Source organism: Haemaphysalis longicornis, unplaced genomic scaffold, assembly GCF_048455015.1.
Source record: "Haemaphysalis longicornis isolate Haplotype H1 unplaced genomic scaffold, Haemaphysalis longicornis Haplotype H1 scaffold_7, whole genome shotgun sequence".
In the NCBI taxonomy this organism is placed as follows: domain Eukaryota; kingdom Metazoa; phylum Arthropoda; class Arachnida; order Ixodida; family Ixodidae; genus Haemaphysalis; species Haemaphysalis longicornis.
In genome coordinates this window covers 165,881,944-166,170,301 of record NW_027526422.1, presented here as the reverse complement: position 1 = coordinate 166,170,301, position 288,358 = coordinate 165,881,944, and the positions used below count along the sequence as shown (strand labels likewise).

The 288,358-nt window shown below is 47.0% G+C and overlaps 5 protein-coding genes across 6 annotated transcripts; 1 reads left to right on the top strand and 4 right to left on the bottom strand.

Moving 5' to 3' along the window:
* Positions 1-52,430: 52,430 nt before the first annotated feature.
* LOC144147191 (rifampicin phosphotransferase-like) lies at positions 52,431-166,738 on the bottom strand. Its single transcript, XM_077679263.1, has 40 exons — positions 166,230-166,738; positions 128,870-129,051; positions 124,159-124,478; positions 121,466-121,513; positions 119,170-119,280; positions 118,677-118,792; positions 117,639-117,691; positions 117,055-117,107; positions 115,375-115,490; positions 113,449-113,617; positions 110,688-110,770; positions 108,819-108,934; positions 106,870-106,973; positions 106,410-106,445; positions 106,206-106,333; positions 105,595-105,665; positions 103,006-103,070; positions 100,398-100,545; positions 99,449-99,569; positions 98,676-98,773; positions 97,259-97,330; positions 94,954-95,060; positions 94,285-94,357; positions 92,821-92,916; positions 90,452-90,613; positions 89,641-89,775; positions 86,919-87,003; positions 83,338-83,426; positions 79,655-79,717; positions 77,065-77,151; positions 76,202-76,261; positions 72,528-72,622; positions 71,232-71,295; positions 68,752-68,915; positions 66,556-66,634; positions 63,064-63,115; positions 59,277-59,353; positions 57,152-57,254; positions 56,338-56,412; positions 52,431-52,624 (listed from the first exon to the last, which is right to left on the bottom strand). The coding sequence occupies exons 1-40, from the start codon at positions 166,345-166,347 to the stop codon at positions 52,566-52,568; spliced, it is 4,053 nt and encodes a 1,350-aa protein (XP_077535389.1). The 5' UTR covers positions 166,348-166,738; the 3' UTR covers positions 52,431-52,565.
* Positions 166,739-194,189: 27,451 nt separating this feature from the next.
* LOC144145447 (uncharacterized) lies at positions 194,190-201,708 on the bottom strand. The gene is made up of 3 exons (XM_077677071.1): positions 201,666-201,708; positions 197,262-197,658; positions 194,190-194,283 (listed from the first exon to the last, which is right to left on the bottom strand). Exons 1-2 carry the CDS (start codon positions 201,675-201,677, stop codon positions 197,296-197,298), a joined length of 375 nt encoding a protein of 124 aa, XP_077533197.1. The 5' UTR covers positions 201,678-201,708; the 3' UTR covers positions 194,190-194,283; positions 197,262-197,295.
* LOC144145446 (uncharacterized) lies at positions 199,514-207,649 on the top strand. 2 transcript variants are annotated; one of them, XM_077677069.1, is made up of 2 exons: positions 199,514-199,606; positions 207,271-207,649. In XM_077677069.1, exons 1-2 carry the CDS (start codon positions 199,544-199,546, stop codon positions 207,622-207,624), a joined length of 417 nt encoding a protein of 138 aa, XP_077533195.1. In that variant the 5' UTR covers positions 199,514-199,543; the 3' UTR covers positions 207,625-207,649. The 2 variants fall into 2 exon arrangements, with proteins under 2 accessions (XP_077533195.1, XP_077533196.1); XM_077677070.1 differs by lacking the exon at positions 199,514-199,606 and adding an exon at positions 205,144-205,232.
* Positions 207,650-216,747: 9,098 nt separating this feature from the next.
* On the bottom strand, positions 216,748-231,512 carry LOC144145444 (uncharacterized). Its single transcript, XM_077677068.1, has 3 exons — positions 231,130-231,512; positions 225,683-225,903; positions 216,748-217,019 (listed from the first exon to the last, which is right to left on the bottom strand). The coding sequence occupies exons 1-3, from the start codon at positions 231,463-231,465 to the stop codon at positions 216,854-216,856; spliced, it is 723 nt and encodes a 240-aa protein (XP_077533194.1). The 5' UTR covers positions 231,466-231,512; the 3' UTR covers positions 216,748-216,853.
* Positions 231,513-245,074: 13,562 nt separating this feature from the next.
* On the bottom strand, positions 245,075-286,974 carry LOC144147190 (monocarboxylate transporter 9-like). The gene is made up of 4 exons (XM_077679262.1): positions 286,315-286,974; positions 267,861-268,004; positions 262,626-263,513; positions 245,075-245,350 (listed from the first exon to the last, which is right to left on the bottom strand). Exons 1-4 carry the CDS (start codon positions 286,538-286,540, stop codon positions 245,190-245,192), a joined length of 1,419 nt encoding a protein of 472 aa, XP_077535388.1. The 5' UTR covers positions 286,541-286,974; the 3' UTR covers positions 245,075-245,189.
* Positions 286,975-288,358: the final 1,384 nt, after the last annotated feature.

Sequence of the window (288,358 nt, the reverse complement as noted above, 5' to 3'; positions counted from 1 at the left end):
TCAAACCAAACCAAAGTAATTAGAGATGAAAAAGAACAACAAAAAAGACGCTACGCTGCTACCACGGTCAAGCTCCATTATTTGAGCTTATGACTAAAATGTTCCGATATAACCGGCTACACCCAAAGCAATTGCACCAGCAGTGGTTGCGGTCACGGAAAGATCGCAAAGCGTCTTCTCGTATTTACACAGGTTTCTCGGGCACCAGATCGCACCTGCGCAGTACTGCTTGGCCAGCCACCGAATCTACCCGGTGTGAAGAAGTGATCGTCAACGAATTTTTCGCAACGCCCTTCTTCGCCCCGTGTTGCCCCTTCGAGCCTGGCTCGACTGCCAACGAGTGCCTTAAAAGCAGTCATCGGAAGGCAGCCAGCTTCATTGCAGCAGTAGTGGCGGTCACAGAAAGATCGCTAAGCGTCTTCTTGTATTTACACAGGTTTCTTGGGCACCAGATCGCACCTGCGCAGTACTGCTGGGCCAGCCGCCGAATCTACCTGGTGTGAAGAAGTGATCGCCAACGAATTCTTCGCAACGCCCTTGTTCGCCCCGTGTTGCCCCTTCGAGCCTGGCTCGACTGCCTACGAGTGCCTTAAAAGGCGTCATCGGAAAGCAGCCAGCTTCATTGCAGCAGTGGTTGCGGTCACAGAAAGATCGCTATGCGTCTTCTTGTATTTACACAGGTTGCTCGGGCACCAGATCGCACCGCGCAGTACTGCTGGGCCAGCCGCCGAATCTACCCGGAGTGAAGAAGTGATCGTCAACGAATTTTTCGCAACGCCCTTCTTCGCCCCGTGTTGCCCCTTCGAGCCTGTCTCGACTGCCCACGATTGCCTTAAAAAGCGTCATTGGAAGGCATCCAGCTTCATTGCAGCAGTGGTTGCGGTCACAGAAAGATCGCTAAGCGTCTTGTATTTAGACAGGTTTCTCAGGCACCAGATCACACCTGCGCAGTACTGCTGGGCCAGCCGCCGAATCTACCCTGGGTGAAGAAGTGATCTTCAACGAATTCTTCGCAACGCCCTTCTTCGCCCCGTGTTGCCCCTTCGAGCCTGTCTCGACTGCCCACGATTGCCTTAAAAAGCGTCATCGGAAAGCAGCCAGCTTCATTGCAGCAGTGGTTGCGGTCACAGAAAGATCGCTATGCGTCTTCTTGTATTTACACAGGTTGCTCGGGCACCAGATCGAACCGCGCAGTACTGCTGGGCCAGCCGCCGAATCTACCCGGAGTGAAGAAGTGATCGTCAACGAATTTTTCGCAACGCCCTTCTTCGCCCCGTGTTGCCCCTTCGAGCCTGTCTCGACTGCCCACGATTGCCTTAAAAAGCGTCATCGGAAGGCAGCCAGCTTCATTGCAGCAGTGGTTGCGGTCACAGAAAGATCGCTAAGCGTCTTGTATTTAGACAGGTTTCTCAGGCACCAGATCGCACCTGCGCAGTACTGCTGGGCCAGCCGCCGAATCTACCCGGGGTGAAGAAGTGATCTTCAACGAATTCTTCGCAACGCCCTTCTTCGCCCCGTGTTGCCCCTTCGAGCCTGTCTCGACTGCCCACGATTGCCTTAAAAAGCGTCATGGGAAGGCAGCCAGCTTCATTGCAGCAGTGGTTGCGGTCACAGAAAGATCGCTAAGCGTCTTGTATTTAGACAGGTTTCTCAGGCACCAGATCACACCTGCGCAGTACTGCTGGGCCAGCCGCCGAATCTACCCTGGGTGAAGAAGTGATCTTCAACGAATTCTTCGCAACGCCCTTCTTCGCCCCGTGTTGCCCCTTCGAGCCTGTCTCGACTGCCCACGATTGCCTTAAAAAGCGTCATCGGAAGGCAGCCAGCTTCATTGCAGCAGTAGTGGCGGTCACAGAAAGATCGCTAAGCGTCTTCTTGTATTTACACAGGTTTCTTGGGCACCAGATCGCACCTGCGCAGTACTGCTGGGCCAGCCGCCGAATCTACCTGGTGTGAAGAAGTGATCGTCAACGAATTCTTCGCAACGCCCTTGTTCGCCCCGTGTTGCCCCTTCGAGCCTGGCTCGACTGCCTACGAGTGCCTTAAAAGGCGTCATCGGAAAGCAGCCAGCTTCATTGCAGCAGTGGTTGCGGTCACAGAAAGATCGATATGCGTCTTCTTGTATTTACACAGGTTGCTCGGGCACCAGATCGCACCGCGCAGTACTGCTGGGCCAGCCGCCGAATCTACCCGGAGTGAAGAAGTGATCGTCAACGAATTTTTCGCAACGCCCTTCTTCGCCCCGTGTTGCCCCTTCGAGCCTGTCTCGACTGCCCACGATTGCCTTAAAAAGCGTCATTGGAAGGCAGCCAGCTTCATTGCAGCAGTGGTTGCGGTCACAGAAAGATCGCTAAGCGTCTTGTATTTAGACAGGTTTCTCAGGCACCAGATCGCACCGCGCAGTACTGCTGGGCCAGCCGCCGAATCTACCCGGAGTGAAGAAGTGATCGTCAACGAATTCTTCGCAACGCCCTTCTTCGCCCCGTGTTGCCCCTTCGAGCCTGTCTCGACTGCCCACGATTGCCTTAAAAAGCGTCATCGGAAGGCAGCCAGCTTCATTGCAGCAGTAGTGGCGGTCACAGAAAGATCGCTAAGCGTCTTCTTGTATTTACACAGGTTTCTTGGGCACCAGATCGCACCTGCGCAGTACTGCTGGGCCAGCCGCCGAATCTACCCGGGGTGAAGAAGTGATCTTCAACGAATTCTTCGCAACGCCCTTGTTCGCCCCGTGTTGCCCCTTCGAGCCTGGCTCGACTGCCTACGAGTGCCTTAAAAGGCGTCATCGGAAAGCAGCCAGCTTCATTGCAGCAGTGGTTGCGGTCACAGAAAGATCGCTATGCGTCTTCTTGTATTTACACAGGTTGCTCGGGCACCAGATCGCACCGCGCAGTACTGCTGGGCCAGCCGCCGAATCTACCCGGAGTGAAGAAGTGATCGTCAACGAATTTTTCGCAACGCCCTTCTTCGCCCCGTGTTGCCCCTTCGAGCCTGTCTCGACTGCCCACGATTGCCTTAAAAAGCGTCATCGGAAGGCAGCCAGCTTCATTGCAGCATTGGTTGCGGTCACAGAAAGATCGCTAAGCGTCTTGTATTTAGACAGGTTTCTCAGGCACCAGATCACACCTGCGCAGTACTGCTGGGCCAGCCGCCGAATCTACCCTGGGTGAAGAAGTGATCTTCAACGAATTCTTCGCAACGCCCTTCTTCGCCCCGTGTTGCCCCTTCGAGCCTGTCTCGACTGCCCACGATTGCCTTAAAAAGCGTCATCGGAAGGCAGCCAGCTTCATTGCAGCAGTAGTGGCGGTCACAGAAAGATCGCTAAGCGTCTTCTTGTATTTACACAGGTTTCTTGGGCACCAGATCGCACCTGCGCAGTACTGCTGGGCCAGCCGCCGAATCTACCTGGTGTGAAGAAGTGATCGTAAACGAATTCTTCGCAACGCCCTTGTACGCCCCGTGTTGCCCCTTCGAGCCCGGCTCGACTGCCTACGAGTGCCTTAAAAGGCGTCATCGGAAAGCAGCCAGCTTCATTGCAGCAGTGGTTGCGGTCACAGAAAGATCGCTATGCGTCTTCTTGTATTTACACAGGTTGCTCGGGCACCAGATCGCACCGCGCAGTACTGCTGGGCCAGCCGCCGAATCTACCCGGAGTGAAGAAGTGATCGTCAATGAATTTTTCGCAACGCCCTTCTTCGCCCCGTGTTGCCCCTTCGAGCCTGGCTCGACTGCCTACGAGTGCCTTAAAAGCAGTCATCGGAAGGCAGCCAGCTTCATTGCAGCAGTAGTGGCGGTCACAGAAAGATCGCTAAGCGTCTTCTTGTATTTACACAGGTTGCTCGGGCACCAGATCGCACCTGCGCAGTACTGCTGGGCCAGCCGCCGAATCTACCTGGTGTGAAGAAGTGATCGTCAACGAATTTTTCGCAACGCCCTTCTTCGCCCCGTGTTGCCCCTTCGAGCCTGTCTCGACTGCCCACGATTGCCTTAAAAGGCGTCATCGGAAAGCAGCCAGCTTCATTGCAGCAGTGGTTGCGGTCACAGAAAGATCGCTATGCGTCTTCTTGTATTTACACAGGTTGCTCGGGCACCAGATCGCACCGCGCAGTACTGCTGGGCCAGCCGCCGAATCTACCTGGAGTGAAGAAGTGATCGTCAACGAATTTTTCGCAACGCCCTTCTTCGCCCCGTGTTGCCCCTTCGAGCCTGGCTCGACTGCCAACGAGTGCCTTAAAAGCAGTCATCGGAAGGCAGCCAGCTTCATTGCAGCAGTGGTTGCGGTCACAGAAAGATCACTATGCGTCTTCTTGTATTTACACAGGTTTCTTGGGCACCAGATCGCACCTGCGCAGTACTGCTGGGCCAGCCGCCGAATCTACCCGGGGTGAAGAAGTGATCTTCAACGAATTTTTCGCAACGCCCTTCCTCGCCCCGTGTTGCCCCTTCGAGCCTGTCTCGACTGCCCACGATTGCCTTAAAAGGCGTCATCGGAAGGCAGCCAGCTTCATTGCAGCAGTGGTTGCGGTCACAGAAAGATCGCTAAGCGTCTTCTTGTATTTACACAGGTTTCTTGGGCACCAGATCGCACCTGCGCAGTACTGCTGGGCCAGCCGCCGAATCTACCCGGGGTGAAGAAGTGATCTTCAACGAATTTTTCGCAACGCCCTTCTTCGCCCCGTGTTGCCCCTTCGAGCCTGTCTCGACTGCCCACGATTGCTTTAAAAGGCGTCATCGGAAAGCAGCCCGCTTCATTGCAGCAGTGGTTGCGGTCACAGAAAGATCGCTATGCGTCTTCTTGTATTTACACAGGTTGCTCGGGCACCAGATCGCACCGCGCAGTACTGCTGGGCCAGCCGCCGAATCTACCCGGAGTGAAGAAGTGATCGTCAACGAATTTTTCGAAACGCCCTTCTTCGCCCCGTGTTGCCCCTTCGAGCCTGGCTCGACTGCCAACGAGTGCCTTAAAAGCAGTCATCGGAAGGCAGCCAGCTTCATTGCAGCAGTAGTGGCGGTCACAGAAAGATCGCTAAGCGTCTTCTTGTATTTACACAGGTTTCTTGGGCACCAGATCGCACCTGCGCAGTAGTGCTGGGCCAGCCGCCGAATCTACCTGGGGTGAAGAAGTGATCGTCAACGAATTCTTCGCAACGCCCTTGTTCGCCCCGTGTTGCCCCTTCGAGCCTGGCTCGACTGCCTACGAGTGCCTTAAAAGGCGTCATCGGAAAGCAGCCAGCTTCATTGCAGCAGTGGTTGCGGTCACAGAAAGATCGCTATGCGTCTTCTTGTATTTACACAGGTTGCTCGGGCACCAGATCGCACCGCGCAGTACTGCTGGGCCAGCCGCCGAATCTACCCGGAGTGAAGAAGTGATCGTCAACGAATTTTTCGCAACGCCCTTCTTCGCCCCGTGTTGCCCCTTCGAGCCTGTCTCGACTGCCCACGATTGCCTTAAAAAGCGTCATCGGAAGGCAGCCAGCTTCATTGCAGCAGTGGTTGCGGTCACAGAAAGATCGCTAAGCGTCTTGTATTTAGACAGGTTTCTCAGGCACCAGATCACACCTGCGCAGTATTGCTGGGCCAGCCGCCGAATCTACCCTGGGTGAAGAAGTGATCTTCAACGAATTCTTCGCAACGCCCTTCTTCGCCCCGTGTTGCCCCTTCGAGCCTGTCTCGACTGCCCACGATTGCCTTAAAAAGCGTCATCGGAAGGCAGCCAGCTTCATTGCAGCAGTAGTGGCGGTCACAGAAAGATCGCTAAGCGTCTTCTTGTATTTACACAGGTTTCTTGGGCACCAGATCGCACCTGCGCAGTACTGCTGGGCCAGCCGCCGAATCTACCTGGTGTGAAGAAGTGATCATCAACGAATTCTTCGCAACGCCCTTGTTCGCCCCGTGTTGCCCCTTCGAGCCTGGCTCGACTGCCTACGAGTGCCTTAAAAGGCGTCATCGGAAAGCAGCCAGCTTCATTGCAGCAGTGGTTGCGGTCACAGAAAGATCGCTATGCGTCTTCTTGTATTTACACAGGTTGCTCGGGCACCAGATCGCACCGCGCAGTACTGCTGGGCCAGCCGCCGAATCTACCCGGAGTGAAGAAGTGATCGTCAACGAATTTTTCGCAACGCCCTTCTTCGCCCCGTGTTGCCCCTTCGAGCCTGTCTCGACTGCCCACGATTGCCTTAAAAAGCGTCATCGGAAGGCAGCCAGCTTCATTGCAGCAGTGGTTGCGGTCACAGAAAGATCGCTAAGCGTCTTGTATTTAGACAGGTTTCTCAGGCACCAGATCACACCTGCGCAGTACTGCTGGGCCAGCCGCCGAATCTACCCTGGGTGAAGAAGTGATCTTCAACGAATTCTTCGCAACGCCCTTCTTCGCCCCGTGTTGCCCCTTCGAGCCTGTCTCGACTGCCCACGATTGCCTTAAAAAGCGTCATCGGAAGGCAGCCAGCTTCATTGCAGCAGTGGTTGCGGTCACAAAAAGATCGCTAAGCGGCTTGTATTTAGACAGGTTTCTCTGGCACCAGATCGCACCTGCGCAGTACTGCTGGGCCAGCCGCCGAATCTACCCGGGGTGAAGAAGTGATCTTCAACGAATTCTTCGCAACGCCCTTGTTCGCCCCGTGTTGCCCCTTCGAGCCTGGCTCGACTGCCTACGAGTGCCTTAAAAGCAGTCATCGGAAGGCAGGCAGCTTCATTGCAGCAGTAGTGGCGGTCACAGAAAGATCGCTAAGCGTCTTCTTGTATTTACACAGGTTGCTCGGGCACCAGATCGCACCTGCGCAGTACTGCTGGGCCAGCCGCCGAATCTACCTGGTGTGAAGAAGTGATCGTCAACGAATTTTTCGCAACGCCCTTCTTTGCCCCGTGTTGCCCCTTCGAGCCTGTCTCGACTGCCCACGATTGCCTTAAAAGGCGTCATCGGAAAGCAGCCAGCTTCATTGCAGCAGTGGTTGCGGTCACAGAAAGATCGCTAAGCGTCTTGTATTTAGACAGGTTTCTCAGGCACCAGATCGCACCTGCGCAGTACTGCTGGGCCAGCCGCCGAATCTACCCGGGGTGAAGAAGTGATCTTCAACGAATTCTTCGCAACGCCCTTCTTCGCCCCGTGTTGCCCCTTCGAGCCTGTCTCGACTGCCCACGATTGCCTTAAAAAGCGTCATCGGAAGGCAGCCAGCTTCATTGCAGCAGTAGTGGCGGTCACAGAAAGATCGCTAAGCGTCTTCTTGTATTTACACAGGTTTCTTGGGCACCAGATCGCACCTGCGCAGTACTGCTGGGCCAGCCGCCGAATCTACCTGGTGTGAAGAAGTGATCGTAAACGAATTCTTCGCAACGCCCTTGTTCGCCCCGTGTTGCCCCTTCGAGCCTGGCTCGACTGCCTACGAGTGCCTTAAAAGGCGTCATCGGAAAGCAGCCAGCTTCATTGCAGCAGTGGTTGCGGTCACAGAAAGATCGCTATGCGTCTTCTTGTATTTACACAGGTTGCTCGGGCACCAGATCGCACCGCGCAGTACTGCTGGGCCAGCCGCCGAATCTACCCGGAGTGAAGAAGTGATCGTCAATGAATTTTTCGCAACGCCCTTCTTCGCCCCGTGTTGCCCCTTCGAGCCTGTCTCGACTGCCCACGATTGCCTTAAAAAGCGTCATCGGAAGGCAGCCAGCTTCATTGCAGCAGTGGTTGCGGTCACAGAAAGATCGCTAAGCGTCTTGTATTTAGACAGGTTTCTCAGGCACCAGATCACAACTGCGCAGTACTGCTGGGCCAGCCGCCGAATCTACCCTGGGTGAAGAAGTGATCTTCAACGAATTCTTCGCAACGCCCTTCTTCGCCCCGTGTTGCCCCTTCGAGCCTGTCTCGACTGCCCACGATTGCCTTAAAAAGCGTCATCGGAAGGCAGCCAGCTTCATTGCAGCAGTGGTTGCGGTCACAGAAAGATCGCTAAGCGTCTTGTATTTAGACAGGTTTCTCTGGCACCAGATCGCACCTGCGCAGTACTGCTGGGCCAGCCGCCGAATCTACCCGGGGTGAAGAAGTGATGTTCAACGAATTCTTCGCAACGCCCTTGTTCGCCCCGTGTTGCCCCTTCGAGCCTGGCTCGACTGCCTACGAGTGCCTTAAAAGCAGTCATCGGAAGGCAGCCAGCTTCATTGCAGCAGTAGTGGCGGTCACAGAAAGATCGCTAAGCGTCTTCTTGTATTTACACAGGTTGCTCGTTCACCAGATCGCACCTGCGCAGTACTGCTGGGCCAGCCGCCGAATCTACCTGGTGTGAAGAAGTGATCGTCAACGAATTTTTCGCAACGCCCTTCTTCGCCCCGTGTTGCCCCTTCGAGGCTGTCTCGACTGCCCACGATTGCCTTAAAAGGCGTCATCGGAAAGCAGCCAGCTTCATTGCAGCAGTGGTTGCGGTCACAGAAAGATCGCTATGCGTCTTATTGTATTTACACAGGTTGCTCGGGCACCAGATCGCACCGCGCAGTACTGCTGGGCCAGCCGCCGAATCTACCTGGAGTGAAGAAGTGATCGTCAACGAATTTTTCGCAACGCCCTTCTTTGCCCCGTGTTGCCCCTTCGAGCCTGGCTCGACTGCCAACGAGTGCCTTAAAAGCAGTCATCGGAAGGCAGCCAGCTTCATTGCAGCAGTGGTTGCGGTCACAGAAAGATCGCTCTGCGTCTTCTTGTATTTACACAGGTTTCTTGGGCACCAGATCGCACCTGCGCAGTACTGCTGGGCCAGCCGCCGAATCTCCCCGGGGTGAAGAAGTGATCTTCAACGAATTTTTCGCAACGCCCTTCTTCGCCCCGTGTTGCCCCTTCGAGCCTGTCTCGACTGCCCACGATTGCCTTAAAAGGCGTCATCGGAAGGCAGCCAGCTTCATTGCAGCAGTGGTTGCGGTCACAGAAAGATCGCTAAGCGTCTTCTTGTATTTACACAGGTTTCTTGGGCACCAGATCGCACCTGCGCAGTACTGCTGGGCCAGCCGCCGAATCTACCCGGGGTGAAGAAGTGATCTTCAACGAATTTTTCGCAACGCCCTTCTTCGCCCCGTGTTGCCCCTTCGAGCCTGTCTCGACTGCCCACGATTGCTTTAAAAGGCGTCATCGGAAAGCAGCCAGCTTCATTGCAGCAGTGGTTGCGGTCACAGAAAGATCGCTATGCGTCTTCTTGTATTTACACAGGTTGCTCGGGCACCAGATCGCACCGCGCAGTACTGCTGGGCCAGCCGCCGAATCTACCCGGAGTGAAGAAGTGATCGTCAACGAATTTTTCGAAACGCCCTTCTTCGCCCCGTGTTGCCCCTTCGAGCCTGGCTCGACTGCCAACGAGTGCCTTAAAAGCAGTCATCGGAAGGCAGCCAGCTTCATTGCAGCAGTAGTGGCGGTCACAGAAAGATCGCTAAGCGTCTTCTTGTATTTACACAGGTTTCTTGGGCACCAGATCGCACCTGCGCAGTACTCCTGGGCCAGCCGCCGAATCTACCTGGGGTGAAGAAGTGATCGTCAACGAATTCTTCGCAACGCCCTTGTTCGCCCCGTGTTGCCCCTTCGAGCCTGGCTCGACTGCCTACGAGTGCCTTAAAAGGCGTCATCGGAAAGCAGCCAGCTTCATTGCAGCAGTGGTTGCGGTCACAGAAAGATCGCTATGCGTCTTCTTGTATTTACACAGGTTGCTCGGGCACCAGATCGCACCGCGCAGTACTGCTGGGCCAGCCGCCGAATCTACCCGGAGTGAAGAAGTGATCGTCAACGAATTTTTCGCAACGCCCTTCTTCGCCCCGTGTTGCCCCTTCGAGCCTGTCTCGACTGCCCACGATTGCCTTAAAAAGCGTCATCGGAAGGCAGCCAGCTTCATTGCAGCAGTGGTTGCGGTCACAGAAAGATCGCTAAGCGTCTTGTATTTAGACAGGTTTCTCAGGCACCAGATCACACCTGCGCAGTACTGCTGGGCCAGCCGCCGAATCTACCCTGGGTGAAGAAGTGATCTTCAACGAATTCTTCGCAACGCCCTTCTTCGCCCCGTGTTGCCCCTTCGAGCCTGTCTCGACTGCCCACGATTGCCTTAAAAAGCGTCATCGGAAGGCAGCCAGCTTCATTGCAGCAGTAGTGGCGGTCACAGAAAGATCGCTAAGCGTCTTCTTGTATTTACACAGGTTTCTTGGGCACCAGATCGCACCTGCGCAGTACTGCTGGGCCAGCCGCCGAATCTACCTGGTGTGAAGAAGTGATCGTCAACGAATTCTTCGCAACGCCCTTGTTCGCCCCGTTTTGCCCCTTCGAGCCTGGCTCGACTGCCTACGAGTGCCTTAAAAGGCGTCATCGGAAAGCAGCCAGCTTCATTGCAGCAGTGGTTGCGGTCACAGAAAGATCGCTATGCGTCTTCTTGTATTTACACAGGTTGCTCGGGCACCAGATCGCACCGCGCAGTACTGCTGGGCCAGCCGCCGAATCTACCCGGAATGAAGAAGTGATCGTCAACGAATTTTTCGCAACGCCCTTCTTCGCCCCGTGTTGCCCCTTCGAGCCTGTCTCGACTGCCCACGATTGCCTTAAAAAGCGTCATCGGAAGGCAGCCAGCTTCATTGCAGCAGTGGTTGCGGTCACAGAAAGATCGCTAAGCGTCTTGTATTTAGACAGGTTTCTCAGGCACCAGATCACACCTGCGCAGTACTGCTGGGCCAGCCGCCGAATCTACCCTGGGTGAAGAAGTGATCTTCAACGAATTCTTCGCAACGCCCTTCTTCGCCCCGTGTTGCCCCTTCGAGCCTGTCTCGACTGCCCACGATTGCCTTAAAAAGCGTCATCGGAAGGCAGCCAGTTTCATTGCAGCAGTGGTTGCGGTCACAAAAAGATCGCTAAGCGTCTTGTATTTAGACAGGTTTCTCTGGCACCAGATCGCACCTGCGCAGTACTGCTGGGCCAGCCGCCGAATCTACCCGGGGTGAAGAAGTGATCTTCAACGAATTCTTCGCAACGCCCTTGTTCGCCCCGTGTTGCCCCTTCGAGCCTGGCTCGACTGCCTACGAGTGCCTTAAAAGCAGTCATCGGAAGGCAGGCAGCTTCATTGCAGCAGTAGTGGCGGTCACAGAAAGATCGCTAAGCGTCTTCTTGTATTTACACAGGTTGCTCGGGCACCAGATCGCACCGCGCAGTACTGCTGGGCCAGCCGCCGAATCTACCTGGAGTGAAGAAGTGATCTTCAACGAATTTTTCGCAACGCCCTTCTTCGCCCCGTGTTGCCCCTTCGAGCCTGTCTCGACTGCCCACGATTGCCTTAAAAGGCGTCATCGGAAGGCAGCCAGCTTCATTGCAGCAGTAGTGGCGGTCACAGAAAGATCGCTAAGCGTCTTCTTGTATTTACACAGGTTTCTTGGGCACCAGATCGCACCTGCGCAGTACTGCTGGGCCAGCCGCCGAATCTACCCGGGGTGAAGAAGTGATCTTCAACGAATTTTTCGCAACGCCCTTCTTCGCCCCGTGTTGCCCCTTCGAGCCTGTCTCGACTGCCCACGATTGCCTTAAAAAGCGTCATCGGAAGGCAGCCAGCTTCATTGCAGCAGTGGTTGCGGTCACAGAAAGATCGCTAAGCGTCTTGTATTTAGACAGGTTTCTCAGGCACCAGATCACACCTGCGCAGTACTGCTGGGCCAGCCGCCGAATCTACCCTGGGTGAAGAAGTGATCTTCAACGAATTCTTCGCAACGCCCTTCTTCGCCCCGTGTTGCCCCTTCGAGCCTGTCTCGACTGCCCACGATTGCCTTAAAAAGCGTCATCGGAAGGCAGCCAGCTTCATTGCAGCAGTAGTGGCGGTCACAGAAAGATCGATAAGCGTCTTCTTGTATTTACACAGGTTGCTCGGGCACCAGATCGCACCGCGCAGTACTGCTGGGCCAGCCGCCGAATCTACCTGGAGTGAAGAAGTGATCGTCAACGAATTTTTCGCAACGCCCTTCTCCGCCCCGTGTTGCCCCTTCGAGCCTGGCTCGACTGCCAACGAGTGCCTTAAAAGCAGTCATCGGAAGGCAGCCAGCTTCATTGCAGCAGTGGTTGCGGTCACAGAAAGATCGCTATGCGTCTTCTTGTATTTACACAGGTTTCTTGGGCACCAGATCGCACCTGCGCAGTACTGCTGGGCCAGCCGCCGAATCTACCCGGGGTGAAGAAGTGATCTTCAACGAATTTTTCGCAACGCCCTTCTTCGCCCCGTGTTGCCCCTTCGAGCCTGTCTCGACTGCCCACGATTGCCTTAAAAGGCGTCATCGGAAAGCAGCCAGCTTCATTGCAGCAGTGGTTGCGGTCACAGAAAGATCGCTATGCGTCTTCTTGTATTTACACAGGTTGCTCGGGCACCAGATCGCACCGCGCAGTACTGCTGGGCCAGCCGCCGAATCTACCCGGAGTGAAGAAGTGATCGTCAACGAATTTTTCGCAACGCCCTTCTTCGCCCCGTGTTGCCCCTTCGAGCCTGGCTCGACTGCCAACGAGTGCCTTAAAAGCAGTCATCGGAAGGCAGCCAGCTTCATTGCAGCAGTAGTGGCGGTCACAGAAAGATCGCTAAGCGTCTTCTTGTATTTACACAGGTTTCTTGGGCACCAGATCGCACCTGCGCAGTACTGCTGGGCCAGCCGCCGAATCTACCTGGTGTGAAGAAGTGATCGTCAACGAATTCTTCGCAACGCCCTTGTTCGCCCCGTGTTGCCCCTTCGAGCCTGGCTCGACTGCCTACGAGTGCCTTAAAAGGCGTCATCGGAAAGCAGCCAGCTTCATTGCAGCAGTGGTTGCGGTCACAGAAAGATCGCTATGCGTCTTCTTGTATTTACACAGGTTGCTCGGGCACCAGATCGCACCGCGCAGTACTGCTGGGCCAGCCGCCGAATCTACCCGGAGTGAAGAAGTGATCGTCAACGAATTTTTCGCAACGCCCTTCTTCGCCCCGTGTTGCCCCTTCGAGCCTGTCTCGACTGCCCACGATTGCCTTAAAAAGCGTCATCGGAAGGCAGCCAGCTTCATTGCAGCAGTGGTTGCGGTCACAGAAAGATCGCTAAGCGTCTTGTATTTAGACAGGTTTCTCAGGCACCAGATCACACCTGCGCAGTACTGCTGGGCCAGCCGCCGAATCTACCCGGGGTGAAGAAGTGATCTTCAACGAATTCTTCGCAACGCCCTTCTTCGCCCCGTGTTGCCCCTTCGAGCCTGTCTCGACTGCCCACGATTGCCTTAAAAAGCGTCATCGGAAGGCAGCCAGCTTCATTGCAGCAGTGGTTGCGGTCACAGAAAGATCGCTAAGCGTCTTGTATTTAGACAGGTTTCTCTGGCACCAGATCGCACCTGCGCAGTACTGCTGGGCCAGCCGCCGAATCTACCCGGGGTGAAGAAGTGATCTTCAACGAATTCTTCGCAACACCCTTCTTCGCCCCGTGTTGCCCCTTCGAGCCTGTCTCGATTGCCCACGATTGCCTTAAAAAGCGTCATCGGAAGGCAGCCAGCTTCATTGCAGCAGTGGTTGCGGTCACAGAAAGATCGCTAAGCGTCTTGTATTTAGACAGGTTTCTCTGGCACCAGATCGCACCTGCGCAGTACTGCTGGGCCAGCCGCCGAATCTACCCGTGTGAAGAAGTGATCGTCAACGAATTCTTCGCAACGCCCTTCTTCGCCCCGTGTTGCCCCTTCGAGCCTGTCTCGACTGCCCACGATTGCCTTAAAAAGCGTCATCGGAAGGCAGCCAGCTCCATTGCAGCAGTGGTTGCGGTCACAGAAAGATCGCTAAGCGTCTTGTATTTAGACAGGTTTCTCAGGCACCAGATCACACCTGCGCAGTACTGCTGGGCCAGCCGCCGAATCTACCCGTGTGAAGAAGTGATCGTCAACGAATTCTTCGCAACGCCCTTCTTCGCCCCGTGTTGCCCCTTCGAGCCTGTCTCGACTGCCCACGATTGCCTTAAAAACCGTCATCGGAAGGCAGCCAGCTTCATTGCAGCAGTGGTTGCGGTCACAGAAAGATCGCTAAGCTTCTTGTATTTAGACAGGTTTCTCAGGCACCTGATCACACCTGCGCAGTACTGCTGGGCCAGCCGCCGAATCTGCCCGTGGTTAGAAGTGATCGTCAACGAATTCTTCGCAACGCCCTTCTTCGCCCCGTGTTGCCCCTTCGAGCCTGTCTCGACTGCCCACGATTGCCTTAAAAAGCGTCATCGGAAGGCAGCCAGCTTCATTGCAGCAGTGGTTGCGGTCACAGAAAGATCGCTAAGCGTCTTGTATTTAGACAGGTTTCTCAGGCACCAGATCACACCTGCGCAGTACTGCTGGGCCAGCCGCCGAATCTACCCGTGTGAAGAAGTGATCGTCAACGAATTCTTCGCAACGCCCTTCGCCCCGTGTTGCCCCTTCGAGCCTGTCTCGACTGCCCACGATTGCCTTAAAACCGTCATCGGAAGGCAGCCAGCTTCATTGCAGCAGTGGTTGCGGTCACAGAAAGATCGCTAAGCGTCTTGTATTTAGACAGGTTTCTCTGGCACCAGATCGCACCTGCGCAGTACTGCTGGGCCAGCCGCCGAATCTACCCTGGGTGAAGAAGTGATCTTCAACGAATTTTTCGCAACGCCCTTCTTCGCCCCGTGTTGCCCCTTCGAGCCTGTCTCGACTGCCCACGATTGCCTTAAAAAGCGTCATCGGAAGGCAGCCACCGTCATTGCAGCAGTGGTTGCGGTCACAGAAAGATCGCTAAGCGTCTTGTATTTAGACAGGTTTCTCAGGCACCAGATCCCACCTGCGCAGTACTGCTGGGCCAGCCGCCGAATCTACCCTGGGTGAAGAAGTGATCGTCAACGAATTCTTCGCAACGCCCTTCTTCGCCCCGTGTTGCCCCTTCGAGCCTGTCTCGACTGCCCACGAGTGCCTTAAAAAGCGTCATCGAAAGGCAGCCAGCTTCATTGCAGCAGTGGTTGCGGTCACAGAAAGATCGCTAAGCGTCTTGTATTTAGACAGGTTTCTCTGGCACCAGATCGCACCTGCGCAGTACTGCTGGGCCAGCCGCCGAATCTACCCGGGGTGAAGAAGTGATCTTCAACGAATTCTTCGCAACGCCCTTCTTCACCCCGTGTTGCCCCTTCGAGCCTGGCTCTACTGCCCACGAGTGCCTTAAAAGGCGTCATCGGAAGACAGCCAGCTTCATTGCAGCAGTGGTTGCGGTCACAGAAAGATCGCTAAGCGTCTTCTCGTATTTACACAGGTTTCTCGGGCACCAGATCGCACCTGCGCAGCACGGCTGGGCCAGCCGCCGAATCTACCCGTGTGAAGAAGTGATCGTCAACAAATTCTTCGCAACGCCCTTCTTCGCCCCGTGTTGCCCCTTCGAGCCTGGCTCGACTGCCCACGAGTGCCTTAAAAGGCATCATTGGAAGACAGCCAGCTTCATTGCAGCAGTGGTTGCGGTCACAGAAAGATCGCTAAGCGTCTTCTCGTATTTACACAGGTTTCTCGGGCACCTGATCGCACCTGGGCAGTACGGCTGGGCCAGCCGCCGAATCTACCCGTGTGAAGAAGTGATCGTCAACGAATTCTTCGCAACGCCCTTCTTCGCCCCGTGTTGCCCCTTCGAGCCTGGCTCGACTGCCCACGAGTGCCTTAATAGGCGTCATCGGAAGGCAGCCAGCTTCATTGCACCAGTGGTTGCGGTCACAGAAAGATAGCTAAGCGTCTTGTATTTAGACCGGTTTCTCGGGCACCAGATCGCACCTGCGCAGTACTGCTGGGCCAGCTGCCGAATCTACCCGGGGTGAAGAAGTGATCTTCAACGAATTCTTCGCAACGCCCTTCTTCACCCCGTGTTGCGCCTTCGAGCCTGGCTCTACTGCCCACGAGTGCCTTAAAAGGCGTCATTGGAAGACAGCCAGCTTCATTGCAGCAGTGGTTGCGGTCACAGAAAGATCGCTAAGCGTCTTCTCGTATTTACACAGGTTTCTCGGGCACCAGATCGCACCTGCGCAGTACTGCTGGGCCAGCCGCCGAATCTACCCGTGTGATGAAGTGATCGTCAACGAATTCTTCGCAACGCCCTTCTTCGCCCCGTGTTGCCCCTTCGAGCCTGGCTCGACTGCCCACGAGTGCCTTAAAAGGCGTCATTGGAAGACAGCCAGCTTCATTGCAGCAGTGGTTGCGGTCACAGAAAGATCGCTAAGCGTCTTCTCGTATTTACACAGGTTTCTCGGGCACCAGATCGCACCTGCGCAGTACGGCTGGGCCAGCCGCCGAATCTACCCGTGTGAAGAAGTGGTCGTCAACAAATTCTTCGCAACGCCCTTCTTCGCCCCGTGTTGCCCCTTCGAGCCTGGCTCGACTGCCCACGAGTGCCTTAAAAGGCGTCATCGAAAGGCAGCCAGCTTCATTGCAGCAGTGGTTGCAGTCACAGAAAGATGGCTAAGCGTCTTCTCGTACTTACACAGGTTTCTCGGGCACCTGATCGCTCCTGCGCAGTACTGCTGGGCCAGCCGCCGAATCTACCCGGTGTGAAGAAGTGATCGTCAACGAATTCTTCGCAACGCCCTTCTTCGCCCCGTGTTGCCCCTTCGAGCCTGGCTCGACTCCCACGAGTGCCTTAAAAGGCGTCATCGGAAGGCAGCCAGGTTCTTTGCAGAAGTGGTTGCGGTCACAGAAAGATCGCTAAGCGTCTTTTTGTATTTACACAGGTTTCTCGGGCACCAGATCGCACCTGCGCAGTACTGCTGGGCCAGCCGCCGAATCTACCCGTTGTGAAGAAGTCATCGTTAACGAATTCTTCGCAACGGCCTTCATCGCCCCGTGTTGCCCCTTCGAGCCAGGCTCGACTGCCCACGAGTGCCCTAAAAGGCGTCATGGGAAGGCAGCCAGCTTCAATGCGGCAGTGGTTGCAGTCACAGAAAGATCGCTAAGCGTTTTCTTGTACTTACACAGGTTTCTCGGGCACTAGATCGCACCTGCGCAGTACTGCTGGGCCAGCCGCCGAATCTACCGGGGGTGAAGAAGTGATTGTTAACGAATTCTTCGCAACGCCCTTCTTCGCCCCGTGTTGCCCCTTCGAGCCTGGCTCGACTGCCCACGAGTGCCTTAAAAGGCGTCGCTAAGCGTCTTCTCGTATATACACAGGTTTCTCGGGCACCAGATCGCACCTGCGCAGTACTGCTGGGCCAGCCGCCGAATCTACCCGGTGTGAAGAAGTCATCGTCAACGAATTCTTCGCAATGCCCTTCTTCGCCCCGTGTTGCGCCTTCGAGCCTGGGTCGACTGCCCACGAGTGCCTTAAAAGGCATCATCGGAAGGCAGCCAGCTTCATTGCAGCAGTGATTGCGGTCACAGAAAGATCGCTAAGCGTCTTCTTGTATTTACACAGGTTTCTCGGGCACCAGATCGCAACTGCGCAGTACTGCTGGGCCAGCCGCCGTATCTACCCGGAGTGAAGAAGTGATCGTCAACGGATTCTTCGCAACGCCCTTTTTCGCCCCGTGTTGCCCCCTCGAGCCTGCCTCGACTGCCCACGAGTGCCTTAAAAGGCGTCATCGGAAGGCAGCCAGCTTCATTGCAGCAGTGGTTGCGCTCACAGAAAGATCGCTAAGCGTCTCCTCGTATTTACACAGGTTTCTCGGGCACCAGATCGCACCAGCGCAGTACTGCTGGGCCAGCCGCCGAATCTACCCAGGGTGAAGAAGTGATCGTCAACGAATTCTTCGCAACGCCCTTCTTCGCCCCGTGTTGCCCCTTCGAGCCTGGCTCGACTGCCCACGAGTGCCTTAAAAGGCGTCATCGGAAAGCAGCCAGCTTCATTGCAGCAGTGGTTGCGGTCACAGAAAGGTCGCTAAGCGTGTTCTCGTATTTACACAGGTTTCTCGGGCACCAGATCGCGCCTGCGTAGTACTGCTGGGCCAGCCGCCGAATCTACCCGGTGTGAAGAAGTGATCGTCAACGAATTCTTCACAACGCCCTCCTTCGCCCCGTGTTGCCCTTTCGAGCCTGGCTCGACTGCCCACGAGTGCCTTTAAAGGCGTCATCGGAAGGCAGCCAGCTTCATTGCAACAGTGGTTGCGGTCACAGAAAGATCGCTTAGCGTCTTCTCGTATTTACACAGGTTTCTCGGCACCAGATCGCACCTGCGTAGTACGGCTGGGCCAGCCGCCGAATCTACCCGGTATGAAGAAGTGATCGTCAACGAATTCTTCGCACCGCCCTTCTTCGCCCCGTGTTGCCCCTTCGAGCCTGGCTCGACTGCCCACGAGTGCCTTTAAAGGCGTCATCAGAAGGCAGCCAGCTTCATTGCAGCAGTGGTTGCGGTCACAGAAAGATCGCTAAGCGTCTTCTCGTATTTACACAGGTTTCTCGGGCACCAGATCGCACCTGCGTAGTACGGCTGGGCCAGCCGCCGAATCTACCCGGTATGAAGAAGTGATCGTCAACGAATTCTTCGCAACGCCCTTCTTCGCCCCGTGTTGCCCCTTCGAGCCTGGCTCGACTGCCCACGAGTGCCTTAAAAGGCGTCATCGGAAGGCAGCCAGCTTCATTGCAGCAGTGGTTGCGGTCACAGAACGATCGCTAAGCGTCTTCTCGTATTTACACAGGTTTCTCGGGCACCAGATCGCACTTGCGTAGTACTGCTGGGCCAGCCGCCGAATCTACCTGGAGTGAAGAAGTGACCGTCAACGAATTCTTCGCAACGCCCTTGTTCGCCCCGTGTTGCCCCTTCGAGCCTGGCTCGACTGCCTACGAGTGCCTTAAAAGGCGTCATCGGAAAGCAGCCAGCTTCATTGCAGCAGTGGTTGCGGTCACAGAAAGATCGCTAAGCGTCTTCTTGTATTTACACAGGCTGCTCGGGCACCAGATCGCACCGCGCAGTACTGCTGGGCCAGCCGCCGAATCTACCCGGAGTGAAGAAGTGATTGTCAACGAATTCTTCGCAACGCCCTTCTTCGCCCCGTGTTGCCCCTTCGAGCCTGTCTCGACTGCCCACGAGTGCCTTAAAAGGCGTCATCGGAAAGCAGACAGCTTCATTGCAGCAGTGGTTGCGGTCACAGAAAGATAGCTAAGCGTCTTGTATTTAGACAGGTTTCTCGGGCACCAGATTGCACCTGCGCAGTACTGCTGGGCCAGCCGCCGAATTTACCCGGAGTGAAGAAGTGACCGTCAACGAATTCTTCGCAACGCCCTTCTTCGCCCCGTGTTGCCCCTTCGAGCCTGTCTCGACTGCCCACGAGTGCCTTAAAAAGCTTAATCGGAAGGCAGCCAGCTTCATTGCAGCAGTGGTTGCGGTCACAGAAAGATAGCTAAGCGTCTTGTATTTAGACAGGTTTCTCGGGCACCAGATCGCACCTGCGCAGTACTGCTGGGCCAGCTGCCGAATCTACCCGGTGTGAAGAAGTGATCTTAAACGAATTCTTCGCAACGCCCTTCTTCACCCCGTGTTGCCCCTTCGAGCCTGGCTCTACTGCCCACGAGTGCCTTAAAAGGCATCATTGAAAGACAGCCCGCTTCATTACAGCAGTGGTTACGGTCACAGAAAGATCGCTAAGCGTCTTCTCGTATTTACACAGGTTTCTCGGGCACCAGATCGCACCTGCGCAGTACGGCTGGGCCAGCCGCCGAATCTACCCGTGTAAAGAAGTGATCGTCAACAAATTCTTCGCAACGCCCTTCTTCGCCCCATGTTTCCCCTTCGAGCCTGGCTCGACTGCCCACGAGTGCCTTAAAAGGCGTCATCGGAAGGCAGCCAGCTTCATTGCAGAAGTGGTTGCGGTCACAGAAAGATCGCTAAGCGTCTTCTTGTATTTACACAGGTTTCTCGGGCACCAGATTGCACCTGTGCTGTACTGCTGGGCCAGCCGCCGAATCTACCCGGTGTGAAGAAGTCATCGTTAACGAATTCTTCGCAACGCCCTTCTTCGCCCCGTGTTGCCCCTTCGAGCCTGGCTCGACTGCCCACGAGTGCCTTAAAAGGCGTCGCTAAGCGTCTTCTCGTATATACACAGGTTTCTCGGGCACCAGATCGCACCTGCGCAGTACTGCTGGGCCAGCCGCCGAATCTACCCGGTGTGAAGAAGTCATCGTCAACGAATTCTTCGCAACGCCCTTCTTCGCCCCGTGTTCCGCCTTCGAGCCTGGGTCGACTGCCCACGAGTGCCTTAAAAGGCATCATCGGAAGGCAGCCAGCTTCATTGCAGCAGTGATTGCGGTCACAGAAAGATCGCTAAGCGTCTTCTTGTATTTACACAGGTTTCTCGGGCACCAGATCGCACCTGCGCAGTACTGCTGGGCCAGCCGCCGTATCTACCCGGAGTGAAAAAGTGATCGTCAACGGATTCTTCGCAACGCCCTTTTTCGCCCCGTGTTGCCCCCTCGAGCCTGCCTCGACTGCCCACGAGTGCCTTAAAAGGCGTCATCGGAAGGCAGCCAGCTTCTTTGCAGAAGTGGTTGCGGTCACAGAAAGATCGCTAAGCGTCTTCTTGTATTTACACAGGTTTCTCGGGCACCAGATCGCACCTGCGCAGTACTGCTGGGCCAGCCGCCGAATCTACCCGTTGTGAAGAAGTCATCGTTAACGAATTCTTCGCAACGGCCTTCATCGCCCCGTGTTGCCCCTTCGAGCCAGGCTCGACTGCCCACGAGTGCCCTAAAAGGCGTCATGGGAAGGCAGCCAGCTTCAATGCGGCAGTGGTTGCGGTCACAGAAAAATCGCTAAGCGTCTTCTTGTACTTACACAGGTTTCTCGGGCACTAGATCGCACCTGCGCAGTACTGCTGGGCCAGCCGCCGAATCTACCGGGGGTGAAGAAGTGATCGTTAACGAATTCTTCGCAACGCCCTTCTTCGCCCCGTGTTGCCCCTTCGAGCCTGGCTCGACTGCCCACGAGTGCCTTAAAAGGCGTCGCTAAGCGTCTTCTCGTATATACACAGGTTTCTCGGGCACCAGATCGCACCTGCGCAGTACTGCTGGGCCAGCCGCCGAATCTACCCGGTGTGAAGAAGTCATCGTCATCGAATTCTTCGCAACGCCCTTCTTCGCCCCGTGTTGCGCCTTCGAGCCTGGGTCGACTGCCCACGAGTGCCTTAAAAGGCATCATCGGAAGGCAGCCAGCTTCATTGCAGCAGTGATTGCGGTCACAGAAAGATCGCTAAGCGTCTTCTTGTATTTACACAGGTTTCTCGAGCACCAGATCGCACCTGCGCAGTACTGCTGGGCCAGCCGCCGTATCTACCCGGAGTGAAGAAGTGATCGTCAACGGATTCTTCGCAACGCCCTTTTTCGCCCCGTGTTGCCCCCTCGAGCCTGCCTCGACTGCCCACGAGTGCCTTAAAAGGCGTCATCGGAAGGCAGCCAGCTTCATTGCAGCAGTGGTTGCGCTCACAGAAAGATCGCTAAGCGTCTCCTCGTATTTACACAGGTTTCTCGGGCACCAGATTGCACCTGCGCAGTACTGCTGGGCCAGCCGCCGAATCTACCCGGGGTGAAGAAGTGATCGTCAACGAATTCTTCGCAACGCCCTTCTTCGCCCCGTGTTGCCCCTTCGAGCCTGGCTCGACTGCCCACGAGTGCCTTAAAAGGCGTCGCTAAGCGTCTTCTCGTATATACACAGGTTTCTCGGGCACCAGATCGCACCTGCGCAGTACTGCTGGGCCAGCCGCCGAATCTACCCGGAGTGAAGAAGTCATCGTCAACGAATTCTTCGCAACGCCCTTCTTCGCCCCGTGTTGCGCCTTCGAGCCTGGGTCGACTGCCCACGAGTGCCTTAAAAGGCATCATCGGAAGGCAGCCAGCTTCATTGCAGCAGTGATTGCGGTCACAGAAAGATCGCTAAGCGTCTCCTCGTATTTACACAGGTTTCTCGGGCACCAGATCGCACCTGCGCAGTACTGCTGGGCCAGCCGCCGAATCTACCCGGAGTGAAGAAGTGATCGTCAACGAATTCTTCGCAACGCCCTTCTTCGCCCCGTGTTGCCCCTTCGAGCCTGGCTCGACTGCCCACGAGTGCCTTAAAAGGCGTCATCGGAAAGCAGCCAGCTTCATTGCAGCAGTGGTTGCGGTCACAGAAAGGTCGCTAAGCGTGTTCTCGTATTTACACAGGTTTCTCGGGCACCAGATCGCGCCTGCGTAGTACTGCTGGGCCAGCCGCCGAATCTACCCGGTGTGAAGAAGTGATCGTCAACGAATTCTTCGCAACGCCCTCCTTCGCCCCGTGTTGCCCTTTCGAGCCTGGCTCGACTGCCCACGAGTGCCTTTAAAGGCGTCATCGGAAGGCAACCAGCTTCATTGCAACAGTGGTTGCGGTCACAGAAAGATCGCTAAGCGTCTCCTCGTATTTACACAGGTTTCTCGGGCACTAGATCGCACCTGCGCAGTACTGCTGGGCCAGCCGCCGAATCTACCGGGGGTGAAGAAGTGATCGTTAACGAATTCTTCGCAAAGCCCTTCTTCGCCCCGTGTTGCCCCTTCGAGCCTGGCTCGACTGCCCACGAGTGCCTTAAAAGGCGTCGCTAAGCGTATTCTCGTATATACACAGGTTTCTCGGGCACCAGATCGCACCTGCGCAGTACTGCTGGGCCAGCCGCCGAATCTTACCGGTGTGAAGAAGTCATCGTCAACGAATTCTTCGCAACGCCCTTCTTCGCCCCGTGTTGCGCCTTCGAGCCTGGGTCGACTGCCCACGATTGCCTTAAAAGGCATCATCGGAAGGCAGCCAGCTTCATTGCAGCAGTGATTGCGGTCACAGAAAGATCGCTAAGCGACTTCTTGTATTTACACAGGTTTCTCGGGCACCAGATCGCACCTGCGCAGTACTGCTGGGCCAGCCGCCGTATCTACCCGGAGTGAAGAAGTGATCGTCAATGGATTCTTCGCAACGCCCTTTTTCGCCCCGTGTTGCCCCCTCGAGCCTGCCTCGACTGCCCACGAGTGCCTTAAAAGGCGTCATCGGAAGGCAGCCAGCTTCATTGCAGCAGTGGTTGCGCTCACAGAAAGATCGCTAAGCGTCTCCTCGTATTTACACAGGTTTCTCGGGCACCAGATCGCACCTGCGCAGTACTGCTGGGCCAGCCGCCGAATCTACCCGGGGTGAAGAAGTGATCGTCAACGAATTCTTCGCAACGCCCTTCTTCGCCCCGTGTTGCCCCTTCGAGCCTGGCTCGACTGCCCACGAGTGCCTTAAAAGGCGTCATCGGAAAGCAGCCAGCTTCATTGCAGCAGTGGTTGCGGTCACAGAAAGATCGCTAAGCGTGTTCTCGTATTTACACAGGTTTCTCGGGCACCAGATCGCGCCTGCGTAGTACTGCTGGGCCAGCCGCCGAATCTACCCGGTGTGAAGAAGTGATCGTCAACGAATTCTTCGCAACGCCCTCCTTCGCCCCGTGTTGCCCTTTCGAGCCTGGCTCGACTGCCCACGAGTGCCTTTAAAGGCGTCATCGGAAGGCAGCCAGCTTCATTGCAACAGTGGTTGCGGTCACAGAAAGATCGCTAAGCGTCTTCTCGTATTTACACAGGTTTCTCGGCACCAGATCGCACCTGCGTAGTACGGCTGGGCCAGCCGCCGAATCTACCCAGTATGAAGAAGTGATCGTCAACGAATTCTTCGCACCGCCCTTCTTCGCCCCGTGTTGCCCCTTCGAGCCTGGCTCGACTGCCCACGAGTGCCTTTAAAGGCGTCATCGGAAGGCAGCCAGCTTCATTGCAACAGTGGTTGCGGTCACAGAAAGATCGCTAAGCATCTTCTCGTATTTACACAGGTTTCTCGGGCACCAGATCGCACCTGCGTAGTACGGCTGGGCCAGCCGCCGAATCTACCCGGTATGAAGAAGTGATCGTCAACGAATTCTTCGCAACGCCCTTCTTCGCCCCGTGTTGCCCCTTCGAGCCTGGCTCGACTGCCCACGAGTGCCTTAAAAGGCGTCATCGGAAGGCAGCCAGCTTCATTGCAGCAGTGGTTGCGGTCACAGAACGATCGCTAAGCGTCTTCTCGTATTTACACAGGTTTCTCGGGCACCAGATAACACTTGCGTAGTACTGCTGGGCCAGCCGCCGAATCTACCTGGAGTGAAGAAGTGACCGTCAACGAATTCTTCGCAACGCCCTTGTTCGCCCCGTGTTGCCCCTTCGAGCCTGGCTCGACTGCCTACGAGTGCCTTAAAAGGCGTCATCGGAAAGCAGCCAGCTTCATTGCAGCAGTGGTTGCGGTCACAGAAAGATCGCTAAGCGTCTTCTTGTATTTACACAGGCTGCTCGGGCACCAGATCGCACCGCGCAGTACTGCTGGGCCAGCCGCCGAATCTACCCGGAGTGAAGAAGTGATTGTCAACGAATTCTTCGCAACGCCCTTCTTCGCCCCGTGTTGCCCCTTCGAGCCTGTCTCGACTGCCCACGAGTGCCTTAAAAGGCGTCATCGGAAAGCAGCCAGCTTCATTGCAGCAGTGGTTGCGGTCACAGAAAGATAGCTAAGCGTCTTGTATTTAGACAGGTTTCTCGGGCACCAGATCGCACCTGCGCAGTACTGCTGGGCCAGCCGCCGAATCTACCCGGGGTGAAGAAGTGATCGTCAACGAATTCTTCGCAACGCCCTTCTTCGCCCCGTGTTGCCCCTTCGAGCCTGGCTCGACTGCCCACGAGTGCCTTAAAAGGCGTCATCGGAAAGCAGCCAGCTTCATTGCAGCAGTGGTTGCGGTCACAGAAAGATCGCTAAGCGTGTTCTCGTATTTACACAGGTTTCTCGGGCACCAGATCGCGCCTGCGTAGTACTGCTGGGCCAGCCGCCGAATCTACCCGGTGTGAAGAAGTGATCGTCAACGAATTCTTCGCAACGCCCTCCTTCGCCCCGTGTTGCCCTTTCGAGCCTGGCTCGACTGCCCACGAGTGCCTTTAAAGGCGTCATCGGAAGGCAGCCAGCTTCATTGCAACAGTGGTTGCGGTCACAGAAAGATCGCTAAGCGTCTTCTCGTATTTACACAGGTTTCTCGGCACCAGATCGCACCTGCGTAGTACGGCTGGGCCAGCCGCCGAATCTACCCGGTATGAAGAAGTGATCGTCAACGAATTCTTCGCACCGCCCTTCTTCGCCCCGTGTTGCCCCTTCGAGCCTGGCTCGACTGCCCACGAGTGCCTTTAAAGGCGTCATCGGAAGGCAGCCAGCTTCATTGCAGCAGTGGTGGCGGTCACAGAAAGATCGCTAAGCGTCTTCTCGTATTTACACAGGTTTCTCGGGCACCAGATCACACCTGCGTAGTACGGCTGGGCCAGCCGCCGAATCTACCCGGTATGAAGAAGTGATCGTCAACGAATTCTTCGCAACGCCCTTCTTCGCCCCGTGTTGCCCCTTCGAGCCTGGCTCGACTGCCCACGAGTGCCTTAAAAGGCGTCATCGGAAGGCAGCCAGCTTCATTGCAGCAGTGGTTGCGGTCACAGAACGATCGCTAAGCGTCTTCTCGTATTTACACAGGTTTCTCGGGCACCAGATCGCACTTGCGTAGTACTGCTGGGCCAGCCGCCGAATCTACCTGGAGTGAAGAAGTGACCGTCAACGCATTCTTCGCAACGCCCTTGTTCGCCCCGTGTTGCCCCTTCGAGCCTGGCTCGACTGCCTACGAGTGCCTTAAAAGGCGTCATCGGAAAGCAGCCAGCTTCATTGCAGCAGTGGTTGCGGTCACAGAAAGATCGCTAAGCGTCTTCTTGTATTTACACAGGCTGCTCGGGCACCAGATCGCACCGCGCAGTACTGCTGGGCCAGCCGCCGAATCTACCCGGAGTGAAGAAGTGATTGTCAACGAATTCTTCGCAACGCCCTTCTTCGCCCCGTGTTGCCCCTTCGAGCCTGTCTCGACTGCCCACGAGTGCCTTAAAACGCGTCATCGGAAAGCAGCCAGCTTCATTGCAGCAGTGGTTGCGGTCACAGAAAGATAGCTAAGCGTCTTGTATTTAGACAGGTTTCTCGGGCACCAGATCGCACCTGCGCAGTACTGCTGGGCCAGCCGCCGAATCTACCCGGGGTGAAGAAGTGATCGTCAACGAATTCTTCGCAACGCCCTTCTTCGCCCCGTGTTGCCCCTTCGAGCCTGGCTCGACTGCCCACGAGTGCCTTAAAAGGCGTCATCGGAAGGCAGCCAGCTTCATTGCAGCAGTGGTTGCGGTCACAGAAAGATCGCTAAGCGTGTTCTCGTATTTACACAGGTTTCTCGGGCACCAGATCGCGCCTGCGTAGTACTGCTGGGCCAGCCGCCGAATCTACCCGGTGTGAAGAAGTGATCGTCAACGAATTCTTCGCAACGCCCTCCTTCGCCCCGTGTTGCCCTTTCGAGCCTGGCTCGACTGCCCACGAGTGCCTTTAAAGGCGTCATCGGAAGGCAGCCAGCTTCATTGCAACAGTGGTTGCGGTCACAGAAAGATCGCTAAGCGTCTTCTCGTATTTACACAGGTTTCTCGGCACCAGATCGCACCTGCGTAGTACGGCTGGGCCAGCCGCCGAATCTACCCGGTATGAAGAAGTGATCGTCAACGAATTCTTCGCACCGCCCTTCTTCGCCCCGTGTTGCCCCTTCGAGCCTGGCTCGACTGCCCACGAGTGCCTTTAAAGGCGTCATCGGAAGGCAGCCAGCTTCATTGCAGCAGTGGTTGCGGTCACAGAAAGATCGCTAAGCGTCTTCTCGTATTTACACAGGTTTCTCGGGCACCAGATCGCACCTGCGTAGTACGGCTGGGCCAGCCGCCGAATCTACCCGGTATGAAGAAGTGATCGTCAACGAATTCTTCGCAACGCCCTTGTTCGCCCCGTGTTGCCCCTTCGAGCCTGGCTCGACTGCCTACGAGTGCCTTAAAAGGCGTCATCGGAAAGCAGCCAGCTTCATTGCAGCAGTGGTTGCGGTCACAGAAAGATCGCTAAGCGTCTTCTTGTATTTACACAGGCTGCTCGGGCACCAGATCGCACCGCGCAGTACTGCTGGGCCAGCCGCCGTATCTACCCGGAGTGAAGAAGTGATCGTCAACGGATTCTTCGCAACGCCCTTCTTCGCCCCGTGTTGCCCCTTCGAGCCTGTCTCGACTGCCCACGAGTGCCTTAAAAGGCGTCATCGGAAAGCAGCCAGCTTCATTGCAGCAGTGGTTGCGGTCACAGAAAGATAGCTAAGCGTCTTGTATTTAGACAGGTTTCTCGGGCACCAGATCGCACCTGCGCAGTACTGCTGGACCAGCCGCCGAATCTACCCGGAGTGAAGAAGTGATCGTCAACGAATTCTTCGCAACGCCCTTCTTCGCCCCGTGTTGCCCCTTCGAGCCTGTCTCGACTGCCCACGAGTGCCTTAAAAAGCGTCATCGGAAGGCAGCCAGCTTCATTGCAGCAGTGGTTGCGGTCACAGAAAGATCGCTAAGCGTCTTGTATTTAGACAGGTTACTCGGGCACGAGATCGCACCTGCGCAGTACTGCTGGGCCAGCCGCCGAATCTACCCGGGGTGAAGAAGTGATGTTCAACGAATTCTTCGCAACGCCCTTCTTCGCCCCGTGTTGCCCCTTCGAGCCTGTCTCGACTGCCCACGAGTGCCTTAAAAAGCTTAATCGGAAGGCAGCCAGCTTCATTGCAGCAGTGGTTGCGGTCACAGAAAGATAGCTAAGCGTCTTGTATTTAGACAGGTTTCTCGGGCACCAGATCGCACCTGCGCAGTACTGCTGGGCCAGCTGCCGAATCTACCCGGGGTGAAGAAGTGATCTTCAACGAATTCTTCGCAACGCCCTTCTTCACCCCGTGTTGCCCCTTCGAGCCTGGCTCTACTGCCCACGAGTGCCTTAAAAGGCGTCATTGAAAGACAGCCCGCTTCATTACAGCAGTGGTTACGGTCGCAGAAAGATCGCTAAGCGTCTTCTCGTATTTACACAGGTTTCTCGGGCACCAGATCGCACCTGCGCAGTACGGCTGGGCCAGCCGCCGAATCTACCCGTGTAAAGAAGTGATCGTCAACAAATTCTTCGCAACGCCCTTCTTCGCCCCATGTTTCCCCTTCGAGCCTGGCTCGACTGCCCACGAGTGCCTTAAAAGGCGTCATCGGAAGGCAGCCAGCTTCATTGCAGAAGTGGTTGCGGTCACAGAAAGATCGCTAAGCGTCTTCTTGTATTTACACAGGTTTCTCGGGCACCAGATTGCACCTGCGCTGTACTGCTGGGCCAGCCGCCGAATCTACCCGGAGTGAAGAAGTCATCGTTAACGAATTCTTCGCAACGCCCTTCTTCGCCCCGTGTTGCCCCTTCGAGCCTGGCTCGACTGCCCACGAGTGCCTTAAAAGGCGTCGCTAAGCGTCTTCTCGTATATACACAGGTTTCTCGGGCACCAGATCGCACCTGCGCAGTACTGCTGGGCCAGCCGCCGAATCTACCCGGTGTGAAGAAGTCATCGTCAACGAATTCTTCGCAACGCCCTTCTTCGCCCCGTGTTGCGCCTTCGAGCCTGGGTCGACTGCCCACGAGTGCCTTAAAAGGCATCATCGGAAGGCAGGAAGCTTCATTGCAGCAGTGATTGCGGTCACAGAAAGACCGCTAAGCGTCTTCTTGTATTTACACAGGTTTCTCGGGCACCACATCGCACCTGCGCAGTACTGCTGGGCCAGCCGCCGTATCTACCCGGAGTGAAGAAGTGATCGTCAACGGATTCTTCGCAACGCCCTTTTTCGCCCCGTGTTGCCCCCTCGAGCCTGCCTCGACTGCCCACGAGTGCCTTAAAAGGCGTCATCGGAAGGCAGCCAGCTTCTTTGCAGAAGTGGTTGCGGTCACAGAAAGATCGCTAAGCGTCTTCTTGTATTTACACAGGTTTCTCGGGCACCAGATCGCACCTGCGCAGTACTGCTGGGCCAGCCGCCGAATCTACCCGTTGTGAAGAAGTCATCGTTAACGAATTCTTCGCAACGGCCTTCATCGCCCCGTGTTGCCCCTTCGAGCCAGGCTCGACTGCCCACGAGTGCCCTAAAAGGCGTCATGGGAAGGCAGCCAGCTTCAATGCGGCAGTGGTTGCGGTCACAGAAAGATCGCTAAGCGTCTTCTTGTACTTACACAGGTTTCTCGGGCACTAGATCGCACCTGCGCAGTACTGCTGGGCCAGCCGCCGAATCTACCGGGGGTGAAGAAGTGATCGTTAACGAATTCTTCGCAACGCCCTTCTTCGCCCCGTGTTGCCCCTTCGAGCCTGGCTCGACTGCCCACGAGTGCCTTAAAAGGCGTCGCTAAGCGTCTTCTCGTATATACACAGGTTTCTCGGGCACCAGATCGCACCTGCGCAGTACTGCTGGGCCAGCCGCCGAATCTACCCGGTGTGAAGAAGTCATCGTCAACGAATTCTTCGCAACGCCCTTCTTCGCCCCGTGTTGCGCCTTCGAGCCTGGGTCGACTGCCCACGAGTGCCTTAAAAGGCATCATCGGAAGGCAGCCAGCTTCATTGCAGCAGTGATTGCGGTCACAGAAAGATCGCTAAGCGTCTTCTTGTATTTACACAGGTTTCTCGGGCACCAGATCGCACCTGCGCAGTACTGCTGGGCCAGCCGCCGTATCTACCCGGAGTGAAGAAGTGATCGTCAACGGATTCTTCGCAACGCCCTTTTTCGCCCCGTGTTGCCCCCTCGAGCCTGCCTCGACTGCCCACGAGTGCCTTAAAAGGCGTCATCGGAAGGCAGCCAGCTTCATTGCAGCAGTGGTTGCGCTCACAGAAAGATCGCTAAGCGTCTCCTCGTATTTACACAGGTTTCTCGGGCACCAGATTGCACCTGCGCAGTACTGCTGGGCCAGCCGCCGAATCTACCCGGGGTGAAGAAGTGATCGTCAACGAATTCTTCGCAACGCCCTTCTTCGCCCCGTGTTGCCCCTTCGAGCCTGGCTCGACTGCCCACGAGTGCCTTAAAAGGCGTCATCGGAAAGCAGCCAGCTTCATTGCAGCAGTGGTTGCGGTCACAGAAAGGTCGCTAAGCGTGTTCTCGTATTTACACAGGTTTCTCGGGCACCAGATCGCGCCTGCGTAGTACTGCTGGGCCAGCCGCCGAATCTACCCGGTGTGAAGAAGTGATCGTCAACGAATTCTTCGCAACGCCCTCCTTCGCCCCGTGTTGCCCTTTCGAGCCTGGCTCGACTGCCCACGAGTGCCTTAAAAGGCATCATCGGAAGGCAGCCAGCTTCATTGCAGCAGTGATTGCGGTCACAGAAAGATCGCTAAGCGTCTTCTTGTATTTACACAGGTTTCTCGGGCACCAGATCGCACCTGCGCAGTACTGCTGGGCCAGCCGCCGTATCTACCCGGAGTGAACAAGTGATCGTCAACGGATTCTTCGCAACGCCCTTTTTCGCCCCGTGTTGCCCCCTCGAGCCTGCCTCGACTGCCCACGAGTGCCTTAAAAGGCGTCATCGGAAGGCAGCCAGCTTCATTGCAGCAGTGGTTGCGCTCACAGAAAGATCGCTAAGCGTCTCCTCGTATTTACACAGGTTTCTCGGGCAAAAGATTGCACCTGCGCAGTACTGCTGGGCCAGCCGCCGAATCTACCCGGGGTGAAGAAGTGATCGTCAACGAATTCTTCGCAACGCCCTTCTTCGCCCCGTGTTGCCCCTTCGAGCCTGGCTCGACTGCCCACGAGTGCCTTAAAAGGCGTCATCGGAAAGCAGCCAGCTTCATTGCAGCAGTGGTTGCGGTCACAGAAAGGTCGCTAAGCGTGTTCTCGTATTTACACAGGTTTCTCGGGCACCAGATCGCGCCTGCGTAGTACTGCTGGGCCAGCCGCCGAATCTACCCGGTGTGAAGAAGTGATCGTCAACGAATTCTTCGCAACGCCCTCCTTCGCCCCGTGTTGCCCTTTCGAGCCTGGCTCGACTGCCCACGAGTGCCTTTAAAGGCGTCATCGGAAGGCAGCCAGCTTCATTGCAACAGTGGTTGCGGTCACAGAAAGATCGCTAAGCGTCTTCTCGTATTTACACAGGTTTCTCGGCACCAGATCGCACCTGCGTAGTACGGCTGGGCCAGCCGCCGAATCTACCCGGAATGAAGAAGTGATCGTCAACGAATTCTTCGCACCGCCCTTCTTCGCCCCGTGTTGCCCCTTCGAGCCTGGCTCGACTGCCCACGAGTGCCTTTAAAGGCGTCATCGGAAGGCAGCCAGCTTCATTGCAGCAGTGGTTGCGGTCACAGAAAGATCGCTAAGCGTCTTCTCGTATTTACACAGGTTTCTCGGGCACCAGATCGCACCTGCGTAGTACGGCTGGGCCAGCCGCCGAATCTACCCGGTATGAAGAAGTGATCGTCAACGAATTCTTCGCAACGCCCTTCTTCGCCCCGTGTTGCCCCTTCGAGCATGGCTCGACTGCCCACGAGTGCCTTAAAAGGCGTCATCGGAAGGCAGCCAGCTTCATTGCAGCAGTGGTTGCGGTCACAGAACGATCGCTACGCGTCTTCTCGTATTTACACAGGTTTCTCGGGCACCAGATCGCACTTGCGTAGTACTGCTGGGCCAGCCGCCGAATCTACCTGGAGTGAAGAAGTGACCGTCAACGAATTCTTCGCAACGCCCTTGTTCGCCCCGTGTTGCCCCTTCGAGCCTGGCTCGACTGCCTACGAGTGCCTTAAAAGGCGTCATCGGAAAGCAGCCAGCTTCATTGCAGCAGTGGTTGCGGTCACAGAAAGATCGCTAAGCGTCATCTTGTATTTACACAGGCTGCTCGGGCACCAGATCGCACCGCGCAGTACTGCTGGGCCAGCCGCCGAATCTACCCGGGGTGAAGAAGTGATTGTCAACGAATTCTTCGCAACGCCCTTCTTTGCCCCGTGTTGCCCCTTCGAACCAGTCTCGACTGCCCACGAGTGCCTTAAAAGGCGTCATCGGAAAGCAGCCAGCTTCATTGCAGCAGTGGTTGCGGTCACAGAAAGATAGCTAAGCGTCTTGTATTTAGACAGGTTTCTCGGGCACCAGATCGCACCTGCGCAGTACTGCTGGGCCAGCCGCCGAATCTACCCGGAGTGAAGAAGTGATCGTCAACGAATTCTTCGCAACGCCCTTCTTCGCCCCGTGTTGCCCCTTCGAGCCTGTCTCGACTGCCCACGAGTGCCTTAAAAAGCGTCATCGGAAGGCAGCCAGCTTCATTGCAGCAGTGGTTGCGGTCACAGAAAGATCGCTAAGCGTCTTGTATTTAAACAGGTTACTCGGGCACGAGATCGCACCTGCGCAGTACTGCTGGGCCAGCCGCCGAATCTACCCGGGGTGAAGAAGTGATGTTCAACGAATTCTTCGCAACGCCCTTCTTCGCCCCGTGTTGCCCCTTCGAGCCTGTCTCGACTGCCCACGAGTGCCTTAAAAGGCGTCATTGAAAGACAGCCCGCTTCATTACAGCAGTGGTTACGGTCACAGAAAGATCGCTAAGCGTCTTCTCGTATTTACACAGGTTTCTCGGGCACCAGATCGCACCTGCGCATACGGCTGGGCCTGCCGCCGAATCTACCCGTGTAAAGAAGTGATCGTCAACAAATTCTTCGCAACGCCCTTCTTCGCCCCATGTTTCCCCTTCGAGCCTGGCTCGACTGCCCACGAGTGCCTTAAAAGGCGTCATCGGAAGGCAGCCAGCTTCATTGCAGAAGTGGTTGCGGTCACAGAAAGATCGCTAAGCGTCTTCTTGTATTTACACAGGTTTCTCGGGCACCAGATTGCACCTGCGCTGTACTGCTGGGCCAGCCGCCGAATCTACCCGGAGTGAAGAAGTCATCGTTAACGAATTCTTCGCAACGGCCTTCATCGCCCCGTGTTGCCCCTTCGAGCCAGGCTCGACTGCCCACGAGTGCCTTAAAAGGCGTCATGGGAAGGCAGCCAGCTTCAATGCGGCAGTGGTTGCGGTCACAGAAAGATCGCTAAGCGTCTTCTTGTACTTACACAGGTTTCTAGGGAACTAGATCGCACCTGTGCAGTACTGCTGGGCCAGCCGCCGAATCTACCCGGTGTGAAGAAGTGATCGTCAACGAATTCTTCGCAACGCCCTTCTTCGCCCCGTGTTGCCCCTTCGAGCCTGGCTCGACTCCCACGAGTGCCTTAAAAGGCGTCGCTAAGCGTCTTCTCGTATATACACAGGTTTCTCGGGCACCAGATCGCACCTGCGCAGTACTGCTGGGCCAGCCGCCGAATCTACCCGGGGTGAAGAAGTGATCGTCAACGAATTCTTCGCAACGCCCTTCTTCGCCCCGTGTTGCCCCTTCGAGCCTGGCTCGACTCCCACGAGTGCCTTAAAAGGCGTCGCTAAGCGTCTTCTTGTACTTACACAGGTTTCTAGGGCACTAGATCGCACCTGCGCAGTACTGCTGGGCCAGCCGCCGAATCTACCCGGTGTGAAGAAGTGATCGTCAACGAATTCTTCGCAACGCCCTTCTTCGCCCCATGTTTCCCCTTCGAGCCTGGCTCGACTCCCCACGAGTGCCTTAAAAGGCGTCGCTAAGCGTCTTCTCGTATATACACAGGTTTCTCGGGCCCCAGATCGCACCTGCGCAGTACTGCTGGGCCAGCCGCCGAATCTACCCGGTGTGAAGAAGTGATCGTCAACGAATTCTTCGCAACGCCCTTCTTCGCCCCGTGTTGCGCCTTCGAGCCTGGGTCGACTGCCCACGAGTGCCTTAAAAGGCATCATCGGAAGGCAGCCAGCTTCATTGCAGCAGTGATTACGGTCACAGAAAGATCGCTAAGCGTCTTCTTGTATTTACACAGGTTTCTCGGGCACCAGATCGCACCTGCGCAGTACTGCTGGGCCAGCCGCTGTATCTACCCGGAGTGAAGAAGTGATCGTCAACGGATTCTTCGCAACGCCCTTTTTCGCCCCGTGTTGCCCCCTCGAGCCTGCCTCGACTGCCCACGAGTGCCTTAAAAGGCGTCATCGGAAGGCAGCCAGCTTTATTGCAGCCGTGGTTGCGCTCACAGAAAGATCGCTAAGCGTCTCCTCGTATTTACACAGGTTTCTCGGGCACCAGATCGCACCTGCGCAGTACTGCTATGCCAGCCGCCGAATCTACCCGGGGTGAAGAAGTGATCGTCAACGAATTCTTCGCAACGCCCTTCTTCGCCCCATGTTTCCCCTTCGAGCCTGGCTCGACTCCCCACGAGTGCCTTAAAAGGCGTCGCTAAGCGTCTTCTCGTATATACACAGGTTTCTCGGGCCCCAGATCGCACCTGCGCAGTACTGCTGGGCCAGCCGCCGAATCTACCCGGTGTGAAGAAGTCATCGTCAACGAATTCTTCGCAACGCCCTTCTTCGCCCCGTGTTGCCCCTTCGAGCCTGGCTCGACTGCCCACGAGTGCCTTAAAAGGCGTCATCGGAAAGCAGCCAGCTTCATTGCAGCAGTGGTTGCGGTCACAGAAAGATAGCTAAGCGTCCTGTATTTAGACAGGTTTCTCGGGCACCAGATCGCACCTGCGCAGTACTGCTGGGCCAGCCGCCGAATCTACCCGGTGTGAAGAAGTGATCGTCAACGAATTCTTCGCAACGCCCTTCTTCGCCCCGTGTTGCCCCTTCGAGCCTGGCTCGACTCCCACGAGTGCCTTAAAAGGCGTCGCTAAGCGTCTTCTTGTACTTACACAGGTTTCTAGGGCACTAGATCGCACCTGCGCAGTACTGCTGGGCCAGCCGCCGAATCTACCCGGTGTGAAGAAGTGATCGTCAACGAATTCTTCGCAACGCCCTTCTTCGCCCCGTGTTGCCCCTTCGAGCCAGGCTCGACTGCCCACGAGTGCCTTAAAAGGCGTCGCTAAGCGTCTTCTCGTATACACACAGGTTTCTCGGGCACCAGATCGCACCTGCGCAGTACTGCTGGGCCAGCCGCCGAATCTACCCGGAGTGAAGAAGTCATCGTTAACGAATTCTTCGCAACGGCCTTCATCGCCCCGTGTTGCCCCTTCGAGCCAGGCTCGACTGCCCACGAGTGCCTTAAAAGGCGTCATGGGAAGGCAGCCAGCTTCAATGCGGCAGTGGTTGCGGTCACAGAAAGATCGCTAAGCGTCTTCTTGTACTTACACAGGTTTCTAGGGCACTAGATCGCACCTGCGCAGTACTGCTGGGCCAGCCGCCGAATCTACCCGGTGTGAAGAAGTGATCGTCAACGAATTCTTCGCAACGCCCTTCTTCGCCCCGTATTGCCCCTTCGAGCCTGGCTCGACTCCCACGAGTGCCTTAAAAGGCGTCGCTAAGCGTCTTCTCGTATATACACAGGTTTCTCGGGCACCAGATCGCACCTGCGCAGTACTGCTGGGCCAGCCGCCGAATCTACCCGGGGTGAAGAAGTCATCGTTAACGAATTCTTCGCAACGGCCTTCATCGCCCCGTGTTGCCCCTTCGAGCCAGGCTCGACTGCCCACGAGTGCCTTAAAAGGCGTCATGGGAAGGCAGCCAGCTTCAATGCGGCAGTGGTTGCGGTCACAGAAAGATCGCTAAGCGTCTTCTTGTACTTACACAGGTTTCTCGGGCACTAGATCGCACCTGCGCAGTACTGCTGGGCCAGCCGCCGAATCTACCCGGTGTGAAGAAGTGATCGTCAACGAATTCTTCGCAACGGCCTTCATCGCCCCGTGTTTCCCCTTCGAGCCAGGCTCGACTGCCCACGAGTGCCTTAAAAGGCGTCATGGGAAGGCAGCCAGCTTCATTGCAGAAGTGGTTGCGGTCACAGAAAGATCGCTAAGCGTCTTCTTGTATTTACACAGGTTTCTCGGGCACCAGATCGCACCTGCGCAGTACTGCTGGGCCAACCGCCGAATCTACCCGGAGTGAAGAAGTCATCGTTAACGAATTCTTCGCAACGGCCTTCATCGCCCCGTGTTGCCCCTTCGAGCCAGGCTCGACTGCCCACGAGTGCCTTAAAAGGCGTCATGGGAAGGCAGCCAGCTTCAATGCGGCAGTGGTTGCGGTCACAGAAAGATCGCTAAGCGTCTTCTTGTACTTACACAGGTTTCTCGGGCACTAGATCGCACCTGCGCAGTACTGCTGGGCCAGCCGCCGAATCTACCGGGGGTGAAGAAGTGATCGTTAACGAATTCTTCGCAACGCCCTTCTTCGCCCCGTGTTGCCCCTTTCCGCCTGGCTCGACTGCCCACGAGTGCCTTAAAAGGCGTCGCTAAGCGTCTTCTTGTATATACACAGGTTTCTCGGGCACCAGATCGCTCCTGCGCAGTACTGCTGGGCCAGCCGCCGAATCTACCCGATGTGAAGAAGTGATCGTCAACGAATTCTTCGCAACGCCCTTCTTCGCCCCGTGTTGCCCCTTCGAGCCTGGCTCGACTCCCACGAGTGCCTTAAAAGGCGTCATCGGAAAGCAGCCAGCTTCATTGCAGCAGTGGTTGCGGTCACAGAAAGATAGCTAAGCGTCTTGTATTTAGACAGGTTTCTCGGGCACCAGATCGCACCTGCGCAGTACTGCTGGGCCAGCCGCCGAATCTACCCGGAGTGAAGAAGTGATCGTCAACGAATTCTTCGCAACGCCCTTCTTCGCCCCGTGTTGCCCCTTCGAGCCTGTCTCGACTGCCCACGAGTGCCTTAAAAAGCGTCATCGGAAGGCAGCCAGCTTCATTGCAGCAGTGGTTGCGGTCACAGAAAGATCGCTAAGCGTCTTGTATTTAAACAGGTTACTCGGGCACGAGATCGCACCTGCGCAGTACTGCTGGGCCAGCCGCCGAATCTACCCGGGGTGAAGAAGTGATGTTCAACGAATTCTTCGCAACGCCCTTCTTCGCCCCGTGTTGCCCCTTCGAGCCTGTCTCGACTGCCCACGAGTGCCTTAAAAGGCGTCATTGAAAGACAGCCCGCTTCATTACAGCAGTGGTTACGGTCACAGAAAGATCGCTAAGCGTCTTCTCGTATTTACACAGGTTTCTCGGGCACCAGATCGCACCTGCGCATACGGCTGGGCCTGCCGCCGAATCTACCCGTGTAAAGAAGTGATCGTCAACAAATTCTTCGCAACGCCCTTCTTCGCCCCATGTTTCCCCTTCGAGCCTGGCTCGACTGCCCACGAGTGCCTTAAAAGGCGTCATCGGAAGGCAGCCAGCTTCATTGCAGAAGTGGTTGCGGTCACAGAAAGATCGCTAAGCGTCTTCTTGTATTTACACAGGTTTCTCGGGCACCAGATTGCACCTGCGCTGTACTGCTGGGCCAGCCGCCGAATCTACCCGGAGTGAAGAAGTCATCGTTAACGAATTCTTCGCAACGGCCTTCATCGCCCCGTGTTGCCCCTTCGAGCCAGGCTCGACTGCCCACGAGTGCCTTAAAAGGCGTCATGGGAAGGCAGCCAGCTTCAATGCGGCAGTGGTTGCGGTCACAGAAAGATCGCTAAGCGTCTTCTTGTACTTACACAGGTTTCTAGGGCACTAGATCGCACCTGTGCAGTACTGCTGGGCCAGCCGCCGAATCTACCCGGTGTGAAGAAGTGATCGTCAACGAATTCTTCGCAACGCCCTTCTTCGCCCCGTGTTGCCCCTTCGAGCCTGGCTCGACTCCCACGAGTGCCTTAAAAGGCGTCGCTAAGCGTCTTCTCGTATATACACAGGTTTCTCGGGCACCAGATCGCACCTGCGCAGTACTGCTGGGCCAGCCGCCGAATCTACCCGGGGTGAAGAAGTGATCGTCAACGAATTCTTCGCAACGCCCTTCTTCGCCCCGTGTTGCCCCTTCGAGCCTGGCTCGACTCCCACGAGTGCCTTAAAAGGCGTCGCTAAGCGTCTTCTTGTACTTACACAGGTTTCTAGGGCACTAGATCGCACCTGCGCAGTACTGCTGGGCCAGCCGCCGAATCTACCCGGTGTGAAGAAGTGATCGTCAACGAATTCTTCGCAACGCCCTTCTTCGCCCCGTGTTGCCCCTTCGAGCCAGGCTCGACTGCCCACGAGTGCCTTAAAAGGCATCGCTAAGCGTCTTCTCGTATACACACAGGTTTCTCGGACACCAGATCGCACCTGCGCAGTACTGCTGGGCCAGCCGCCGAATCTACCCGGTGTGAAGAAGTCATCGTTAACGAATTCTTCGCAACGGCCTTCATCGCCCCGTGTTGCCCCTTTGAGCCAGGCTCGACTGCCCACGAGTGCCTTAAAAGGCGTCATGGGAAGGCAGCCAGCTTCAATGCGGCAGTGGTTGCGGTCACAGAAAGATCGCTAAGCGTCTTCTTGTACTTACACAGGTTTCTAGGGCACTAGATCGCACCTGCGCAGTACTGCTGGGCCAGCCGCCGAATCTACCCGGTGTGAAGAAGTGATCGTCAACGAATTCTTCGCAACGCCCTTCTTCGCCCCATGTTTCCCCTTCGAGCCTGGCTCGACTCCCCACGAGTGCCTTAAAAGGCGTCGCTAAGCGTCTTCTCGTATATACACAGGTTTCTCGGGCCCCAGATCGCACCTGCGCAGTACTGCTGGGCCAGCCGCCGAATCTACCCGGTGTGAAGAAGTGATCGTCAACGAATTCTTCGCAACGCCCTTCTTCGCCCCGTGTTGCGCCTTCGAGCCTGGGTCGACTGCCCACGAGTGCCTTAAAAGGCATCATCGGAAGGCAGCCAGCTTCATTGCAGCAGTGATTACGGTCACAGAAAGATCGCTAAGCGTCTTCTTGTATTTACACAGGTTTCTCGGGCACCAGATCGCACCTGCGCAGTACTGCTGGGCCAGCCGCTGTATCTACCCGGAGTGAAGAAGTGATCGTCAACGGATTCTTCGCAACGCCCTTTTTCGCCCCGTGTTGCCCCCTCGAGCCTGCCTCGACTGCCCACGAGTGCCTTAAAAGGCGTCATCGGAAGGCAGCCAGCTTTATTGCAGCCGTGGTTGCGCTCACAGAAAGATCGCTAAGCGTCTCCTCGTATTTACACAGGTTTCTCGGGCACCAGATCGCACCTGCGCAGTACTGCTATGCCAGCCGCCGAATCTACCCGGGGTGAAGAAGTGATCGTCAACGAATTCTTCGCAACGCCCTTCTTCGCCCCATGTTTCCCCTTCGAGCCTGGCTCGACTCCCCACGAGTGCCTTAAAAGGCGTCGCTAAGCGTCTTCTCGTATATACACAGGTTTCTCGGGCCCCAGATCGCACCTGCGCAGTACTGCTGGGCCAGCCGCCGAATCTACCCGGTGTGAAGAAGTCATCGTCAACGAATTCTTCGCAACGCCCTTCTTCGCCCCGTGTTGCCCCTTCGAGCCTGGCTCGACTGCCCACGAGTGCCTTAAAAGGCGTCATCGGAAAGCAGCCAGCTTCATTGCAGCAGTGGTTGCGGTCACAGAAAGATAGCTAAGCGTCTTGTATTTAGACAGGTTTCTCGGGCACCAGATCGCACCTGCGCAGTACTGCTGGGCCAGCCGCCGAATCTACCCGGTGTGAAGAAGTGATCGTCAACGAATTCTTCGCAACGCCCTTCTTCGCCCCGTGTTGCCCCTTCGAGCCTGGCTCGACTCCCACGAGTGCCTTAAAAGGCGTCGCTAAGCGTCTTCTTGTACTTACACAGGTTTCTAGGGCACTAGATCGCACCTGCGCAGTACTGCTGGGCCAGCCGCCGAATCTACCCGGTGTGAAGAAGTGATCGTCAACGAATTCTTCGCAACGCCCTTCTTCGCCCCGTGTTGCCCCTTCGAGCCAGGCTCGACTGCCCACGAGTGCCTTAAAAGGCGTCGCTAAGCGTCTTCTCGTATACACACAGGTTTCTCGGGCACCAGATCGCACCTGCGCAGTACTGCTGGGCCAGCCGCCGAATCTACCCGGAGTGAAGAAGTCATCGTTAACGAATTCTTCGCAACGGCCTTCATCGCCCCGTGTTGCCCCTTCGAGCCAGGCTCGACTGCCCACGAGTGCCTTAAAAGGCGTCATGGGAAGGCAGCCAGCTTCAATGCGGCAGTGGTTGCGGTCACAGAAAGATCGCTAAGCGTCTTCTTGTACTTACACAGGTTTCTAGGGCACTAGATCGCACCTGCGCAGTACTGCTGGGCCAGCCGCCGAATCTACCCGGTGTGAAGAAGTGATCGTCAACGAATTCTTCGCAACGCCCTTCTTCGCCCCGTATTGCCCCTTCGAGCCTGGCTCGACTCCCACGAGTGCCTTAAAAGGCGTCGCTAAGCGTCTTCTCGTATATACACAGGTTTCTCGGGCACCAGATCGCACCTGCGCAGTACTGCTGGGCCAGCCGCCGAATCTACCCGGGGTGAAGAAGTCATCGTTAACGAATTCTTCGCAACGGCCTTCATCGCCCCGTGTTGCCCCTTCGAGCCAGGCTCGACTGCCCACGAGTGCCTTAAAAGGCGTCATGGGAAGGCAGCCAGCTTCAATGCGGCAGTGGTTGCGGTCACAGAAAGATCGCTAAGCGTCTTCTTGTACTTACACAGGTTTCTCGGGCACTAGATCGCACCTGCGCAGTACTGCTGGGCCAGCCGCCGAATCTACCGGGGGTGAAGAAGTGATCGTTAACGAATTCTTCGCAACGCCCTTCTTCGCCCCGTGTTGCCCCTTTCCGCCTGGCTCGACTGCCCACGAGTGCCTTAAAAGGCGTCGCTAAGCGTCTTCTTGTATATACACAGGTTTCTCGGGCACCAGATCGCTCCTGCGCAGTACTGCTGGGCCAGCCGCCGAATCTACCCGATGTGAAGAAGTGATCGTCAACGAATTCTTCGCAACGCCCTTCTTCGCCCCGTGTTGCCCCTTCGAGCCTGGCTCGACTCCCACGAGTGCCTTAAAAGGCGTCATCGGAAGGCAGCCAGCTTCATTGCAGCAGTGGTTGCGGTCACAGAAAGATCGCTAAGCGTCTTCTCGTATTTACACAGGTTTCTCGGGCACCAGATCGCACCTGCGCAGTACTGCTGGGCCAGACGCCGAATCTACTCGGTATGAAGAAGCGATCGTCAACGAATTCTTCGCAACGCCCTTCTTCGCCCCATGTTTCCCCTTCGAGCCTGGCTCGACTGCCCACGAGTGCCTTAAAAGGCGACGCTAAGCGTCTTCTAGCATATACACAGGTTTCTAGGGCACTAGATCGCACCTGCGCAGTACTGCTGGGCCAGCCGCCGAATCTACCCGGTGTGAAGAAGTCATCGTCAACGAATTCTTCGCAACGCCCTTCTTCGCCCCGTGTTGCGCCTTCGAGCCTGGCTCGACTGCCCACGAGTGCCTTAAAAGGCGTCATTGGAAGGCAGCCAGCTTCATTGCAGCAGTGATTGCGGTCCCAGAAAGATCGCTAAGCGTCTTCTTGTATTTACACAGGTTTCTCGGTCACCAGATCGCACCTGCGCAGTACTGCTGGGCCAGCCGCCGTATCTACCCGGAGTGAAGAAGTGATCGTCAACGGATTCTTCGCAACGCCCTTTTTCGCCCCGTGTTGCCCCCTCGAGCCTGCCTCGACTGCCCACGAGTGCCTTAAAAGGCGTCATCGGAAGGCAGCCAGCTTCATTGCAGCAGTGGTTGCGCTCACAGAAAGATCGCTAAGCGTCTTCTCGTATTTACACAGGTTTCTCGGGCACCAGATCGCACCTGCGCAGTACTGCTGGGCCAGCCGCCGAATCTACCCGGGGTGAAGAAGTGATCGTCAAAGAATTCTTCGCAACGCCCTTCTTCGCCCCGTGTTGCCCCTTCGAGCCTGGCTCGACTGCCCACGAGTGCCTTAAAAGGCGTCATCGGAAAGCAGCCAGCTTCATTGCAGCAGTGGTTGCGGTCACAGAAAGGTCGCTAAGCGTGTTCTTGTATTTACACAGGTTTCTCGGGCACCAGATCGCACCTGCGCAGTACTGCTGGGCCAGCCGCCGAATCTACCCGGTGTGAAGAAGTGATCGTCAACGAATTCTTCGCAACGCCCTTCTTCGCCCCGTGTTGCCCCTTCGAGCCTGGCTCGACTCCCACGAGTGCCTTAAAAGGCGTCATCGGAAGGCAGCCAGCTTCATTGCAGCAGTGGTTGCGGTCACAGAAAGATCGCTAAGCGTCTTCTCGTATTTACACAGGTTTCTCGGGCACCAGATCGCACCTGCGCAGTACTGCTGGGCCAGACGCCGAATCTACTCGGTATGAAGAAGCGATCGTCAACGAATTCTTCGCAACGCCCTTCTTCGCCCCATGTTTCCCCTTCGAGCCTGGCTCGACTGCCCACGAGTGCCTTAAAAGGCGTCGCTAAGCGTCTTCTAGCATATACACAGGTTTCTCGGGCACCAGATCGCACCTGCGCAGTACTGCTGGGCCAGCCGCCGAATCTACCCGGTGTGAAGAAGTCATCGTCAACGAATTCTTCGCAACGCCCTTCTTCGCCCCGTGTTGCGCCTTCGAGCCTGGCTCGACTGCCCACGAGTGCCTTAAAAGGCGTCATTGGAAGGCAGCCAACTTCATTGCAGCAGTGATTGCGGTCCCAGAAAGATCGCTAAGCGTCTTCTTGTATTTACACAGGTTTCTCGGTCACCAGATCGCACCTGCGCAGTACTGCTGGGCCAGCCGCCGTATCTACCCGGAGTGAAGAAGTGATCGTCAACGGATTCTTCGCAACGCCCTTTTTCGCCCCGTGTTGCCCCCTCGAGCCTGCCTCGACTGCCCACGAGTGCCTTAAAAGGCGTCATCGGAAGGCAGCCAGCTTCATTGCAGCAGTGGTTGCGCTCACAGAAAGATCGCTAAGCGTCTTCTCGTATTTACACAGGTTTCTCGGGCACCAGATCGCACCTGCGCAGTACTGCTGGGCCAGCCGCCGAATCTACCCGGGGTGAAGAAGTGATCGTCAAAGAATTCTTCGCAACGCCCTTCTTCGCCCCGTGTTGCCCCTTCGAGCCTGGCTCGACTGCCCACGAGTGCCTTAAAAGGCGTCATCGGAAAGCAGCCAGCTTCATTGCAGCAGTGGTTGCGGTCACAGAAAGGTCGCTAAGCGTGTTCTTGTATTTACACAGGTTTCTCGGGCACCAGATCGCACCTGCGCAGTACTGCTGGGCCAGCCGCCGTATCTACCCGGAGTGAAGAAGTGATCGTCAACGGATTCTTCGCAACGCCCTTTTTCGCCCCGTGTTGCCCCCTCGAGCCTGCCTCGACTGCCCACGAGTGCCTTAAAAGGCGTCATCGGAAGGCAGCCAGCTTCATTGCAGCAGTGGTTGCGCTCACAGAAAGATCGCTAAGCGTCTCGTATTTACACAGGTTTCTCGGGCACCAGATCGCACCTGCGCAGTACTGCTGGGCCAGCCGCCGAATCTACCCGGGGTGAAGAAGTGATCGTCAAAGAATTCTTCGCAACGCCCTTCTTCGCCCCGTGTTGCCCCTTCGAGCCTGGCTCGACTGCCCACGAGTGCCTTAAAAGGCGTCATCGGAAAGCAGCCAGCTTCATTGCAGCAGTGGTTGCGGTCACAGAAAGGTCGCTAAGCGTGTTCTTGTATTTACACAGGTTTCTCGGGCACCAGATCGCACCTGCGCAGTACTGCTGGGCCAGCCGCCGTATCTACCCGGAGTGAAGAAGTGATCGTCAACGGATTCTTCGCAACGCCCTTTTTCGCCCCGTGTTGCCCCCTCGAGCCTGCCTCGACTGCCCACGAGTGCCTTAAAAGGCGTCATCGGAAGGCAGCCAGCTTCATTGCAGCAGTGGTTGCGCTCACAGAAAGATCGCTAAGCGTCTCGTATTTACACAGGTTTCTCGGGCACCAGATCGCACCTGCGCAGTACTGCTGGGCCAGCCGCCGAATCTACCCGGGGTGAAGAAGTGATCGTCAACGAATTCTTCGCAACGCCCTTCTTCGCCCCGTGTTGCCCCTTCGAGCCTGGCTCGACTGCCCACGAGTGCCTTAAAAGGCGTCATCGGAAAGCAGCCAGCTTCATTGCAGCAGTGGTTGCGGTCACAGAAAGGTCGCTAAGCGTGTTCTTGTATTTACACAGGTTTCTCGGGCACCAGATCGCACCTGCGCAGTACTGCTGGGCCAGCCGCCGAATCTACCCGGTGTGAAGAAGTGATCGTCAACGAATTCTTCGCAACGCCCTTCTTCGCCCCGTGTTGCCCCTTCGAGCCTGGCTCGACTCCCACGAGTGCCTTAAAAGGCGTCATCGGAAGGCAGCCAGCTTCATTGCAGCAGTGGTTGCGGTCACAGAAAGATCGCTAAGCGTCTTCTCGTATTTACACAGGTTTCTCGGGCACCAGATCGCACCTGCGCAGTACTGCTGGGCCAGACGCCGAATCTACTCGGTATGAAGAAGCGATCGTCAACGAATTCTTCGCAACGCCCTTCTTCGCCCCATGTTTCCCCTTCGAGCCTGGCTCGACTGCCCACGAGTGCCTTAAAAGGCGTCGCTAAGCGTCTTCTAGCATATACACAGGTTTCTCGGGCACCAGATCGCACCTGCGCAGTACTGCTGGGCCAGCCGCCGAATCTACCTGGTGTGAAGAAGTCATCGTCAACGAATTCTTCGCAACGCCCTTCTTCGCCCCGTGTTGCGCCTTCGAGCCTGGCTCGACTGCCCACGAGTGCCATAAAAGGCGTCATTGGAAGGCAGCCAGCTTCATTGCAGCAGTGATTGCGGTCCCAGAAAGATCGCTAAGCGTCTTCTTGTATTTACACAGGTTTCTCGGTCACCAGATCGCACCTGCGCAGTACTGCTGGGCCAGCCGCCGTATCTACCCGGAGTGAAGAAGTGATCGTCAACGGATTCTTCGCAACGCCCTTTTTCGCCCCGTGTTGCCCCCTCGAGCCTGCCTCGACTGCCCACGAGTGCCTTAAAAGGCGTCATCGGAAGGCAGCCAGCTTCATTGCAGCAGTGGTTGCGCTCACAGAAAGATCGCTAAGCGTCTTCTCGTATTTACACAGGTTTCTCGGGCACCAGATCGCACCTGCGCAGTACTGCTGGGCCAGCCGCCGAATCTACCCGGGGTGAAGAAGTGATCGTCAAAGAATTCTTCGCAACGCCCTTCTTCGCCCCGTGTTGCCCCTTCGAGCCTGGCTCGACTGCCCACGAGTGCCTTAAAAGGCGTCATCGGAAAGCAGCCAGCTTCATTGCAGCAGTGGTTGCGGTCACAGAAAGGTCGCTAAGCGTGTTCTTGTATTTACACAGGTTTCTCGGGCACCAGATCGCACCTGCGCAGTACTGCTGGGCCAGCCGCCGTATCTACCCGGAGTGAAGAAGTGATCGTCAACGGATTCTTCGCAACGCCCTTTTTCGCCCCGTGTTGCCCCCTCGAGCCTGCCTCGACTGCCCACGAGTGCCTTAAAAGGCGTCATCGGAAGGCAGCCAGCTTCATTGCAGCAGTGGTTGCGCTCACAGAAAGATCGCTAAGCGTCTCGTATTTACACAGGTTTCTCGGGCACCAGATCGCACCTGCGCAGTACTGCTGGGCCAGCCGCTGAATCTACCCGGGGTGAAGAAGTGATCGTCAACGAATTCTTCGCAACGCCCTAATTCGCCCCGTGTTGCCCCTTCGAGCCTGGCTCGACTGCCCACGAGTGCCTTAAAAGGCGTCATCGGAAAGCAGCCAGCTTCATTGCAGCAGTGGTTGCGGTCACAGAAAGGTCGCTAAGCGTGTTCTCGTATTTACACAGGTTTCTCGGGCACCAGATCGCACTTGCGTAGTACTGCTGGGCCAGCCGCCGAATCTACCTGGAGTGAAGAAGTGACCGTCCACGAATTCTTCGCAACGCCCTTCTTCGCCCCGTGTTGCCCCTTCGAGCCTGGCTCGACTGTCCACGAGTGCCTTAAAAGGCGTCATCGGAAGGCAGCCAGCTTCATTGCAGCAGTGGTTGCGGTCACAGAAAGATCGCTAAGCGTCTTCTCGTATTTACACAGGTTTCTCGGGCACCAGATCGCACCTGCGCAGTACTGCTGGGCCAGCCGCCGAATCTACCCGGAGTGAAGAAGTCATCGTCAACGAATTCTTCGCAACGCCCTTCTTCGCCCCGTGTTGCCCCTTCGAGCCTGGCTCGACTGCCCACGAGTGCCTTAAAAGGCGTCATCGGAAAGCAGCCAGCTTCATTGCAGCAGTGGTTGCGGTCACAGAACGATCGCTAAGCGTCTTCTCGTATTTACACAGGTTTCTCGGGCACCAGATCGCACTTGCGTAGTACTGCTGGGCCAGCCGCCGAATCTACCTGGAGTGAAGAAGTGACCGTCAACGAATTCTTCGCAACGCCCTCCTTCGCCCCGTGTTGCCCTTTCGAGCCTGGCTCGACTGCCCACGAGTGCCTTAAAAGGCGTCATCGGAAGGCAGCCAGCTTCGTTGCAGCACTGGTTGCGGTCACAGAAAGGTCGCTAAGCGTGTTCTCGTATTTACACAGGTTTCTCGGGCACCAGATCGCGCCTGCGTAGTACTGCTGGGCCAGCCGCCGAATCTACCCGGTGTGAAGAAGTGATCGTCAACGAATTCTTCGCAACGCCCTCCTTCGTCCCGTGTTGCCCTTTCGAGCCTGGCTCGACTGCCCACGAGTGCCTTAAAAGGCGTCATCGGAAGGCAGCCAGCTTCATTGCAGCAGTGGTTGCGGTCACAGAACGATCGCTAAGCGTCTTCTCGTATTTACACAGGTTTCTCGGGCACCAGATCGCACTTGCGTAGTACTGCTGGGCCAGCCGCCGAATCTACCTGGAGTGAAGAAGTGACCGTCAACGAATTCTTCGCAACGCCCTTCTTCGCCCCGTGTTGCCCCTTCGAGCCTGGCTCGACTGTCCACGAGTGCCTTAAAAGGCGTCATCGGAAGGCAGCCAGCTTCATTGCAGCAGTGGTTGCGGTCAAAGAACGATCGCTAAGCGTCTTCTCGTATTTACACAGGTTTCTCGGGCACCAGATCGCACTTGCGTAGTACTGCTGGGCCAGCCGCCGAATCTACCTGGAGTGAAGAAGTGACCGTCAACGAATTCTTCGCAACGCCCTTCTTCACCCCGTGTTGCCCCTTCGAGCCTGGCTCGACTGCCCACGAGTGCCTTAAAAGGCGTCATCGGAAGGCAGCCAGCTTCGTTGCAGCACTGGTTGCGGTAACAGAAAGATCGCTAAGCGTCTTCTTGTATTTACACAGGTTTCTCGGGCACCAGATCGCACTTGCGCAGTACTGCTGGGCCAGCCGCCGAATCTACCCGGTATGAAGAAGTGATCGTCAACGAATTCTTCGCAACGCCCTTCTTCGCCCCATGTTTCCCCTTCGAGCCTGGCTCGACTGCCCACGAGTGCCAAAAGGCACTAATGTATCAGTTTTGTAAAAGGCACTTTGTATCAGTTTTTTCTCGGGTCTTAAAGAGGCCGAACCTGTACCGCAACCACTCTTGCTGCCGTGCTCTTGAGATTTGTTGTGCTCTGCCGAAGCGTTCCCGCGCTAGTTGCAAAACTAGTCTAAAGCGTCGAAGTTAAACTTCTCGATGCTGGTGTGGACCCCAGGGCCTCCAACACTAAAATCTCTGAAATGAAGGATTGCATGGGCCTTCTTAATGATTTGGTCGATGGCGTACGCACTAAGGAAGTGAAGCTGCTTGAATCCAATAAGGCCCAGAAACTTGAAAACGCCGCCTTGAAAACCAGGGTGTCTGCTCTTGAGAGGTATTCAAGGATCAATAATGTCGAAGTGAAAGGGGTACCTGTCACTCAAGGGGAAGATTGCGTCGCGATCATTTCCTCGATCGGAGAACAAGCGAAATGTCCTGTCTCGGCTTCCGACCTAGAAATTGTGCACAGGGTACCAACCAAGTCTGGTCAGCAGAACATAATTGCACGCTTCTACTCTCGTGCGCACAAAAATGACTTTGTGAAGAAGGCGCGGAAGGCTCGGCTGAACACTGACAGCTTGGGTTATTCGGGTGAAGATAAGCAACCCGTTTTTGTGAACGAGCACCTTACCCAGGAGACTAAACGGCCTTTCGAGCAAGCCCTGAAACTGAAAAAAGAAAAAGGGTGGCTGTTCCATTGGACAGAAAACTGCCAAATCAAAGCCCGCCAAACTGAAGACCGTCGATCCTTCCGTATCTCCTGTGAATCCGACCTGGCTATCTTCTCTTGAATCTTGCACTTGTGCTGATTGAGTGCCCTCGCCTTCATGGCCAACTACTTCAGCCCTTCTGAACTTGTACATCGCCTATCTGCTGCTTCTACTTCCATAATTCACCCGAACACGCGTAGTTTAGGAAGATACTTTGATGAAATAACATGTCTGTTATCAACGATTCGTCACCGTTTTTCTATTATCTGCTTGAGTGAAACGTGGTTGACTCCGAGTGATGGAAATCTATTCGCGTTTGAAGGGTACACCTCTGAGTACTGTCATCATGAACATAGTGGCCATAGTGGGGCAGCAATTTGCATCGCATCTTGATTATCTTATTGCCGTTGCTCTGACTTGTCACTGGACTTACATAAGTGCGAATCTGTTTGGATTGAATTTCCAGATGAATTGCTTCTGAAAGATACTAAGCAATTAGTTATCGGTTACATTTATCGTTCGCCCTCATCATGTCTTACTGATTTCTGTACAGCGTTAAATAGTGTCCTGCACCCCTTATCATCAGAAAAGAAAAACGTCGTTATAATGGGTGACATAAACGTCAACCTACTTCACTCTACAACTCCTTCATACGTCGAATACAGTAACGTTCTAAACGGATACGGTTTCGAATGCCTTATTACACTTCCAACTCGATGTTCTATCACTGGACCTAGCACGTTGATAGACCACGCCTTATCTAACCTTGTTCCTGTACCCTCTTCAGGAGTGATTGAGGTTGAAATAACAGACCATTACCTCATTTTTGTTCAAATAAACATGTCCTCTAGGAACGACGGTATCGTGTTCAGTAAGCAGAGTCTAAACACGCCCTTATTTCTTGAAGAAATCGGAAAAACTGACCGGCCAGCATTTCTGCTCCGGGACGACGCGGAAAAAGCATTCGAGCTATTCGTCTCTACGCTGTCTAATGATCATCAAATATCATGTACCAGTGTCAAGTGCAAAAAAAGATTTGCGGCTCCACATAGCCCATGGTTAACAGGTAGTCTCTTGAAATGTCTTACAAAGAAAGACAATCTTTACAAGAAAACTAAACAACAACCATTTAACTCGCGTCTGCTAGCTCGCTACAAAACGTACTCTTAAGTATTGTGCAAGCTGCTCAAAGACGCTAGAAAAATTTACTATGAGAGCGAAATCACCAGTGTGGGGAATGACGTGCGAAAACAATAAAAAGTTTAAACCTGCTTCCTAAATAAAACATCTGTGAATCCTTCCGTAACAAAAATAAATTCAGACAACAGTACATTTGACAACCCATCTGACACATCGCAAACGCTTTTCTAGATTCTTTCACACCCAACCGGCCAGTTCCGCCTGAATCGCTCAACACGAATTTTCCACGTTTGCCTCACAGTTTTTTTCTTTTACCCACTTCGCCTGAAGAAGTGTATAGGGTTATCCACAATTTGAACGACACGGGTCCGGGATTAGACAACTTTAGGCCTTCATATATCAAGTTGATTGCGCATCTCGTCTCTGGAGCATTCGCCCACATTGTAAATCTTATCTTTAAGACTGGTGTATTCCCATCTGTTTTGAAAAACGCCACGGTAACACCAGTGTTTAAGAAAGGGGACAGACTTCACAGATCAAACTACCGCCCCATAGCAGTATTATCTTTCTTTAGCAAAATTATTGAAAAGCTACTGTTCTGAGTCTCACAAGTTATATATCAAAATTTAGCATACCATCGGCTAATCAATTCGGGTTCAGGGCTGGGTATTCCACTGAACTTCCTTTAATATTTGTAACTGATAAATTTAAAGAAGCCATTGATGCGGGATATCTGGTTGGTGCGGTGTTTATTGACCTGTCTAAAGCTTTCGACTCTCTGAACCAGACCATATTGTTTAAAAAACTAAATGCAATTGGAAAAACCGGCCCTGCTTTAACCCTAATAAAAAGTTACCTAATTGATAGGAAACAAACCGTATGCATCTCTGGTACTTACTCCGAATTCAAATAACAAATATAGGCGTACGACAGAGAGCTCTTCTTGGTCCTCTTTTATTTTTAATCTTTATCAATGATCTCCCGGAAGGCCTTAAATTTTCAACTGATGTACTTTATGCTGACGTTACCACTATCTTTACAACTGATATGAATTTATAATCCCTTATTGTGAAGCTTAATGCTGTTAGTAATAATTTAGCTGCATGGTGTGGGGAAAACATGTTAAATATTAACTCGTCCAAATCTCGATTTATTATTTTTAATTCTCAACACAAAATAATCCAGAAAAACTCTTCCATCTGCATAAATGGTACTGAATTTCTTTGCTCGGACTACGTCACTCTTTTAGGTGTTGAGCTTGATAAACATCTCAAATTTCAAAAACACCTCTTTGTTAACTAAAAAGGTAGCATATGGAATACGAATACTAATTAAGGGTCGTCCTTATTTTGGGTTGAAGACTCTAACTTCATTGTACTATGTCTCCATTCATATTCACATTAATTATTACATATCACCTTGGGGCCATACATACCCGACGCACCTGTCCCCCTTGCAACATATCCAGAATCAAGCCATACGGATTATTACTCATAGTCATTTCCGTTGCAGTTCTTTACCGCTGCTTCGTGCACATAGCATTTTATCGGTTTCTAATTTGGTTAGGTATTCTCTTTGCATCATAGTATTTAAACTCTTCAGCGGTAGGCTTCCTATAGAAATTATCACTGCTAACCAGCTTCCACTTCAGAGCTGCACTGGTTTTGCCCGTCATAACAATGTTTTACTTCCTAAAGCTCAAACTAATTATCGTAAACAAGCTGTTCATTTTTGTGCTGCCTACGAATGGAACCGTTTGCCTCACTTGACAGAAAGTTCTTCAAATATTTTTTCTTTAAAAAATAGCTTATCTGCTCATCTTCAGTCAATTTGAGTTCATTTTGTTTGCGTTTATCACATGTTTTGTTTGCTTTTTTACTTTGATTGTGCAATCTTAGTTTTGTAATATCTGTTTTGTCGGTATCAACATAGTACTGTAACCACTGTTCGTTAAAACTTTTACTTGTTGATGCTTGTTTTTATAGGAGGTCCCCCTGCAGTCTTTGACTTCGGGACCCCCTCCTGTATATACCCATTGTATGTTGTTTCTTTGTGTTAAATAAACCACCATAGAATTAAGTACTTGTACTTTTTACGATCATCCTTCTTCCTACTTAATGCATAAACGACTTCTGCGATGTTTCTCTTGTTTTTTTTTGAGACATCACCAGTATATTTGATACTGCAGCGTTTAAGAGACGGAAAGACGCCCTGCAGAGCGCTAAGAGTTGTCGTCGGTTGCCTTTCTGTTGTGCCTGCCTGGTACGCCGACGCTGTTACTGCGGCAGCCGCGTACGGGAAAGCAATTACATGGTACATGGCTTTTGCACGGAACAAACTGGTGGTGCCGTTTCACACATACGCAAATCATGGGCACCCTCCTGACTTGTCGTGAGTTTTAGGACAAAGGTTTTTCAGTGTATTCTTGGCCGAAAAGATATCAACATTAAATTTATTTGAAATCTTCTCATTGCGATGGGAAATGGCATCAAGGTACGGAATGACTGCCAGACTCTTACGCTTTCCTTCTGTTTTTCTATGGGGTGTTTTCTATGCTCCAAGGTTTTTAGAACGTTTTGTGAGGCGGAAACAAAGGCGCCATTGAGAAAACCTGCATTTCGGAGACGTTAAACCTGACGCTCAACGTTGAAAGCCATCTTGTGCTCACAGCAGTTGGATATTGCAGGAAGAAGAAATTCACAGCAATTCTCGACTAACACTCGTAGAATGACCCAAAGAAAAACTGAGCAAGGTTTCCTTTGACCTGGCAACAAACTCCAAGCACACGTCCTTGTCCTTGAAAAGGACCAACCCAAAATTTGCTCCTCGTCTTGTCCCCAGAGCTGTAATGATTCTGAATAAACTGGCCAAAGTGTACGCTATATGTGGAAACTGCTCCACACACGGTATCACTGTAAAACTGTGCTGCCGAGCGCAAGAACCTCCATTCCTCCATGACGCAATGCCACCCATGATTGCAAACACTATGACCATTGTGCAGTTGGCGGTTTAGTAAGAAACTTTCTGCTCTATCTTTATTTTTTAAAAACGAGCTGCAGCGCTACCCCTGTACGGGTTTCTGTATTTAGTGCCACATGCAGTTCTCTTGGAGAGTTCCTTCGTTAAACATTCTGAGCTAAAAATGTCTTTCTGAACTTTCTTCAAAAAGAAAATGCTTTCTAGCTGATATCGCGTAGAAATGCACTTAAAAATAGTAAGTATAGGTTCTGCAGCAACCAATCTAAAAAGACGGCAGCATTTCTGCGGTTTCAAACATCACACAGAGCAGTTTTACATCCACTGTGCCTTTGTCAGGTTTTAAGCTCTTGTCCGGCCATATAACACCAGCGTTTTTGCCTAGCAGTTTGTCCCCACTTCACTCTACACATCGCATTGTTTGTTGCAAAAAGCACGAGGAATGTTTTTGCAGAAAACCTTGCCAATTTGGGTGATATTTAGTTAGTAAACAATTTCAAAACCGCTTGAACATGGTAAAAACAGTGTTCATGTTTTATTATACAGTCATATTTTGCATTTTGCAACATAAAAACCGAGCAGCCAGAACCCGGGCAACTTCTAGCCCCAAAGGTCATGTTGGCACCTAGCAGAATAGTTCTTCAACTTGACTCGATCACTTCAAGAGTCCCTCTTGATCCGTCAAGCCGAACCATGGATCCTGGGTCAAAGACATATTAATCGGTGTTTGAGGAAATTTTGTATGCACAATTTTATTACATCAATGTATTTTTGTGAATTCTTAGAGAAGGTCAATCTACACTGCAAACTGTTTGTTGGCGTTATATGACATGGGGTTTAGCTTTTGGGTGAGTGAAAGTATGTGCATGTTGTTGCTATAAAGTGTACGGCACACTACTTCATATAAAACTCATGTAATGTGGCATGTGTTCTTCTGGGGGTATGTTAATAATTAATCACATTTTCACAATAGATGACAGAGCAGGCAGAATTGTTTAAAATGTGATTCTTTATGTTTTCTGATTTACTACCTTTTAGTCACGTGTGATATCCCCTTATAGGAAGAAGTTTTATGAAACTTATGTTAAGCTGACCGAGGTGGATATGCCGTAACCATGAGCTTAGCTACAGGCCTCGAGGAATTTGTCGCACCTCAAACTCACCCCAGAGGAGTCTCGTGCCGGGCAAGACATACAAGCCAGCACTTATCAACGCGTCTACTTCACCACTCGTATTTCAAACAATACATTACAGAACACTGATTTGGTGACTGTGCCAACATATTTTCCACTGTATAGGAATGTGACGCCATTCATATTTTCTTTTCTCCGACACATGTTACCCCATTACGAGCCTGTGCTGCTCACTTCTAGCCTGGATGTCCACCACATGGTAATAAACTCCATCCACTGTGCAACTAAGTACATAGGAGACCTGGGCTAAAAGCATCGCTCTCATAAAAGTTATCCAACCAAAATAACTTTATCTTGTGTCTCTCTGTACATATTCGAAAAGGAAAGCATGATAAAGGAATATAGGCAGCAAGGTGACTATCATTAACATGACATGCACTAATGCATGTTGATTGTGGATCCTGCTGGGCCCCAAAATATTTTTGCAACTGATATGGTTATCTGCCGTTATAATGTGCTAGAAGATAGACCTGTCATCTGGACACTGTAGGGGTAACAGTCTATTGTGCAATGAAGATGTCTGATGAGGAACCCCTGCGGTGAGCAGCAGGCCTGCTGGCACTTGCTCACAGTTGGTTTTATAGCCTCCGTTTGTTACGATTTATCTTGATTTACTGCCATAAATATTCCTATTTCTCAACTTTATGGCATCACACTTAAAAAACGTTAAGAAACTCGAGGGTTTAAAACATAATAGAGGGTGCTGGCAGCAGCAGATGTTTACCGGTTCGTCCTGTTGCAGCCAGCATCCTGTGCAGTTATTTTAATGGCAAAGGATCTCGTGCTTTTCATTGGTTTTATTCCTGGAAGACACTCCTCTAAAATCTTGTACACTTTTCAGCTATGGCCTTGGCAGTTCTGCTTCGTGTCCCTTGAATCCAAGCGGTCTTTTGTGGCAAATTAATAAAAGATCACGTAAATGTTATAGAACATGCTGGAAAGTGGACCCTGCTCCGTCCCTTGAATTTCTAAATGCCTGGCACATCATATCATGCGGGCCACCAGTTCGCTGACGACCATATGCCATACGTTTTTTTTACTAATTCGCGACCATTCGGCTGACACCACTTAGTAGAGAGACAAAACTGTACACTGTGACTGTGCAGCATGATTCATTTTACACACAAAAAAAACATTAATTACTGACAAGCAGCCAGAAGCACTGACCAGAATTTTTCGTCACAGCCACAGAGCATGATTACCCAACTCAATGACAGTCACTTCGCATTCTGCAGCGTACTAACACGGAATGAACCAAAATGATTCCTTAGAAAATACCTGTTCCAAGGTATTCCAAGAACTTGTTTCTGAAAAAGTTCCACTTGGATTGTTTTCTAGCACACACATTGGCAATACTATCAAAATGACCTTGCCATTAATGTGATGAGATAGGACACTATATTCACACCATCAGCTCAGATATCTTTTTTTTAAATTTTTGAGTGCAAATGTTTTTCCCCAGTCTTACATGATATTAGAGTATCACTTTATTGAAGGAAATAGCACTTGCATTTAGAGTAAACAATGATATTTTAGCTTCGATATACGCACTGAAGTGCTAATTGAAGGACTCATAGTAGCGCTGAAACTTTGTTCTTAGAAATAGTGGGCATTTTTCACAAAACGTTTGATTTATTAGTTTAAAAACAACTTACAGCTTCAAAGAAATTGATTCGGTTTTATCAGAAAGTTTTGTGTTAACTTCATTTAAAACATTCTTCTGAGAAAAGTCAATTTCTTCGATTCATTTAGTCCATAAATATATAGTCCATACACCGTACGAAACGTTATTTGCAGTACTGGTTGGCACCACACCTGACCAAGAAGCATTCAGGCCTACCTGGACGCACCAATTGCACTCTTCTTCGCTTGAAATGAGTACTAACAAGAAAATTGAAATTATGATGCTTTGCCACAAAGCCACAAAAAAAATTACGCCCACCTCCCCTCGCGGGAACCCGGGTGTGATGCGACGCTGAGGGGGGTTCAAGCGCAACGGAGAGCAACCGTCGACCGAAAGGCCGCCGGAGAGCGGCACACCGGTTATATGCGCAGCGCGCCCGAAGGAGAGGAGACCGCGGAGAGAGAGAGTACTGCACATGCGCAGCGCCGCGCGCAGCGCCGCCCACCAGCGGAGTGAGAGCGCGCTGGGCCCAGATGTTGAGAGCGAGTGTTCGCTCTTACCTGGGCACGCGCCGGCGCCAGTGCATCTGCCGCGGCTATTACGCAACACAATCCAACACAATCCACTTTAATCCAATCCAAATCCAATTCAATCTATTTCAAGCCAAGCCAAGGCAAGCAAAGCCAAGCCAATCCAATCCAATCCAATTCAATGCCCCTCGCGAGAGAGTGTTCGCTATCGCAGAGGAGAGGGGGTGAGCACAGGAGAAATCAGACGCCGACGACGACGACGGACGCACGCAGGAAGGACAGGGCCGCCGACAAGAGATGCTCTCAGCGTCGCATCTAAAAGTCCCCATCTCACCAAGAGCGGTTCGACAAATCAGCAACACTTCTTGTAGTGCTATAGGACCCGTGTAGTTGATGCTCTCTGAAGCTTCAACTTCCCAATAGAACAATGCCAATCAATTTCAAAGCAATCAATCAGCCCTACGATCTTTAACTACTACAGGCCTCAAGGAATAAGGCTTCATGATGCCTACAAAATGCCACCTAAGAGATTTGCAAGTTGTATCCACAAACTGTGAATCCGCACGCTGATGTATTTAAATTTGTTCTGCAGCCAAGCCAGTACAGTACACTTGTTTAAAGTGGTTTCCTCGCAATCATAGTGTTTGGTAAGCATTTGGTAAGCATTTGGTAAGAAATAAGGTTGTAAGCAATTTGATATATACCACGTGATGTATGATGCAAAGTGAGCAATGCATGAAAATAGTGCTGGTCCTTATCCTTCTCAAAATATTTTTTGAAGGGCTGTACCCACCACACATCAAAAAGCTACAAAACCGGCTTTAAATAAAATCAGTACTGAACAGAAATGACCGCAATACGCTGCGTCGATTTACCAGTATAAGATATACATATCAATGTTGCCCAAAACATTGTGTTGGTAGATGGAGCGTCAGTTCCCAACGGTATGTCTTCCTGCCCCACAGAAATCCCTGGCTAAAGGCCAGCTTTCACCATCGCAGGAAAAGGGAGAAGGGTTAAACAGACAAAAGGAATGGTTTACACATTCTCTTCTCAATAAACCCACCTGACTGAATGGTTGATGTTGCGCCGGAGGCACCGACAACACATGGGATGCCATACTCGCGAGCCACAACTGCACCTGCAATGACAAGTTGCAATTCGCTGTCATCAAAGTCTAGGCACAGACATTACTGAAGCACTTCATGTGCATTAAAAATGAGTGAAGCATCACTGTAGTGAATGAATCATGTTGTCTTGTATTCACTGTACCGACACTTCGATTTAAAATAAAAAACAGGAATGTGTATACCCTTCACAATGCCTCAAGCACTACGTTACATAAACTTTACTTCTTGCCTATATGCATAGCCCTGTTCTGTAAAAAGTCTGTGAATTTATGTGTGTATAACAGCTATTTTTGTCACATGCGAAGGCTGATGTCACCAGCATTCCCGTACCCGCTAAAATGAGCCAAGGTGTTTGCTCTACTAGCTGGGTAACACATGCTTTGTGCGCAATAGTTTAGACAGATAAAAATGACAACAGCCATTGTTTCCTGAACATCAAAACGCAACCTACCACCCACTGTAGAAAAGCTTCACTTTAAGTGAAATAAAGCACAGCTGCTGCTCTGGAGAAGAGCCAATTATACTGGAACATCTGCTTTTCCGTTGCATCATTATGTTTCGTATTGAGCGAGAAACTCGCTCTATCAACTATGCTTTTGATATAATGCTGCTTTTGACCTGTAATTTTTTACTTTGTACATTCTGTTTGGCTCCCTCTATCCATGTTACTGCCACGTGCAACAAACATACATCCATTCAAGTGCCAAGATTGCACCTTGCTAGGATGCACACTTTTCTGCAATTCCTCACCGTGTGATATGAGTCCCCCCAGCTCTGTGACCACACCCGACAGGAGGGGAAAGAAAGGGCTCCAGGCAATGTCTGTGCAGTAGGCCACCAGCACGTCACCTTTCTGCACGTAGGATCAGAGGTTAATCGACCAGATTTAGGGGAAATCCCTAAGGTGGAGTACGTTTCTGTAAAGGAAAGTTTGACATCCACTTAAATGCAGCCATACGGCTACAAAGGAAAGCTCTACAGCTTTCTCTGAAACTTCACAGTTGAAGAAAAATTTGTCCTGGTTCTTTGTAGCCATATTGCTGCATTTAGGTGGATGTCGAACTTTCTTTTACAGGATCAGAGGGAACACTGGCTGCTAATGTGCATCGAGAAAATTACACAAACGATAATAGTAATGAATTTGGATCAGCACTTGTTGAAAACCTATTCATTACAAGATAAATGTAAAGGGAAAATACAGATGAGCCAGCCAGTGCACCATCCTAGGTAAGATAGAGCAAAGAAGCGCTGGCAAATCAGCCATTAAATCTTCGCATATTGAGATGGTACTGCGCCGGTGAGGCTCTAAACGAGCGCCTTGTGATGGCTCTCTGCAGCATATGACGTCGTATGATGTCACTCCTGCTCCACGTACACTTCGGCAGCTCAAGGGCATTGCAACACAATGAACGAAATTGCGAAACATTTTGTACTAGAGTTCCCACTCTGGAAACAACATTCACCTAGCACACCAAATATAATGCTGTTTTCATGCACTCTGTAATGCAAGCACAGGGTAATCAGAATCATTACCGAGTCCTCTGAATCTTGTGAGATTACATAGCTTCAACAAACACAAAATGTGAGAAGTTATTGCAGCAATGGTACGACACAATGTGACGATGGAAAGGTGATAATAAATAAATGAAATAACTCTGAGATGTCGCACACTGAGCATTAGACACAGTTGAGGGAGAGACACAGTGAGAGTGGGTGACATTGGCAGAAAGAATGGAGAGGACACGTGAAACAACAAACAGCCTGTGCCACCGAATGTTAAGCTGCTGTCTCAAAGAGATAGTGGCTGACACACACGCGATGGCAGAATGAATTGGCGTCACACTCACGGAAGAAGCACCACATGGTTCTAAGGGGCAACCCTGTACTCCCTTGTGGTAGCATGATGGGGAGAAATCTGATACGGCTTCACCGGCGAATGTGCCTGCTCTACAATCGCCACAGAACACTTTACAAAGACATCGATGGGCCTTGATACATGAGGTACACACATCAACCCTACGAGCGCCAAGCAATGAATGTATTAACTATGTGTAGAGACACGTCACTCCCTGCCTGACCTTGTTATGCCAACTAAGAAAAAAATGCATTGTGAAGACTCAGGGGTCCCATTTGCTAGTAATAAAAACAGCAAGAACACAATCACCAAGAAGTGAATAGGAGCCCTGAAAATTATTCTGGTGACAAAATGCTAGCCAATACGATGCGATGAAGCATAAGTGCTATTGTAAACCAAATCGATCATGTGGAACCAAATTAAGAAACAATGTGTACAGCAGAAGAAACTGGACAAACTTCAGCCGCATTTCCTGAAACGTTTTATAACCTGCTTTATTTTTCTAATATTTTTCAACCCAAAAAAGGTACGATATATTGAAAAACTTTCAAGTTTTGTGACGGACGAGCTCAGCTGTTATGCAAAAGGAAAAATACTGAAAACTAAGTTCTCATTGGGCTAACTGCACTTTAGCAATAAATGGACCTGACCACACAAAACGTGAGGCATCACTGCTGTTGCACACTCACTTTTTTTGGTGGTAGCTCTGGTCGGCATCTACCACTTGCACAAACTATTCCTTGTGATGCCATAGTGCCTTGCCCTAAAGTGGCTGGTTAGATGCGACAGCTTCACCTGATTTCCTTTGTACGTAGCTTAGTTCCACTTCGGTTGCATAACTATTGGCTGGTCAAAACCTGGTTTTGGTCAATGGAGAATTTTGAATGAATGAAAATTGTAATTTACCTTTGCGGCCTCTTAAATGTTACGCATAGCCAATTGTCCTTAGCTTTTTTGTAATTGTTCTTCATCTTTGAGGCCCCTTTGATGTTACACATAGTCAAGTGTCCTTAGCTTTACCTTTATCTCTGTTGCTTCTTCAATAGTGCGGATCACTCGAGCTGGGCCCTCGGCGATTCCACCACTCACAGGTGTGCCTGCAGAAAAGAATCAATCTGGAACATGGCATGCTACATAACATCCTGTGATCCTGTGGTTGTCACAGTAGTGTCATGCTGGTGGGCCGTTGTGGCAACAATCAGAAGTTATATTCGGGGATGAAAAAAGAGAAAAAACTAATCAATGTCTTGGCCCTGAAGTACAATACCACCGCTGTATTCCATGCCCTAAATTACGATTTTTAAATTGACTGAGGTAAATTGTTATATTCACTATTAGTTTGAGTGCTGTGACACTGGCAACAAGAAATCAAAGTTACATTTTATCTTATTTTCTTCCCAAAGCAAAGTTCAACAAGCTTTGATAAATGTGGAACTAATTTAGTATTTTTGATGCTTTACTGAAATGAAAGTTCTAATTTGTGATTCAAAAGTAAACATTCAACATGCAAATGGCAAGGGTAACTCTGAAACTGTTGGTTGACTCAATTGGGTTAAATAAGAAGGGTGCCATTTGAATGCTCATCAGATTTATATATGTAATCGAAAGCTCGGCTTATAAAAAATGTGAGCCCCTAACTTGTGTATATGGTGCTTTTGCTCTAGAACCAGACCAACTGTGTGTAAGGAGACCATAACAGCCCGTTAAAACTGGTATTAGAAATTTCTTGCTGCACCTTGCTTGGTTTTAAAGCTTCGATGTGCTTCTGACTATTTACTGAATGAATCCTTTTATAAAGCAGTCACTAAGTTGAGAAAACGAAAATGCCAATTTTTTTAGGGCACTAAGCTACCTGCAGATTAAGTACATTCAGTATTAGGAGTACAGTTAAAGGTCATTATCACTAACACTGATATAGCGAATTATCAGCTACAGCAAAATAAATACGATCTTAGGTTGGTCAGGCTTTATTTCAAGGGCACCTATTCTTTCATAACAAAACTAAAACCGTGAGCCGCGCGCGATATCGAATATAACAAAGAAATATTTGACCAGGAGGCAGAGAAGCTACTTGGAAAAACCCTCTGGCCTCCAAAACTGCAGAAGTGTAAAGGCCCTTTTGTTTGTGGCCACTGAAAAACTTCATCCTGCACAGTTCTCTGAATATCCACCAGATGAAGATCACACCCTTCAACAAATAAATTAAGATGGAGGCCTGCTTTGTCAAGTGAACCTTGTTTTGTTATAATTTCACGTACTCATGTTCTGGCTCATTCAGCTTGAAATGAAACAAGGAGAAAGGTAAGGGTAACCTTGTTTATAGTGGGCTGGAAGACTAAAAAATGCATTTTTGTATCAAGTATTTTTGCACGAGCGAAATAGTCCATTTTTACAGCCGAGTGTACCTCTACTGTTATAACAAATATCGGACATAACCATTTAATTTTCTGTCGCAATACTACTTCGTTGTAACGAGCTTCGACTGTATAGGTATGTCAAGACCATACATATACAGGGTGTCCCAGCTATCATGCACCAAGTTTTAAAAAAAGAGTAATGGCGTAACTCGAAGAAAACCTATTGGATAATGTTTGCAGTACTGTGAAGAAGCGGTGACTAATTTTTTCGTTAATGAGACTTAACTAATTATTTCTAATTAATTATCTAACTCGATAATTACTGTCCTAATCACGAAAGTGTCAATGAGGCACTTGTAGGTACCCACGAGGGGCATCTAACTGCGGTATTTTCAGCGACGAACTAATTGCGTACTCATTTATTCTGACTGATAAAGAAAACCCGCGAAATATGAAAAATACCACGTAACGGCGCATCCGCGCGCATTGTAAAGCAGCGTCCCCAAATAAGCTGATTGAAAGCAACTGCTTCCGGTGTTACCCACCCGAAGAGACAGCGCATCACCTTGATAAGGCGCGTGTGCAGATAAGGCACAAACTCGGTGGCGATTTCTTCTTTCTTTCTTTTGTTTATTTCATTCTGGCTAACTCAGAGGCAGCCTGTTTGAGGGCGTTGCTTTACGATGCGCGCAGACGCGCTGTCACGTGGTATTTTTCATATTTCGCGGGTTTTCTTTATCAGTCAGAATAAATGTGTACGTAATTAGATCGTCGCTGAAAATACCGCAGTTAGATGCCCCTCGTGGGTACCTACAAGTGCCTCATTGACACTTTCGTGATTAGGACAGTAATTATCGAGTTAGATAATTAATTAGAAATAATTAGTTAAGTCTCATTAACGAAAAAATTAGTCACCGCTTCTTCACAGTACTGCAAACATTATCCAATAGGTTTTCTTCGAGTTACGCCATTACTCTTTTTTTAAAACTTGGTGCATGATAGCTGGGACACCCTGTATATACAGCACCCAAAGGGAAAAATTAAACAAAGATCCATTGGTGTATTCTTAGAACTGCATTAGCATTGAAATAATTTGCCTGGCATACTTGACAATTGGCTCATTGCCCACGCTTTGGTCTCACATTAAGCGGAAAACACCACTTTTAAAAGTGACCACTTCTCCAGTAACTGATTTGGCTGCTGCTATTTGTGCATCTACAACTGCGCTAAGGCAGCAGTGCATTTTTCGCCACTACCTGCTTATCACAGTCGAGCTTCCACGTTTTGATTTGCTTCTACTTCAACCGTCGGTCTTGTATGGCATTGCAATAGCAAAACTATTTTACCTACGTTCAGTTTTCGAAAATCTGAGAACCCATAGCTTGACTGCCCGCCCTCTCCTGGATAAACACCTACCCACACCCACTCATTGGGACTGGTGAATGACAAGGGGCTTCACTGGAACACGCCTCACGGCTACTCTCTTTACAATGGTTACTCTTGAACTGGCCAATGACCACAGCTATTAGAGTACGGTGGGGTAAGGGTGACCAAAGCTACTGTGCAGGAAAGTTTCCAGACTTTTTACAGTGCTGCTATAATTGGTGTTGTTACTGGTATTAGTGGGCAGCTGTTAGTATCAAGAAGTTGCAAAAGCAACACCATGCATGTAACAAAGCTCACAATTGTGCACAAAAGGATGTAGCTGTAATATCACTACATCATCACATTGTAACTGCATCACTATCAGCGTCATTACGTTAAGTCATGGTTTCATCACAAGTGTAACGATGCAGCGTTGCAAAGTAATTGGAAGATCAGCACAGTTGCACCATATTTTCCAGTCGTCTGCAAATTATATGGATATCATAGAAGAAGAAACACTGCAGCATATTAAATGGGAGGTAATGCCCTACAAAATAGTAAGTTCGCCCAATATTCTTTATGCAGTTGTATCGAAACATATTTACATAAGGTTGCAAACACGGCTTCAATTTTGAATTCCGCCGAAACAAGTAGCGGTGTGTGGATTGCTTACGACTCGCTATGAGCATGCTGGTAACAACTGGTATATTTCTTTCAAACTGCCTTACTGCTGTAAGCCACACGGCATATGACATGAGACAAAACAAATTTATTATGTTTTAAAATATAAAACAGTTAGGATGTCACGAACCAGTGAAAAAAACTAAGTGCAGCTTTTACTTTGAGGATGAGCTACCATAGCTGTTGTGAGTTGGTTGTTAATGCATTCATGGCCACTAGTTTTAAAAAGAATTTGTTGGTCATTTTGTTGAGATTCTAAAAAGGTTCTAAAACAACTTTCCTCAATTTTTCTCGCCCCTACTCCACCTCGGAAAAGCAAATCAATAAAATACGTGAGCTGGGCATAAATGGCTTTGGCTGTTACAGTTGTTCTTATAAGAAACGCTATGAAAAAGTCTACCCACCTTTGACCACTGAGCTGGAACCAAGCTTGCTCTTGACCTCAATTTCGGCAACCTGGGTGGCAAGGGCAGAGCATTACCCCTTACCACATAGTGTATCATATATAATACACATTAAACTTTTCTTCGCAAAGCGCGAGTGAAAAAAACATTCTACCATGTTTTCCTTCAATTTATATCCTGTCTGGGAACCACAACTGCAGTGGCTCCCTCCACAACCTTCCGAAGTTAGTTTGAACCCCATTTGTATTACACAACACGTGGACGCCGCATCGCTTTCTCAATGCTCCGAACTGGCAGGTAAATGCAATTTTTTTGTACTTTTGAAATGCAGTATTGTTTCAAAAAAATTTGTTCGTATTGTGTTCGTAGCACTTGCTCCTGTCTCAGTTTTGTAGCGCAGTGGGAAGAGCGCCACATACCTCCCGTTGTGGCCCAGAGAGTCGTGGGATCAGAACTGGGCGCCGCTATTTCTTTTTTTACAGTGTAGAGGTGAGGTGCGGACAACGGACGGACGCCGGACATAGCCCCGAGCAAGAGATTCTTTGCATCTAAACTATTAGCATGCCAATGGCCCCTTGCCTTCCTCTTGTGAGAATTTAGGCACCCAATACCTTTGCAATGAGCTGCGATGAATACGTTTATACCCGTATCACATTTGATACACTATGCAGTTGGGGTATGCAGTTAGTTGCCCCAACTTGAAAACCCGACGGCTATGTTGCAAAGAAAAAATGAAAATGGTATTACAAGAGTACTAAAAGATTCAAACAGGTGACTCCTCCAGCATCGTGGCAGAATGCTGAAGCGGCGATGTCATCCCAGAAACGTGACATCATCATGTTTCTGTGGCGTCATCATTATTATCGTCATCATCAAGCAGTGTCATCATCATCACCCTGAAAAGGCTTTAGTGATAAAGTTTTAGGAAAGCTGCAGCACTTTGGGGCAATAAATGTTCTTTCACCAACTTTCTATTCGCTTTTTAAACCAGCTTCCTTTTTCTTTTCATTTCCTACATTGTTCTTTACGTCCAAACAAATTACACGTAACTGCACGACGTATCATATGTGATACGCGAAGAAAAAGCTGCAATAAATCTACACCGCGCGTTCTTTTTAAAATAGGCTTATTTTGGTTGTTTGTGTTACAAATAAAGGCTATTCATTTTTTTTCATGCGAGAACATAAATTCATACAGCAAGGGGTTAAAAGAACAGTGCTAGCAATAGCAAAAAATTGTAGAACCTAACATGATAGCATACAACTTTTATACATGACACTTAATGTTCCATACCCAATTCTGGCACTATGTAGCTAAATATTTTAAGATGTTTAGCATATTTCGCATCACTGTTATATGCACAGGTTAAAATGTTCGCCAGTTCAAGACAGCTACTATAATTGGTGAATACTTCGGTTACCACGGTGCTTTTACTTTACCATAAGGCAGAGGAATAAGTAGATTGAATGTAATTGACATCTGATTGGTGTTATTTGGCCAGGTAAAGGTTTAATTACAAGGCAAAGGTTGTTTATATATCTTGGGAAGAGCAGAGCGGCTTCTTGTGCTGTGAGGAAGCAAAGCATAAGAGGCGTGTGTTGATTATGGAACACTAATGCCATCTAAGTAGCTACCGCTGCCCCTTGGTACAGAAGACATTGATTCATTGCAGTATGAATAGTTATTCAGTGCTGTCATCAATGAAACAATTATGCATATAATAAATTTAAAACGGCATGCTGCTGTCTTGTTACACTGCTTCAGTAGAAGCGACGCCTGGTTTGGCTCCCAGTGCACACATACTTGGAATTTTTATTTTTGCCAGACGGGATAATTTTGCCCAGGCCCACTGAATGATGAAACTTTAAGCGAAACCTCGCTGAGCTGCTCTCGTGATTAAACGACAGAACGGTTGTTTTTCGCTGCTTGGTCAAACTAGTCAGCACTAAAAAGGAGGCCAGCATGAGGTTCTACAATCAGTGCTTCCGAAAAAGATCATCTCATTGCCTTGGCCCACTCTTTTACAATTTTTTACAGTGAAAATATTGCAGCTATATACATGCTTTTACAGCATCTTTTGTATGCTCTGCCAGTAAGTGAGGAACCCTCACTAATTTAAAGGCAAACATAAGTGATGCTTTATGCACACTGAAATCTAAAGACGTGATGTTTTCACAGGTCCAACAATCCTTAGATTTTATTTTTAGCTATTCATTTGCTTTGACAATCTTTTATATTTTGTAGCGTAAACATATATTTAACTAAGCTGATTAACTAACGCTGAGGTTCAAATATTAAAGCCACATAACCACAGGAAGCGCATTTGGGTGCGACTCAAGTGCAACAACCTGTTGGCGACTTTCCCTTTCCAAAGACTTCTTTTGAGTTATGAGCACACAAATACATGGATAATTCCTAGAAATGGTAGTGTTGAGGTTGAACATCGAAGGAGAGATGTAAGCTTAGGAAAATTGGGTCGCTAGTTTATTCATTTGGTAATGTGTGTTTCAACTTTACTGTCTACCCAACATTCCTCTGAGATGAAATGCACTCTGCAAAAGTTGGTTCCTGTGGCTACTTGTCAAATGCAGGCAAACATCGAAAATGCCCGTGTATTAGGAGTTTGGCGCATATTGTCCTGGGCTTTGGTCACTCCAATAGTCGAAGATCACTAAAACATGCATGCAAATGACCGTTAGATGTGAGAACTGCAGTCACGACAACGATGACGATAAAAGAGCGCTACCTGAGATGCATTGTCAACCCTACATAGCATCAGAGTGGTTTGGTCTTGCAGCTTGAGTGCTTCTCGGTCAAGACAATTCTTCACCACTACTTCTGTTCTTAGCAAAGCCTCAGTAAAGCTTATGGTCACCCCAAAGGTGCATTTGCTGTTCGCATCAATGTAAAGTATCTGAGGTGGTCAGAATTAATCCAGAGCCTACTACAACCTGATTCATAGCCCAGGTATAACTTCGCCGTGTTACATGGCGTAATCTCTCTCTCTCTATGAAAGTTGATTCCAGTTTGCCGTGATGGCACAAAACAAGGAATTCAGTTTCTTAACTCAGAGCCTTATTTTACTGCCTTATGTGTGATAGGTTTGAACAGCTCTATAAAGATGTCGCACCTTATGATATGTAGTGCCGTTCATCATACCAGTCCAGTTATTTTCTTTACCAATATTAGTTTTGAAATACTGCAGGAGTGGCAGATTTGTAGCAGTTAAGTAAATAAAACTGAATGCCTCAAATTTGCTGCTCGTAGTAGTAAAACATGAAGGAGCGTTAAAGCGAATTTTCAACTGGTAACGTTCAGGTACTTTCCCTTGATCACCCAATAAAGACAATCGTAAATCATCTGGCACTGAAACCTATTCAGCTGTTCTGATGACTTCTGAAAATATCTGGTGACTCCTGTGAACATTAATTTTAAAATACAATACCAGACACGATGTGACCATAACTAAGCAGCAATAGAAGATACCCTTACCACGGTAGGAATTCCTTTGACAAGCTCAGGAAAGACCCTCTTCCTGAGCACTGGGTGCAACCTCTGCCGTCGAAGTGCTCTGTGAACAACAGGAGTAAAATTAACAGTTTAAGATCGTTATGTTAATTTAGCTTGCTTTGTGGCCTCATCATTGTGTGATTTTGGCCTAACGAAAAAAGTTAAAAAACACCTTGGGTGATTAATTTAGGTTTGTATGTTTGCATAGTATTTCTTGAAGTTTTAGTGTTATTTCAGGTAAATAAAGCAATAGATAAATCAATCAACTGATTCCAGGCACTCAGTCAAACAATTTCAATCAACGAGTCCTATGAATTCAATAAACTTCAGGGGATGCACTCTTCACAACTTGCTCGTGTGACCATCTGGTAATTTTTGCTCACTACGCCACTTGTGGTGTAGTTGCAGTAACCAAATAACTCACGTGCAAGACCAATAGTTTCAGGTTTCAGTTGTTTTTTTTTAAGCATTTGGTGCATATAACGAGATTTGTTTTCTGTTTGAGTGTGTGAATGTCCAGACTTTACTGAGAATGCATTTATAAATTTTTGAGTGCCTATTGTGCACTAATGGTAAGGCCGAGGATTTTACTTTGCCAATAAAATTACACAAATCGTATCCAATTCTATATTAGCAAAACATGTGAGAGAAATTAAGCTCATGGGCATTTAAAGCCATGGTGCTGTTCCTATCAAATAACCAAGGCAACAGATAACAAGATTATGGCACCTAATGTTGTAGCACTTATATGTTAGCTTTAATAAATTTATAGTTTATATTCGTTGAGAAAATCAGTCTACAACAGTGAAAAACACCTAATGGGAACAAATGGTTAGTCTTGAGGAGTAGCCAGTTACTAGTATGGCATTATCGGTAATTAGTTACTTTTTTCAGCAACTTGTAATGGTAACTAGTTACTTTTTGGCTAGGGAAACTTGTAACTGTAACACTGTTACCTTTTTAGACCGTAACTATAAAAGGAAATAATTTCTTATAGGTTTCTGAGTTTATTTGTTTTATCATAGGTTTCAATATTTCAATGTTTCATGGGTTTCAATGTTTTATCAATATATAGATTGTTTGTTTTATCAAAACTTTTCCAACATCAACACTCGTTAAATGTCGGCGTATACGTTGCAATTTTCATTTTTTTACTTTTTTCTTTTCTTTACCATCTTTACCTTTCGCCTTTCCACAACATCGCTGTCCTCGAAGTTAAGAATAGCAGGTCGCTAAAAGGATTCTCTTCTTTGAAGAAGGCTCAGGTTGGTGTTGCGGTGATTTCTTAGAACTTTTCGGTCTTCTTGAGTCGAGCGAATACAACAAAAATACAATCACACTGAAAGGCGGGCTAGTTGGTGACAATGCATAGCTGTAACTTGAGCGCACAAAAAAACGAGGACTGAATGAAAACACGAAGACCAGCCAGACACGAATACTGGCAGGTAAACCTCCACAGAGAAGAAAGCTGGCCTATCTTTGTATACAAAGGCCACTGCAGAAAGGTGCAGCGGGAAAAAAGGCACCCGTAATGATACCACGGACGCATCAACAAAAAAGTTGATTAAACAAAAAGAGCGCTCCTCAAATATTGTTTGTGTTGGGTTCGAGTGTTCCAATTTTGGGTTCCCTTCGTCCACGACTTTTACTCATAACTTGCCCATGACTGCAAGTGTTTGTCTAAGTGTGGCTCTGTCCCACTTATGGTGAAAACTGTAGTATATTGCATGCACTGCAGCCCTTCAACATAGACACATACATGTCAGTTAAAATTGATACTGTGAACTCCGGCAAAAGGTTAACTGAATTATCCATATTTATACCCCTCCGAAGCGTGAATTCTGGCAGAAAAATGTGGCGGCATGATGACGGTGAAATTTGATTCTATTGAATCATAAAGCATTTGGTGTGTAACTGAACCAGAGGTTATTCTTGATTTCCCAGATAGTAAAGCTGAAGCTATTTACCGACATGTAGTGCAGCGGTATTATTTATTTCAGATAATGCTAAAAAACTTTCAAATGAAACAAATATTATATCAAAAGTGCCACATGATATTTGTAACATCTAAGATGTTATTTTGTTTCATTCACGTCTTTAAGTGTGGGAGCGCCGGCTTGGGCATTCTACGTTGTTCCCTCACATGCGCAGACATTGAACACAGAAGCCAGTTCTCACTTGGCAACTAGTCTCGGTGAGCGTGTCCTGATCAGCAGGTCGATTTCTGGCAGGGTGAGAAAGAAGAGCAGCTCTGGCTCGGGTAGGCGTCCCTCCCGCTGCATCTGGTCGGCTAGCAGCCAGCAGGCTGAACGAATTGCATCCACGGCCTTCACTACCAGGTTCTGCACAATGTTAGGCACGCAATATTACCCATCATAATCCTTACTCCTCTTGTCACCAGGCAGAATTAGTTTTGTTTTACCACTTCTCGCTTAGCTAAGGTCCAATGTTTAGGTCAGGCCTACAGTCACGAGTGGAAGTAAGTGCAGTTGAACGACAAGTCTAGCAACTAGTTTTACGTAGGTGAAATCTAGGTGAAATCACAAACAAGTGTGCAGTAATGAAAATTTCACAAAGAAGCCACATACAGAATGCTTGCATGAAACTGATATGGGAGAGCAAGGTGGGAAAAAACTCAGAAAGACAGCTGAGCTTACATTGAACAACAAAAGCCACTTGTAACTGTAAACCCTAAAAAGTTCTGCAAGAAATACGCTATGAAATACGAGCGTCCAAATCAATGTCACTAAATAACTTCCACACAATACGAGCTCATGCTAATTTAGCGGCACATTGCGTGAAGTCGATGCATAAATACATCCAGATATCTCGAATACGCAGTCTACTTCACATCCTAAATAGCTGCTGTAGCAGCTGATGCTGAAATAACACGGGCGTGTATTCATTCAAAACTAGGGAGGCTTGGGCTCAAGGTTACCATAATAGGGCATTTTGAACTGGAGAGGTACAAGGGACAAGTCGTCACTTGAGCGGTTGCCATGCCAACAAAGTGCACCATTATTATTGGTCTGCACATTCCACAGTGCTTCCCAAGTGCCACTGCAGGAATCCCCACAGAAAGAACCAGTAAGTTCAGTCAGGTGGGTTACATAAGACGTTGGTTAGACAGGCTCATCCAGTCTGGTCCACGAAACACGTGGGACGTTTGCAAGCTCTTGTCATAAAAAAGCTGATTCCGAAGCTCGTTGTGATTGTCTGGTATACTGAGTACATGCCGAGATTCAAGGCACGAACACGGCTTCAGAGTAACTAGTATCCTGAAATCTCTGCTTGCACCAAACAAAGGGAGCAGAAAAAACAAGAAGCTCTTATGATAAAGTTAAATTTTGACCATGGCATTAAGTCAAATATCACTTGCCGTGCCTGTACATTTTCAAGAACCTGCCTTAGAATATGCCAACATAAATGAAGCCCCCACCAACAACACCTAATAGACAAAATTGAACGAATTCAGAAATTAGCTGCACGGTTCATCTACTGTAATTATTCGCGGCATTCAAACGTCACCAACCTAATTAATAGAGCAAATCTTCAGCCACTTTACAAACGAAGAATAATTTCAAGGTTAAAGTTCCTGTACTTACTCTATCACGGTCATTTTAAGATATTGCGCGCTCTGTATCTACAGGACCCATTTAAACACTCACTCAGGACAAACCATAACAAGGTCATTCTTCAGCCTGCTAGTCGTGTCAATACAAATAAGTATTCTTTATTCCCAATGGCCATTTGTAATTGGAATAAGTTGCCGGTCAATGCTGTGAATTGTTCTACGCTGGAATCTTTTCTCAACTGTCTAGAACAGATTGATTTTTTCTGAAAATGTATGCATGGGAATCACGAAGTATCCTATGCGTATCAATACTTTTTTCCTTTTCTTTTAGTGGAGCGTTATTGTGTTTCATGTTACCTGTGTATCCACTCCTGCAAGGGCCCGGTTATGGCCTGCAGTATGTACAAATAAATAAATAAATAAACAAAGAACAAATACATTGCGTCTGCCTTCACAAGCAATTCCTTGGAAACTAAATGCATGCTTTTACAAGGAATTCATTTGGGTTTTGTATGCAAACAGTGCCATAGGTTAAAGCAATGCGAGAGCTGTCCCTTCCAGTAAATGTTCTTTCATATTTTTTGGAAAAGAAACAGTTCATTCTATTCGATGCATGGTGCCTGATTGTACCTAAATAAAACATAATATTCGCATGTGATGATTTGCTAATGTCTCATTTCACCAAAACATTTAAATTATTTCAGTTTATGCTACTGTAACCCTTACAAGCTAAAAAAATGCACAAAGAGGATGGCAAGATAAACTAAAGCACAAGTGTCAAACATATTTATGCATTTTTTAAGATACCAAGTCCTTTTCTGTGTGCATTTGCCGCCGCTATTGTTATTTTAGTTATCTTTGTGCTGGAATTCTTGAGCCTTGTAGTCATGAGGAACCTTCAATAAAAAAGCCCCGTGTGTTATTCTGGTTCTACTAGGTTAGAACTCGTGAACTAAATTTGGGGCCACTAAAGCAGGTTGATTCTTTTCTCCGTTTGGTAACAATGCAGTACTTGAAGCTTATTTATACCACTAACAAGGTAGCGTTTCCCTACACTTAGAATTCAAAGACTGAAATAAGTTACTTTTGTAAGTTCCCGTAGAGCAACACCTCGTCGACACCGCTTGAGAAGCCAGGCCAGCAGTTTTCTGAAAGTACAAATTACACCCATTTTGATTTATATGAAATGCATAATACCTATACAATATTCCACACATGGCACAAAAAAGTTGCAGTAGTTGTTACCCATCAGCTAGCAAGAGCTGCTGGAAGGTTTTTCAAAGGAGTTGGTAACAAAATTTCTTACAGCCATGATAAATAATTGATCCTGTAGATGGAATTAGCATACTAGCTAGACATTCTTACTAGCTTGCACTGAACTAAGCGTGATTGGTTTTAATAACTATATAGTGAAATGTCATGTGTTGCTTGCAACAAGAATAAAAATATTGTTACCGCCTGAGAGTGCAGCTATCTTGCTATTTAGGCGAGTGATGACAAGGCAGGAAAGCTGCTTGCTCATGCATAATCCTATGCCATTCAATTTCTCTAGGAGAATGTAAACACATACTATGCACCGCAAAATTCACACCCACTTTGTGCAGGTTGGTCAAATAAAGCATCATCTGCTGCTGGACAAGCATATTAAACTCCTATTTTTCAACAAAGTTGTATGTAGTCTTTATGGAGATCAATCAGTATTAACAGAGCACACTTAACACACCTTAAAGTGTATTTGCTGATAGTTGGTGAATGATTTCCCTTCTATCTCTCTACTTGGGCGCACTGCAAAAGGTATGCTTATTACAAGTACATAACAGCACTCCATGATCTGCTCAGGGCAACAGATACCTCTCCTAGTCTCGGTTTGAGTCTGCTGCAATTGTTTATTAGAATTACCATTGGATATTTGTATCATAGCAACAAACTGTGAAACTCATACAAACTGACAGCTGAAATACCTGCTACTGCCACCTATGCCCTCTCAGCTTTTCGAAAGGTCTCTCTGCATGCCCCTGCTTTACCCAGGAGCATGCAGTTTTTGGGTTGTAATTCTGACAAACCCCATAAAATGTTTTACAGACAATACAAATTGATGTGCTTCATTTTTGTGAATGCTGTTCAATGAGTCACCTCATTTTTTTCCCATTAGGAATTAGGTGTTCATAAATCTGGGACTAATGGCTTTAATTTTACTGGATTCTAGTGCAACCACCCTCTGTACACATTGAACATGAAGCAAGGGACAACCTTCAATGCTGATTGTAGAATAAAGAACAATGCACTACTATGAAATATGGGAATAAATTATGAAGATACTTCTGTCCCGAATTTCTCGACATGAGCTATTCATGCTTGTCGCATTAAAGGCCTCAGGTACCTGTTAAAAGAGTTGAATTTGATTTCGAGGCCATCAATGGCTTCCTCAACAGAGAGCAGCTTCTTGTTGTGTGTGTCAACAATGCCTGCCATGGCCTGCGCACAGAGAAAAACATGAGCAATATGCATTGGCAACAAAAGTCTTGAAAGTCAAATGCATTTTCTGAGAGCCTTTTTTCAGAAAATGCAATGTGTTTCGAATAGCCCTTTGTAAGCATAGGGCTTTCACTCTGGTTAAAAAAGAGCACAGGCTGTCGTCTGGAATGCGCAAGCACACAGTAATCATTGTGTGACATACTACTTACTGTTGCACGGAGACATGCCTGAAATACTCGCAAGGAGAAAAAGTTTGTTGGAGCTGCTTGGACAGAAACCTTTATGAGTGCACTAAACATCTGAAATGTAAATTTCATGCCGGTGGTTTGCAATTTTTGAAGTCTGTTACTAATTGCGTCTGCCCAGTCTTGTCACTGGAATTTGCAAAGATACTGAAAACAGAATGTATTTTTCCTATACGCCTCGAGCGTTGCCTGTAGGGGCGCCACTGAAATCCCCCTAGCGGCCCGTTTCGAAAGCAGTCACGGGAGTTGCCGGCCCGCTCACCACTGTCGCCGTTGCTTTTGAGGCACGTTCGGGACTGATATTTTCCGTTTGTATGCGTTGGAAATACGTATTTATGTAGAGCAGTCACTCCGTTGGCAAATGTGGTGTATTTAAGAGAGTGTAAATGCTTCTGACGCGATCTTACTGTGGTACATTCGGTCCGCATAAGCGCCACGTGTGTGTCAAAAGCCGGCGTCACGAAACCGAGATATATGCAAGGAGCTGATTGTAATTCCACTGCCCAGAAATTTACTAACAGTACCTCGGTAAGCAGTGTTCGTTTATATGCTCTATGGCTACACACTGCGATGTAAAACAGGTTTCATGCACTTTCATAATCTAGCGGAGCACTCTACCTGACAGACCGCCAGTTACGCTTCATATTTCGGATATTGATCACTACCCTGAACAAGCCAATGCGCCATAAATATCACGGACATTCTACGCAATAATTATAATGGATAATGCAAAATAACATGAGAGAGTCAGCACAGAGCATTTACGACTGGGTCGTCTTGTCGCGAGGTGAGCTTCCCCAAACAGTCATCGGTTACATATATACTCCGCTTATACCCGCGGCCGGCACTAAACGCTTCTTCGAAACATCATCATATGACACAGGGAGCCTGCTGAATTTAGCACAGAAGTGAAATCAGAAGGGCTTATCAGATACCACACTCTTCCAACGATACCTTGTATCGCTTATGAACTTCTTTACTGTATACTTCAAGAAATGTGTCCGCAGAGTGATCAGCTGTTCATTAAAGTCTAAAAACAAAATAAAGGTAAACGCGCAGCTTGTGTGTGATTTACTAAAACGGCCTTTCCTTGATTTCGCTCCGCATTTGTACAGAACGATATCTAAGCGCTCCCTCCTGCTCCTCCCTGTATTGGAAAATATCAGTGCATTTCGCATCTAACTGGTCTAGTGAGTTCAACCTTTCGTAAGGTAAGACGAACGTAGAATTTCTGAAGATGTACTGCGTTTCTTCATTCCCGCACGAGCTATATTACATTCCTTCCGGACTTGGCAGACCATTTATTTTTTCGTGGTTTCATTAACTCTCCTTGGTCCTTGCTATCAGGCGGGAGCGGGTACATATTTAACGAACCACAAACTTGGAATATAGTTACATGGTCGCGTGGCCTCTATACCCTTAATAGGCACAAGTTATTGTCAGGTATTAAGTAATCCCCTCCACGAAGGATATTTTGTACGGCGTATACATTGAAAACAAGGTTGAATTCGATGTTCGCGCTGCAAAACCAAACCAACCTCTCACTGTGCCAATATCAGGTCTAACCGAGACGTCAATAGATTTCAGTTGCACCTGAGATATTCGGAGGTGGCAGTGGTGATATTCCACTGTCGTTGCCGACGCCCGTAAGAGCGGCAAACAAGCGCGCAGTACCGCGTCCCCGGTTAGCTCTTATTGACGTTCGAGCACTCGAACAACTCTAATCAGGACGCAGCTGTTTTTTAAAGTGCCCTAAACGTACTGTATACACAGACATAACCATAACGAAATGTTTAGGGCGCGGAAAGGCAAAAGAAGCGAAATAGAACCAAAACACTGTATGAGCTGCTATCAGCTGGGCAGAGGACATCCCGTAAGCGCCGCGGAGCAGCGGTAAAAAAGGGGGGTGGTTAGAGTATCAGAAAATCCAGGAAAGAAGATTCCAAAGAGAGAGGGATATGACACTGGAAGAAACAAAACCAGCCAGAAATGACAACAATGAAAGGGATAAACTGTACACCGTAGTTAATTAAAAGCAGATGGCATAGCTGGTTCGTTTGAAATTTAAACACTATTTTCAACGAGAGAGGTTTTGGCATCACTTTCTTTAGGGTGTTTTTTTTTTTGCCAAACTCCGGTCACAAGTTCCAATGACAACCGCATGATAGGAGAAAATGGTCTAAATCTCGGCCTAACAAATGTAAACCAGCCCAACACACTTTTTAACGCTGGGCAACGTTGAGGACCCTGGTAGAATGTAAAGTTACTAATGGTGGCTTTCTTAATAGTGCATGTGCTCTAAGTTTCAACACTAAATTTTCAGCTCTCCCGGCAATGTGTCCACGTATTCCCGCCAAAGGAAGTGGCAACTCTCGTTTAAGCAAGCTTGCTGGCCGAAAGTGATGTATCAGCATGAATACTTGCTTACGTTGGGTGCAAATCAAATACCCTAAATCTATCTTTATAAATTATGTTTCTTTCCATCTCCTTTTTATAGTATTGCTGATTTCTAATACATTTGGTTTCAGGGATGCATACGACTGTGCAGAAAAATTCGTGGCTTTGGCTGTTGAAAGTGAAAATTTCAAGCATAGTGAAAGCAAAAATTATATTGTATCTTCAATGGTAATATTACCCATCAGAATTCAAACTTTTATGGGGATCAATACGCTGATACTGCCTTCATAATAAATATTAAAATTTCGCTGATTTAATGCCGTAGCAGGGCTTCTCCCCATACAGCCACATCGAAAATAATGCAACGGGAAAGGGCTGCCGTGATGTATGCACTGGCTTTTCAATATGATATTCTGATAAGCTATGCTGAACAGCGCTCGTGAATGAGGCATAATTGTTTTGAGTTCATTGCTTGCGAATTAATGTATAATAAGCATCTACTTTAAGTAATTGACTATCTCTATACTTTTTGCCTATCAAAATAATACAACAATTATTCTAATCATCTACTGATTATTTAATAACACGGGTGACCCATATTTAGGTTCGGTGTACGCGTTGCGAATTCAGTAATTTGTTTTTTTGTTTTCAAGAAATTTCGTTTCGGATGACATGGTCTCTATAGCTATATAAAAATTTTGTGCAAATTTTTGGGGTGATGTAGAATTTAGTTCACTCGTACATAAAACCTATGGACGGCAGAAATCAACCAACACTGTTACTAGAAAATGAAGGTGCAATATAGCATACACCTAGTTTCTATGCAACTGTGCTAACAAACAAGAGCATGAGAGCAACATTACAACAATACACATATAGTAAACTAAATTGCTGCAAACTAGCAAACCAGTTTTACTATACGCTAGGGCTTACATACCTGAAGGTTTTTGACAAGGGGCTTTGGATCCATGGCCCATGTCTTGGAGTATACGTCGAACTATAAAGTGGGCAGAAATCAATGTAACTGATGTGGCTGCTTCACTCTAAAGTGTACATCGCAATACAAAGCTAACAATACAAAGAAGTGATACGTCATGAGTGATGATGCCACCGGCCTTGACATAGGATTGTAAATTCACCGAGATGCGAGAACATTCAAGTCTTCTCACATTTTTAGTTTTTCTTCAGCAATTTTACCTTTGAATACATGTCCTGGCTTCCTCAGTTTACTTAAAAGCATCTCATTTGTATGCAAAGCAGCCATGGGGTCGACTGAAGTTCCCATTAGTTTTGAGTTCGTCATTTTCGTTGACGTTCAGCTTCGCGTGCCTTCGTTGTATCAGTAGCTTCTTGACGTAATTTGAATGAGTGAAGGACATAAGGCGCGTTCGTAGAACACGCTCCTGTCTCGGTTTGTAGCACAGTGGGAAGAGCGCCACGTACCTTCTGTTGCGGCCAGAGAGTCATGAGATCGAAACCGAGCGCCGCCTAACTGTCTTTTTATAGCGGACTGCGCTGTCGTCAGCCCAAGCACTGAAGGGGCTGAAGAGACGCGCATGTGGAGTAGAGTGCGGACGGCGGACAACGACAACGAGGGAGGGAGGGACACAGCCCCGAGCATGAGATGATTCGTATCTAAATTACAAAACAATACTTCAATTTTTGAGTACTCGAGATACACTGACTGGAGCTGTATTCAGCTGTGCTTCCCTAAACAAAATGTGTTCAGCTGTGAGAGTGCTTAGCGGTTGAAACCTTCTAGTGGCATAACGCATTAAAACTTATTAGCCATGTGCCCACCTCATTAATGCAGCGGTGACCGTGTCGCTTGAGGAAGTCCTTGAACGCCTCTGCCGTATTGCTTTCCTGGAGCCAGTTCAGTGCTGCCTGGAGATGAAAGGAGGTGCAAAAGAGTTACACACCACAGGAGATGCAGCACAGGAGAGTGTCTTGGTAAAGAAAACTAACACCTGCAAAGAATCCTAAAACTACTTATCATACTCTGCCTTTCGCCTTGTAAGTTTCATGTCTACCAAAAAAATGCATGCTTTGAGAATGCACATGTTACCACGGTAGAATCTGAATCGACAGTTTAAGCCGTAAGCTGGTTTTATCCCAAAATATAACACTGCAACAAGCAGTACACATGCTTGTATATTTGGCAGTGAAACACTCCAATATACTTCATCAAGGACAACTGCTCACTGCTGAGTACTGTAATTGCCATTGTAACTGCTGCCTTGCATCCTTGAGTGGCTTTGAGTTTTATCGCAAATGTTCACACAAAGCAAGGTCACCTTATTCCGCCTGCTTGTCACTTGGGCATCTCATGCTTTATCAATGGGTGCACTAAAGCGCTAAGTTGGACGAGTTGGTTACTAAGGAATTCTTCGTACTAGCGAGCATTAGGACAGGGACCTAGCTAAAGAGAAGACGAACAACACGCTAGAACTTCAACTCAATTTATGCCACATAAACAGGAAAAACACAAATAAGTACATGATATTTAAAGGAGTTATCATAAAAAGGCAGTGACAAGACACTATCGCTCGTATCAGAGGCCACATTACAACGCCTGTACTAACTACCTATTTTACTAACTGTACTAATGGTACTAATAACACCATCCCTTAAACCCTCACACATTCAAAAAATGAAAAACCTAAACCATTCCGTTGTAACTCTCCCAACAGCTTTTACACAAGAACTCAGCTAGATTGTGCGGTGCTTAGCCTGTGATTGCCCAAAGTAACAACGACAAAATGCCAATGAAAAGTTGCCACAGTCACTTTGAAAACAAAACGCACCAGTTACAAAAGATCGGATTGTTTGTTTGTGTGTTGAAATCGACTTGAATAATTTTTTTTCTCTTGCACTTTCCAATCAAGACTTAAAACTGCAATCACATTCGGCTGCTTTGTTAATATCTGGCCACTGTAATTCACATATGGTGGCCTTAGAAAAACACGTTTAGAGAAGGAACCTACCAATTCATTTACGCACAGCAGGGCATGAGTCAAGAGATGTCACACATTGTGTCCAATAGTTCCTCTGACTATGTGAATTATGACATAAAAAAGGCTGTCATGGTTTGTTAGAAATGCTGTAAGCGATACCGGCTAGCAACAATACAGAAACGTCTCATCAAATTTCTCGTCTAGGACATCTATCTACGAAAGAAAATTTTCAGCCGAGAAAACTTCTAGTGGCCTTTTGAGTATGTTTCATGCGAATGTTTTGTAATTAACTTAGTACAGGGGTTCAGGTGCTGCTTCGCTGCTGATATCCCCGCTTTCTCTCATTTACTACTTACGTCACTGTGGCGTGTGTCTTGAAACATTCTAATCAGACTGATTTTTGTGCTTTTCTGGAGAAGTCAGTTCTTCCAAGTGGCCATGAATGAACATCTGAATGATCCTCTGAAGTGGCCATGAATGAGCCTTACCGGCTTCGTGAACTCGGTGTCTGTCTCGCGAGCTGTCGTGTGCTCCCCCCTTTAGGCGTGTATGCACGTGAAGTGTTTTCTTGGTATTTATTTTGCGAGCGCCACGCGCAATCCTCGACAACGCTGGGCAGTCCTCATAAAACGCGTGCTCACACGCACGGTAAAAGGAGGGAGTTAAACGCGGGGTTTTTTCATGAAGCCGTACACCACACACATTACTGCCGGTAACAACGACTCTGTTGTTAAAACACAGTTTTTCACGTGGCGACAGTCTTAGCCAGCACAGTACCTTTCGTTTTAGAAACCTACACTGAATACGTCATTGCTGACGTCTTGACCATCTAATGCAGCAAGAAATTTGAAATGTTCTCTTAGATTGTTTTTTTTCTCATGCATAACATTGTTCGATGTGGGATAGGCACAGAGGGTAGTAGGAAACACCAAATTGTATTATTAAAACAAAGAAAGGAGTTTATCATGGCCACTTTTAGATTTGTCTGTCAGCAAAAGAGGGTGAAGCAGCACAGTGGTTTAATGGCAAAACGAGTAAAATTATGACCGATAGGCTGCAATAATATAATACGATGCACAATACATAATGGCATAAGCATTGGTGCAAGCAAACACACACTAGCCAGCGATAACATAATTTTAATGGGAATCACTTATTAGCTCACATAAAATCTTCATGCAAAAATTACACAGTATGCCCTGAATACATGTTCTTCCATACTGTCTCAAAGTTTATTTTCCACCCGCCGTAATTGCACCTCTCTGATATGTTTTCCAGAACACGAAAATATTTCTATAGCTTACCCTGAAACACATTACATGAAGAATTGTAAGGATAGATGGCTAACTCAGTGTTAGAGCCTGTTCGGGCAGAATACATGAAATACAAACTAAAACTGCACCGCGTTATGCAGAACTGCTGACAAACCTTACCACTGTGTCCATGCTCTTGAACTTCTCACTCTCAGGGTCCTTTGTTATCTCCACCGCCATTTTCTAGAAGTTAAGGGAAAAGCAAGCCGAAACAAAACATTATATATTGCAATAAAAAAATCAACCTTTGACATTTTCCTCCAAAGTGTTAGCTAGAAAAAGACCTAATAATGTTTTGTGGACTTATGAACTATGCCTGTAAACCGATGGTTTCTAATAATAGTAGCTGCACACAAAAAGCACTAAATTTAGCTCTCTCTAAATAAGAGCAATGATTGATCATTAAACAGGCAATGAAGTGAGATCTTTAAACAGACAATTAACTAGAGTTGAAAATCGTATTTATCTTACAATAAAACAGATTAGCAGCTTCAAAGAAAAAAGTGTTCTGAAGAATGTTTTTTTACATCACTCTTCTCGCCAAATTGCTAATGCCCGCCAAGACTACACATAAGTCTACAAAGGTAAATTTAGTGGTTACCTATTATGTTTAAGATTTTATTATGTTTATTATGCTCACAAAGAAACGATAATGCAATAACACATAATACATCAATAAAAACCGAAATTTTAAGGCTGAACTAGCATAAAAACACAATTCAAACCAGTTTGACATAATCATGGTAATTGCTGTTTTCGCTTGTGCTTCCCTACAGAGGAAAGCTGAGGATCTAGACCCCTGCTAACTTATTGAAACACTTGTTAAACTTCGAAGTTTACCCACAAATAAAAATCAGACTTCACTTTCTCAGCCCTTTCAAGCGCTTTTGGAACACGTTTTTAACACAGCAAACGAAATAGAGCGGTGGATAAGGTATGTGGTCAGCCCCTAAGGCAACGTCAACTCTTTTTCTTACAGTAGGAAGTTAGGTTGAGTATTATTTCACTGAAGGATTGTGGCCCTTCTCTTTTGAATGCCACCATCATTTTGTTTGTTTCCAAGTCCTCACCATGTTTCTGTGTTATGGAGCATAAACTCCTGTTATTGGGTAGCTTTAATATTCACTTTTAGTCAGTGGAAGCAACGTTCGCATCTCTGACATCAACATCATCTTTCTTTATTTAACACTGCTTTTTCAATGCTTATGTGCTGCGATATTCTTCGATTATCTTTTATGCTGTATGTGAAAGTGCTTGTCACTAGACAGAGGCACAGCTTGTCGAAATGTGCATGTATTCTTCATAAGTGTGATGATCATTTGGAGATTGACATTGTGTTTCAGGGCATGTATCTAGTAAAACTTATGAATAATTTCAGCAAAAACGTTGTGGTTGTTTAGAAAACTCGGCATTACTTACTAAATGCCTGGAGGCCATAATTACTTCTAACAGGTTGGTTTCCTTTGTTTTACCTTGAAAATTATGTGTTCTTGGTGGTTGATGATGCCTATAAAATGCTCATACACGATATGTAATCTGATTAGGGGTGTACATTGTTTGCTTTATTTTCATGTTCTATGCATACACAGAAACATTCCTGTGAAGCCTCCGGCTTAACCTTCAGCAGAGCATTACCATCACAAGCCACTAGACACTACAGCAAGCTTTGGCAAGCATGGGCAGAGAGGACCAGGCTTTCAGCTTCAGGAAAATCGAAATGTGCACATGTTTGTGACACTTTACTGCCAATGCCTACAGAAGACATTAAGAGGCAATACAATCCCCTGGACTCACAAGCAAAACCTTTTTGCAGCCACATATCGAACTAATACAGTCGACATCCAATAAATGGGACATCAATTAATCTGACCGGCTCTGCAATTTGGACTGCTTTACTGTACCGCCGACGGCCTCATATCTGCTATTCAAACTGCCCCACAGCACCGCCAATGGCACCATAAAGGTACTTTATAACGACTATTATTTCAGACAGCTACCAGCTCTACATTCCTTAATCCGTACCTATTCTTCAGTGTCGCGTATGCCGAATCGGCCTCCATTACGTTTTCTGCCACCTCAACCATACGAGGCTTGGACTCAGGAAAAAACAGTCACTAATTGGTGATCCACGAGGCCTGGTTTTGTGAGGCCTCAGAGATGTATAACTGCAAACGCTGACGTTGGAAGCACGGCTTCAAATCCGAGGTCGTATACAAACATCACGACCATGACTTCCTGTTCCGGCATTCCCCAGCATGGGCCGCTGACGCACTATCGCCATTCTGTTCTTTGCCTTCTTGCATTCTTTACATTGTCCTGCTCCTGTGTGTTTGTTCAGTTCTGCATGCTAGGTAGCGGCCTCCGGTCTCCAAGAAGTCTGCATCAAATGGCGCTAACAGTGCCTTTACCTTCCATGCTGAAGACCATGCTAATGAAACACAGCAAATACGAACTGCTGACAATGACGAAGAAGGCGGCTATCATTCAACAAGTGCTGAGTGGCCATTCCTAGGCCGAACGAATTCAAATGCGAACATCATTAATTACCTGCGAGGCTGTGGTGTGCCGATCCCAGAAACAGTCACGTTTGAAGACTTGGCAGACTAAGACAGTGCGGTGTCGTGTGCCAAATTGGACGACGAGGACATAATTGAGCAGGTCTTCCAATCACTAAACAGCGACCCTGACTCGGATCACGATGCCCTGTGTGCTCCTGAGCCGTCAAATGCGGACCTAACACGAGCTTCGCCGTTCTTACACCAGCGCACACCTATCACGCCTTTGTGGCGGAGATCCAGGCGGAAGTGGTAGCATGTACGTCAGCAGAAGCGCATGCACAAACGCATAAGCAACTTTGTTCAACCCCGGGGGCCCTAAGGTGTAAATAAAGTGATGTTTCTCGTGCATCCGTTTTTGTCGGGCATTTGATACTTCAGACTTATTTAACTTCCTCGCGACATCCGAATTATCGGTCGTTGACTATATTTCAATTCCCACTATAATGACACTTGGTTCAGCTGCTCCGCCAGTGAACTCTTCTTCCAAATGCAGCAGATGCCACCGCCCTACTGCTAACAGTTTCAAGGGTCACTCCCAAACGAATCCATTTTAGTCACTCAAATCTTTAAACTGGAACCTGTTTGCTGACATATACACGAACAGATCGTCAGAGTGCTAGGTCAGTTTTGCATTATCAATGGCTCGAGATCAAAGAAAAGAGCATACAAATATGTGCTCCTTTGAATTAGTGCCTCTTTCTCATCACATTTACAAAATTCCTGGGGGATTTCATCACTTTAACTGTGCTGTGTGGTCACACGTTCCTCTTCGTCATCAGGGCAAAGTGCTTAGGAACCTTTTTAAAAAGCTACAAAAAGTGTTGGTAAATGGGAATCATCATCATCATCACCACCAGCCTATCCACACTCACTGCAGGGCAAAGAACTCTCCCATTATTCTCCAATTATCCCGGTCCTGCGCTAACTGTGACCAATTTATCGCCGCAAACTTCTTAATCTCATCTGCCCATCTAATTTTCTGCCGCCAGCTGACACACCTGCCTTCTATGGGGATCCACTGTGTTGCCCTTAAGGAGCATTGGTTATCTTCCATTCGCATTACATGCCCTGCCCACGTCCATTTCTTCTTCTTAATTTTCAATAATATGTCCTTGCAAAGTAAAACAATCTAGGACTCTCTCGCAGAATACACATCAAGCACAGTAGAATACCAGGTTTGACATTCCTACTCTCATTATGGCGGGCCAAATCTACCCAATACAATAGTACATACTTGTAGCTTACCTGTAAGGCACTGGGAACCTCAGCACTCCATACATCCCCCGATGAAGCCATAAGGGAGGCAAAGTCGGACACTACCGCATCAGACCACTCTGAAAATGTGCCAGGAGATTAAAGAATTGTAGTATATTCGCAAATATATTAGTCTTACTGGTTGCAAAGTAATTAGTAAGACACAACAATGTAATGAACGATGCGTGAGGCCTGCTGAATTGGGTATTTTGTAATATACTATGCAAGCACCGGCAAGCAATAAAAGCACATTTTTGAGGTGCACCAGCCTTACTACGTCTTTAGTCATGGGGGTGATTTGGTGTCAAAGCACCCGCCAAAATTTATGCATGCAGAAAAATTATACAATTGTCTGGGCAGCCGGCGCTATCTCTGTTATGTTTTGTTTACTTTCGTGGCAGCGTATAACACCCCAGAAAATATATTTGTAGCTACGCCCCTGCGTCTTACTCATCCGATGAAACAAGGTGTATAAAACCTGCTGAGCTAAAACAGTCAAATGTAGTCCTTCCCATTCGTTGATGGATTTTTTGAATCACACAAGGAAACAGACAGAGTTAATTGTATATGCGTGTTAGCGCCACGTTTAGACACTACATCGATGCTGCCACCGTTCAGATTTCAGAAAGTTTATTTCCACAAAAGATATTTCTGCCGATTTATTGAGGAATTCATCATGCTTATGCCACTATATAAAGCCCCGGTTTTCATATGAGCTAGACAACATCAACTCTACAAAAATTGGTTGTGTCCTTTTTTAAGACGTTGTTGTATTTCTCAGTTAAATTTAATAAACTTCACAGCACTGCTCAGTTGTTTGTTCCAATTCGAAATATGACTTACTTTTGTGGTAGGTCAACTGGATGCCAAAATGGTTTACTTTTATATTGTTTGCCAAATACACAGACAAAACTTGTACTCAGAAAATTATAATTAGTATAAGGGTAGCCATTACATTGTCTAAAAAATCCATTCTTGCAACAGATTTGAAATCCGTCCATTACTGCTGCCCTTACAGCCAATTTAAGTGCATTGTCCTAAACATAGCAATTGAGCAATGAAAATAAAAAGAGAATAAATAATTTACTAGAGTAAAACAAAAAATCTGCTTGCAAGGTTGCAATGCAACCTCTGATTGACATTCTTTTAAACATGAATTGCAACTCTAGATGTCTCTTGTCTCAAGATAATCTCAAGGAAAATATGCAACGTGGGCAGAAGTGCTCTTTTGAGAAAAAGAGAAAAGCAAGTCTACGAATGTAGGTGAAAAAGGTCATTCAGAGGACTTTCCAGTGAAAAAGCTTGGTACAAAGAGTCTGAAACATTCTGGAAGTGTTTTTTAGAGCATTGAGATTACAAATATAGTACATAAGTGATCTTTTGTTATATTTTCGGTTTTTAAGACCAGTGTCCCTGATGTTATCACATTTTAGGAGTGCAAGTGGTGCTGACATTTCCAAAAAATGAGAACCTGTGCCAGCCACAAGTCGCGAAGGCAGACCCCAATGCTAATTCTATCCAACTTCTCTCTGCATGATTGGGAAAAACAATGTATTTGCGCTATTACAAATTGTGCTAGGGCTCAATGTGTGCAAGAATGCGATATCGCAGGGCCCCTTTCTTTGGTTGCTGCAAAAGGGTGTTGTCATATTTAACCTTGGCGCTTGCCGCACATTCACCTACTATACAAAAATGATGGTCAATTTCAAACAAGGTGCATGGCTAGAAACATTTCTTTCCTTCTAGTAGAATTGTTATTGGCTGTAGGAGACTGGTAGTAGCTGAAATATTTGCATCGTAGTAGGCTAAAAGTGTGAAGCATACTAATATTGTGATTTTTCCTCACAAAAACAGCATCAGGCGGCCCAGGTGTAGTATCCGGCAATTATGCAACACTGACGGCTTGTCCTCAAGATTTATTTCAGTATCATTGTACTGACTGTTTTCGGTATCCGGCCATTGTTGAGAAAGCTGTTTTAATGCTTGTCATTGGCATTTGTAATTTTGTACTGATCAACACAAGTGGCAATAGTAAATGACTGTTGTTGGCATTCGGATATTTTAAGGACACTGTTTTATAGGTTGTAATTGTCATTTGTATGTTTGTGCTTATCATCAAAAGCAGCCATAGCTGTATTTGATGACTACAGTAAATACTGAGAAAGCTGTTTTGAAGCTTGTCATTACATCTGTATCTTTCAGCTGATAAAAAACTTTATGTAAGATTTGGCTTTGTCACTGTAACTTTGTGTTTCCAAATGTCTAATTATTTGTGCATCAATGCTGGATGCGTATAACCATAAAAAGTTTGGGGCCTTAATGAGCTTAAGAGTTCCCACTGACCTCTGGCACAGTGCTGATCTATATGGGTTATCCATATGTTCATAAAAACTGAAATGTGGCATTGGCACCATCTGGCATCATGCGCCCACGTATGAAATAGCACTGTCTGGTCTTTCAGAAGTAGTATTATCAGATGCTAGGGAGGCTAAACTAGACAGAAGTAGTATTATCAGATGCTAGGGAGGCTAAACTGGACAGGTACAATACCGGTCTACCCCACACCTCACCAAATGATACGAAGTAGACCGGTATTTACAAGTGGCCGGTCACAGAAGGCACGGTATAGGAGAGCGCTGCCCAAGCAAGGGACCGAACTACACACCTGTCTACGTCAGCGTCCTCGTCATCTTCCCTCCTTTATAACGATCCCGACTCACCGCTTATCTCATGTACCCTATACAGCGAGTATATGAAATGGCTCATAACAATATTAGGAATGATTTTTGGGGACTTGAACAGCCCTCCCTCCTAGGAACAGGGCCTGGCCATCCTAGTGACGTGCAGTAATCAGCTGAAACCCAATCAATGGGAGAGACCTTTATCGTGCAATGGACCCTGAAGACGATGAGCAGGGGGAGGTTTAAAGCATTTATATAGTATTAAACATCCCTTCACAATCCGCACAAATTGCTTTGAGTGCACCTGTAATTTTCGTGCCGTGTGAAGCTAAATATGGTTTCAATAAAATTCCCATTGAATCAAAAAATGGAGTCGCAGGATGATTTATGCGTGTTTGTTGCACGATCTGAATATGTAGTACTAAGTAAAAACAAGTGCTAACCAATTAAATTTGCAAGCACCGAATTCCTAAATGTGTGTTGTGAAAGTATTTCTGCCTCTGTTATTGTACGTGAGCATTTTTGGGGTTCGTGGGCATCATTATTTTTTACTGCCATATGAAGTAGCAAGCCAAGCTTACAGCCAGGCTGACCTCTAAGTGTCATCAAAGCTTCCTCTCTCCCTCTCTGTATCGAATTACTGTGAGGTAGACCTGTGAAGCGGAAGTGAAGACTAGTCCCCCGAAAAAAGATGAATTATCTGCAAAAGTCCTCGTTCACGTTGTAACAATTGTAATCATTATTTCTACTACTAGTGTGAACATGCTAGAGCGTCACAAAAGCTGGAGGAAAAACTACTTCAGGCTGGGTATCACCAAAAGAAAACAACGCAGAGCCACCAAAAATAATGTTTGGTGTAGACAAGATGGAATATTGAGATATAAACCCTACCTCCACGTTGCTTTGCGATAAGAGTAAATGCCAGGCTGTTGGCCATGATACCAAGCATGTTGGCTGCCCCATGGACACGCACTGTCTGTTGGTATAAAAAAAGAAGCAAAAAGTCCAACATCATTTTTTAGCCATTCGCTCAGGTGTATCACATAAATCGAAAGAAGTAGTAAAACATTGCTCCCGCACGAAAACAATCTGGGCCAAGGTGGATCATGCAGCTGACCAAATGCAACTTGCAATGGGCCTTTGTTTTTCACCAGTGGTCTGTGCATGCGCGAGCAGCCCGTCTGCCATTCATTCAGGTCACCCCGGCCAGAATCAACACAAGGCAGACCCCTACCCTGGTGCTTGAAGAGGAGCTACTACTTTCTAGCACTGCACCATTTTCTACATAGCCACTTTTTCGACAGTTCGCTGTGAGTTCGTAGGTACACAGACATAAAAATAAGCTTGAAAAAGCTAGGGGAAATGCTTTTACAGGATAGAAAGGCCTCCCACACAGCCAGCACATGGTTACCAGAGTGGAGTCACAAAGCAGCAAAAAAGGAAAGAAAACAGCCCTTCCCCCAATGCAGATTAGTGTGACTCAGTGATTTGCACCTGCTTCCATGGCATATTTTATGTGAAAGGAACGAGTGAGAGGCAGAGAGTGGGGATGGTGCGATAAGAAGGGTTCATATGCAAGTTGTTTACAGCCAGACCTTTGCTGCCCTGACTACTTAGTTCGCCACAGCAGCCGCTACGAGGACTAGTACTGAAAAAAGGTTCATATACATGACTCTTGGGGAAGGTTTGTAATGCTCCTATAAAGCTGGTGACGTCTGTTGTTGTACTGGCGAGGAAAGTAGCAAACTGAATGTCACACGTGCGCAGGCATCACACATACACAGTCAACCTCTCTGCCCCCCTGCCTCTTTGCAGCCACGGCCGTAATGGCCTTCGGGGAACACGGTTCTCGTCCATGCCACCTAGCGATGATGACTACTCGTCATTGTTCATTAGTGGTCTTCATCCGTACCTGCAACACCATAACGCACCTCGTTGTTGCAGTGTGAGAACAAGCATACACCTACTTGCCCAACGATGAGTTTTAATGAAGGAGCAATGATGCTCGTGGCTCTAAGGATGCTGCCCCTTAGCTGAGCACGCAAAAATATTCTACCACGGCATGTTTACTTTATCCTTATATGACCACTGCATAATAGGAGAAGAGTTTAACTTGGGGAAGGCAGTAGACCAGCATTTTACCCCGCCAATGCCCTATCCGCCAATCAAATTTGCAGCGCTTGGCTTAATGGGCACAAGGTGTAAATTTGCACACAAAACGGTTAGCACCAGCATGGGTGTAGTTTTCAATGCCGATCATTGAGTCTCCGTGTAATCGGCAGGTAAAACATTTGTTGTCTAGGGTGTCTCTATGTAACAATAGATCGGTAAAATTGTATTTAGCTAGGGCCTGAGTTAATCGATCGCTAAAGCAACAATGTTCTCACATACTCCTTGTAAATACCCTAATGTACATTATTCATCAATACAGTTTTTTTCGCCATCATTTCCAGCCATCGTTTTCTGGTCTTCTCATCCTGCATATTCACCACCGCTGAGTACCAACAGCAAATGGCTCCTTCACCTTCAAAACGAACTGCCAACCGCAAACTACATCGCTGCACTTTCTTATTTCAAATGAAAAATTCCTGTATCATACAGGTGTGCTCTCAGGCTCATTGTAGAGGAGGACCATGCTCACCTTTGAATTTGTATGCAACACTATTATCTACAATGAATTTTTCCCAACTTTCCCTGCTGAGTTTGAATTCCGACCACCTACAAATATTTAATCTATGCAAAAATCTATAAGCAGGTCTTTATTGTTTCCCTTCATCAGAATAACAGCCAGAGACAATACACATACATTGAACCCAGCCATATAATTCTCCACAATATTTTCTACAAGAAATTGTCTCTACCACATTACAAATACACACACAAGAGAAATCGACTAATGTTCAGGGGTGTGCTCGGCACTGTAGCGTTCCAGCAAGCGCTAGACAAATTGACGCGCTCCACAAATAGGTTAATTACGAATGCAACTCGATGCGTGCACCAAGTGCACATGCAAAACATGCAACTATTTCCAGTTATTGTGTAGTCTTTAAGATATTCCACTGAACAGGTTCAATTCTCACAAACCGCAGCCGTTTTACGAATAGCAGAAAAATACAATGACATTTTACATTCTGACGCATATTAAACATATGATTTTGGCATAAATTATTTTACTGCCTGCCAGTGCAGTGGGTATCATTGTCTAGGAGAGCAGCTTCGATGTATAAAATAAACTATTTGAATCCAGAACACAAGTCAAGAATTTGCTCATGATTGCTGTCATCATCAAGCAAAGCAAGCTTACTAGGACTACATTTTTTATAGCTGTGTAAACAAATTCTCGTAATTTTTAGTTGTGATTTAGGCCTCTATGGTTTAACAAATGGCCCGGGAAGTCTCCAGCTTGCCATCTACCACCATTCGCAGTAGTGTCTATAAGTCATTGCAAATCTAGCTGGCATCATGCCAATGCCATAATGATAGCTGATGCGGCTGCAGAGCCAAGGACATCTAGTTTCTACAGGTCCATAATGACGCTGATGAAGTAAACAAAAACACGGGTGCTGTTTTGACTATAAAACTAAGTGTTACAAAGGAAGATCAACAATCTCACCCTTCCGTATGTAATGACAGACTTGCCAATCTCTTCGAAGATCTTGCGTGAGTCGTCACCTTTCTCAACAGGAAGCCGGCAGTCATAGTACATCCGGTAGCCTTCGCTCACCACTTTCTCACTGTTCCACAAATCCTAGTGTAGCCGAAAATAGTAAGAATGCAGCTGGACATGACATCATGGCACTACGTTGAATTCAATTACCCATTGCCGGGCAATGTTTTAATATTAAGCATTAAGGTCCCAAAGTGTGGTGTGCATAATTATGCTACACGTGAATTTTAAAGCAGAAAGGCAAAATAGCATATAAAATTAGAATTCAATAAAACTGCACATTAAAATAAACTTACAGTTGGTTACACAATTAACAACATTGAATTGTCAGAATCATATATTGAAAGCCGAAATTTGGGAACGTCACCTACCATACAATATGGATAGCTTCTGCATTAAAAGATCAACTCTGGCTTTCTGGAATGTTGTGCCTATCGTAAGAGCAAAATGAAGTCCGGGAATATTTCTGAGTGTGTCAGTTTTAATCGCAACATAGTTGCACTTCCAAGAGCTCTGACAAATCGGATGCACAGAAACCAAACCCAGCCTTGCTTAGGCTGTGTCACATCCGGGTTGTCGGCTTTCAGCCATCGGTGATCGCTCAAAATGAACCCTTGCAAAAGGCATGAACTATGCAAAACTAAAATTTCACCACTGATGACATTGTATTAAGATTTCCACCCCTGGTCACATTGCAAGAAGTGCATACCTGTTTGAGATGATGCCTGTTATATGCCAATAAAGTGCTCATACTTACTGAGATCATCTTCCGGGGATCGAAGAAACTGGGGGCGGTATACCGCAGCTGCGCCCGCTCATGCATTTGTCGTTCAACATCCTTGTCCTGCATGCATCCACCTCTCATGGCAAAGGCTAGCCCCTTCCTCAGAGTACCTTCACCGCTCATGTTGAAAAGGTCCTGCACCCAGTGTAACAGCCAATTATTGCATGACCAGTGGCGACAATGGCCTGTGCAATCAAAAACCTGCAGTGCTGACACAGATCAATGGCTATGATGAAATGCGAATTACAAGGGGCACTTTGAAAATTTTGAATACTTCGCTAAACATAGCTATAGGGTGATAAAGTTCAGAGAATGACATCTTTTTAGAGCCAAACATCCCTTGATTAATACATTTTTTATCTCACCTCACATACATTGAACTGGGTCACACATATTGTAATTTTCAATGCAGCCAATTTTTTGTATTTCAAGCAGTTAAATTTCAGTTATTATTACAAAGAAAAAAATTGTGTGTCCTATGTTTATAGGAATTGCCTGTCGCTAAATTCAAAAACTTGCTCAACAAAGCCTAGTCTCATGAGTTCTGCACTCTCTAACCACCAAGATTGGAGGTCACGTGTGCTTACTACCCCATGTAGCATACTGCATACAGTTGAAAGTCCACATTTGCGCTTACAGTCCAGTAGCTGTCACAAGCACGCCTGCCTTCATATCTGGTTGATTTTCTCTTCCTAACCGGTTACAGGTGCAGTACACTTGGGGACAAAAAGCGGGTGTTCATATGAATTTGTTGCATGCAGTTTGTGCCCTTCACCAAGTGGAAGTACCAAAATACGAGTATAGACTACTCCGCGAAAAACAAGACAACGGGTTTTTACTACAGATGAGGAATCTGTGAATCAGAAACAAGCCGGGCTGAGTACAGTATGTGCTGTAAACATTTCGCTTTGAATAAGTACCAAGTGCCTTTCCGTAAGCAGCGATATGTTTGGTAATGAATGAAAAGAAATTCTTCTTTACAATATTGTCAGCATGCATTTGTTCAGGTAGGCTCATTAGTCTGCTTCGTCCTTGCAAGCTTGATGTATTTGCCTTTTTAGTTATGCTACAAGCTGATTTTGCATTAAGGGTTATTTGTTCTAGGACTTCTTCACTGCCAATAGTGTACATTATGAAGAGCGATAATGCACACTAGCGATACATAGCATGCATCATGGCTAGCGACAATGCACAGTGCCTTAGCAAAAATCACTTATACCGGGAAACGAAACTAATTTCAGCTTGGGAGCAAGGGCAAGTCCTGCAGCGAATGTGTATGCACGGCCAACTTTTCCGCATTGTTGCCATAGAACACCATAAAGTTTTACTTGCCGACTCTCGTGAAGATATACCTAAAAGTGATTTTAAGATACTTGTCGATTCAAGAAACTAATGCTTGTGCACCCCCTCTGGTAACACCTTAAGCATTGTGCGTTATAACACCAGCTTCGGTAGCAATGTTAAATGGTCCAAATGTAATGAGCACTGGCCCACTTTTGCTTTAACAGCTCGTTAACTTACAGCATTTATTAGTATACACCATGTTTAGTTTAATTTTTCGCATTCTCTGCAAACGCACAAAAGAAATACTGTTGGAGCATTTCTCTGGGCAAGAGCAAACCCTACATTTATAGCTTTAAAATATAATTGAAAGTGCCAAAGAATGTTTACTTCCGTACCAAATTTAACCCATGCCACAAGCTAGTGTATTCAGTCATTCAACATAAAATGTTTGGCTATATGGGTCATCTCAATAGATTTCACTTCTGCTTTGATGACGATCAGAAAACAAGAACGTCATCCAAAATAGGCTGACATTTTTAATATTCTGCAAGATATAAATAAAAGATACAGAAATTAACTAAAGTAAAATTATGCTAGTAGTTCGTGCTATGCTGCCGTGCTTCACAATGCTCCAATGCTTTAAGGGTAAGCTTTCCCATGCTGGCACTGAGACTGCAGAGAAAATATTATAATTGTGACATAAGGAGATTCTACAATGCTAGTATTTAAAATAAAACCACATCTTTTTAGCAATAATTTATAATGTCTTTCATAGCAGAGTACATCTATGACTTGACATGGACAGTCAGTGGCTAAGGTGCTGTGCACCCGAGGACACTGCTGCCAGTTTTGTTCCCTGCTGCAGTGGTGGCCATTTTCCCGATGGCAGTAAAAGCGGAAAACGTCAATGCATAAGGATTTGGGAGTATGTGAAAGATCTTCAGGGGATCCAAGGTAATCTGAAGCCCCCGACTTCATCGTGCCTCATTGCTCAGGTATGACTTTTTATATTTTAGAATGCATTCATTAACATACAAGATTTTCTGGTGTGTGCTTACGTTTGAGGCTGGGAAGAAGACGTTTTCCATTGATGTGACGAAGAAGTGATCGTGGTAAGGATTGTGGAACCGCTTTGCACGCTCATTGGTGTCTTCCTACAAAATTAAAAAGAAAAGATGTGAACGTTGAAAAAAAAACTGCCGTACAGTCAGTGGCCAGTTACAAAGGCTTCCTAAAGCAAGCAGCCCGGCCAGTGGGTTTCTTCCCAGAGAAATTTTCTTTAAGCAAGTTTGAACTGCCGAAAGACCAGCTTGAGCGGGACGCTTGCTTTGTTGCTTGTCATATTGCTCCACTGTCCACAAGCAAAAGGTGATTGAAGGTCCCTGTGCCCGTTTTGTACTACCAGGTGATGGGCTTATAAAAAATTAGGGTCCTTGGGTGCTCCTTAAGCATTTTGTTTCAGCCTCGACTTAGTCTCAGAACAGCAGCTATCACTCAACACTTAAAACAAGAGGAATATACCTGACGTGTCTCTAAGAAAACTCAGCATATCTGCCATTGTGCCAGCAATGAGAACAGCCTCAGTTCAAGGGATATTTCTGTCAGGTACGTTACTCTGATGTCCTCATTTTACTTCTAGACAATGGGGCATGCCATTGGCCAATTCAGTGAAAACGTTGGTGCTTGCTTCTGGTGTATGGCGTCTGTAACAATAATATGCCTCCTAAACGTCCTGCCAGTATGTGGCACACAACACATGCTGGCAGTGGTGTATCGGCCACTTAGGCAGCATATATTACCATGTTCAGCTGCTACCTAATTAAGGCGTCAGAAGATGGTACCACTGTCCTGTCTGCCTGACTCTCGCAATTTCCTGAAGCCATCCATAGTAGGCGTCATGCCATAGCTCGGTGCTGACAGGGCAGTAGCTGAGTGCTAATGTGGCAGCTGTATGCCTGCTGATCTAGAATAAAGAAACCTTGCCACTAACGTCGGCATGGAAGGTTTGCTCGCTTGGCTCTGCGATCCGGGGCTAGGCCTGAACATCGCACATACCCAAATAAGTGTATTGACCAACGCATGTGATAGCATCAAGTTTCTCATTGTGCTCAAGTCTGTAACAGTGAAATGGCTCAGAAACATCCCAATAGCCTCAATGAGTTCCATACCATGGTCTGCACAGGTTGCTTTGTGCAGCACTGCAGGTTGTACCCCAATGGAAACTGAAGCATCCACATCGTTAGCGGCCACAATTTCGGCAGCAGCGAAAGGCAACCCTCCGCAGTCGGCAGATAGCCGCAGGCAAACTCAAGAACATTGCTCACAGAACAAACCCCGAAGAAGGAATCAACAAAATTGGGTTGGACAATAGAGTTTCCGCATTCACAGTTTATAAGTGCTTAGTTGCCCCTAAGAGCTTTGCAATTCTATGATGATAACCTGAGATAAGGTTAGTGATATGCAAGAAGTACTCGAAAACCTTTGTAACAAACACTGGCTTTGCACACTGGTGAAATACTTACTTTGTTAAAGGCCATCAGGCCATTTGTGAAGATGGAGATTCCTAGAGGACTCTGGGCTCCGTTCACCACCTCCCTGCATTTGAGAAAAGCACAGTTTGCATATATTACATTATCTAACATCTTGCAAATTTTCTTGCTTTTGTAATAGCATTGGAAACACGCAGAGGCATTGTTTTCTATTCAGACAATCACACGCTAGTCACTGTCGCATGTGTACTAGAAATGTTGGCGATTCTTCTTTTCTGGCTTCCTGAGGTTGAAAATTTCTTTCTTTTCTAATCAACATCAACAGATAGGTGAGAGTACAGCAGGGAGACTTGAAGTTTCGCATTTTGGTTGCTTTCTGCTAATTTAACAGAAAAAAGGGAAGCTTCTAATATACATTCAAGATCTTTGTGAACATCGATTACCTCGTGCCCACTTCACTGCCGTTTCTTCATATAAAAAAGCTGGGGTGAATATATTTCACTTTCAGCCTGAGTTAACTTAGCAAATATAACATCTGAACTTAGCTTTGCTCTTCTGATTCTTGTCGCAAATACAGCCATGCTTATACTACGCCCATAGACTTGCAAAACACACTGCAAAGCGTCACAAAAACGAGGGGAAAATATCAATGTGTACATATGTGGTTCAAATTCTGTAAAGTCTTGCATTAAAAGCACACACCCAATATTGGCCTTCGTCAGGCACTCATCCATTGTTCGGAATCCTTCATCTAGATCGTGCATCACTTCCACATCTGATGGTAGGTACAGTGATGTCACTGGTCGAGCCTGCAAAAATGAATAGAATAAATGCTCTATTTGAGCAGGCGCACCTACTTTTTTGATATCAGTTGCACAGCAGGCAGTGCCAGGTGAAATAAATGACACTTCGCAGAATTTTAGTGCAACAGAATTGTGTGACACCGGCTCAGGTGAAAATTCCCCACTGGTTTGCAACTGGTTTCATCTGGACCCGGAGTGGGACATTTGGTTTCAACCGGTCCCTGGGGCCAGTTGAAATCAGTTACTGGGTAACTGGTTTGAACTGGCTCCAGTTGTCAATGGCCTTGTTTACTACTGGTTTCATCTGGTCCCAACTGGGTTCCAACTGGTTCCAGTTGTCATTGGCCTGGAGTGATACTCATTTCCTTTTTCCCCAGTTATCAAGTATCTGGTTTCAAGTTTGGTACCAGTTGCATTGACCTGGTGTGCTGCTAGTTTTATACAGTACAAGTTACTGCATGGGAAACTGGCTTCAACTGGTCCCGTATCACAGGTTATTGTTTTAGGCTGAATGTAGAGTTGTACTCAGTGGTTCACTACACCTGTTAAATCGTCTCTCCAATATACACGCTGATTTGGAATGACCATGTTTTTTTAATTTCTGCTCGTAAGAAACAATTACACAATTTTTGGGCCCTCAGTCTCTAGCAACTATAACTCTGAACTGGTAGAGCTATACCACTTAAATGCTTTTGACAAGGCCACAGAGTTTCATTGGGGCTTCAACTATCCTGCGACTTTGGCAAGCTGCAATAAATGGTTGTGAATCAGTAATTCTCTCAGGAAAATGCTGTTTATTTACACACATAAATTTTGTATTTCATTGAGGAGAGGCCTGCCACATCCTGAGCAGTTCAAAATGTTCACAAAGTTCAGTTCATCCAGCTAACAAAATACTTTGGTCAATTATTTCGGTACTGCATTTACATAATTTTTGATACTTCATGCTCTTTTAAGCAGGAGTCATGATATTTCCGAAGTCTAGTGTATATAGGTGTGTTTTTACTGCCATTATTGACAAAAAGCAGATTTGTGGAATGGTATGTAGGAAATACCCAATGCTTTTTCTATCTACTCATATCACAAAACCAACATTGCAAACCTAAACAGAAACTGAGACAGTTTACCTTCGTATGGCAGGCTTACTCAGCCTGAATCCTAATTCCGACTCGAAACATGGTTGGTTAGCTTAGAACCAGAAGAATTATACCATTGATTTTGCAGGCAGTCACATGGTGTTGAAGAATGAAGAATAAGTACAGTAAATGAGGTGTAATGTAATTTACTCCAATAAATTTCTGCAGGCTTTCACACAATACTGAAACTACAAACTCATGAATTTTTTTGAAGTAAGGCAAAGAGAACAAAGTGTACTGTTAAGCGAGTTGGTACATCATTTTCAAAATGGTTACAGTGTGAAGTCTTTCTGTGTCGTTGTTTCTGTTCATGCTGTAGCTATTTTTAAAATTCGCAAAGCGAACTATGATAAATCTCAGCACATGCAAACTATTATTAATTTGTAACTAGCAGACCTTTGGTAATAATTGTAACTCAAGTGGTGCCTTCCCATTGCAGCCACACAGAGATGCTCAACCTGTGATTTTGCTCACCCGACCAACACCCTTCTTGTACATTGTCACTAAGGGTGTTGAGAGAACAGGGCAGTCTGCTGCTCGTTTTTGTGCTGTTTAAAACCAGTGAATTCTGCGTATGCATTTCAGAAAGGGACTAGCCAGATTTTATTCAGATACCTCCCATTCGCTTTCGTAAAACTATCATTCACCTCCATGCTATTTCGTAAAAGTAACCATGTGAAAAAAAGCAGGTAATTAGTTTTTACTCATTTTCATGATAGTAGTAGAAATATTATTTACTAACGCACTCTTCGACTCCCATGCTCATGCCCAAGTTCAATCATTGGGCAACTTTGAAGAGTCATCAAAAAAACTGGGGGGGGGGTTTGTTGCTTGAAGCTACACCTGGAATATGAGGCATGCCGTAGTGGAAGGCTCTAGATTAATTTTGATTACTTGGGAACCAATAACGTTTGCCGAAATCGCAACGCACGGGCATTTTATCTTTTCTTCTCCATATGAAAAGATGCTGCTCAGCAGCACAACGCCTTAGCCACTAAGCCCAGCGGCGGGTCTGTACACCAGTCGTTGATCAAAGTGCTTCCACTGCCACATACGTCACATACTTACCTGAAGCACAAACAGCGTGTCACCCTTGAATGCCCACTCGATGTCCCGCGGGCTGCCGAATGTGGCCTCCAGCTGTGCAAGAAAAGCATAAGCAACAACCACATTGGCATGGTTCCTCGTAAAGTGCACTTACTCGACTGCATTTTGTGCTTATAATGCAGTTACAGGACAATTACAGGACAGCTAGGTGACCTCAAAGTGCTAATGTCCACTTCATAAAATATATATTACCATGAGCTATGGCCTGCTAGTATATACCATGAAAGCTGAGCAATTATTCAGAATCAGAATCAGGATGAGAAAAAGTGTGTTTGTTCAATGATAATGCGTGCATGAGTGACCTACTAATGCACAGCCAAATATACTCGTAGGGAATAAGAACATGAAAGTCACGTGTCATAAATTTTTTCCCACTGCAAACTTGTAATGAATCCATTTTTCCTTTTGGTGTCTAGCGCTAAGTGATCCTTCATTGTATGACATCATTTTAAGCGGTCTCCACAGTTCCACACTCGTTATGACCCCACTGTATGTCATCCCAAAAAGTAGTGATATGACTAGTTGCCAAATGACCACCAATATGTAGCACACCATTTTGATGCTTCCCATAGCAGCTTTTTCCACGTCGGTCTTGCTTTTTACACGAAATCCTTCATAAATGCTTGTTTTAATAATTTATGCATGTAGCATTACAACCTGCAGTTACCTTCACAACTTCTCTTTAAATCACAACTTTCATAGCACTACAACTGCTGCAACGTTAACTTGTATTTTTTAATAGACTTTAGGAGAGAATCTAAAGATGACATTCACAAAGTGAGAGCTTCAAAATGCAAACTAAGGAACGAAAGCTGTGGTATGTAGGCCGTTGGATATTGCTTAACAGAAGAGTGTATGCTAACATTTGTTAACACATACATCTGCAATAATTATCGCTGACTCAGTAACAGAATATGTGGTGATGGTCATATTGCATAGTCGCTTCACACACACACAGTTTTAGCGAAAAAAGAAAACACTGTCATGTATGTGTCCTGAGAGAAGTGGCGGTGAGAACCCTGCAGCGAACACACAACTGATTTATTCTTTCTCTGTCAATCGCACAAGCCCTCCTTCTTATCCTCAGTTCTGCTCACAGTAGTAGGTGATGGGAGTACCGTAGTTGACGGTGCTAGTGCCAGCATGGCACTGCATTCAAAGTTGTGACAAAAAGTTAGGTATATTGTACTTTTGTAAAATAAAAATGACTAGGAAAACACATGCTCTTTTTGCGTGCATATTATAAACCCTTACGTACGAAGCTGTTTTGGTTCACTGCATATCACAACACAATTTCTGATGGGGCTTCGACCAGGGCAGTATAAAACATGAGGTAGTTATTTGAGCGTGTATTCATTATCCATGGCACATCACTTGCCTCTGTGGCAAGCTTTCCAAGACGCATAATTTGCTCCGTAGATAAGCAGCACTTGCCATCCTTAGGCCCAGCAGACTGCAGCTCCGTGCCTCCACTTTCTATAAAAAAACATCAAGATATTGTTTGTCCTCAAATTCTAAGACTTTGTCACCTAAAAGACCATTAAAACTCAAAGACGCAAAAGTATAATTTACGAGTTAGAGTACCTAGTAGGTGTTTATGGGCACTACTGAGAACACAATATATAAGAACATGTACACTGTACAGATTGTTAACTAGTGAAGGTAAATGGGCTGCAGCATCGGCACAGCATAGATGAGCATGTTCCCGTTCTGGCTCGCGCCGCAACTGATAATTAGCTGCCTTCCTCTGAAGAGTATGTATGACGCGTGTCCTTTTCGAAATAACGTGTGGGCGGTGTTGGCCATTGCCACCCTCAAGCTGCTCCGCCCGCATTGCCCCTCCCTTTCCCTGCCATTGTAGTTTAATTTACGTTTCATGCAGTACCTCACTGTGGCCGCATACTGCTTAGGGAAAAATAAACCAACCCACACTCTCTCCTCTTACTTCCAACTCTTCTCCAACCCGGTTTTTCGCACATGCACATGGTGTTTTGCCGGAGAAGTTTCCTGCATACACCGGACCGCGAGATTTTTCTTTGGAAAGTACTTTGGATCACCGGGTGTAAACATATACGAGGTTCACAGCATCAGCCAATTATTTGCATAAACCTGGATGCAATCACTACCATCAAGAAAGCAGTACAGCCTCACCTAGCATAACCGTTCGGTGCTGCTTGCTGCCCACGCTGATTTCAGCCACCTTGAGTTCATTCTTCTTGAAGCAGCGTTCGAGCACGATCGTGTCCGGGTCAGTTTTACCGGACACAACAGACTGAAAAAGAAACAGTGAACTTGTTCATGCTGGTCGCTATGGGCAAACCTTCTTTTTAGCCTAAGAAGATGCATTTTAGCATTGCAAGGTTGATTACCAACTAGGTCATAGGAGTTTGCAGTAAAAAAGCGCACGGCTCACTGTGCCAAAATAGCTACTGTAAAGTCCCAACAGAACACCCACTAAAGCTATGGAGATATTAAGGGGGAAAGACGGAATAGGCAAACATTCAGGTAAAGTGCAAAAAGTAGCTAAATCAGACCTTTCAAGTGCAAACAATTGCTTAAAAGTACCCGCAACATCCACCAAAACTATGGAGATGTCAAGTAAATAATACAGCATAGGCAAACTTACAGGTCTAGTGCAGGAATGTACAGGAAGGCAACAGCAATAAGAGATGAACACAGGATTTTAATATACTTGCTTACTCATCATTGCTGAAACTATCGAAAAACACTTAACCGGGGCTTCAGAAAAGCTTTCGAGGCTTTCGAGGGCATCTTAAGCTTGAGTGATTTTAAGTCGGGCAATATCTAGGGACTTTAAATAAACAATATAAATTGCACCCAGGGGAGGGTGGGTGTTGCTTTGGGCAGGGTGTTTTCTCAAAACTTTATGGTAATTTTGGTATTCATGGCACTATTTTTCTGCTTTTATCAGCAACCTTTTCACTTTGCACTTTAACAACGTATTTTCTCTCACATGGTGTTACCTGATGCCATCATACAAATAATTTTAGAGGCCGTTTACTTACACAACACCCGTGCTAACAGTGTACATAGCAGCACAAAGGTTAGCACAGGACATAGGAAGTAAAAGTCAACACACATCTCCAAGGCCGTGGTTTGCTGTGATGAGAATGCGCCTGGGGTCCCCAGTGCGCGTGTCGCACGTGAAGAGGACGCCTGCAACCTCCGCTGGCGCCATTGCCTGAACAACTACCGCCATCGGGGACTCCAAAGGCTGCCCGTAACGCCTACATGGCAACACAAATAAACACAATTGCTCCCACCACAGTGATCAAATAAACAAGCATTCTGGAGCTGACAGTCATTTTTACAGTGGGAAAACTTTTTGAGAATTTGATACTACAACACATCTTATCATTCATTCAAAGCCCTTCTATAATTAACTGCAACCAACACAAATTAAGGAGTGGTTTTTTCAATGGTAACTCAGTAGAGACGGCACAAAATGTATCGTTAACAATTAATCAGTGTGGTCAGGTCGACACAGTGTTCCTGGATCTATCGAAAGCCTTCGATCGCTTGGCGCCCCAAAACTAGTTCATAAGTTGCAAAGCCTTCCCGGATACGGTATATGGAATGGGTAAAAGCCTATTTGTCAGGATGTAAATAATTCGTTTATTTCGAAGGACAATCATCAGATCGCGTTGATGTTTTATCTGCTGTGCCTCAGGGCAAAGTTTTGGCTTCAAATTTCTTCCTGCTTTTCATCACCGACATAGCAAATGATATAGACGCGACAGTGCGCTTGTTGACAGATGACTGCATCATTTGAAAAGAAATACAGACCGTGGATGATCCCATAGTTCTGAACAATGCACTTTAAAAAATTGCTAAATGGTGCCAGGACTAGAGGATGACGATAAATGTAGACAAAACCGTCTGCATGACTGTCACCAGATAGAAATACCCTTTATCTTTTCCGTGCCAAAAACGTGGAAAACAGCGCTAATTCGCGCTGTTTTCTACGTTTTTAACATGGACCAACCAGACCACTCTTCCCTTTCTAAAATACATTTCCGTGCCAGATCCAGCAAAGTGGTCAACTACAAATGGTCAAAGGACACCACCAGTTAGGTATCGTGATTTCTTGGGATCTCAGCTGGAACTAGCACGTGTCATACAACACAACTAAGTTATTATCAGCGCTCCTTTCGCGAGAACAGTCTTTCTGATATACATCACCCAAAACTAAGCTTCTTGCATTCACATTACTTGTTTACTCTATCATTGAATATGGCGCCATATGCTGGTTCCTATGCACTAAGTTTGCGATACCGAGTTACGGGATGTACAAAATCAGCCAAGTTCATTTAGAACAAATACCGTCGTCATGATTCACCAACTGAACTAATACAAGCTTCCAACAATCAGTCGTCATGCAAGATATTTTCGGCTAAAATTTCTATCTCCTCAAGGGCAATTCATTAAAAATCGAAAAAAACAGTACAGCTTTCTAAGCCACTCTGATACTAGGAATTAAAAAAAACACAATAAACAATTACTACCACACAAATTTCATAGCAACATTTTCAGGTACTCATATTTTCGACAAGCCATCAGAAAACGAAACTTGTTATACCAGGAAGCTGTTGATTGTACATGACTTGACTGTTTCCGGTCAGGGTAGTAAATATCACTACCTTTTTACTGTGTTATATTTCGTTTTGTTTTTATTTTGGAGCTCTGTTATCACGATGTTGCATTAGATATGTCGCTGTAGGGGTCTTATCGATGTAATTGCTTTTAAAACAAGGCCACAGCCTCCCGTATTACTTGTTGAACCATGTGTGAATGAACATGTACGGTGTTGACCTTTCACTGTTGTATCCTTTCATGCCAAATCCTGTGTTAGTCTATCAAATGTACAAACCAAAATGAAATAAATAAAAATATTTACACCCTTGCCTTCCTACAAAATGCCAACTATCATGCCAGAAAACTCGTGCTAAGAAACCAGCTCACTGCCTTATTCGCTCAGCTGCTGCGGAACATAAAATAGATACATAGTAAAAAATCGAAAATATGTTTTTAGATGCATTGTTTATGTGACCCTAGTTGAGCACCTTCTGAAGTACAAATTTTTGGGCGAACTGCTCAAAACATCATTACAGAAGAACTATACTCCGTCTCATAAGATGGTTGGAGCTGCGTGAAGCTATGAAGCGAGCAGTGCCATATGGTGCTGTCCTAGCATATTCGCTTCCTTCATTCCATCCCTAATATAGACATTGTTATGCATACTGATGCCATTTAGGACCCACCAAGAGGCCTTATTAGTTGGTTCAAGCTCTTGGTTATTGCATTTTTAAATTTTTTTTGGAGAAAAAGTCCCCCACAAGGCTCTTTTTGCCTTAGCCAAATGACTAATTACTACAAAAGCAACTGATTACATAGTCTCCATCTGCACTCCTGTTTATGTATTGTGTAATTGCATTAATAATGCCTATTCTTTGTAGTAGTAAGCGAGCAGCATGTTAGGGTGGATTGTTCAATTTTGAATAAAATATTGGTGAATAGAACTTCTGCAAGGTTTTTTCACAAGTTCGTTGTACCTGAATATATTTGTTATTTTGAAGGAGTAACATGATGGAGCACTTCCCGAGATTTCAAAAAGCAATAAGATGCTTGCTCAAAATGTTTTATACCAAAATCTCACTTTTTAAGGGGCATTAGAAATGAACTCTCACCTCTTGTATCCACAAGCAATATGCGTGAACTGGGATGACCAGCACTTCACCACTGTCTTTACTACCTGCAACGCAGAAGTTCAGAAACAATCAAACATTGCCTAATAACCCTGCCCCGAGCGGAAGTCCCGGTAGAAATACTTGCAAGGTTGCAAAAAAACAGCAGACACGTTCCCTTCTCAAAGAAAGGTGCTATATAGAGCTAAATAATAATTCATGACTTATTTCTTATTTTTCTCTAACAGTGACATCAGTCACATTTCCACATTTATCCAAAGATAAAATTGGACACCCACCTTAAATGCAGCCATACTTCTATAACAGAAAGCTAGACAGTTTTCTCAAAAGCCTAGTAGAAAAGTTTGTCCACAAAAAATTTGTTACCCCACAATCTGTTTTTTTTACCTTCCTGCACCTACTTACAGTCTTCATCCTGCTACAGTGCTGTTTCTTCCCTGCCTTTCCCATCTGCTGCACTCATGTCTTTATCTGCCCTTCCTCGCTCCCTTGATCACACTACATATTCCCTCCCTTCCTCCCTTTCCCAGCCCAGCTAGGTCTCCTTCTCTGGGTAGTGTGATCCACCCATGTATGTAGCTTGCAATTTCTGGGTCCTAGATTACTGGTCGGCGGTGCACCCGTCAGTCAAATGTCCCACTGGTGACACATGAGTGACTCGCAGGTGGGCCACTGACTGGCACTGATCTGAAAATTGCCAGTGAGTAGAAGACACTAGTGAGTGACACACTCTGAGGCCATTAGTGAGTAGACCCACTGGTAGCAATTTCAATTGTTTAGGTGGCTGGCATCCCAAACTTTTCCAGTTTACTTACCCAAATAACTAGTGTCATTGTTACTCTACACGGAAAGCCTTCCCAAACACGCCCAGAAGCAGACATCTGAGGACACGCCCACTTGCAGCGCATGATTGAAGCCACACACAATAGTGCTCCAATGGTTGCAAGCTCACTGACAAACCACAAACTCTTCCTAAACTAGACGACCCTGAATGATATCCTTCGTCGACACAAACAGCAGCTGCCGCCAGAGTTACTTCACATAGGATTTGCGAAACTCCTTTAGACGCCATGAATCACAAAGTGGCCAGTTGCATTTTCTGTACACGGCGCCATCGGTTGAAAACAAAATAAGCTACAGAATATGAAGCACCGTTGCACCACTGTGTATTACAGCCTGCCTCTTCAACAAAGCATGTATCGATGTGAGCGTCCCCATACAGGGTGAAGACACCTTTTGAAGGTTCCCGTGCCATTGCTATTGGGCCAAAGTGCTCAACGCGTAGTTGTTTTCGTTTCGAACAAGACCCACCAACGCGAAATGGATAAGATATGATTCAAGCTTCATGAGTAAACCACGTTGCAGTGAAATTTATAGAATGGAGTAGGGCCGGGGTAGAGGAATAAAATGCTTCGCTTTGATATATACCCCTCCCCCTTGATCTACACCTCAGCAGGAACACACGAAAAGATATCGATTATTGAAAACATTAACATAAAAAAGGTTTAAGCATTTTGACTGTTATATATATTAGGAACTCTGACAATGGCTCACAGGTAACTATACTTGTTCTTCGTAGCTGTGCAAGCTTACTTTCTCTCGGCACAGTTTGTGCAAAGCGAAGTTTTAACGACGATCGTCTTTCTTGGAATACTTCACCACGATAATTTGGTACGTCTGTACACTTCTCAGTCTGTCTGTAAGTTGATTCAGCCCCCCGACGAACCTTAATCATAACCTGCACAATAGGTTTGTATACCCACAGCCAAATCTAAATGTCTAAGTCCAGTGGCCACTCTCATACTTGTCAACATTGTTCGAAAAGAAACAAACATTAGGCAAATATAAGGCAGAAAATGTATATATGTGATATTTGCAATGTTCCTTTATAATGAATTTACGGATGCTTGAATTTTTTAATAGCAAATGAAATACTGCATCCACTGCATTAAAATTCTCTCCGTCGCCTACTGTCAGCCGCGCCACTATAGCTTTTAGCAAATTTTAAGAAATAAATGGACACAGTTACGAAAGATTCCACTATATAGGTTCGACATTCCGCCTGGAAGTGGGATAGGGCAACGTGGTTATATGAACGTTGAAGTAGGTCACTTCGATTCATTCACGTCTCTGCCGTAAGGCAGCACTGGCATCAAGGCACCCACCCTGGAGCAGTGGAATAAAGTAAATTTAAATTGACTTGAGCAAACCTCTAGCACGTTTACCTTGGGAGGAGCGCTACGGGAAAATAACAGTATGAAAGGTGGGCGGGAAAGGGAAGGGAGGCATTTACTTGGCAAATGTTGACTTTGCAAAAAGACTACCATCCTTCGTCGACATTTGCAACCAAATGACCATATACGCAGCCAACGTTTTTCTTCAGGCCACGTGCTATACGCTGAACTTCAGTTTTATTTTGTACAACCGGCATGATGTTCCATCATCAAAATGCCATTTGCAAGTATACCTGGACACACCTAAGTGCTATGAACTGAGCTTGTGCCAGAGGCAAACAAACACATCGTCAGAAACTAACACATCCACAAGTGTTTGCCATCCAGGGTTACTTACTTCATCTGGTCCTCTCACACCAAGAAACGTGTCCATCTGGCCTGCTGACGACATGTCCTCCGAGTCCTCTCCTGCATTAGAGGTATAAACAAAGTGTTAGACTAAATGGATATGACGCTGTCCTTTCTTACAGCTCATTTGCCAGTGTGGGTTTTCCTGTAGCTCCGCGCTGTTCCCTTGGACATCTCACCTCGTTCTGCTCTTCGTAACATCGCCACTTTTCACAGATGTAGAAAGCATTACTTTAAAAGTTGCATTTTAGAATTACGCACTGAAGCTACACTTGTGCTTTGAACATGTCGAAGCTACACCCTGGCTAAACTTTCTGAAGAGCTGTAATAATTTACTTCCAGTAATAAACCTGCGCCCTTCAGTAGAAACAAATGCTATTTTCTGTGCGAAACAACATTGAAAATTTGTATCCTTATATGATACTATTTAAAGCTTGGTCACATAAAATTTTATTTATAAAAGTGAACTCATATAAATAAGAAATAAGATACCCATATTAAGAGCTCCAAACTGTGTTAAATGAATGTTACTAAAAATCAAAAACATGTGAATGAAAGTTCAATTGCAGAATTACAGACTGTGTGCTGCCTCAAACTTGCCTTCTGCTGAAGATCGGACTGCTACACGCAGGTCAGATGGCGCACTCCCGAACACCATGCTGTAAGAGTCCATTATTGCGGCCCGAACGTCCTCTGGCAGGGGAGTCGACTCCAGCACTCGTACGATGCTGCCGAAAAAAGGTTAAGTTAGAGACCCATGTTCACTGATGAATTCACATGAGAGAACGTCCCTGAATAACTTACTTGTTGCACGTTTCTATGGATCCCGCATCGGTGAAGCTGTAGAGGACATCAAAATAGAAGATAATGAAGCAGAACTGGATCATTCTTATGGGGCATGTGGAGTTCTGGACACAGGATTTATATAGCTGTTCATTCAGGATATTGATTGCCCAAATTCATCTAAGAATTTTGTCGTGTTAGTAAAATAGATAATGAAAGCGACGGCTGCTAACTGCAGCCTATGGATGCGGAAAGTGACACAACTTTAATGAACAGAATTGTAGAGTGAAGTAATCAAAAAATGGTGAAAAAACAAGTTGGATCACTGGTATTGTTATAGGTGTAAAAAAGTGTCGCATTAGTTAAAACAAAGCTACTTGTAGACTAAGAGGTCAAAACAACGCTAATAACCAGTACCATGCAGATTCCTTTCACATGTGTATACTCCCTTTTGAGCATATGTGAAAGCCAAGAGTGTTACCTTCTTAGACTTGAGAGCGTGCGTATAGCCGACTGCACTTCTGGGTGTCTGGAAAACTTCCTGTAAGCAGCTGTTGTGACGACAAAGCCCTCAGGAACAACCACCTGCATGTTGTCAGGTGTGCAAACTTGTATAACAGTTTTTCCCCTTCCGAGTTTCACAAATAATTATAAGAAAATGCACTTTAGAGTGATGTGGTGTAAATAGGGCAATTTTTTCATGAGTAATAGTGTCACAAAAAATATAAATGTTTTAGACACAGGTAGGAATAGACTGAAATATTAAGTTCACTCAATCACAAAGACTTCTGTGCATAGCTGGGCAGCCTCAGCTATCTACATCACAGCCGAAACAGATTCCCTAGCAGCACATTGAATATAACATAACTGTAACAATAATAAACAAAGCCTCCTAATACATGTAAGAAATATGAGTGTGCTAAGAACACGATCAACGAAAACATATTAGGCTGTAATATCTCGGCAAAAAACTTAAAAATCTGATCGTAAAACAGTGAAAATGCCCCACAAAGAACAATGAACTAAGATTAAGTTTTAGGTAGAGCTGACAATTGCAAGACAAAACACTACATACATACAACGACATCCATCTTACAGGTGCAAATCATTTAACACCATACAAGTTGCACACAGCAACGTTTGCAGGGAATAGCACACAATGACTCAATCTAAATTAATCTGCACGATTGGCATCAACACAAATTGCACGTGAAGTGAAGTGAAGTTTATTTTTCTTTTCAGAGAAAAGAAGGGACCGAGGCAAAAGGCAGTTAAACCTGATGAGGCCTCGTTACCCTGAGACAGTATGCAGCAGATATAAACGAAAACCACTAAGTACACAGAAGGTGCAGGAATCGAAATACAAAACAAAAAAACAAGCAGTAACACTCACAAGAATACAAAACATGTGCACAATGATAGGCAAATGCAAATTGATTATTGAATAAGTATTTTCGTACATACGGGAAAAATAAGGTAAATAATTCAACTAAAGTACTTGTGTGAAAAAGATAGAAATATTTATAACACTCACACCCCTGTACAAACATAGATACACATATGCACATACCTCAAAGACCGTAGATAACATTTTTACATTAGGGCTTCCCCTTCAATCAGATGTTGTTTGGTCTTTTTCTTGAACATGTTTCCAGATAAAAAGAGCTCATGAGGAAAGGGGAATTTGTTTGGGACGTTAGGTACTTGAAAACTCAGCTTTTGTTCCCCATAAATCGTCCGCATTCACGGAACTCTTAGTTGTACCACGCGAAGACTGTAACCTATGTTGCTATCAGAAAAAGAATACAATTAATCCCGGTAATGTATGAAAGCAGCCGCAGATAATACCCTTGGTCGGCTTTTAATATGCAGTGTTTAGCAAACAAGGGTTGCGTACGTAACTTTTGTGGTGCACCATAATATCCCTCAATAGCACGCAAGGCTCGTTTATGCAGGACAAATATATTTTGGTAATTTGGAGATGTCGTACACCAAGCAAGACTACAATAAGAAAGTCTTGAAAAAAACAGGGCATTAAACATAGACACTTTTAACCAAACAGGGAGTAGATTTGAAATCTCTAAAAAAATTCCAAACAATTTCACTCAGCACAGAAGCAACTTTTGAAATGTGAACATACCACAAAAGATTTTTCATTGTGACGTGCGATATCAGCGGTTTCCTTTACAGTTCAAAAAAATATTCTGTCCCGATTGATGGCTAACTTATTCCACGCGCAAAGACTACTCTCTGATTCTGATAGATGGTAAATGATGAATACATGCTGGCCTATTTTTAGAAGTGGTGACCAAAAAACAATGTTTCCCTAATTCTCATGCAGTTGTAGAAGCTGCTTTTCGAATTGTTACCAAGGCATTGCTACCATTTTTTTCCTAGCACAAAGCTTTCAAAGCTGCAGGTCTTCCTTACCTGTAAGCCATTCTTTGCGAGGTGCGTGAGCGCAGCCAGTGAAGCCCCCTTGCCGCCAGTGAATTGCGAACATTGACTTTGTGCATCGTCCAGGGACAGCGTATCTCGGCACCTTCCTGTTTAATTGAAACATAACAATTGGGATCTTACAAATCACGCAACCTCTTTAACAAAGACATCTGTTTTTCAATCTGCCTTCCCCTTCGCCCTAACTTCTAAATTGTTTGCTATCCTGGAGTTCTTGGTTTAATTTCTTACCATGCTGTTTTGTTTCGTATGCCTAAAAGCCATTGCCCTTTCGTCACCCAAAAAATTGCACCTTTACGGATTGGCACAACAATCTTTATACTAATATGAAATAGAGCAGTGTTCAAAATGATGCACTGCTGATAGGGATATACGATACGATGCAGCACGTAGTGGTGCCGAGGCATGGCCAATCGTAATCAGAACTTTTTATATTGTTTGGGGGTTCAAATTGTACCTGGGGCACCGAATCTCATATTACACATACTATAGAAAAATCTGTCACCGCTACCTTGTGTTCTAATTGCAGCTACCACTAGGGTGTTCCGTTCTTACTTGGGTGGGCATGATTCAACATAGGCAACATTTTGTTTCTTTGCTGTGCCACATGAAGCCCCTAAGAAATTCCGATCAAAAAATGTATATTTTTATAAAGGTCGAAACACGTTATATAACGTCTCATAAAGAACATTAGCGTGTTAATTAAACCCACACGTGTGTATAGCATAGATAAATGATGTACACACTTGTGGGTTTAATTTACGCCATGTGCTGTAATGTGGCCTGTGATGCGAGGGATACTGTTTTGTTTGTTTTCGCTGAATTTTTATGATAATCCTTTCTAATATCATGTACATTTTGGTGTTTTCCTGTTTCTGTGGGATAAACTGAGTTGAAATTCTAGCGCATGTTTGGTCTCCTCTATAGATTTGTTCCTGTCTTAATGTTCGCTAGTACGATGAATTCCTTACTTTTGGAACATGGTCTCGACGGAACCAAGAATACATACGTATTCTGCACAGCATCCAGCTTTATGACCAATTTTCCTTCGGCTAGGTAGGATGATGATGAATAAACTTTATTTGTCTGAGTCGAGGTGCTGATATTAGAAATGCCCGATGGTTGGCGTCCTTAGTCCCGGATGCCTTGGAAAATGCAAAAATTTTGGCGTTCCTGTCTGCTGTGGGCAATAGCTAAATCATCAACAAAATTTATTTCAAGGTTACCTAGGTAGTGGGTTTCTGGCTCACTGGAAATTTTACGGGAACCGGCTACCAAGCAGTGGTGCCCAATCAGTGACCCCTTCGTGGGTTACCCATTGGTCGCTGATGAGTCCTGTGACTTGTGACCCACAAGTGACCAGTAACCCGCACATGGGGGATGTGCATCAAGGAAGGCATGAGGCGAATGGAAAAAATGAGTGGGAGCAGTGGACTGTGACTGGAGTGGGAATAGGGGAGGGCATTATGTGGCTTGCAGGAGCAGCCTAAACAATGTCATCGTCAATCGACATCATTTCAGTAAAGGAAATGTGTGGACTGTGTTCCCGACTTCTGTTAACACAGTGCATGTATTGAAGTACAATCCACCATGACCCCCTCATTTTAAAATGTGATTAAAATTTGCATGTGCAAGACAGAAAAGAAGAATCGCATGTCTTGAGCATCACTGAAAGAAATAAAGAAAGTGTCAGTTCAAGCGCCTCTCTTTCCGGAGGCAGCCAAATCAGCTATTTTGACTTAAGAATGCAGAATGAAAGACGCCCTCACGATTGCTCAATTACCTGTCAACCAGCATCCAGGAAGTTCACAACACATTTTTCCAATCTACAAATATGCTCACCTGTTGGTGAGTGTTTGTTGAGCTCTGGGGATGGTGTGAGGCAGTGATCTCGTGACACTGTGCTGTTTGCTGTATCGATAGGGCTGAAAAATCGAACAAAAAATATAAGCCAGAAACACTTTATCAAAATGTGTCGTCCTTCCATTAATGTCTCCACGTGTGTTTACATTGCTAACTTCACCGAGGTGCAGAGTTTTATGACCCCATAAAAGACAGGCTCTTTTGTTCCTTAGCAGGCACTGAAGCCTGTCTAGTAGTCAAGAAATCCAGAGTCAAGAGAGGTAAGGAGTGAGCAGATCCACTAGCCTTCTGACAACCACATCGAGATAAAATAGGTCAGGAGAACTTAGTCACTAGATGCCGCTTGGGGAAGTTTTAATTTTGATAAAGAGGCCTAAAGAGTAAAAATAACCAGTAATAGAAATATCCAGCAAATCAAAAGAGCTACATGTAAATAATCCATCCGACCGGATGGTTAAACGAGTCATGATATTACGAAACAAGATATGTAAAAAAAGAAGGCCTGCTAAGTTAAAGGTGTGCAGAGCGGAAAATAACAAGAAAACCTTCAAAGATGAGGCTAGATCTGCACATTAAAACGATGTGGTTTATTCAAACTCATTTTATTTTTACTTTTATTATTAATCACGCTTGTCACTGTAGAAACCATGCTCTTAGTGGTGATTTGTGCAAGGTCATTTGTAGGCAACACACTATAAATGATGCCATTTTATTGAAATGTTTTCCTTAAACGCTCAAAGAGACACTTAGGGGTGGAAACAAGTTGGTCGGTATCGATAGATTAACGTTCTGAAAATCTAAATTCACCATTACCGCAACTCGCTGTTGTTTAATAAGGCAGAAAATGCCATAAACGTGAAAACAGGTGCCAACTTCCCGCATGCTTTTGGGTACTATGGTTTGTGACGTCTCAATATTTGTGCCCGGCACGAGCTCATAGGAAGAGCATCTATAATTGTTTTGACTGAAATAAACAGCTCCGAAATGGTTGACACGCGAAGTAAATGTAAAATAAAGCTTACATTTGAGCTAATGTAATTTAAAAAATGCCAACAACAGATTTTATGCACTCTAAGACAGGCTGCTTCCCTCATGCTTGTGAGCCAATGCAAGCTTTCAGTTTGTTTTGGGAAAGCATGTGGAAAAGCATTTATGTGCAATTATCAGTCAATAACCTACCACAGTGAACTTCCCGAGCTTCTGCAAGGAACGTTTTCCGGCCGGAAGCGCAAAAGGCACAAGATGCACTGCAGGTGTTTAAGCGACCAGCTTGAAATCCATTCTCTGCGCGGATGTTGCTAGTGGTAAGGTGTGCCCGCGCCCGGGTTGAAAATCGTTCGTAAAAGGCTAGGGTACCAACTGCAAGGGTTATCCGACCAATCCAAACTTGTAGTGTTCCCCTCGCTGCGATACGATGGTAATAAATAATATATATATCGTCCGCGCATAGCTCAACCTTCGTTATGTTTGGGCCGGGCAGAGCCTCGGCCACGAGTACTCTCGAGACACCTACGGGAAGAAAGAGTGTATTTTGCGCCACGTTGGTACGTCGCGTGTGAGAAGATAATATGAGATGGACGTAATCGCGAGACCAGGTGAAATGAAGGCATCAGGTACTTCAGCGACGCCTAGCCGCGCAGCCGCTCTTGCACGATACTTGAAATGAATCTTGTGGCTTCTTCGTTCGTGGCCGGAGTAACAAAGTTTGGGTGTCCAGTGTAGGCGTGCATACCCGCTTCTGAAGCGATGAAAAGCATTTCTCGTTTGCCCGGTGACAAACAAAGAACGTGAAAGCCAGCCGTGTCGGCGAGAGAATTGTTGCCGTCGTCGACCATGGCTCGGCGACGTAAAACAAGCGGGTGAGAAAAATGCCAGCTTTGTTTCATTATTCCTCAGCAACTAAAGCATCGTTGCTCGTGGAACAACAGACGAGAGAGCCACAAAACGCACGATCAAGAGTTAAAACAAAACCTCATTCACCCTTTAGTGTCACTTTGAGCATTTAGAGGTGGGCTTAAACCCTACTTTCCGTCCCTAATTCCTGAAGTGTTGCACTTTCACCGCTTACAAAAATACTAGTAATAAAAGGCATGGAGGCTTTCATACTAAGAAAACAGAGTTCCTTCTATTGCTCTAAAACAATGACTTCTAAGCAATTCTGTATAATACTTCCCACTGTCTTCTCAGCAATTCTGTATAATAATTCCGCATGTCTTCCCTGCAATTGTGGTAATCTCTTTGTGTATTGCAATGAAGCCCACTTTAAAGAGGCTTGGTGTATACCACCTAATAGAGATGCATGGAGTCCAATGACGAACTTAAAAAACCTTTTAGGCTATCCTCTTTCCATATCATGCTTCTTACAGTGCACATGCAAAAAAGGCCTTCCCAGCAAGGCGTTTGTGTGCAGTAGTAAAGATGACATCCAGAGGAACTCCAAGGCAACACATTTGAAACTTGAAATGCTTTTTCAACTATTTAAAATTATTTTGGTAGCACTTGTGCTCTTTTCCTTTCAAGGTCAAAGTCAATGTTCACTTGTTAGAAAAACGTTCGGACACATGGCTGCCCTATATATACCCGATATTTATGCTGATGTTTTGATGCATTGTAAGGTATGACAGCCACTATGGCCCCATTTTTCCAATGTTAAAAAGCTTGTCTCATTTCTGTCTGTTCGCATTCGCACGATACTGCTGGCTCTTGCAAAAAGTGCGCAGAATGAGGCACTCCATGTTACCTGGGGCCAGACAAATGGAGCAGGCAGGCGGCGTACTCGTTAACCATGCACGGCCACCAGCTCAGCTTCACTTCACACGACCGGCCATTCCACTGCGTTCGGAGCGACTGCTCGTCCATGGGGTCATAGTCGGTGCGAATCTCGTATCTGAACAAGTCCTTCCCCGGACCTGGCGAAAAAAAGAAATTTTTTTGTGAAGTGCAGAAACAAATTAAAATAAAGGAACATCCAATGCATTTCTGCATGTACTCCAGTTATTTGTAAATTATGTTATGCTGTGATTTGTGCACAAAAATACTGAATACCGCTGGAACCCAAAATATCAGAGTACTGAATACCACTGGAACCCAGAGGGTCTGCAATGTCGTTTCAGGGCTCCATGAAGCCTTCCCAAACGCTGTTCCCCTCTCCCGCGCCCTAAACCGCATTCTTTTGTCATTTTTACCAAACCTTGTTGGTAATGAAACGAGGCAGCTTCGGTGCATGACTTTTACGTTTAAGTTCTTCAATTTCTTGACATATGACTTCTTTTAACATTGACGTTTTGCACAACATAACGGCTATGAGGAAAACCAGACATGAAAAGGCAGCATATAGGTGTCTCGATTACTTTAAAGGAGTACTGACACCAAATTCAGAATGCTAAAAAATTATAATTCGCTCCATTAGTTTCTGAAGATGCCTTACAGTAATGTTTGCAGCCAGCCGCAATGGAAACATTTTGAAAATCATTTTTATTTGGTGTGTCTGTGAGCAACTCATATTTCCAGTGCCAGTGAAATCACCATGAGTGTGATAACTGCAATCCGTGCCCTGTAAGCCGGCTGGTTCTACGTGACACTTGGTAGCCCTTTCCGTAACCAGAAGCAGCCCGTGCACTGCTGTTGGTGGTGGTCTCATTTACCTAGTTCGCGTCTGTTCAAGGGCATTGTCAGCTTCAGCAAAATAGCAAACAATTAGCAATTATCTTTTCAAGAACCACTGGAAGGCCAACATTATGAATACAAACAAACTCAAATGCATCCCAATTAAAAATAAACCCAGTAAACATCTGATTGCACGAATTTGCAAACTACATTTGAAATTTCTCGTGGCCGGTTCCAGCCGCTTGTCACCATGCGCATCAGTTAATTGGAGTGAAAGAGCGGTGGAAGCACATATGGATCTCTATAAGATTGCAGACGCCAAGGGGGAGACATGGAGGGGTACAAGATGTTTATATAACCCAGTTTTATAATGTCACTTTGTTTTTAGACTCTACTTCATCGTAGACAGGCTGTGCCGACAAAAACGTCATTATAGTTATGGAAACTACATAACATGAAAGGAGAGGAAAACTGACAGAACTGCAAGCCTCTTTCTATGTCTTGTTCTCTGTTTCGTCCGTCTTGAGTTTTTGAAGTGGCTGACCAGATTTGTTCTGTTCCGTTTTACAGCAATAACTTGACACTGCAGTATAGCACAATTTTGTGCCTTACACAGCCCCGCCCGAGATCCCTCTGTGACAAATATCATGTGCAAGCACGTGCACAATGAAAAGAAGCCCACATCATGATTAGCAGATGAGTCAAAATGTGTGTATAAAGATTCTATAAAAACATTTTGGCACAATATATCCTTCGGGTTGTTCCTAAGCAGAACACTGATGCCAAACCACCCTAAAATCTGAATGCAAACTGAAAGCAAATTTGATAGGAGCATTTAAACCAAAAAGTATTTCTCTTAGTTTAAAGTTGCCACTCAGGCGGAATAGTCTCTAACTTTGTATCCAATATGTGCATTCCAGATGTCGCTGGAGTTCCAATCCCGTCACCATCGTCAATTTAAATTTTATTTTTTGTTTGTTTCACGTCGCCGTATTATACGCGTGATGCAAAAGTGTCCCGCATGCACTGTAAATGATGCAGCATCACTTAGACTTCTTACCAAACTCCAAGGAGAAATTCTTCTTGAAGCTCGTCCCATCCGCCATGAGTTGTGCAGAGCAGTCAGTTATTGGGCCAATCTCCGTCGATGGTAGTCCTACCATACCTGTCTGGTATCTGGATATTCAGAAATGGTATTTGCGAGCTGCAGAGTTTGCACTGAAAATGTTACAGCTACAAGCAGGTAGAACAATTATTTTCATTTCATTTTTTAAATACACCTTTAGATGTTAGTACTGCTCGAGGATTCTTAAGAATAAATATGTCACAAAATACCATACACACAACCAATTCAATGTTGTAACTACAAAACCGTAGAGGGGCTTTACTACTGCTTCACCATTATTGGAACTTATAAGAATAAGCTGCGATATTTTAAGCATACCTAATGCCAAGCTGCATTGTTTACAGCATTAATGGGTGTTCAAAGTAGGTGGGATCACTCACTTTACAATAATGAGCATAGTTGTGTGCTTCTTTTCTCATTAGGGAAGCGCAATGCGACAGCGTTGATGAGTAGTGTTGTCTTTTGCATCTATTATTAGATACGCAGGATGTTTTTCCAGATGCTGTCACATTGTTTTGAAGCATAATGTTTTCGCACTAGTATTTACTCCTTGCCCCAACATTTTGAGCTTTTAGATTCTCATCACAGAACTATAGCTCTGTGCAACGTGCTAAAGATTGTGGGCAGGTCACCGAATGATAATGATAAAAAACGCGTAAATACACCAATTCATAGTTGATTGATTTGATTGATTGTAGGGTTTAACGCGCCGACGCAACGCAGGCGATGAGGCGCGCCGTAGTGGAGGGCTCCGGATTAATTTTGACCACCTGGGGATCTTTAACGTGCGCCTAAATCTCGTACACACGAGCGTTTTTGCTTTTCGCCTCCATCAGAAAAGCGGCCACCGCGGCCGGGAATCGAACCCGCGACCTCGTGCTCAGCATCGCAGCGCCTTAGCTACTGAGCCACCGCAGCGGGTACCAATTCGTAGTGCTGTCTTGTGCTGCAAATTCGACTCAGACATTTCTTCAGTACTCTCAAAGGTGATCCTATAGTTTAAACAAGGTAAATATACACTAAACCTGGCTACCCAAATACCTGCTTTGTAATGGGATGGTCTGCTTTTTAAGTGCAATGCACTTCTTAAGCGACCCTGAACCTGCGTCCACCGGCGATGTCCGCATCACATACCCACGTGGGGGATTGGCCAGGAATCTCCTCGTCTTCCTTGGCAATGGGGGGAGATGGGCGCGCGCTGCCTGGCCGCTGACATGGCACATACCCACGTGGGGGATTGGCAAGGAATCGGGCGTGAGAAGGGCTAATGCACCCGCTTAAATGCATCTTTCTTTCTTTGTAGTTGTGTGTGTGTGTTTGATCTCTCTTTCGCGAACATTACCGAACCGCGGAAATTCAACTCGTGCATTCGCACTTTCACATTCTTCCCCTCGGGGAAATGCGGGATACCTGCTATGTAATGGGATGGTCTGCTTTTTTGTGGTAGTCTTGCATGCTACTTTGATTTCCTCACAAGCTGTATTATCTAAGACTATGTCAATGCTTATACTTTCATCAACTCTCATCACTTTCAAAGGTACTTTTCGCTATTCTGTAACCACCGCATGCTTTAGTTGGAAGGTCACAAATAAACTGAGGCAAGTAACATTGTACCTATCTGCAATGCCATGGATTCCGACGTCTCGAAGGTAGAAGCAAATTCCACTCTAAAAAAGAGAAATCAAATGTTTCATTGAACCAGGCATGGCTGGAAATTAAAAATGCTGTTACGCAATCACGTGTACAATAGAAAACTATGTCCGGTGAGCACTGAGTGAACCACCGCGTGGTTGTTTCTCAAGTATTCCACAATGCGGATACACAAACATGCCCTCAGTGCTTCCTACTAGACATGTACCATAAATTAACGGCCTGCTCAGCAATTATTGCACTTTTTCTTGCATCATCATTGCCGCAAATACTATCCATGCAAAACAAAAGTGTTGCCAAGTAAGAGCTTAGGTGACATTTGTGAGGCAAATTTCACTCGAAAGCAATGTGATGGTTCAAGTTATAGGGGAGACCTCTATTCTAGAGAAATGTTTTCTTCTCTATCTTGACTGAAATTGCTTTTTGTTGCCTGCGACATCAGACGTTCAGAGACTGATGCACTCTGCACGTTTTTACAGTTTCTATGGATGTACTGATGGTATTTAGATATGCTCGTCCATTGGAGAATAACATTGAAGGGTGCTGACCTTTGTCCTCCCCATAATGTGACCGAAGGATCGCAAGGGAAAGGTTCCATTTTCTGAAAAGAATAACAGTATCAACCCATGTCATAATAATGTCTGACGGTTTCCTAAGTGTATGTTGCAGTTAAAATGCCCTAGGAGCCAAGACAATTTACATTACCCTAAACCAATAGTGAACTGCATCGGTGAAGTGCTTTTTGAATGCAAACCAGTTTCTTTGCACAACCACTTGAGGAGACCACTGGTACTCAACACCTATGATATCATTGCCGCTATATTGGTCCTAAAAAACGTTTTCTGCACTTGTATGTCTCCATCGTACCACCCAAAAATGCCGCTATTTGGTGCTGTCACTTTAAACACTTGTGTTGGTAGCGACACCCTTACGCAGCTCTCTTTAATTTGAACGAAAAAATTGTGTTCGAAAAAATGTCAGTCCAACACCCAGGCCCCATGCAAGATTCTTAAAAATTAGGATTCCTATACACACGAGGAGTAACAACGATTGGTATTAAGGGAAAATTAATTTATTGGCTAAATGTAACAACTGTAACAACTTTCAGCACCCAACTTAAAAATGTAACAACTTTCAGCACCCAAATGTTCAGCTAAAAAAATTGTCATATCATAGTCTAATCATGCATTTCTTTTAGGCATGTAAGCGCTGGACAATTCATTTCGTTTGACACGAGGTTTCATACAGATTACTGAAAGGGGAACAACGAAAGGTATGTTCATGAAATTAATCGACTGCCTGTATTAAGCACCTAAAGAATGTAATGAAATTTTAGCACATCAACTTGTAATAAAATATAAGAATTCCCGTATCACTACATAATCACATATTTTCTTATTTTAGGCAATTAAAAGGAGAAGAATTTATTCGTTCCAAATGAGGTTTCATACCGCACAAGTGCACATGAGCAGGGTATACAAATCTGGTTCAAGGGCAGCACTCAATTTGAATGGCTAGTCCAGGAGGAGTTTTCTAGGTAATGTATGCGCCAAGCATGCGATATCATGAGGGCAGAAAACGCTCACCCCTACTCCTCACTCGAAAGCCCCAAAGAAAAAGTTCCTGAGCAGGCCCGCTGTCAATGGTGGCAGAACCCGTGCAGAACACCTGCTGTGCGTAGCTGTCAACCTCGTCCAAAAGCCTGCGATTAAAAGAACAGTTGTCGAAAATAGCCATAATTCATTCTTTGTAGCATCATTGTGGTGTGCATGATGTTGACCTCTCAGACCACAAAACTTATCAAAGCTGAAAACCACCTGTGTGGCAGTGCATGCTGTGTTCATTTCAATGCAGTCATTGCAATAAAATACCTATAACTACACTGCCTCCATTGCAACTAGACACATAAAGTTGATGTATGGTTTCTAGTGCGCTACACTGGGCTACAGTTTGCGTACACACGTTCTGGCGGCTTGTTGCCCCTATTTTGCCTATTTTTGTGTTCACTCATTTTTACAGCTTCGTTGAAGAGAGATATTCATCCGAAAGCATAATTGAGCAAGTACACCGCAGCTGTACCTGTTCACATTTGGGACTCCATGCTTTGTCCAGTTCTTGGCCAGTTGGCGAGCCAGAAAGTTGGCTGGAAAATCGGCTTGATGCTCGATGACATTAGACGATGTCTTACATCTGCGCAGAAATCACACGTGCTGGGGATATATTGCCTAAATTAGCACTGAAATAAATTTTCAGATGATTGTGGGTGGCATGACGAAGTTGAATATTTATATAATTGTTATTATTAGCCTTCTATCCATGTGCACCACATGACAAGGCCTTCACGATATCATTAGAAGGGCTTGACCAAATGGAAAATCAGGGTGGCCAGTTTTGTTCTAGTGAGGGAGTGGTACTTTTTTTCCTATAGCCAAGAGCTACAAAGTGTTCAATAAATCTTTTCATGCCATTATTATGGGCGCCTTTATATTCAAAGCCACGGAAAGGGAATGGGCCAGGCTTCTTAAGTGCAACTCATCTAACCACATCCATGACATTAAATATATTGTTTTTGCACTGCGATTCCGTGCCACAGCATGAGGTTCTCAGTTACCATATAACTGTGTCACGATTAATAAAGACGATAGTCTTTCTTGGGCTACTTATACCCAGAAATTTTGGTCTGTCTGTCTGCCTGTCTGTCTGTCTGTCTGTCTGTCTGTCTGTGACTCGATTCAGCCACCCGGCCAAAGTAAAACAAGGCCTGCGCAATAGTCTTATATAGTCACAGCTAAATCTACCCATGTTTGGTGTAATGTTCATACTTTTCATCTTTGTTGAACAAGAACAAGACATTACGCAAATATAAGACAGGAAATTAGTACACAATTGATATTTACAGTGTTCCTTTATTACAAAAAATTATGGAAGCTTGGTTTTTCGATAGCAAATGGTATTCTAAATCTACTGCAGAAAACCGCCGCCTGCTGTTGCCCGCGCCACTTCCAGGCGGCATATAAAAAATCCCGCGACAACCGCAACGAAAGATGATGACGAAGGTGTCCTTAACGATTTTGGCACGCACCCACAAAGGGGGATTGGGCAGGGCTAAATCAGTTGTTCCACTAGCTAGGTTCCACGTTCTGCTTTGAACGCACGTTGAGCACGGCCACGCAGTTTTATAAGCCGTGAAGTCGGCAGCCTCGATTCACGCGCGTCAGCGCCGTACTGCAGCGCTGGCATCGAGGAACCCGGCCTGTGGCAGTGGAACGCGGTAAATTCAAATCGCCTGAGGGAACCCTTGGTGTGTTTGCCTTGGGATGAGCTCGACGGTACAGGAACAGCATGAGAGATGGGCGGGACAGCAAAACGGGGCATTTCCTAGGCAAATGTCTACAAAAACTATCGTCTTTTGACGACATTTGCAACGAAAGGAGCAGATACGCGGCCAATTTTTTGAGCAGCGTTTTTCTTTTTTTGGCACTGCTTGCAATGCATGCGTGCCTTCAATCTGCTTAAAACATTCCAGGTAAAATTATTGAGCCACCTTCAGCCCGTGAATTTTCAGTCCTCTTGGCGAGTCTCTAAAAAATGTTCTGCACACTGAGTTTATGCAGATTTTTTCTGCTATTTCTTTATTTTTATGCATTCCGCTATGCTGCAGCCACATGGTGGGAGGATTCTCTGCAAAACAACTTTGTTTTATTTCTAAATAACTGGCAGTTTAACGTAACCAGCCAGTGGCAATCCATTAATTTCATGCAGGCAAAGTGAAACAGTTTTTCAGATGACAGCTTTCACTTAGGGGAATGGCTTGCTGATGCCCACAGGATTCTTTTGCAGCATCTGCTTGCAGTCTTCGTTTACAGTCGTCGACTAGTTTGCAGCAGTGCGTTCAATATTAATGTCAGTAGTTTATCAACAACTGTCAGAAGCTTTGTCATCAGGAAGGGTAATAGTGTCCTAAAAGGTATAGTCCAACTTCGTGGCACATTTTATTGATATAACAGAGATCCTAAGTTTAAGATCGGTGTCAGGTAAGTTGGTATAGCATCATTGGGAAGTTGCACTGAAAAGTATTACGGAAACAGAGGCACAGAAAATGAAACTCTTGCATGAAGACAGCACCATCATCCTGTCAAAGTTTTCATTTTTGTGCATCTGTCTACGTAATACATTTCAGCGCAACCTCCAACAAAAAATGAGAGCCATAAGAGAGAGAGCTTATAAAGCTCATGCACACATCCACCTCAAAACAATTTCGAAAGCACAAGAATGCGTACATTGTTATAATCCGCGCTTAAATCAGCAGAAAGCAAGACCCGCAAATAATTTTTTGAAGCAAAAGTTATAATACTACATAATTACTGTAACTCACACAAGGCCGAGTTGAACGTGTACCAGTGTGTTTCCCTGGGTAGTGCACCTAGAACAAATAAAAACCCATTTCAGTACTGACAATATAACGCAGTGGTCATAGTGTGGTTAGCAAGAAAAAGAAGCTTGACTCCGTTCAATCCGTTTTCAACTCATACACTCCAGCACGTGTATTTCCAAATGCTTCCCTGCACAGCGCCCCGAGTGGCATGTCTCTTCGCGCAATGCAGAACATTAGTAAAACATGGTCACAGGCTGAACCTGGAAGCTGGAGCTACCTAAAACATACCAAATCACCATTTAGGAAAAACAAAAACACAATTGAATTTGGACTTAAGATTTGAATAAGACTTCAGAACGACACAATAGTTTTCTTCAAATGCTTTTCGGCAGAGGCAAGATAAGGCTGTAAGTACAAAACATTTGTTATAGACAAGCGTGTGGCCCTCTGTACACATGCTTGCTGGCATAATGCCAGTGTTGAGAGAGCTGCCACGATAGCTTTATAAAACCCACTCTATCATCATTACATTAAATAGCACGTGTTTCAGTAGCCTACATTCCTCAATGGCTGCAGAAAAAATCCAATGTGCTAGCTACATTACAAAAACACCTCAGCTACAGCCTGCTTGATTTGGGAAATAGTCTGCCATGCTTCTTTGGTTCTCATTTAGCAGCCTTTACGAATGGGCTCAGAGTTGTTAGTGAGTGTTCGACACCTTCTTTTTGTTTCCCACAGTATATTAAAGGGACCCTGCAACACTTGCCATCGACTACTAGTAATGTATTTTGGGATAAAGTCTATTGTCCCAGAAATCTCCTCCCGCAAGAATTATGAAAATCCGTTGACAATTAACAAAACTACGCGCGATGAGAAATCGCGCATAATCGTTCCCTCTCAACTCGACCGCGGACAACGCGACGAAAGCTGCGCGCTCTCTCCCGGAGAGGGGGCGGCTCGCGGCGTTCTCTTCGGCGGCCTTCGATATATCACATGCCGGGTAGTTCTCTCCTTTTCCCCGCAACGCGGAGGGGCCTATTTCCGGTCTGGTGCCACAAAAAAGCAGGCATGGGTGCCTGCTCGCAAGTGCGCGCTCGGGCTGGTAGGGCGTTTTTGAAGCAAGAAACGTTTGTATTCGAGTGGTCCCGTTGAAATGGAAGTATTGAGCTCATCACTCAAACTCCGCGCGCACTCAAAACACAAAAGAAACGGCAAAACTGTGCCTACAGGTTCAGGCATAGAAGAGGTTCGTACACAGCGATGACGACGACGGAAATGGGAGAATCTAGCCGCGAAGTTGACCAGTGACAGCCGATCGGGCAGCCATGGCCGATGTGACGTCCCTTAGGCCATGCATAATGAGGACAACTGAAGAGAGAGCGGTTGGTTTTTCCGCGTCTTTCACATCGATTTGCGCGCTCACCACTTCACGTGCACGTGTAATATTTGGCTCAGGTATTCCTGGCAGTGTAATCTAAACGTCGCGCAGGTTTACTTGCACTGCTCAAAGAGTGTTGCAGGGTCCCTTTAAGACCTCTGTAAGGATTTATGTTGGGATAGTTGTTCTATGTAATGTCACGGATCATACGTTCATCCACCCATTCATCCACGGGGGCTGACGTCCCGGACACTACGTGATAAATATACCCCATGGAGCCAAGGCCAAGCATCAGCAAATACGAGGGGAAGCTGGCGTGCAGGTTGCACGTGCTCCATTATGATGGCTTGTAAATAGGTCGTCTATCTTGTAAATACAACGCTTCAGCATCGACCATGGCAACTGTCCTATCTACTGCTGCCACATAAAAGTATACATTTGCGAATGAAGAGTGCTTTAAATTAGCTGGGTCAAACACAAAAATTCAGCACACAATACCACTGAAGCAACGGCCCCAAGCTATGAACTACTGATATCCTGAGCAGTCTATTCACGGGCTAGTTGGTAGTAAACATTTATTTATGCTTTAAGAGCACTTTAAATTTTCGGGGGACGAAAACACAAAAATCCCCCCACCTCCCCGAAGGGGATCGTGCGGAAATGCGAATGCATTGGGTGCACCGAATTCTTCTTTGCGGTATCGTTGCCGTGAGGGATTCGACTTCACCGACTTCCATCGCTATCAAGGCGCCAGTCGGCAAGCAGTCACGGAGAGAGGCGCGCGCTCCCTGCATTTATATGCGCAGTGAGCGGAGAGGGGTACGCGGAGAGGAGAGACCCGCGCCAGCCCACGTGCGAGCTCTCTCTCCGCCCCGAGCTCCGCGATGCGAGCGCCCTCACACGCCGAGCGCGCTCCTCCTCTCCACTCACTCTCCGCTACTCCGCCCGAGCTCCGCGATGCGAGCGCCCTCCCACGCCGAGCGCGCTCCTCCTCTCCCCTTGCCCTCCGCTACTCCGCACCTGCTCCGGTTGCTAGGCGCGCGCCACAGCTGTTGCTAGGCGCACGCCGCTCAACGACGCAAGACAACCTGCGGCTAAGAAATGCCTTCGCATTTAAAAAACAACATACAGAATGAGTGCAGCGTGGGACCCAGCCCATTCCCCACTGCTAGCATAAGCAGTAAATTGGTAGATTTGTTGGTGGTATACGTACATTTTTTATTAAAGAGCCCTTTACATATACGGAGAAAAACACAAATTCAACATACAGAAAGAGCGAAGTGCAGTACCCATTCCATTCACCACCTTTGCTGACCTGAGCAGTCCATTGAAGGCGATCCTCCATCGGCGCATGGGTACCTCCTGCTCCAGCCTCAATCCAGCGGCCGCGAACACCCCGCTGCGGGAGTGGTCCACACACTCACCAGGGGTCCGGGGGGGAGGGAGCACGTAGCCTTGGCCGTCTGCCGTGCGCAGGTAGAGCCAGGCCTCGGCTGTGCCTTTCAATGGCCTGCGCCGAACGCGGGCCAGAACGCACTCTCCCCTCTCTGTACATGCCCACACGAGCATCTCGTCTTCCTTTTCCTGGTCATCGCCGCATTCGACGTCGCTCTGGTGTGACTCCTCGCCATGAGCCTGAATGAAAAATGCGTCCATTATATATATATATATATATATATATATATATATATATATACACAAAGTAGAAGTACGCTCTTCGGAGACTTTATTTCCAACGTTTCGACCTGAGGAAGCTCCGAAGAGCGTACTTCTACTTTGTGCGCATTCCTGCAGCAACTAAGGACTCCACTTCACGACTATATATATATATATATATATATATATATATATATATATATATATATATATATATATATATATATATATATATATATTATAGAAGAAGTTAACATTGCTTAGCTGGGTTATGCAATCGCTTCTGCATTCGAGCATAAAATAACCGGGAATCCTGACTTAATCTCGAGAAACATGGTATCTGGACTTAGACGTGACATTTGCGGAAATGACAATGTGGTCAAATAATAGCACCAATCCATTTAAGGGGCAAACAATAACTAATCAGATGCCGCATCGCTCCCAGATTTACCACCTTAAAGGCACCTCTGCACTCAGAACTACAGTTCTGGACAAGTTAAGTTTCTGCTCCTCCAAAAAAGCTTTGTCAATTATTGTTATCAGTCAAAGCAGAAATATTTTTGCACCTACAAATCTGAGACATACAATATCAAATTATATCAGCAAGACCCTAGAAAGACCTTTGTGCCGAAAGGACTAACCAAAGTACACACTTCAATTAACATGACCAGTTTCTGACCTGTCACATGTATTTGCCGCACTTTTTAGAAATAAATAGTGGCGTCTATGAGTAGTGCTTGTTACTACTTTGTTGTAGCCTCTTCACTGTAAGGACCCAGAGATTTTTTAAATGCAGAGCATTTCTTAGCCTCGCCTGTTCCTGCGTCGGACGGTGTCAACTGTTTCGCGTCCGCAGCAGGTGCGCCTCTCCTTCCCTCCTCTCTCTCAACAGCAGCTGGCGCGCGCATGCGTCGTAGTCAGCCCGTTCGCTCCGTCGCGGTCTCGGCCTAACAGGTGCGTGATAGTAGCGCGGTGGGTCGTGGAAGGGCGCGCGCTGCTTGCGCATGCGCGCTCTCCCCTCCGTACTGCTCTCCATCTACTGCGCGCGCTGCAAATATAGCGGCTAGCGGTCGCTCGTGTTTCAGTCACTGCATTGCTCCTTTCTTCCTTGGTTGACGCTCTTGACCACGTTTACTCGTGTCTGCTACTCCAGCATCACGGAAGAAGCGATGGAAGCAACACTGCCTTCAATCAGTACTGAGGCCCCAATGCTCTGCATTTACTCGTGCTCCCCTCGCGGGAAGGCGCGGGAATTTTCTTTGTGAATGCCTGCCTGGTAATAGGGAGAAATTTTACAATCCCGTGGAAAAATTGTCATTTAAAGGCAATCATTGCAGCCAAAATGTGCAGAAAATGTTTTATTGCTGCGTTTATTTCAAAGGGGTCATGAAGTGAAAACACAACTTTGGTTTATGAGAAGGACTGCTTTCTCCCTATTACAATGATCCCAATTTTATCACGAGCTTTGAAGGAGTACCAACGCTAATTTTTTGTGTTGAGCTTTTTCACTGCTGTGGGTGCCTACCAGCCCACAAATCATAGAATGGAATGAACGGTCGACAGCAGCGTAAATATTTATTTACAGCCTCGTTCATTCGTTTAACTTAACAAAATGAAACCGAGGCGGCCGCCATGACAGGAGGGCGCTCGTGACGTCACCGGTCTCGTCACATCACTGTCGCTGTGGACGCGCGCGCGCCCAGAACGTCTGTGTTCTGCACCATCTCCACGCCCCAGGCAGCATTACGTCAGTCCCACAGCTATGACGTAATGCACACGGCGGAGCATCGCGCGCCAACCGCAGCCAGCGCGCTGGCCCCGTCCCGGAAGCCCTCTTGCGGCAGTTTGGGGACAGGAGGAGCAGATAGCTCCATCCTCAAAGGGTATCCGTTCTGAGCTTTCTCGTGATTGCAAAGGTTAAAATGGATTTAAAATATGTTACACTGATCGGTTACTGTTGAAACTTGCTGGAAAATTTGTCAATATACAAAGGAAGCCTTACATATATAGTTATCCAAACTTTGAAATTTCGTTTCAGCACCCTTTAAACCGACCAATCAGATCCTCAAGAAGGCGTATGAAACAGTGTCGACTCTCCAGTTACTTTTTGGCATTTTCTCTATGACGTCACAGAATCGTGCTTGTGCCATTGGCCGCCGCTGACCTAAGCCATCACCAGAAACCTGAGTGGGCGATTGTTGGTGCCTCCGGTTCCTCTTGATAGTATGATTATGAGGGTTAACACGCCGACGCTACACACGCGATCAGGCGCGCTGTAGTGGAGGGTTCCGGATTAATTAATTCATCCAGGGCCCTCCACTACGGCATGCCTCATCGCCTAGCTGTGTAGCGTCGTCGCGTCAAAATTTGACCAGCCGTTGTGGCAAAAATGTTGACCACATGCGGATGTTTAACGTGCGCCGAAATCTCGAACACACGGATGTTTTCGCTTTTCGGCTCCACCACAAAAGCGGCTGCCGCAGCCGGGAATCGAAACCGAGTGCCTGGGCTCAGCAGCATAACGCCATAGCCACTGAGCCACCGCGACGGGTTCCTATTCATAGTATCACTTGAATGCTATTTGGTAGTTAAAACTAACTACGCCTTTACTGCTTGCTTATACATCACTCTTGCTCATATTAAGTCATTGTAGCGCAAACTTTGTTTCTTTCATGGCTGGAATGATGCTGAGTGAGTTAACAAAGGCTAGTTCCTTTACACCGAAGAAAGTTTTATTTCGCCTTCGTTACGGCGGAAAAACTACCCATTTTGAGTGCTTCCACAAGACGTTTTTTTTTCTCTTCAAGGCACACATTTAGCCTTGCTATGTATCAAATTGTAGCTTATAGATAGCTTTTTGAAACACATAACAGCAGTTTTGAAAAAGATATAAATGTTTACCGTTTATTGGTAAAATAATAAGGGAAAATTACACAAAAAGTATACACAAACACAAAACGGTTATTTAGTGAGCCCAAAAATCATTTCCGTAATTCTAAGATATACAAACTGTCCCTATGTTCCCTGGCTATGATTCAGCACATAAATAAACACTTTTCACCAAGTTCTGAATTTTTCCGGTCCCGTCAACCTAGCGGAACTGACGGCTGTGCCACTACGCGAAGGTACTCGAGGGTAAGTCGGTCTTTCTAAAATATGCTTCCAAGCATACCTTTTTGTGTTCTCGCCCAAACTCCTTATCACTTCAGTTTTAAAAGAAGAAAAAAAAACACCCAGCGCTCTTGAAAAGCGTCACGCATCGCTTTGCAGCGCTAATCTAACACGAGCACCAGGTTATCTCGAAAGTGATAACGCGATATGCCACGGTGCATTTGGCAAAATATCCCCGCCGCACGTTGTCCAGACCGTACACATCAAAGTAAAACGACGTTTGTTTATAAATACAGCGCGAAGTCAAAAACGAACCTACCTGGCAGGACCTGTCGCAGCCTGAGGTATTTGATTGGGAGCGTCTTCATCAGAAATAAAATCTAACGAATCCACATCGTTGGTGGAGCCATCAGTGCTGCTGGGGTAACAAAGATCAGCAGCTGCAGCTGCCGAAGTCCCTGCCACAGCTGTCCGCATTTGCGGAGCACGCCGTGAAGCGGACGCCATTTTTAAGTGCGAATGCACTTTATAAGCGACCCCAAACCATCCACCGCCGGCGGCGGCGGCGTCCGCAGTGCTCCTCTATATTTAAAAAAGAAACAGCATCCGGCGCCAGGTTTCGATCCGAGGACTTTGCGGCCGCAGCGCGACGCTCTACCGACCAAGCCACGGACGCGACGGTGATATCAGTGTTAGTGACGCGCCTTATATCTTTAACGCATTCAAACTACGTCGTCAGCGGCGTGCGTTGGCGACTCAGCGGCGTTATAGCGGCTTGATAACTGCGTGGTGTACACGTGATACTACCAACCCGATGGAAGAGATGGAAGAGAAGGCGGCGAGGCGGTGGGCTGCGGGGGCCGAGCGCAAGCGCCGCAAGCGGGCCGACAACCGTGCATTCGCACTTTCACATTCTTCCCTTCGGGGAAATGCGGGGGAATTTTTTGCCGCATCGTAGCACGGGTTAAAATTTCACACTCGCCGCCTTCTTGCACGCGAAATGTCAGAAAACATGACAAAATCAACATAAGAGTTGTCAAAGCACTTGCCCGATGGCGGTAGTTGTCCGCAAGGAACTCCGTATACGATGGCCTATGGCGCCGTAAGGAAAGAGTAAATACCTTTCTGCCTTCAATACGCCAACACAAGGTATATGCTGTTACGTGCACTGTGCAAAAGCCGCAGTATCAGTAAATGCTTAAGACTTGGTACCGGGTAAAATGATCTTAGCCTGATAGATTGTGCGATGAAAGCACTACCTTGGCACTTCGTGCAGGAACGGCAATGTCATCAAGAGAGGCCTCGGGTTCCGGACTCAGCAGGCCAACTTGACGGGCATCATATGGGACGCCGAATGCATAGAAGTCGAAGCGACTGCGCCGTCGGTTCAGCGATGATACCAGTCGGAGAAACAACCACTTGCACCAGTACCGGAAGCCCCCTGCGAGAGTGAAAAGTATAATCTATAAAAATACGTCATTGTACCACAGATTCAGACCAATCCTATTAAGTAGCGGCTGAAATGTGCCCTGCAGTAACTTTCTAGACTGCAATCATTATATATTGTCATGTGCTCCTTAGCAGTGGAGCTAAAAGGCCACGGTTATGACGACGAGATGACATTAGTACGCCAGTGTCTTGTGCGTGGACTTGGTGGGTCAAGCTCAGATTGCGAATCAGCACTGCGCACGCTCTCTGCTTATCATCAGTGAGAGACCTGGCGCCCGCTCCTGGAACCCCGTGCTCGAGCTCTACCTAAGTGGCCCCCGCTGTCCTGCCTATCTAGTCGCCTTCAGAACCCATGGAATCGCCACAAGCGCGTGCTGAAGGTGATTTTGGATGTCAATGGCGCAAGGCCGACTAGGGCAAAGAGCGCCAAGAAATTAGTTAGAAACTTAGATGAATCGGTGACTAGTAAAATGTGGTTAGCAAAACATAAATAAAATCGGTTAAAGGCAATGAGGATGGCTGATGTAAAGCGCCAGGTTGCGATCATGCGTGATGCAATATGAGGTGCAGAAATTTTATACTTTGATAAAAAATTAGACACGTGTAAGAGGAAGCAGGATTGTTTCCGAAAAAGTAGGCTGGGTAGCGTGCAATGTGGTGTCAGTAAAGTCGGGGAAAGTGTTGGTGTCGTGTTTTGTTGAGTGCCCTGCATGTGGTTAGGATGTGGACTACGGACATAGGCGACTCACCACACCCGCCCCACAGGGATCTTGAAGTCCCAGTGAGCAAGTATTAGTGCGTCACATGCGTCTCGCCTATTAGTAGCCTAGCTAAGGCAACTTCTGTACGTCTGTTGTGTGGACTGGTGGTGTATCAGCCGAAGTGTGGTTTTAGAATGTGTAGTTTGTTGTCTGTTCACTGCAATGTTTCGCCATGTCTAACGTAGTTGTTTTATGTGTGGCTTGAGGTAGATGTAGGGTACTGTTGTTATGGCCACTGTGTTGCTGAGTGCATCAGCGGCGGCCATTTCATCTGCCGTCTCATTTCCCACGGTCTCTGAGTGGTCTGGGACTACAAGCAGTCACCTCCAGATTTGGGAGCGACCTCCGGGGAGCTGTGCACGGCGTGCAGCGTGCGGGCGCGGAGCCCGGAGCATGCGGAGGAGCTGGCCATTGCGCTGGCGCTGACGAACCCGAGGTGTACGACGGTGATAAGCGACTCGCGGAGTGCGATCGTGAACTTTGCGACGGACAACGTGTCCCCGTGCGCGGCGAGGGTGTGCGGGGCCCTAGGACACAGAGCGGTGCCGGTGACAGTGAAATGGTTTCCGGCACACATGGGCCCGGTGAGCACGGGCGAGAACCGCAACGTGAGGCGGACCGGGCGGCGCGCGCGCTCACCAGCCGCGGCGCGAGCCCGAGTCCCCGACCTGCGGAGGACGACGACGAAGTGGTGCCGATCGCCTCGTACAAGGACATGTTGGACTGGTACCGGGAGGGCAGGCGGACGTACCCGCCGCCCCACCGTAAGCTCACTAGACAGGAGGCGGTGACGCTGCGGCAGCTACAGGCGCGAGCGGTGTGGACACCGGTGGTGGCGAAACATGTGTGCCCAGAGGTGTACGCCAGTGACGTGTGTGCGGTGTGTGGCGAGGATCTAGCCACCATGGCGCACATGCTGTGGAAATGCAAAGTAGAGGACGGTGTCACAGACGCGTTGCCGCTGCGCCTAGCGAGTGCGGTGGCGAGTGTGGACTACGACGCCCAGCGCAAGGCCGTCCAGCAAGCGCTGGAGGCTCTCGAGCGCCAGCGGCCGACAGCACGTTCACCTCGGCGGCTGGGTGCGAGTAGGTAGCGAGCGCCGGGTGGCCGTCCAGCGTGACGTTTAGGCCGCGTCTTTTTGCCGGACAATAAAAATGTTGTTTCTGTCTCTCTCTCCAGATTTGAGACATATGCTGACATAATCTTCCTAATAACAAAAGTTATGATGAGGTTTTTGGGGTTCTTTCAGGATGATAAAGCCCGAAACAACACTTAGTGAATCAGTGTAAATGATTCATTTTAGAATACGACACTTGAAAATATCACTAGACCAGAAAAATTCCATATGCCTCTGCTGTGAAAATGGTGCCCTTTTCATTCATGGTCTCAGAAAAAAATTAAAATTGGGTTTGTGTACGGCACAAGACACGGTGGCGGCAGTTTTAGAGGTGTCGCTGTAAAATTACGTACACTGGTACTTCTCTTGCAGTGGCCAAAATTGCTGCGGAATCGCATTTCTTGGTACCGTATTTTTATCGAGTTGGATGAAAGACAAGTCAAACGACACAGTAGGAAATTGCCATGGCTATAAAATCAATGCAAGATTATCTAAAGGTGTTTAAAAAGGAAGAATCGAGTAAAGCCGCCTCCACTCTCACTTTTTGTGAGAAGGGAAGAGAAATGGATCGGTGATTTGAAAAGAGCTGTGACGTGGATGTATCCATAAAATTAGGTTTAAATGGATAGTTGTTGATTGATGAGATTTTACAAGCATATAACGGATCGACATAACTTCGCTGGTGTTCTAGGCACCATTTATCACATTATAGGTACAGGCTTTGGACAGGTCTTGTACGAAAAGCACGAGACAAAAGGCAAAGCCTCAAGATGCAGCACTGGTTCAAGCATTTTGGCGCTGTTTTCACGGCCGACCATGCATAGACAACACTTCCGTTGTCCAAACAAGACCATACCAAAGCGGTATAAAGGCTCAGCAGGAGCTGATTGCCTGCACCGTATGATTTGTGAGACAGGACTCAGAATATTCACTGTTTTTAGATATTTTTGTTTGAGTTGTTTGTTGTAAGAGGTGAATGTGAGTTTTTCGTCCAGCACCACACCCAAAAACTTGTGTTCCTTCTTTACGAGAACTGAGTCACCACTAAGATTTATGTCAGGAACGGGCCTTGTCCCGCATCGGTTTGAGACTAAAACACAAGTGCTTTTCGCAGGATTAAGTTTTAAAGCATTTTCGTCTGCCCAGAGAGAATGTTTGTTTACCCCAAACAGGACCTGACGTTCCCATATGCGCATGTTACAAGACTTAACAGATATTTGTACTGGCAATGCTTTCCGAGGCGAATTCATCTTGACAATAAAGAACGTGCAGTTCAAAACACCGCCTTAAAGCTCGCCATTTTCTTGGATGTAAACTTTTGAAAGTGCCTATCCTACTATGACACGAAATGTTCGTTTGGATAAGCAACTACCAAAAGTGTTCCAACATGATGCATGTTACACTATAGGATTTTAAGTCTCCAAGAATGCCGTAACGGCATGCCGTATTATAAGCTTTCTCGACATGGAAAATATTCTGCATAAATTCACAGAATTGTAAACTAATGCTTGCATTCTTACGCCGCTTGTCTTGAGTCTAAGATTTTTCCAGCCAATTTTCTATAGTTTTTCAAACTTTCGTTCGACCAATTATCTCCATTTACGGTATTATAACTATTACAGGTGGAACTTTCGCGAAATCTGGATTATTGTGGAAATGCCATCCGTTATACGTTTTGCCATTTTCTGTATTTTTTATTTTTCTTATTTTTTACCTTTTTTTAATTTTGTCCCACCAATTATCTCTATTTACGTTGATAAGAGAATTGCAGTTGGAACGTTTGCAAAATCTACTCAATTGTGCAAATGCATTGCTTTACACTTTTAGCCATTTTCTGTAATTATTTTTTTTATTTTTTTTAGTTTTTGAGAATTTCATTCGACCAATTATATCCATGTACGCTATTATATTGATTACAGGCGGAACTTTTGTGAAATCTATATTATTGTGGATATGCCAGGCGTTATACACGTTGCCATTTTTCATAATTTTTTAATATTTTTCTTACCTTTTAGTTTTTCAAAAATTTCCTCGGACCAATTACCTCAATTTATGTTATTATAACGAATACATTGGAACTTCCGCGAAATCTCCATAATTGTGGAAATCCAGTGCGTTACACAGTTGGCCAGTTTTCGTAGTTATTTTATATTTTTCTTATTTTTTTATTTTTTCTAAATTTCTTGGGACCAGTTATTTAAGTCAGGTGGAACTTCCGCGATATCTCTGTTTTTGTGAAAATGGAAGGTGTTACAAGGCCCTGACTGTGGGGGTACTCGGCAAAGAATGCTACGCCTAAAAGTACGCTCATGCAATGCTGCTTATATATAAAGGCATCTTGTATATACGATTTTAAACCAGCCAGATGATCATTGGTGGATCGCCGAGCCCTGAAGCCTGCCTGGAAGTTCTCGAGTAGACGATTGTACTCAAGAAAGTACGCGAGCCTACGATTTATCGTCTTCTCGAGCAGCTTACACAGACAGCTTAATTGTCAGGGCAATGGGTCTATCCCAGGTGAAAATATGGTTTTTTTCTAGCTGGAATATTGAACCAGAAATTTCTTCTAGGTAGAAATAGGTAGAATATCTAGCCATAAATTCAGTTTATAGTTCTTTTCTAGGTGGATTGACATTTCCATCCAGCTAGCATTTGTTAGTGCAGCTAGAAAAAAAACCCCACAAGCTGGAAATAGTCGTCTCTAGCTAGATTAAGAATGTTTCTAGTTAGAACCTGTCGATTCGAGCTAGAATCTAATAATTTAGTCAGAAATGAAGCTGGAAATTATGACTTCTTACTAGAGATCCTCTTTCCATTTTCACGGGGTTAGCTGGCGGGAGAGGAAGGGTCTTTCCCCTCCTTCAGAAAAGCCACAACTGTGGCCTCCCTCCAAATCCCTGGAAGGTGCCCCAAAAGCCATATCTGGTTGTATAGGTGCTGGAGTGCCTCAAGAGTGTCTGCGTGCAGGTGTTGTATCATAATGTATGTGATGTTACCCTAGGGCTGAAGGCTTACAAGTGCCAGGAGCAACCTTCAGCTCACGAAGTGTGAATTCAAAGTTGTAAGCAGATTTCGTCTTGTTCTTGTCACGTAGGGGCTTCTTTTGTGCAGATGTTTTGTGTTTGATAAGTGTGTTTGTGTAATGTGCAGAACTAGACACGTGTTGGAAGTGTTGTGTAAGTGTGTTAGCCTTGTCTTCAAGGGTGTTCCCTGTTGTATTGACAAGGAGCAGGCTGTGGTCTGTTGGTCTTTAAGTGGCACCACAAACACGGCGTTTCAGCTAGGGTGAAAACGCTGCAGTCGCTCAAAAGGTTGCCGTCGATTAGAGCTGGCCTTGCTGAAAAAAGATAGTTTTCCCGCAAGAATGACGCTGCTTCCACGCAAAGAACGGCCGTGTTGGGGCGTTCATAAAAATTTGAGCCTTCCCTGTAAACTTTGCACGTGAATAGACGATGTTCGCGTCGCAAGAAAGACCTTCGATGTAAAGCAAAAAACCACACGGTTTCCGGATGTTTAAATGAACGAAAAGGCCCGCAAATAAACAATTCGGGACGGGCAGGCGGATATGGCGGCAGCGTGGTTTGCTTGCCTACGCTGACGTTTGCATGATTAAGAAGCGGTTCCACTCTTAACCACGAATTCTTGTTGCTGGCCAGTTTTATATCTATTGAACAGCACAATCGACATTTTTCGGTATAATCGCTACTTTTTATGCAAGCATTCGGAGGCCCAACTGAGAGCGAAGCGAAGCGGCGGGTTTGGAAATTACCCGCCGCGGTGGCTCAGCGGCTAAGGCGTTGTGCTGCTGAGCAAGAGGTCGCGGGTTCGATTCCCGGCCGCGGCGGCTGCTTTTCTGATGGAGGCGAACAGCAAAAACACCCGTGTGTACGAGATTTCGGCGCACGTTAAAGATATCCAGGTGGTCAAAATTAATCCGGAGCCCTCCACCACGGCGAGCCCAATCGCCTGCGTTGCGTCGGCGCGTTATCAATCAATCAATCAATCAATCAAGTATTTGGAAATTCCACTCAGCCCAACCTTACGGAGCGCGCCGTCCCTAAACGGCAATTTTTTGGCACATCGCTTCCAATTGCGGCTGCGATGGGCAGCAATCTATCTATAAAGCCGGTCGCGAGGAAAAAATACAATGAGGTTTATTAGCAGGCGTCCAGAGCGTTGTAACAGGGGCTGGTTGTACCAGAGGCCAAGCTAGCTCGGCAGTCCACGCGCAGGTCTCGCACCAAGAGCGTTCGCGATGGGGCCGTGCCGATGACTCAGCTTTGCACATAGACCTAGTGGGCGATTGACGCCACTTGTAAGTCAGCCTCGATCTCAGTTGAGCACACACCCCTTTGGCCATATTGGTGCTCCTTCTAACGACCACTATCTCTGTAAAGCTAAGAGAACCATCGCCGCCGCAGGAGCCCGTGGTCGCGCACTCGGGGCGTGCGACAAAACAACTTGCCCTCCTACTCCTCCGTTACCTGCCGCTTCGTTTGCGCCGATCTTGGTGCCGCACAGGGCGTGCGATGGTGGGTAAACTATTGGCGGTGAGCGCGACCACGGGCGGCGCTGCGAAGCGCGCCTCCGTGACGTCGGCTTAGGGATTCTCCTATTTGTCGTCTGCTTCACGGGAGCTTGCTCTCCCTGTTGTTTCTTTGCGCGCGGTTGACGTCTGATGCTTGTACGCACCAAAGTTTGCGTTTGCGTAAGTTTTTATCATAATATTAGACTTAAAAATCGCATATACTAGCTCAAGGCGTGATTTGTTAAAGTATAGTTTTGGATACTGCTACGGAAGAAACTTTGCCGGTGTCGCCGCAACCGTTGCAAAGTCGGTCCAGTGCGGAGCGCGAAGATTCGGAGCTAGGCGTTAAATTCTGCATTAAGCAATCTTTAGAATATAGGGAATAGCCAGCTGCTACTAACCGACAACAGTGAAAAATTCGAGATCAAAACAACTCCCATGCCTTCGGGGCTGTCGGCTTTGGCAGAAGGCATTACGATTCGTAATCATATGTAAGGTAAAATAGTTTTTGCAACCTTGCCGAACGCGCGAAAGTATTGAATCACATCAATTTACGTTGTCCTGACATGAAAGTATGCCGACATGCACTATGGGCTGCAAACATCTGTAGGTTGTTTCAAATAACCCATTGTGTGTATATTGCGTGCTGCTTTTATACCAGGCTTCTAAACGGTGTGGAGGTTTATTGACCAAAAGGAGTCACGTCTGCAGTAAAGATACAGTAACACTATGTTTGTTCAGACCTGGAGGGATATTTCGGTACATTTCCAATAGCCATATCTTCCCAACATTAGGTACGCGTTATAAAAAAACTGCACCCAAGAGGAGGACGAGGAGCATGATAAAACAGTAAAAGTAAAATCGAGCTGATTAGTGGGCCGGGCCCTCATTCCAGGACAAGAGAGTAAGAGTAATTTCCTTCAATTCAGAGATCGCCATTCCGAGAAGGCCATGATTTGTTGTTTACGCCTGGAAGTGTTGGAAGGCAAGAAAGAGCTGTTTCGAAATATTCATTGGTTTCGGTTCTTCTAATGTATGCACATATACTATTTATTGCGTTCGTTAGCCAGTATAACAAGCTGTCAACACCGGAATCACGTCATAATTGTTCGGGTTGAGGGTCAGTTCGTTATGGTAACGATGGTTACGATAGAGATTCGGAGCACAAAAGGCGCCTTCGAGTACGCTGTACAACGTTGTCTGTGGCGCGATCGCGGTGGCGTAGCACAAACCTTCTTATTGTATTTTCCCGTGAATAAACAGCGCACGCTGCAGATACGCACCTCCTTGCAAGCAGCCACAACGAAAGCCAATTTGTGAAGAAGGGAATGTATGCCATAAAGCCTGATGAAAATATCCTCACGGCCTTTGCGAGCCTCCCACAACTACTATTATATTGAGTATGACGGTGCAGAAAAGTTATGCGTTGTGCACAGAAAAAAAAAACATTCATCTGACACAAGTCAACAACAACGAGAGATATGGAAGACAGCGGCTTTATTTCCTGCTGTGCTACGCGCGCGTACGGGCCCGCTGCTTGGTACGTAGCATTAAACTGTTGAGTCTTCATAAGAGCATCTCAAAAATACCGTAGGGAGCCTGCGCATTTTGAATACTTAGCGAGGAGCTCTGAGCACTGAACCTCGCGAAAAAGCTAGAGAGGATGATTTAAACACGATCCTCTGACCGATGCTCCTAAGAATGTTGTTGTCTCTCTCCTCGTGTGTTGCAAACTTGTGCGGGATACAGCTTAAAATTATACAGATGTGTCAGAGGCTAACAAAAATAACTGAATATTAGAAATACGCTTTTCTATGCACTAAAGCATCAAAGTGGGCGGCTTCTACCACCGGCACTGCTGCCCGTACCAGCGGAGTGTAGCAGACGACAGCTGCGCGAGTCCATAAGCCGATGTCACAGCCAGGGGTCGCCCCTCAAACATCTCACCGCCAATACGCCTCGAGCTCCGCGATCGATGCGCCGCCTGCAGCCGCCTCTCCGCTTCGTTTACGGGATCTGCGCTGCCTGGCTGAGAGGGGCTCGTGCAGTGTTTTCGTTCTGTTTCGCTTCTTTTCGACTTTCCGTGCCCTAAAAAACTTCTTATGATGATATTAATCGTGATGGTTATGGTTAGAGTTCGTTTAGACCGCTTAAAAAACAGCTGCATCTTCGTAGAGTACTCGAACGCCAACAAGAGCTTCCCGGAGACACGGTTCTACGCGTTTCGTCGCCGACTTTCTTGGCGCCGGCGATGGCAGCAGCATATCACCAGTTTCACCTCCGAATAGGTCAGGTACAGTGAATTGTGCTGTCGCCTCCTTTAGACGTAATACTGGCAGAGTGAGAGGTTTCTTTTTAGGGGCGAAGCTCCTTAAGGAGTGGGTCTGTCCATCCTCGACGTATGTATGTAGCCACCTCTAGTTTAGTTCTTGGATTGTTTACTAGATGGCGTGGCTACCTCTAGTTTAGTTCTTGGATTGTTTACTAGATGGCGGGGAGCATTGTAATAAAATCCGTTCGCTGTTGGCGCGCGCTCGGAGTCGCCCGATGGATAAGGCTGCAGATGTGCGAGTCCGCGAGGCAGAAGCGCTCCGTGAAGCTGCGCGACGCCGCCGCCAAGATCCTGCCGACGAGAGCGGGAGGCCGAAGCGTGTCGTCTGGCTGTGCGACGACGCCGCCAAGACCCCAGCGTTCGAGAACCAGAGGCCCAAGCGTCACGGCAACGGCGCGAGGACCCTGCCGTACGCGAAGCGGCACGGCTGCGGCGCGAAGAGGATCTCCAAAACGTCAGAGAGCGGGAAGCGGCGGGAAAGCGCGCGTATCGGCAGGCAGACCCCGATGCAGTGAGAGCTCGTGAGGCGTCTGCAAAACGCATCAGGCGAGCTCAGCCCCAAGGTGCCGACGCGCGGTTTAGGCGAAACTTTGTAGACGTTACGTTCGGACACAGATGTAGTGGGCGAACTTTCACTGAAGAGTCACGGTTTTACCGATGATTTCCCCTCAGGAGCTTCGCCCACTCATCATCATTCACCCCGTGGATATGCTGTGATTTTTTTTTCTTTTTTTTTTGTTCAGCAAGCAACGAATGCGGCTTCGTTTCGAATATACTACTATGTCGCAGAAAAATGTGTTTCCGGGATATGATTACCCAATCCAGGGCAATAATGAATCCCCTTTATGAGAATATAAGCCACGCGAAAACGTTAAGTATATTCCAAGGTTGTGCGTCGTTAAATATGTACCCTCTCACGCCTTATAGCAAGAACCAAGAAAAGTTAAACCACGGAAAAATAAATGCTGTGCGTGTCCGGAAGAAATAGAATAGTTCTAATGGGAAAGAAAAAATCCAGTGCAGCTTCTGACGTGCTAAAAACGTTCGTCGAAACTTAAGCCAGGTAGGGTTCACCAGACCGACTTTACGTGAAATGCACTGCTATTTCGCTAAACATAGGTGGGGGGGGGGAGAGGAGGGGGCGCTGTGTACAAATGCGGAGCGGAATCATGCAATGAACGTTTTAGTAATCACACACACAAATCTCGCGTTCACTGTGAGTTTGTTTTTCGACTGCAACGAACAGCTGGTTGTTCGGCGGACGCATTTTTGGAACTATACAGGGTAGGCAGTTCAAGCGATGAAATGTGTCGTTGGAAGAGTGTGGTATCATGATAAGGCCCTCTGATTTCACTTTGTGCTTTATTTTGCACGTTCCTTGTGCCATATGACGATGTTTCAGAAAAGCGTTTAGTCGCGGACGCGGATTATATTCTAAGCCCGTCTCCGCCCTACTCGCGGAGGTTATATGTAGCAGATGAATGTTTGCGGGCGCTCACCTCACAACTAGACGACCCTTTGTCGTGTGGTCATCCCCGAGTATAATTCTGCATTATCCATCGTACTTTCGTCAAATATTCGTGAAATTAAGACACACTGGCTTGTAAATGGTGGTGATCAATATCTGAGGTATGATTTTGGCAAACGTAACTGGCGTGCTATCACGTATTGATGCTTTGCCAGATTATGTAAGCACACAAAACCGATTTACATCGTAGTGTATAGCCGTAGCATTAACATCGGAGGAAACGGTGTTTACGGAGACACTGTTAGTAAATTTCAAGGCAGTGTAACTACAATCAGATCCATACATACGCCGGTTCCGCGACGCTGGCCTGTGATACACACTTGTCGCTTATGCAGGCCGAATGTACCGCACTAAGATAGCGTCAGAAACATTTACACTCTCGTAAACGCACTCAATTTGCGAACAGAGTGAGTGCTCCACATAAAAATGGATTTCCAACGCCCACAAACGGCAAATCTCAGTCCTGAAAGTACCGCAAAAGGAGTGGCGACAGTGGTGAGTGGCCCGGAGACTCTCGCGGCTGCTTTCGAAACAGGCCGCTAGGGGAATTTCAGTGGCGCCCATATAGGCAGCGCTCGAGGCGTATAGAGAGTTTTAGCTGAGCGTTTTCGACGGTCCGTTTCGTTATCGGCGTCCCGCTCAGCTCAACCGGAGGCAATGCAGTTCGCGGCCAAGAGCACCACGCATGCGCAATGGCGCTCACGCTTGCTATCGGAGCGGAGCAGACCGTGAAAAACGGAATGTGCCGCGCGTCGCTTTACTTTACCTACAAAACGTTTAGCGCACAGCGCCACCGCAGCGAGGTCGATGACACGGGCGCTTTTTTATTTGCATTCTCGTACAGATAGTCAGGTTCAGTCGCTTCGATGCACTCGCCTTAACAACGTGGCGTCATCCGTTCCTTTACTTGTAATAGCGTGCAACGCTCAATTTTTGCGTCCCGCTACGTCGGCACCGCGACGTGAGTTGTAGTAGAAAGTTCCATCAGTTTTCTGTCGCGATGTGGCAACGCTTATTGGACCATCTGTTCAATTGTTTGCGAAGCGAGTTGCCTATTAGCCTATCTGTGAAAAGTGGGCCTAGAGATTTAAGGAGCAACACAACGCCCTGAAGCAAAAGACCCGGTTTGACGCCCAAATTTTATTCAACTACAGCACAATCAAGAAATTATTGAGAACAACACATCGTCACGGCATGCGCTTCGAGGCCAAAGGGCGAAATTAAAGGGGTACTGACACAAAATTTTGAAGGCGAGATAAATTCGGCGATAGATTGGTGTGAACACACATACATCATCTGCAAAATATCAGCGGCAAATACAACTGTAGAACATATTTAAAATCAATTTTAATGTGCGCGAAACGCAACCGAGCAGCCAGTAGACGACCACGCGCAATCGACATCCGTGGATATTGTGTAAATAACAACATCCAAACACGTCACGAGTTCGTGTTCGCCGCCTCCGCACTGCCAGCGTTTTTCGCCCGCTCGCCGCTCCAATCGGAGGTCGGAGCTTCTGCTCTCGAGCAATGAACGATCCGATCGTTGGCGGTGGAGGCGCCGGGATTTTATTTGCTCATGGGGCAGCCGGCCGCGACCTAACTTCAACAACGCTTGCAGACACTCTATTTTTATTGCTTTTTATTAAACTTAACCGGAAAACACGCCGGGGACACGAAAAGCGCCCTGAGCGAGCCGCAATGTCGCTGCGCAGGTGGCGGCCACGGCCGCCAAGGGTCGCATGCCGGCGCCGGTAGCTCTAACGATAGCTTGTTACCGCTGCACGAAACGGGACTCAAGTTTCAAACAAGGCAGCCCATATGAGACAGGATTTATTGATGCGATGGCGGGTTTCATTATAAATCGTCATCAGCACCGCTTACTAGAGCGGCAATCGAATATCCGCCGCAGTGTTGGGCCGAACACATCTGTAGGCGGACCTGTGGGCAGATCGGCCGGCTGCTGCCAGCGCGCGTCTCCCCACCCACTGTCTTGAGCATCGCAAAGTCGCTCTCTGGCCCCGGCAGCAATTTTCACTCGCAGCGTCTGCGTCTCGTCGACATCCGCTTTTTAACTAAGCTGCTGACGAGATCAGTTCGTGGGGGTATTTGCAGAAACATCCGGCGACGCTGATTCGACAGCGCTACGACAGCTCTGATCGGTGATATCCTTGCGATGGTCACGTGGAAAGCTTTGTTTATACTGAATCTTCCACTTTGCGGCACCCACTGTTACCGAAACTGCGACTGGCCACATTAAAAACGTCTCTAATTAAACAACCGTTGCACGCAGAAGGAAATGAGGTTTCTACACGTGATGAGCAGGTGATAAGCTACTTATTGCAACAGAAAAACGCAGATGCAAAATTTTTGCGTCAGTGCAGTGTGTCAGGCAATCGATTGCCCCTGTTCGTCGTAAGTGTAGCACTCGCTACTTGCACCCGCCGCGGTGGCTAGTCGCTAAGGCGTTGTGCTGCTGAGCGCAAGGACGTGGTTTCGATTCCCGGGCTTGGCGGCCGCTTCTCTGATGGAGGCGAAAACCAAAAACGCCCCCGTGTTCGAAATTTCGGCGCACGTTAAAGATCCACAGGTGGTCAAAATTAATCCGGGGACCTCCACTAACCTGAGTAGTTTCGGCGCATTAAACCCATAATCCTCGTTATCACTCGATTCTTGCGATTTATCGTGGCAAATAAGTCACTTCACTTCGGCGCAAGCCGTGATGGGTTTAAAAAAAATCGCGCACACTCTACATATACGGTGCGGGGTTGAACCATCTCTAGTTATAATTCCAACATAGCTAGCCCAGCCCACACCCAGGAGCATGGCGTCGCCTTTCATCGTGAAGCGAACGCAACCACAGCACACACAAAGGTTCGGCCGCCGGCCAGAGTGGGAAACTACGTTCGGGCCGACAGCAGCGCTTCGTGGGGGACCCTCAAATTTGTTGTATTAGACGCAAATTACTGACCACAGAATAGCGGAACCGTGGGAGAACGACGCGCTACTCGCCGTCATGATGTAAACAACGAGATAACTGGCATGTGTCTACGTCAACTGTGTAATAGCCATCGCAACCGCCACCGGCGCCGGGGCTTGGCAGCTTGCGAATGTCGGCATGGCTTGCATTATGGCTGTACATTTATGCTTGTTCATGACTTACGAAAGTTAACGTGCAAAGAAAGATTTTGTGCGTAGTGTGTGTGCGGGCTTCGTCACGTGACTCTGGCACAGCCACTCAGTCGCCGTTCAGACACCACTCAGCCGCTCAGACGCCACAGCCGCCCGTCCCGCTACACTTCTGCAAGACGCTCCTCTCCGTTTTCTTTCTGCGTCGCTGCCTAGTTCGCTCAGAAGGGCCCGTTCTACATGGCACGCTTTTTCCTGCGAATTCGCAGATGCGGCACCGCTCGGCGGCAAAGCGACGTTTTTGCGTTGCTGCGGCAAAGTGCGAAATGTTTGGATCGGTCGAGCATCCCCCGGAAACGCCGCTCGTGCGGCGCTGAGGGGTCGGACGTGCGGCCAGTAAGAACAAAGCCACATGAACGTTACGGTATCACCATCTGCACCGTTGGAAACCAGACGGCGTTGCTTGTGTAAGCGCTGGATAAGGGCGGGCGCACCAAAGCAAACGAACGTGCGCTTAAAACACGCTGTCGTGCGCCATTTTCCACGAATGGTTAATCGGTGAAGGGGGAAAAAAAGCTCTATCTATTGAATACGGAAGAACCCAAGAAGAACCCGCTGAGGTATACTGAGGCGTGCTAGGCACGCACAACAAGCGAACCCAGGGTTGCTTGCTGTGTTGGTCTTCTGTGCTTTGTGTGCGTGTATTGATAAATAATTGGCGATTGTCATTTGAAACCGTAAATAAACTCCTATTTGCTGTAAAACAGTCTGAAATAACTTGCACAGAAAGAAAAAAATAGAACCCATTTTTTTATCACAAGCTGCTCTTGACGAACTTAATTCGGTCTGCAAACAATGTCTGCAAACGTCTCTTGTCTTTGAAGCCCGAAACGAGTGCCCCGGTGTTGTTTTTTGTGCGCGTCACGTTCTAGCGCGAGGCGTAAATAAGTTTCCCCGGGATTTAGTACCGTGACTACATGAAACGACACTTACGACGGCGACAGGAGACGCCAACAGCCCCAGCCCGTAAGGTGCTTCGCCCTAAAAAGCAATGCCCCCTCCCCCCCCTCCAGAAAAAAATGGTTACGAGAACACATAGTGTACTGAAGGGGTCGCCCATGAGTGCACTATTTGTTCTCGTAACCAATTTTTTTTTTTGGGGGGGGGGGGGACTTGTTCTTTTTCTCACGTCAATTTTACTATCGTGGCTGTGACCCAACCCTACGTTGAGAAGAAAAATTCGTAAAAATGAAATATACGCAGCGCGGCCAGAAGTTCCACTTGGACGAAAAAGAACGGCGATGCCCTGCTGCAGGCATAGACAGTATAGTGTGTCTCAAAATGGGCTTTGCAGGCAGGCAATGCGGCGTTTCTAGGCCATATTTAGACATTTTTTACAACTGCTACAATTTTTTTCAGATACAATGCGGCTGCACAACCCATTTACATTCTTTACAAAAATTGAAGAAAGAACTATGGAATTCGGGAAACGCGCAATTTCGGAGCGGTAAACTCAAAAACTTTGAAAAATTGGCATACTAGACATGTTCAAGCGCCTATTGATGTGCGGGGCGGACCATGTAGAAATACAGACTTAGGGGCTCATTTGAAAGGGTGTACTAAGTTCATATAAGACTTGAATTGTATTCCGAGTACTTTTTATCGTTTCAAGCGATAAAATAACTCTTACATTGAGCGGCCACCATGGCCTAAGTCAGAAGGCCGTAAGTTCGCTTCAGTGTACCGGAGGTACCTCGGTGGCATTCAGAGATTTGGCGGCCGGGCGCGTTTTGGCTTGTCACGTCGCTAGCTGTTTTTTCAGAAGTGTGGTTGAGTGGTACTGAATTTTGTTAGGGTGCCTTCGGAGGATGATATATTTTAGGAGCTTTTGAATCACTTCCACGACACTGCGTTTACGCAGACATTTAGTAGAGCACCGGTAGAGGGACCGGCTTTGGTGAAGCCTGGAGTCTCCACCGTGGTAGCCGACATCGGAAACGGAAAAAATGGTCCCGGAAAAAATGGTCCCGGAAAAAATGGTCCTAGTGATCTTCTAGGAAAAAATGGTCCCATGGCCCAGTCAACGTGTTTCTCTTCAAGTTAGTCGGATGTGAAGTTTTTGCGGTTTTATTTTGTTGCTTTGCGTTTTAGCTAAAGGGTTCAGAAAGAGATGGGATGCTTTAATATTCCTATAAGGAGCCCAAATTAACGCCTTTGGAGGCTAAAATCTAACAAAGAAAATTGGGTAGACAGACAGACGCACGGACGGACGGATGGACGGACGGATGGATGGATGGATGGATGGATGGATGGATGGATGGATGGATGGATGGATGGATGGATGGATGGATGGATGGATGGATGGATGGATGGATGGATGGATGGATGGATGGATGGTAGGGCTGAGCATGAATTAAAATTTTAATGAAAGTAATTGGATTAAAACCGAGCACAAACAACTACGAGGCCTGCAACCGTCCATACACGCTTTAGCAAGATTTAGGAGAGATAGAAGCTGCAGCTGTCTTCAAAAAGGCCCATTCTTCCTTCACGACGATATTCTAGACTCAGTAAGAAAAAGTTGCCGACAACAGTATTTGCAAGTTTATTTTAGCGTCACAGCGCTGCCTGCATGAAACACTTCATATTTTCTGCATTTTGGGAGCAACAGAATGTTTTTAAAGGTGCAGTCTTGCGATAGTGGGAGTGTACCTTTATTTAGAGACGATTACTTGCAAAATACATCGTAAACATCGGCTGATTTCCTTAGCTGATGTGCATGCGGTAAAAAGAGCGAATCTACATTATAAATGGCTGTAGTAAATAAAAGGGTCTGCGAAAGGATTTAATTAGTTGGCTGCGTAATAAATGTTTCCTGAACAAGGTATAAACAGAAATATGGAAATGCTCAATTTATTCATATAACTGGCGCGAATAAAAATGGCATCAATGTAAATGTGTGCAAGCACTGCAGTAGGTTATTGGGCTCCATAGCCCAAGTTACGCGGAAATATATAATGACTGTTTAAAACAAGTAAGCACCAGATAATTAGTTTCCCGGAAAGCTTGCGCACCGCAACGTGCATGCGCCCAAATGTCCGTTCACCGAACTGTCCGTGCACCGAAATGTCCTAGACCCGAGCGGAGAGGGAAGGGGGAGGGGGGGGGAGTAGCGCTTACCGCCATCGTACTTTGAAACCTCATCTAAATTATCGCAGCTAAGGGAAGAAGGAATAACGTCCCAGTGCTACTTTGGGAAAGCGGCAGACCCAATCTTCTTCTTGGGAAGATCGTCCAACCTTACTTTACTCTAATTACAAAAACTTATAGTCACTGAAAAGAAAATGACGCTCCATAATATCACCCCGGGAGAATGGGTCGTAGGGGAGGGCTCCGGATTAATTTTGACCACCTGGGGTTCTTTAAAGTGCGCCGAAATGGCGTACACACGGGCGTGTTTGCTTCTCACCTCCATCAGAAAAAAGCGGCCGCCGCGGCCGGGAATCGAACCCGCGACCTCGTGCTCAGCAGCGCAACGCTTTAGCCACTGAGCCACCGCTTTTTTTTTCTTTATTGCCTGCTTTGGCACATACAGAACACAGACATTCATTCACAGACAGCCGTCAACCTGACTTTGGTTGACGTCATGTGTTTAAAAGTCCCTTAGGTGTACCAACGATTCCATGTCTGCAAGACATTCGGGCGGATTCGACACATATTTTTGATTTTCCACGTATTCACTCATTGCCTCTCTAAAATACTGTCTCGCGCTTCGCGCATCGATGTCAGAGTACCTTGCGGCCATTCTTGCTTTCCAAATAGAGCTCAATCCAACAAGCATGATCAGGTCGTAAGGCATACCATCCTCGTTTTCAACAGGCAAGTACCGTATGCCTTGGGCATCCACAGGCAGATCCTTTTTCAGAGTTCGTTGGAGCACATCCCACAGGAACACAGCATCCCAACAATCGATGAATACATGCTCAATAGTTTTAGCTTTTTTGCATATGATACAGTCAATTCCCCATGGAACGGACAAGTCTTTTTCTGCCATCCACGTCTTAACAGAGAGGGTTCCAGTATGCAGTTTGAAGAAACAAGTCTTTACGCTAGGGGGTACCTGCATACGCTTAACTCTTTTAAGCACATCTTTACCCCTACCTACTCTATAAATCAACCGGTACATTGGTTCAGGGAGGACTACATCACACACGTCTTTATACAACTTTTTCCTATTTACTTGACACAAGTATCCCCAAGAAAATCGAACAGCCAAGAAACGGCATGACAGTACAACTTCTCTCATAAAACCATGCAGGCCGCCAGGTATAACATTGGACGTGACTATAATATCCGGTAACGCTCTACCCAAGCGCAATTGACAGATAGTTCTTAACGTTGGGTCCTTAACATCGCGGAGAAACAAGAAACGGTTTACAATTTGACGTACAAACAAATGTGCTAGTCCCAAACCTCCGTCCCTGACTATACGAAACAAGTTTGTCCGGCTTGTCCGTTCCCAGTTTGACCCCCATATAAACGCAGCGAATACACGATGCAGTCTTTGAACATTTGCTCGAGAACGGCCTCAGTGCAGCCTTTTACAAGGCCTTAAGAAATGAATTAGCGCCAATTTTGACAGATGTGTATAATGAGGCTTACGATAGTAATGTTGTGCCAACGTCTTTTACCGTTTCACACACAGTTCTTATTCCTAAAACCGAGGACCCCGCAATGGTGCGTCAGTCCACATCATATAGGCCAATCAGTTTAACCAATGTTGACTATAAAATATTCGTGAAGATAATAGCTAAAAGGCTCCAAACAGTAATGACAGAACTTGTGGGACCACACCAAACGTGTGGTATTAGGGGACGCACAATCTCCACGAATATCCACACAGCCCGTTGTGTGTTGGAATGCTGCGATGCAACAGGAACCAACGTAGCGATGCTTCAACTAGACTTAGAAAAAGCATTCGACAGAGTTCCCCATGAAATATTGCTGTGCATTTTAGACTATGTGAATGTTGGCTCTATTATTCGGGAAGGTGTGGCCATGACGTACAGGTGTTGCAAGACGCGGTTAATAGTAAATCAGGTTGTGGGAGAAAGCATAGAAGTACAGCGCTCTGTACGCCAGGGATGCCCACTTAGCCCGTTACTTTTTTGTTTATACATTGAATCACTTTGTTTAAGTATTATACGCAGTGACAGCGTACACGGATTGCGGCTGCATGGGGCAGAAGTTAAACTCTTAGCCTATGCGGACGATATTGCTGTTTCTTGTTCAGATGTCGAAAGCATCAATGTGGTAGTGTAAATCGTCAAACGATCCTGTGAGGCGAATGGGAGTGCCGTAAACTGGAAAAAATGCCTGGGCTTTTCGCATGGAAATTGGCCATCAACCCCAAGCATCTTCGCTAACATGAATTGGGTCAGCACACCGACAAAGTACTTAGGTGTGCCTTTGGAGTTTTATAAAGACAGCGATCCGTATTGGAGGAAGGAAGCCGAAGTAATGAAAGAAAGGGCAGAAAAGTGGAAAGGGTGGAGCTTATCAATATTTTTAAGAACGACTGTGTGCAACTTATTTTTTGTAAGCAGACTGTGGTATGTCCTTCAGGTTCGCCACTGAGCCACCGCAGCGGGTTCCCTTCTCCTTTTACTGACTCTCTTTCTCTGTGGCAAAACGGAAGTTAGGAAGATGCGTGTGGAATCATTTTTACTAAGTTGACAACATCGTTGGAACCCAACGAAACATGCGCTCTTTCGATGTGCATGGCCGCCACACCTCTATGCTGCAATGGGGAAAATATCAGTGTAGTGAAGCGGAATTACGGCCCGCCATTTGAGGCCCTGAGGGCCTCTTCATGGGAAAACAATTTCCCCCCTTAAGACACAAAGTACTCTGAATAAAGTTTAAGGAATAAATGCCGTTTGAACACCCTTCCGAATGAGGCCGAGTCTGAATGAACCGCCACACACTGCGATAAGCGTCTGAACGCGAGCGATACTACATTTCTTGTCTCAAAGTAATGTGTTTAGCGCTTCGAATCACTCCCTTCGAGACTCCCATATCTTTATTTCTGCTCCTAACGTCAACAATATTGTTACGAGGTGAATGAAGACAAAGACAGAGACGTTACATAGAGGTGAAATCTGCTACATTGGCGAAAATGTGTGCTGATGGCCGAATTGTAAATAATGTAATTAGATGGCTCATCATTCATCAACGATGGTTCGTGTTATCTGTTCTCCTGCTACGTAACAACATAAGAAGGTACGCAGCTTCACTGTCTCTCAAAAAGTTGTTACAGTCGTAAAAAATGTGTAAATATGGCCCAGAAACGCCGTATTGATTCCCACAAGGCTCATAAAAATTTGTTCTCGCTCATTTTGAGACACACTAACAGCTATTACTGTGTTGTAGCAAGGAAGCGCGGTCCTTGTTTTATTAACTGGAATCTTGTTATCTGCTCTGTTTGATATTCTATTTTTGGGAATGCTTTTTGCAACCTAGTTTGTCACAGCCACAATATTAAAATTGCTGTGAGAGAGAGAATAAGAGAGGGAACACACCATCAGCCCCCCTTATTCGCACCCCAACACTCGAGCAGCGGGATTACGCACTGTGCAGCTAGTACCGGGAGGGCAGCGATTTGGTAGACCGGGCACGCACGAAAGCAGCCGCAGCAGGAGCCCTGGAGTGAGGACTTCTCCCGCTTTCGAGCCCGAACTTCCTTTCACTCGAAATAAATGATGTTTCACCACGATCCCATAGATGAGTAGAGATGCTGGTGCCTTTATTCCGGATACTACCCCGGTCGCTGAGCTGCAGCGCTGAATATAATCATTGTTTATTATCAAGGAGTAAGTACATACAGAAGCAAAATGGGCCCGCCAAAGCCTACAAATGGGCTTGTGCGGCGTCGCCCGGCAGAAACGGCCTTCACTTCTGTAGAAAACACTCATTGACAGTGGTACAATACACATTAGAGCCGCTGACTCCCAAGGCACGCTTTAGACCAATGGCCGTGTGCTGGCCCCTGTGATCAGCGGTGCTGCTATACTCGGGTAGGGTGCCACCCTAACTCGGGTGCAGTGTTGTACGGAACGGCGTTACAAGGAACGGCGTTCCTGGAACTAGTTCCTTTTTGGAGGAACGGAGGAACGCCACCGTTCCATTAAGGGTCGGTGGAACTGTAACGGTAACTCGTTACGTTTTCGAAGGAACGGCAGTAACGGCGTTCCTGCCATTACATCGCTAGGATTGGCTGTTTTTGATGCCCAGGCTCGAGTACAAAAATCCACAAAGCGCTACTGCATTTCTCTTCCTATAAGATGGTCAGTTTGCCCGCCGGGCGCTTCAGCCGTACGTGCTTCCTCGAAGGTCAAAGGCAGAAGAATAACCACGCAGCGGGCCGAAGCTTGTGCTTGCTTTCATGCTGGTTGCTTACGCGGCGTTCGACGGGTGAATAGCTTAGCTGGAAGAATGCTTTTCACCCTTCATCGTTTGTCTGAGGAGGCCAGAATGCGCGTCTGGCCGATAGAATTGTTCCCTGGCGGGGAAAGAATAGAGAGTTTTAGCAGTCGGTCCGTGCTGTCGTATGCGTTGTTACTGGGTTGACCGGGACCCGGCTGGGCACTTGGGCATTCGTCGCGGTAGGGGGATTAGTTCCGCGGGCCTGCCTTCGCCATGTCCGTGCCTCCGCACCCTTCCTACTCGCCCTTCCGCGCGCTCAGGAGCAGACTGGTTCCGGCAACCCGGTAACAACGTAGCCAACGAAAGGGACGGACTGCTAAACGGGATCCAGACATTTCGGTGTCGACATTTCGGTCGAGGACGTTTCGGTGTGGACATTTCTGTGCACGGACATTTTGGTGCACGACGTCTTGGCCCAGACATTTTGAGTGAGGGGATGTCCCAGGCATTCTTTGAACATTTTAGCTTTAATATTGTAATTTCCTGATTGATGTGATTTTACGTTCGAGACTTGTGCTTGCGCCACCGTTCGTGGAAACGAACGCTAAACCCTGGCGGAGCATTACCACGTGAAACCCAATTTCTGGAGCAGCTGGTAAAAGTTAACGTGGTTAATTTGGATCCGTTCAACCATTTTTTGTTATTTTAACATTCATGTTAACAACCCTAATACATTAAGTGTTACCAAAGCGCTTTCCTTTCACTTCACCCAACGGTGCAAGACGCTGCTGCTTTTAGTCTATATTCCTCCCCCCCCCCCAGCAAAACTTCCGCGATAAAACAACAGGAAAACGAGGTCGATTAGGCGCGTGTGCATTTAGTTTTAATTAGTATCTCAATCAATCTCGCCTTCGTTGCATTCGGTGTCAGTTCTACTTAAAACTAACAAACCAACGATCGCACTTACGGTGGCGTTACCTAGGGGAGGGGAAAGCTGAGCCCCGCCGGCAATCATCCCCCTAATTAGAGAGAGAGGGCTGTCACTTGTGCTTCACCATTGCGTCGACTGGACTTCAGAAACTTGAAGACGAGTGTTGCCGCTCTCGTCACACTAGCCTATTCATTTTTTTTTTTTTTGCTCCTTATAATGGGAGGAAGCGATGTACACCTGGGGTGTCCATGATATGCGCGACTTTAGGAGTTAATTCCCAAGGGGGCGACTGAAGGCGCAGAAAGAGCGATTCCTGGAGTGGGGGCGCCGTCGATATGACCGCGACGCGCGGAAGGGCGTAGCCAGCAAGCGATAGTGGCCATTGTGTTCTCAGCGGCTTTTTGGGTGGCTTTTTGTGTCACATTATAGAGGTTTCGTGCACCCAAGGTGAACGTAAAGCTTTTTCTCTGTTTTAAACGCGAAGTGTGTATGTCATTGTTCTGAATGTATCACCCAATTCCTGCAAAAGCCTCCACTAAGAGGGTAGCAGTATGTTCTAAATAAAAAATTAAAAGATCACTGCGGTGACGCTTCGGAGTTCGGAGACCTTGAACTCCACCATGCCAGTAGGATTTTCAAGTGAAACCGAAAATAATATGGCTGAAAAAGAAATCTGGTCGAGATTCGAGCGTACAGACGGGAGGTGGGAGGGGGGGGGGGGCGCTAGAACAAAGAATTAAAATGTGGTAAATGTAGGCTTGTAAACATTAAACGAAGATTGGTTGTGCTGAACAGAATGGGTGGAATTTGTATGCACAACCGGTACGCGCTTAATCAGCATTTAGGACATTAGAACCTGCGGCTGTTTTCCAAAAGGCCCGTTTTTCCTACCCGACAATATCCTAGACCAGTGTTAGCGAATTCATTTTAGCAAGGCAGCACAGCCTACGTAACACTCTTAGTAAGGTTTTCTTCATTCTGGGGGGCTAGCGAATGTTTGTTACTTTTTGGTTATTGAGAGTGTGCATGTAATTTATGTAATTTGAGGGTGTGTAATTTAAAAAAAATACAAAAGAGGCGGTAGACCATCGTAAACACGGGTAATTGTCTTAGCTAAAAAAGAGCGAATATAATTAACAACCTGTCATAAATGAAAAAAAAACGTGTGCTAAAGAATTCAATCGGCTGCATAACAGGTGACCCCAGGAAGAGGTATTAAACAAAAATACATAAATGTAGAATTTCTAAAAATACCTGGCAAAGATGGAACATGGCATCAACCAAAAAAATTAATTCATAACTCCAGATTGGTGTCCATAACCCACGTTAAGCGGAAATAATAATATAACGGCTGTCGCAAACAGGCAAGCACCGGATAATTTGGTCGCCGAAATGTCCGTACACCGAAATGTCCGTACACCGAAATGTGCGTGCACCGAAACGCCCGTACACCGATATGTCCGTACACTGATATGTCCGTACACCGAAATTTCCGCACCCAGATATCCTGCACCGAAATGTCCTCGAGCCGTCTGGAGTTTGTCCGGGGCTCCCTGAAAAAATTCGCCTAGGAGCGTTTCTTTTGATTATCGTTATCTCCAGATAATATGCTGCCGGTGGTGTTATTATTCGTATAATATACGTATTTCGATGTGAGTTTTAAATGTCTGACTTAATTTCGACCCAGGAATATCCTACACTATCTTTTAATTTAAAAACCTAATTGTAACGTTAATGTAACGAAACGTTCCAATTTTCGAAGTGGAACTGGAACGCGTTCCTTTCGCAATTAAGGAACTTGTAACGGCAACTCGTTTCAAAATTGGCAAGGAACGAGGAACGAGCTTTCGTTCCTATTTTGGAGGAACGTGTACAACACTGCTCGGGTGCAACTTAAGAACGGCAACGGAAGTTGCCGCTGTACCTCATCACCGCAGCCGGATGTTACTCTGCGCTGCGCAAGTAGTGCGTTACTGGGAATATTTTGAACATAACATGAGCCGTTTTTGTAATTTTTCGGACTTAGTATGCTTATAAACGAGCGCGGCATCGACAAACAAGCTGCGTGAGAAAAGGCAGATGGTATCACGCATTCATAGATATCTCCTGGTGATGACTGATGATTGCTATTGGTTTCAGTAAGGCTTGTTGTTGGGCTAGTTGGTATCGGTAGTTGTACATGGTTGGAAAAGCGCTTTTCTGTAACACAAGGGACAAACGTAGAGCGAAAAAAACCAGACAGAACGTTTGTCCCTTGTGTTACAAAAAAAAGCTTTTCCAACCATGTACAGCTATTGGTTTCCCCTTTGTATCGGGGTGATGACATGTCATCGTATCAAAAAGGACTATTATACCTATGTTTTATACTCTTGGTTTGATACTAGCGCTGCTTAGGGCAGGCACAAAAAACTTATTACGCACAAAACACTTTTTTTTCCTGTTACCGGTGGTAACTGTCGTAGCTAGTAACTTTCGTCGGCCAGCATTCTAATCTTCTTTTCGTCGCCTGGACAGCCTTGAAGTTAACTTCCTCTGTGCTACCCTTAAATCCTAGGGCTTCTGGAAGCTGAATATTTCCCTCATCTAGATATGGATGGATACCGGCGCATTCTAACACTACGTGCCGCATAGTTTGTTTCTTTTCCGCAGACCACACATACCTCATCATTTTGTGAATACTTCCCCACAAAGCTCTTAGTTCGCACGTGACCTGCTCTATCCTGAAAAAGCAAAGCACTGCCCTGGGAATTATGGCGGAAATTTTAAGTGCGAATGCACTTCTTAAGCGACCCTGAATCACGCGTCCACCGCCGTCCGTCCTTCCGCACCACATACCCACTTAGGGCGATTGGCCAAGAAGAGTTTTTAAGTGCGAAAGCGACCCCACCACATACCCACTTAGGGCGATTGGCCAAGAAGAGTTTTTAAGTGCGAAAGCGACCCCACCACATACCCACTTAGGGCGATTGGCCAAGAAGAGTTCCTTCGCATCACCCGTGCATTCGCACTTCCCCATGCTCCCCTTCGATGAAATGCGGGTGAATTTTCTTTTCTGATGTCCAATTTCTCATCCCTGTACATCTCTAACGACGTTTGAGCTTTCATTTTTGTCTCTCCATTTATTCGTTTATTCGTTTCAAAACGCGCGTGCCCGTTGACATCCGGGTCCGTCTCTTACGCGGAGTGATACCGTACATGAGCTATTGCAGCTGTTAACTTGTTCCCAAGTATAGAATGGGTTGGAAAAATATCCGCGGCAGTTCCGGGCCTGCTCTCACGTTTTGTTATTACGACGAAAGAAAGCACCATAGGAACTATTTGCAAGACCAGTAAAGTCAAAATAAAAGTGTGTGCGTGTATGTAGATGTCTTCCTTACGAATGAGCACCGTCAAAGCTACAGAGAAGTAGAGAAATAAAATTTGTTCGTACCTTTCGCCTAAAATTTGCGTCCCCGCAGGGTGGTGTGAAAGCTTCGCTGGTCGTCTACCTTCACAGAGTAGAATGGTCCTTAATTTTTAAAAATGACATTCTTTCTTCAGATAGAAAACCCGAAAATTTCAGTCAGTCTGCCTGTCCCTCAAGATTCAGCCGCCCAACTAAAAGTTTAAGAAATTCTTGAACAAGTAGTTTATAAAGGCAGAACCTATAAAGGCAGAACCCAAGCCTACACCTCGAAGAGGCACATTCCAAGTCCTGCAGTAACGTAACGTTCACACAGATGGCGCGCGAGCAGTGCTTATGCGGGAAGATGGAATTGACTTAAGCAAACATCCGCCGTGTTTGTCGTGGGAGGAGTAAGACCTGGGGGCGGGGGGGGAGAACGTGATAGGTGTTTGGGGTGGGAAGAGGGGTATTTCCGTGGCATGGGCGACATTTGCAGCCAAGGAGTAGATACACGGTCATTTTTTTGTTAACAGCTGGCGTAAAAAAAACAGATTTGTTATTTTTTTTTTTTGGAACCAGGATAAAATTGAAAAAGATCGCACAGCTTTTCCGTGGTCATTCGTTGTGACGCGATTAATCTGTAGTGAGGGAAACGCTTTCTGAAATCAATGCACTGAAGTGAAATCGCCCGCAGAGTTTGAGAGCGGAAGCTTTCTTGGGAATTTTTCTATGGTTTTCAGTGTTAACAGAAAAAAATTATCGGGCACTTAAGTCTCTTAAGTGATTCGAAGGCGAAAGCCGACAATTATCGAAGACTTCTTCACTGCTGCATCGTGTTTGCGGGGTTGTCACGTGAATCTGTCAAGCGGCACGCATCCGGATAATTCTTGTTCCATCCTGGCACGGTACACGATATAAGCGCTGTAGTTACCATACTTGGCTGCGGCTCTTAGCGGCCCGGGTTCAAATCTCATTGGGACCCAAATAAGCTTGTATGCATATTTTATTTACTTGTTTTCTTTTTAAAGCTGTCTTAATCTGTTTTCGTTCGTGTAGTCGCGAGCAACTGCGGTCACCTATCGCTTTTAATGAAACATCTAAGGGTTTCGCCTTAAGAAGTATGTCGAAATTTTTTATAGATCTGTGCAGAATCGTCTTCTATTCTTCATATCTTTCTGAAAAAAAAACGAAAATTTCCTGTTTTTTTTTCATGCCCCTCAAAATTTCAATAAAACTTGCATGTCTAGGCGTATCCAGCTGAATACAATGGCTTGGCCCCCCCTCTCCTAAACGAAACCCTGCGTGCGCCACTTGTCAGTGGCAATCCAAGCATACCCACCCCACCGGGCGTCAACATGGCGGCAAGGGCGGCGAAGCGTCGCGGTCAGCGTTGCCTAAAGCGTCCGCCGCTTCGCAGCACGTGCCCGACATTCTGGGTGGCCAACCAACCGTGACTTCGCGTGCACGCTAAACGCGCCGTACTCTGCGCCATCAGGAAAAGTGACCTTGCGCGGGGCTTTCCTCTTTCGGGGGACAATTTTGCACGCTGGCGCGGATGTACCCGAGCCATTCAGATGGCAGTCGTAAACGCAGTGATACCATTAGCGATAGTCGTCGACAGCTGCCCGGGGGCCAACTCGTGAGTTGATGAGGAAAGAGGCAGAATCACGCTGTTTAAATGCGGGTCGTCGCTCAGAATGTACGATTGTCTCGCGCGATTATGGCAGTTGCCAGTATTACTCGGTGTTTATGCCACAGCGAAGGAACTGCGGCCTGAACTTTATTTGAATATGCACCACTCACCCTAGTTAGCGGGAAACTGCTATGGCGAACACACCTATAAACGTGGCAACCCAGAAACAATCCCGAAGACGGGTGCTGCACCCGAAACCACAAGGAGAACTACGACCAATACGCGAAGAAGTAAAGGGTCGGTATGAAGACGTAACCACCTTCAGCGACAGCGACGAGCGAGGCGAAAACGGAACTCAGTAGGCAGGGCCAAACAGGTAGTGTGGGCGATAGCGACAAGCCAAAAAACCAACAAACAAATATATACACAGGCCGCCGGAGGTGACGACAGCGACAGCGATGGGCAGTCGTCGTCGCTTGCGTTAGGCGGGCCAGATGAATCCCACAAGCGAGCAACAGCGACGGAGGGCATTGGCGTCAGTGTATTATTTTTTTTTTTGTCGATCGTCGCTGTCGTCCACACTGCCTTCTTGCTTTACCCATCGAGTTACGTTTTTGGCGTCGCTCGTCGCTGTCGCCGCATGTGGTTACCCCTCAAACCATGAAATGGTTGAAAACAAATTTTCGATGATGAGGTGGCACGAAAAGGCGTAGCAAAAAAGTGTGACCTCAGATTTTTAAGTCTGCATTTTTCGTTGACATCTTCCTCATACCTTGTAAGTTATAACTAAGTCTAGGCTTGTCACACAGTTCCGCACTCCAGTTTTCTTTCACTCCCCCTACACTGCTTAATAAGCTCCTAGGCGTTTTGTATTTTCATAATTGTCTAGAGGGAGTTGCGTCCCCCACATTGCCAGCCGATGAGATTCTCTTCTCACCAGAAAACTCCGCTTTGTAAGCTTCATTCCAGCGCTAAAATTTCAAGTGTGGTAATGCGAACATGCGCACTCATTTCAATGGCGAGATGACCTATCGGAGCGCTCAAACGATCCTCAACGCTGAAAGCCGCTGGCGGCAGCCGACCAGTTGCACTGGCTTGCTAAGTGCTATCGGAAACGGATTATGGAAGAAACAATACCTGGGACAAGCCCCGAAAATCACTTTTTCTGAAGCCGCTCCTCTTCATCTTTTGCCTTTTTCTTTTAATCCCATAGCGACTCCTCAAGGCAAATAAAGTGAAGAAAGACCTCGAACAACACGCCATGCCGGAACGTTGAATGGGCTCACTACTCTTCATCATTCTTCTCCGCTGTTTCCGGTTCGATAACGGTGCAGCCTCGTGGGCGCCCGAAAGTGAAAACAGAAAAGGAGAGCTGTGTTTGGATCTGTACAGAAGCGGCAGAGACCCATAATGGTTGAAAATGATTGCGCGGAACAGACGAGATATCGCCCCAAGAGAACGGCAACTACCGTAAAGTTCCGAAAGAACGCCCACCCAAACTACAGCGACATCAAATGAAAAATACAGGATAGACGAGCTTTGGGCCAGGAGCGAAAAGCTACAAAAAAAGGGGCCGCACTGCCGACTAAAACTGCGGAGATATCAAGTAAAATATTTGAGTTGTGCGAACTTTCGGGTGAAGTACTGGAAAGACGAATAAGTGACGGCATCGACGCATGAACACATGATTTGCGTTTATTTCGTTCACTCATCATCGCTAAAGGCATCGAGCCATGGGTTGCTGCCAAAGCCTAAAACCAGCTGCAGTGCTTCGTCCACCATGCTCTCTGCAGAGCTTGGGGTCTCCTCGCCAGTTCCGTGCTCGCAAAGGTCAGGCGCTGGTTCAGCTCGCTGTCTTCAGAACCGTGCAGGTTTGACGAGATGCTCCACCACTTATACGATGCCAAGACCGTATCTTCCGCTCTTCCATTTTTCTAATCTACTACCCCTTCCTCCTCCTATGGCCAGTCAAGCCGGCCAGGTTGTGTCTCTCTTGTGCACAGTGTAGACATCGGTCGTGCGCGCGCGGTCAAAGTGTGCTTTCGCGAGGGACCTTCCAGGATTTTGAGGCGTCGAAGCTAGTAGCATTTTAGGGAATGGGCGATCTTAAGTAGGGTCTTTTAGTAAATTGGATATAGCACCCCAAAGCGGGGGTGGGGTGGGGGGGGGGGCGAGGGTTAGGGGAAGGCGTTCTCTCAAAAAAACATTACGGTATGCTCACCAACGACACCAGTTATTAACCATCAGAGTTTACCTTCGAAGGAAAGTTAGTCCACAAAGAAAACTGCATTAGAAAAAACGCTGACAAATCAGCTGTAGTATAAACAAAGACGAAGGCGTAGCTAAGTCCGCGTTTACGCTGCGCAGCCTGCCGTGCAGCGAGTGTAGTTTGTTGGCAGCGTATAGTTAGGCAGCTGTACCCGTAGCTCTATCAAAGCTGTGGCTGAAAGTTGGGCTAGTTGGTGTTGACTTGAATACATATTAGCAGCGAAAAATACACCAAGCCAAGGAAGAAGGAGACCGGACGACCGCTACCCTCGAAATTAAAAAATTGACCAAAACCCACTCCCTGTACCGTGGCCGCACGGGCGGTCGTTGTTGGAGGTCTACACCGCTCGCCCAAAGCGTAGTCAGTTGGTGTATTGCCGCCAGTGTTGGAGAAATCTGCCTAATTCGGGCATATTTCCGGAAAGCTCTTATATAACAGTCCTCGCAAGAGCACTGACAATTTTCCCACGGGTGTTTGATATCGGCTATCACGTCTGCTGGCGCCTGTTGACGCTCGTGTCCGTTTTGTACGTGTTTATTTCCAACCAAGCTTGACTTCACTACTTAGTTTCGTAGAAGCTCCTGATGGTGTCCTAAATTACCAAGCCCTTCAAAAAAAACGCTTGTGGTGGTCTGAATCTAATCTGGGTCCCTAGAGTTGTGAAGGGGACGTATATCCGATTGCGGCATTAGGACATGATATTCATATGCAAGAGTTGAAGGTCATCCTTAGCGTGCGTCGTTGCACGAACACTGCCGTTGCTAGCCCGCACTGCACGCCGGGAAGTAAGCGGCTAATTTGTAATGGACCCGCTGCAGAAAAATGCTCCTGTTTACCGCAGCGCCGTGGCACGGACGCTGGCGTTGATAGGTCGCGCTGCATTCCTGGAGATGAGCGCCTGATTTGGAAGTTGTCGAGAACTACATCGTTACAGCAGACACGCCAGTGCAGGGGAATCTGTACATGCTGAGGCGACGACGTGATACTTTACGCAATGAAATGTGATTCTTTAATTCTGTTGTTGGTACGGTTTTCCTTTAAGATAGGGTCAAGCTCAGCCAGCGGGTCGAGTGGGGTTTGCTTTGAGTTGGGGTTAACTGAGGAATAGGTTCGGGCTTGGTTAAGGGTTGGATTGGGGTCTTAAGTTTTGGTTTGGCTTACACTGACTGGAGACCAGCTTCGTGCGCAGCCCTATTCTCTTTATTAGGGGGGGGGGGGGGAGGGGGTAGATTTTTACGCTTTTCTCTTTTTGACGCATGATAAAACGCCTAGCTCTGTGCTAAGCTAACTTTGTATTATTAAATCACGCCTCTCTCGCACTGAAGCTTGCTCAGTTCAATGAAATTGCTTAACATGCGGCACTCGTCTGTGCGCCGAAACAGACAAAAAAATCTGAAACAAAACCTTCCACTCCTAAGCACATGTTCATTTATGGCGCTCCGCTGCTCTCAATACTCCGCCCACACGGCGCGCCACCTCTCAAATTTATTCGGGAGTTCCCAGCCTCGGAGTGTTAATTTTGTCATGTTAATTTTGTTAATTTTGGATGATTACACTGGTACTAAATGCGAAGCGAGCACCGAGGGCCTTTTGCGTACTAGCAGACTGCCCAACGGCGCTCCTTGCGACGAGTGTGGAACGACTGCTGCATCGCAACTGCCTCCACTTCCCCGTCAATCCGCCCGATGTGCTTTCTTAACGAGAGAGACAGGTTTCAGTGAGCAGCTGTCGCAATCAGAAAACCCGCACGCTGAGTGTAAACACTGCGGGAGTGCAGGTGCATTGTTGTTTAGCCCCGTATCCATCATTCACACTGTCGGCGCGTATGATGCAAGCTGAGCGCGAAAAGGTAGCTGTGGACAGCGGACTGAGGGGGGCATAACCCTGAGTAGTATGCGAAGCAGCCATGAGGTCGACTGAAGTTCCCATTAGTTTTCAGTTCGTCGTTTCCGTTGACGTTTAGCTTCGCGTGCCTTCGTTGAATCAGTAGCTTCTTGACGCAGTTTGAATGAGTGAACGACATGAGGCGAGTTCGTAGGCCATGCTCCCGTCTCGATTTGTAGCGCAGTGGGATGAGCGCCACGTATACCGGCCAGAGAGTCGTGGGATGGAAACCGGGCGCCTCCTAACTATTTCGTTTTATACATGGACTGCGCTGACGTCAGCCCAAACGCTGACGGGGCTGAAGAGACGCGCATGTGCAGTAGAGTGCGGACGGCGGACAACGACAACGAGGGAGGGAGGGACACAGCCCCGAGCATGAGATACTTCGCATCTAAAATGGCCGCGTATCTGCTCCTTTCGTTGCAAATTTCGGCAAAAGACGACAGTCTTTATCGACTTTTGCCAAGTAAATGCCACCCTTCGCTTCCCCGCTCACCTTTCATGGTATTCCTCTTGCGTCGCGCTCCTCCCAAGGTAAAGACGCCAAAGGTTTGCTTAACTCATTTTAACTTTACCGCGTTCCACTGCTCCAGGCCGGGTGTCTCGATGCCAACGCTGCCGTACGGCGGACACGCGCGTGAATCAAGGCGCCCTACTTCAACGTTGATAAAACCACGTTTCTCTACTCCACGTGCGTTCCAAGCAGAACGTGGAAACTATCTAGTGGATCGTTTCGTAACTGTTGCCGGTGTATTTCTTGAAATGGCGCCAGAAGCTATAGTGGCGCGGGCGACAGCAGGCGACGGCGGAGTGATTTTTTTCTGCAGTTGATGAAGTATTTAATTTCGCAATAATCAAGCAGGTAGGATGTTTTATAAAGGAACACTGCAAATATCCCTTCTGTATTAATTTGTTGTCATATTTGCGTAATGTCTTGTTCTTCTTCAACAATTGTTCTGAAGTAGGAACATTACGCCGGACTTAGACGGATGGATTTAGCTGTGACTATATAAGACTATTCCGCAGGCCTTATTTACTTTTGCCGGGTGGATGAATCGAGTCACAGACATACAGACAGACAGACAGACAGACAGACATACAGACAGACCAAAATATCTGGGTTTAAGTAGCCCAAGAAAGACTATCGTATTTAAAAAATTGCGGCATCTCCACTCCGTAGATGACGGCGAGGGTGCGGAGTACGGGGAGTCGAAATGACATCCAGGTTGCGCCACGAGTGACATCCGATTTGCGCACTTACCGTCATTAGATTTGAGCCGTGATTTTCACCTTTATTATTCTCTAAATGAAACTGCAACTCACGGCTCAATTCGGATATCACTTGATTTTCGCTTGATGGTGGGTGCGCACGGATGGACGCGGACGGACATTGTGAGGTCCTAAGGTACTTTGCAGCATTACAGGCGAGGGAGTAAGCCGTTTGACTCTCGGGTACTAAATCACGGTCGTAGCCCAATTTGTAAGACGACTGACACTAACTCTGTCTGGTGTACCAGACACAGGCTCCAATCCTGCCGGTGCCTGCGTGATTTCTTGCTACTGCAAATGCTATGCGCAAGAAGGCGGACGGACATTGTGCGGTCCTAAGGTACTACGCACCTAAAAAAACTAGGAAAGTGTAAAGGACACAAGGAACTAAGAAAACAAATCTAAACCAAAGTAAAAAGAATGTGCTAAAGTATTGATTAAAAAACGAATAACAATTGAATAGTTCTGGGCAGTTTCGTTAAATGCCTGTTTCAAGGTCCAGTCAAGTGGTCTGTTGTAACGGGTACACATTTGGCGAGTTCGTGTCGTTAAGTTTATATGGAATAGCGTTTCCGGAAGCGCCGGGATAACGGCAAGCAAAATGTGCGCCCTCGGATGAGATAGTCTGGTCATGCGACTCACAACCAGGGTTGCCTGATGTGGCCTTTTCTCGCTTATCTAACGACTTTAAGAGGCCCGTGGAGAGCGAAATTGCAGTGTGGAGAATTGGCTACTTTTTGGCTCCTTCTGCGCCGGTGATTTAATTCCGGGCCTTTCCGGACCGAAAATAGGCCTTGTCCTTCCCGCAAACCTTACAGCCTTCGAGACGAAACTGAAAGCCAATCAAAAACAGGCTTTTGGGAAGATTGCGGTCGTGACTGCAAGGTGGCGCGGTGGTGATTGGAAGGATGCTAACTAGGTATTTTAGTGGTGGCTAATATTACGTCACTCCTGCACACATTACGTCACTGTAGCGCGAAATTTAAAAGTTGTTTTTTTTTGCTTAAGAAGACGTCTTTCGTGTCTGAAATGAAGCTGCGCGAGTTACCAAATGCTAGATACTTCCAATTAAACAACGTGGTATTTTGCCTTCATGACCCCTTTAATGCCGCAGAGATTGACTTTAGGCGCGTTGAAAGAAGCAGCTGGCCGACAAGATACGTGTGTCGGCAGGTTCGAACAATGAGCAACGTGCGCCCATTATGCGCACCCGGGATAACGCTGTCCTATCATTTCTATAGTCAATCTGCGCGAGCTGGTTCCGCAATCAGGCATCCGTCAGTGCGCCGCTGTCGCAATCGGCGAACCTGCGCCGTAGTGGTTCGTTTCCCTCCCTGCCGCCTGCGCATTCGGGCATGATGCAAGGCCGACGTGAAGCTGTACAGCCGTCGACAGCGGCCTTCAACGGGCATCGATAGCGGCTGATGTACTGGGTTTCGGGATATTACTGGCAAGGTTTACGGGCAAACAAACTTCGTTCGGCAAGGACGAAGGTACAATCCTCGTCAGATCGCAATAACGACTTGCGTCTATTCTCATTGAACCGATGTTTGTCCACCATGAGTGCGTGGGCGAGTGAGTGAGTGAGTGAGTGAGTGAGTGAGTGAGTGAGTGAGTGAGTGAGTGAGTGAGTGAGTGAGTGAGTGAGTGAGTGAGTGAGTGAGTGAGTGAGTGAGTGAGTGAGTGAGTGAGTGAGTGAGTGAGTGAGTGAGTGAGTGAGTGAGTGAGTGAGTGAGTGAGTGAGTGAGTGAGTGAGTGAGTGAGTGAGTGAGTGAGTGAGTGAGTGAGTGAGTGAGTGAGTGAGTGAGTGAGTGAGTGAGTGAGTGAGTGAGTGAGTGAGTGAGTGAGTGAGTGAGTGAGTGAGTGAGTGAGTGAGTGAGTGAGTGAGTGAGTGAGTGAGTGAGTGAGTGAGTGAGTGAGTGAGTGAGTGAGTGAGTGAGTGAGTGAGTGAGTGAGTGAGTGAGTGAGTGAGTGAGTGAGTGAGTGAGTGAGTGAGTGAGTGAGTGAGTGAGTGAGTGAGTGAGTGAGTGAGTGAGTGAGTGAGTGAGTGAGTGAGTGAGTGAGTGAGTGAGTGAGTGAGTGAGTGAGTGAGTGAGTGAGTGAGTGAGTGAGTGAGTGAGTGAGTGAGTGAGTGAGTGAGTGAGTGAGTGAGTGAGTGAGTGAGTGAGTGAGTGAGTGAGTGAGTGAGTGAGTGAGTGAGTGAGTGAGTGAGTGAGTGAGTGAGTGAGTGAGTGAGTGAGTGAGTGAGTGAGTGAGTGAGTGAGTGAGTGAGTGAGTGAGTGAGTGAGTGAGTGAGTGAGTGAGTGAGTGAGTGAGTGAGTGAGTGAGTGAGTGAGTGAGTGAGTGAGTGAGTGAGTGAGTGAGTGAGTGAGTGAGTGAGTGAGTGAGTGAGTGAGTGAGTGAGTGAGTGAGTGAGTGAGTGAGTGAGTGAGTGAGTGAGTGAGTGAGTGAGTGAGTGAGTGAGTGAGTGAGTGAGTGAGTGAGTGAGTGAGTGAGTGAGTGAGTTAACGGAAAACATACAGGTGAGCAGGGCTCAACCAAATAACCTTGGTTATGAAGTACGAGCAGTGACAACCTTTATTTCACTTAGGCCCATCCATTCCACTGAAGTGGTACAAACACGTTCTCCCATTACATCTGACCGGTCTGGACACGCTACTTTCGTATTGCATCATTGAGCATGCTTCTTTAACACTACTAAACAAAATAACGCTTTAAAACTTCCTGCGTAGGTTGAAATGAAGCTTAAGGGGCGTAAAGATGTTATGCAAGAGTCAGGCTCTGCAAGATGATTTTAAATACGGCTTTGAGCACCGCTTTACCGTTGAAAGCAACAGATATGATTCCTTGAAAATACTTAAAATAGCTTTAGCTCCTAACCCTATACATTGTACCGCAAGAACTAAGCCTTGAGAGTCATTAGGCTTTGCTGAAACGTCGGGTACAGGTTAGTCCTGGCTCACTAACGGCTCGCTGTTGGAGCCGCTGTAACACCCCGTAGGGTTTTAAATGCAGAGCATTTCAGTAACTCACGATGTCACCCGCGTTGACGTTCGTCGCAGTCCGCACCATCGTTGTCCGCACCCCTCCCCCTACACTATATATAAAAAATACTATCCGGCGCCTGGTTTCGATCCCTCGACCCTGCGGGCGGAACGCAATGTACATGGTGCTCTACCCACTGCGCCACAAAGCCGACACAGAATGGGAGGCTACGAACGCGCCTTATATCCTTGAGTCATTCAAACTACGTCAAGAAGCTGCTGATACAACACATTCACTACCACCAACTCCCCAAACACTAAACGTTAACGCAATACACCCACCCCCTATGCGACGCATTTACTCGAGTCCCCCTGGCGGGGAGATGGGACCGCCAAAAACAACGCGTTGTGGACTGCGCAGTAAGGTGCCGGCACGTGCGAGAACCGCTCGCGCTGTTCGTTCCAGGCAGGGGGCGCGCGAGCACGGCGAAGGCGGGAAATTTGAACTGCTTTGGACAAACCTCCGTTCAATTCATCAAGAGAGAAGTGAGACATGTTCATTATGCACCCGTTCTGAACACAAACCCTCGAAACCGTAAGCACTGCATATCCACGATGGTTGTGTCCCTCAGGGTCTCTTGTGCTGCTGAGCAAATGACCGTGATCAGAAAAATTCCCGTTTTTTTATCAGAATAACAGTAATATTAACACATTTGGAGCCTTTGAGAGCGCATAAGATGACGCAGAGCATGGAAGCCGTTTTGCTGAAGAGAAAAGAACACGTAAATAAGGCTGAACTGTATAAACTGTTCTGTGTAAGGATCTAACAGTGGTCTGGAATAAAAGAGACATTGCGGAAGCTATTTCCAGGTGAACATGACATCTAAGTAATAGTCGCGTAATATTTTCCAGGTGAAAGTGGCGCATTATTTTGTTGCAGGTTGAATTCGCATACTTCGTAGTTTCAATTTCATTTATATGAGCCGAGTTGTCGCTAGCGTATTTTTACTTTCTGCGCCGCGCATATGATTTTGTTCGTACGGGAAGGGCACCGCCGAAGCATTTCAAAGTGCGCAGGTTAAAAGAAGTTGTTGGCTAGGGCCTTGTGGCTGCGGTTTAAAAACATGATTTTAAGCACAAATAAACAGCGGTTGTCCCTATTCTTCTGCTCTGCTGATTTGCGCGAACAATCATGTTTTTAACAAAGCAGAGGCGCGGCACGCCTTGTCTATGAGAAAATACTGGCAACAAATTGTGAATAAACATAATTCCGCAGCGACGGATTACCGCACACAAGCTAAGCTTGTGTGCGGTAATAACTGTTTAACGACGAACTATCTGCAGAAATTAAACCCCGCTATGATAATTTCTTCGTCCCGGTCGACACGGCACATTAAATTATATCTTCTGTCAACCGCAGCAAACACCCAGGAGAACATTTTCGGTTGTTGCGCAAGGCTGGTTCAGTGGGGCGGTGGTCAAACGTTTTCAGTTGATGATGACGACGATGATGATGAGGCATTTAAGGCATACCGTTACTGGAAATGGTGCTTAATTATTGCTACTATTAGCAAATTTATGATGTTCGGTTCGATGCCTAGAGCTTCAATTAAAAATTTTTCCGGTGGCTGAAAAATACATAATTTCAGTGTAACTCGTTCAACACAATTCTTGGTTTAAAGAGTGTAAAATAAGATACAGTAGGCTTCGCAAACTCTTTAGAAACTACAGGTAATCTCTGTCAGTAGTTTCGCAATCGCATTCATCAACAGGATTAGTATACGTTAGCCTTTTCGGGTTCTAAACGTATAGAAAGTACTTATGGTAGCTGTTATCGTTTGAACTGTTTTGGTGGAAATACTGCCGGCAGCCCTATGACGAAATCGAAAGAAACACACTTAAGGCATGGCAGCATGACTGTCCGTCCTTTAGCATGAACCACAAACGTCAACCCGCGCGTTCTGACCAGCAGCGGCCATTTGCTCCGACAACTCACCTCCGGGGCCGGGTGTCCAGAAGCGAGACAGTTGCACAAACAATGAAGACAGCCACTTCAGTCGAAACCAAATCACGGCGCTAAAAAACGCCACGACCACCGATGTCAGAAGGATCATGGTCGCAAGGCGACGTTGCCACCGTTGGCAACGGCGTCCACGGCACACAACACCAAACAGGAGGGCACAGCACGTCTAACTGGGACTGAAGAGCGATGATTTCTAAACAGCCCCGGGGCAGTGCGGGTGCTTCTGAACGCCTCGTTATCGGCCGCACGCGAATGGGCGTAGGGAGGGGGGTGCACTCGACGCCGAATGTTTACACGGGGAAGAGGGACCGCTGACAAGGGCGGGGGGACGGTGCGGCACCGGTGGCGGCAGCCGAGGACGACAACAGGCGCGTGCGATCTCTATCAACCAAGCGACGGACGCCGTGGCTCTTCTCCGATTGACGGCGGCCGCGAGGACAACGAGAACGTCGTTTCACGTACATGGCGAGCGCGACCACTGCGGTGCGCCTGAAAGGAAATACCCCCCTCTTCTTTATTCGTGAAAGGGGTAGCAACTGCGCGCCGTTAGCAATGAAAAGGAGACCTTGACTGTCGGCGGCGAACGTTTGCGGGAACAAAGTTGGCCGCCGCCGCCGTCGGCACCCTTGCGACACTGCTCGCCAGTCGGCGGCAACTTGGGCAGCTCCGTGTGGCATTGGAACTACTACTGCTCGCGCTGGCTTTCGCGTAAGGCGGGCGCGGGAGAAAGGAGAAAATGGTTGCGACCGTGCCTTCTCCGCGTGAACAAATTACGCCGCACAAATATCTGTACTCAGGCTTGCTCCCTGCTCGCCGTTGCATGCAGGTGTCGAAAGGAACAACAAAAGAGGGTAATTGTAGAGCAGCGGAGAACAGGCCTCTGCGCCGAGTACAGCAGTGGGCAGGGGCGACTGCGCAGGCTCAGATGGGCCGCAACAACTGATGCTTACGGGGTGCTGGGCGCCGTGTTCCGCGCGCCCTGGGAAGTAAACGAAGTGTTCGTGCGGGGTATCCGCAGCCTGAACTCGGCCTATATTAAAGACGATAGTCTTTCTTGGGCTACTTAAACCCAGAAATTTTGGTCTGTCTGTATGTCTGTCTGTCCGTCTGTCTGTCTGTAACTCGATTCAGCCACCCGGCCAAAGTAAAACAATGCCTGCGCAATAGTCTTATATAGTCACAGCTAAATGTGTCCGTCGAAGTCCGGTGTAATGTTCATACTTGTCGATATTGTTGAATCACAACAAGACATTACGCATATATAAGACAACAAATGAATGCAGAAGTGATATTGACAGCGTTCCTTTATAAAAAATTGTACATGTTTGATTTTGGCGAGATTAAATACTTCATCAACTGAAGAAAAAAATGTCACTCCGCCGTCGCCTCCTGTCGCTCGCATAGCTTCTGGTGGCATTTGAAGAAGTCAAGTGGCAAGAGTTACGAAAGGTTCCACTAGATAGGTTCCACGTTCTGCTTGGAACGCACGTGGACTAGGGAAACGCGGTTCTATAAACGTTGAAGTAGGGCGCCTCGATTCACACGCGTCTTCGCCGTTCGGCAGCGTTGGCATCGAGACACCCGGTTTGGAGCAGTGGAACGCGGGAAATTTAAAATGATTTAAGCAAACATTTGGCGTCTTTACCTTGGGAGGAGCGCGACGCAACAGTAACAACATCAGAGGTGAGCGGGAAAGCGAAGGGAGGCATCTACTTGGGAAAAGTCGATAGAGACTATCGTCTTTTGACGACATTTGCAACGAAATGAGCAGATACGCGGCCAATTTTTTTTAACATCTGTGTGACTTCTTCTTTCATTTTGCTCCTTGCAAAAATGAAAAATAGGCTGGCGACCGCTTGATTATTCAGGCTTCCGTGTTCACTAGCGTGTGCGGGGATTTCAGATCGGTCTTCAGGTGATCGTTATCACGATGACGGATGTGATGGTGAGGATGATGAGGTACTTCCCGGATATACCGCTGTGGAAGTAGAGAATCGCGCCGCCGATTGAATTCGTGAAATGCTTTTACGGAAAATTTGAATAAATCGAACCTACATTTACCTTCGTTCTAAAGTTTCATGTAGCGTTCTTTGTTTTTCTGTAAGGCCTGAAACTAGAAACTAAAGTTTCGGCCCACATGACACTTGTTGAAGTGGGTGTTCACCCTTTACGGGGCCATGAAAACAAAAACACAAAACAAAATACAAGTTTGGTTGATGAAAAATACTGTATTGCCTCTATAACAGTAACTTAACGCAACTCTATAACTTAATGTAACAACACAGTTCTCTTATGATTGCAAACCTGCTGTAACAAGACAGCAGTCCGCAGTTAGTGTTTCCGATTTGGGCTTAATTGAGTCTGATCTCTTGCAGGCTTTTATGATGCAAACTTCTTCTGTTTACCCCTGTGAGGGTCTTATGCATTAGCGAGAGATGCAGTGTTTATTTCTATTTTTATTAAACCTTAAAAAAGAACGAGTCCGTGCCGCGCTTACTTCCTATTCACAGTATCAGCTGGACCCAGTGCAATTTACACTGCGCTTGTACACAGATCCGCGTTCGCATAGGAAGACAATCGGCTGTACGTAGTTTCAGCGCAACGTGACTCCCAGCGTCGGAATTACGCTTTCTTCACGTGGTCGATCGGGCTCGCTCGGCTCTCCTTATGTTGCACCCCGAACTCCGACATAAACCACCGGATACACCGGAGATCAGGCAGCTGAGGCTAAGAGCCAGGCTTCCACAAAATCACCTTTTCCGCCGCGAGGTGTTTAGTTTAGGAGATCGTAATCGTGCTTTTCAAAGCCCGAAACACTCGTATTATGTTATCTGATTAATTTATTTATTTCCGGTATTGTTAACCCATCCTGCAGGAGCTAGTGAAAAGATACAATTTTCAAGAAATACTTGATCAAAATGCTTTGATGATGACAATAATGATGACTTGTTTCATTTGGATAGTTTGTACAGTACGGTTTCACCCTATAACCACATGGCTACTGTCTGGTACAAGAACGAGATGGGTTGGACAAAAACAGTTGACACATTACTGCTCAATCAAATAAAACATTTAGGATAGAGCAGAGGAAGGAACAATTGATTGATTGTGGGGTTTAACGCGCCGACGCAACGCAGGCGATGAGGCGCGCCGTAGTGGAGGGCTCCGGATTAATTTTGACTAGAAAAGCGGCCGCCGCGGCTGGAAATCCAACCCGCGACCGCGACCTCGTGCTCAGCAGCGCAACGCCTTAGCCACTGAGCCACCGCGGAGGGTGAGAAAGCAGATTTGAAGAGGCGAAAAAATTGATCGGTGACACCCATCTGATACTCAATTGATGAATATAATACAAACAATTAAGGTGCCGACACTCCGTACCCCACTACTCCAGCAAACCGCGAATACAAATTTCTCCCGCTTCGTTGTCCATAGCGTAAATAGATTAACAGTTTATAGGCCAGAAATTTCTCAGAGGTAAGAAGTACTCTTCGTAATTATTACTTCGTCGTCCGAACAAGATCGGATTAAGGGATGAAATAATTCCAGACGCTGCATTCAGTATATGCCTAATGCTAGTTTCGCCATTCAACAGAATACAGTCAGCTACACATACTGTCAGTTAACGTTAAGAATATTTCATTCTGTGCCTATGAATCTTTTTTCCTCAAGGCTGATCAAATAATCTGTGGTGTTTACAAGAGCTATAACTTTGCGTCAAGAGTTCTCCCTCATTTCGGCTGATGCCTCGTTCTGTTATCGTGGACATAGCTACTCCACCTGCGGTTCTACAGCAACACACGTCCTACACCTAAGCGTGCCTTTAGGCTTGATTTAGTCTTTGAAAAAGGGATACGAACTGCGTAGCGCTTAGGTAGAATTATGGGTCATTGTAATCCATGGCGTATTTGCTATTGTTTGCTATTTTAATAAAACCACTGTCATTGCAGAGATTTTATTAAAGCAACGCAAAGTGCGTAGGGCAATTAATCACTCGAAAGGCCTTCTTATCTAGTAGGTGTTGAGGGGCGCTACCGACTTTGCGTACAATGCAACGTTGCGTCAGCCCTTATCTCTTATTTCGGGCAATGCAATATAGCGTTCACCCTCACTGAGGTGCTTGGACGTGGCTGTTGCAGCGATTTTCCTACACACCCCCTAGGGGGTGTGTAGGTCCCCCTTAGTTTTCCTTGACACCCCCTACCCCCCTTTAATATTTAAATTTTACTCATGTCAGTTGTTGTATTAAACGCCTGGGCAGTTTGGTCACTCCCCAATAAAAGAAGGAGTGAAATACCACATTACTTCATTGATTTGGCGCCGTTCTTTGTGTACATCTCTTATGTTCGAAGTAGATCTTTCAACATATACATTTAAAATTGGCAGTTTGGTGAGGCGAAGGGCTACGGAAGCTAATGCTGGTGTTTTAATAAATTGTGAGCGTCAAAACACAATCGCTGCCCGTTTTACAGGTGCTGCATAGGTCGTGTACTCGATAAACAATGTTTCAAAAACTTAATACTCGACATTCGCCCTGGCAACAAGTTTGAAAATGTCTTTATATGTTGAAAAATGTTCAGAAATTTATAAACTGAATACTGACCGTTTTCGGTAAAAACTGAATTTTTAAAAAAGACCTTTTTTTTCATATTCAATAGAAAACATCGCCTCCCAGGTCTACATAGAGAAAAAGAGAAAGATACGTCACGGGGATGAGCATTAGGTTAATAGTTGTCGATTATTTAACAAGTGGACTCAAAACGAAACAGTTTGTGTAGTTTATCTAGCCTGCCGGCTCCCCCCAGTCTTTGAGAAACCGCATTTGATTCGATTACTAGGGGAAACCCTTGGGCTCTTGCACTTACCGCTTGCCGGAGAAATGCGTCCTGCACCATTTCTTCCCTAAAGCGTGTATTCACGCTCGATTTCGCGCTTTGCAAACAGGTCAGAACTGCATGGGGTAATACGAAAGAAACAAGAAGAGCGACGTATATCAATCATCGTATTACAGCGGCAGTTTAAAAGTTGCTTCATTATCACAAACTCAACTCAAAAACATCACGACGGAACAAATAAGCACAGGCTGCCCAAAGTTCATGGATGCATGCTCTTTGTTGGCGCTTAAATACTCAGTTTCTTTGTGCCCCTGTCGAGCGGGAACATTTTTCGAATAAGTTTTACTGAAGTTTGTTCCCTGCGCGATGATGCAAATACAATGTGACTTCATCAGCGGCAGCGGGGAGTAGCTTCACCCTTCTGTTCTGCTTCAGCATTTGTATAGGTAGGAAGTCTATCGAATTGTAGGCCCCACACCCACTATTTTCATAATTTGCTTTAGTCATAGGACGCAGTGCAGCTATGGCAATTCGAACTGTGCGTTCGTGCTAGATTGTACAAGCACGATTACCGCTCCGAATGAGGACAAGCTTTATCTAGCCGTGCTAGAAGTAACATGCGTTGGCATTCCCGCCCAGTAACTGGATCAAAGAAGGAGGTACATGGTTTTTTTGTGCAGCGAAAACGGCGCGACGTAGTGACCTTACCTCTATTCGGATGATGCAACAACGTTTGGGCCTTATCGATAGCACTAACATTAGAACGTTGCACTAGAGATCTTGCAGGTTCTCTGGTAAAGCGGGAGTTCGGGCGTACCTGTTGCATCATATTCCGTGTCAAACACATCGTTTTGCTTTGACGTGTCGGCTACTACGGCTAGTAAAACGCAGTCCTTTTGCGACTACGTCAATGCGAAGACAACGGTAGGTAGCCGTTTTACAGTCCAAACTCGCTACTACGAACCCCACAATAACAAATTTCTCACATTTACGAACAGTTTCAAAATCCCCGCCAGATTGCCTATATTATCAATGCAAAAATATTCCAGAACTACGAATTTCTGTGTAGCGCATATTTCTGTATAACGCTCGTAATTTAGTTTCTCCTTTACGTTCGAGGAACATCAGTATTAAGAACTATAGGGTAAAGTAACAGCGCCGGAACTCTCGCGTGAAACAGAAACCGACGTTTCTGTGTGTGTCCCCCCAAGTGGAGTAGCTATCATTGTCACTACGCTGAGTGCCAGTTGCCACCATAAAGCTCTAGTTTAATGTGCAGTAGCCTAGCCAGCCAGCAGCCTTTGCCCCTTTTCTCTCTCCTTGCTTTGGGTGTCTATCGGTGGCCGGTCGGTGGCGCGGTGGTTCTTCACGCTATGCACGTGTGCGGGCAGGTATTTCTATGTTCTGAGGGATGTTGCCGCGAAGTTTGAGCGAGATCCAACGATGATTGCAGCTAGCGACGCAGCCATGAAGAACCGACAGCAGTCATTGTCTCGACGCGAACGAAGACGTTTGTGGGTGACAGAACACGGAAGAAGATTGGATAACGTCAAAAATGGATGTTTTACTGCGCACGAACAAAGTCCACACATTCATTGCTCCATGCGATGATGTACCCGATGAGGTATTGCGCAGAGAGGAATCCTTCGTGCGTGCTGCACTCGCCTGAAGGAAATAACTGCTTTCTTCAAATAAAGCTGCTTTGAAGTGAGTGCAATGTTTTGATTTGAAAGCTTGCTTGTCTGCCCATGCGTATACTTCCAAGGTACGTCATTTTCACTCCTAGGAATGAGAACTGGAATATAGCCGCAAGTTTTTCATTACAACAATATTTCAAAATTACGAACGATTTTGAGTGGTACCGCGGGATTCGTTATAACGGGATTTGACTGTAGAATGGAAAGGTATTGACCATTAACTTGTTTTTCGGTAATTCCAGGCGGCAAGAAACGTCGTAAGCGACGTTTCGATATTGTGTACGTAGAAAGGCAACTTAAATTGGGACATCAAGATGGGGCGAATACGTGTCGTCGAACATACACTGCATGGAGCAAGAACCGTGCGCATTGTGACACTACCGCCGGCAAGATTGCTTCATCTCTTTTGGAAGCGGAGTGCAAGGCGAGTGGACGGCGGCCGCGTTTCCGCGCGGCGAGCCAACGCCCTGAAAGTACAGAGACCCCACACGAAACTACTAGTAGAACAATGGGCGTTTTATTCCTTTAACCGCGGGGGCAAAAACGCCGCCCTGCAATGGCACACGTGAATTTAAAAGGAAAGCCTCCAACGGCACTAAACGCCGAATATGCGCTTTTTGACAATCGAGCTGTTTAAGCCGAGCGTTATCCGTCCGTCGCACCAAAACCCTGCAGGCAGGGCGCGGACGTCACCTCGCGTTGCCTAGTAACGCCTCGCACAGCTGTTCACAGCTTCGCGCTCGCTTCGCTGGCTTCTCGCCGGCCGCATTGGTGGCCATCACGCCGTGACGTCCGTGAGTAACACATGGCAGTATAAAGTCTCGTGTACAGATACGGTCTGTCAGACGTAGTGATAGGGAGGCCGGAGAAGATCCGCGCCCCTAAGGAGAAAAAAAAGCTCCTGCGGCTTTGCAGTCGCCCCTTTTGGTAAGAGCTATTTCCTGTGCAAGCCGGGTGAACTTCCCAAGGTTGTAGTCCCACACAAGGGCCTAGCGCCAGGCCGGGGAGTCGCTTGTACCTATTTTACCGCTGGGTGCCCGGCGCTGCTAAGGCACACGAATGCACATGGAGACTTCCATAGCCACGGTGGACGGTCAACTCGGTAACCGCCTGTGGCAGGACATGCCACCAGACTTTCCCGTCCGGCAATGCAGCAACGCGGCATGAACGCCGGGAGCCTCGCCAGATGGACAAGGGTCAGGGTAAGGGTGAAAGGCAGCTTAAAGGCAGCTTTCCGTGCGTGGATTCCCCTCTCAAGGGTCTGCACACAACCAGGGACGCCTGTACCCATTAAAGAGACCGGTGGGTGCCCAGCGGTACGCGAATTAAAACCCTGTTCCTCCCGCATACGAGGCGAGAGCTGTACCTCTGAGCCATCGCTGTGGTCGGAGTTAGCGGGAATCGCGTCGCGCTGCTCATGGAGAATACAATCTTCGACGCCGAATGGACCGGACACAGCTACGACTGCGCGATTACTCGACCGAGGTGAGCTGCAACCCTTGCGTGGCAAGGGCGTATACCTGGCTCAACAACGCTGGCAAAAATTAGCGTAACTTCACAAAACTTACCGAAACCTCGAAAATCCAGGACCAGCTAGGTGCCGATTAGCCCCGCTGTGTCTATTGCCTTGCGCCACTAGCGCAAGCTACGCCCATTTTTTGTTTCACAGTGAAGCTGTATTTGGCACAATCCTCCTGGTTTTTGTGGGCTGTAGTAGGTCAGCAGAACGCGCATTGCGGCAAAGCCCACTTCAAAGTGAATCCTCTGTAGCCGTCAACCTTAAGTTAATATTCAGGAAAATGCAGCTTCTTGTCCACCCGACAAATATAATTTTCCTACCCCCATGAAATTATGCAGCAACTGGCCGATAATGGGACTATCATCGCGGCGAGTTCAATTTACTTGCCAAAATGAGACGTCTATACATGGTCTTCCAGGGGAACACTCGGTTTTTATGGAAGCTCAGAAAGGATGAGGAGATACCTCAGCAGCGCCTTGGAACTCGGAGCCAACGCTGTTTGCCTGGTTAAGTGCAAGAGCGCCATTTATTTCTCCTAAAGTGGAACATCTGAAGCTTGAAAGGAACGGCAGCCCGACAAGAAGACCTCCTAACTGATGTACGCTGTATTACTTTCGACCGAAGTGAACCAGGCGCATTTATTTCTTGCTTCGGCTTACTGATGCGTAACAATCACACTTTATTAAAATACACACGCGAAGATTACGAACTATTTAGGGCTTTGTGGGTATTGAGGGGGTGACGAAGCCAGGCAGTGGCTCGCACGACCCGCACGGGTGCCGCGGAATGAACGGCTAAAATAATAGGTTAAGTTTGACTTGTTCTTTTGTTGCGCAAATATGCGGGGGTGCGGCTAGGCACTCTTCGCAGTACTTCTGTCTTGCTTCCTTGTACCTGAAATCGTTCGCTCAACCGGCAGGGAGAGAAACTGTTACGTGCTATTCGATGTGCTGAAGCAGCCACTCGCGATTTCTTGGTAATCAAGAACTTTGTGGTTTCAGGTACTACCGCCCTGCCGATTGCGCCGACCATCTCCCTGTAAAAGGATTATTCTGCGGTGATGGAAGTTCTAACCTGAGGTTCGGAAAGCGTAGCATTGTCAATTCCTGTTTGTGAGCGTGAATGGCTAGTAGATTTTTGGGGTAAAAAAATCTCGTGAAACAGAGCAATTATCGTGGGTGGGGGGCAATCAGCGAAAAGGACATAAAGAAATAAAAAAAAGGCCACGAGAAGAGCTTAGCGGGGGAAGGCCATGTTAAAGGAGTACTGGCACGAAATTTCGGTTTTACGTTTTTTTCGCTGCTATGCGTGCCTACCAGCCTACTAATCATAGAATGAATGACAGATTAGACGTTCGAGCGCAGCGTAAACATTCATTACGGCGTCGTTTATTAGTGTCAGTTTGGGTTTTGACACAACGAACGCCGAGCGGCCGCCATGACATGAGGTATCACGTGACGTCATCGTTCTTGCCGTGTCAAACACTGCCGCTCTGGAAGCGCGGGCCAGCGAGCGCAAGCGCGCGCCCAGACCGGCCGAGGTCTTCTCCGTCCCCACAGGCCCGGTCAGCATGACGTCAGTCCCAAAACCATGACGTGTACACACGCCCGAGCAGCGCGCGCCAACCACAGCCAGCGCGTCGGCTTCGTCAAGGGAGCCCCGACATCGGCAGTTTGGGGCAAGTAGCAGGTGATGTCATGTCGGTCCGATCTCGGCTTCTCGTGGGGGCGAATATTAAAATGGATTTTAAATATACTTCGCTGAACGGTTGCCGTTGAAACTTGCTGGGAGATATCTCCTCATAAAAAGGAAGCGTTCTACATTGTTATGGCAGCTTTGACATTTTGTGTCAGTACTCCTTTAAAGGGACCCTGCAACACTTGCCATCGACTACTAGTAATGCATTTTGGGATAAAGTCTATTGTCCCAGAAATCTCCTCCAGCAAGAATTATGAAGATCCGTTCACAATTGACGAAACTAGGCGCGATGAGAAATCGCGCATAATCGTTCCCTCTCAACTCGACCGCGGATAACGCGACGAAAGCTGCGCGCTCTCTCCCGGAGAGGGGGGTGGCTCGCGGCGTTCTCTTCGGCGGCCTTCGATATATCACATGCCGGGTCGTTTTCTCCTTTTCTCCGCAACGCGGAGGGGCCTATTCATGGAGGGGGCCTATTTCCGGTCTGGTGCCACAAAAAAGCAGGCATGGGTGCCTGCTCGCAAGTGCGCGCTCGGGCTGGTAGGGCGTTTTTGAAGCAATAAAGGTTTGTAGTCGAGTGGTCTCGTTGAAAGGGAAGTATTTTGCTCATCACTCAAGCTCTGCCGCACTCAAAACACAAAAGAAACGGCAAAACTGTGCCTACAGGTTCAGGCATAGAAGAGGTTCGTACACAGCGCTGACGACGACGGAAACGGGAGAATCTAGCCGCGCAGTTGACCAGTGACAGCCGATCGGGCAGCCATGGCCTACGTGACGTCCCTTAGGCCATGCCAGGGGTTGCATAATGAGGACAACTGAAGAGAGAGTGGTTGGTTTTTCCGCGTCTTTCACATCGATTTGCGCGCTGACCGCTTCACGTGCACGTGTAATATTTGGCTCAGGTATTCCTGGCAGTGTAATCTAAACGTTGCGCAGGTTTACTTGAACTGCTCAAAGAGTGTTGCAGGGTCCCTTTAAGACAAGACTCAAAACAAAAGGAGGCAGTAAATTTTGTTCAGGTATGCAGAAAAGTAAATGTGGCTCCAAGCGGCGGCCGCTTTTCTAATGGAAGCGAAAAGCTATAACTCCCGCGTTTTCGAGATTTCGCAGCACGTTGAAGATCCACAGGTGGTCAAAATGAAGCCGGAGCCCTCCACTACGACGCGCCACATCGCCTGCGTTGCGTCGGCGCGTTAAACACTACAATCAATCAAATGTGGCGCCAGGAACAGGAGCGACAGCGTCCCATAGAAGGAACAGGACGAGTAGCGAATACAGCAGGGGCACATCGACCAGGGTAAAGGTGGACAAATTAAGAAATGTCGCCGTAGCTAGAAAATACATGAGCGTGTAGCAGCTGAAGATATTGCGGGGGAGGCAGGAGAAAAGGAGGAAGCGACAAGAGATGGGAACAGCGAGTCATGTGTGACGAGACAAGGACTCCGACTTCGTTAGTAAGACTGGGCAGGAGCAGGCCGACTTCACATCGGTCCCAGCCGTCATGTCGCACCACCAGCTTATGAATTGCCCATGCCTGTGCCTACGGTCGGGTGCCTTCTCATCACGACATCGTGCCGTCAACTTACGCTTTGACGGCCTCGACGGCGGCCCTCCTGGGCTCAGGCGGTCCTTTAAGTCCACTAAAATAGATTCTTGTTCCCTGGCAACTTCAACACAAATTAAAGCGCTTCCACTCAACGTGAAAGCTGTCGGAACTGCAGAACAGTGATTCGCCATAATGGGCTGTAGCGCCGTTATCCGCTCACTGCTACCACCCAATGCAATTCAAATTTCCTGCCTTCGCAGTGTTCGCGCGCGCCGTGCCTAAAACTGCGCCAGTGGGAGTTGTGTTCTTTTTGTGCTTGCTTTTCTTCCCGCACGTGCCAGTGTTGCATTGCCACTTTCTTTCGCTTACTATCGTAAAAACCAGCCTAACAGGCGTTCTTAACTAAATGAACGCGGGCGCTGCCGGTTCATTACGTATATTTTGACTCAAATGTATAACTACAGTTTTATTTGCACTGAAAAAACAGGGAGATACATGACAAGCGCCAGCGGTTTACGAGTTCCGAACGCTTATGACTATATAAACCGCTTGGCTCTCGAAGCCTCTGGGTTACTCCGCGACGACGGAACACCGTCTGGCTGTACTTGATATGGGGTTTTGTAATAAATTTTCTTTTCACAGCGAGCGAGCTACGACGACAAGGCGGGCCCCTAAAGTTATCTGCTCTTAAAATGAAATGCCGAGGCGTCCACGGCCTACGCTACGACGCCAGCAGTGTACAAGTCGCATCTTCGCACGATACAACTACGCTATAGAGCCGCGTCGCAACGGCCACGGCAACTCTGCACCACGCCGATGCCAGTGACTGGGCTAGCCGGTTTGTCGGTACACTTGGTGGTAGAACATTAGGGCGAATCTGTGAACAGTTGGAATTATTTTTAATCAAGGATCTCTTAGTACTTATTGGCCATGAGATAATTTGTTTTACTTTGTGCCAGTTTGTTGGTTCATATCATCATCATCACCACCACCACCACCACCATCAAAAGCCTACTGAGGCAAACTGCAGGGCGAAGGTCTCTCCCACTGACTTCCAACCGCTCTTCACTGCGCCACTCGAGTCCACTGTCGGCAATCGAATTTAGCGATTTTTCATCCCTCCATCGAGTTATTGGCCTTCCCCTGCTTCGAGACCCGTCTCTTTGTATCCAACCTGTTACTCTATTCTTCAGCGGTTGTCGGTTCGTCTCACTACATGGCCAGCCTAAGTCCATTTCATTTTCTTTAGTTGAACTACGATATCATCTACTCGAGTTTGTTCCCTGATCAGGGAAGCTTGTTCCCTGCACCTAAGTGTTACTCCTGTCATTATTCGTTCCATGGCCCGTTGAGCCGATCTGTTTGCTTTCCATTTGTTTAGCAAGGCGCAAGTTTCAGCTCCGTATGTCATATCGGCAGCATGAACTGGTTGTAGATTTTTGTTTTGAGTGACAGAGGTAGTTTTTCATTATTCGGGAGAGGTTGCCGAATGCTCCCAGACCATACCTATTGTGCACCGGATTCCTCTTTGCTGGTTGGAGCCGGCACTAACCATCTGTCCGAGGTAGTTATATTCTTTTACTTCTTCTGGCGTTTCGTTTTTTAAGCTAAAGAGGGCGCTTTCGTTATGGTTATTCCTGATTACTTTAGATATGTTCATATGAACTTTTAGCTCCTCGGCCGTGCTTTCTGATGGTAATTTCTCAAATATTTTTGCCGGTGTTCTGCAGTCTCACTCATCAAGACTATGTCGCCTGCAAACTTCAAATGACTCAAATATTCTCTGTTTATTCTTAATTCTTTGTTTTCTCACTCAAGCTTTCTAAATACCACCTCCAGACATGCTATAAACAGTGTTGGCGAAAACGTACCTCCCTGTCTTACTCCTTTTCGGATCGGGACTATATCGCTTTCCTTATGACGTGTTATCCTGTCAGTGCATCCCTTATAAATGTCGTGTAGAAGTCTTATGTGGGTCTCTTCTGTTCCCTGGTCTCTTAATGATTTTTGCGCGGCTGCAGCGTGTACTGAGTCAAATGCTTTCTCATAGTCTATGAATGCCGTGTAAAGAGGTTTAGTTTCTTGTTATTATTTTCGCTGTGAATATTGTTTTCTTGTATAAATGCGTTATTTGTTTAACGAACCAGCGCCACTGGAGTCTATTTTTCGCTTCCGGTCCACACTTGTGAGTCACTAAGGTGTCGGGGGCGTCATTCACTGATGAGAGAATGAACTGCGATATGCAAACGTTGCAGTGATTGCCAGTGATTGCTCGAGGTGGTCAGATCGCAGTGCTGGGGCACATCATGTGCCCCTGCAGCTTCTCAACTCGCGAGTAAGGGAGTTGAGTTGACGAGGTTGTTGGAACTCCCTGCCGGGTTTTGGGTTATTTGTGTAATTATAGGCAGTTTCGTACGAGCTGCGCGAAAAATAGGACTGGTGGAACACTTTCGAAGCCACACGTCGGGTGAAAATCGCGTGGAGAAACTAAGCAATGTTGCTTTAACATTGCTACTCGTATGGGGAGGAGCGAATGTACCAAACACCGCTAACAACTGTGCGTGAACGGGTGTCCATGCACAAAAAAAAATAGCTGAAATGTCAAATGTTTTTACCCCTTCGACTGGGGTAAATACTTTAGATAACATGGCACTAACTCCATTAAAGATATTAAAAGTAAGACACAGTAAGACAAACGAGGATAAGAAAATGTTTATGGAGGAAGTGCGTGGCCTGTAGAGGTCGTTAAACCTTAAGTGAATGCGACTGAGTACAGAAGGCATTGCTGTGGCTCATAATCTTCGTAGGATGGGGCATGACGTTGGCAACGGTTGTTTTCAAGCCATCAGTTATGAGTAGAGGCCAATCAATGGGTCGACAAACCACCGCAAATATTTTAAACTTCTTTGGTTTTCCATCTTGTGTGATTTAAAGTGCAGACCAGCACTAACGAATTGCTTTATTAGGCAGTTTATAATTACCTATTTTCACCACTGCGGTGGCTCGCGTAAGGAGCTGACCAGTAAAAAAATAACCGTATTGACAAATGAAAGCGAGGTATTTAGATTGAAGGGTCCGACGGAATAATGAGTCAATCACCAAATACACACGAAAGCACTCAAACCGGGAAAGTCGCTTGTTTTGCATCCAAAACAGGCACCCGTGGGTTCAGTAGCCGTGAGCGATGACCTGCCGCGATACACACCCCAAGGACGTCTACCTTCCTTTTTGGTCGACACGGAAAGAGCAGCACGTTTCTGAAGTTCGTGGACTGCATCTGTATGGGGTGGCTGATGGGGAATGGCAGAGGTGGGACCACGTTCGCGCGTTAACAAATAGCGACGTACTCCCGCATCCACTAAGTGTGCGCAAAAGCACGCGCCGGCGCTGACTACGCTAACGTTACTGGACTACGCCACAGCGGCGGCGAGCAACCCTATGTCTGCCGCCGTTGGCACGGCGGCCACCGTACGGCCTAAACCTAACGTCACAGGACCGGCTTCAACTGAAGCTTGCTTAGCATGTTTTGCAATTCAACTGCACCGAAACAATGAACGATAAAACTAGGAATGTTTTCTTCGTTTTTTTTCTACGACAAACTATTTTACACCTGCGAGTAAGCGCGTGAGTAAGCACCGAACCCCGTTCTCAGTGGAGGCCTTTTTTGTTTTTTTGCCTGAACTGTTGCAGATTAGTGCAGAGTGCTACTGGAGTTATCAGTTAGTAAAAAAATGAACACATGGTGCACTGCTTGCACCAGTGCAGCCTCCGGCAGGTAAAAAATTAAAGCCGTTCCACTTAATGTGAAAGCTGTCGAAAGGGCAGAGCAGTGATTCGACATAATGGGCTGTACCGCCGTTATACGCTTACTGCTACCACCCCATGCAATCCATATTTCCCGCCTTCGCAGTGCTCGCGCGCCCCCTGCCTGAAGCTGCGCCAGTGGGAATTCTCTTTGTCCTTTTCTCCCGGCACGGGCCGGTGTTGCACTGCCCCCTGCCTGAAGCTGCGCCAGTGGGAATTCTCTTTGTCCTTTTCTCCCGGCACGGGCCGGCGTTGCACTGCCACATTTTGCGTTAACTATCGTAAAAACCAACCCAACGGGCGTCCTTAACTAAAGGAACGCGGGCGCTGCCGGTTAACTACGTATATTTTTCCTCAAATGTACCTATAGGTTCTTTGCGCTAAACAACGGGAAGATGTATGACAAGCGCCAGCGTTTCACGAGTTTCGAACGCTTATGACTATATAAACCGCTTGGATTTTGAAGCCTCCGGGGTACGCCGCAAACAACAGCGTTACGCCGGCACGCCGCCTTGGTGCTCTATATACTTGGGTCGAGCGAGCGAGCTAGGACGACAAGGCGAGCGCCTAAAGTGCTCTGCACTTGAAAAAATCCCCTACTGTAACCTCCGCCAGTCAAATGCCCAAGCGAAACGGGTTTCTGCGCGCGGATATCTGAATCGCACTGACTTGGGCGCAACGCGCGTAGAAATGCATTCGTCGCACACCGGAATACGCCTATTTTACCCGCGATTACGCCAGGCGACGCCGATGAGCGAGTACATCGATATTACGCGTCTATATGCTTAGGCCTTTATAGCAGCGGGGCACAAGAGACGCCAATTCACGTATGCGTGCGCATTCAATGGATTCATGAAAGTCTGGGCTGCCAAAGAAAGCGCAAAAACCGCCTGAATCCCGTAATACATTTATCAGAGCCCTGAAACTTCTTCTTGCGACCACACAGATGGCGTGAGGTGCCCGACTTCTACGAAACAGCTGGCGATGCTTCGCTTCTTGTTGTGACCAATGAAGGAACAAAACAAAACAAAGCCCAAAAAGGACTCGTCCGTGTTGAATTAAAGGAATTGGTGGAATGTTCCGGCCTCCAAATAAGTGCCTCCTTGCTGCCTTAAGGTGTTCAACATGAGAACATCGATCATGCTTAGTGTGCTAAGGGGGGTGGTATGGTGGGAGTTCAAGAGTAGGAAAACTGTAAGCTTCGTGTGTTGTAACGATCGGACGAAAAAAAGCCAAACGTAAAAGCAGAGGAGAAGTAGTAAACAATTTCGTGCCGAAAAAGACAAGACTGGCGCTTTGGTATAAGGCAGTAAGGTTTAGCCGAAATGCAATTTTTAACACCTGAAGTGATTTATGCGGGTCACCATTAATCGTAATGCAGCATTGTGTATTTGAAGCATTGGCCATGCCTTCGTGTTGATGGTTGGAAGCGTCGCCTTAATTTCGTCTTTTCAAACCGTCAAAACGGCACTCGCTGGGGCCCCCAAACAATATTTTGTTTTCTTTTTTTTTTGCCGTGTCCCAACTGCAAAAGTTGGACTCTGCATTTATTACGACATTAAGAATCAATGTAAACATCCAGGTATTTCTGTAGGAAAACAGATTAGGTGGTATTTCGTAAATCTGTAATTTGTAAACCTTGTTTTAGGAGCTGGTACCTGCAGGTAATTTGATATTGGCATTTTTTGTCTGCTTCCGTTTGTAAGAATTTTTTTTTATTTGTCCAAGTTGTCTGTATCATAACGCCTTCATAGTTATCGTATAAGGTTTCCTATTCAAATTATTTTTGTTTACAATGATGAACAAAAATCTGCATGCTTTATTTCTTACATTTATGAGTAATGTAATTATTTCACTCCTATATTACTACACACGGCGCATCAGGGTTTCTGGTCCCGTTTCGAGCCGCCAAGAACCACGTTTAGCCCTGAAAACATCCTGTTTCTCCGGTTACAAAAAACAATATTTTTCTCCGAAAAATTTTTTTGGGGTTAAATGCGGGGAAGGTACGCATGGGGTACAAGGTGAACTACAGTGAAAATCATCGGATCAATTTTGATCACCTGGGAATTCTTAACGCGCGCCGAAATCTCGACACGCAGGCGTTTTCACTTCTCGCCTCAAACTGCGAAAGAACTACGACACTCATGATTGGAATTGCCCGTATAACAGGGATAATAAACGTTGGAGCACCGGGAGTGTACTACAGCCATTCGACACAAGCGCACATGCCATAAATGAAATAAGTGTATTTTCAATGTTCTCCCTATTCTCGCTACTTTGAAGTAACTTGGCCCGCTTGTTTGAAACGGGTGGGCTGCACGTGAAATAAAATTACTATACCTACCAACGGCAGTGACGGAGCAATATTTTGCCGTCAGGGCAGTTAAGTCCGTTACGGAATTTTGTTCAATCCGCCATTCTTGGCCATTGTTCCAAGCACGCTCAAGGGAGCCAGTCGAAAGATAAATTTGAGAACAATACCGCGCCACGGCGAAAACACTTACTTCCTGCGGAGACACTAGATAGTGCACGATAAACGCTGCCCAGCCCATTTTCTCTACCGAGAGCCGAACTCGTCTTCCACACGCTACAAAGGGCAATCCCGCAACCGCCTCTGCGACGGTTCCTTCGGGGTCAACACGGATAGTGAACTATTGACCACTCCCCGACAATCTTCCAAGAAAAGCCTCTTTGTGTCGCGCCTACATCCGGACACGAGTGAGGGTGTCGAAACTTCTGAGGTCTGTTTGCCAGGATGAGAGGGCCGTTTGCGCAATGTTAAAGAGTACGCATCCAAGCTACGTTTTAGTGAGTGATGATGAGTGTACTGATACCTTTCAGGGACCCTGCAACTTTCTTCCTAATCTGAAATACTTTGAGAACGTAGTCAACAAACTCAGCCAGTACTTAGAATAGGGAGTAACAAAGTACCTGCGCCAAAATCTGCTGCTCGGTGCCCGATAGAATACTTGGGAACCTGTTCAAAATATTTTTCTCTCTTTTCCGAGTCTTGGCCTTCACTGAGCTCTTGAATTATGTCATTACAGCAATGTAGGAGCCATGGGCCGCTCCCTTTCTGTTTCAGCAATAAACGCATCCGATAGCCGCTTTAAAGAAAATCCACAAAGCATAGCAGAAACGGAAGGTGGATAGTTTGCTGAGACGAGCAACTCACACAGTGCTGCCCCGTGGTGTCGGTGACTATATAGCTTTAACAACGCCTGTAGACGCGTAGGTAAGGGCGTAAGCATTTATCGGAAGTTTTGTAGAGTCCCTGTAATTAAAGAACTCGACAGAGTTGCCAAGCGGGCGCTTTTCCTGCCAAATTAATGAAACTGCGGAGAATGACCGAGTGTAGAAGTGTACCGGTTTGAATAAAGCTTATGAGCATTTTTGCGTATTAATAGAAGACACGAGGTTTACGAGGGAAGCGTGAACGTCATTCGAGCATGATGTGTACTGCTTGACATAAGCATGGCGCTAGGAAAATATTTTTGTATGGATTACTTTCCTGGCGAGTAGGCTATTTTTTTGGCTCGACAGACGCAGCGCATATAACCACCAAATGTACTATTGTCGCAGTTTGAATTATCATGCGAAATTCTATAACGGCATTTGGCGGCCCATCCCCAGCTTTCTGGCTCAAACTTCCGACCTTTCAAGAACCTAGCAAAACCACTTCAGGAAAGTGATATTTTGCAAAAAGGAAGAGGTGAACGTGCAGATGAAAACTAAAAGAAGATTATAGTGTTTTGAATACTTTTCTGTGTAATTCTCTGTAAAATCATATTCTCTGTGCATTTGTATGGAATAGTTTCCATGGGTGTGGAACTTAGTCGCGCAACGTGCTAGACTTGAAACTCTGCACAAAGCAAGTAAGTTTTTACACCCAATATTACCTGCGCGAAAGAACTTTCCATTTCGCTAAATACCTACACAGTAATCACTGTTGAAAGAATTGCCATGAGCAGGAAAATGCACATGTTTGTCTAGAAGGAGAAAATAGATGTGTTTGTGTCGAAGAAAGAATGAAACGTAGGACCTACTTGCTCACTGGATAGTAATATCTACAGCAAACTTTAATCAGCATTCGCTCCCTTCTTTTACCGTTCCTCAGAAGCTTAAGATACGGGCCACTTCATCGTACCCGGCGCTTGGTGGAATCGAGGTTAAAGTGCTGGCAGTTTTGCAAAAGCAGCAAATTTGTATAACACTTACAATTAAGGGGTGTGTATATGCTGCATTGTCGCATAATTAAGCAGGGTACGTCTTAGACATCGCTTTCTTGTTCTTAACTTTTTACTTCTTGTTGTACGTGGAATTTCGCAATATATATCATATTGAATGTGCGGCGCCATTTTGCCTATGACCCAATTGATTGTTGTACTATTGTGTGCGGGTCGACGAAATTTATGCAATTTTTCACGACTCTTATCTTCGTACCTCGTACATGCTTCAGTGCAGCTCCAGGTATTTGTAACTTAGAGATTTTACATGCGCACACATACACCCACACACACACGCGCACGCACACGCCGACACACGTACAAACGCATACATACATACATACATACATACATACATACATACATACGTACATACATACATACACACATACATACATACACACATACATACATACATACATACATACATACATACATACATACATACATACATACATAGAATTAACTACTCTTTATTGGGAGATGTGGCATATTCACTGTACTCGGCAGTATACCCGTCGACCACTGATTGTTTGAATGTGCCTTACGGTATTTTTATAGCGCACAGCCCACGAAAGCCTAGTGTTGTTGTTTGACACTTGCAAATAAACAATAAAAAAGTGTTCTTATTAAGCTTAAACCGTTTCCACGACTGGCGTGGTGATCGGTACGATAATTTGGTCATGTGTGCGTGTCGTCAGAAGTAATTGATGTACGGGAGCTGTGGCCGACCCCCATAGGAGCGCCGCGTAGCCGCACCGGCGGCAAAACAAAGGACAAGAACACGCATGCCCGCGTGGCGACGACGATATCCCAACTATACATCCCAAAACACTTCTTTTAACCTGTACCCGCCGCGGTGGCTCAGTGGATAAGGCGTTGCGCTGCTGAGCACAAGGTGGAGGGTTCGATTCCCGGCCGTGGCGGTCGCTTTTCTGATGGAGGCGAAAAGCAAAAACACCGTGTGTACGAGATTTCGGCGCGTTAAAGAACCCAAAATTAATCCGGAGCCCTCCACTACGGCGCGCCTCATTACCTGCGTCGCGTCGGCGCGTTCAACCCTACAGTCAATCAATCTTTTAACCTGTATTCAAGAATTATTCACAGCATACTGATCACCGGGGTGGCGGTGATAGCATACACACGTAAAAATATTTACAGGAAAAAAAAAAACTCACTGCAGATGTCCGGGGAGCGTCGCTGCTCCGGAGGCTCGCGTGCGCTGGAAGTGAGCCAAAGATTTTGCCAGATGTGTCTCTGCTACCAGCACCATCGCCGAGACCAGTATGCTGCGAAGAATTCTTGAATACAGGTTAAAAGAAGTGTTTTGAGATGTATAGGTGGGCTATCGTCGTCGCCACGCGCGCATACGTGTTCACGGTTCTTTGGTTTGCCGCCGGTGCAGCTACGCGGCGCTCTTACGTGGTTCCTTCCATAGAGTTTCATATTACATATACTAGAAGAAAATCTGTCGCTTCAATGCGGGCTGCCTGGGCGGCACCATTGCCGCTAGCGACGTTCCTTGCCTACTTGGCTTAGCTAGCCATATGGCTTCTTATTTATCTCGAAGCCAAAAGCAACAGAAAAGAGTAACTTTTTTTTGTTCATCGTGCATGAAGCTTCTACATAATAACTCACTAATTAATATTTTGGAGGTACAATTTATAATAACAAAACAAATTTGATTAACCTTCTACAGTATTATTGCTGCTTTTTTGCAGCCAGAGCCAACTTATCAGACTGTTCATGAGCCATGCTTAGGACAAGTGGAACGTGCCTGCCCGGTACATGACGGAACACTCGCCGAAGCGTGGCTTCCGTAGACAGTGGCGCCAGATTTCCTTCTAGTATATATTAGTATAAAACTCTACGGTTCAGCCACAGCTCCCGTGCTCCAATTATTGTGACGACACCTGTACTTCGGAAGATGTGGAGCATATGTTGCACCAGTGTGACACGCCGTCGGAAGTGAGGATGGGTGCTGTTTGGAACTTATCCAGGTATTGCAAGATACATACTCTCGAATCGCGTAACGGCGTCAGCGATTGTCTCGTGGCGTTCCTGGAGCACTCAAACCAACCCAAGTGCGCCCAGATAAGCGGTTAAAGGATGTGGTCCCGAACGCGTAATAAAGCCCACGCTTCTACAAAAAGAACGAAAACAAGGCGTCGGTACAAAAAACAAAAACATGGCCGTATTCTTTGCAGTTATGAGGCTACTTTGTAATGTACACCCAAACCGCCGCGGTGGCTCAGCGGCTGAGACGCCGTGCTAGTGAGGCCAAGGACGTGACTTCGACCCTGGCCACTGTGGCCGCTTTTCAGATTCTTGAAAGTTTCAAAGTTAATATCAAAAATACAATAATGTGCAATTACACAATTTAAATATCGATGAGGAGGTCCGAAGGTAAGAAACCATGGGCGGGACCTCCTGGGCCAAACGCGAAAACGCCCGTGAATTGTGTTTTCACCGCCCGTTAATGATCCCCAGGTGGTCGAAATAGAACCGGTCCACTCCACTATGGCGTGTCTCACGGCTAAGATGTACCTTCGGTGTGTAAAGCCACCGAAATTTTAAGATGTAGTATGCACCCGGGGACATAAATCCACAGGATGCGATTTCGCTTATGACAGTAAATATCCCCAATGCCTGGAGGGTCGCAAATTGCTGGACGGGGAGAGGATGCTCGTTTCTGGGAGGCATGGCTCACTAACACGAATCAAGCGACTATCCTATTTGTTTGATGTTTGTAATTGGGTCCTCCCGAATTTTGCCCACGAGTATTTCACACAAAAAACACTAATTAGCCTGAATGGAAGCTTCTTGGCTGAAATAAGTCTTTTAAACTCCTCGCGGCAGGCGGCTTGCTCACAAGTGCGGTAGTATGATGGTGGAAAAACTGCCAGTTTACACCCGGGTGCCGCGGGCCGTCGTAAATAGGCGCATTTACCGCGATTGTACCTCCCCCAAAACGCAGTATCCAGCTGTGAATACTACGTTTGCCCTAATGGGAGTATTAAAAACTCCCACGCCTCCTCTTCCTGCTCCTGCAGCCCTTCCTCCTCTACGCCTGCTTACAAAATGGCTGTCAGTTGGTGTCGTGTGTCGTGTGAGCTCTAGCGTCCCCGAAAATTTATTGGCGGTGTCAACTTGCGGCCGCACGAATGGATGTGAAGTGCTTCCCGACAACCGAAGCTCGTTGTGAAACTTGTGGAACCAGCCAAGACTAACTTCCGGCGCACCGGAACGTCGCCTCCGAGTCACCGACCTTCGAACCGACGGAGCCCGCCAGCAAGCCGACGCGAGGCCTAAATTCAGTGATCGCTAACGGAGACTGGCTCGTTATAACAACTCGGTTGCGCCTGTGCGAGGTTGTTGAAGGTAAGATTTGTGCGTTATTTATTGTAACCAACATTTGGGGAGACTTGTGCTCCTTGTAGTGTCAAATAAACTCAGTGTGTTTCCCCCGTCACTGCACGGGCGATTATCCGCCACTGGAGGTGAGCGTCGCGCGTGAGAGAGGGTGCCATACCCGGAACGTCATTGGGGAGGCCGAACGGTGTGAAAGCAATGCGCATTTGCGCAGGTCTCCAGCAGAACACTCACTCATTCACACTCGCGAGCAGATGAAAAGTGTCCCCACTGTGATTAAAAAATAGAGCGCGACTTGGACAACGACACAAAAGAAGAACGACGAGACAAGCGCACCAATCATAATGCACCAACGCGCCCAACAGCTGTGTTTAAGAATGTCCTCACTGTGAACGGCTGTTGTGGGTTTTCGTTAGGCTGTGTCTGCGGCTTACTGGCAGGCGAAGGTGAAGTGGGCCGGTCAAACGTCGCAGGGCCGCTTTTCTTGAGAAGTACGTGTGGTGCCCGCCGCGCCTGCTACGAGGAGGGTGACTGCTGCGTGCAGCCGGCGATTCATTGCTTTCACTGGTAAGGGAGAAAGAAGTTCGGGGACCCGTGGGAGCCCTCCGTCCGCTAGGCGCGTGTAACTGTACCAGCAAGCGCCATTCGAGGGATCATTCTGTAGAGTCGACGGACGACTGCTTATTTTATATATATTTTTTTTTGGTTGGGGGGAGGGGGTGCCGGCGTCACACCGACCAAAATTTTCCCTTAACTTTGGGTGAGGGGAGAGAGGGGAACTGCGGGTGGTAAAACCTGAAGCTTGCTACCAGAACACTACACGCGGCGAAAGAGGGAAAGGAGGCATTTTGAGAAGTCGGTCGCAACAAAGGTCGCAGGCTCCCTTTCAAACAGCACTTCCTTTTGACGAACTAGTGAGCGCAGGTGTCTCGGACGGAAGTGCAATTTTGCGGAGCTTTAAATAAACATTCAGACATTACGGAAAGTTGGACACAAGAGTTACAAGAGCGGCGTCATTACAATGCCGGTTCTTTTTTTTTTTTTTCAGAACAGATGCCCAATATGCTTCTATATTTTTTGCCGTTGGTTAAAAGCATTTTGGTATCCCTGTAATGCATGTACTACTGTGGCTTCCTGGGGAACGTGCCAGGAGGCGCAGCAACTTCAGCGCTTGGGACGCAAGAGCAAGCAAACTGCGCATTGACTACCGTATTAACTCGCATAATGATCGCACTTGGGTAATGATCGCATTCCTCAAGTTCGTCATCAAAATACGACTTCTTTTATTTCCCGCGCATTGATCGCACCCTGAGCTTGCCGCCGCAATATGTCGTTTGTCTCTCAAGTCTAGATAACGATGGTCGTGCTTAGCTATGTTTCCTCCTTTTTCAAAGTGGACATGGCTACGTTATTGCGCAGATTTTCCAATATTAGCTATTGCGGCTACCGTGAGTTCATTATAGGTGCAGAAGAAACTCTCACTAAATGAACATAATGTACTCACAATACAAAGAGAGAAACGCACTCCACTTGCTGCGTCGGCAGCCGTGTCTGCAGTTTTATGTCCCACAGTGTGATAGCAGCAGCCACTTATTGGTCGAGCTATTCTTAACTCGCAGCAAACTCGTTCCGGCGCGTACCGTAATTCATGAAAACACTGCATTTTGCGTCACTTTGCAACGCGGCTGGCGGTATTCCGTGTGGTATTTATTATATTTTTTATTTATCATGTTTATTATGTTAAGGATTACTATCGTAAAAATTCCGACCTGCAACTAGCTCGTGTTATCCGCACTGAAACTTTTTCGCGAAAAATTTACCTTGCGTAATGAATGCACCCCTAAATTTGCATCATATTTTTGGACAAAAAAAGTGCGATCATCACGCGAGTAAATACGGTACAGGCTGACCTCATTGTTTGCAGATAGCTTACATTTTTTTTAGTTGGAGAGTGTTGTAGTAGATAAAGTTCTTACCAAGATACCTTGTATTCTAGATGTAGCTGTGTTGTTGATTCAGTGTTTTGATTATGGTATTTAACGTGTTCACTGGTATATCGTATTTATGTAATTGCTTTGCAATAAATTGATTGTCACAGAAAACAAACTTTTTGTGTTTTGCCATTCAACGTTTGAAGCGAAAAAACTGGAAATTAGGTAATCCTAATCGAAAAATAAAAATGCGGCCTGTGCGCTCATTAAGAATTCCCAAATACAGTAATAAAATTCCTCCACAGCGCTTATATTAAACGCCCAAAAACAGAAAAATACCTCGAGTTCAGGTGAACACTGCTCCCAACTCACCTAATGAAAACTTCCAGCTGGAGGAAATAATATACTGCCAATGGTCCCCCTGAAAATACCCATTGTATTGGCAGTAAAAGGAAACTCTCATGTGCTAGTGAAAAAACTGCGCAAATAAGGAGAGTAAGGCGATACTCCCTCTGGAAGGAGTTTTGAAAACTCCGAATTGGTACTGAGTTATGCGACCAGCCATTTACTCCCATTTCGGCTTATTTGTGTTCTGTGTGCAAGTACGAGTACATTCAGGTGTCAGCCTCATAGCCGGCCTTTAATAACCACTTACTAAAAACTTGTTTTGATAATTGTGTACAGTGTAGCCCATTTATAACGAACCCACTTAAAGCGATATAGCGGTTATAACGAAGTGATCTTGATTTCCCGTCCCAATTATAGCGGTCTTATAATAGTCCAGATATAGCGAAAAAGCGGTTATAGCGAAGAAATTTCAGATTCCCGCTTACTTCGTTATAACCGGGCTACACTGTATTTATTTTAAAGAATTCGGGGGAAGTATGACATCCCCGTGGTTTCAACAGAATCATTTAAACTTGGTGGGATGTGCACGGCTGTCGAGGCAACAACCGAAAGCGGTACGTCCAAGACAACATTTCAGGTAGACAGATGCGCAAATTTGTCAGTTGTGTCGAAGGTATCGTGTATAAGGTCCCACTGGATTTCGGTCGTTATTACATCAACCAAACTGGCCGCTGCATCAATGAAAGGCTAAGAGAGCACAGATATGCGTGACAGCAGGTAACTGCCGCAGGGAACTTGGCCGCGCACTGTGCCAGGCGCAAATTCGGAGAGCAGTTCGACAAGCAGACCATTTTGTTAAGATCAAACGATGCACTCGAGTTATTCAGACCTACCAATCGTCACTTGCCATCTCTTCTTTGCCATCTCGTCTTTTTCTCATATTTTGTTTTCTCTTGTTGTGTATAAATGTTGTTATTTGAGTTTTAATAAACAGTTGTTAGTGGGCAGTATATGCGTCGAGTAAATGTGTTCTTTTTAGTCCGTATTGTGTTATAACCAGCGCAATCCTAGCAACGGCATTTTAAAGACGAGAGTTTTTCTTGGGCTACTTAAAGGCAGAAATTTTGGTCTGTCTGTATGTACGTCTGCCTGTCTGTCTGTCTGTGACTCGATTCAGCTACCCGGCCAAAGTGGAACCAAAGTTGCGCAATCGTCTTATCTACCCGCAGCCAAATATAAACGTGTAAGACTGGTGTCAATGTCCATGCTTCCCAAAATTGTTGAACAAGAACAAGACATTAGGCAAATGCAAGGCAGAAAATCATTACTTAAGTGATAATTTCCCTGTTTCTTTATCAAAAAATTCATAGATGCTTGGTTTTTGCGACAGAAAACGACCCGCCGCGGTGGCTCAGTAGCTAAGGCGTTGCGCTCCTGAGCACGAGGTCGCAGGTTCGATTCCCGGCCGCTGCGGCCGCATTTCTGATGGAGACAAAAAGCGAAAACGCCCGCGTGTACGAGATTTCAGCGCACGTTAAACAACCCCAAGGTGGTGAAAATTAATCCGGAGCCCTCCACTATACCGCGCGCCACATCGCATGCGTTGCTTCAGCGCGTTAAACCCCACTAATCAATCAACACGGTTCCCGCATCTGACAAAATGTTTTATTGAAGCCGAGTTCTACTCCAGCAGCGGCACTTTTGGGATTGCGGATGAAGTAGGTGTAGCACAATTGCGCCACCAGTGTTGCAACTGTCTCGTTGCTGTCTTTACCGCCGGCCAGGTAGGTTGGTTTACCTGTACGCGGACACCGAGCGCCACCCGTTAGGGGAGGCCGCAGCATCGGGAACTGGAGCCCAAAGAAGCAATGTGGAACGACGTTTCGTTGGCGAAACCGCAGTTTCGACACGTGGTGTTGAATTCCTCGGTTTAATAGGCGCAAGGCAGCCGGACCATTCCGCTACAGGCTTCGAACACTAGCCCGCTGTCGGTGACCTTTTCGTTGAAAAGTCATGCATTTCTAATTTTTGACGCAAAACAAGCCCTTGCCTGTGGCTCCAAGCTCGTCTTGCAAATATTCTGTACTTAGGCTCAAAATAAAAGCACTGAATAATTGATCCAGAGGGCTGCGCAGGCGCTCTCGATGCCAGGTAGCCAATTTCAGCAGCAGTGAACATCGCGCCGGTTACTTGACGCGCCCTCGGAAAGCTTACGGGTTGGGTTGCAGTGGCTGTACTCAGCCGTATAAAAACGAGTAAAATTTGATGGTGATTTCTATGTTTTTCTTACATTTGATGTATCCTAGTAACAATTTTGTTGTAACTTTGTTGTACCTTTGTTTTACCTTCGAACTTGCTCTAACTTTCCTGCTTGGACCTTTAATGGTTCGCAGTATATGATAAATAAATAAATAAATAAATAAACAAATAAATAAATAAATAAATAAATAAATAAATAAATAAATAAATAAATAAATAAATAAATAAATAAATAAATAAATAAATAAATAAATAAAAATATATGGGAAGGCTATCACATAAGAATTCCGCGCCTTGTTGAAGCCACACTGTAAAGAAAGAAGGCTTAAACAATGTAAATACGTCGTTTTACAGTTGTATTTGAATTTCCATTCCGTAAAAGTGTCATTTCGTAACACAGCGGCACGGTTTCGATGGCTACTGGGTTATTGGCGTCACTCTCTGGATTATGTTTAGGTATATGGGCAGATCTGTAATACAGAATCCATCGTTATGCGAGGGGCTTATTTTCTTTCCTCATGCGACTGTGTGATTATTCCGATAACTAATACACTTCGTTACCGCTTTGTTGCTCATCACATTTCTTGAACAAAATTGTTTCCATTTTTTTTCATAGCTGTGTTGGCTGTTCGCATTTTCCTCGCGAAGTTCGTTGTAGAGCGCGAAGACTCGGACGTGAAAAATGAGTATGCATTCATTGTTGCGAACATTTTATTTACATTGAATTTGTTACAGACATCTTTCTCGCATCTTCTTTCATGCAGTCATGCTCCGTAATTTGCTGTTTGCGACCTGAAAAGAAATAGGAATAGAAAAATCGCTGTAAAGCTCCATTAGAGCAATACAAGGAGTGAGAAAACCAAGCCCTCTTTTGTACACTGTGCTGGAGCGCGATCCCCTATTTTAATCATTCAACCTCTTGCAAGCAAAACACATATATCTGGCGTCTCTGCGCTGACCACGTGACCTATAGTCAGAAGTGTGGCTAAGAAGGTCGCGCTTACTAAGCAAACGACGTGTACAAACCGGCTTGTTAACCCGGAAGAACTTGAAGAAACGGCGTAAAGAGGTTCTAGCCAGAGGCGTCACGTATATGCGGAGGAAATTAGTTGAGCAACTCCTGAATTACTTTTAGTATCACCCCAAGGTGTACTTTGTGATTGCACCGCCCGTTAGAAGAAGAGTTAGGCAAATTTTGATGTAGCGCAACCACGATTGTGTCCGCGTTGAGTCGAATGTTAAGTCGCTCTTGCCTCTCACAAACCTCTACCACGCGGTTCTTTAAGGGTCAGAGGCACCTATGAACCAGTGCCACAAGAATGTGATACTAATGTGCCGGAGGAGTTACACGCAACGGGAATGGCCTACTTCGGGAACGCGATAACCTGAAGGCCAGTCGTGACAAGCGTCGACCTGCGATGGGGGAGCCGTACAGAGGGTGGATGCGGCCGCGGACCGATACCAAAGATATACACAGCTCTGAGTGGGGCTTCACCTTTGCTGCTTGCACAGTTAGTCGTATGCTCCCATACTCCTCTATCCACTTCCGTATAGGCCTCACAAGACAATGTTCAACGCATTTTACTGCTGCTGTTTCTAAATATTAGAATCATCCCTACTTCATCCCTAATTCTCTCTTCTTTTATCCTCGTAACAATATAAAACACGAACAATTTTTTTAGGGGGGGATGAGGCAGTAAGGTGAAGGCAGCGAAGGGGTCAGCGGGTGGTCAGTTCCACCTTCCCCAAATTTTAATCGCATTAACACTGACCTGGCACCCGTTTGAAGTGCAGTCGAAGCTATAATACTATATGGGAGTATTTCACAATGGCCATAACATTCTTGAACAACCCGCTGAAATCGTTTTAGAAGCAAATGCTGGATTGGACAGATGGGTTCCATGGCAAGCATATGGCCGCCGGTATTAGCGACCGTGCTGTTGCCTTCCATCCTTTGTTGTGGACTCTCTGAAGAAATCTCTGTGAACTCTCTGAAGTAACGCAGAAACTAATTTTCCTTCTCCAAGGAGCCACATTCCACTGATATCGTGAGCTCTCTGCAGGCATTTTGGGATCAGGATTGTAAAGGTCATGGCGACATGCTAAGTCAAAACTAGTAGCGAATGTATTCCAATGCTACGCAAATCATGAACGCTCTCTGGTAGTGCAGAGCACCAAACTTTGAACCAGAGTCTCCTTCTCTACAGTGACCGCAGAACGCTTATCCCTCGACGGCGTGGCCTTCATATCATGGAAATTTATTCACACTGGTCCCCTGCACTTCTCCTTGTCAGGGAAACTAGTTCACACCCATCGCCTAGAGGTGGTTTGCATTTTCAACCTGAATTTTTCATGACTACACTGCTCTACCATCCGCACTCAAAAGTGTCAACTACCCGCAGCTGTTCAAAAAACTGCTTTGCTCGCCACGGTGGCTCAGTGGCCAAGGTGTTGTGCTGCTGAGACCAAATTCCCGGCCGCTGCAGCCGCTTTTCTAATGGAGCAGAAAAGCGAAAACGCCCCGGCAGTCGAGGTTTTTTGCACGTTAAAGATCCTCAGGTAGTAAAAATTTATCCGGAGCCCGCCTTTACGGTGCACCTCATCGCCTGCGTTGCGTCGACGCGTAAAGCCTCGTAATCAATGAATGAAGTTAATGAAAAAAATTGTTTTCATTATGGTCATCATCATCATCATCACCAGCCTATCTACGCCCACTGCAGGGCAAAGGCCTCTCCCATTATTCTCCAATTATCTCGGTTCTGTGTTCAGCCGCGATGCAGTTGCAGCGATGCAGCGATGCAGTGATGCAGCGATGGCGCAGAGGTAGAACACCCGCCTCGCGTGCAGAAGGACGAATCCCGGTGCCGGACAATTCCCACCGGATTAAAAAAAATCCGTGTATTGATGGAATTGCACAAAGGGTCTTGGGGTGCGGCCTGACCCCGGCGACCATTGCCGGTAATGCACTCCCTCACCAGAGCAGGATTGGCCACCCTGGTGTAGTAACGGCCACAACCTCCCATGAATACGCCAATTCATTATGGTATGCGTACAATAAAAATTGCCAGCTCGCAAGCTGACCGAATGATGTTTGTAGGGAATAAGTGTAGTATTTGCATTTAAATAACCTTGCCCGAAGCAGCTCAAACCCCTATTCACATGCGTCATACTTACTGAGTACAACAAATAATTGATTACTAGAGTGGAGGGCTCATTCGGAGGAAATGCTCTTAGGACATCTACAATTGAAGGCTAAGAACACCAATAGTACCCTTTGTTCTCGGGGATTAACAGAATATGCGATGAAAAAAATCATTATAAGGAGCTATTCCCTCCCCCTGGAGTCTATACAATATTTAAAATGGACGTTTATAAGCCGTTACACCAAAAAAGTGTTCAACGAAAATAATGTCTATTCATACAGAAGCTCCGTAATCAATTTTATTTTGTCTGAACGAAGTGCTCAAAATCAGGATGACAAAACCCATCAATACCAATTAAGGCACACGTTTACTGCTGCAACCAGTTACGGCTAAGCCGATGGAACGCAAAAGGCGAGTGAGATCTAAGTTACGTTTGCAGTATATAATTATGAAAGCACCATCTTCCGCTGCCCACACCGTTACGACTTGCGCGAATGACCGTTATGTAATGCAAAGCCACACAACGTCGAACATACACGCTAGAGCTACAGAAATCCTTTGTCTACTCGCATAAGTATTCTACAGATATTGCTGCGATACGCACGACCCAATAAATTGATGACTCACATAGCCGTCTTCAAGTGACCGGCGCAGCTGCAGCTTATCCCTTGTGGCCGTAGCCTCCGTAGCCGAGGCCGTATCCGCCGTACCCTCCGAGACCGTATCCTCCGTAGCCGAGGCCTCCGCCGACGCCTCCGAGTCCGCTGTGGGCCACGATGGCTCCCCCAGGGTGCACCTTGTTTACGTGATGCACCGTGTTGATCAGGAAAGAGGGGCCGGCCACAGCCTTCCCGAACCCTGGGCCTCCTCGCAGCAACACCACGCTGCTGCCCACTCCTAGCCCGCCGCCGTAGCCGCCGTAGCCCAGGCCACCTCCGTAGCCGAGTCCGTATCCGCCGTAGCCTCCAACGCCTCCAGCGATGGCGCACGCCAACACAGCCGAACCGACGAGGGCGAGGATTGGCTTCAATTGGATGGGGCAAAAAGAAAGACTAAATAAGATACCATAATCGCGCTATCGGGCTTAACGAAGCCGATTTTTTTAAGTTAAGCTAGGCACCAGAGGAATTAAGAAAAGTCGCGTGAGTTTGGTATTAAAAGTGTGTGCCACTTAGCTGCTGAGCCGTGACAAATGCAACAGTAATATAGCGCCGTGTGTATATCTGCAAATGTTTTAAAGATAGAAGCAAGGCTCTATTATTACAGCTACAGAAAGAAAGAGTGATCTAGCCTACAGATCTAGCGCACCTCAAAACGACAGCAGCGGGTGAGCTTGCAAGTCCTGGTGGATGCATTAGACGATTGAACTACGTACAGGATGTAAGCACATCACTAACAGATGTAATGAACCCATCCCTCACTTGCGCTCGCATATGTCCACGTCCGTGCATGTTGTTGTTGTTCCATTCGCAATGGCGCATAACAAATCAAGGCATCGGCCAAGCAGCAATGGCTCGAGGAAGAAACAGAAAAATATCTCGTCTAAGTACTGAAATCTGTGTTAGGATAATTAAGTTCGTTGGAAAGGATTTTAAAGCCTAATCGAATTTGTGCCCACATCGTCCTCGTCTGTTTCCGCCGTACAATCTTTTCCGCCGTCTGCCGTTTGTGGGAACCAGCTTTGAAACTCCTTTCGAATCAGCTTTTATTACTACAAAAGGATGATGTCAGTGTCAGGGTTTGTTCTAATCCGCCCTCTGGCCACTCACAATTAACTGACAAACCGACAAGGCATTATTGGTGGCTCCATAGCCATCGCAGTTCGCTCGAACGGCGATTTACAGTATGTAAAACTGATTTTCCATCATCGGCTTGAGGCCTTTCGGAAACGCTTGAGTGATTCTGGGGTTTAACGCGCCCACGCTACACATGCGATGAGGCGCGCCCTAGTGGAGGGCCCCGGATTAATTTTGGCCACCTAGGGATCTGTAACGTGCGCCGAAATCTCGGTTACTCGGGCATTTGTCCCAGAAATGGTTTGTTGTTTTAACCTTTTGCTTTCCAGGATAACTTTGGCACATGAACCGAAATGCTATTGTATTACCAGAAATGGTGCCAGTTTTCTGCCGCTTAAGCAGTGTGTAACTTCCAAGCGGCGTCAAAGCAAGCTTGTCACTAGATATGCCTTGTTTGGCAAGTTTGACCATTTTTTTAGTAAAAATCATTGGTTCTTTCTAATTTTATTTTTTAAACGCTTAGCCAACACTTCCATGCGAATGTTACAGCAAATTAACCGCTAAAGAAGTGGTAACATTTTGAACAGTACCGATCATCTGGAAGCACTGAACCAAATCTGTTTTATAAATGTTAGAGCCAGTACTTTGAATTCACCATTTGGAATGGCGCCTTCCTGAGAGAAAAAAAAAGCGCGCAAAAACCTTAAATTGCCCATGTAATGTTTTTTTTTGTAGTTATTCAACATTTAACAGTTTTAAAAGAGGGGTAAGTGAGGGCGTTCCATCCTCGGGTTAGGTATTGACGAAACGCCCGACCCATATATTACTGCTCTACGCACACCAGATAGATTAGAAACTATAGCTGAAAAGATATTTTTCTATGCCAGTGTTTTTTAAATCCTCGGCATTGTTGGTCTGCTTGAGCGACGTTCACTCCAGCAATGTCGCAGTTATCGCCCGCCTTCATTTCTTGTGGGGCAGTAAACTCATGTGATAGCCGTGTTACAAAAATTGCAACAGAAGAAAAGCGTTAAGTGGAAAAGATGTCGGCTGCGCGCGTGGCTACCAAATCACTCAGTGCTTCTGGGGCCGCAGATAACAATATATTTCGGGGGAGCTTCCGGCCCCACAACGAAAGAGTGAAAATGTTTTCGGTCAACGCTGCACGGAACTATGAAAGAGTGTTCTCCTGCGGCTAAAGCAACGAGGGGGGACCTTGCGGCTGTCAGGCGAAAGGTGGGCGTAATCTACATCATGGCTGTTACTGTTCATGTTTCTTTTGACGGAATAGCCAACACAAAGACATGAAGAAATTATTAATGTCGTTAGATCTATCTGGGGTTCATTAGGCGATTCCGTCCTAACACTTTTACAGCAGAGCTGTTTACGGTTTTGTTTCCGCCGTGGAGCGTTACCATGCAGAAAACACAGTCCAGCGGAGCGCCCGTGCGCTTCGTGAAGAGCGCGTTGCTTGCGCGTTGGCTTGCACCACCTGAGGAACTCGCGAAAAATACCAAGAAAAATACCGAACGTACGACAGCGTGCGCCTCGTGAGGAGCGCCCGGCGTCCTTCGAGAAAACTCTGCCCAGCGTTCGTGGCGTGATCTCTCGCGCGCTGTTCTCCTCGCCAGTACACATGCGTCCCCGCCCGAAGTTGGAAGCACAGACGCCGAGTTCACGAAGCGGGTTGCCGGGGGTTCTAGCGCGTGGTAACTCGGTCTACTTTGGGAGAGATGTGAAAGGCTGCGGACAAAGGACCCGGGCCTACCAGTCATGGCGAACTTTTAGCGGCAACTTTCAGCGGCAAGTTCTCCATGATGGGAGAGGAGCCCCTGCTGTGCTGTTTCTACAGCCTTGCACCACTAGTGCAATCAGCGTCCAATTTTTTTATCCAGTCGCTTGCAGTATGCGTCCCACGCAGTCCATGGCACAATAAATTATGAACTTCAACATTGAACAGCGTTATGCATTATTAGGTTCTCTCTCAGAACATAGCTACATTTGATAGGGTTCCAGAAACACTATGAACTTCTTCCCTGCGTGCGCGTCGTGGATCTTTAATTATACAAGCGTCGTACCTTCACCGCTTCCCCTTTGACGCTTGATCGTGTAAGGAGACAAGTACGGGGCCATCGGCGATGAAGCTTTGGGTGAAGGCCATTTTGTTGCTGAGACATAAACATACAGAATATCTTCAACGGCTGCTGCGGGGTACCGTGATGTTCTCCTAAATCACGGTAGATCAGTCATTACTACTCGAATTTGTTTCTTGGGGATAATGTGCAAGATTCAAAACCCAGTACAAAGAGGCAAATCAAGCGTGCCACTAGAAAATTTAAGGGGGGGGGATTGCTTGTAAGCTGTAAATCGATTGATGTGCGCGGCCACGTCTATAATGTTACCAAGTTTTGAAGAAACCATGAGGGCTTAATACAACTTTATTTTATTTGAAAGAACTAGGCTTTGACAACCCAAAGTTCTTCGTAGACGAAAAACGTTTCTAACCCCCGCAGAAAAACCCAAGCGATAATAAAAAACTATCAATTTCAATCTCTAGTGACGTAATATTAGAAGGAGTGACGTAACATGGGCAAGGATTAAGAACGCAGATATCAGTTTTTTAGCTGCACGTGAGCGTTGAAGTGATACGACGAAACAGAGCTAGAGGCCCCGCTACAATCACCCAGTCAGGGTTCTTGACGGTGGCTGAGGTAGGCTGCTTTCTGCGACGTCATAGAGAAACCGCCGCAAAGTGGCTGGGGAGTAGCCAGTTATTCATATAAATAATTTCGTTTTATATATATATATACACATACATACATAGATCTAGTGGGAGCGCAAAATCCTACAGGCTTCGTCAAACCGCGAACTTTCAGTATTGTGACTGGTCAACATCACGTTCACGTTTCGCCGTCATCATCATCACCATCACATCGTGGATCTTTTCTTACGTGCCATGATCATCGTGATTTACTCTCTTCTGGCTAGGCTACCCCTCGCCGAATAAACGTCGTCGTTCAACCCTCCGGTCATTGCCTCTCAATATATATATATTCTAAGTTACCGATAAAATATGTATCAATGTATCGGGGCGAAACAGTCTTCGTAATGCACCAAACTTGTACTCTGTCTTATAGGCTTTTTTGAGGCCGACACCGACACTGAGCCGGATATCGCTACGAGGCACGGTGTTAAGGGCAACAAGTTAGGGCACTACGAAGTCGCTAATGTGCGATCTTAAGGTTATAGAAGTACCGGCTTGACAGCAATGCAAATACGCTCAGAGAAGCCTTACCAGGTAGTGCATGATGTCGGTGCTTTGTGCGGCAGTTGCAAGAGGCCTGATGTTGTTCAGTTGTCTGGGAGGGCCTTTTTATAACAGGCCATTCTGGTTTCCCTTTCATTCTTTTTCTCTCTTTCCTATTCATAGGTGTGGTTACGCCGTCACGTGGTGCACCAGAGCTACAGGGTGGAAGTCTTGTTGTTTCGTGCTTTTGTTCTTGTCATTTCTCTCGCTCGAGTTTTCCGAGCTGAGGAAAGTCGTTTTCTTATGTTCCGGAACATACTTTCAGCGGGAGTTTTTGTTTTGCTTTAGAGAAGCAGAATTTTTCGTTCCATTGCTTACAAGAGCTTATGCAAAACGTTGCGAGCGTTTGGTCGAGCTGTAAGGCACGCAATAAGGCTTAGCCAGCAGCTCGGATTCCAGGTTTTTAGTACGCTTTGGTAATGGTAGTGACATTATCAGGAATCAAAGCCACTTCCTCCTCTGTTCGTGAGACTTCCAGCAAGTGTCTTCGAAGTGGTATTTCTTTGTTGTTGTTTGTTCTTTCGTTTGTAAATGCTTGCATGTTCTCCTTTTTACAGGCTTTGGTCTAAGCGAGGCGGGCTTTTAACAGCTCCTTTCCCCGTCGACACAATGGCAGAACGACTGCGGTGAAAGCGGATTAGTTTCGGGGCGTAATACGGAGCGGAATTCAAAGCGCCGCTCGCCCAGAGGAAAGTGCTGTCCTTAGAAGTCAGCCGCGATCCGGTCAACCACTGGCGTAAGCAGGGAAGGGTGGGGCGGAGGGGGCCGCAGCCGCTTCCCCTCTTTGTTTCCCAGAAATTTTTACATGGGTAGGAGGGGGGAAGGCGACGCCACTAACTTTGCCAGTTACCAGAAACTACCGGAAATAGTTCAATCTCTTGGTGTCCCCACCTACGTATATGTGGCTTCGATGTATGCTCTCAGCATGAATATCAGCTATTTTGAGTTTTCATTGGATGAAAAAAGAAGAAAAGTCACCAGAAAGCTATGTAGATAGTGGCAGCGTCCCGAAGCCTTTACTACTAATCTGAAAAAAAATTTCTTGCCTCGGCTTCGTATTTTTCTTATTCTGTTGTTGTTTTACCCCATTTTCTCTATTCATAGTTTCCCTTTCCATTTTTGACATTACCCCAGCAATGAAATCGTGCATACGCCACTGCAGATAGCCTATCTCGCAAATAGCTCCGTCGGAAAGTTTAAGAAAAACTAATAAAAGCGTCAGCGTTACTTTGCTTAGAAACACAGATTTGTTGACAGCAACGTTTATTCAGAGATAGGTGATGAGCCCCTGCGCCAACAAAGGGAGTATGTTTAATTCAAATATTTTATTTCACGCATTCATGCAGTGAAAACTTCAGTGTCGAAACATCCGGGCCCATAGCAAAGTTGCTAGAAGTTGGCACATGCAGTTCGTTAATACATAAACACTAGCTCAGGTCAAAGAACATAAATGTACACGATTTACGTAAAAATGGTTGCGCACCCCAAAAGGTGGAAAACAATTAGGCTCACACAATGCCTACATAGGCAATTAGCACGCATACATTTACAGAAACAGGCTGAAATATTTACAGGAGATGAGTGATTGATTGTAACAATGTGAGAGGTTTATTTTCTCCGAATTACGTTTTTAAGGCCAAAAAAAATTATTTCTCTGCTTTAGAGTGACGGGGAGGCGGTTCTTATTTTCGTTCCAGTATAGTTCATTGTGCGTTTGTTCACAGGTGTAATGTTGCTGTTCCCGTTGTCTGGCGTCTTGTTGCCCTAAGTTGGGTCATGAATAACTCATTTGGCAGAGCGTATTTATTCTGCAGTATTTCTTAGCTAATATAGGCAGTTTCGCAGTTTCTGGCAACTAAGAACGGCATAATACCTATCTTTTAAATTTTGGATCAAAGTGCTCTGTACGATTAAAAAAAGAGACAATACTTACAGCGCTTTCTTGTAATGTTATGTTATGGCGGTGTCTAGATAGGATTGCTAAGTATAGCACCACGACTCTATACTGTGAGTTACATGACATCGAAAGGTGCTGAAATACAGCCTTTATTGCTTGTAGAACAAAATGTTAGGGGCTCGATATAAAGTAAAACTGTATTTTCTCGGTGTGAAAAAATTTTATTCATATGGGCTGAAAAAATGCATTCCTTTTTCCAAATTTACACCAAGATAAAAGTAGAATTCAATTTCTGAAAACTGTCGATGTTGATAATTTTAGGTATATTTTCTTAGATGTGTTTGTTCGAGAATGAAAATCAATATATGTAGTTCGGGATACGTTTAGGCTAGTCAATTATCACAGAACCGATCCGTTAAGTTGCTCAATTCTTCATTTGCAGAGGACTCTACTCACGTGATGTCCCTACCCGAAATTATTAACATTATTTTGTCAGTGTAGATTATTGTTTTCGTGTTATTAAAGCAAAGTTGAAGATCATTTAGGCAGAGTGAGAATAAAATAGGTCGCAGTACGGTGCCCTGTAGGATAAGTGAATTACTGGACGAGGGTAGGACTACTATGCGTCAACCTGTGAATACTGTTTACGGGATTCCAGACAATACCCACATGCCGGCAGGTATGCAGCACTCGGCTGGAATAACAGCACGCGCCAGCTGCCTTGTATGCGCAGGACTAGACCTAATGTTTGCCTTTGAGTCTTGCGATGTAAACCGGTACCCGAAGATTAACGTACGAAACCACAATTACTTTTTCCAACGGTTGCTGATTCACTACGTCGTAATCTAAAGCATCACGTTAGGGCTAACATCCTAAATTTAGGCGGAACGTTAGGTAGCCTTGAAGTTGTTGCTGCCAATTTACCAAGCAACGCCACACTTATTCTAGGTCGAGGTGGGTATACCGGTTGACAACGGTGAACTCGAAGCTTGACGTTAGTCATAACATCACGCTGTCCCATGCTCGCGTGGCCCTGTCGCTCCGCTTTTAATCAAACTTAGCGCAAGTGTGTTACAAACTGTGAAATGTGGGATGATTCATGGAAGGGGCTTCGCAAAACAGGCTGCTCAAATATTCTGCGAAACCCGCCGAAATGAAATAATAGAAATCCGACGTCGGAAAGCTGTCGCTTTGTACACTTTGTTTCAGGCAGCGGAAAAAAAAACCAATCCCACGGATATTGTCTCCGAAATTAGCGAAGCGTGCAAACAGTCCGGAATGAAAGACCAAAACAAAACAAAAGAAATTCGGTTTCCGGGTATTTAGGCATGCCTTCCGATCCCGATCTGCTACTTGCCGTTCCTGGAATTCGTGCGGTCGGCAGTTGTGCTTACTCTGGAATAGCACTAATCCGTGCACCGCCCATGTTGCGTACTCCAAAACGCGGAACATAAAAAGGCGCGGAAGTATGTCTGTGGGACAAGAGAAAAGAAAAGGTGTCGCAGCGCGTAAGCCAATAAGAATTTGTCGACGTAACGCGCCGACTCCATGCCGCCGGAATGGAGTGCTCGGGTATAAAAGGACCTAGTGGGGGTGAAGAAAAAGTGCAGAGTCTCCTTGGGATTTAGCGACCAACGTTAACAACCATGAACTCCCTGGTAAGGATTTTTCGTGGCACGATTCTCCTACGGTGGCTGTTTTTTGCTCAAAACATATTCGTTGGCCAAATTTCGTCACATCAGCAGATTCAGCTTTCGGAGTAATCACAGTTCTTCAAAAGCTGTATGATAATTATGCATAAAAGTCTTGATCAAGTAACTTCCACACAGCTGTTATTGAACCTGGCAGCTTGCTTTGTGCGGAGTGTCTGCATTAGGCGAATGTTCTACCAGGCTACAGAGACATACAAGGTTAGCCGTAAATGAGCTGGTTTTAAGTTTTCACGACGGAATACCCAAAATTCATGCGGCGTTCTTCAAAGTACTTCAAAATATTTGCTTTCAGTGTGAATTCTTCCTGGACGTGGTATGTTGCTCCGCTCGTTAACCTCTACCAGGCTGTGGAATGGTCTGTTTTTTGGGCGTGATCGCTGGGAATGTGGGCCGTCAAAAACACAAGGGGAACCTGTTTGGTTGTCATGCGGTGCTCATTAATTTAGAGTACTGATTGTTAAAATAGAAGCTCCTATTTTAACAGAAATGTCGTTAATATGCTAAGATTTCTAGCACGCAACCAGAGTCAAAGTCAAAGTCCAAAATCCAGACAGATTCGACCGTGTCATACTGGCGCGACCGGATAGATGTTTGCTTTCTACTGTGAAGGACCCTGGTTCAAGTCAGACTACGGGAAGCGTGTTTTTCCTGCGGCGCTTGATGTGCCTTCGCTTGTGATCACCATGGTTTTGTGAAACTAATTGCGCAAAGTTGGCCTTCCTGCAGTGAGTTTCGGCGCGACGTCGAACGCAATCAGTGAGGCACAGAAACGTTCGTTGAAACATCCATTGTGGAATGGGGGAAATTTTGGGTTTGGTATTTTTTTAACCGTCAACGTCGCTCTGCCACAGGGCTTAAAATTTGAAAGTCTTGACGTACTTTTCATGAGTCTTAAGATCTTTCACCGGAAGCCAAAATAACTGCCACGCTTTCGGAAACCACCTCCTGCCGGTAGTGTGCAACAGCCGCATTAGCTGGTGCACCACATAGTGCCAACAGAATGCGATCCTGAATGTGCTGCTCTCAAATGATTCCTTCATATACAATGCAAATTTTTGGTTCACAACTTAAGATAAGGCAAGCCTTTGTTCCGGCCGCCGGCGAAGCAAGCGACGATGTGAGCCCTTTATGTACCTGCCTGATTAGGGGTATGATGCAACACATCAAACATTTAAAAGCGAAATGGGATGTATACATTCCATTTGCAAAGTCCAAACCGTGTCTATGGCCACCGGTGATGTAGAAAACATCAATTAAAGAGTTGTAACTTTTCGAACAACGCAAGCAAAACAAAATATTCAAAATGAACTCTATTTCGGCTTTGATGTAGCATAGACTGATAAATCCTGAAATGTCACAGTTCTTCGCAACTTCCCGACGAGTATAGCCGCCCTAGAGGTACATACCTCAGTTTTCCCCTTTAAATGTGACTCGTGGTGTTTTATTAAGCTATGTGAATGAAATATTGCGCAAAAAACTTCGGCATCTTAGGTGTGCAGAGCCTTGCATGGAAGCTTTCGAACCTTCCTAACAAGTAACGCCTATAGACAAAACTTCATGTAACAAATACCCCCTAGTAACAAATACCCCCTACTCGAAACACCAACCTTTTTTTCTCGCCTTAAAGATCTAAGTCCACTAGTGCTCGTGTGGGCGATGGAATATGTTTAGCAGCGTCTCCGCTTTCCATCCAGTACGCAATAAGTTTCTCACGAGCCCTTCAGAATTTTTTCGCCACACTTCCCTTCGCTTGTAGTGATCCTCCTCTGCAGGTCACGCTTCTATGTTCTGCAAATTTAGAAATACCAAGAATGGCCGCGTATCACACAAACATTCCCCATTTGCTCTCACAAGTCATCGCCATGTTCAGCTCAATTCATAGCTGACCGTTTTCCTCAACCCGGCTTCGGCAATTGCTCAGTGAAACTTGCACAATGGGTATGGGAATTTAAACCGTGCAAATGCTTTGGTTTCACTCTACCAGGTTATCCTCGCCCTCGTCGGTTCGGCTGTGCTGGCGTGCGCTACCGCCGGAGGTGTTGGAGGCTACGGAGTGGGCTACGGAGGTGGCCTGGGCTACGGCGGCTACGGCGGTGGGCTGGGAGTGGGCAGCAGCGTGGTGTTGCTACGGGGAGGCCCTGGGTTCGGGAAGGCTGTGGCCGGCCCCTCTTTCCTGGTCAACACGGTGCACCACGTGCGCAAGGTGCACCCTGGGGGAGCCATCGTGGCCCACAGCGGGCTCGGAGGCGTCGGCGGAGGCCTCGGCTACGGCGGATACGGCCTCGGAGGCTACGGCGGATATGGCCTCGGTTACGGAGGCTACGGCCACAAGGGATAAGCTGCGCCGGTGGCTTGAAGAGGGCTATGTGAGTTCTAAACCTTCTAGCGCGTGCGCTTCGCCTCTAGCACTGAAGCGAACAGAAAACTGACTTCTGTGGCTTGTGAGTTCACGTTATGAGGCTCAGCATTTTGTAACGGTCATTCCATTAACTGGTTAGCGGTGCGGAGATACTTTAGAAACTGTCTTCTGAAGACGTGTCAGCGTTTCTCTCTGCCTTTACAGTCACATTTAATTGACGAGAGTACGACGTAGAAATCCACTTTGGAATTTTGGGCCAGAGAAACTGGGAGTAAAATCAGTAATGCTGTTGTTCTTTGTAGATTCAGGTAAGATATATTTGACTCAACATTGTTTTGTGCAACAAAATTAAAACATATTTTAGGTGTTGAAAAGTATGCACCTCGAGCAGGTAACCTGTTTGGGGATTTCTTTTTTTTTTTTTGGGATGCTTTCCGGCGGAGATTTTGACGCAGGGTAAAGATCGCCAGGTGGTATAAATTACTCTAAAGCACTCATCGGCGGTGCGTCTCAAGGGCCAGGTGTAGCTTCGGCGCGTTACGCTCCACAATCAATCACAATCCGTACATTTTTTTCTTATGGCATATTCTACGCAAATAATAGCTAGCACCCTAAAAGTTTGGTTTTAAGCTCTCTGTGTAGAAGCCATGGCGATGACGCAAATTTACTGACCACCGCATTGATCAGGTAGGTGTTGTACTTAGTAAGGAAAGGGCATGCGTTAAGAGATCCTTGCTATTTACCCCAGCTATATGTAAATAAGAAGTCAGTGTCATTTCCCCCCAAAATATACTGCCAGCTTCGTCACTGACAAAGTGTTTTTGAATGTATACTCCATCAGTAAAACGCCATTCCTTGTCCACAGGTGCGCAGAGCTAAGACTCGGAAGTCTCTGCATTGGTGCGACACTCTGGCCGCGAAGAACTCAAGTTGGAAAAGCCAAACGCCTGTACGAGACAAGTGTAAATAAATCACTGTGGATAAAACCTTTTTTGTGTGGCACCATAATTCAGGCCCACGCCAAGGCAAACCGTAGTTATAACCCACGCTTTAAAAGAAAACCGTCCAAGGACACTTGGACACTCCTAATAGGTTGTGAATGCGAAAGCAATGGTGTCTAGTTGAACCTCTGAAACGCCTTGCTTTCGCTTCGAGTTGTCCAAGGCCTTTGCAATCTTAGCGCTTGAGACGATTTGATTTGGGATCTTGCTTTATGCTTTTGCACGGCGTTGATCTCTATTCTACGCGTTGCGCCACCACTCGTTTCAGCTGCCATGTAATGGGAGTGCTGGCAACAATGGTGAACGTTGTTGCGCGTCCGTCCGCTAGTTCGGAAGCGGGTCCCCGCTCCCTTCATCTGCGGTTAAACTGGTGTGGGCGGAGAGCTCTCCTTCCTGCCGAGCTGAAGCTCTCGCGATGCATCACCTTGTTTTTTTTCTTTGCGGATATGGTATGCCTACCAATCGGCGGAGTGGTTCGGCAGCTACAAAAAATCGTGGGTGGCGACATTTACTTGTGGGATGGACTGCCGAAAGAGACACATCGAGTAGATACCCAGCCTCGCGCAAGCCTGGACATGCCAACCAGGGAAATACTGCGCCGCCACACGCGCATAAAAGTTATTGAAAACTCGCCACCATGACACGTGTGAAGGCACTGACGTGATTATGCGATATACACCTGCGGTAAAAACAGCCTGTTTAGGAGGAAGGGGATGCATGGCGAGGAATGTAGATAAGGCAAAGGCCAACATGCTCACTGATTGCGAGATGCGGATCTATTTTACCCATGCGCTGCGTGAAGCTACACCAAGTAACGATTTGTAATTTTGAAGAAAAAAAAGGTTAAATAGCTTTAACCAGTATTTAAAAGAAGCAAGTGTAGATACGGTACGTAAGACGTAAAACAAAGCCATTAAAACCCATACTTTGACGGCCAACGATTTTCATACAAGGGCGAATCGTTTGAGCGAACGTCTGGAATCGGAATCGGCACAGACTTTATTGTGGACTGTGAGTTCGCAATTTCTTAAAGGGACCCATGCAGACAAAACACAAGTATGGTAATACTGACACCATTATTACCGCACACTTCGCTCAAATGAGCTACATAATTAGGAAGAAAGGGAATGGCCATACGACCCACTAGCTCATTTCCCGCAACAGAACCTATGATGTCATATGCCCAGCGGTGCGATTGGCTGAGGCCGGCAAAACCAAACGCAAATTAGGCTGGTCTTATAAGCTCCCCGAACGAGCTATTTGCGTTTAAATGTAATTCACTTTCATTTTACAGCAGCAAGAATAATGGGGCGAGCAATCAAAGTTACGAAAATACACGTAACCATAGAAGTACCGATACGTACTGCTGTTGGTACTGCGCGCAATATGCTTATTTAAGCAGCATAGCCCTGCGGTGCTTTGGGTTTGTCTCAGACGACACTGGCCGATTGGCGTAAGCGACGGTGTATAGCATACCCCTTGTTTCACGAAACGATTACTCTGTACCGTAACAAAAACAAGCGAGGTGAAAATACTCTCAAAAACAAAGCAACAGCGGACAACGGTCCGCGGCTGAGCACGGTAGCGCCCTCAGGGACGACTGATGGAAAGCAAGGCTGCACATCCCAATGATGCACTGGAAGTTCATTTCCATACCCGCTCATGTCACTTCATGGCAGACGACACCAAAACACACGATTTGGCGGGGGGGGGGGGTCAAACTTTTAACCTAAAATGATTAATTTCTCAGTGAATGCAGCATCATTTGCTGCTGAACAAGTGCTGGGGGCACTATAAAACACGGAATATTTCGAATAAAACGGCCCCTTTAAGAGAGTGCAGCTCATCCTCGCCGATGCGTTTTGCTCATCGTGCGTCATTAAATGGCGTAGGACTGACGGTCTCGCAACCGAGCGTGGGCAGCACCACGAAGAGGGCATTCTTCACCGTAGTCCAGGTTAGCCCGCAACATCCCCGATATACTCTAGGGGCCAACGATTTTTGGCCGGCCACTTATTAGGAATAGATTTCTGGAACCACGCACATGGTTGGCACATTTCCAAAGTGTCAGTCAGTAAAAAGCAACGACGACTTTTTCGTCCACAATAAAAACGTTTCTCACAGAACCTACAGAGGCGATCTACAGTAGCGGTGCAAATAAATAAATGTTTTATTTATTAACTCGTTTTAAGGATTTCACGCAGCGTTTATTGATCTGCGATTTACAAAGAAAGTAGCGCTTAACTGCGTCATGCTGGTCATTCATTTTGTATTTCGTACGCCGTGATTGCTGGGGAACCCGTTTAACACCAAAAAACGCGGGAGGAATTGCATCAACAGAGCTGCCGCCATAAACACTGTTGCCGCCACGAAGAAGTCAAAGTGCATTGTCATGTTTGGGTCTCCAAGGTTTAACCTACAGGTAGAATAAATTAACTGTTGCCCTTTATCAGCAAGTTAGCTGCCGGGACGGCTACCCAGGTGGGCGCGTTGACAAATTGCGTTGTAGTTAAAGCAAACTTGACCATATAACCTGGTTGTTGCAGATTTATACTAATATAAAATAGATGGAAATCTGGCACTCGTTTCCAGGCGAGGCGCACTTGAATGATCGTGGCATAATTGATCGTAGTGGACGATTCCTATCATCCTTGCCATTGCTCGCAAAGATGCTCGAACGTCGCATGTGAATGCGAAAATTATGCAATTGTTCGAAAACACCATTTCAAGTGTTTTATGTAAAAGTGTAGTTGATAAAATACTTTATCACCAGAATTGTTCCTGGCGCACTGAGCGTGTTAGGAGACAACCCTGACAGAGAAGTATTGAATCAGCTATACTTTTTTTATAAAACGCTGCAAACGGATCTCATCCTTTCTGGTTCCCGGTGACTCAATAATACAAAATACTCTTCTGAAGGAGGAATCGCAGATGACGAGGCCAAGGAACCTTAGAGCGCGTAGGGTGATCGCTCGTGAACGACGGCGAAGAAGACGCTCGGGGCTCGGTTCGGCCGCCCGTTTGCTACGCCACTGCCACCACCACCACCTCTCATCGCTTTTCCATCTTGTAAATACATCTACATCGTCGCACGGCCTGTGCGCGTCGCCTCGTAACATTCTTGGTTGAGGTGCGTGGTAGCATGGAGGAGGACGTTCGTTGTGGGTACCGGGGGACCTGAACCGTTGTCCGATTTCCTCAGAGGGTCTTCGCCAGTTGTATTTGCGTGCGTGTGGTACCAATGGGGGCGTAACCAGACCTTTCGTTCTCAAGTGGACGCTCTTGGTCCTGTGAACAAGCTTTATTTGAACCACGATCCTCTACCCTTGCTCACATGTCCCCCAACAGAGCTTCAGGATGCCTGCTGAATAAAATCATCCATTTCATTCTGTTCTCGGTAAGGACTTTTTAAAGGCCTCACGCTGCAGGTTCTAGAAAAAAATGTTTCCCCTGTTGCTTTTGCGGTAACGACAGACAAGAAGCCATGTTGCAAGCGAGTGTAAGTACAGAACACGGTAGTTTGAATCAGTATAAAACTGAGTACACTTCATCAGTATACTTCAGGAGATCGCCGACTTACAAGTAGGTGTTGCAAGCTAACATACTTCCAACTTCTACTATTTTTCTCTAGACGTATCACACCTCTTAAAAACAGTGAAAAAATGCAGCGACGCGGCTCCTGTCTATGCTTCGTGCAAACTCTTAACCCCAACAAAAGAGAACATCACCGGCGTGAACGGCGTAATCAGCGTTATGTCGATTTCATTGTTCTCGTGCTTCATTATCGTTGGCGCAGCGACAAAACGACAAAACGAAACAAAGAAGCGTTATTTGTGGATCTTTGGAGCACGTGTGTTGTCCGCTTGGGAACACGTCGAGCGAAGGACGACGTACCTTTGCACAAACACATCCGGCACGCGCCGCGCTATGTCATCAAAGTCAACTAGCACGCGACTGATTAGGGCTTGCTCGATATCGTCCAGAGGACACTTCAAAACATCTCGTTCACCGCTGTCCCTTCATCCCGGCTATCCCTTCTTCATCGAGCGCTATCAGTTAGCTCTTGAATGACGCGCGGTCGATACGACTCCGGCTGCCCCGCCGCTTACATAATAGAAAACAACAAAGAAAACCCTCGCCATTGTCAGTTCAGTCCTTGCCTCAGGGTAAGTGTCAATAACGGTCGCGTGAGCGTTGCGAAGCAGTGGAAAACCACCCAGGCATTGTTTTTTGTGCGTGCGTGCCTGAGCGCGCGCGCGTGTGTGAGTACACCCAGCAGTCAGGGGAAGAGCCAATTACCAGCTACCTAGAATGCTTGCTGATTATGCGGCAAAGGCCTTTTTCCTGAGGTATGTAAACACCGGCGATATGGAATCAATACAAGTTGTTTGGTTTGCAGCGAGTTCATTGAAAGCCAGAGTGATGAAATGATGCCTTCTGGACAGGTCACGCGGCGTCAGAGATATCCAGCCGCCTGGGTCTCCCGTGGGTTGACTGTGTTGCAATGGGGTGTTTTTGCAATAAGGTGAATTTAGTGGAAGCTTGTTGTAAATGGTGCCTTCTATACAAAATGGCGCTGTTTAATCATGTCAGAAAATTAGGCCGCCGCTCTAAGCATTAATAGGACAAGCGTTAAAACGTTGCATTGAGCAGCAGAGAAGCAACTGTAAAGAACCAATAAACCTACAGGGAATCATTGGAGCAAGCACGGGCCCATTTAGCGGAAAATAAATGATGCTGTGAAGCAGCCTGCACGTTCTTTACAAGAACAGAGCGGCAGCCTGCAATATTAAAAATTACTCCTACAGCTACTCACAGTTGTAAGAACGGATCATATATCAAAGCGCATGTGAACTGTGTTAGAAACTTGAAATTGAGGTTTGCGTAACTAAACCACATAGAAGAAAACTCGAGCTAGGCGTTGGCTACGAGCAGAGAACAAGATGAAGAGAACAGGACGTGCAGACGATCATGCTGTATGCCACTCTGTACTGCTACCAAATTGAGAAGTATCTAAATACGGGAGGCATCAGAAATGGGGATGTAGTGTACGGTCGGTTTGGACGTACAGGAACGTCTCCTCGAAACGTAGGCTGTGATGGCGTTTCACTTCACTTTTTTTTCGCTTATGCGTTTTCCCGTGCTAAGAAATCACAGAAACAAATTAGCATAAATGCCCGCAAGGGGATGGCGAAGTAACAGCAAAGCTATATTTGGTTAAACGTGCAAGCAGGCTTTGCCGCGAGTGCTCGCTTGTTTATCTACCGGTTTGTCAGGAAAACTCCGGGTACATCAAAAAATACACTGCACCTCACAAGCAATTCTGGTTGGAAAAATGGGACTTGTTTGTTTCCCGCAGCCCTGAAGTCACCTTTCACCACCCACACCCCCTCCCTACGGAGCAACAACTAGACATAAGGGGAAACGGCATTTCCTGGGGCGGCGAAATAACGTCACAAAGTCGGGCGTAGGTTAGGCCAGTGGCACCTGTCGCGGAAAAAGAAAATGTTGGCCACTGCGATCGACATTTCACTGTCCAGCCCGGGAATGAATTGTGGCCACTTTCCATTCGTCCACCATGTGCTGCCACGCTCACCTTCGCCGTCGCAGCTGCGAAGCTCTGTAGTCCGCGTTGGTCTTCATTGTGGCAATAGAGGTATATGGCATAGCGGAGAACCGGTCATGGTACAGTACCCGGTAGCCGACCGGCGCTACTGCGCGTGCGCAGATGGTGTAAGACCGGCTGGGCGCAGGTGCAAGTGCACCTACCGTGTACCAGGCGCCGTACCTCGGCTATAACTCAATTATCTGGTCGCCCCGACGCGTCCGCCGGAATGTGTCCTTTCTCCTTCTGTATTTCTTCTTGTTCAGTTCCCAACAACAACAACAACAACAACAACAATAATAATAATATTAATCAATAAACCTTTATAAAGTGCCCAGGAACAGCCGCAGCCTTCGTGCTAACGCACTCATAGGGGAAAAAGAGGTCCCGTTGAAATACACCAGTGCCTGTCACATAAGCAGCTAGTAAAAAAGTGGGTGAGTGAAGAACAATAAATCAGGAAATACTACAGAGAATAAAATTAAAAGTGATATACAACCTACACAACACGACTAACAGAGACTGTAAATTATGGTACATTGCCAAAACGCATCGTACAAGAACCATAGCAATAGATAAAGCATCAATTACACCAAAATGTATGAAACAAAATAACGGAAATATTTATAACTATTCACAGAAAATGACCAGTAATAGAAACATTTGTTACTGTGGCCTGCCTGGGCCCCTTAAAAATATGTTTGAAGAGAAGTGGGCCATAGTACATAGAACAATTACGCCCGGAGCATCAAAATCATACACGCAGAAATAAGAACAAACTCTGGGAAAACAACGCACGCGTGAGGAAAAGGACTGAAGAACATGGGTACTGTCGAAATGAAGTTAGCGCGACACGGCTAACAGCCCTGCCAAAAACGGCGAAGGGGACGGCGAAAAGTATCGAGTTCCCCGGAGTGAAAGTTATACAGGCGTTGCAGTCTATCAAGGGGAGAACATTTGCTAAGTTGTACAGCTGTGTGGAAAGGGTGGTTAAACCGTGTTGCTTTTTCGGAACATGAAAACTGATTGATGCAAGCAGTTCTGGGCATGAAATTGTACCATGAAGCAGTGTGTATAAGAAAAGAAGGTCTGAGCGGGTTCACCGGTAACTCAAAAAGGCAGTTATCTGGAGAGGCTCAGAGTAAAGACGTTACATAAGTATTGATAAAAATGTGGTCTGTACACGCTGTACACGTTGACAATTAGATTTCCATGTTCCATTCCAAATGACAGAGGCATATTCAAGTTGAGAAATACAAAGTGCCATAAAACGTTTTAGGAACGAATGAGAAAAATAATAATAAACGAAATTAATAATCATTGTAAGCGCTATCATCATCATCATTATCATCATCAATTCTGCTTCTTGTGTTCACTGCAGGATGAAGACCCTTCCGATGTTCGCCCAGCCGCTTCTGTCTTGCGATGCCCTTGTCCATTTTCTCTGTCCGAGTTTTCCTATCGCATCTCTACATCAAGATAAGGATGTCCCTCTAATTCTAGACCAGTCTTTTGCCAGCCGCATCTTACCCTGTTTGTCCGCAGGTTGTCTGTTTTCCGCGTACATGCCAGGTCGAAGTCCGTCTGTTCCTCTTAATTTAAGCGGTGACGCCTTTTGTTGTAAGAAAGCTTTTTAGTGCTTCTACTCGCTCCACCATTTGATACCGGTAGCGCCATGCTGTGATTCAAGCCCTCTGTTCGCCAACCATTCCGTGCCGTTGCTATGTCACAGTTAATAATGGCATTCCGAGGGCGTGGAATGCCCCGCTACTTCCTCCAGGCGAGGCCTCTCGTGAGCTTACGCTTCTCCAGGACTATTGCTATAACCAAAAATCCCTAAGGAGGTGCCGGAAAGACGGCTATAAATCATGAAGCGCCCCCTCTCCGACCTTTCGCAAAGAGCGAGATGGCGGCTGACCGATTTAGAGGGTAGTGGCTCTACGCCACCTTTTTGGCTAGTGAAAAGCTGTGGTGTGGATTTTGCAACCCTACGGGCATCACACTGCCGCCGGTCATGCGTCTGGCACATAATGGAGCACGCGTCAGGGGTGACAAGTTTCCGATTTGTGTTCCAAGTCCCTGTTAGTATTCGCTGTACCAACGAGCCCTCCCTGTAGCCAGTGTGCGCGCAGTTTGCAGGTCTAGGGTGCAGTATTTCGCGCCTGCAGAAGCTTCTGGGTGTGCTAACCGCACATGTTCCGTCATCGAGCCTTCCGCCACAGTAATATGTTTTGTAGCCTGAGAAAGTAACAACGCGGTTGCTTCGGTACAGCGTTAGTATGACTACCCCCTGTCAGTTTTAAACACGCACACGCACACATACACACACCCACACACGCACGCACGCACACATGCACACACGCACACGCACACCCGCACGCGCTCTTGCACACACGCACACACATGAATCTAATAGATAGAAAAGAGTTTACCCAGAGTGTCGGCGTGGCTAGCTCCACAGTAATTTATTTATTAAATGCTCCATTCGGAACGTCGCCATACGCACGCTTTCATTTACTGACAATATGTGTTACTGCGCTTCGCTCAGTCAGTTGTGCCCGCCAAGCGTCACAGAAGAGGAAGCAGCTGAAGTCACTGCCGGCTAGTGCGGTGTCGGCATTATCGCTTCTCCCTTTTCGGCGCTGGACAGGTCGACGGCTCGGTCGCTGGCCGCTGGAACGGCGCTTGTATCAGCAACGGCCTCGTGCAGCACAAGCTCAACAGAGGTCATTTGATTTCGCCAAGCGCGGATGGGCATGTAGCAGGTCCTGCGAAGTGTTTGAGATCATGTCCAAAGCAGTATAGGTAAAAGCCATGTTTTGCCCAGATTGCTCTATTTGAAACCTAAAGAAACAAGTCTGGGGTCACAAATTTTATAAACGCAGTGTTTACGATGTGTTGTCGTCATGGAATCCACCTGTTGCTTTACATATATATTGTCGTAATGTCAGCGGCTATTCGTGAAAATGCAATAAATGCGAAAAGCGAAAATGCGGCTGATTGTGAAATGCGAAACATGTCATCGTCTTAGTGTAACGTACGCCTAATAATACCCGGCAGGTGCTTGTTTCCCGCCATTAGGCGCAGCCATTACTGCCGAGTGATCCCCCGGCAGGAGGAAAGTCTTTAGCGTGAGCTTTAAACATTCATATCTACCACTTAGCACCCTCTTCCTCGTTTGTGGTGTCCATCACTATTTTTTTGTTTGTAATATTTCTTTGCCAAACGTATATCCCTTACTTTTAGCACACTTTTGCAGAGGCCTGTCATATTAAATTGTGCTTTAAAATACCACACAGGAAATGAACTTCAAAAGGTTTATGATGGCACCCTTTCGGACATAGACGACAACAGATCCCTCGCAACACTTAGGTTGGCCTAATTGTGAATTCTGGTGGTCTTTATGAAACAATGATTTAGAGTTATAGTCTGCCTACAGTTATTTGTTCGCTTTTTAAGGCGAAGCGCGCGAGGACGCGCTGTTGTTGTCCGGTCAAGAAAATGGCCGCTGCTATAAAGACACAATTAACAGAAAAAAAAAATGTGCGATGCCGTGCATTTGAACCTGGGTTACCGCGGCAGCAAGCCGATGCTGAAAACCAACTGTGCTATCCCAGTGCGCTGGGAGCACAAAAGCTGCTGTCGTCGTTCTTCCTTTTACCTCCCACTTGAGGGATTGGCAGGGATTACGAGCATTGAGGGGATAATGTTCCCGTTTTACAAAATTCACAAAACTTTGCATTGAAAACGTCAAAGTTGAAGAATAGTGCGTGCCGCTAGAAACCTGTACGAGGTGGCACGCTAGTGGAACAGGCACACACCAGCCGTTCAATATGGCGTGTCGCAGTTTGCTTGAAGTCGCGAAGTAAGGCAACTAATGAAATCAAAGAATTACACCTAAACACGGGATAGTAGTAAAGAATCCGGTCGAAGTAATTCGTGCCAGAAAAGAAAGAAAAGAAAACGACTAAAGAAAAGCAAGTAAGATGTAGTGTTAAATATGTTGCTTATAATTATCGCCAGACTTTTACCCTCAAAGCACGTAAAGCGACCATGCAACACTTCTGATAAGCGCTTTCACTCCTTCCTTCGCGTCTGGAACCAAAGTGAAAGCTATTGTAATCGCCAGCACGGAGCGGCACTGCGTGCTTTGCTCGTCGCACCAAATATGCCTTCCATTTCTGCTTTGTTTTTTTGGCTTTTTTTAAGCTGCTGTCGAAAAGCGTTCATTGCTGCAACTGACGAAAAACCTCCCAACAGCCTGTCCATGGCTTTAGTGACGTAATTCAAGCCGTCGAAGAACGACAAGTCCGGGAAAGAAAGAAAAGTATTTTGAGCGAGTTTACTAGTTATCTCATAAGCATAGAGCAGGCTGAGGTGCTTTGCGATGCCCTAATCAAATACCGGGTGTGTTGAGTGACTACGTTCTCAAAGCACCTAAGATTTCAAGAAAAATTAAAGAAAGTGCTGCAGGGTCCCTTTAAAGGGGTTCTGAAAGCCATTTTGAGCCCACTAAATGACCAAGAGCAGTGGCTAGGTTGGTTCGTGAATGTCATCTGCCTAATGTAACATTTTTATGTGCAGAATAAAGCACACCCATTAGTTGCAAACTTTGTCCCCCTATTCCCACCATTTCCTGCGTGTTTTCGGGAAACGCCATTTGAACGCATGCATGTCATTGATTCTCCAATGTGCGTCTCCGAAGCGGAGATCCTGCTCTTGGATGGCTTGTTTCTCGGACTTCCCCCGAAAAGAAGCGTCGTCCACCCAACGTCGGCGGGTTACGGCGGTCCCTTTGCTTAATTAGAGCTCCCTGTAGTGCGTTCACACGCTCTTCAGTTCGTCGATATTTGCCTTTTTATTCTATTGCGCACACAAAACCGGTCGGCTGACTGTTTTCATAAATCTACCGAGAATTGAAAACTGTGCCTCGATGCCGTAGTGAATGCGACGCTGTTTTATTACCTCAAAGAGCCTAATAAACAGCAAGGTCCATGAACCCATACAACTCTACACTACCGCTAATAAGACCCGTATGCAAACCTCATATGCGTGCGCGACCGGCATGCTTGTAGGAAATATAAGGTCAGCTAAGTGCAGGAGAGTTTAATTACGCAAAGTTTTTTAAGTTATAAAGAATCAATATCGGCCTGACGTTTTCAGCGTAAAGCTTAAAACAAATGTAGGGAAAGCCCTATTCCCAATGTGCAAAATGGCAGTCGCAGGCGGGCACGCATTCCCGAAACAGCGTAGCTGGTGCTGACGAGCTATGCTAGCGGCGTCAAGGAACCTTACTGCACGAGAGATTTTAAGAAAAGTTTAGTTTACCAGCCAGGAATTCTTTAAACCAGTTAGGAAACATTGAGGCAAGACAGGAAGGGTAGGCCTCCATCTTGTACGAAGAATATTTACCGAAATCCACCTTTTCTGCCGTAGCGCAGTGGTTTTAAGCATCGTGCGCACTAAGAAAATCTTGAGCGCTAAATCCCGACAGGGGCTTGTTTTTATATTGTGACGTTGCAATGAAGGCACTGCTTGTAATAAAATGTATTGACAGGCAAATACAAGCCGGTAGGTAAAGCAGCTCCAATGTTCAAGGAACAGCGCGCACGTCCGCAAGGCTCTCAGCGTCGTCGTCGTCGTCTCTCTCTCAAGGCTGTACATGTACCAGCTTGGCAGTGGCGCACATCCCTGGAGGAGAGGTTGGCCATAACTGAATACCTGGATTGCCAATGTCCAAGAGCCCGTGACAATATCGACGCTGTTAGCATCTGGTCAATCGCGTCAACAAAAATGTCGCGTCAACAAAAAACCCAGGAATTACCCAGCAGTTGTCGTCCAAGACACTGAGCGCATGCGTCAGGCTGATCAGGCGCGCAGCATAGAGCTCAGTATTGGTGTAAGGAAACACAACAAAACATAGGCACCGAAACCTCATGAGGGATGATAAATCGCCGGTGAACAATGCCGCCATCCCCCATGTGTTCTGGTACATACTAGGTTTGCAGTTACTGGCTAAAGGGCACGGGGGTTGACATCATCCGAGAGCTAGCGCATGTTCAGGCTAGGCAGGAGCCAGCAGCTTTCGCCCACAACGTCGAGCGCATGCGACAGGACCCAGCATTTGCCACCGAGACAAGGAGGAACATTTCATACAGACTCCCTCATGAGCATGCCGGCGCCTAGCCAGGATTTTTGTTGGGGGGGGGGGGGAGGGAGGAGGAGGAGGAAGGCTAAACAGCGATAAATTTCACTTCACTTCACAACGAAGAAACACAAAGTGAGCAAAGAACAAACTGTGGCTCTCGCCAACTCTGAACGACGGGGATTTTCCCAGCAGGTCGCCGGTGGCGGCAGCGGCTCGCTCCGCCGATCTCGACGCGACGTAAGCGCCGCCAGGGCAGGGGTAGGAGCTAAGGCCGCCTCCGACGGCGGAGTTTTCAAACAGGCCTAATCTAAAAAAATCGCGCCAATCCACCCCGTGAATGTGGTTGGAAAGCAAAGCTGTAAACGGCACCCATAACGATTACCCATGCCACGTCACTTAAATTCAGCCACGTCGCTCTACAACTGGTAAAACCGGAGAGAAGTGAAATGCACTTAACCACACCATTTATTACTTCAAAGAGATATTCTTGGTAAGGTTAAATCAATGCATGATGCATGAACGGTGTTTGGTTGAGTTGTATTGGTGTAGCACAAAAGTTGAAACTTTTTTATAAAATAAAGTAAGCTCCAAACCGGTCTTAGACGACCTGACTTTTCCGTCTCTGCGCCGCGGACGGAAGCGACGAGATTTGCGGCAGAGAGGAAGAAGGAGGAGGAAGAAATACTTCTGTTCAGATTTCTGAACGGCCCAGAGTACAGCCCTGGGGAGTGATTCCTTCTTCTGTGGGGCCCATATGCAGTCCGCGCCGCCTGTGTTCTGTCCACCCACTGAAGCTGGGTAGGTAGAAAGGGCCTGAACAGCAGCATCTGCCATTGCTTTTGTTGGGTAGTTGACGGAAAGAGAAGAGGGTGCTCAGGGCTAAAGTCGCACATCCCGATTACGGGGTGGAGTGTTCCTACTTCTGAGCAAAATTTACATTCAGCGTCGTAGCGATTCGGATAAATTAAGTGAAGGCGCGTAGGCTGTGGGAAAAGCCCGGATTGTATGAGCCGTAGGGTAGTTTGTTGTTCTATGGAGAGGTGAGGGTAAGGCGAAGGTACGGTCGGTCTCAGAAGGCGATAATGCTTGGTTATCTCCCTGAACGTGACAAGCGGGTGACTGTCCTCGTGCAGCTCCATAGCACGGGAGGCAAAAGCGCAGGCTTGTTGGGTGGGCGTATTTGTTGCCCTCCATTGAAGCGTGAGGGGGCGTCCAGATGAGCTGAATGAAACCGTTTGGGGAGTGGTGTTTAGCACGCGCAGTGCAGGTCAGGACACGCAACCCGACTGGTAATTCCAGTAGACTTGCTGAGAATCGGTGACTACCCACCGTAGCCCTGGTTGAGCGAGAGCCGAGGTGATGGCTGCCTCTTGTGCTGCCGTCATTTCTTCCGTCCTAAGCGAGGTACACGCAAGGAGGTTGGTTCTGGAGGTAGCCACGATGATGGCGTATTGCTGCCCTCGATGTTTGGAGGCGTCTGTGTAGATAACTGCATGATGCCCACCGAGGGTGGTGTTTAGCGCTTGAGCCCGTGCTTTTCGGTGACCCTCGTCATGTGAGGGGTTCATATTTCTAAGCAAAGGGAACATCTTTAGTTTTAGCCGCCAAGCATCTGGGACAACGTAAAGCGGAGTGACATTCTCGGCTGCCCAGCCGATCTGGTGAAGCATGCGCTTACCCATCGCAGTTCTGAGTCGGACCTTCTGGTTAGGAAGACGGCCTTCTCTCAGCTCGTCCACCGTGTTGTGGAGCGCCGGGCTAAGCAGCCTCTGTGTGGAAGCACTCATGAGAAGACCAATGGCCTGCTCGACCACCTTTCTAATCATTATATAAAGCATCTCTATGTCTTCCTTGTCGAGAAGAAGACAGGGGGTTGACATAAGTGACTCTCGAGAGGACAAAAGCTTCAATTAATCGAAAGGTACCGGATTCCTTAAGGCCTCGCTTCTTGGTATGTGTATGATTTGGTTAATGTTGTTTTTGAGGCGCTGCAAGGAGACGTCACACTTAATGTTAGCCTCGAGATGTAGGCCCAGGATCTTGATGCTGTTGCTTGGAGTTATGGCCTGGCCATCAAGGAGTATTTGAATGTATTTCTTGATTTGGCGTGAGGGCGGACGACAAAGAGCTGTGATTTTTTACGTGAACACTGGAGGCCACAGGCTTTAGCACATTGGCGTACTTGAAGTGAGGTGCCGTGCATTTGTGTGAGCTTCCTTTAATTTTTGTAACTCTTAGCACATGAGCAAGGTGCGCACAGGGCCTCTAGACGGGCGTGAGTGGTCGCGTGACGCTTTCACGTGGCATTCAGCGAGAACGCAGGGGGTAAACCCGTAGATGTGCTTGGAGAGTACACCACCTGTCTTGCCTGTCTTCGCGTGGGCTCGTAGCTAAACCGGTAGAACAACGGGCTCTCGCTTTGTTAGTCTATTAGTTCCAGGTTCGGTTCGCAGCTGTGTAAGTAAGTTCTTTTATTTGTTCGCTGGAGTTTTCTGGTAACACCAACTGTCACGAAAGAACCCTTGGGGGGTAGAGGTAAAAAGTTTTGCTTTAAAACGTTTGTCGTAGCGACTGCACTGGTTTGCAAGCGTAGCGAGGCAGCCACATACCAAGTGCCATAAAAATTTGACCGTTCTATTTGTCGAAATTTGGCCGCCGCAGTTGTAAACAAGTAAGCAGCATTGTCTATGGGCTCAAGGAAAATGACGTCACTTCCTCCACAATTTTCGCAATGCATTGAGATACTAGGGGCCTGTCCTGAGTATTCTTTCCTCCATGCTCCCATCCGACCACCTTCCTCGCACAATCAGCCCACTGGGCGTTTCGGGTTGCAGGCAGCGCTGCGCGCCACGCCCGAACGGCGCCTTGTCACCGAAACCCGGTACCCGGACGGCCCGGGAGCCGAGCGGTCAGACGCACGCACACAGCGCGGGCGGGCCGGCGGCCACATGAGGCGCGAAGAACTACCGCTTGCATGTCACGTGAGGGTGGAGCTCCCATGAGTTCTTCCTTTTTATTTTTTATGACTAGGCTTCGAAATTGTCACGTGATGCTCCCTCCTAAACTGTTCTTTCCTTCATGGTACCAGCCATGCTACTAGCGCAGACGACAGCCTCGTAGCAGACATGTTGAAAACGCAAGCCGCAGGTTTCGTAACTAATATTACCGTTGTTATTAGAAACATTACGAGATTTAAAAATGAAACAAAGTCATCTTCACCACTCGTAAATTATACTATATATTAAAATAAAAAAAAACAAGTGCTTTGTTCCAATATTAATACGCAAAAAGGTGGCGCTGGCGTCTCTTATCAGTTTAGATATAGTGCCTAGTATATTGTAAGCACTATAGTTTAGAAAGGAATGTAGCCTGTATCTGCGTCGTTGCTGACTTCGATGCCGTCTCCTTGAAGCAGTCAGTCTTCGTTGACTGCTTCGTTCGAATTGGAACGGGGCTTAACATGGCGGTCTGTCCGGGAAGACGGCAACGAAGCCGTCTAAAGGGCAAATTGGAACGTACCCTGAGACGCACTTCGAACCGCCCACGCAGAGGCCGTCGAGAGAACCCTCAAGTGAGTGCTGCCTCAGCGCACTACCTGCTGCGCACACGTATCGCTTTAGGGTGTACCGTATTCGCCAGCGAATTTTTTTGTTACGGTTATAAATGTTTAGAAGCAATCGGAGTAGCGGAACGGAATACTACAACTGTCCGTACGCCGGTGCATGGCGTCACTACACGACCGCGCTGGACATTTGCTCGAATAAGCGACCAAGCGGTCAATACCTATATTTAGGTATATAAACCGACTTCGGTTCGACACGCATGTATGTGCTCACTCCAACAAAATCTGAGGCGATTCTTGAGTCATTCGCTCACGTTTTTTGGACTCCCATACGTACCAACACATGTCGTCGCCACGTCGGCCCTATGACACTGACAGGATCGTTTTCTTTTCTGGCGATTTTTCGGCTTGGTGTGGAAGCGTAAAAATCCCGCCCCAGTTCGTCCTTCAACTTTTACATCCATTAGCTGTGTGCAAAATTCATAACAAAGGGCAAAATAAAAACAAATAGGCGCATACGTAACGCATAAAGTAGGAACTTATTCGTAGGTACTTCTCCTTTGTGTGCAGTGTGTGGCCGCCGTATATTGAACTCTGTTGAACACGTCTGCAGAAAATACCATCCCGTAAATAGGACTCAACCTAGGTGACTAGCGGTGGGATAGACCTGCAAAAGTTGTCTCCACAAATGAAGTATTCTAAACCACCAGAGTTGCTTTCTCATCTTCCTTTATGCGTTATATAATATTCCTCCGTAACCCAACTGCTGCTGTGTCGAAGCCATTTCTGCATTTGCGGACAAAGCCGAAGCGGCCGGTCAGTATGCGCAGGGGTTTGTAAGGCGTTTGGAAGGTGACCCTCTACTCGTGTAAATAACACTACTGGAAGTGTACACATATTTTCAGGCGAAGATACGCGGATCTGATGTTAATGCTCAAGTGGAGAGCACTGCAGAACATTTATTTATTTATTTATTTATTCATTTAAGGTTACCCTCAAGGCCCGGGTAGGGCGTTAAAGAGGGGAGTGGGCATAAAAGGTACAGATATACAACAAAATAATAAGCATACAGGATAAACAAGAGAACAAGTCCAAATAAAGAAAAAATGACAAAATAGCAAAATCAAGAGAAAAGACACAAGAAAAGCACAATAAGGTTCTCTTCGAGGTCTTTCGTCTATTGGAAGCAGCTTCGTCAAAGTGTAGTAGGCTCCATTCCCTGCTCTCAAGAACTCGTCATATTCGCCATGACTTCGGCATTCCAAGAGGCTTTATATAATGAAAAAAAAGAACGACAGTACGCCCGCATAGGTGAAGAACACTATTTTCTCAAAGCACTCACACTGCTACTCCTTCATCGTCTTTGTTCCAGAAAACTCCCTCTGTATCACGCTAGGCTTTTCCTGAGGAAATGTGATAGCCAGGAACTCGATGCTAGTTAGGCACTGCGATTGGGTTTCTAAGAGGAAGCCTGTACCAGATTTTTTTCTGTAAACTGTGAAGATGGCTGGTTTCTTGTGCTCATGGCGATAAAACTGAGGACCCGGATGGTGCAAGTTTGTCTTTAAACGAAAATATGGCTTCGGTATAAATTCGTTGTTATCGCGTTCATCGCAAGGCGGAAGTGGCGCACGCGGAGACGGCAATTTTTGAATCGCCATGTCACCTTGTTTTAACCTACAAGGCAGTGTTTGTTATCCACAGGAAAAAATAATGCGCACCAGGCACGGACGATTTCGACGAGAATCCAGAAAAGCGTCTGGAACACCAAAGCGAAGCCGATCAGGACCTTGAGGAACCATCCCTTCTGATCCAGGAATTCGACTGCGTAACTCCACGCAAAAGTGATGACCAGGACGTCACCCGCGCAGGAAAGGAGGTTCAGGATGATTCGCGTCACGTCCCTCCGGTGATTCCGGTCGCCGAAGAATTTGTACAGCGGCTGCGTAGAGACGGAGGCGCCAAAATTACACTCCTTTGCTGATGAGGAATTCCTGTTAGAAATAAATGATTTATAAGTATTAATTTTAGAAGTGCTCTATGATATGACACACACGTTGGCTCAGCTGGAGATGAATGTTGGTTTGCCAGAACACGTTTAGGGCGAGAGCCATATGGGTCTTCGAAGGCTACAAGTGATCGTCATTGTCACCGTTGCTGGCGGGAATACGCATTTCACCGAAGTGGCTGTCGCTGTAAAGAGAATAAAGCTGTGTCGAGCCAAAAGAAATACCAGTTCGGTTGCGGTTCGGGTTCGGGTGAATTTATTTCGTTCCGGTACAGTTCCGATTCGACTATAGCAGAACCGCAACCAGTTCAGAACCCATTCGCAGCTTGAACCGTGTTCCTGGCGTCATCTTGAAACTTTTGACTGTCAGACGTACGCCCTTTATCAAAATTTTCCAGACAAATCATAAGCCTCATAAGCCACAAGAATGCAAGGAATAAGCTTTACCTTTAAATGTGACAGAAAAATTTATTAACAGTAAGAGAGGTGTTTTTCTCTAGCTTTCCGCAATAAAAAGTTCCAGCCTCGCTGGAGACGAAAGCTCTGTACATTGAAATATCTGTGGCCTGCACACTTTCGGCGTGACATAGGAAATTTTGACAAATACTGTAAATGCGGTTCTCCACCGGGAGTAACCTTTGAGGGTGAGGTGCACATACGTTGTCGTGTCACGTTCATTGCCTTCTTTGTAGCCGTCGCGGTGGCTTAGTGGCTGTGGCGATGTGCTGCTGATCCCGAAGACGTGGGTTCGATTCCCGGCCGTGGCGGCCGCTTTTCTGGTGGAGGCAAAAAGCGAAAACGCTTGTGTGTTTGAGGTTTCGTCGCACGTTAAAGATCCCCGGGTGTTCAAAATCATCTGGAGCCCTCCACTACGGCGGGCGTCATCGCCTGGTTAGCGTCAATCAATCAATCAATCAATCAATCAATCAATCAATCAATCAATCAATCAATCAATCAATCAATCAATCAATCAATCAATCAATCAATCAATCAATCAATCAATCAATCAATCAATCAATCAATCAAACCACAATCAATCAATCATTCTCTTCTTTGATTGGTTGTTCATTGCGTTAGCAAGAGGCAGGGCATGTCGGCAAAAGTTTTCGCAGTGATCCGCGGACACGTGCCACAGAACAACGTAGAACGAAAGAGCTCGACCGGGCAACCGGCGACGTCGTTGGAAGCTGTGTCGTTACGTTCGCGCCTCTTGCGACCCAGAAAAGTTGCTGGGGGTAACCTGAGGATGGGATGGCGGCGGTTTAATCACGTGTCTTCGTCTTGGCGTCTTTGGCACGGTGCGCCAATTCCGCTTATAAACGGCGTTAGACAAATGCGGCGGTTGCGGGCATCTGAATCGAGAAAATAATTAGCCGAACATAAACGCCAAAAAACTAACGCAGATGCATATACGACGAAAAAGAAATTTTACGTTCTAAACGAACACATAGGCACTAACCTTGAAATAGGCACCTAAAGGCGCAATAAATGATGTCTTAAAATGTTTCGTTTTCTTTAGTTCATGCTTATATGCTAGACAGAATGGATACGGTCTCCAGAGAAAAATGCTCATTTTGCCTAAGTTCCAGTTTCTAGTGACGACACGCCTAGTTTGGAAAGGTCAGAGAAAGGAAGAGACGTTTAGACTAAAATCTACCTTTTCGTGTTTTGCTTATTCGATGGCCAATGGCAGCAAAAGAGAACAAAAATTTGTCATCTGGGAATTCGGCACGGAATAATTTCAAACGATGTGGTGGGTCCTCTCTTTGTTGTTTTCCCGTAGACACCCACTATCCAAATCATACTGGTGTGTTTGATGCCTCGAAGTTACAGAGGATTGTCTTATGTGGAACAATGTATATTTCAGGTAGGCAAAACAATTCAAACCCCCGGGGATCTCTGACGTGCGTTGAAATCTCGACACACTGAAGTTTGTGTTCTTTGTAGTCATCGGAAAAACGGCAGCTGGGTGCCAGCGATCGAAACCGCATCCTTGGGTTAGCAGCCAACGGATCAGCCACCGAGGAGTTCTTGAGGATAACACTTGCCAAGTCTTCCTCCCCTCTTCCCATGTGTGAGACTTCTTAAAAATGATGAAATGCAACGAGTATGCACATTGATTGATTGTGGGGTTTAACGCGCCGACGCAACGCAGGCGATGAGGCGCGCCGTAGTGGAGGGCTCCGGATTAATTTTGACCACCTGGGGATCTTTATCGTGCGCCGAAATCTCGTACACACGGGCGTTTTTGCTTTTCGCCTCCATCAGAAAAGCGGCCGCCGCGGCCGGGAATCGAACCCGCGACCTCGTGCTCAGCAGCGCAACGCCTTAGCCACTGAGCCACCGCGGCGGGTGAGTATGCACATTTGAGGTGTTGATATTGGTCGTTGGCCAGTTGGAGTGATCTTGCGGCGCGGTTGCCCCTACGCAGTCGAAGCGTGAGAAGGACAAACTCGATGTTTCATATCGCCTGCAGGCTACGAAAGCGTGAAATTTCGTTCGCTTAGCCTTGCATTCTGCTCGCTCTAGGAACAGTAAAATCCCATTGCAACACCGGTGCGCATACCTCCCCCCACGTGATTACGAGGAGAGCGCTGATAGTGTTGACTGATGTGAAGTGGATAGTGCGTGAGATGTGACGAAATTGATGGTGCGAAAGAGAAGAAAAGCACCGAATGGTTTTGACCGCGCGGTATCCAGAGCGGATGTCGCGCTGTTTCGTCGTGAACCGATAACCCTGATTTCTTTTTTTCGTTCGGTTGCGGTTATGGTTCAGCGTGTTAAAAAATTACGGTTTGGGTTCGGGTTCAGTTCCGGTTCGACACCCTGGGATAAACACACATTTGGGCTACCATTTGATTTGAACCCGGGTTTAAAGAGCAAAAATCAGGTACTTGGCACCCTAGCAGAGGGTGAACAGGAGTTAGCCCGGTGTATGCCAGTTGACAAATATCTAATGACACGTGGACGAGGCATGGTTTGTCTAAATAAAAATGAACTGAACTGAACTGATGACACGTGGTTACATGTGTTTAAAACGCAGTTCTCATTGATGACTGATTGATATTTGTTATTAGCAAGGTGGCAATAAGGTGAATTAAGATGAGTTAGCGTGGATTGGGATACATTATTACGTAATAATGCTTGTTAAGTGAGTCATAGTAGGTATTTGTGAGGTGGAATAAAGGTTGATTAGTGACGAGAATGTCAGGGGGTGACACAAAGCTCGATGGGAAGATGAGATCAAGAAGTTTGTGGAGATAAATTGGTCGCAGTGAGCACAGGACCGGGATAATAGGAGATCTGTGGGAGGGGTCTTTGCCCTGCAATGGGCGCAGACAGGCTGCTGCTGCTGATGATGTTGAGGAACAGTGTAATGTAGATTTCCATGAGTTAGAATAACCCTAATTGCATTAAGGAAGAAATAAGGTCGCTTAAGAGGAATTAGGGCAAATTTGAGCGGAATATTGTGTAATCAAGGTGAACCTAGAGGTATTCACGCAACGTATAATGAATAATATGAATTTACTTGGGTAACCGAAAACAAACGAATGTGAGGACGGCAAAACAGGTATTTCAGTTCTTTGTCACGGTGACATTGGCACATACATAATGATATACCCCTTCTGGTCCCTCTACGCCATTCCTGCAGGAAAAAAAAAATTACTCCCACCTCCCCTCGCGGGAACCCCTCTGTAGATGCGACGCATAGGGGGTTCCGTTGTTGTTTCTGTTAGGTTGATTCTCCCATCGCGTGAAACGTGTCGTGAACCCCCTGCCACGGCTATGACGCAACGTGGCGCGGCTATGACGCAACACAATCCAACACAATCCACTTTAATCCAATGCAATCCAAATCCAATCCAATCCAATCCAAGCCAAGCCAAGCCAAGCCAAGCCAAGCCAATCGAATCCAATCCAATGCCCCTCGCGAGAGAGTGTTCGCTATCGGAGAGGAGAGGGGGTGAGCGGCGGAGAGCGCAGCTTGCGCGGCGAGGAGAAGGGGGGAGGGGTGTGGACGGACAACAACGCCGTATGGAGGGACAAGGCGAGTGAATGAGATGGCGTCGCATCTAGAACTGCAGTCGTCTTATCAGGAATTTCGCTCCCATGAGCAATAGTTATTTTCTGGTTTTCCTTTAAACATAGATACATGCGATGAAGTGCAATGTGAATGATTTAAACAGTCTTTTTGACACGTTTTGAAAATAGGGACAGACGTAATGTCTTGATTAGTAGTCTGCGAACCAGTCACATGGTAATCGACACTCTCTATATTAATGCTATTATGGTAAATACCGAAACCGGTCTTCGTTTCCAATATGACTGAAAATTCCCTGCACCAATCTTGTATGAGCCTTTGTATTGGCTTAGGGTATACGGCAATAAAGAAATAAGTAAAAACGGAGCATCCGCTAATACTTTCAAGCGTTAGTACGCACTTCGCTATCTAACGGGACAGAAAAAGTGCAGCTGGTTTGTCACTAACCTGCATTGGTGTGGCTTGATTGACAATGTGCTTAACAGAATACAGGCAGGCAGTCGAGGTATTAGATACGCCGGCTCGCGATTGTAGAAGTCATTATTTTTTGCTGTTTCTTCGACGCTTGTTCTTTCGGCCATTATTTTAGCTAATAATACGCCAAATGCATGTTTAACCACAGCGCCAGGAACCAAAGCAAGCACAAAAAGATAGAATGGCAAACAAAGTAGGGACTTAATAGCAAGACTTACAACTCATTCGATTTTCTAGAGGGGCATGCTACACCAGAGAAACCAACCAAGCAGAATAAAAAAAACCTGGAAACAAGACATGAAACTTGCTGTAACGTTAAAAAATGGGCTATACGGTAACTGTTCATGCTCGATACGCAAAATAGACGCAACGAGGGGAGAAGGAATGGAGGACAAGACTTGTCCTGTGTTCCTTTTGCCTTTGCGCGGTCTGTTTTGCGTTTCAAAGATGAAGGCATAACAAAGAAGCCATCCAACTACCACTAAGAACGAGTACAGCTCGTTCTGAGAAGCACTGAAGCAGTGGCCACTTGAAAATAAAATGAATTGTAAGTCAGCGCTTTGTTCATCCTTCTATATTCCGTCCTTTGCCTGACTGCTTTCTCTGCGGTTCATCGAGGCGATTTTGATGTCCGGCAAGCTCACCGCGGGCGTTCGGCGCACGTTGAGAGAGGCGAGGCAGACGGTGCACTGGTCAGTGGTGCGGTCGCGAAGCCAGCGCTCGATGCAGCTCTTGTGCGCGAACCCTATGGAGCCCTTGCAGGAGCAGGGAGCAACGAGCGGCCCGCAGTCCACGTTGGCCCTCTTGTAGCAGATGCGGCACACGGGGGTGGTGGAGTCCGCGCCGAGGCTGCTTTCCGATTGTCCCGGCTGCGCTCCCGCTTTCGCCGCCGCCGCCATGGGCTGGATGGTGGTGACGGCGGTCTTCTCGCTACCGCTCACCGCCTGGTTCTCCGGCTCAGCTCCGACCATCGCGTCCATCGTCACAGTTGCGCTTTCGCTAGTCGCAAGCCTGCGCGTTCCATAAGGTCATTTAGCGGATGACGTGCAAGAATTTATGCCTCCCGCGTAACGCCCGTATATAAAACAACCAAAGCAATCGCACTAAGAAGTTTGGAATTACCTTGGCTCTACAAACTTTGCGCAAAGAATATAGAGAAAAAAGTTTCCCATGCACTCTGTACAGATGTTTAACCAGCGGAGCTGTAACGTGCGCCTCCGCCCGGACCACCACAGCCCTTGCCGGCCGTTGTATATTGAGCTGTGCCTTACTCAGTAGCTCGCTATGCGCGCGCTCTGCTGCGAAAGAGGCTGTCTTTTACTTGCTCCGACGCATCGTCGGGAGTGTCTGCAGACACGAGAGTGTAGCTATGCCATCTATAAAGTCAGCCGACGTCTATAACTTTACTTGTAACTCTTGCAAACCTGGTTTTTCCGGACATACGATGGAGTAGCGCGGGATGACTTTTCTGCAGATACGGGAAAGCCGTATTTTTCTTTCGCCCAGCCATATACAGCTTCCTTTTAAAAAATGTTTATTAACGAAACTCTTCTGCATCTTCTCAGTATTTTTCAGGAAGGGCGGAGGAAATTTTGAATTTTTGACAGAATAACTTACGCGGACTTCAGGGGTCCGGTGTAGCGGAGGAAAGGTCGTGTTGCCCGTTGACAAGCTGTGAGAGGTGGAGTTTCAAATGAGTTAGAAAAGAGAAGCTTTGCTTGTACGTGGCTTGTAATCGGTTTCGGGATACAACTCGACGACACTTAAATGGTGTGAAGCCCATAATTGCTGTAAATTACAGCTTAAGAATCAAACGAAAGAAACTTTCACATGTAAGCGGCCAAGTTAAGCCCAAGAAGCTTGAGCGTCGCTCAGAGTGTTGCAGACAACATACTACCTGCGGTCACCATACAGACAGCATGGCATTTACCTACTTGTAGATAAGAGTCTAGTAGCGTAAAAATGCGGAATTTGAAGGTTCACTAAAGTTTACCAAGTGCTTGTTAAGGTAATACTTATCAAGGGACTCCCCATTTTATTAGCGCCTTTAAATGGGTACTGAAACAAAATTTTGAAGGCGAGATTGCTTCATAGAAAGATTGGTGGGAAGACATACATAATCTGCAAGATATCAGCTGCAACTACAGCCTAGAACATATTTAAAATCAATTTGAAAGTGTGCGAAACGCAACCGAGCAGCCAGCGGAGGACATCGCACAATCGCATTCCCTGGATGTGGAGTAAATAAACAACATACAAACACGCCACGAGTTTGTGCTGGCGGCTTCCGCACTGTGGAGCAGTGGAGTGAGGCACTGTCTAGTGCCGACTGCGACGAGCAGTGCCGAAGGATCGCCAGCGCAGCCACCGGTGCCCTGGAGACCGGAGCCCTGGACGAGGGCACCCACCACGTTCAACTAACCAACAAACATAATAAAGTTATTTCTGTCTCAAAGTCTCAGCACTGCCGGCATTTTTCGTCGGCTCGCCGCTCCATTCAGAGGTCGGAGCTTCTGCTCCCGAGCAACGAACGATCCGACCATTGGCAGCTGAGGCGCCGGGATTTCGTTGGCTCATCGGGCAGCAGGCTATGACCTAAGTTCTACAGCGATTACAGACAGTTTATTTTTATTGTTTTTAATTACTCTGGAGGAGAAAACGCGCCGGGGACACGAAAGGCGTACTGAGCGAGCCGCACTCTCGCTGTGCCGGCGGCGGCCACGGCCGTGAAGTAGCGCAGGCTGGCGCGGGTACCTCGAGCGATAGCTTGTTGCCGCTGCACGAAATAGGACTCTAGTCCCAAATCAGAGAGCACATACCAGAAATGAGGTAATGATGCGATGGCGGATTGCATTAAAAGTTGTCATCTCCACCGCTTGCAATAGCGGCAATCGAATATCCGCCGCATTGTGAAGCTGTAGCGAGACCGACCGGCTGCTCCCAACGCGCGTCTCCCCACCCACTGTCTCGAGAGTCGCGCGTCGTTCTCTAGCCGCTGCAGCAGTGTGAACTCGCGCCGCCTGCATCACGTCCATGGTCGCTTTTAAGTGCAGAACACTTTATGGGCTCGCCTTGGCGTCGTAGCTCGCTGATGGATGATACGACTGCCGGAATCAGGCGATGCAGTAGAGATAACAAACCCAAGTAAAGCCTTGTGTACCGTCATCAGGGAGCCAAGCGGAGGCTTCGAAAACCACGCGATTTAAATAGTCATAACCGTTCGAACCTCGTCAACCGCTAGCGCTTGTCATACATCTCTCTGTTGTTTAGCACAAAGAAAATTGAAGGTACATTTAAAGCAAAATTTCTGTATATAACCGGCAGCCGCCGCGTTCATTTAGTTAGGGACTCTCGTTGAGATGGGTTTTACGATAGTAAGCGAAGAAACCGGCCGCGCAAGAAAGAAATGGTGCGTTCGAAGTTACGCAGAAAGGCTCCAGCCGCGCAAAAAAAAATATTACGCGTTCGAAATGACTCAAAACAGCTTCACCATACGAAATTAAAGCAAGCACAAAAACAACTTATAACTTCCGCTGGCGTAGTTTCAGGCAGAGGGCGCGCGAGCACTGCGAAGGCAAGAAATTTGAAATGCATTGGGTGGCAGCAGTCAGCGGATAACGACGGTGCAGCCGATTATGGCGAATCACTGCTCTGCATTTCCAACAGCTTTCACATTGAACGGCTTTCATTTTTAATTAAGCGGCTGACGAGAGAAGTACGTAGGGGTATTTGCAGAAACTGCCGGCGACGCGGACTCGACAGTGCTACGGGAGTTCTGCTCTGTGATATCCATCCGACGGTCCCGTGGACAGCTTGGTTTATACAAAACGCTCGTTTCGCGGCACCCTCTGAAACCTAAACTGCGACTGGCGGCATTAAAAACGTCTCTGATTATACAACCGTCGCATGCTAAAGCAAAGGAGGTTTCCACACGTGATAAGCAGGCCATTAGCTACTTATCACAAAAAAACAAGATGCAAAATTTTGGTATCAGTGCCCTTTTAAAAGCTATTCCTTCGAGAGGCGCGCACTGAGGGCAAGCAACTATACCGTTTTGATGAAAAACTTCTCGTTATGTGTCTCTCCGCGCTGTTCGCCGTGACATGATACCATTTCCTCCACCTCACACTACCATTTATTCTTGAACTTTGCGGCAAGGTTTAGTTCCCGCAGCGCTTTAGGAGAATATTTTATAGACCTTGAAAAGGTTTGAGTAACAGAGTCAGCGTAAGCAAAATATCCCGGTGATAGCTGATGTCTGTTTTGGATTTCATGTGCGTCGCTATCTATATTTTCTAACTTCTTTCAGCTGTACTTAGCCATTTTCTGGAATACCATTGCCTCGAAATCTTTTGTAACTCATCCGCGTCTTTGTAATGATAGAGGAACGGGAGCGTAACCCACTTGTTCGGACGGCTCAAGTTTTTTCTTAGCTGACAGACTATTCTCCATAGTGATTTGTGGAGGCATGCTGTTGGCCGCCTATTTAAACTTACTTGAATTCTCTACGTCGAGAGGTGCGACCGGAGCCCTTGTCCTGGGATTCTCTGTTGATGCACCCGGTGTTAGTAAGCTCATCAACCTTTTTCTTCTTCTTCTTCTTTAGCTGTCGCGCTGCTGTAGTAGCGCCAAAGGAAATCACGTGCGAGTGTCAACTGGAGACTAACGCCTTCGGTGCTTAGTAGAAACCACGCATTATTTTCTTAGCTAAATAATTTTTCGCTTTTAGGCAAAGGAAAAATAATTATGTTTTACGAAAACGCTTAAGAAAGCGAAAGTGCAAAGTGGCTTACAAGTACCACATAAACAGAATTTGTCACGGCACTTAAGCCTGCTTACGTGCTTTCAAGGCGGAAGCCTGGCAACACATATTAACAACTCGTTTACTGCTACGTTGTTGTTGTTGTTGCTGCTTTAGATATGCAACATACCCAATCAGGGGATCGCCCATTCAACAGAGGATGGGGAAAATAAGTGTAATTCTTATCTAATTACGAGGCGCTTAGAAAAGAAAATTTATACTGGTTGGAAAGAGTTTTGGTTCCATAAACGACAGAAAATAAACGGATAAATCAAGGGGAGAATGACCCATCGCCATCATAAAGTGAATCAATTGGAATTTTAAATGAAGCGGAAGAGGGCAGAGCATACATCCCAGCAGCAGAACCCCGTTTCGGATGCCCCGAATGATAGTAGAGCCGGCACTGTTAGGGCTATCTCCAGACTTTAAAGCGGCACCTCCAGGAACTGACGTCTGAGGCGTGAAAAATGTCGACATGTCCAGAGGTATGGCTCCACAGACTCGTCTTCGTTACAATAGCTGCACAGAGCTGTTGGCGCCAGACGAGACCTGCGTAAGTGCCTATTTAGCTGGTGTACCCGACAACTTAGGGCTGTAATAATCACCTTTAAGTTGCACCATTCAGGTTTGCATTAGAATTTCAGGTGAATAAAATTGCTTAATAACAATGAAACTGATTCTTGCTGTTCTTGGCGTTTCAGCATCCTAGGGTACCTAGCGGCGGTTATTAAAGGTGTCAGCCCAACCCGTCTTTCAATTCAAATTCTTTCAGCGGTGGGCAGTGGATGTGGCGGAGAATACTTTTTGAGCATATGATTGCTCTCCCGATTGTAAAAGTTTAATTTAAGAAGTAAAGAATAGGCGCCTGTTGCCGATGGCGGCCCAAGCGGTCTTTTACCTCGTGGGGCCGCAGTAAAAAAAACTGATGTCTTCGATCTGTGTCGGACCACTTCACGTCTAGTAGGTACGCTTTAAATTTAAAGAGTCACCTTGCTCAATGCCGTGGACGTGTTGCCTTGGTGCACGCAATAGGCCTGGGCAGATATGCGACGCATTTTTGGTTGTCAGATGCGACAAAGTATTTGTTGCGATCTACTGCAAAGCAGAACTTCTAGCAGTCGCACAAAAAACTGTTAGTATAGCTCTTGGAGAAACATTGCGTGTCTCAAAAATACCTTCCGCTTCAACCAGTTCTCGTCTAGTCTGCAGGATGTATACAATAAAGGTTCAGCTCTCTAACACCACGTGCGTGTTGGCTTTCTCCATGGATTAAACCAGGAGATAAGGAGATATATTCGCGATGTGTTTTGCATTTTGGAGAATAAATCGCATTTTAAATGATAAACTGTAACACACAAATCCAAGTGGTGGCAGTACAGAAGTGAGAATACTTCTGTTACAGCAGCACCACATACCGTTAAAGGCTAATAAGTACCTTTGAGAACAGCACAAGTACCTGGCTATTTCACCTTTGGGCATTCAGCTTAAAACAAACCCACAAAAGATCAATTCTCTGGTCAGGAACACGAAAGCTATGCCCGCGGAATCAATACTGCTACTTGAAGGTTGCAATTAGCGCACAACCAATCCTTTGCTTTGCTCTTCACGCAGATTTTCACGGGCTACCTTATAAAGGGAAATGCCACGCGGGGTCGAAAAGGTATTCAGTCTACTTATTTCAGCGTCGCACCAAAGCAGCTTATTGAGAATTGATTCATCGTGAAACTTTGCGCTAAAAAAATCAGAGCGGGTCAACATGCACATTCATTAGCACGGTCCTCGTGCTTTGTCTCTCTAACGAAAATTGAAAAGTTCGGGATTGTGCCAGACTTCCATTGCCTTAAAGTGTGCTATTCCGAGAACACAACACAAGAACACAATGAAATACGTACTAGAGGGGTGCCATTCGCGACCAGCTCACAAAAAGCTTACTAAGCGCCTTGATATCCTTCCTGTTGGTAAAACGTGTATTTATACATTTTCATGTGAAGCACCGCCATTGCTTTGCGTATGGATAGTTCATCGCAATAAATTAAATATTGTCCGAACTTTGTAAATAGGCTATCAAGTAGCTATCACTCAGATAAAATCCGATCAAGGATATTCTGAGTGTGCTTCTGCAACTTGCTTTTTAAAATCGGTGACGGAAGAGTACAAACGGGATATTTATGAAGTTTTCCCTTCAAATACAACTAGGGCAACGGGCACAAAACCTGTAAAACGTGTTATTGTAATTGGTAATTTTACACCTGATGAAGTAAGCAAAGCGCGCTTATAACTGAACAACTGCTGAAGTCATCCGATGCATTTAATAATCACCACCGTAAGCCACCCTCCATAAAAGAAACTACACCCTAAGCGCTAAACCGCCTCATTTACATATTCGTTCCTCCTGGTTTTTCGCGCTCTTTATTTCAAGTAACAAACGCATCGCCAGCTCATTTTCTTCTGGTTTTGTGGCGTACATGAGCTATACAGCAGACCCGCATTTATCACCGCTTTACAAACAGCAAGGCGGTTCCAACAAACAACAGATACTCGCCATGTCACTCACCTTCAGCCCCGTACGTTTGCTTCTCCAGTTAGGTTTAGCCTGACCTTGAAAAAACTTCGCCCACGCTGACGTTTGATGGTGCCAGTGTCTCGGGTGCTGTCTTCCATTATCCACCATTACCGCTGCTGGCTGCACAACTATGCCTCTTTTCGCGAATTCAAGACTGCGGCATCTTCGCGGGACTCATACCTGCATTTCACGTACGCTGAATCTCAGGATCTCCTAGAGGCTAGTCTCTGCCCCTTTGTTATGGCGCGGAGCCGGCGCCAAATGCGCCTTTAAACGCAGCGAGCGGATCCCGGCAATTACACCACGAATGCATAATAACAGCTCCTCTTGCATTTTCGTGAACGACTAATCTCTCCCATTCGGGACTCGCTCTTTTAACTGGTGCTTCTGCTGGGCGCGCAGTACTGAGGAAACTGCATTGCTTCAGGTTTCGAATAAGGACATCAGATAGGCCCCAGGGAACGTCTGTACATTGTAACTTGTGTATTATCAATGTGCGCACCTACGGGCATTCAGAAAACGTCCCTTTTCCCACGCGGGGTTTAATTACAAATATGAAGTTTTTCAGATCCACTCTTTCCATAAAAAATATATGTACACGGTAACTTTATTTACCATTAAATCTTGTTTACAATTTTGGGAGGCACGGTAATCGCCCTTTCTTTCTGCTAACCGCTCCTATCACTATCCCTACCGTATCGGCTCCTCTTATCCATTAAGCAAAAATTATAATACCCAAAGCCTTTGTACTTCCGCCTCACACAACCATCAGTGGCTTTATTTAAAGAAGAAAACCATTTGCTCCATTCTTTGCTATATTTAGTTTGGTACAGCTTGTCTGCAGTGAAGGTACTTTATGTATGCATTCTGCCCCTCAGAGAACAAATTCAGTTGTCGGTCAGCAGCGTGCCCTGTAGCTATTTTTGTGTTTTATTATAACTGGAACTGCGTTTCACGAGTTTTAACCCGCGTAGCATGGTCTTCACGCTGTGGCCTAGCAGCTCTGTCTCCGAGAAAACGGGCATCAGAGGAGCCGCCTCTCTCAAGTAAGTAACGCCTGTCAGCTGGAGAAGAGTGTTGAATGCGAGGTACACGCATTCATACCAACGTAGATCTTTGTTTCGGCCATACCTTGCGCTCGACGCATACGTGATCGACACCCGGAATGAAGGTTATTCCGCCTCCCTGCTGTGCTTCTTCGCCATTAATTCCCGAGTGTAACCCGGAGATACTTGTCTTCTGGACTACACTCCGAAACACACTTTAAAACTTACCTTTAAAGTTGCAATTGCCCCCTTTCCTCCATCCAATCGCTCTCACAACCTTTCACACCGCCGTGTTTCTTGTTTTAGAGGCCGAATTTTAAGGTTCTTGCTCCTCCAGCCCATGCGTCGCCAAAAATGGTCAAACCTCTTGCCAATTTTGAGGAGGACGTGGATAATGTTCTGCATTATAGTTCTTATTTCTTAATGGGCAAACTGTTCATGTTCTTGCCTTGAGAGTGTGCAAATGGCCGTTGAATTATCAGCACTGGCACTGAAGGCCCCTGCCTCCGCAACGAAAGGACGTTTGTCTGCACGTGCGGAGCGGTGTTGATAGACCAACTCATTTAGCGTGTGGGGCTGAGCTTTAGCCTTGGGATATGGTATCGTGGTTTTTCTATAGGGATAAGGTGATGGTGCACACGCATTGGCGCTCAGTTGATTGCGTCAACTGTGGCCCGCTCCGTCTGGGTCATATGGTCGAATTGAGCTTGGTGTATTCGTCGATGCTGGAGCACCGACCGTATGCAGGGGTGGGTCATTCTGGAGCAGGGGCGACCAGACTTCTGTGAGATGCGTCGAATCAAAGGGATCATCTGGCCGGCCTTTAGGCGGCCAGATACAATCCACATAAGAGCAGACGCACGCAAGTAAATCTCCTACCCAGGCATGTGAAGGAGGGGGGGGGGGGCAGTCAGACAGGTTGGCCGGGGAGTTACAGTATGATCGGGGACAGACCCAGTCGACGGCGCCCAATTGCTGGCCAGAGGCTATATGGCTGTCTTTTTGGGCTGAACGTTTAAACCCAGCGTAATCCTACCATTAGTATATGTCAGTGAAAGCTTGGTCAAGGCACACGGCTTGCCGGGTCACGTCTGGGTGGATGGTTCATACTGTAACGTCGTCCGCGTACACGAGAAAGTGCAAGTTTGGTATGTACTCAAGATGTCAATCAAGCGGCAAGATGGTAATAATAAAAATAATTGCGCAATATTCCCGCCCTGAAGCACTCCGCCGACTCGGGTAAGGTCCCCCTAGCGGACCCCTCAATGCGCACTGAAAAGTATCAAATAGTAAGGAATGTGCAGATGAAAGCATAGACGTTGCCTGAGACGTGAAGGCGTTGGTAGCTTTACTTACTACGCCAAACATCAGATGCCCTGTGCTGTATCCCTGAGCCTTAATGGCACCTGGAGGAGAAAATAGTAATAACCCAGTGTTATTCCATACTTCTGGAGCTCGCTTGGGAATGCGCTGTAGTGCGCTCCACTATATAGAAAGTTCGCTCAGTTCCCAGAACAGTACAATATAAAATTGCATGCAAGGAATATAAATTTTTATTGAAAGTTATCCCCACATAGTTTTCCCAACTGTAGAGTCGTGGATTACTGTCGGGAAGAAGAATTATGCAATACAGGAAGCACATTATTGGCAATGAAAGGTGTTCCTTGTTTGAATTGGCAGTGTCAAAAAATAGTTGCGTAGTCCTTATTGCCGAAAAAAAAAAAACGGAATACAACTTGAAAAAGCTGAGCATAAAAAACTGTATTTCGGCAACAGAATAAATATTTCACTTCAAATTTCACCGCATCGTTCTTTACGCTGGGAGGAACACTAAGATTATTACAATTGGATGTATCATCGCACGAAGCGACTTTTAATGCGGAGCATTCTTTGCTGAGTACTCCCCCATCCAGGACCTTCCGCATTTCGCAAAAGTCGCACCTGTAATCGTTGTAATAGTGTAAATAGGTATAATTGGAAGACCAGAATTTTGAAAAAACACGAAGTAAGAAAAATAGAAAACGAAATTTTAACACTTAAAGAAGCGACGAAATGAAAAATATACACCTTATAGTACTCCCCCCAAAACTGAAATATACACAAAACAGTCCTTAAGACAACGGTGAAAATACGCAGAAAAATTGCGTGCATAGACCAACTCTGCAGCACGCTTTGCATCTTCAGAAAACAATATAACTAGCGATGTAAAGGCCCTTCATCGCTCTAATGGTATATATTTACACCATTGGCAAAAAGAAAGAAACAAAACACACAAATAATTAAATGTCTAACATCTTTCGGTACTCATAGCCATACTTGGCTGTATAAAAGTCACAACCTAGACGAGTTACAAAAGAATGCTGCGCAGTAATAGACAATTCTGTGAAATTCTACAGATTTTTCTGTTGTGTATAACGGCGTAAGTTTTCCTTCTTTCATGCCATGGTATTGTCAGCAAGATTTAACAGTTGTTGAAGTAATATATACAAAAGAGCCGCGCAGATAACCAATTTGAAAATCGATAGGTCCTCAAATGGAAATTAAACTAGACCTGGTCGCACTTTGTTGCGGCACCACACCTTAGGGTTTTATTCGGCTTATGCGAAATTAAACAGCTCTCTTTTATGTTCGCAACAGATGCAGCAAAATGTATTGGGTACATTGTGCTTTGCTCATGGCCGTCGCGTATCCGACCCAGCACGCCGAGGTTGCGTCAAATGTTCCTGTGCCTTTGCAACACGGGGCTTTTAAAGACCGCCTTCTGCGTGGGCTCCATAGAATGGTACTACCATTGCTGAGATCCCCCCTCGCTGAAAAGGCTGGTACGCTTTGTTATGACGGTTGTCCACTATAAGGGTACGCCTAGAACCAAGCACTTACTTCTCGTCCGTCTTTGTCCGCACTTCCAAGGATGTTATTTCAGATTTTTGCAAAAACCGTTACCAACCTTTCTACAGCAGCAAATACCTGATACGCGCGTCCCTACACAAATGTGCATATAAAGGCAAATGTGCCATATTTGCCTTTACATGCCTGGCGTATTTTTAGAGGTGTTATATTATGCTCGTATCTTTATAGTTGATCACTGAGCAAACATACCTTGCTTAGTTTATCATTTTGGATTGTAGCCACGCCTTTTAGAATGACTTATTTCGCCCGCAGCACAAAAGTATTATTTCGTCACTGCACACACTTGGGATTGTACTTTTTTTAATATAATTGATGATGGATTGCTCGGTTTAACGCGCCGACGCAACGCAGGCGATGAGGCGCGCAGTAGTGGAGGGCTCCGGATTAATTATGACTGCCTGGGGATCTTTACCGTGCGCCGAAATCTCGTACACACGGGCGTTTTTGTTTTTCGCCTCCATCAGGAAAGTGTCCGCAGTGGCCGGAAATCGAACCTGCGACCTCGCGCTCAGCAGCGCAATTTTCTTTATTCTATGGCATGACTTGTATCGGTAGAAATGATCTTAGGCCCTTGAAAAATGCCCCCTCCTGGTGTTAGTAGTTATTTCCAAAACATAAAAAATTGGATTTCAGTAGAATTGAGCGCCTGCCATCCCCTAGTAATTCTTTTCTTGGGAATCGCCTAATTCAGTGCTATGTGTCGAAATGAATTCGCGGCGTAGGAAGATCTGAGCCTGCAGGAAGCACATTGTTTTCAGACCGCGGTAATTTTCGCAGTCCCTTTCACAAATGGTGTTGTCAATTTAAAATCGAGATATTTTTTATATTTAGAGCTATCGTCTTTCATACATCAGGTTGCGCATGCACGCCTATGCTTGAATTCTGAGGTGTGTATTTTGAACGAATCGATGTCAACCACAGTGAGCGTGAAAGCAAGCATATTTCCAACTTTTTAGACGCTGAAACCGTAATTCATGTTTGTTCACAATATTTGCGATATCTGCGTTTACTAGCATTCCAGCATTCGCATTTCACTAGCGCAAGAACAGTATAATAAAAATGCAAACCTCATTCATCAACCCTCGTTATTCAAGAGCAAGAATAAGCGCAATGGCCCTGGGTGAAGAGCGGGAGCAAGCTCTCTCACTTTAATCCACCCTTGTGATGAAGTGTGTTAGCCCCTGAAGAAAAAAAATGTGGAAGCCCGTGAGCTTTTCTTCATGGTACTGGAATACATTATCGTCAATTCTCGTTTGAGCTTTGAAAGTGTATGTGCGGGTGCGAGTTGATGCCGCTGCAAATGGGGACTGACGAATCGGCCCTGAGCCATTTACGACTACTGCTGCTGCTACTGCCCAAAACTCTTCTGTGGATATGTTGTTGGGCCCGTACTAGGAATCAGCCTTCAGTCACGTAGCGTCGAGTCTATCGTGGTGACAAGCTCCTTGTGAGCGAAGCTGAAAGTTTCGCTGAAAAAAAAAATTGCATCATCCTCCCGTGGGGAACCATGAGGAGGGTGCGAAGCATCATAGGGGTTCCGTGTAGGTTCCATTGTGTTGCCGTTATGCTGTTTTATATATCGGAGCACGAATGGGAACGTAGTGTGAACCCCCATGTAGAGACAGAGAAATGTAGAGAAATGTAGAGACAGCGAAGTGTGCGTCTTTCTTTATTGCGTGCTCACGCTCCTACCCCGCAGCCCGCCCTCTTCGTCCTCTTCTCTGGTTGAGCTGCAAGGCGCGTGGCGCTTTCCGCCACAGCTTTCCCACGGGAAATTAAACATCCTCCTCTAAAGTTTTCAGTTCGTCGTTTCCGTTGACGTTCAGCTTCGTGTGCCTTCGTTGTATAAGTAGCTTCTTGACGTAGTTTGAATGAGTCAAGGACATAAGGCGCGTGCGTAGCACTCGCTCCTGTCTCGGTCTTGTAGCGCAGCAGGAAGAGCGGCAAGTTCCTCCCGTTGCGGCCAGATAGTCGTGGGATCGAAACCGAGTGCCGCTAACTATTTCTTTTAAAGACGATAGCCTTCCTTGGGCTACTGAAACTCAGGAATTTTGGTCTGTTTGTCTGTCTGTATGTGACTCGATTCAGCCACCCGGCCAAAGTAAAACGTACACTTCGCAATAGTCTTATCTACTCACAGCCAAATGTGAGCGTCTAAGCCCGGTTTATATGTTCATACTTGTCAACTTTGTTGAACATGAACAAGACGTTACGGAAATATAAGACCGAAACTTGATACACAAGAGATATTTACAGTGTTATTTTAATAAAAAATTCATGGATGCTTGATTTTTCGATAGCAAATGATATTCTACATCTACTGAAGAAAAACAACCGCCGCCTGCGGTTGCCCGCGCCACCTACTGGCGGCATATGAAAAATCACGTGGCAACCGCAACGATAGGTTCCACTAGCTAGGTTCCACGTTCTGCTTGGGATGTACGTGAAGCACGGCCACGCGGTTCTATAAACCTTCAAGTCGGCCGCCTCGATTCACGCGCGTCTCCGCCGTACTGCAGCGCTGGCATCGAGGAACAAGGCCTGTAGCATTGGAACGCAGTAAATTCAAATCGCCTTGAGCAAACCTTTAGCGTGTTTACCTTGGGATGAGCGCGACGGAACAGGAGCAGCATGAGAGGTGAGGGAGAAAGCAGAGAGGGCCATTTCCTTGGCAAATGTCTACAAAGGCTATCACCTTTTGACGACATTTGCAACGAAAGGAGCAGATACGCGGCCAATTTCTTTTATAGTGTAGGGGGAGAGGTGCGGACGATGGGCGTCGAACGAAGGAGCCGAGAGCAAGAGATGCTTCGCATCTAAAAATTCAGCGTCGAAGCGCGACGTCAGCGTTAATAACTGCTGTCATGGTCCATTCCGCCTTGGTGGGTGGTTTGTTAGGGCTTCACATGTAATGGGAAAGCTGATCAGCGGCTTTTCGCCAATTGAAGCCACTATCCATTTGAAGGAAATGTTCTTCCCGTGATTTTTTTGCTGAATAAGCGACGAGATAACAGTGCTTTAAGGAATAAGATCATTTATTCCTTACCGTACACACTCACCTATACGTTGATTCAAGAATTTTCCTGCAATATCAGTGAGACGCCTCTATATGTCCTGCGTTTTTTGTAAGCAAAGCAAATATGTAGGGTGCTGGTTCTGCCGTAAAATGGCTGAATAGACGGTAATCCTTGCGATTTGGAACACGATCTTTATAAAAGCATTCATAAAAATATCAGGATAGGTGAAAGGTATTGTTTAGGGAGCAAAAGAAAAGATAAAACAGAGCAAACAACTTGACACAAATAAATGGGACCCGTCTTGCCCTCCTACTTTCGTGGACGGTGGAAATGTTGAAGGCGGTCATAGTCATACGAGTTAAACAGTTTATTCCGCAGGAAGCTCCCCGGCGTGGTTAATCTTCCACGATGTTCTCCTCCTTCGGTTTTGGATGGCAATGCAAAACAAAGGCACTGAAAGGACAATTTTAACGGCTGCGAAGACGCGGTAAAGGTTGTCGTACGACCCAAGGGTGTCCCGGAAAAAACCTGCAATGGGCGAACAAAACAAAGATTATTCAGAAAAAAATCAATTAGAGCTGCACGAACGAAGGTGAGTGGCCGTACAGAAGGCAGTATGTGTATGTGAATGTTTTATTTCAGACAACTGAAAAACAATTACAGGGGAGATGTTACAGAGTAAACATCGTAATGAACACATAAAAACATCACAGAAGCGGTTGTCTTCGGGGGATGCCGGAAAGGCAAACGAATTACCTGACAAAGCGACATCCCCCAATGTCGCCCCTTCCTTCCCCCCCCACAAAACTCAGCCGCAACGTGTCAAAGTACAGACTTTTTGAGCACAGAAAACATATTACAGAGAAAACAAACTCCATTTATTACAAAGTTTAGGTAACACAAGTAAAGGTAGAATTTATAATACTTCGGAATCGGCATTGCAAGTATAAACAAGATCACAAAGCAGAAATACAGAGCGATATTCAACGGGAATATTACGCTTATCTATATCATAGATTCTTCACTGTAGCTCCAGCAAATACACATTAACTTTCTTTTTTTTTTCTCCTAAAACTGTGTTTGCTGATGTGTTACTGCTCAGAAATCCTGACTTTCAACTTTTTATTGCTGGCGTTTTCGGGAATCTTCTTGGTTTTAAAATATGCACTACCTTTGTGCCTTTACTTCACCGCAGTTTACTTCGCGCAGGAGAGCGCCGTGGGGTGAATTTTGCCTCACAAGAGATAATTCCAAAAAAAGTAAGCGAATTGTATGTTCTTCTCGCGATCTGAAATGTGCTTTTGCTGAGTAGGTCGTGTCAAAATAAAATGAAGTTCAGACTATATTTTAGTGTATGGGGGTATACTACAATTTCCAAATTTGAAAACAACAACGCAGGAACTTTCTGGTCTCATCCGTGAGCAGAAAGGTAGGTTCGATAAGTTTTGCCACGCGATCAGGTTGGGTTTCATCTTTTACCTCGGAGTTTTTACACAGAAAAAACGGATAAGCATGAAATTCCCTTCTGTGTTATCATTTCATAGCGAGACATGTGAGATTACTTTGTATGTAGATTTTTCAAATATGTCTTTTTTATTATAAGCTCAAAATCCCTTTCCTCTGCCCAATGGCCAATACACAGTGTATTTTCTTGAAACGCATACCTTCACCAAACGCTCCGCTATTTACACCCATTGTCTAATGCCCATTCATCAAAGCTGTAGACGAATGTCTTACAGTATACTATTATGAAATAACTTTTAGAAATGCGAGTGGCGTCACTGTTTTGACATCATTTAAAAGTTTTGTTTTTTTGTTTAACATAGATGGTTATTTGCCGCCATGGTGAAGTATATGCGCAAGTCAGGTGTGTGTATCGGGTCGAGAGTGGTTTGAACATTGATTTATCTTTCGTCATGGCATTTTTTGCCAATTACCCCCAGAACACAGGCTGTGTGACAACCTGCATTCGTACCCACATACACCACTGCAAGATAGGACACTTATAATACTTATAATAGCGCTAATGGAGTAGCTTGGTCGAGAGCCATTTTGAAAAACCACGACTTCAGAAAAATAAAAGCGACAATAATTGTGCGAACATAATCTGACGATATAAAAATGTGCATCTGATAACCTCCTCTAAAAGAACAGACTAAACAAAAACCCCGGAAAAGAACTTTCGACATGCTAATGAAAAATAGCAAAATTGCGCTATGCCCTGCGTTTCAACACAAATGCATAACTGGCGGAAGAAACATATTTGATTGTTATAATAGCATTAATGTATATCAACCGTCGAATGGCATTTAGAAAAAGCGAGATATAATAAACAGAAAGCTAAAATATTTACAAAATTGTTTCACAATTGAACAAATGTGGCATCTTATCGATGTCATCCAAAAACAAAAGGCTGTTTTAAAAAAGCCCGTAAAAACGTTCCAAATGTGAATAAAACTAGCGAGAATAAGCAAACCGGGAACGCCCGCCAGTTACATAACAATGCACAACCCGCTAAACATAGCGTTGATGGATAAAATCGGATGGACAGAATATCAAAAATAGCGCGAATCCACCTTGTGGATGTGGTTGGAAAGCAAAGCTGTAAACAGTACTCACAACGATTACCAATGGGACGTCCTTTAAATTCAGTCAAGTCGCTCTACAAATTGTGAAACCAGCGAGAAGTGCAATGAACTTAAAGGAGCCATGAAGAGAAAACAAAAGTTTGTTTTATTCGAAAGATTAGGTGTTTCATAGTACCCCAAGCGCTTTCCCGGAAGCAAATGATGCTTTATTCACTGAGAAATAAGGCAATTTAAGCCAAAATTTTAAATCTCCCGCTAAAATTGAACATTCCGTGACGTGTACAATGGCGTCATAGAGCCGGTCCATGAAACAGATACTTAGTATGTCGACTCCATATAGCACCCACACGCGGGAGTCGATCGAGACGGCGGCCATTTTAAAAATACTAGTAAAACCTAGTGCACCCGCAGCCCTAGTAAAGGAATCACCTGATCCGGAGAACAAAACTCTCGCCGAGGAGGTCGGGCTTGCATTTAACAACCTCACACCACAAAAACGCTCAATGCTTCTAAGTGCACGAGCGGCAAGAGTTGTGGGATACGCGGTGGACGGGAAAGCGACCATTCCGCGATGTCCACAACAGACGAACGCCCAGCCGTGGGCACCGCTGCCTCGTCAGCCCCGTCGCGACGGACGAATATAGACTGGTACGTATGTGCCGTATTTTGATTACGGTTAATCAATTTCAGTAGCAGTATCACTTATGCCAGTTGGCCGGTGTCGTGTATGGAAAGCCGTTCGCGCGAGCTCTCTGCTTCGGCCAGAAAGATACGAGCGTCAATGCGCGGTGTTTACAGCATTTTTTTCCCCAAGGTCAGAGCGATTTGACAAAGTCGGCGACGAGCGCCAGCATGTCCCAGGAGTGAGCTAACGTTAGGGTCCCTGCCGTAACTGAACAAACTGAAGTTTTCAGTGGTTGTAAACTGGAAACGAGCTCGTAACGACAGCAGCAAGCCAACACCATTCGAAACTTACGCGACGACTGGCACTATCTCGTCGCTTCTTGCTGTTCCTTACTCCCCTCGTTTCTATTTTTACCTTTCATGGTTGGCGATATGACGGACAACCTCCCGTGAAGAGATTACGATACCAAGCAAGGTCGCGGCTGTGCGTGCTGGAACGGTTCGTTGGCACCGAAGAGCCTCAAACCCGAAAATTCGTCTGCGCGACGGCGAGATGTCGAGCTCGGCCGGCGCGCTAGTTTCGTACGCATTGGCGCACACGCTTGCGAGTTCGTTCGGACCTTCAACCGTTTACTACACCGTTCTTTGTCATAAAAAGAATGTGCAGTATGTTTCACGGGCATTTAGCTCGCTATGCAAGCTGTAAGCCCTGCCTAACATGCGTTTGCTTTTGCCGGCCTCCGCCAATCGCAGAGCATTCCCAAGTGACATCACAGGTTCTGTTGCGGAAAATGAGCTGGTGGGTCGCATGGTAATTTCCTTTTTTCCTAATTATGTAGCTTATTTGAGCGAAGTTTGCGTTATAAGTGGTGTCGTTATGGTTCTAACGAGGCAATCTTTCGAATGAACCAAACTTGTGTTTTCTCTTCATGGCTCCTTTAACCACACCTTTTATTACTTCAAAGAGATATTCTTGGTATAGTTCAATCAATGATGATGCATGAACGGTGGTTGGTTGAGTTGTATTGGTGTAGCACATGAGTGGAAACTTTTTTATAAAATTAAAGGAAGCTCAAACCCGGTGTTTGACGATCTCACTTCTCCATCTCTGCCGCCGCTGACGGAGGCGACGAGATCGGCGGCCAAGACGGTGTATGAGGCCGAGAAGAAGGAGGGAGAAGTACTTCTATTCAACATACCTAAAGCCGCAACAACAACAACAACAACAGATTTCTGGACGGCCCAGAGTGCGACCCAGGGGAGTCGTTCTTTCTTTACTGCAGCCCATATGCAGTCCGCGCCACCTGTGCTTTGTCCACCAACCGAAGCTGGGTAGGCATACAGGGGCTGGACAGCAGCATCCCCCATTTCTCTTGTTGGGTAGTTGACGGAAAGAGAGGAGGGCGCTCAGGGCTAAAGTCGCACACCCCGATTATGTGGCGGAGTTTTCCTACTTCTGAGCAATATTTATGTTCAGCTTCGTAGCGATTCGAGTGCATCAAGTGAACACGCGTCGGGTGTGGGAAGGAGCCGGATTGTATGTGCCTTAGGGTAGTTTGTTTTTCTCTGGAAGGCTCAGGGTAAGGCAAAGGTAGAGTTTGTCTCTGAAGGCGATATTGCAGGGTTATGTCCCTCAACGAGACAAGCGGGTGACTGTCCTTGTGCAGCTCCATAGCCCGGGGGGTAAAAGCGCAGGCTTGTTGGTGGGCGCATTCGTTGCCCTCCATGGAAGCGTGAGCGGGTGTCCGGATGAGCTGAATGGAACCGTTTGGGGAGTGGGTTTGTAGCACACGCAGCGCACGTCGGGACATCCAACCCGACTGGTAATTTCGGTAGGCTTGTAGGGAATCGATTACTACCTTCCGAACCCCTGGTTGAGTGAGAGCCAAGGCGATGTCTGCCCCTTCTGCTGCCATCATGTCTTGGGTCTTGAGTGAGGCACACGCAAGGAGATTGGTTCTGGGGGTAGCCACGATGATGGCGTACTACTGCCCTCGATTTTGGGAGGCGTCAGGGTAGGTGACAGCATAATCACCACACAGGGGGGTGTTGAGCACTTGAGCCCATGCTTGTCGGCTACCCTCGTCGTGTGAGGGGCTAATATTTCTAAGCAAAGGGCGCATCCTTAGTTCTTGTCGCCAAGTTTGCGGGAGTACATCAAGCGGAGTGACATTCTGTGATTCCCAGCGAATCTGGTGAAGGATGCGGCGACCCACCGCAGTTCTTCTCCTCATTCGGCACTTCTGGTTAGAAAGATGGCCCTCTATCAGCTCTTCCACCGTGTTGTGGAGCCACATGCTAAGCAGCCTCTCTGTGGACGCACTCAAGGGAAGACCAATGGCCTGTTCAACCACCTTTCTAATCATTATATATAGCATCGTTATGTCCTCCTTGACGAGAAGAAGACAGGAGGTTGACGTAAGTGATTCTCGTGAGGACAAAAGCTTCAATTAATGGACTGGTATCGGATCCCTTGAGGCCTCGCTTCTTGGTGGCAACTCGCCTGATCATGTGTATGATTTGATTGATGCTATGTTTGAGGCGCTGCAATGATTCGTCACTCTTGGTGTTGGCCTGGAAATGTAGGTCCAGGATCTTAATGCTGGGGCTTGGACTGATGGCCTGGACATCAAGGAGTATTTGAATGTGTTCCTTGGTGTGTCGTTTGGCGAAACGGCAGACGACAAGGAGCTGTGATTTTTTACGTGAACATTGGAGGCCAGAGGCTTTAGCACGTTGGCGTACTTGAAGTGAGATGCCAGGCGTTGATGTGAGATTTCTTTAATTTTTGTAACTGCTACCACACGCGCAAGACGCGCACAGGGCCGCTACACATGCCGTTGACGGAGCGCACAGCGGTGCGTGAGGTCGCGTGAGGCTATCCCGTTGCATTCAGCGAGAATGCAGGGGGTAAACCCGTAGTTGTGCTTGGTGAGTCCACCACCTGTCTTACTTGTCTCCACGTGGGCTCGTAGCTAAATCGGCAAGACAACGGGCTCTGGCTTTGTTACTCTCTTAGTTCCAGGTTCGATTCCAGGCGGTGGCAGTAAATACTTTTATTTGTTCGCGGGAGTTTTCTGTTAACACCAACGGTCGCGAAAGAATCCTTGGGGGGTAGAGGTATACAGCTTTGCTTTAAAAAGCAAGAATAAAAAAGATAGAAGAAATACGGTTTTTAAAAATTAATCTCAGGAATTGTAATTTGCAACCTAATGATCTGCTACAAATTTCAACGGTCGAAAAAAAAACCTTGCAAAACAGCGGTAGAGGTACAAATAAAAAATAGCAAAATATAACAAACCTTTTAATGCCCTGCTTTACCAAAAAAATGTATAACTGACGGAAGCAGCAGATTTGATCATTTTGTTAGGGTAAATGGAGATTATTTGTCAAAAATAATTTTTAAAATACAAAAATACACGATACTGCATCCATACTGCATCCATACTCCATCCGTACGCTAGGCCTTGTATCAATAGAACAACAGATAACTGGGGACGTATTGGCACCTAACTAACATAAATTTTAATCCTTGCAAAAAACAAACAAACGAAAGAAAACATAAAAAAACACAACGTCCTGGGCTAATCATGCCTAATATATCTCAAAAGAACTTGCACTCAACAAAAGCGGCATAAAAAGGTTACGCATTGTTAGACCATTCTCTATATTTTTGTATATTTGTTTTTCTGGGAAAGGTTGTTCGCGTACTGCGTAACGACCGAAATGGCATCCCTAAATGGGTATTTAGTTTCCTGCAAGGTTAGCTAGTTATTTTCGACAGTGGTTGCACAGTTAGGTCGACAATGATTATTTTTAGGTTTTGAAAGGGGAATTGGGTTTAGTTTATTTTGTTTCGCCCATGCGAAGTTCATTTATGTTGCTTTGCGCATTTTGATCGTATACCCCTTCCTGCTTAAAAATTACACCCACCTCCCCTCGCGGGAACCCTGGTGTGATCCGACGCTGAAGGGGGTTCTGTTGGGTGTTTCCGTTGGGTCGATTAGTCGAATTGCGTGAAACGCGTAGTGAACGTGAATTGCGTTTCAATCACATGGTTGGGTTCCACGCGAGGGGATGCGGGCGTAATTTTGAGCATTATGAGAGACGTTGTTGTTGTCGTCGTTTAGACGGAGAGTTTATTAAAGGAACCGTCGCATCAAGCAATCGTGGGTACTGCGAGAGAGCAAGCCAAGCGCGGGCGACCGTCGACTGAGAGACCGGCCGGAGCGCGGCACACACCCGAAGGAGAGGAGACCGCGGAGAGAGAGAGTACTGCACATGCGCACAGCGCGCAGCGCCGCCCACCGGCAGAGTGAGAGTGCGCTGCGCCACGCGCCCTCAGATGTTGGGCGAGAGTGTTCGCTATCGGAGAGAGGACAGGGGGTGAGCGACGAACGCACGCAGGACCGGGCCGCCGGCAAGAGATGCTCCTCTCAGCGTCGCATTTAATAAACTTTAGACGTTGTACCAGCAGTAAGCGTTGTGCATCCTTCGCAGCCTTCGTGTTGTGTGCACTGGCTCCAACAAGAATAAAATAGTATCAGTGCTCTTGCTATGTACCTTTAGCGTAACGTATCTCCGAACGGAATGCTCCATTTCGGGTTCCTTACAGATATGAATGCTATTTGTTAACTTCAAACAGCAGTACTGTGTGAACGAACAAATTGTTTGCGAAAAAGAAAAAAATGGGTACGCTGATAACCGTGCAGAAAGTTAGGGCGAAGAAATCTTCGAAGCCCGAGCTTTGCTAACAGAACCGGGCAGAGCCCCGTCTTATATCTGGCGTCGGTAGTTTTTGGTGTCGTGGAAGAAAGAGGCAGCAAATATAGCACTGATTAGTCGTACCTTTGCTACATACTTGGTACATTTGCTATAGGTCATTGCATGTCAAACGCCCCAGAGAGTACGTCCGATCATCTTCCATCACACTTTCAAAATTTATGGTTAAGCACTTCCGTATGCTATTCGTTCTCCCAGCCGACGTTTGGCGAAAAAAAGTTGTTACGTAACTTACAGCAATTTGAAAAAGCCGGCGGTGAGATAAACTACATTGCAAAAATTTGGAAACATAAACTATTGTACGGAGAAAAGTAAAATAATTGCTGGTGATAGAAAGATAACCGCACCTTGTTTCTACAACTCTTGACAGTTAGTAGTGCGTTTGAAAATGAGTCCTGCCGTGAAGAAAAGCGGCGATCTTGAGCAATTCATAAACATTTTTTACTGATGTTCCCACCCCTCTCGAGAAAATTTAGCTGCATACTTTGTTTCTATTGTCGACGGTAATGGCGAAAAACAACGTGGGTGCCGGGAAGCGGGTAGGTTCCGAGCAATAAACACATTATCACTGAAAATTTATCGAAATTGCACACTCTGACACCTATCGCGCTGTTTGGCGGTCTATAGGCTTAGGCTCAGTTGAAAGGGTGTAGAAGTGGAGCTAATGTTGGAGAAGTTTTGGCTAATTTGTGTTTTAAGGAGAAAATGGTTGTATTGAGCGCCCACCGTTGCCTCAGACGGCGAGCCGTTAGTTGGCTTCACTGCAACGACGGTTCCCGCACGAAAGCGCAGACCGATGTACCGCAGGATTGGTTGGTTTATAAAAATGCGGCTAGCATGGTAAAAGTCATTCCACATGCATTTTCAGCCCTTCCGTGGTGCCGCAGACGAAGGGTGGTGTTAATCTTTTGGAGTTTTATCACCTAATTCGATGAACTAAGAGAGTAGGGATAACTTGAATCGGCATACCGTTTTCAGAAACAAGTTACGACTTAGCTGCACACATTGTTAATGGTGGCAAGGCCTGGCGTGCAGGAGCCTTACACGGAAGATGCTTCAACGTTGGGGGTTGCTTTCAGACGGAGTTTATTGGGTGTGCCTAGGGAGGAGACACTAGAAGGATATAAGAAAACAACGGGTGGGTTGCTTCAGGCATTACATCTCAATCCAATGAACATTCCAAGCGGGCGGCGAAACAGCGTCATGTTCGCGTTTTGTAGCCTTCGAGGAGCCGCACTTCCCCCAATAACGCAATGACCGTTAGGTGAGCACACATACACACTAGAGGAGAAGGCCCTCGTACGAGGCCCTAGAAAACCCCGCACCGCACAAACTACGGACCGCACGAGGCTCCACTGAAGGCACTACCGGCGATTTTCTTTCCGACGGTAGCCAGCCTTCTTATATAGTGCAGTAAACGAAGGCTGGGTGACTCATATTGGGGTTTCGTAGCCGCTACAACAAAGTTAGTCAGTAGAAGCGGAAACAAGAATGTACTTGAAAGACGACGCCACCAGTGAATTATGCAAGGGCATGGTGCAGTGGGGTGGAAACGGAACAGGTGCGCGTTTGCTTGGCACGTGTTAAAAGATTCTAGCCTCGAGAGATGTTACCAGCCAAGTTGTTCTGAGTATGGTGGTTATAATGGAAAGAGACATAATCGCAGTTGACATGCCAGTGCTTCTGCATCAGCCGGTTCTACCTCTGAAGGTAAGGATAAAAAATTTTACGGTGTTTTAATTGCGTAGGAAACGAACTAGTTCACGCATTCCGCATAAATTAGGAATGTTTTTAGACCTTTTTGTTAGGTATGCATTTTAAATGAAACGACACTTAACTAACTTACGAAATTACTGGTGGGTTACTCGTCTATACAGATCTTTTGAAAGAAAGGACTGCTCATTATAAACATACGTTAGCAACACAAAGGCCTCTTGCTCGAAAAGGGCTACATGTTTTGTGGACCACTTATCTGAGCAAAGCTGAGTGGTACACCGCGAAAATATGACTAGGGTTTTCATGTTTTTAGATAACGGTGGTTTATGCTTGCTCAACAAACTTGAAGGCAAGCTTATCCAACTTCCGCTAGTTTGTGTGACAATTTGAATAATTAATTGCTGACATAGTCATGGGCAACTTTTGCGCTCACTGCAGTATACTGGCATTTACACCGAGAAGGTGCAGCCTAAAGGTAAAGCTCCCATGAGTTTTAGGTAAGAGCCAGAAAACGGAAGATGCTAGTCCCTGGAGTTTCTTGCGGTAAATGGGAAGTACCGCTTCTACAGCTTATAGCTCCATTCACCACATAAGCTGGCTAGTGTGATCCGCCAACACATGTTACGCAGCGGATGCGTGTTGTTTGTGCTGCCACATGTGTCGCTGTATACAGACTTGGCATTATTATTTCCGAACCTTAAATGCCCAGAAAAACAACGACAAAAGTGGGCTAGCTAGAATTTCACTTTAAGATGCATAAAATTGACAAAATGACACAACATAAAAGTTCAATTGTTATATTTTAGAATCTGTTGAATTCGTATCTTTCTGTTGAAATATTTTCCGCAATACAGCATAAACAACCTCTAGAATAATGTATTTTCGGTGCTTGGGTAACATTTAAAAAATTTGTTTATTACTATACAGGGAGATCGAGTATGTAGCACTTAGAGGAAATGAAAATCCAAATTTGGCGCTCACTGCTTACGTCGCAATCTTGGATTTAAGATGGTCAACTGCCCCCATGTTCTCTCGATCTTCAGGATTGCCACAAGAAATAACAGACAAAAGTTCAGCAGATATTCGACGTCAAAGATCTAAACAAAACCGATCGTCGCCTTCTGACAATGAGGTGCAAATATACCCGAGACATAACAATCGTGTACTCCTATCACTGCACTCTGTTCGTCCAAAAGTGCACGACGCGTACTGCGTCGAAGTGGTGCTCAAACCTTTCATGGTGCATCTGAGAAATACGCGGGGTACATGCATCATCACCACGACTTCGGCTGACACAGAACCTACACTGGAGCTCATGCCTGGAGAGGCGTGCGCCAGAAGTGCAAGCGCGTGTGCTATACTGCCCCGAAAGCTGTGAGCTTTGTATGCGCTCTCCAGAAAGGGGACCTAATTATGATTTGAGTGATCCCGAAGTTGCAGGTGAAGCCGTAAACGAGACGTTGGCCGCAATAGATATTAGCCCCCATAAAATGACAACTCTGAGAAAAGTCTCGGGTATTCTACGTCAGGAAGAAGGTAAAACGCTTCCAGAAACAGCACCAAAAAGCCAGTATACTAACGGAAGAATACAAAAACGTATGCCGGTAAGGAAAGACGACCGACAAAATATTTTAGCACTAGCTCTTTTTCATGGACACGTTAAATATTGTGGCTTACTTCGAGCCTCGGAGCTACAGGCGCGCGAAGCTATGCGGATTAGAAGCAAGGAGAAGGGTTCTCGGGGAACCTCCAAGAAAAGCATGACGTTCCATCAGCGAGGAAGCGAAATCTTCAATAAGAGTTTACGGGGTCGATCGCGTCTCGCACTGCCTGCCCCAAAGAAAAGACATAATACGCGGTCTGCGGGAGCTGATAGACCTGCAGGAGGAACGGAAGAAAACGTGCCCATTAAAGCGCGCATTCTCCTCGTTCGCAGCTCTGCACCCGCCACACTGCATTTTGGCTGGCAACCGTTGTACCATCACAGTTTGCGTGTGCATGGCGCACCAAAACGTTAAACTCATGTTTGATGGCGCAGCTTTAAGCCAACCACAGAACAACGGATGCCAGCTATATTGTATGCAAAATCAAAAATGAAGACTGAATGTCCAGCCGCTGTTTGGCGTGTCCCGGAAAAGGATCCCTTCTGAGAATTTTGGAAACATTCTGAGCATTTTATGGCCTCAATGTTGAAAATTGGATCGGAGGTGTTCACTGCAGTCTAGAGAAAATAGTTTTAAGTCCTCCAGAATTTTTGGAAAAGTTTTGACACGCTGGAGAAGATCTCAAGCCGCACCACTTCGTAAGTAAACAGCACGCAAAATACCTGCAAGAGCTATAAAGCAGCCTAAAAATAGAGCAGACGATTCTTCTTTTAGACTACGCAAAAAATTACAGCTTTCTTGAGCAAGATGCTCCAATGTCGTAGCACTGGGTAAATACGAAGCGGCGATACACTCCTTCTTGGCATACCATAGTTCCGAAGAGACTGGAACCTTTGTGTAAAATCGCTTGGGGTCATTTCGGACGGCCGTGACAACACAACAACGGCTGTGGCTACAGTTCAAGGTGATGCGCTAAACGTTCCTAGACACGAATTCTCTGATGTTGGAAAAATTCACCATTTCTTCGACGCGGCCAGTACAAGAACCAAAAAGTTTTTTTTAAATTCGTGCTGCCATAAAGTTTACTTTTATTTATCGGCTGAGTGGAACAATTTTGCAACTTCCCATTGTAAGAGCGCCTGCGAGGAGATTGGCGGCACTGCTAGGCGATTGGCAGCCAGGGCCAGTTTTCAGAGACCTCACCGGGGACAAGACCTTACATCCCATGATCTTTTTGAATGGGCGTAAAAAGAACGTTCATGGTATATCTCTGCTCTGGGTGCCGGAAGAAATGGTTGTGCAAAAAAGAGCAACTCTCAAGCTGGTTTGCGTCGACAGCTTGAAAGATACGCACACCTTAGACGAATTAGTACCATTATCGCTGACATCTGTCAATGATGGGCTCACGTTTTACGGCTGCACCCAGACATTCTAAGTGGAAAAGAACCCACGTCGGTGACTACGATGAAAAGATCAGCCTCCTAAATGCACTACGGCTGGATCGACAACCGACTCCTTCTACATCTCTATCACCTACATGAACCCGGCGTTGCCGAATTCTTTTAGGAGCACCAAGAAGATATCTTCCGATGACGCCCTTCTGAAACCAAGTAGCAGCTAGCCGCACTCTTTTAAAGCAGGTAGCCGCGTGAAAACTGAAAACGAGCGCGGCCTGCGCTGCCGCCGCAATTCTCCGCTGCCACGCAGGAACCGTAGTTGCAGGGAAGCGAACTTGGGCGCGCCATCTGAGGCCGCAGTGGGCGCTCTATATAAAAATACATTTCTTTCTTAAAACAAAAATAGTTCAATTATTCCTTGTAAAATAAGTGCCCTTAGTACACCCTTTCAGCAGATCCTTAGCTTGTACAGTTAAACCTGGATGCAACGAAGTTGACAAAAGTTCGCCATTTTTTGTTACATTCAGGTTTTCGTTACATACAGGTTACGAGTTAAGCTGGCGGGAATAAAGCAGAAACAAAGGCAAAATACTAGACATCAGTGAAGGTGAACTCACCCTTCAGGAATTTATTTCACAGCGAAAAACTTGGTGAGTGTCGCTTCCTCTTTTGCACGAGCTTAGAAACCTCGCGGGGCTCCCAAGAAGCAAGGTCACTTAACCCCGTGTTAACAAGCGTAACTTGAGTATCACTTTGCCTTTTGACACTTCTCGGCGCCTTAACGCATTGCAAGAACTAAAGTTACGCTTAAAGGGTGCCTTTTTGAGAACTTGATGCTCTTTACCACATTCAGAATTGTTTAGAGAGGGTGCTAACTGGGATACTGTACCAGGCGGCGACATTCTTCTTTCTGGCCGGTGGAGACGGCGTTTAAAATTGTGGGCTTGTTTTGAAAAGACACATCTTCTCGTTTTGTAGGAGCAGTACTCATCAGTGATGAATCCATACCACAGACAGGACGGCCTAGCACTTAAAAACGTTAATCTGAACCGAAACCGCCCTCACACGCGCAAACGCGCGGTAGGTTGCGGTGCGGGCCAGCGTTTCTATATTAGTCCCGGGCGAAAACAAAACGTGAAGGGAAGTTACTATTGCTACCTGGTGCGGCGTCACGCTACAGATTCCAAACCAGAAATGAATACTACGTTGCCCATGGGATGGCGCTAGCCTCTCGGATTATCATCATCATCATCATCACGACACAATCCATGTTTAGATGATTTCATACGTTTTCACTGCTGCTGGTTCCTTAAGATAGTGCTCGTATTACCTAAAGTAGTTCATTTTAGACGAAGACGAAGAAAGTTCATTTTAAACGAAGACGAAGACTTTCTTCGTCTTCGTCTAAATTAGCGCTGGTTTTATTCAAGAATGTGAAATAGTTCCTTTTCCCTGTCGATTGTTGAGTAAAAGGGCAAAAAACAATGATTGATCAGCTCGCCTACTTCGTTACATCAAGGTTAACCTGCGCAACGTTTCGTTACTTAGGGGGCGCAAACACGTGGTCTTCCATACGGGTGTAAGTGGGGAATCAGAAAACTTCGTTAAATCCGGGAGTTCCTTATCCGGGAGTTCCGGGTTCCGTTAAATCCGGGAGTTCCGGCACGCCCTCTTACAACCATCACACAGAACTTCATCCCGCATTAACCACAGCCACCCTATAACCAATCAGCGGCCGCACCTCAGCCATGAACAACTCCTTTTTCCCAAATGGAATTACCCTATGGAACAACCACCCTGATAACATTGTCATGTGCGGCAACCGCCAAACATTCCGAAATAAACTTAACAGTCACATGTCACAATCTGAGTAAATGGAGTAACATATGCCCTTGTGGATTACTTTTTGGAGCCATGTATTCTGCCTTTTTGTCAATTGCAACACTTTTTGTGCCACTTTGTTTTTCTTTTTTTCCTGCTGTTTGTGTTCATGGTTCAGCAGAAATTGATACCTTGAGAAATTTATACCAGAAATTGATACCCTTATGTAATGCCTTCGGGCCTTTAAGGTGGAAATAAATGAAAATGAAATGAAATGAAAGATGTTCGTTACATCGAAGTTTAACTGTACTTTTAAATGGACAGCCACACAGCGCGATAAGAGTGTGAACGAGCAATTTTGCAAAAATTGTCCACGTTAATGCCTTTACTGCGCGGAACCTACAGGCTTACCGGATCCCACGTCTTTTTCCAAACTTACCGTCAACAATGGAAACAAAGAATGCAGCTGCATTGTCTCTAGACGAGCGTTAACGGCTTCAAAAATGTCAAAAGTTGCTCCAAAATGACACTTTGATTGCCCACAAAACTCATTTCCAAACGCACAAGTAACTGTCAATGCATTGTAGCTAGAATGTAAGGTGATCTTTCTATCACCCAGAATTATTTTATTGTTCTCCGCATAATATATATTTTCTCAATCTTTGTTTCGCAAGGTTTTTGTCAGCGCTATTATTTTCAAATTTTTTGATGAGACATGAAAAATGTTTGTCCACAAAGATCGGTTAGGAGACCGAATTACGTGTGGAAGTGATCAACCGTGAATATTTATAGGGAAATCAGATAGGCTGGAGCGACCTCTCTGGGTCGTTTGGCGTGGAATGATACCTATACGTTTAGGAAACAGTTTTTCTTGAGAGTGCGCTGAAAATAAAGCGAAATAATAACGGCCACATAAAAATTCAAGGAATACAACGTTAGATTTTACGGCCGGCTCTAGAATTGCAAGAACCCAGGTTTAAAAAAGACGCAGCTTACGTCGCGCCTGCTCTCACTGTAAGGCTGCTTACCGAATGGGGCTGTTTTGATACGTGCGGATAGTGACCTTCGCTTGATACGCGTTTATTGAAGCATTGTTTCCTTCATGAAATCAATGTACCGGCTCATAATGCAGCTTTTAATAGATAGTTTGAGCTGTCAAATTCATGAGTAATTTCGAGCATTAGAAATACGCTCCCTGTGCTGCAGGCGAATGGTAAGTGTATAATTCCTCCGTTTTCTACTCAGTATGAGAAGACGAATCACACAGGAGAACCCTACAGGACGACTTGACATACATTAAAACCAGGACACCCAAAAAAGGGTCCCTGACGACACTAAAGTAAACATTTTTGGTAAACTCGGCGCTGTATCTCGCAAGCAATTTCTGAAGTGTGATAATGCGTTACAGATATAACGCCCACTGCAGCAGGTGTGGCGCAGCGTGCCGTGTGCACCCCATGTGCTTGTACATTCTCTAAAGTTATTAGAGCAACGTGAGCATTGCGTTGTGCGCAGTCTGAAGGGGTGTCGCAGATTGCGGTGTCTGATCGTTTCGAATTCAGGCTAATGCTCATTGTGTACTGTCCTGTGGGTATGTGACCTGCTCATTCAATGATATGTTCAATGTTGGGCAACGCTGAACCCTCACGCATATCTGTGTCTCCATGCTGCCGGGTGCACTGCATACCTCAAGCATTTAGCTGGGCGCATATGCCTGCTTTTTGCATAGTGTCTCCATGCTTCTGAAACTCTTGTATATGTCTTTGTGCCTGTGTCACGTCTTTGTGGCGATTATTCTTGTTCTCGTCCAGTGGGTATTTGGCAATCATGACTTATCCGCTGCTCCTGTACACCATGCGCAGTCTGGTGTGCGGACTGTGCGGGGCTGCCGCAGTGTGATGTGTCTGAACGTTTCCTATTATAGCAATGCTTGCAGTTACGGACATTTTAATGGTCGTTGCTCACACGAGGTGCTTCAAGCTGCCTGATGCATGGATGTTAAGAATTGGTGTAGTCCTCGAAACTCGGCTCTTTGCGTGAGGTCTCCGTATTTCATGAATATCCCTGTGCTTGTTTCTCTGCTTGTTTGACGTTTGTGTGCGAGATTTTTTTTCCCGGTGGGTTAAAGCTGCATTGGCGTATAACCACCGATGTGTGCTTACGTGCTGCCTGCGTACTTTCAGTCAATAATTCGTTTTTCACCTACATTTATTTTTCTTCGTCGCGCACTTTAGATATGAAGACAATCCGGATTGCTTTTCTGAACATTTACGTTTTTCACGCGTGAGGCATTTCATTTACCAATATAGCTGTAAACTTGCGCGGCTCAAATTTTATCTATTGCGCTTAACATTTTCCTTCTTTTTGCTGGATAATAGAAATGTAGTGGTTTTTTTGTATAGTACTGTATGTTCACTAGCGTTCTTCTCTTCATTAAAGCTATTAAATGTGTTTCTAGATGCGCGAAATGTCCTTTTCAGGGAAAGTATATATTTCGATGTGATTTACTTTAAGTTGGGAAATCTGTGCTGAGGGGGTTTGTTATTGACTTCAACTGTTGTTACCTCGTGGGGAAAAAGGCGGAAAAAATTACAATTGGCTGCACAGCCTGCTACGACGTAGAATTGTGTTGCGTATCGAAGGTGACAATGGAAGGCTGTGGAGCTATTATGACGGCAGCGGGCATCACCAAACCCCATTTAATAAATGTTCCGGCTGCTTCATCAGCTTACACTGGAGGTATACCAGGGAAAGTCGAAGACAAAGAGTTGACAAATTGAGCACAGCGCGCGCTTATTGTGTTAAAGTGTGCCTATGTATATTGATAAAACACAATAGAACACATTCTGAAGAAAGAATGAAGATAAGCGAATACGACATTGCCGTGATCGTTGCGCCTCCATTTACAATTATGGGAGATTCTGTCATCGACGAACTATATCAACGCTGGAAAAACAGAAAGGGCGGACCCTACCCTAACAGAGCTGCATAAATAGCTCTTTGATGGTAAAAATTTTGCCTGAGTCATTTGCCAACACAAACCGTACGCGTTAACCTGTTGATTTAGCGGGTGTCAAAAACTGGTGATAGAAATTGCGTTCCGAAATTCGCAAAGAACGTGTTAGCTTCCTCCTACATTCAACGTCTTCTCTTCAAGTTAAAATTAGACGGATGCCATTGATCGCGTAGTGAATAAGCTGACAAGGAATACAAGGAATTAGATTGCGAGTTTAGAGACGCTACAGACTTAGGCATAGAAAATGTTGCTCACCTATAATAGTCGGGTTTGCCAGCGATATGGGCAACAGGGATAGGCCCACAAAACCGCTGAACACTGGTTGCCGCTCCAGGCCCAAGAAATCCGTGACGAGAACGCCTCGAACGCATGTTACGTAGCCCTGGAAAAATCCTAGTGATCCATTCAGGGTAGCAAACCATGGGAGAGATTGATTGAACGACATTCCGACCAGCGCTAAGGACGATCCAATCAGCGCGGCTGCCCCAAACAGAGAATGGCCGACGGGAACCTTGTCTGAAAAGAACGGGAGCACAGTTCGGCCCAGAAGTTCACCAATAGAACTCCACGTCTGGAGGTAGTTGGCGCTCTCCAGGGAGGCTCCTTTGTCCCGCCCATAGTCGACGGCAGTAGTAGCATGGACTGTGCCAATCCAGTCATTGAAAAAGTACACAGTTAGGAGGACATAAAAGTTCGGCATAATCAGCATATCTGCAACGTTTTTCGCAGAGATAACAACTGTAGGAACGGCTGGTTGTGCCTGGGGTGCCGGTGAAACAACGTCAGGTAATGGCTGCTGTGGGGGATGCATTTTCTTAACAGCGTTGACACGATGCACGTGCATCTTCTCTGTTCTGTTGCTGGATGGCTGGACTGTGCCAATGCGGGGCCAGGAAAACTTGAATGGACGAGGCTGCTTCATCAGCATTGCGAGTGGTAGGGATTGCATTGCTATAGCTCCGCTTAAAAGCAGCGCCCCCTGCAGACCATAACGATTGACGAGGAGAGGCATAAAGGCCGGCGTGGCGAGTCCGCACAGCGCCAAGGCCGCATACTTTAGACCCACCACTGTGGCCCGGTACTTGTCGAAGTACAGCATGGTGTACAAGCCAAAGCTCCCTATAGTGGCCCCGTACCCCGCACCTGGTAGAAAGGGGATAAACGTAGAAAAAGTTCAATTTCGGCTTGTTAAATATCTGAGAGTTATATTCAGTTTACTTGATAACGACGATACATAGCACAAGAGTTGATGTTTTCGCACATTTCGGGTATTTAATGTTATTTTACGCAAATAGTACATTCAGCGGATGAACTTGAGTTTAAAAATAAGTGCCGCACGTGTTATAAACAAAATATCATTTTACAAGAAATGGTACTAATCCAGGGAATCAGAAAAATTCGTTGTGTTGTCTTCAAGTGCAGACACTTCTTTTAAGATGTGTCCTTGTGTGTGCAAGAGTATTAAAAGGGCGCTAGTGGGGCAGTTAACATTAATAATTTTTTATACTCCAACTTGAACCCTCTGATCTGTTTCAACTCTGCGTGGTATCTTCTACAGGGAGCGTTGTGAGTTTTACCAAGCATAAATGGATGGTTCTAAAAAGGAGGCTCTTTGGTCATTTGTTGTTAGGCCCTTCCATAAGGAAGAAATGTCGCTTTTGCCAAAAGCAGAAGCACTTTTACACTATCGAATATCCTGAGGGGTTTCCTAAAGGGGGTGAGGCGTGCTTGAAAAGAAGGGTCCACTCCTCCACCCTCCGTCTTTGCAGGATTAGAGAAATCATGGCTCCCAAACTACACAAACAGAAACTGTCTAGAGTGGTACAACGTTCGGGCTCAATACGACGCTGTCATTGCGCACGAACTAGCTGCAAGTTTTCCATGGCTAGCCGCTGTTTCTTACCTCATTTCCAATGTTCCTTTTCTGCTGATCACATATTACAAACACGTGAGTACAATTATACTTTGCTGTCTCAGTAAGCGCGGGGAAATGGTTTTAATCCCTTAATCGTTTTTAAGATATCAATTGTGTAGCACGTAAGACAGCTAGCAAGAGCCTTTCAAGACCCCGCCAAGGGTACACTGCTTTTCCATAACAAAGCGAACAACAGCCCTACATATTTTCTTAAGAAGTATGCCTAAATTGAACCGACAGCGGTTACTTAAAACATATTGAGTTTGAGTAGAGGTTCATTCGGAAAAGCCAGACTCGGACATTGCGAAAGATTTACAAATCTAAGACACCGAAAAATAACGGACACTGATTTCTCGAACTACACAATCCCAAATAAGCTTTATCAACATTTCTCTTGACAATAACCCAACCCCCGGACACTTTCAAGGCCTTTTTATATCAAGAAAAACTTTCTGCTAACGTGTCCAGAAAAGGCCGCGTTTTTTCGGAAATTTTTGATGCTTACACATTGCAAAGCCTGCCTACAAACATACCCGAACTGTAATTTGCTTCAACTGTATGCCTGCAAAGTTTACCTGGCGCTAATCCCAAAGCTTCAGACCCATTGCTAGAAGCACCAAATACATCGTTGCGCCGATGAGGTTACTAGTGCGCTGGAGGCCGCTACTCTTTACTGCTGCGAAAATTAAAGCTTCTGAAAACTAATCCCTAACTCGAAAGGAGCGTAGCAAGGGGGTTTATTTGAAATAAAACAATTTGCCAAAGAAAATAATCAGTGACTTACGTGAAATTCAGTTCTTGTAAAGGGAACTGGCAAATGTAGTCAGACAATGCTTTTGTTTCTAAGGGGTATTATTTGGACAAGTTTACTTCAGTTTAGCAAATACACTTGTAGGTACGAAACAAAATTGGTGTACTGTTTGTAATATAACCAAAATTGCGGGATGTCCTCTACAATTCTGCCAAACTATGACTCCGTCGCATAATTATGTGGCCGAAAAATCTATATAAACCGCGATTGCTAGCTGTTCTTTTTGAGGAAAGCATTGCGCTGGATATCTGCGGAGCAGGTGTGGACAGAGACGGTATCGCCTAGCTTTGGGCGGGATGACGAGCCGATTGCACGCGTGTGAAATAGATACATAAGCTAACACGGGAATGTTGTGCGAAATATCCGAATTTCGTGGACCAGCATCAGTGACTAGACTGACACATAAAAAGACGAAGATAGTGTGCCACGGCAACAATCTCCATCATAGATAGGAAAAGTAGCAGTATTGAAGCGCGTTCTTAGCAGAGCCATGTCTTTGGGTCATGTTCGTCAACATTCTGGTGCGGAAACCCCGGAACAACGGCTCAGTGGACTCCTGATCATGGCACAGCGCCACTTAGAGGCACGCAAGGCCTGTGAAACTACTTGATCTCATGATTACGGAGGCCTTGCCTCGACGCCAATGCTGACCGTCACCCCACCCTGTCGAAATTGCGCCTAGCGAGAACAGCGAGATCATGGGCCAATTAAACAGGCTGATGGACACTCTCCGGGCAGAGATATCTAAACTCACCAAGCCCACAGAATGCATTGTAAAATCACCTACTCCAAGAATAACCACCCTTGAAATTCGGCTTGAACTTCTTGCCGAAGTACTGAAGGACAATAATAGGCTTGACGAAGAGATGCGAGATCTCCTCGATTTAAAGATATTGAAAAGGATTGTTCCGACTTTTTTCGGGCGTGATTTTTCGGGCGAAGTCACTGCTCAGTGACACGATATCGGAGATCAGCATGATTCGTTCAGGCATTACCACGCAGCAAGTCCACAGAACAATCTTACATAGATACTTTCTGAAACCGCTGCGAAAGTCGCACGCTTCTAAGCATCATGGAAACAGATGTTTACCTTTCCAGCTGCCCATAATAAGGTATCAGAGTGCGCTGACTCATCACGCAAAGCAAAGACAAATGAAGAGAAAACAACACATCACGGTTATCACAAGAATTGAGCTCTGCCACAAGCGCCACGCCGTGGCCACGGATATATTGCGCGCAGCCGCACAAGGGATGACGTGAAAATTCCTCAACACAACGTCTTGCGCATGTACCTGACCATCGGAAGCCAGTTGTTGCAATGTGTCTGATCATATATCATTTACAGTGAACAGTGACACCATGAAAACCGTCTTGATCCTGCGCAAGAGACACAGACTTCGGCACAAGCCCAGTATTGATTGATTGATTGATTGATTGTAGGGTTTAACACGCCGACGCAACGCAGGCGATGAGGCGCGCCGTAGTAGAGGGTTCCGGATTAATTTTGACCACCTGGGGATATTTACCCTGCACCGAAATCTCGTACACATGGACGTTTTTGCTTTTCGCCTCCATCAGAAAAGCGGCCGCCTCGGCCGGGAATTGAAACTGCAACCTCGTGCTCAGCAGCGCAATGCCTTAGTGTACTGAGCCACTGCGGCGGGTAAAACCTAAGTAAAAAGAGTGGGACTGCCAGAATCACCACTGGTATCAGAAATACTGGGAATTCCCATGAACTACGAAGCTATTCTGTCTGGCGAAAGGGAACGAGGCGCTGAGCTTTTACAAGGCGAGTTCACATAAGAAAGGTTAAGTCGCACGCACAACTCCGATCAAGACAGCAAATAAACTAGCTACACACGCGACAGTCCGCTATTCCTTCCATACAACGCCACAGAGTGTTGTACCTTCATCGCCAATCCTAAAGAAGACCATCCTTACGAAGCAGCATTGAACTTGAAAGCACCGTGGGAAATTAGGCCGCAAAGGAGCGGTGACTGAAAGTCTAGATGGATTTAAATCAAGCTGATAACTAGTATTTCATCTGTGTGGCTCGTATTAATCGCGTTTTTGGTATGCAACCATGAATGTCGCTAGCGCGACGACGTTGCAGAAAAGAACCAAGACGGTGGGCACGACAACAATAATTATCATTAGATAGAAAAAGAAGGGGTAATCAACAGCCTCCTTAGAAGAGCCATGGCCTCGGGTTCTGTTCCTCTGCATTGACACCTACGGGACATAATAAGAAATGACCCCAAAAAGAAAGTTGTTATTAGATGAATCCACATATAAGCGCATATAGCCCATGCCCAGACCTTGCGATGTCATAACTACAAATTATTTCGCTAGCAATCGGTCAACAAACATCGGGCTGGAAACCTCAAACTTGTAACCAAGAAAATGGCTTTTATTGTAGAAAAAAAATCAGCTTTCGCACGACACTCCCTGCTAGACGCAGCCAAGCCATTTGACAAACGGTTCGCTCATGCAGCGTATATGGCTCCAGCAGTATAAAATTAGCTTCTCTTTCTTCAAAGTGCAGGCCAATTCTGCGGGTTTTGTCTGTCAGTAACGGATGGACAATGAGGGCCTGTGACAAGAATTTTTACAAAACGTGGTTTCAGGCTATGGTCATTGTTAGCTTGCTGGTTCGGGTGCTTCGTTTATAAAAGTTGGTATTTACTCCGCTGTATGTTTCGTAAAGACAAAAGAGTAAGCCTCATAACACAATGCTGTCGGTGGTTGATTAAGTAGTTCTCACCATAGACGCCTCCGATTGCGACGCTCATCCACACCATGTCCGGGCAGAAGGCACTCCCGACAGCTCCGGCGCAAACTGCCGCGACTGAGAGCATCATGAGCGAGAATACTGATACCTTGGACTGAAGCAGAGTGATTGCGAAGCCTGCAAAAAAAACGCGCATAAATGACGTTCCTTGTGTCTGCTGCGTCTGAAACTACACAGAATGTCTTGAAGTTGGTTGCAGCTTGTTTTGCGCACGCATGGAAAATTGAGCTTGTGTTTAACTTTCCGGCAGTTAAATTTGTTTTTGCAAAAACGTATTGACTGCCTTCTTGTACAAGGGCCCTGGTTATGCAATAGAGTAAGAAATCGACCGTGTTCACAGTCCTGCATCTGGATTATGCCACAAAAGGAAAGGACTAAGATTTTTATGCGAAAGCACTACGACCTGCCCCTTCCTCTGTCGGCGGTATTTCGGTGGGCCTGTCTATTGAATGAACTAATTTTTTTTCAACTGATCATTCACTTATTCGAAGGTGAGTCCCCGCAGGGGGATGAGGTCACACGGGTATAGGATGCATTCACTGGCGTGGCATGCATGCGGACATTCCTGCGTGTATGCCGTCGAGTATGTGGCACAGAGTCTGCGTTACGTCGGGTTCCACGAGATGGCGGCAGTTGGCTGCGCTGGCACCCGATGAAGCAGAGAATTTGACACCCGCGAGAGCTGTTTAATAAAATGGTGCCCCACCGAATACAAGTAACATCTCGACGCCATATACTGTTCCGTGCAGCTCCCTACGATCAACCTATCGCCAGGCAGGGTTGAAATTGTCGCGCAACTACAGGTATTGTGGTAAAAATTTCAAAGGCTTGCAGCTGCGTCGTGATTCATCATGTCGGCCGCGTATTTTACTGAAAGTTCATCTTTCCGTAACACAATCTATGACTCACCTTGACTATCTCTTAAAGGGACACTGAAGTGAATTTGTCAAGCTCCCGTTTTTGCTTGCACTGCGTAGACTGGCTCAAATTAGCACACTTTTCATCGTTTATCCGGTTGACAAATCGGTAATTATTTTACAAAGCGCGAAAGAAGAAAAACTACCATGCGCGGTTTGCGGCGGCCGCACCAACTAAGGCTGTGACGTTGAGAGGAGGGGCGCCGTGATTGGACGATGCCCAAGGTTAGCAATCACACAAGTTTCGGTTTCGCTTTCGCTTCTGTAAAACATAACCAATGGCTTTGTTGGATGGGCATTCTCAATATCTCAGTAATCATCGTACCGCGCTTCTGCCATGTTGTCGGCTTTAAAATGCACAAGCTAAGCCTCCCAGGACGGCTTGTAGTCGTAGCATTCACTAGCCGAGACCTACGCAGTGCATGAACGCCCTCCGCGTACCCGCAGACGCCCAAATGTCATGCGCTTTTCCCCCATATTTGGAGCTTGCCTCCCTCATGCCTGTATCGTAAAAAGCGTGTTCGCACCAGGCCAAGGGTCTGTTCATTCTGGCCTATGCCCACTGCCTGCAAGCAGTCGGTGCTTATGGCAACAGCACGCCAACGAGAACTCGCTAGCGCGCCAGTGCCAGCCTGCGCGCGTTTTGTGAACTAGTTCGTGTAGCCATGAACGTTGCGGCCCCAAAAAAGGTGAACTCAATATAGAAAACATCGGCGGAAAATAAAAACGTTAACTTACAAAAAAAAAAGCACGTACCCGCGGGGTTTCGAACTCGTGACTCGCAAAACATTGGGGGAGAATTCCTAGCGCCCCAGACTGCTAGGCCACGGAGCGGGACGGGAATGCCTTGCTAATATGGGGTATATATTGTACAACCGGTTTACACTTTTATTTAGTTTTGGCATTTCAAGCCGCTTAGGTGACTATTTGTTGTACTGCGATCGTGCAGTAAGCGTCGCCCGAGTTTCCACAGTAGCTCACGTCTAGCAATTGCATTTCGTAGACGGAAAAGCGTTCGCAGATGCGTAGTCGTGCTGCTGACCGCTGTGCTTGTTCGCCCAGCGCAAAAAAGTGCTTCCCGTGCCCTAGTTTTACGCTGTACGGTAAAAATATCAGTTGATTTTATTTGCTTAGTACCTATATTGACTTCCCTGACTCTTCTCCCGCCTTCAAGAGGCCTTATATGTTCCTACTGGCGTACCAGTCAGCGAAGCGTCGCATGTGCAGCGCTTGTTTGAAGCGACCTTGACTTGGAGCTAGATACAGTGTACAAACAAACCAAGTAAAGAAAGACACATTCTTCCATTCACAAGCGTGTCCTGGCTTCGTTTCAACTAAGCGAACGAATTGCGACCAAGCAATTTTTTTTAACCTCCTTGATTGCGACGACCCGCCGGCGGCCGGCGGACGAAACGCTGGGCCGACTGACTCTGTCGGCCGGGGAGCCGTGCAGTAGCGCAGCCGTGGCGCAGCCAATTGCCAGCTCATCCCCTCCTGACGTCACACGAAAACGCCACAGAAAATGGGCGAGCGTAAAGAGAGGAGGACAGCGTTTTCGAATTAGTTTTTATACTAAATAAAATCGCGTAAACGCGCCTAGAGTGGTCGAAACATGGCCTGGGGACTCTGGACTACAATTTGCGCTAGTAATCCCGCAATGTTTACATATCACTTCAGTGTCCCTTTAAGAATAGGCAGGAAGTATTTTTAACTTATCACGCGTAGTTTCCCTCATCAAGGCCTTTCATTCGAATGCCCACAGGCCCTAGCAGCATCATTTGCAATTTTTTCCCTATCTATGACAAACCATGACTGTCTCATTATCATAACCAGGAAATACTTTATGTCACGTGATAACCCTCATCGATACCTTAAATTTGATACCACACATGCCTTAGCGGCAACATGGTGAATTTTAACCTAATCTATGACTCACCATGACTGCCTCACCACTTTAACCACGAAGAATTTTTGTATTTGCCCTACGCGATTTCCTAATCGAAACATTTAGTTTGATACTCCACACGCACGAGCGGCATCATTCTGAATTTAATTTAATCTATCTATACCCCGGCATGACCGTCATGTTAATAATCAGGACGCTTTTATGCATTTGTCCCGGCTTAATTACGGCATCTAGACTTAAAATTGATACCGCACACAATCTAGTGGTTCAAATTGGAATTTTACCCCAATTTATGACTCCGCAGGACTATCTTATGATAATGATTAGGAAGCATTTTTGTGTCGGTCCAACATGACTCATCTTATCGAGACCTTAAATTTGATACCCCAAAGCCCCTCGCAGCATCTTAGTTTTAACCCAACGTATGACTCACCATGGCTACGTAATGAATTTATCCAGGAGGCCTTTCTTAATTTGTATACCACGTGATTCTTCTTATCGAGACCGTTATTTGGTACCTCACACGCCCTGCTTGTAACCTATTTATTTTTATCCTTATCTACGACTCGCCATGACTACCTCATGACTATAACCAAGAAGCATTCTTGTATTAGCCCGCGTGATTCCCTCCCATCGGGACCTTTAATTTGATATCGCGCACGCCCTAGTGCAAACATTGGATTTTAACCTGTTTTCTCACTCCCCATGGCTGTATGATGAATATGGCAAGGTGGCATATTTGTATTTGCTCTGTGGAACTCGCCTCACTGAGACCTTTAATTTGACACCCCACACGGGCGAAATGTATAATTTTGAATTTTATTACAATTCATGACCAACCAGAATTATGTCACAATGACAATCAGGAAGTATGTTTTTATTTTCCCAAGTGACTCCATTCATCGAGACATTTATTTGATGCGCCACACGCCCTAGCGGCAACATTTTGAATTTTAACCAAATCCGTGGCTCACCGTTACAATCTGATGACTATAAAAAGGAAGCATTTCTTTTTATTTATCCCTTGTGATTCAGCTCATCGTAGCTTGAACTCTTTATCTCACACACCCCGCCAGCAATATTGTGACTTCTCACCCAATCTATTACTAACTACTACTCACTCATGATGCCGTCATTGGGCTAAACGGATGTGGCGGGGAACTTTGAATTGACACCTCATTTTAGACGGAGAAAGGGGCAATGAGTCCCCGCCTTCGCCTTTTCCCCCGGCGCTAATCTCTTCCTTTTTGACCCGTAACACATCGTTTCCCGTTAGCCCAATCTGGCAAACCATCACCTTCTCCTTCGTTCTCAGAGGTGCCACCAGGAGAACAAGGCAAGATAAGGGTACATTTATGATCTTACCAGCCCATAGTCGCGAGCCCTGACATTTAAACGGGGGTATAGATGAAATGCCGTTCATCATCGGCATTGTGCTGCTGAGCCCAAGGACGCGGGTTCGATTCCCGTCCGAGCTGGTCGCTTTTCCGATAGAGGCGAAAAGCGAAAACGCCTATGCGTTCGAAATTTCGGTGCACGTTGAGGATGACCAGGTGGTCAAAATTATTCCGGAGTCCTCCACTACGGCGTGCCTCGTCGCCTGCATTGCGTGGGCGCTTCACATCAATCAATCAATCAATCAATCAATCAATCAATCAATCAATCAATCAATCAATCAATCAATCAATCAATCAATAAATAAATAAATAAATAAATAAATAAATAAATAAATAAATAAATAAATAAATAAACAAATAAATCGATTGATCAATCAATCATATATATTTTACTAGAAATGATTTAATACTGCCGCAATCATTAGTATTCATAGACACGGCGAACGGTCAACCCCCACTATCATCTGTTCTTGAGCTCAGCCTCGTCATCATCATCAGTACACCATCAGAATCATCATCGACTGACGGCCAGAGGAAGACGACGTTGTTCGCTCTCGACAAGCTCGTGTCCGCTGTTTTAGGACCCAACGAGTTCGGGGCAATAAAGCCAATTTATTCAACCTTAAACCACCAAGATCCATCGTCCTATCAGTGAAATTCTGGCGGAAGAGCTGGGTACGATCACCCGATGTCCAGCGGCTCTCGGCGACCCCCGAGGCGAGTCAAATTCTCAGCCCAGGCCGGCATTCCTTTTTGGAGAACGAGGCTCACACGAGCAGCCGGCTACAAAGCCGTACTCCGTAGTTGGGACAGCTACCAGACGGCTCGAGCACCAGTGTATTTTCCAGGATGACTTTACATGCACAGCAGACCGATGCAGCTTTCTTCCTCGTTGTGCGCTGGCTAATTATCCCGAGAAAACCTGCCCCATTCCACGGAGATGCCGTTGAGGACGTCAATGACTGGATAGATCAGTATGAACGTGTGGCTCGTCACAACGGATGGAACTCAGATCATTGCCGGCAAAGCTTCTATTTCGCATTGGAAACTACGGCCCGGATATGGTATGAAAACAATGAAGCATCGCTGACTTCGTGGGAGGTTTGCAAGGAGAGATTGAGGCGAGCTTACAGCAACCAATACCGACTGCAAAGGGCTGAAGACGTCCTTCAGCGTGGAATTCAGGGCCCTAACGAAAGTCTGATCAGCTTTGTCGAAGACGCCCTTCGGCTGAGTAACCGCGCCGACCCACAAGCTAAAAGAAGTTACGCTCATTGATGCGGGGCGTGAGAAGTAACATCTTTGGTGGTCATGTTCGCAATCCACCAACAACAGTCGATGGGTTTGTGACGGAGGCGACGAACATTGACAGAGCTTTGACAGCCAGGAACAATCACTACCACCGAATGACAGCTGCCCCGATGATTTCAGCTTTTGGATCGGGCCACTTCTCAAACTATGCATCCGAGGAATACATCCGGGAGCTCATCCGGGACGTTGTTCGAGAAGAGCTCCAAAAGCTGCTGCCGTCTTCGAAGTCGCCAGCTTCTATTTCTCTGGTTAAGAATGTCCAGGAGGAGGTGCAACGAGCTCTTGTTCCTGGTGGCCCAGTCATTGTAACCCGCCAGCGCCCGGCCGCAACCTATGCTGCCGTTACCAGCCAACCACAGTTGCTTACTGTTAGGGTGGACATGAGCACGCTGCGACGAGAGAGATTTGCCCATAATGCTACCAGCAGCCTAAGCAGCAGCAGCGTGGACTCCGAAAGACGGATTTGTGGAGGACGGCTGACAACCAGCCACTCTGCTTCCACTGTGGTGAAGCCGATCACGTTTAAATTTGGGCTTCGAGGGTTCCGTCCAACGACCCACGCCCGAAGTATGGCCAGCAGCCTCGAGAAATCGAGGACTACCTTCGACGCTCGTCTCCACCGCGCAGGGACTACTTCCGACGCTCGTCCCCGCCGCGCGAGGACTACTTTCGACATCCATATTCGGCGTTACCGCCTACTGTTCGAGGACCTCGCTTGCCGTCCCCTCATCGCACCGCCGCACCTCTTCGACGATCTCACCGTGAGAGTCAGTCTTCTCTGCCCCACCGGGAAAACTAGCCCCGGCAACCCCTGGAGGAAGTGTTGGTGATGTCACAAATGGTGAACAGCCTCTACAAACGCCACGAGGCCCGGACCATAATGCTGATAATGCGCATGCCATGTAAAATAACCTTACTATCATTATCGATGGCCGTGACGTGACAGCGCTCGTGGACACAGGGGCAGACTATTCCGTTTTGAGTGTGAAGTTATCTCGTAGCCTGAGAAAAGTAACAACGCAGTGGGACGGTCCCGACATGCACACCGCCGGAGGCCAGACTGTGGTGCCAATAGGTCGTTGAACCTCCCGCGTCGAAATCAGTGGTGAAGTGCGCCCAGTGACGTTCCTCGTACTGGATAACTTCTCCAGGGACGTGTTCCTTGGGATAGACTTTTTGACCGAATATGGCGCCGTCATCGACCTTGGAACGCAGGCTTACGCTTCGAACACCTGCACCTATTCAACACATTCTTTCGTTGACTGCAGCACAGCCAACTTCCATAGCTGCCTTCTAGTTGAGGCAAAAACTTGCCCAACGAAGACGCAAGTTACGCAACGCTGGTAACTAACGACAAATGAACGTTCGTTCATAATATTTGCGGCTGTAGTCCTACCAGAATCGTATAATAATAGGATTTGAAAAGACGGCTTGAAAAAAATCGCATCCACGGAACACAACCTGTTGTATAAACTGTTGTGTAACGACCATACTGAGAGACTACAGTGTTACAAGATTCCATTACGCTGCCGCACTTGTGCATGGTGTGTAGCATGTAATGACTTCGCTTGCAGTCACAACGGCATTTAATTACCTGATTGGCTCAGTGTAAATGATGGATTTACTTGTCGATAAAATCTTATGTCCGCAGTGTGGTCCATATTCACGCCCGAGCAAATTTCCTGAGACCCATACACGAACGCCGGCCCAGCTCTCTCAGTCTTTCACGGACGCAGCACAGCACAGTCTCAAATGGTCTCAAGAGGTCTTACTTGGACTCAGACTCAGTCGGGTTGAATCTAACTCGGCATCACTTGGACTCAAACTCAGTTGGGCTTAGGCGTACTCAAATTCAGTGGGATCACCTCAGCTTTAACTCACTCGGGCTGAGGCGCACTCAAGCTCAGTCGTGCTCAAAACTCACTCGGGAGTACTTGGGCTCAAACTCACTAGGGCTCAGTCGTAAATCAAGCTCAGTCGAGCTCAGAACTCACTCGAGATCACTTGGGCTCAAACTCACTACGGCTCACTAGTAAAACATGAAATCTTACGTCCACAGTTGTGGACGTAAGATCTCATATACAAGTAAATTCATCATTTCAACAGAGCCAATGAGGTTACTACATGCCGTTATGGCTGTACACGAAGGCGTGCCTTCCTAGACACCATACACAAGTGCGGCAGTGTAATAAAATTGAGAAACATTGCTGCTGCTCAGGATAGTCGGGCTTAGTCAGTCGGGATTAGGCGTACTCAAATTTAGTGGGATCACTTGGGCTCAAACTCACCAGGAATCAGTCGTGCTCAAAATCATTCCGGATCACTTGGGCTCAGACTCACTCGGGATCAGTCGGACTGAAACTCACTCGGGTTCACAAGTACTCCAAGTTACTCGGGCTCAGTCAGGCTCAAACTCATTATGCCACACTAGTCTCGTGCTCACTCAAACTCTTACGCGGGAGTTTGAGTCCAAATGTGTCTGAGTGAGTGGACTCATCAGGGAGTCCGCCGACCACTGGTTGGTCACAAAGGAAATGTCACCATCACAGAGGTGAAGCAATAAGACATAACATAGAGTTATCAGATGTTGCTTTTGTTGATGCAACAGCTTCCCTGGAGGTACACTTTCGAGTGTTGGAAGGGCGTACAATGTTTTACTGAAATTGTCAAAACGTCTTATTTAAGGCATTGTAGATTATTCAGGCCCAAAGCGCTCTATGGTTCCTGATCGATTTGCGTCGGGGGCGGGATACAATATAGTACCTAAAATCGCGCGAAATCAAGAACCAAGTTTAGGCTGGCGTGGGTGTGCCACATTCCGTTTTTACATAAGTACGGGTCGGGAACTTGCATACCTACACTCCTTGTCTGCTGGTTATTTTTAACACTACTGCAATCTTCTTGCATCACTGCTTTTTAAGCTAATCTGCTCCCTAAACCTCCTTGAGACGTTCGGCCTCCACCACCTTCTTTTTAACTCCCCACTCCCTCAGAGCAGTTATTTTATATTTTCTCATTTCCTTTAACCCCTTCCTTTTGTCTTAGACACCAAAATTCGCAAAAGCGTATCATGGCGTTTTTGTACCTTATCCAAATAAAAATGCTGCAGCAACTAAGAGAGTTGTTTACTAATGCGTAGCATTCTTATGTAGCTTGCCGATAGTGTGAGTTCTTTGCAACATAATACACCTAAAAGTAGCAAGAGAAGTTGGATTATTTCATTCTTCAAAGGCACAGCGCCTTGGAAACCGCCGCAAGGATCTCGCGGTGACGACACGGGGAAAGCGTCCGCGTAGCCGAGCGACCGAACGCGCCACCCCACCAGAAAGAAGACTGGAGGACCAGTGTCTCGCGAAAGTGTGAGGGGCAGGGCGGCACGCCCTGCAATGGTGTCATCTCCTAGCGCGTCGCGACGGCTCAGTATAGGGAGGCGAAACTAAAGTTTTCCGGCGAGGGCAGCGCTGCACTCTTCCCTCCGCGGGAGTACGCGGGGGCTTCCGCCGCTTTGGCACGTGCTTTTTCTTTTTTGCTGCACGCGTGCTGCATTTTTCGCGCTAGGAAGAGGGCTGGGTAAAATTTTCTTTTGACTTATAAAACCATACGCGTCAGCACGTGTCCAGCAAGTTCGGTTTAAACGTAGAGTAGTTACTGAGTTTATTTTTGTCGACGTTTGTCTTGCCGTCTGCTACAGACCCGCCGCTCGACCGGCAGACTGCCCCGACAATTTTAAGGGGGGAAACGCGTTGTTCGGCGGTCACCGGCTGCTGTCTTTTCGTCTGCGAGGCGACAGCTGTTCAGCTTGTCACAGAGTACTTTTCTCTTGTTTGTTACTCCCTTCGCGTGCTCGCGCTTCGGACATCCGGATTTTCTGGACTGCAGCAACACTGAGGCTTGCAAGAAATGGAAGATAAACATGATTGATTATGGTAATAGGTTATTTCTTACGCTTGAAAGAATCAGCTGCATCTTATAAAACGCATTAGAAAGGCACACGCTAATTAAGAGGTGTGTGACAGCGCCACATTTCCATTTTACTTGTCCTTGAAGGAATTTTTGTTCGAAATGTTTGTCACCCGCTTGGAGTACAAGTATGGGTTAGAGTGACACTTCGCGGAAACAACAGAACAGCTTGTGGCATATAACTCTTAACTACTATTAATATAAAAAATTTGGTGTATACCTATTTTAATTACCAGTATTTGCAAACGTGGGGGAAAAACGAACAACGGAGCAGTGCCGTCAAGAACACAAGTCACAATGACAAGACGGACCAGAGCTACTACAGCCAGGTAAATCGCCAGGAACTATTTTTTTTCACCCATAAAAAATGTCAACCAATTGTGTTATAATGGACTATATTGAAGGGCACCAGCTAAACAACTCCGAATTTCATTTATTATAGCGGAAAACAATCATTGGCAGCCTGCATTAATAATTGTACAGGGGAGGACCCCCCCCCCTATCTATTTCCAGGCAGCCCGAGCAACAGAGAACTAGTGTTCTCTTCTGCAAAATCCCCCTTTTCCCATTTAGCTTTCCCCCTCTGATTAGCACCAAAAGCAGCGGAGGCAGCCTTGGGAGCCAAGCTGTTCTGTACGTGCCACAGCTGTTCTCCACTCTTTCGTCGATGCCGTGCACGAGTAAAGGGCCACATATTTTTCTTTATGCACGCGGCAACACTGCACAGGCGCAAATGTATCGCCCTCGTACCAGCTGCACCTTCTGCCTTTTTTTTTTGTGCAGACGGTGAGAACAAGAACAAAAGGGCAAAAATTTATCTGAATCCGTTCCAGCTTATAGCAGTTCTGCTTACTGCACACAAGGCAACCATGTTTTGTCGCAGCAGTGTCTACATGGTCAGAAAACACGGCAACATAACAGAAAACAGGCGTGGTTCGTTGGTGGAGTCCCGAGTCCTGACAAGATGTTCTGTTGTTTCCGCCGTAGTATCACCCACACTCCCAGCGGGTCAATCTGTGGGACGAACGTGGCGAACAAAATTCCTCCAAAGATCAGCAAAATAGAAATGCGGTGTTGTCAGCGCACCCCTTTAACGGCGTGTGCCTTTTTAATGCGTCTTTCATAGGAGGCAGCTGATCATTTGAACGATTAGAAACAATAAATTTACGAGAATTTTTGTAAGCCTTAGTGTTTCTGTCGTCCATAAAATCCGGATGTTCAAAGTGGCAGCACGTGAAGAAACTGGCAAACGAGAGAAAAATGTGCTCTAACAAGTTGCACAGCTGTCACCTGGGCGACAAAAACATGGCAGCTGACGACCACCCAAAATCACGCTTTATCCCGTGAAACCGCCGGGGTGCTCGGCCGTTCGAGCGGCGCGTAGCAGACGACGCGTCTCTAGCAGACGACAAGACAAGCACCGGCAAAAATGGACCCAGTAGCTACTCCACGTGTAAACCGAACGTGCTGGACACGTGCTAACGTGTATGCTCCCATAAGTCGAAGGAAAATGTTACCCGGACCTCACCGTAGCGCGATAAATGCAGCACGCGTGCAGCGAAAAAAAAAACCCGCCCGCATCTTCCCACGGGGGGAACTCGAGTAAATGCGTCGCAGAGTGGTGGGGGTATCGTGTGAATGTTGAGTAATCGGGTAGGGTTTGGGAATGCTTAATTGTTATTTCATCTTTGTTATTCTTATTTATTGAATGAAGGAGAAGCGAAGGCAAGGAGTGTAAAGTTAGTCTGTCTTTATTGCTTGGTGCCGTCAAGCAAAGCCTCAAGTCAAGCGAAAGCCAAGCAAAGACGCCCTTGACTGAATTCCAAACGCGCGCTCCGCCGCTTATATACACACCGCCCGCGTTCGAGGGAGAGGAGTACGGGGGAGAGGCGCGCATGCGCACACTTCCGTACACAAGCGCGCGAACTTTCCACGCACCCACCACGCCGTTATCACGTGTACCCGCCCTGCCGCCGTTACTGTTGAGCGCGACGCAGCGCACGGGTAGCTACGACGCATGCGCACAGAGACGCGCTCCCCGCGCACCGCTGCAGCTGTTGTTGAGAGCGACGGAGCGCACGGGGTACACGCGCTCCTCCCGCACTGCCGCATCTGTTGTTAAGAGAGAGGAGGGTACGGTGGAGAGACGCGCACCTGCGCCTCGACGCGACGCGCATGCGCAGTGAGCGTGTGGACGGCGCCGACAACACCGACGAGTGACATCGCGAGCCTAAGAAATGCTCCGCATTTAAAAGCACGCGCTGAAGCGGCGGCAGCCACCGCGTACTCCCGGGGAGGCAAGAGTGCAGCGTCACCCGGCGATCGTTCCGGAGCCTATGTCTCACTGCTCCCCTTTTAACTTTCGCCGCGCACTCCTCTTGCGTTCCTGGCTCCCCCGAACCACCTGAAATTTTCGCGGGAGGTTCAAACGCCAACAAAATAACTGGGGGGGGGGGGGGGGGGGGCATACTGCGAGATAACGGTAGAGTAGCGCGCCGGCCTGCGTTCGCTGATCACGCGATGACTTCCAGAGACGCAGCAGATATGCGCCATGACCGAGATGACTGCCGTTAGTTGTGCGCACAAATTGCGCATTAGGGTTCTATATCTATATCTATCTATCTATCTATCTATATATATATCTATCAGTGGTTCTATAAGTGTTCTTTTGTTTTTTTCCGCCAATGATGTTAATATATACCATTATAGTGACGAAGGGCCTTCACATCGCTAATTATTGGTTTTTTCTTAAGAACCGAGGGATACTAAAGAGTTGGCACTTGGGCTATTCTAACGGCAAAATTTTGGTCTCCCTGTCTTTCTGTCTGTGACTCGATTCAGCCACCCGGTCAAAGGGAAACAAAATCTGCGCAATAGTATTACATACCCACAGCCAAATTTAAACGTCTATGTTCGGTGTTGATGTTCATACTTGCAACATTGTTGAACAAGATCGAGACATTACCAAAATATAAAGCGAAATATCAATACATATCTTACATCTACAGTGTTTCTTTAAGAAAAAATTTATGAATGCTTGATTTTTGTCAAATAAAATACTACATCCACTGCAGAAAAAAAAAACACTCCGTCGCCTGCTGTTTCCCGCACCGCTACAGCTTCTCGCGGCATTTGAAGAAATCAAGCTACAACAGTTACGAAACGTTCCACTAGATAGGCTCCACTAGATAGTTTCCGCGTTATTAACGCATTTGGATCAGGGTAACGGGGTTCCAGGAACGTTGAAGTAGGGCGCCTCGATTCACGCGCATCTCTGCGATACGGCAGCGCTGGCATCGAGGCACCTGGCGTAAAGCAGTGGAACGCAGTAACTTTAAAATGACTTGAGGAAACCTTCTGCGTGTGCACCTTGGGAGGAGTGCGATGGAAGAGGAACAGCGTGAGAGTTGAGCAGGAAAGTGAAGGGAGGCATTTGCTTTGCAAATCTCGACGAAAGACTATCGTATTTTGTCCACCTTAGCAACTAAATGTGCAGATACGCGGCCTATTTTTTATACGCATTTCAAACGTTCTTTTGCAGATTTTTTTTCGTTATTCTTCGGTTTTGGGGGGAGAACTATATTATGCATTTTTTATTTTGACAGATCACCTTTGCCGAAAATTTTTTTTTATTTTCAAAGTTCTGTTCGACCAATTATCTCCTATGACGCGGTCGTAACGAATACAGGTATTCCTTTTGCCAAATAATTCTTGCGTTTGGGGGACATGTGTAAGATGCATATAATTGATTTTGTGAGATCGTTCTTAAGATTATTTTATTTCTCTAGTTTTTCTTATTTTTGGTGTTTTAAAGTTCTGCTCGACCATGTATCCCCATTGAACCATTATGGCGTTTACAGAATTTTTTCCGCGTAATGTGTATTTCTGTCGAGGAGTTACACCGTTTTTTCCACATTTCATTATTTTTTTGTGTGTTTTGAACGGTTTATTCTTGCGGGATATTTGTCATTATTCATCTTTAAGTTTTCGAGGGAGATATATCAAATGCATGTCTTTGATTTAGGCACAAGGGGTTCGTGAAAACTTTATAGCTTGTATTTTTTACTTTTGTGGTTCTTCACAAGTCTGTTCCAGCAATTTACTTCAGTTAGGCTATTCTATATAATATTGGTGTTTTTTCTCTAAACCTCAATTTTTGTGGATTTGTGTTTTTTTTGCGCCATTCAGTTGTTCCGTGTTGAACGTTTTTTTTTGTGTTGTACTGTTATGTTAATTCATGGGTTTCGTTAAGGATGAAAAAAATGCACGGTTTGACTTTGTCAGATCCTTTCTGTTAATTTTTTTTATTTTTTCCGTTTTTTAAAGTTCTCTTTTAACACCTATCTGTTTACGCTGGTATACGATTGCACGTGCCTTTTTTTCCCTATCTACATTTTTGTGGGAATGCAGGGCATTACACGGCTTTTCGCCATTTTCGCATTTCTTTTAATTGCTTGTCAAACGTTCTTTCGAGGGCTTTCTTTGTTTATTCTTGGGTTTTCAATCGAGTTGTACACACGTATATTTTTTATTTTTTCTGATGGTTTTCGTAAAAATGGTATTTTTCTATTTTTCCTAATTTAGGTTTTTAAAACATCTGTTTGACCAATTATCTCCTTTTACTACAATATAATGATTGCCGGTGTTGCTTCCGCCTAATTTGCATTTTTGTGGAAATGCAGGGCGTTACGTGTCCGTGGCTGTTGGGGTACTCGGCAAGGACTGCTACGCATTAAAATGCATTTTACCACCACGTAACACGGGTTTGCTCTGGGGCCTGTATGGCCTAGTCGATAGCGTTGCGTTTTCCAAAGCTTGCAACCTGGGTTCAAGCCCGAGCAGGCGTACGTTCGTTTTTGTTTGCTTGGTTTTTAATTTGAAAAATGATCCGTAAATAAGTTCTATGCATTGCTTGTGCAATTAGAGGCGGTTTGATATTTCTAGGTAAAGTTAGGTGTGAAGAGGAGCCTATCAGCTCGCTTAATAGTAATTTGTCGTCTCACTGGCAGTGGGGCTGCTAGACTGACATGGGAAGCGAATGTCGCTGACGCTCCATTTCGTGCTAAACGGGGGTATGCAGAAGATGTGAATGGAGGTATGGATCCGGCCAACGTCGTTCTTTTCTGCAAGGGCGGTGGCGCCAGCCTACCGTACTCGCATGGTTCCGAAGGCAGGTAAGTTGTGTGAGAACTTAAACTACATAAAACAAGTGTGTAAGAAGTGGAAATTGTAATTAATGTTGAGAAAACCGCATATTTATGTCTGAGTAACAAAATCCGAAAATTCGAGTTTACTTCTAATGTAGGCGGATACACTATCAGGCAAGTAGAAGAATACAAGTACTTAGGTGTAACGATTACATCGAAATTTAGCTGTACAGCACATATTGATGGTATATGTTCTGCTTACCGGAGAAAATTAGGCTTTCTAAAATATCAATTGGGTCGATGTTCTAGTTCACTAAAACTTAGAGCCTATAAAGTCATAGTTCGTCCTTCTCTTGAACATGACCGCATTGTGTGGGACCCCCATACAGCTGGGGATATACAAAAAATATAAAAACTGCAGCAAGGAGCTGCTCGATTTATATTCAATCGCCATAGACGTCGCGATTCACCGTCAGCCATGTTGCAAGATGCGAACCTCCAACTTTTGGCGGATCGAAGGTAAACTGCTCGGCTTAACTTTTTCTCCCTCATACTTTTTTAGATCAGGATGGCATGCGCCAGATTACATAACAAAGGACACCACCCGGGCTTCACGTCATAAACATTACACCTATATTTGCACGTACTAACACTTACAAGTATTCGTTTTTCCCGAGAACAGTTTCTGATTGGAATGCTTTTCCCCATGATTCCCCTAGGCTCGACACGCCGAGACGAAACTGTATATCTTTTCTTGTCGCTTAAGTCTGCTTTTTTAGCTGTATTTCTCCCTTGTTTTTCACGAGTTTCTAGTGTAACATGAATTTTGTACTGCAATGTATGTATACAGCAAACAAATTGTGTGCATGCCGGAGAATTTTGAACTGTGTCGCCCTTTCCTGCATGGACCATGCTTGGTCCGCAGTATGTGATAAATAAATAAAATAAAAATAAAAAGGTCGAGACCTGAGGGTAAACCCAATGTTACGCATAAACGTCAAACGCCTTCAACCGACTTGCGCGGCTTGACCTGTAGTTTGTTTTACGTGACTGGGCGCATTCTTACGGCTGAATGTTAAAGTTATGCCCAAACACATTTTTCCGCAGGAATTCAACGGAATTCTCTTCCAATGAAGACTGAACTATCCCTCAGGAACTCGCGGCCGAATTATGAATTTCATTGTACTGCGACGCGAACGTAACACCGCTCCTCTAATAGCCGCTCAGCATACGCGGCCGATAACTATGACATCTGCCGTCAGACTGTGTGGTCCATTTAACTGCTTCCCTTAGCTGAGATGTGAACATACCTTTTCACAAAAACGCTATGGCACGTAACATTCGCAGAGGGTTTTGAAAGTCAACATTTTTCTTAATGCATTTAAAGAAAGCGTTGCGTTGATTTTGTTGATCATATTGAAGGGTGTGTGATGGTGCTGAAACACGGCATATTGCACTTAAGCATTTATCAGATGACGGAAAGCTACAAAAATGACTGCCGTTTAATGTACTGCTTGGGGAGGTTGTGCACGAATAGTGATTTCGTCAATTGCCTGATTTCGTGCGCCGCATAAAACATTTTCCGACGGACAGCGCTTATGACTCCATCGCTTCCATTTTCCTTGGCCCCTGCGTGCACTTCGAACGCGGTTCTGCTGGCGAAGCGCGGTATTCGATGGTACGGCCACTCGAACCCGTGGTTGACGCTGTTGAACACGTATTTGCTTGAAAATTTTCTGAATGGCAAAGCCCCGTTCAGATGTCAAACGGTGGGAGTGTGCAGGCACTTCCAAGCAAAGTTCCAATCGCGGCTGAGGTTTTTCTTGTTATGTAGTAGTTAGTCGTGCTTACTGCATCCTAGTTATGGCCTCTGCATAAAATTAACGCTAAACTACACTATTATAGGGGTCGTCGTCATCACCACCATCATCAGCCTGGTTCTGTTTAGTGCATTACGAAGACCTCTCCCAAAGATTTCCTACGACGCGTTTCGACATCTAGCTGAGTCAACCCTTTCCCTCAAATACTCGCAGTTCTTATCTCCATTGAGCTCTCTGTTTACGATCTATTGACAGCCACCTAGCGAATGACCCACCTGTTGTTCCTCATGGGCATGACATGATCCGCCAATGCCCATTTTTTTCTTAAGCTTGACTTCTGGCATTCTTCTTTCCATTGCCTGTTGGGCAAATCTCAGTTTCCATTCAAGTGGCTTAGTGCAACCCCAAGTTTATGCCCCATACATCCTTACTGAAAGAAGGCCTTGATTATACATCAACGTTTTGAGTGACAGAGGAAGCCTACTATTCAGTATATCCGAATTCCTACAAAAGCAGCCCAAAACGTGCGCACTCTGCGGGTAATTTTCTTTTCATGATTTAGATGAGATCTTCTTGCTTGCCCAAAATAGACGTAATGGCTTACTGTTTGCGAGATTTTGTTGCCCACTTTAATGTCACTTTCCTTGGAACGCTTTTTGAACGTACACTTTGATTTTTTGTGTTTATTTTTACGTCTGCAACCAAACGTCCCCAGGACTATTGGCGAAGCGGGCTCTGGAATTTCTGTTTGGTCAGACCGAACAAGACAATGACGTCTTGAAAACTTAGATGGTGTACATAGGTCATATTTAGTTAGTGACATAGGATCATCGGCGCCAAGTCTGGCGTTAGCCAGGCGTCGAGAATAAGCGCATTGCAGATTGAAAGTTACACTGAAGAACTAACATAACTGGAATTTCCAGTCCTGTGTTGGAATCAAAATGGAGGCACGTGAGTATGTTGATTTAAAATGCCAGCGTTTTTTTCTGTGGATAATTGCAAGTACATTTTAGAAAGGCTCTTGGCTGAACCGCAACCATCGAAACCGTGATGTACGCGTCTTAAAGGGCTGAACAAATTTATATTGTTAAAATAAATACCAAAAACTGTCGGATCTAAAGTCTATAAAACACGTAACTCTCTCTTAGGATATGCATACTGCTAATCAATTAGAGGTAGCCTCTCTGAAGGTTTTAGCACTCGTCGGCGTATTCCTTACACCGAAGATTAAAAAACAATGGCACGCTCTACAACCTAGCTTCCTATGCACCTTTTTATGACTTTGAGTCCTAGCGCAGCTGTCATCTCTAACTTCAGATGGTCCAAGCAGCGTCTAGTGCAGCCGTCAAGGTGGAATGGCAGAGCCATTTTTTACGTCGGAACATAGCTTGGCTAAAACTCCAGGTTTTTCAATCTTGCTTTTACTAGTCTGATCTCAGACATGCACTCAAACAGGCCATAGCCAATGTCATAAAAGTAAAAATGTGCTAGAGACGCACACACATACACGAATGAGTACGTACTAATAGTAGAATACTCCCTGAGCTCACACTCGTCACACTGGCGCACCAGGTATTGTTTCTGTGAGAGAATCAGGGCCCTTACTACTGGATGCCTTCGAGGCCGTAAGGTAAACTCTCACTTCTGAGAGATTAACCTTTTTATTATATTAATAGGATATTGCTTCTAATTTATTCTTTCCTCTCGTCCTTCGCGCAAATGGGTTGTCAAAAACTAGTGTTGCTACAATTGGTGTGCTATCTGATGGCCACGATACTTACACCTCGAACCATCAGAGGCACGGAAACCCTCCAACGAAGGACTGTAGTGAATTATAAGTTTCCAATACCCCAGTTGTTCTTTGTGTTTCCGACATTTCGCTTTTCAAAGACACTAAAAATTCAAAATAAGGGGGACTCTTTCTTTTCCTTTACTTCAAAAATGTCTCGGAGAGCAAAACTGCACGTACCTATTAGAGAAGCGGTCACGAGGGAAGTGCTGTCCACCCAGGATGCAGTTTCACGGTCGACGACGAAGTGGTCCATGTAAAGTACGTACAGGTATCCCTTATTCGAAATAATGATGGAGTTAAGAAACGTTATAGAAGCCGTCACAACTGGTATCAGCCAACAACGATCCTGCAGGTAGGATGGTGGCTTGAAGCTTGACTTTTTCGTCTCGGACGGCGTGCTCATGATTGGTTGCCCTGTTGGTGTCTTGGTAGGAAAAGAACGCAAGCGCTAAATTTGCCTAAAACTGTCCAGCATCGGGTGCTGACCTTGTCGCACTGTCGGAGGGGTCAAATTCAGGGGGCAAACGGAAACAAGCACCACGAATAAGAGTTTGACGTTCATGGTGACATTAAACCCATAGGATAGGGGGATAGCTTGGTATTTAAATGGTGATGGGACAGGTAGTATTCAACCAACACACTGATAACTGTCTTAAGAGGACAACTTCATTGGTCGAGACTGGTTGCTTTGATGAACCATGTTTGCGGCAGATACGAGACATGCACTCCAGAAACGTTCACCATACACCCCTCTTTGTTGCAGCTGGTGTCGGGTTGAAGCAGCAGAACGCGGACTGTGCCGGAAGCCTGGAGAGCACCAACGCACGAGGCACGCTCTGTTGTTGTGAACAACGTTTTGTGCAGTGAAAGAGCAAAAAAGAAGGGAAATCAGGGGCCGTAAATAGAGTTTTAGTCCGCTTTTTGTCGGGTTGACACGTGGTCCCAAAAGTACTGGTTTACAGATGCCTGTAAATCTCATGCCGTTAGATATTTTTACTTTCGCTGGTACTCAAACAAAACAAGCACGTGCATGTGCGGGATCAAACGGTGATAAAGTCAGCAAATGTTTTCAGGGCCACAATGATATTCTACAATTATGTTTTGAGGGCTCCAACCAAGTACAAGATTTATTTTTCCAGCAAAGCACCAGTATTTGTACAGGTTGCCGAAAATTCATCATTTTCTCCTCACAGTTTTGCGACGCTATTGCCTCTTCCTGAACCTTTCGCTGTTTAGTAGCTTCCGCAAAGAGCGAACACGTTAAAAATTAAACATATATGTCTTTCCGTCTGGCAAAGGCACTCCGGAAGCCTGATTCCCGGCAGATTGAATGCCATTTTTCACGCGTAGGTGTTTCATTTGAGAACAAAAGTTGTGTACGGGAGAAAGCTTTAGAGTTTTATCTTTTAATTCTGCCGAATCGCTGTGCCCACCAGCCTATTCATGCCAACGTTTCAATGTGACCTTTATCGGTGCCATTATTATGGGGCTGATTGGCACGAAGAGATAAGAAGAAAGAAAAATCCCGCGATATTTCTTGAGCTGGTTTGTATAAATTTCGCGATCTATGTCTACACTGTCTGCATCGTCATTGTTTTCACAAAATAATTTTGTGAACTAGCTCACTCTATCACGTTGTCATCTATTTTCATGATGTTGTACGAGCACCTAAAATGTTGCCGCTTTTTATGCATATGCAATGAAAGCAATAGCCCTAAACACGCACCCTTGTTCTTGCACGCTCTTTGCTGCCGTTTTAACCACCCCTCAATTTCAACCACCCCTGCTTTTCCCCGTGATTAAAAAAAATCGAATAAATTCAAGAGGCATGGTGCCACGTCTTTCAAGAATGATTGCAGCAGTACCTGCCGTATGTGCAGCTCCATTTAGCCTAATGTTCATCACACGGCGCGGCGTAGAAATGGTTCACCCTTCCTCGCAACGAAAGGCATTGAGCACCAGTGTGGACGGCAGAAACGGGGCCTCAGTAGCGGTTCTAAAACTGCAACACGCCAATCAATTCAGACACTTCCGTCTCCACAAAGAATTAGGTGAAATTTCTTGTCAGCTAAGGGTACCGCAAATGCACGGCGTGGCGACGGTACATATGCAAGTTTCTGCGGTTGCTAGCAGGTCAAACGCCCAAACAGAACGGCGCCTTTGTCTAAACGTAATGCCGTTAAGGCAACAAGGTTTGCCCAATGCTTAGAACAAGCATAAC

Bases quoted from the DNA above. Each gene is read 5' to 3' on its own strand.
- LOC144147191 (XM_077679263.1), bottom strand. From the start codon at position 166,347: ATGATCCTTCTGACATCGGTGGTCGTGGCGTTTTTTAGCGCCGTGATT. The intron at 106,446-106,869 runs GTAACACTCTTG...TGTCCTCTACAG, and splicing joins ACGCTCTCAAGTCTAAGAAG to CTTCACCGATGCGGGATCCA. The intron at 76,262-77,064 runs GTGGGCACATGG...CCCACTTTATAG, and splicing joins GTCACCGCTGCATTAATGAG to TTCGACGTATACTCCAAGAC.
- LOC144145446 (XM_077677069.1), top strand. From the start codon at position 199,544: ATGAAAGAGTGTTCTCCTGCGGCTAAAGCAACGAGGGGGGACCTTGCG. The intron at 199,607-207,270 runs GTGGGCGTAATC...TCACTCTACCAG, and splicing joins TTGCGGCTGTCAGGCGAAAG to GTTATCCTCGCCCTCGTCGG.
- LOC144147190 (XM_077679262.1), bottom strand. From the start codon at position 286,540: ATGAGCACGCCGTCCGAGACGAAAAAGTCAAGCTTCAAGCCACCATCC. The intron at 268,005-286,314 runs GTACGTGCAGTT...TTTTTTTTGCAG, and splicing joins CGTGACCGCTTCTCTAATAG to GCTTCGCAATCACTCTGCTT. The intron at 245,351-262,625 runs GTGAGCAACATT...CGCCCATTGCAG, and splicing joins GGCAAACCCGACTATTATAG to GTTTTTTCCGGGACACCCTT.
- LOC144145444 (XM_077677068.1), bottom strand. From the start codon at position 231,465: ATGGACGCGATGGTCGGAGCTGAGCCGGAGAACCAGGCGGTGAGCGGT. The intron at 225,904-231,129 runs GTGAGCTTGCCG...GTCTCTACGCAG, and splicing joins ACGTGCGCCGAACGCCCGCG to CCGCTGTACAAATTCTTCGG. The intron at 217,020-225,682 runs GTGCGCATTATT...AACACTTCGCAG, and splicing joins GTCGAAATCGTCCGTGCCTG to GACCTGCTACATGCCCATCC.